The sequence below is a fragment of the Scophthalmus maximus genome, chromosome 8 (assembly GCF_022379125.1).
Source record: "Scophthalmus maximus strain ysfricsl-2021 chromosome 8, ASM2237912v1, whole genome shotgun sequence".
NCBI lineage: Eukaryota > Metazoa > Chordata > Actinopteri > Pleuronectiformes > Scophthalmidae > Scophthalmus > Scophthalmus maximus.
The window spans coordinates 13,171,461-13,459,818 of NC_061522.1; the positions used below are offsets into that span (position 1 = coordinate 13,171,461).

The 288,358-nt window shown below is 42.9% G+C and overlaps 16 protein-coding genes and 2 long non-coding RNA genes across 51 annotated transcripts in view; 7 read left to right on the top strand and 11 right to left on the bottom strand.

Moving 5' to 3' along the window:
- Window positions 1–19,766: 19,766 nt before the first annotated feature.
- Window positions 19,767–39,035, top strand: fdx2 (ferredoxin 2). 7 transcript variants are annotated; one of them, XM_047334042.1, is made up of 10 exons: window positions 19,773–19,985; window positions 20,304–20,355; window positions 21,049–21,155; window positions 21,251–21,338; window positions 21,460–23,052; window positions 23,626–23,820; window positions 24,178–25,458; window positions 25,562–25,674; window positions 26,513–26,606; window positions 27,733–28,844. In XM_047334042.1, the coding sequence occupies exons 1-5, from the start codon at window positions 19,799–19,801 to the stop codon at window positions 21,614–21,616; spliced, it is 591 nt and encodes a 196-aa protein (XP_047189998.1). In that variant the 5' UTR covers window positions 19,773–19,798; the 3' UTR covers window positions 21,617–23,052; window positions 23,626–23,820; window positions 24,178–25,458; window positions 25,562–25,674; window positions 26,513–26,606; window positions 27,733–28,844. The 7 variants fall into 7 exon arrangements, with proteins under 7 accessions (XP_035493654.1, XP_047189998.1, XP_035493648.2 ...); XM_035637755.2 differs by lacking the exons at window positions 19,773–19,985; window positions 20,304–20,355; window positions 21,049–21,155; window positions 21,251–21,338 and having other exon boundaries at window positions 21,625–23,052; XM_035637757.2 differs by lacking the exons at window positions 19,773–19,985; window positions 20,304–20,355; window positions 21,049–21,155; ... (1 more) ...; window positions 21,460–23,052; window positions 23,626–23,820 and adding exons at window positions 23,065–23,575; window positions 38,097–39,035 and having other exon boundaries at window positions 27,733–27,889.
- On the top strand, window positions 30,154–31,679 carry LOC118312826 (forkhead box protein D1-like). Its single transcript, XM_035637758.2, has one exon. The coding sequence runs from the start codon at window positions 30,326–30,328 to the stop codon at window positions 31,274–31,276; it is 951 nt and encodes a 316-aa protein (XP_035493651.2). The 5' UTR covers window positions 30,154–30,325; the 3' UTR covers window positions 31,277–31,679.
- Window positions 39,036–44,896: 5,861 nt separating the features above from the next.
- On the top strand, window positions 44,897–51,288 carry lyl1 (LYL1 basic helix-loop-helix family member). Its single transcript, XM_035637753.2, has 4 exons — window positions 44,897–45,563; window positions 46,755–48,272; window positions 49,860–49,957; window positions 50,508–51,288. Exons 2-4 carry the CDS (start codon window positions 47,515–47,517, stop codon window positions 51,026–51,028), a joined length of 1,377 nt encoding a protein of 458 aa, XP_035493646.2. The 5' UTR covers window positions 44,897–45,563; window positions 46,755–47,514; the 3' UTR covers window positions 51,029–51,288.
- A 2,259-nt stretch (window positions 51,289–53,547) lies between these two features.
- Window positions 53,548–56,980, bottom strand: LOC124850486 (immune-associated nucleotide-binding protein 13; the record flags this gene model as incomplete). The annotated part of the gene is made up of 2 exons (XM_047334047.1): window positions 53,548–56,525; window positions 56,696–56,980. Coding segments are annotated over 2 exons (1,821 nt in total), but the record flags the coding sequence as incomplete, so codon positions are not given.
- Window positions 56,981–57,166: 186 nt separating this feature from the next.
- Window positions 57,167–61,262, bottom strand: LOC118312353 (GTPase IMAP family member 7; the record flags this gene model as incomplete). The annotated part of the gene is made up of 7 exons (XM_047333906.1): window positions 61,010–61,262; window positions 59,647–59,984; window positions 58,787–58,897; window positions 58,331–58,453; window positions 57,623–57,998; window positions 57,463–57,510; window positions 57,167–57,363 (listed from the first exon to the last, which is right to left on the bottom strand). Coding segments are annotated over exons 2-7 (1,191 nt in total), but the record flags the coding sequence as incomplete, so codon positions are not given.
- Window positions 61,263–62,354: 1,092 nt separating this feature from the next.
- On the bottom strand, window positions 62,355–66,521 carry LOC118312497 (HMG box-containing protein 4). Of its 9 annotated transcripts, XM_035637142.2 has the most exons (8): window positions 66,225–66,513; window positions 66,015–66,127; window positions 65,339–65,362; window positions 64,788–64,827; window positions 64,362–64,444; window positions 63,687–64,052; window positions 62,744–62,866; window positions 62,355–62,619 (listed from the first exon to the last, which is right to left on the bottom strand). In XM_035637142.2, the coding sequence occupies exons 4-8, from the start codon at window positions 64,801–64,803 to the stop codon at window positions 62,575–62,577; spliced, it is 633 nt and encodes a 210-aa protein (XP_035493035.1). In that variant the 5' UTR covers window positions 64,804–64,827; window positions 65,339–65,362; window positions 66,015–66,127; window positions 66,225–66,513; the 3' UTR covers window positions 62,355–62,574. The 9 variants fall into 9 exon arrangements, with proteins under 9 accessions (XP_035493035.1, XP_035493032.1, XP_035493029.1 ...); XM_035637139.2 differs by lacking the exon at window positions 65,339–65,362 and having other exon boundaries at window positions 64,362–64,449; window positions 66,225–66,521; XM_035637136.2 differs by lacking the exon at window positions 66,015–66,127 and having other exon boundaries at window positions 65,339–65,359; window positions 66,177–66,520.
- Window positions 66,522–68,649: 2,128 nt separating this feature from the next.
- LOC118312496 (heme oxygenase) lies at window positions 68,650–71,554 on the top strand. Its single transcript, XM_035637134.2, has 6 exons — window positions 68,650–68,809; window positions 68,964–69,020; window positions 69,503–69,614; window positions 69,724–69,939; window positions 70,028–70,300; window positions 70,423–71,554. Exons 2-6 carry the CDS (start codon window positions 68,971–68,973, stop codon window positions 70,594–70,596), a joined length of 825 nt encoding a protein of 274 aa, XP_035493027.2. The 5' UTR covers window positions 68,650–68,809; window positions 68,964–68,970; the 3' UTR covers window positions 70,597–71,554.
- On the bottom strand, window positions 71,520–75,258 carry rnf11a (ring finger protein 11a). The gene is made up of 3 exons (XM_035637144.2): window positions 75,124–75,258; window positions 74,049–74,209; window positions 71,520–73,264 (listed from the first exon to the last, which is right to left on the bottom strand). Exons 1-3 carry the CDS (start codon window positions 75,220–75,222, stop codon window positions 73,093–73,095), a joined length of 432 nt encoding a protein of 143 aa, XP_035493037.1. The 5' UTR covers window positions 75,223–75,258; the 3' UTR covers window positions 71,520–73,092.
- A 62-nt stretch (window positions 75,259–75,320) lies between these two features.
- Window positions 75,321–78,451, top strand: LOC118312500 (velvet complex subunit 2). Of its 2 annotated transcripts, none has more exons than XM_035637145.2 (4): window positions 75,321–75,451; window positions 77,314–77,472; window positions 77,555–77,680; window positions 77,775–78,451. In XM_035637145.2, the coding sequence occupies exons 1-4, from the start codon at window positions 75,407–75,409 to the stop codon at window positions 77,838–77,840; spliced, it is 396 nt and encodes a 131-aa protein (XP_035493038.1). In that variant the 5' UTR covers window positions 75,321–75,406; the 3' UTR covers window positions 77,841–78,451. The 2 variants fall into 2 exon arrangements, with proteins under 2 accessions (XP_035493038.1, XP_035493039.1); XM_035637146.2 differs by lacking the exon at window positions 75,321–75,451 and adding an exon at window positions 76,069–76,401.
- Window positions 78,452–78,733: 282 nt separating this feature from the next.
- Window positions 78,734–186,594, bottom strand: LOC118312495 (nuclear factor 1 X-type). 14 transcript variants are annotated; one of them, XM_035637119.2, is made up of 14 exons: window positions 185,660–186,301; window positions 178,808–178,891; window positions 150,145–150,676; window positions 101,832–101,894; window positions 101,441–101,515; window positions 101,031–101,154; window positions 100,474–100,509; window positions 99,934–100,061; window positions 98,735–98,809; window positions 94,581–94,709; window positions 91,313–91,482; window positions 89,798–89,945; window positions 87,523–87,611; window positions 78,734–83,645 (listed from the first exon to the last, which is right to left on the bottom strand). In XM_035637119.2, the coding sequence occupies exons 1-14, from the start codon at window positions 185,660–185,662 to the stop codon at window positions 83,631–83,633; spliced, it is 1,671 nt and encodes a 556-aa protein (XP_035493012.1). In that variant the 5' UTR covers window positions 185,663–186,301; the 3' UTR covers window positions 78,734–83,630. The 14 variants fall into 14 exon arrangements, with proteins under 14 accessions (XP_035493012.1, XP_035493016.1, XP_035493019.1 ...); XM_035637123.2 differs by lacking the exon at window positions 98,735–98,809 and having other exon boundaries at window positions 185,660–186,594; XM_035637126.2 differs by lacking the exon at window positions 94,581–94,709 and having other exon boundaries at window positions 185,660–186,303.
- Window positions 123,448–142,053, bottom strand: LOC118312501. The gene is made up of 3 exons (XR_004794236.2): window positions 133,590–142,053; window positions 133,377–133,448; window positions 123,448–133,250 (listed from the first exon to the last, which is right to left on the bottom strand). It is a non-coding gene; the product is annotated as an uncharacterized LOC118312501 (long non-coding RNA).
- On the top strand, window positions 185,964–189,621 carry LOC118312502. Its single transcript, XR_004794237.1, has 2 exons — window positions 185,964–186,101; window positions 189,214–189,621. It is a non-coding gene; the product is annotated as an uncharacterized LOC118312502 (long non-coding RNA).
- A 23,857-nt stretch (window positions 189,622–213,478) lies between these two features.
- On the bottom strand, window positions 213,479–214,581 carry dand5 (DAN domain family, member 5). The gene is made up of 2 exons (XM_035638021.2): window positions 214,114–214,581; window positions 213,479–213,772 (listed from the first exon to the last, which is right to left on the bottom strand). The coding sequence occupies exons 1-2, from the start codon at window positions 214,579–214,581 to the stop codon at window positions 213,479–213,481; spliced, it is 762 nt and encodes a 253-aa protein (XP_035493914.2).
- Window positions 214,582–218,267: 3,686 nt separating this feature from the next.
- Window positions 218,268–223,679, bottom strand: tspan34 (tetraspanin 34). Of its 2 annotated transcripts, XM_035638147.2 has the most exons (9): window positions 223,580–223,666; window positions 222,626–222,711; window positions 222,042–222,131; window positions 220,920–221,135; window positions 220,349–220,423; window positions 220,138–220,245; window positions 219,685–219,828; window positions 219,489–219,581; window positions 218,268–218,801 (listed from the first exon to the last, which is right to left on the bottom strand). In XM_035638147.2, exons 3-9 carry the CDS (start codon window positions 222,096–222,098, stop codon window positions 218,745–218,747), a joined length of 750 nt encoding a protein of 249 aa, XP_035494040.1. In that variant the 5' UTR covers window positions 222,099–222,131; window positions 222,626–222,711; window positions 223,580–223,666; the 3' UTR covers window positions 218,268–218,744. The 2 variants fall into 2 exon arrangements, with proteins under 2 accessions (XP_035494040.1, XP_035494039.1); XM_035638146.2 differs by lacking the exon at window positions 222,626–222,711 and having other exon boundaries at window positions 223,580–223,679.
- A 450-nt stretch (window positions 223,680–224,129) lies between these two features.
- Window positions 224,130–233,291, bottom strand: LOC118312984 (GTP-binding protein Rab-3D). Of its 2 annotated transcripts, none has more exons than XM_035638108.2 (5): window positions 233,028–233,291; window positions 228,481–228,714; window positions 226,111–226,229; window positions 225,145–225,269; window positions 224,130–224,996 (listed from the first exon to the last, which is right to left on the bottom strand). In XM_035638108.2, the coding sequence occupies exons 2-5, from the start codon at window positions 228,712–228,714 to the stop codon at window positions 224,809–224,811; spliced, it is 666 nt and encodes a 221-aa protein (XP_035494001.1). In that variant the 5' UTR covers window positions 233,028–233,291; the 3' UTR covers window positions 224,130–224,808. The 2 variants fall into 2 exon arrangements, with proteins under 2 accessions (XP_035494001.1, XP_035494000.1); XM_035638107.2 differs by having other exon boundaries at window positions 233,083–233,289.
- Window positions 233,292–234,505: 1,214 nt separating this feature from the next.
- pld6 (phospholipase D family, member 6) lies at window positions 234,506–240,754 on the bottom strand. 3 transcript variants are annotated; one of them, XM_035637897.2, is made up of 4 exons: window positions 240,626–240,754; window positions 239,538–239,715; window positions 238,936–239,180; window positions 234,506–235,164 (listed from the first exon to the last, which is right to left on the bottom strand). In XM_035637897.2, exons 2-4 carry the CDS (start codon window positions 239,711–239,713, stop codon window positions 234,923–234,925), a joined length of 663 nt encoding a protein of 220 aa, XP_035493790.2. In that variant the 5' UTR covers window positions 239,714–239,715; window positions 240,626–240,754; the 3' UTR covers window positions 234,506–234,922. The 3 variants fall into 3 exon arrangements, with proteins under 3 accessions (XP_035493790.2, XP_035493792.2, XP_035493793.2); XM_035637899.2 differs by having other exon boundaries at window positions 240,527–240,630; XM_035637900.2 differs by lacking the exon at window positions 240,626–240,754 and adding an exon at window positions 240,477–240,595.
- On the top strand, window positions 240,703–244,066 carry LOC118312870 (transcription elongation factor 1 homolog). The gene is made up of 4 exons (XM_035637901.2): window positions 240,703–240,837; window positions 241,174–241,311; window positions 241,409–241,479; window positions 242,868–244,066. Exons 2-4 carry the CDS (start codon window positions 241,196–241,198, stop codon window positions 242,930–242,932), a joined length of 252 nt encoding a protein of 83 aa, XP_035493794.1. The 5' UTR covers window positions 240,703–240,837; window positions 241,174–241,195; the 3' UTR covers window positions 242,933–244,066.
- Window positions 244,067–255,857: 11,791 nt separating this feature from the next.
- Window positions 255,858–288,358, bottom strand: part of LOC118313119 (phospholipid phosphatase-related protein type 5-like) — a 34,569-nt gene continuing 2,068 nt past the window's right edge. Inside the window, exons 2-8 of one of the 2 annotated variants that reach the window (XM_035638389.2) lie at window positions 286,325–286,435; window positions 271,955–272,143; window positions 260,635–260,755; window positions 259,990–260,240; window positions 259,089–259,265; window positions 258,423–258,553; window positions 255,858–258,174 (exon numbers count right to left, since the gene is read on the bottom strand). In XM_035638389.2, the coding sequence (XP_035494282.1) occupies window positions 258,066–258,174; window positions 258,423–258,553; window positions 259,089–259,265; window positions 259,990–260,240; window positions 260,635–260,755; window positions 271,955–272,143; window positions 286,325–286,435 (1,089 nt within the window). In that variant the 3' untranslated portion in view covers window positions 255,858–258,065. Of the gene's footprint in view, window positions 258,175–258,406; window positions 258,554–259,088; window positions 259,266–259,989; window positions 260,241–260,634; window positions 260,756–271,954; window positions 272,144–286,324; window positions 286,436–288,358 lie in introns of both variants that reach the window. The other variant, XM_035638390.2, reaches the window with a different exon arrangement.

Below are 288,358 nucleotides of genomic sequence, written 5' to 3' on the forward strand. Positions count from 1 at the left end.
TTACTTTGTGGTTTATTAAATTCAAATCGTCCCATTCGTTTCTAAGCAATTTGCAGTTTCAATCACAGTTGTTGAGTCAACTCAGCCGAGGAGGTTTCAAATCAAGCAATGGTCCTGGGCCTCACTTGTCTAAACCAAACATCTTGGCTCTGGGGCTTTTACTCGTCGATCCCACAAACCCTTTGGCAGATCTATCCTATAGCTTTCTATCAAACCCACAGAACTTATGAATTCTAGACGAGATGCCAAAACGTTCAAAGATATCAAATAAGCCAGGATGAATAACAAGGGAATGTGTATAAAATTACGCACAAGATGTCAAAAATCTTTCCATTTTCCTTTAGAATATTTCAATTAACATAATTGTGAATGTAGCCTCAGTGACATGCTGGAACATGCGGATCAGTACATGATATTATCAACTTTATCTGCGGTAAACCAGTTTGATCTCATTTTGCAACGCTACTTTACGGGAACTTTCAGAGAAATGTTTGAGTAATACTGTTGAAATCCCACACTTGGTGTTTTGTCTGTATATAGTTGTGTGTCAGTACCAATCAGCACCATGGGACTGCAGAGATCATGGGTCACTGAGGGTTCCAGCTCCAAGTCTTATTTTGGTGTTTTGTTTGGGTGCTTTTCAGGAGGGAGGGTATTTTAGTTTTCCTAATGACTGATAGGCTTCGATGTTTACGGAAGCACTATTATACGAGCGACTGGTCAGCATGCTGGTCCCAAATGAGTCCCTAAGGGCCACCCTATAACAATTAAAGCTTGGAGAGCGAGTAGGTAGAGTCTTTGCTAGCTGCTGTTAAACCATTTTACTGTTCGCCAACAGTGTAGACACTGTGCTGGGCCCCTGTTTGCAAAGTCTTCCATTCCTAATGTTAGTTTTGAGAGGCACTGATAGAGGAGGAGATATTTTTACATGTGGTGGAGAAGCTGGAAAAGGAGCCGGTGGTGATGGATTTCACAAGCTTCCTGATGTGCCTCTGACATTCCCACTGGGACTTGTCATCTTGGACCTTTCCCCTTTCCCCCCCTCTAAAAGGTATGATGCCAGGAGCGATTTAGAAGGATAGAGGAGCAGAGGAGAAGGAGGGGGAAGGATAGTTGGGGACAAGTAAAAAGAAAGTCAGTTTGAAGAAGAGAGGAAAAGAAAGCTGGACAAAGATGAAAAGGACAACACCAACAAGGAAGCATATTGACTTAAACATTAACCAGTTGCTCACTACTTTTTTCCTTCCTCACACATAAAACAGCTTTAATGAAGTTTTGAAAAGAAAAAAAGAGCTGTGAGTGCCGACCTCTGTGGATAGCCAGGAATATGCCAGTGTCTGAAGAGAAATGACACTCTTCTCTGGAGCTTGTTTGGACTAGAGAAGAAAAGATCCTCTATAATTCTTCATGCTGTCAGCCGGTGTCTTTTCTTCCCCTATAGCCCAAACCAATCCTTCGTCTCTGATCAGGCTTTCCAGGGCCAAGAGGTGAATTGTCCGCTCTTGCACATCTGTGCTTATGTTCGAACAGGAAAAACATAAAATCCACTGCCACACTGAGGTGAAATGATGCTTTCTGCGTCAGCTCAGCTGAGCTCAGCAGCTAAAAGATGCACAGCAGCTGAATCAGCATCTTTTAGCATGGTTTGTTTAATTACCTCACAAGAGATACACAGTGTACAGAACGTGCACTTACGGTAAGTCCAATGGTTATAAATCACTGGCTTCCAGTCTGTGTTTACATGTTCTGCAGCAGACAGAGAGGAACATCAAGGCAGAAGGTTTAGAAGATGAAGATGGGAATGTGACGGGGATGAAAAATCCATATGAGTGTGTAAACTCAGCTGGATAAGCTGCAGGGCTCTTTCTCCTCATCAGGGGTGAGGGGGGTTTATTTGTTTACTTTACTGTCAACTACTTTACTCCCCTCGCTCCTACTTTCTCTCTGTTTTGTTAAGTTATTTTCAGCAGTTCACATATGAAGAATGCACAAGGAGATTGTTGGGATCAGACGGATTCTCAACGGCAGGAACATCACCGGAACATTCAGGCAATGGGTGGCTCACATGGGCTAACCCGGACATTTCCCGTAAATGTTACGAGGGGGCTGGTAGGAACAGTTCCAGAAAATTTCTCGACTTCAGTCGAGAGGTCAAAAATAATGAGATAGTTGCATCTCACCCCTCTATGATAGATGTGGCCATTGGAACAACTATAAACACTATGTCAGAAGTGTCATCAGAAGAACTTTGTGACTTGTCTTGTAACCTACCACATACATGACATTCAGAGAGCCAGTATTGTGATCAGCAAAGATTAAAATTGAAAATTTAAATTTATAGAACCAGAATTTGGAAAATAGGTCCAAAATCTGAGCAGAATACAAGCATGCAGCATCACAATGACACATGAAAGGAAATCCAGTGATGGTGTGATCACTCTGTTACAGTCATTTTCAATGAGAAGGAAAAAAAGATTATAGGACATCACTTTCCCATGATTAGTACTTCTTCGTCCAGTTCAGTGCAGGATTTTGTTGGTGGGTCACATTTGGATGAGTCCACTGGAAACAGAATACAGATGGTGACCAAATCTCCCTCCAGGCTATTGGCCAAACTCTATCTCCACCAGCACAGCTGACAATTTCATGCTAAATTCTGGATGACTCCTTTAGTGTATCTATGCTACACAGGAACAACACAAGCAAACAGCCACAAAAACACCAAATGTTATCCTCACTTGTCTCTTTCAGTCCAGATGTTGATTCTGATATTTACATTATATTAAAAACACATATTTGCATATTAATTTATAGGCTATACTAACTTCTATTAATCGTTCGAGGCATTCACAGCACATGTCATGCCAGTAGGACATGGAAGAGTGACTGACTGAACAAAGATTAAATCTCCAGGCGGGACTGGTTTATTTTGGTTCTTGCTCAAGCACTCCCTAATGCAGATGTGGTTTTCCAATGGCTCTTAACTGGTTTACAAAGATAAACACTTCACCAGCCTTTCAAGATTCTATAGGAAATTCGGGAGGGCAGGAAGTTTACTGATACCTTTGGCCCTCTTATGAGTATTTGCATATGTGTGTGTGTGTGTGTGCGTGTGTGTGTGAGTGTGTCTGTGTGTGTGTCTGTGTGTCTGTGTGTCCGTAATGCTGCCCAAGGCCAGAGAGACAGGCAGAGTCATGAGCTCTGTAAAACCAAAATATTCTCACGAAACAAAGTTCAGCAACAGTATCTGTCAACTTTGACCTTTGGCTCCTAATGGTGATTCCTGAGAGCTTGTTTTCATTCTTTACATTTACCTCATTCCCACTTTAGCACCCCACCCACTCAGGTTAAACCTCAGGGCTCACCTTCACATTATCTTTATTTTATTTTTTTAATGAGACCGCTTGTTTTTCTCTGACACTCTGCCGTCGCTCCTAAGAGCCGTATTGACATCAATTTAAACAATTAAAAGAGAATGCGTGAAGAGTTAGCACGTTGCTGCTCTCCAGCCAAATATGTAATTGAGCCAATAGCAGCTGTTCGAGGCGGATCTTATAACACATTCACATGTTCCATTAGGAGCTGCAGTCGCGAGCCAGCGGCGGAGTGACTGGCTCCAGATGTTCTCCATGGCAGTGAAACAAGTCTCACAGGATACAACAGGGGAGATGAGGAGATGTGTTTTCTGTCACAAAAGAAGAAGGAGAATTCTCCCCGGTGATTTTTAAATACTCTAAAAGGAACTCTATTTTTACATGTCGGGCTCAACGTGTTTGGCTGCATTTAATCAGAAAGGCTTCCTTTGCCAAATCCTCTTGAGCAATAACATCCTAGGAGTTGTTCAAATGATAACACCTCAATGATTATGTTATTTCAATTTAGTTCTGGGAAACTGACCACTCTGTGGGTGTGAGTAGGCCACATTTGTGATGTAGAGATGTAAACAGATCTGTGTGGAACAGAACAATGTCCTGCCCAGGCCTTAACCTGTTGGAAGGATGTTTGTCTCTTGGTCTTGTTCTGGTCTTAAAAACGTGTCCTTTGGTGATTTCGTTGATGCCAAATGTAAAAATTGCCATTGTATGTCTTTTATTAGCAGCATGTAAACTCCTGTTCAGGCCATGGGAAAGTTTTTATCATCACCATTCTCCTTAAGCACTTCAAGTAGAATCAAGCTTTCAAACTTTTCTCTCATGACTCAGGACTTTACTTTACTAGCTCAGACACCTTGTAAATTAGTGTGAGGATTAAAGATGATAATTCACACATTAATTTCATTATATTTGTATTTGTTTAACCCTCATTTTGCTCAACTCCATGGGATCATCATTTTTTTTGTTTACAAGCAATCAAAGAAGACTTTCTTTTTTTTTTAAATCACCTGCATCGTCTGTTTTGCATACTCATCGGTTCTGGTTGCATTCTCATACTGGTCACCTGAGCCCTAGGGCTGATGACAGCTCAGTAAAAGAAGATATCAACAATTGACAGTAGAACTGTCAAACACTAAATAAGGCAAGACCATAGAAGTGATTTTGAATTTTTAGCCTCTGTGTTGACCACAAATTGCGTCCATCTGGGCAATCATGATTTCTGTTGTTCATTTCTGTTTGTGATGAAAATCAACAGAATCTTAATGGTTTACAGAAAATTATTGGCACGACCTACAAGAGAGAAAACTAAGAAACAGAAACTAATTTAATGGTGAAATATTATGCTCATATTCAGGTTCATACTTTTAATTTGGGTTTTTCATGCTCTAATGTTCAGAAAAGGCATCAGTGTTCTCATACTGCCCATTCCTGCAGCTCCTCTTTTCACCCTCTGTCTAAAACGCCTGGATTTATTTTAGCCCCGCCTCCCGATAAACCCCAGTCTGCTCTGATTGGCCAGCTGGCAAAGTCCGTTGTGATTGGTCAAACGATTTTAAAATGCATAGGAAATGTCACCAGAAATCTCATATGCAGACGGTATTTACCCCAAAAGAGTCCAACTGTGACCTCAGAGTGGGAGAGAAATGTGAACCAGTTGTTCTGAGCCAGGCTGTAGGGTTTAGCCAGCTCACAAAAAAACCCTACAGGGTGGTCCTTTTCAGTTTGTGGGTTGGCAGGTACCACAGATACAAACATTTGTGCACAAACACTGAAAAAGTGTTGTTGGTTTTTTTTTGCATAATGTCATTTTTAAAAAGGAATATAATATCAAATATTATAATATATAATATTTCTTGTGAGTTATTTTGCACTGTGTTGGCTATTTAATTAAAAAGCAGTTAATGCAATTTATGCCATTTGACCCACTATTTGGGAAAATGAACAAGGAAATCCAAATAGCAGTTCTCAAGATTTTGAAAGTCAATGTTAATTTTCTTGTAAGACCGTACATGTTGAAGACGTCTTTCAGAAACACAAAGGTAACACATGTACTACAATTTAAAGTCCAAACAAACACTGGGCCAATGTGGATGTAGATCATGTGTCAGGCAATGTGGTTTTTTACGAGCCCATCTTCTCATCTGTGCTTCATTAACGCTGGTTGTGTTCTCTTGTGGTGTTGGGTTATGTGGCTCTGATCTCTGGAGCTAACTGCTCCTTAAGCAGTCAACTCAGCTATAAATTGTAAATTTCAAGTAGATCTTGAATCGAGGGAAGAGTTTTGCCACATCAGAGCTAAAGTAATAGGTAATTGTAAGAATTGGTGTCTGGGGAGGTTTTTTTTTAATGATACAGTAATTGGGTTCTCTTATAGCTTAACGATGCTAATATGGTCAACATCTGCTTGCCCACAGTCAAACACATTTGATGAAGAACTGAATGCACGTGTGTGTTTCGTGTAAGCAAGAACTGAAACAAAGGAAGAGCAAAATTCCCTATGATAATCTTCTTTTTGACATCTATTATGTGCTTATGGACAAACATGTTGCGGATGTTTTTCAGACCGTAAAGTAAAACGTCAGCTTACATTTCTGGAGCAAGCGCAAAATTAGCAGCGAAAACCCCCCCGAAACAAAACAAAAGGATTTGGTTGCCAAGAGGGGCTTAATGTTCGTTTCATCCCATAGTAGCTGCGCTGACACTGTAGACAGCAAATGATTAAGACTGATGACAAACCTCACTTCCAACTTCAGCTCCCTCAAAAATGTTTCCTCTCACTACCTGCAAGAGTAAGCACATTTCGAAGACAAAGAGTGTGTGGGGAGTGACACGGCGATGGTGTCACAAGATCCCGGGTTTACATTAGCAACACTCTAATGTAATCCAAACTTGTGAGGTTCTGATTTAATGACATGGAAGTGATGTTGAGTACATTACAGGGCAGTAGACGGACAAGTGACTGCTTAGACTTTGTGTGATGTGACATTCTCAACTAATGAACCCTTCAGAGAGAGAGAGAGAGACATTCCCTACATTCTTCCTGCAGAGTCAGTTACTGTTTCTGAGGTCACAGTTAAGTTTCTCACCACTAACCTTCATCAATGGCTGACCAAAATATTTTTGCTTCATACCTCAGAAATAAATAGTATTGAAATACTAATGTTTTTTTTACAACATGAACCAGTCCGTGTATTTAAGTTTAATTTTTATACCTATAGAAGCCAGTTTACACAGATTTCAGTTGTCTTGTCACAGTGTTGACAGGACAATAGCAGAGACAGATTGAAACCTGTGACTTAAAAGATTATTATACACGCTCTCCTGGCGCTAAACTCTTTTTAAGAATAATACCTCTCTGTAAATATGTCAAGCACCACAAACCCCTTTACTTTACAGCGTTCACTATTTTGGTCTCACTAACCCTAACCCCACAGTCCGTTTCTGTCTGAGCATGGAATATAGTTTTTAATGCCACCATGTTTAGCAGCTAGCAGCTGCTAAATTAGCCAAATAGTAAATCCTGAACTGATCAATCAACATGCATTACCAGAAAACTAGAACCAGGTGTAAACAATAATTTTTATCCATTTAGCTTCATTCAATTCACTGAGAACTATAAAGCAGTTAGCTTGACATCAGGGGCCTGTACTACCAAACAGGATTTGCGGGTATTGAGGTAACTTCAGGTTTAACTCTGGGTTTTCCGTCATATGAAGATGGTTCACTTCTTATCCCTGTAAATCAACATGGTAACTTATGCTGGATGGCTAACATTGAGTTAGAGATAAGAGATCAAAGCCTGTCACGGACTGACCAATCAGATGACTGGAAAACCAGTGTCATCTGCAGTTCTTCACGTATTATATTAAGAACTTTATTCACGGTTCTGACAATGTCGCTTGCAATCAACGACTCCGCCACATGAACGCGCTTGTAGCTGGATATAAAAACCAAGGGTTGACTAAGACAGCTGATATCCAGCTTTGTAGTACAGGTTATCAGGACAGACAATGTAAGGTTCAGTGAATCCAGATGATATAAACATACCCTGGGTATGTTGAACTCGCTTCTTGGTTGGGCCCTAGTGTAGTTCCACAAATCTTAAATGACTTGGTCACAATGTCACTGTGATGCTGGTGAGACCAGACATTTACAATGCATTTTTTTTCACAAATCTGTGGGCTTTGTCACTTTGGTGGATTAAAGACTGTTGCAAAGAGAAAAACATGAAGTGGCCAGGGAGCCATTCCACGCTGTCATCATCGTAGCGATGCAAACTGTATGGCTAGCAACTCCCACTCCCACTTTGTGTAAGCAAACTGTGTTGTTCAGTCCAGCTCCTAGACAACTGGAGCCATGACCAGTCACCACAGAAACCCAAGGCTCTCTCCTTTTGAAAGATTTGCCATCATCCATGGTCGTTTTCATAAGCCCCTCTACTCCCTCCTCTCCTTCCTGTACTCCCTCCCTTTCTCCTCCGATCTCATTCTTTGTGGGTTTGGGGTTGGCAAATGCTCGGCGTAACAGAAATTGAGGCCCACTATTTCTCTCTCCCTTTTTCTTTTTTTTTTGTGCTCCCCCTCTTCTTCCTTCCTTCACTCCCTTTCTCTGGACTGGGCGTTCATGTTTTTTAAGGAATGTAGTCTTGCCAAAGCACATGTTAGAGAGAAACAATGAGGGACGGTTTGTTTGAGAGAAAACACAGGAAACGTATATACTCCAACGGGCTCGTACCCAGGTAAGAGTGTGAGCCTGCCAGAGGAGCTAGAGTGTGGTTGGTGGGTGTGGCACGCTGGGCTTTCTACCCAGGAACAGAGTGATTTACCTCAGAACCCGCTGAACTGGACACACACAGCAACACTTGGCAGAACAATAATACGTGCACATTGATATTCTAAATTCTCCATTTGCTTTTATCCTCCAACTAAATTTAATGAAAGCAAATCCCCACAAATGGTCCAGAAAACTCTTCCCTGTTTCCAAGTGTCTGTGTCTGACTTCCACTTGTGGTAGATCAACAGATAATGAATGGAAACCTGCAGGAACAGATAAGGAGCAAGAATGCTGTTGAGGGTTGAGGGGACACACTTACCATTTTATGACCAGTGTGGGAGTGTGGGAGGGCAGATGGACCCCTGCAGATGTCAATGAAGGAGGCCTTTGTTGATAACAATGATGGATGATGTTCTCGGGCTTATGAAGCTCTAGATGGTATCTGTTTTATACAGGCACAAAGGTGGGTCTAGGGGGGAAATGGGCAATGTGCCACACTCCATTCATCATATTAGAAAAGAGAGGAAAGTAAGAGATACCAGTGTTTGAACGCAAGTTGTTTATGGCGAGTTCTGCTCCTTACATGGGGCTTTCCACCAAAAGGCCTTTCAACATAGCAACATGAAACACGTGATGGAAATGGGAGTTGGGAAGAGAACAAGAGTAATTATTTGCATGGTGGGAGTTAAAGAGTCATGAGGGAGTGCAGTCTGTGTAACTGGCATATCCTCCCATTCTGTGGTTTCATATGAATCATTAAGAAGAGTTTACAGATGATTTTCAACTCTAGTTCTCATTATACTCATTACTTATTATTGTGGAAAACTCAGAAAACGAACCTGCTAAAAGGGCACAGTGTTTTTCACCTCCCTGTGGCTCCTGCTTACGTGCTTCGCATTGTGGCTCCTCATCAAGCGTGTCCTCACATTTTACACAGATGGCAAAGCTGAGCTCTTGATTGAAGTCAACCCAAACCAAGAGGCACAAACTATTCATTTTCTGTGCAGGGAAAAACTTACATCAGTGAAAAGCTTCATGAAAAATGCAGCTTTAAAAAAAAACAAAAAAACATCTGCTCAGAGTCGCCTCATACAGCGCTGGGTGGGTTTGACTGACAGTCCACTGCCTCTATTTGCCACTGACATTTGGCATTTTCAACACAGGAAAGGTCACGGGGGGGAGAAAGTTTAAAGTGGCCACCGATCAGGGAACCTGATCCATTACGCCCCGGGTCGGTCCATCAAACACTCCGAAAACTAAATCATATTTATACAAAAACTTAAGTCGACCCAAATATAATCTGACAATATGTGTCAGTGTACGATGAGCAGGACCCAAATACAGGTTGGGGGAAAAAGGAGTGTTTAATAGAAAGCAGCAAAAAAACAGACTTCCAGTCTTTAATGGACAAAATAAACAGAATCCATATTTAAATGATCCCAAAACTCAAACCCAGGAACTCAGACACAGAACACAAGGGAAAGGCGCAACAAAGCACAGAGCTGACTCATAACGTAGCAGACCTAAACAGACAGCGGCACAAAGACTTATATACACACAAGAGGGCGGAGCTTATTGTACACAGGTGAGACGCATTAGGAACAGGTGCAGACAATCACAGGGAAACAAAAGAAAACGTCATGTGACCAAATGGTACACAGGAAGTGAACGCAAAATAAAACAGGAAATACCAAACTGATGTTGAACTAGACAATGGATCATAAGTAAGAACCTTTACCTAAACAGAGAAACACAAGTAAGGGTAAACAAATAAATCGTAACCAACAAAGTCCACAAATAAACAAAACAGTTCACAAGAGTCTTGACGAAGGGTTTGTGAGTTCAGTTTGACAATATGTAGTTTTCAAATAAGGAATAAATATAACTATAACAATAATTAACCCTCTGCACACACCCTCCAAGTACATATTTCCATTGTAGTTTATAATGATGCTGCAGCAGTTTGTAGTAGGAATGGCTCATAACAATTACATGCACTGTGGGGTTTGCAACTAACAATTATTTTCTGACCAATCAAACCTACCGATTTATCTTCAGTATATTCTTTCAACTAATATATCCAACATTTTGTCAATTAAATGGCAGAAAAAGTTAAAAAAAACCCCACAGTTAATAACTTCCCACAGCCTGAGTTGACGCCTTAAACAATGTATTTTGTCTGACGTGTCCAAAACTTCAGTGCATGCCTGAAAGTAGCTGTAAAGTATGTATATACAGTACTTAACCATCACACAAACACAAACACGTATACAGTGCATTCAGAAAGTATTCCTTCACCATTTTCACATTTTGTCGTCTTGTAGCCTCCTTTGTCCGTTTTTGCCGTCCATTGATTTTTAAATACGGAGCTCACTTCTAAGATGATCCCTGGCATGCTGCGTGAGGAAATGCCTCGAGGTAAGTCAAAGAGTCATTTCTAATGAATTCTTTCCATGAAGGGAATTTCCACACGCTGGTGGTTTTCTTTTAGACATGTCTAAATTGTATATCTTCTGTGTCAGTGGAATGTGTAGGCCCCCTACTCCTCTTTTATCTCTACAGCCCTATGAGAAATAAATCCACCATCTGTGTGGCAAATTTAATTACAAACCAGATTACTGAAATGGATTTTTTGCCAATGACTTAGCAACCATAGATTTGGCAGACACTATCTGTGGCTGAACTTCCAGTAAAGATACAGTCACATGCACTGCCTTCTCCAATTTTTTTTTTCATTTGCTGAACATCATTTTATTGTCTGTGTCTTTCTAACATTGTCTGTTACTGTGAAGTTATCTGTTTATTTTCATTTTAATTATCTGATTACCTATCTTTTTACTTCTGTGTACATTTTTTGCCAGCAATCTTTTAGAAATAAATGTGACCCATAAAGACTTGACGAAGAGTCTGACTGCTTGTTTATATGAGTGTCTGTGCAGGTTTATTTTTAGTCTTTATGATGTAATGTAACCAGGTGCTGATGTATAGACTTCAGAGAGAGGATGAGGTAAGTGTATCAGGATAATTAAAGGACATGTATGTGTTTGTGTGTGTGTGTGTGTGTGTGTGTGTGTGTGTGTGTGTGTGTACGGCAGGGGTTTGTACGCTCATTTCACTGTCTGTCTGAGTCTGACTACTTGTTTGGATGTGTGCAGCGTGCGAGTGTTCATGTCTTGGAATGTGTATGACTAAAGCTGTATTGTGCACTTGCTTGATGTCACAGTGACATACACAACGTGTAGAGTCTGACACACCTGTTCACACCATGTCAACCACTGAAGTGTCTGGTTTTGCCTTTACTCTTTTATGAGGGAATCTTAAAGACAGATATACAGTATGTCTGTGTGGATCCACTTCACTCTAAAAGTGATGAAGAGGTGATTAAGCGCCACATGGGTCTCAAAAGCCCTCTTGGTTGCCTGTGTTGTGTATGCGTCATACATTTGACAGCGAGTGTTGCCTGTGTGCCTTTATGTGTGTGTCTGTGACCGTGTCAGCAGGAAACCCCAGGGTAATAACTCACACATTCAATGACATGAGCTGCCGTGATGCCCAGTGCAGATTATCCATCCCAGCTGAGCTGATGCCACTCACAGCTGCAACCACAGCAGACCGTTCAACTGCCACCTGCCAAACCTTTATCATCACCTCCCTGTCCTGATGTATATTGTGTGTGTGTGTGTGTGTGTGTGTGTGTGTGTGTTAACATGCTGGTGAATGGGTGCAACGTGGTCACTGGTAGGAGATAAAATGAAGGAATCAGTTTGTGTGTGCGCACATGTGTGTGTGTTTGTGTGTGTGTGTGTGTATGTGTGTGTGTGTATGTGTGTGTGTATATTCACTTCTGATGCACCTCAAAAAAGGCTATCTAAGGGTAAATACTTAGTTTTGGGATAAGATTAGAATTAGGTTTAGGTGAAGGTGGGATTAAGGGCTGGGGAATGCATTAATGTCAATAAGGTTAGGGTTTATGGGTGTCCTCATAAAGATAGAAGTAAGTATGTGTGTGTGTGTGTGTGTGTGTGTGTGAGAGAGAGTGTGTGCCTTCATTTCCATCAGGGAAATCATTTCCACACAATGACTCTAGTCTTCCCAATTAGAGAGCCCATGTAATGTTCATTTACTTAACAAATTATCATCTCACATGGAAGGAAAAGTTATTGTTGGTTCCTCATGTGATCTAATCTCTTTTAAACTGGACATTTTTGTGCCAGTTTGAAGTTGATGAATTTTCCTGAGTTTGATTTGACCCAGTTGGGGCCTTTATATTCTTGTCTCAGTCCCATCATAATCCACTTCTAGCTGGCTGCACAAACACTTGAAATGTAAAAAGAATGAAGGCTTTGTTTTAAGTTCTAAAGCGTTGTTTAAATCTTAAATCTTCACAGCTCTCCGACAGCCCGGAGAGACTTATCTTCTCACAAGTCTTCAACCGCAGGAGGGATTTCAGTACAAACACCAACATCAGAGAGACCTGGATTAAATCTGAATCCCCAAAGAGGGTTGTTCATACACCGAACTTCACATGATTTCACATATGATTGGAACCTTGAAACACATGAGCTACTTTTATTTTATTTTTTAAATCACATGTAGACGATAACATTAAGCCTACATATGACTTGACTTGAGATTTCGCACAGACTCAAAAGGATCAGTTCACCTCAGTTCCAAAAAGAAAAAGCACATCACTTAATACTCACCACAGCCTCATGTATTGTAACTCAAGTGGTGAAGATTTGGATTCATTTGTCCAGGTTATAGATAATCTACCTCTGTGTCTTCCTCCTTCATCACAACACAATGGAGGTGCATGGACTGTGGCAACATTTAAAAGATTTAGCTGCAGCACATCTTTACAGAGTTAGCGGCCCTCTAATTCTTAACAATCCACAGAATAAATGTCAACAATTTTGATTAGTACAATTTCTTCAGTATAAGTACGGAAATAGACAACTTTTGTCTTGAACTTTTCATAATGATGTTGAAACTGATAGCACAGTGTAACTACCATCCACGCTTATATTGGTCCCCTATAATCCTTACTTTCATCATGTTAATCTCTTCTTCACCGACACGCGGTTTTCGTGGAGAAATGACGACTCAATTTACGGCACTAAGGAACTTTTTTCTCCTCTGTTATCTCCGAAGTGGTGTTGACAGCTTCCTCAGGAGCTCTGAGGAAAAGTACCCGTGTCCTTACCAGCGTCTCGCTACTGCAGCGTCTTTACAAGTGACCAAACAACAATACCCCCTGGAACCACTAGGGGCATGAAAGTTGCCTCTTAAAATGAAAACTTTAAGATTTATATCCTAGAACGAAGACTGCAATCAATCAGCCAAAATGTGTTTATGTGTGTGTATCCTTTTTTACAGTGGGGCTCCAGATTAGACTTTAAATTTGTTATTTGTGGACTGCATGTGTGTGTGTATCAATGTGAACAGTCATGTGCATATTATGGACAGAGACAGATCCCAGACTGGCCTGTAGGCCACATCCGGAGTTCTCTCTTATCGTCTCTGCTGTGCAGTGATAAAGCTCGAGCTCCAGCTAAAAACAGTACCCAGACAGGAGCCGACAACCCCAACATGTGCAATACACACAGAAAACGACACACACACACACGCAAAGAAAAATATACCAAAAAATGTTTCCACATACCACATCATACCCTTCAGATAGCAGACTAAACCATTCGCTACACGTCTCGATAATGAATATGAAACTAATGGTTAAGAACAATGAGGCACAATTCTCACGATTCAGAAATGTCCAGCGTCAGATTTAATCAGTGATACATGGCAGTTCTTTCCGCTTAAAACTTGTCAGTGGGTTTTAAATGTGTTCCTGAATATTTGACATTCACGTAAAAAAAATAATAAATGCCTAGAAATCTGAGTATGTGTTTATGCAGATACTCAAACACACAAAATGCTGCTTCGGGTCATTTCTGTCTGCAAGCAGCGCTGATAACACTGTTTAGACTGGCGATTCTGCAGAAACGCCTGTCTGATTCTATAGGGAAAAAAAATGTGCGTGTGTTTTGTTTTGGTCTCGAAGTGGATGAGGGATGGGGGTACAGGAACAGAAGGAAGGACGTGCAGAATGGAGAAGGGAGACAAAAGTTAAGCACACAAGCACAAGTAATGAATCTTGATGAAGCATCTGATGCCAGAATGAGGCCTTTCGTAAAAGTTGTAAAAAGGCAACTAGAGGAAGATAAGACTTGCGCTAACAAAGTAAAACAATTAACTGAAGGTCAGGAGCTTGTGCATCCTGATGACGTACATGGAAAGGTTTTGTCGTTGTTTTGATGCAAAACAGAACCTGCTTTAAAAGGAGGAAACAAAACAAAGTCAGCATCAATTTTTTCACTGAATATTTAATTTCCCTACACATATAGGTCCTGATGTTTGTTTTGGTGAAGTGGGCAAACAAGTTCTGTTCATGTTGGTTTGGTTGCGAGTCTGGACTCCTTCTCTGAGCAGCAGTGCGAGCTGAATGTTTGGAAATTGTTCGTGCTCAGCTAGACCCACTAATAAATTAAACAGAGAGGGGATGTGTGTTCATACACCCTGGTATGGCGCGCACCCATAGTTTCTCATTAAAAATGAAAATTACCTCCAAACGTAAAAGCAAACAGCCGTGACCACAGACGGGGTGTTTTCTAAAGGCCATTCAGTCATTTTGAAATATATTGTTGAAATGGAGAAAATTTACTGCTGCAGTGAAAAGTTGTTCTTGGATCATGTGGAGTGAAACAGTCCAGTTAGTCACAGAGTTAACACCTCTCAGTCCCCAGAGGGACATTGTACTCGCGCTGGGACAGAATGTTTCATGGGGGCTGCGTCTGGACCGTGGAGGGTCAATTACAGTCACGGTTACAGCCATAATTCAACAACAACACACAGAGCTACACAAACAGACAGACACATGCTGGCAAGGCGACCATTTCACATATACATGAGAATACAGCAAAAGTTTCAGATGTTAAGATTCTTATCCATCACTCAATTCGATCAGGGAGACGTCTGATCCGTCCCCAATTCACTCTGTAGCCGGACCACGACTTCAAACACACAGCCAGAGTCATAAAGAACTCTCCTCTGAGAGGAGACAAACAAGGAGCCCTGTAACAGATGCTCGGGCCTCCAAAGAGCCTGGAGTCAGTGTGGGATCACATGAAGGTACAGAAGATACCGAGACAGACTGAGTCCACAGAGGAGCTGTGGGGAGTTCTCCAAGTGGCTGGGAACATCCTACTGTACCTGCCAAGTACCTTCAAAAACTGTGTGTAGATATACCAAGAACAACTGGTGCAACGTGGGGTCACACCTAGAATATGGATTTGAATCAAATTTTTCTGAAGTGAATTCATAAATGGAAACAAACTTATGACATTATTTCTGAGAGCATCCTAGCTTCACTTTTAGTGTCTAAAACTTTTGCACCCTGATTTACATGTATTTACACACTCACTCATATACACGCGAAAGTCGGATAATGCAATGTGATGTCATACTGTAATTCAGTTTAGACATTAATCGTCAAGACAGTGGTCTGGGCAAGGTCCGGTTGGGTTACTATATTCTTGAGCAATATGTATTACTCTGCCACAAAATACCTGAATTTTTAAAAATTATTTACTTAGTTTGCTCAAAACTAGGTTTGAGCAGTTATAGGAAATGATGAACCTTTTTAATAAAAAACGGGGAAAAATCTAAGTACGTTGCTGACCTATTTTTAAAACGTACCTCCGTAGTCGGGACAAAAAGACTTGAGGCTGGGAGTCACTGTAAGCCACAGACAAGCTGGAAGTTGGAAAGACTAAAGCATTGTTGGTCTTTACATGGGATTTATGGACAATAACAAAACACAGAATATAGCCAACATGTTTCTTTAAATGGTAGGAAATCTCATCAGCATGAATGTAACGAGTAAGTCTTAGTTACATTCCACTTTTTTTTCGTCACACGAAACCGAAAAGCATATTTGGAGTGGACCCATGACATGCTTGGTGTGTTTAGATTTGTTGACATGATCCATTGCACCTCTATGACCTCCCACATCTTTAACCTCTCGCCGCAGCCTTTCTTCATCAGGTGTCAAAGGTCAGCAGTCAGTGGTCAGCGCTGTCGATCACACTCCAGACAGCGGCCGTTGAGACAGCAGACTGAAACCACTAAACCACATCCAGACCTCAACCTAAAGCACACAGTTCACTGCTCGCTCACCGCTGTGCAGTTTCTAGAGTTGTGTGCGAAAAAGGTCATTAATCGCAAACAACTCAACACAACCATAACCCTGGGGAGGCTGCCGAAAATGTTCCTGCCTTTGAATGTGTGACACACAATAGAGAAAGTGTCCCAGACATATAAACATCACAAGAGTGTGAGTAAGAGGTTGTTTTCCCTGAAATAATGCCAGCTCCCAGGCGTTCGCTGTGTTTACTCACATTGATGGTACCTCTTTTGTCTGGCTGAGAATCAAGCATTCCCACACAGATGAAGCATGAAAGGGCAAAGGGGTCCATTTTTTTCTTTCTCTTTATTCTTAAATGTTTCTAATTAGTTATTCTGAGTCATCTGAGAGAAGGGAGTCATGACATGGCTTGCAAAACCCTGCTCGTGTACACACACACGCGCGCGCGCGCGCGCAGACACAGCGGATTCAAACATGAAGATGATTCGATGAGATTACAGTAAATGGACGTTGGTGGTTCAGACGTTTGTCTTGTTGTCATGAGACTCGCTGCAAGGTCAATCTCAGGCGGATGTCAGCTGTAAAGTTCAATTCAAAATGCATCATGAACATTTTGAGAAAGTCTATTGTCTTCTTTGGCACCAATGCAGTAAGGAAATCTATAGATCAAATCATTTCGTTTTGGGCTGTAAATGTTTGCTTGCACATGGCTGCGTCATTCAAAGTTACTTTAAGGGTGTTGATCCAGGACGTATCCTAACTTTACTCCCACGAAGAATCAATCTGACGTCCATCTAATTTTGAGCAAAAAAAGGGGAAACCAAGTGAAACAGCTGCTGTCATTCAACTTGGTGACCTGATATAGATACAGATATAGTCATCATAACTGGTGATGTTCTTACAGTAAAGCCTGAATCAGCACTTAGTGTAGAAGACAATGAGTAAGTCAAGAGATGTTTGCAATCACATTCAGACACTCAGACATAGTCTGAAACATATTTTTATGTTTTGACTCCAATCTTCATGACCCACTGATGTGTTTTTAAGAGTTCTTGGACAGTTGTAGATGTTTATAGATAGGATGGTTAGTGGGGATCTGTTCACACCTAGAAAATTAGAGATGCTCTATTAGTTAATAGAAGCCTTGATTCCAATTTCTAAATAAAGGTGACAAGATTTATTTTTTTTAATCTTTAGGTTGCATGAAAAAAAAATCAGAAAAAGATTTAACAACCAAACTGACTGAACTGCACCCAAAGGACTGCTGTTAAACGTTGTCTTTTTCCATGCTTTTTCTATCCACGTAAAAATAAGCTGTACACATGCACATGGTATACTCTGATTCATCAGATTGGTGTGTCCCTAAAATGTCCACACGTTGTTGCTCATTGGTTTTGCATTAGGAGCATGTATCAGAAGAGTGTTTTCTAGATCTGTGTGTGAGTGTGTTTCATGAGCATATCTGTCTTAAGAAGTGTCATGTTTATGTATTTCAGCGTGGGAGGCTTTAGGAGGTATGAGTGTCTGTGCCTGTGAGGGGGGTGTATGAGTGAGGGGAATGTAATCTGATGAATCAACTTGAAAGCCTTTTATATCTACACACACACACACACACACACACACACTCACCTGCAGGACATGGGGACAAGAGGGCCCAATGATATACTGAAAGTGCTCTAACTTCCCAGACTTCACAGACACATGTAAACTGTCCCTAGACACCAATGCTGTGCAGGTGTGTCTGAGAAAAGCCTGTGCGTGAAAGTGTCATAGTATTTCATCGTGTGGAATTAGAGTATCTAAAGTGTAATAACCTATAAGCCAGTGAATTGACTCCCAGCACTTGCTACAGAAAAAAGGCGACAGAGTGCCCCATTTACATTTTATGGCCAACCACAGGGGAAGAACCTCTACAGTTAGGTCCAGATGGGAGTTAGTATATATTTTAAGAGCAGTGATTTTGCCTAAAAGAACAGATCCTTATGAGACACAGAGGGAAAGAAAAGAAAAGACACAAAAATTATAGTGTCATCCTAGTGGATGAACTCTTCAGTCGTTACGAAGTCACTCAAGCCTGTAAATCACAAGTCAAACATCCACACGATGCTCCTCTGTGGGAACTTTACAGCTCTGTAAGGGGATGTACATGTTTCATAGCTCAGCGCCTCCTAAGATAACTTCCTCTCTTTCCAAGCGAATGTCAAAAGCAGTGATATATATTTTGTGATATCTTCTATTTCTTTGGCGACTTCCTTCTCCGAGAGGTAAGAAAGCGAAAAGCCTCTAGTCACAACATCACTTCTCTGACTTCACACACCAGTGTCTGCGGTGATCCGGGCCGCTGTCCCCCGCCAGCACTGCATCTGATTTCTTATCTCGGTTTGTCTTCCTCCACAGCAATACAAAAACAGGGCAGGACATGTATTTACTGTTTTGTGATACTGTGAGGATAGAGGTTAAGACTGAATGGGACTTTGTGTAAATATGAATTATTTCATTTAGATTAAGTGGAACATGACTTTAACAGGTTTAGACTGATCCCAACTGCAACAAAACATAGTCATGTAGTATGTTTATGTAAAGTGAGAGCATTCAGATTTGATTGAAGGGGCAATTGTACATTATTGTATATTATTGTATTGGATTATATTTATTGAGAAAGAGGTGGTGGGAAAAAAGTAAGAAAATATGTTAATATCACATTCTACGGGTTGAGTTTTAGTCCATCTCTGTTATTTGAAAATTTTTATATTAAAACTTTATAATCATTATTGTATAATTAAACTTGTAGTTGGTCATAATGGAGTGAACCGATTTCAAATATATGAAGAATGAGCCGGTCATTTCTATGAAGTTTGTTAAATGAATCCATAATAATACCTCAAATTGTATTGGCTGATCATATGTTTTGCCTTAAATAACCACTAACTAAAGCAAGCAGATAACCTCACCCTCTGAAATGTAGTGCCCTGGAAGTATGACTGATACGACAATGGACTCAAGTCAAATAACCTGAAAATAAAACTTAGGTGCCATGCTTCAGTGACATTTAGTTTTTTGTTTGAAAAAAAGGTTGAAATAAAAGATATCCAATACCCGTAACGAACATTAGTGCTACTTCTGGGAGGAAAAACCTGGGCGGAAGCAAATTAATCTAACTTAAGTTCCAAGTATTACATATTTTACTGTATCTGCCCAATGAAATGACCGAGATTAGGTAAGGTTTTGTTTCTCATTCTTTAACATGGTAATGCAGGAATTTAATTTGTATTTTTTATAGTGTGGTAAGGTAACTTTTACTGTAGTATCAGGTCTGAATAATATCAGAGCTCAGTGAGGTGAAGCAACACCGCCCTCTGCTGCCAGGACAGCGTCAACGTTGGCGACCGCGCGACGCCTGCACTCTTTTCTCATTGGCCGCTCGGGCTCACGTGACCACAACACAATCATGGCGGCTGCAGCTGCAGTGCGGTCGAGCGTGGGTCTGACTTTGAGACTTTCTCGAGTCAAACCGGACTGTAGCTCGTGTCCTCTGTACCGGCTGAAGAGCTGTGCGACCGGCGGGGCCAGTCTCCAGAGGGGCGGCTCCCTCGACCGCTGCCGGACGATCAACCGACACCTGCAGACGAGTATAGGTGAGTGGTGCAGTTTGCTAACACACGTAGCCTCTGACGGAGGCTGCTCACATTCCCCCCAGTGCGTGTTTACGGTCAGTCACAATAAGTGGGGATAAGTGGTGTATTTTTATTTCTCTCAATCCAGAGTTGAAGTTACAGGTGCCTGCAGTGTTTGTTTGGCTTGCAGGTGGTCGAGGGTCGAAGTCCGCCCAACAACACTTGTGTAACTTCACTCCATCGTCCCCAGATTGTGAAGTGAAACTTTGTGCAACAGGTCAAACCTCCCTGATCGCTCCCCTCCTCTGTGTCCTGATGTCTGCGCTTCTCTTTCCAAAGGTCTGTACCACCGTGAGGAGGGGAGCTCCAATGCAGAGGCCCCAGAGGATGTGTGAGTTGTCATTTGGTATTAATTAATGGATTCATAATGCTCTTGCACCACTACAGCAACTACTCTGTTACACAGTAACTACAAAGTTCAAGTCAGTGAAGGCTACATTTGGTCTATAGTGAGTTAGTTATGCGTCTATAATTTCCTTTTCATCCTAACTCCATCCTGATCTATGACTGATCCGGAGACTTAATCTAAATAAAAGTGGATGGTTCTCCTTCGACAGCCTACGTAGTATACATACTACCAAGTATTTTTTTATTTTTTTATTTTTTTTGTTCACTGAAAATTAATGATAATAATTTGGTTGATTTCCTTTTGTCTGTGGTAAAAATTCTGATAAAACAATTATGTGTATGGCTCAGGAAGCCAGTGGAGCCGGTCATCTATTGGTTGCATGGTTGGTGGTTCAAGCTCCACCTCCTTTTAAAGTGCTTTCATCTACTACAGATGACAACAGTCTATATTGTGTGCAGTCTATATACAACATACTAATAATGTTTCATGTGGACATGATATCAAATAAAATCTACCCTGATCATGTCAAGAGCATTTATGGACAGATCATTTTGGAGGCACTTGCAGAGATCTAAACTTTTATCCGTTGATATTAAGTTGTTATTGATCTGTTTGAGTTAAAGGCACAAGCTATTTCACAACTCCTGTAACAGGGCTCTCGTCTTTGTTGTTTAGGGTAAACGTGGTGTATGTAGATCGATCTGGCCAGAGGATCCCAGTTAAGGCCAAAGTGGGAGATAATGTTATGTATTTGGCTCACAAGCATGGAATTGAACTAGAAGGTGAGTGTTTACACACTTGAAGTCTTCTCTTAAATATTTAATTAAAGCATTTCAAGATGATTATTGCTAATTATTTGTGTATCTGTTTCATTAAGGAGCCTGTGAGGCATCGTTGGCCTGCTCAACATGCCATGTCTATGTGAACGCTGCCCACTTCGACAAACTGCCAGAACCTGAGGAGCAGTAAGTCTACGACTGATCCATCTTCTTAAACCAAGACATTTAATTTTCAACCAATGTGTGCAATTGAGAGAAAGTAAAATCCCTGTTAATATTGACAGATTTGTTTGGTGTTGGTTGTCAGGGAGGATGACATGCTGGACATGGCGCCCATGCTTCAGGAGAACTCCCGGCTGGGATGCCAGATAATTCTCACTCAGGAGATGGATGGCATTGAGCTCACCTTGCCCAAAGTCACTAGAAACTTCTATGTGGATGGCCACGTTCCCAAACCTCACTGAGATGGGACACATCGCACAAGCGACAAAGATGGGTACTGGAGAAAAATGAGAGGGTGTCACTGCGAGCTAGACACTTATGTGCTGGTTGAGTGACGGGGCGACCATGGAGACATGCGCGGCTAGGATATTAAGTCCGTAGCAACTCCTAAGAAGTCTCGCCACCTGACAAATTCCACAGTTAACCAATGACATGACAGTCCTGCAAATGAGATCACACAGTCAGACACTGAGTCTCACTTTAGGTAAAAATTAATGGTTACTTCCAAAAACAAACTGTGATGGTTTAACTGATAATGTATTTATTCATGTGGAGCGTTCTCAGGCCAGAAATCAATCAAGTCAATCTCACAAATTGTTCTTTGTAAAGCATTGGAGGATTTAGGAAACTTCAAGATTGGGTCATCACGGAGCAATTTTTCCATCTTTGTCTTTAAATGGATCATTCCTTGTTACAGCTCATATACGCACAAGTATCACAAGATGATGTTCTTATTGATTTTGGCCAGTCCATCATTTTCACACTGAATCACTTGTCATGTTGTATTCATGGCTTTTTTTTTTTCTTTCATTTTTATGTACCAGGGTTTATTTGTTGATTTTGTGAAGACTTTATCAATAAGTTCTCACTGACTATAGTTACTCTAAACTCATAAACCTCATATTTTTTCTCAAGTCGGATACAGAAGAGGAAGCATTTCCTTATAACGATGCGTACCTGGAAGACCAAAGTTCCAGGGTGGGCTCTTAACTAAACAGACTGTTGAAACTTGCATTTGTATTCACTTTAAACATTCAAACCTCATTCAGGTGAATAGTGTTTTGAAAGGTGCGATGGAATATGCATTTGTAAAAGCACTTGCTGTCAGCTGCCAGTGATTATGGCTTGATTAGTTCATCTGCTTCAGGTGTGCTTGGATCCAGACCAGGATGGAGAAGAGAGAAGCCGGTTGACATGACAATGACCGTTACTACATCTCCCCTTGTTAAGTCTACTGTAATGTCCAACTTACACACGTGCGTTCGTGAATTCTGTATATCACGTCTTAGGAAATACAAATATTTGAAGTTGTGCAATAAAAGTTATTTTAAAAAAAGGCCTTGTACATTGCGCCCATTACCCAGCAAAACGTTGTCCTCAAAGAGGAAAATAACACTTGTATTATCGATTCATCCGAACTCAACTAACCAGAGCTGGTTCACTGCGTGAGCAGCAGGTGACTTGACCAAGTCTCCACCTTTCCACGCAACAAACACCTATAAAAGCCCCATGTGTTGTGGCAGAAAGCTTTGTGCTGCTGCTGCGGCCTCCAAGTGGACCCGTCGCTCGGTGTGCGCGGCTCTTTTATGCTCCAGCAGGTGTAATCCGACAAACCAAGAACACCTGCGGTCCGAGAGCAGTCGCTCACAGCGACCAGCTCCATCGGGCCGAGCCCCCGGTGAGTCGACACTCCTCATCTTTTGGCCGTCGATCGAGTCTGAGGCGTCCACACACATGTCGACCGAGCGGTCCCTGGTGGAGACGTGCGTGTCCGAGGAGGTCACGACCGGTCAAGCACGTCGATGATGACCGGGGAACTCGCTGTGTGATGGACGTGACTGTTGAACGATCGCAGGCGATGGATGAAAGAAGTTCATGCGATCATTGGATTTATTATCACCGTCGTTCGATCGATTTTCTTTTTGATTCGTTGGGTCATAGCCGACTCATGTAAACATGAGAGAACACCTTTTCAGGTTATGGACAATGTTCGATCGATGCTCTGTCGTTACACGAACGCGGTGTTAAGGTTGAAGTTAGTTTCATACACTCGACACGTCGACATCGCCTCGATCTGCTTCTGCGCTCGCGACGTTCAAACTCGAGACACCCGCGAAAAGCTTTGGACGTTGTAGAGCGTCACCTGCTCCCCGAGGGTCAGGAACTCGTCTCCCCCGCAGCGACGAGTCCCATCGCACCCGGTGAGTTGAAACAGACGAAGTTACACCGAAGTATTCTCTCTTTTGTCAAGACACAGGCCAAGTCCACGTCCATTGAGAGTGACAGCTCGGGCTGGGGAAGCTTTGAAAGAACAATGCGTATGGCTACAGCGTCCGAAGATATGGGCCCACAGAACACGTTCAGAGAACAATCGCAACTCTTCCCTCCATGTTGTCAACGTCGAGACATCTTCTCCGTCCCCGTTGTCCGCAATCTGCAATCAAATGTAAACACTGCAGTAGCACTAGCTTGTGGGAGTTTGTCATAGTTCTTCTTGTTTGGGCTACATTTAGTAGCTCGTGTAGCTCAATCACAGGAGCGCTTAATATTAGTACAGCTGTTATGGTGTAATGTTGTGCAGATGTTTGAAATCCAATTTAGTCCCTTGAACGGTCTCCAACCACTGTGTTTATGAAGTAATAGTTCATTTGACAAATATTATGTAGCCTAAAGAGATAAAAACACTTAGGGTTTTACAAGAAAAACCCTTAATTAAAAAGCCTTTAATTGTGTTATTTCCTTAATTGTATATCATCCCACGACTGGCCCCAACCTCTAAAGTTTGTGTTTATTTATGATGCAGACACTTCCTCAACATGAACATAGGACCAAGGACTCAAGCTACTTTTAAACAAGGAAACCAGAGGACGGCGGAACAAGATGCCCCCCACTCTGCACTCGTCTACCTTTTACAAGAGGTTTCCAGGCTGGCATCTCCTGTCCACAACAGTTTCCTGGATACAAGTCCCCCCTCCAAGTGGCTCAGTGAGACATCGAGGCAGCATGAGTTCATGGTTGAAAAGGAGGATGGTGATGCCCATTTCTTTCCAACCTTTGATAGTTCCTGTCAGCACAGTTTGTCTGGTGTGTTGCCTTTTAATCAGGTGAACAAAGTGAGGGAGGAAAGTCACAGCAGCGAGTCGGCGACTTTGGTTGAGCCACATCGTGAACTTAACAGCCCCTGGAAAGTGCTGAGTCTGATCAACCTGCAGTGTGAGAGGCTCCTGCATCGAAGGGATGGAGAGGAGTCAAACCCAAGTCTAGTATCATCTGCCAGGAAGTCAGGCCATCAAACAGCCAAGTCATCAACTGCTGCAACAGAACAAGGGGTTGGAAGTGACAGTGTAAATGTCAAAAACAGTTTGAGACCATCTCTTATTATCTATAAGAGACGAGAAATCATACCAGAGCTGGTGAAGGAAAATGCAGCATCTTCCTCTCAACCTCAACTCTGGGACAAAAGGGAGGCCATGTTCAGACAGTTCTTTTCAGACAAACATGTGCCCTACTCTGAAAATGCCTTGTCACAAGCACACGTGCCCAGTGCACCCCTTAATACCCAGATGACTTTTAATTTGAATGAAGATACAAGCCTAGCACTCTCAAAGTCAGCAATAACACTAGACTGGAATGCAAACATTGCCTTGACTTCAGATGCCCTGTGTGACAACCAGCTGTCACCTCCGAGTGCTACGCTGCCTTCTCCTCAATCTGTATCACTCTTCTTGAGCGCTACAGAGAGGTGTCATTCGCTCCCAAAAAAAGATAACAAAATCACAGGATCTAATCCAGAATGCACACATGCTACCAGAGAGGAGAAATCGCCCCCAGACGAACAACAGAAATCCTTAAATTATAATGTGCCTTCTGCAAAGCTTGCACCAGAACTCAGGCCAGTGCAAACGGAGGGAATTGCACCTCTGTCTTCCCAGCAGTGGAGAACCAAGACTCCAAGAAAACAATCTCATCCCAGCCGGAGTGTTGACATCCAAGATCCAGACATCCAGGGAGTGACGTTCAGCATGGGCACGGAGCTGGACGACAGCAGGGAACAGTGTCGGCTCCTCATAACCTCAAAGTACAGGTACTGACAGATTTATTACATTGTGAGAATTTAGAAGAAGGTGATGTAAACATATTTAATCTGCTCACATTTTTGGCGTCTGCTGCATGTGTACCGATCACAGCAAGGAGCTCTTCAAGAGTGTACGGAAGCCGAGGATGAGGACACGGACATCCCAGAAATCACTTAAATCTAGCAGCTCAGATGAGGAGAGCGACCTGACAACAGCGGTTTCCAGTGAGTAAAACTTGAGTCACTGCACTCGACCCTAAACACTTTCCAAACTGCAACGTGGAGTCCTTCAAATATCTTATTAATACATTTTTTATGAATCATCTTAGATCACCCTAATGTTAGTCTTAGCTAAAAACTTCAGTTTGTATAACGTATATGGAGAATGCAAAAACAAAAAAACAACAACAAATATATAGATATATTCAAAGGTATTCGTGTGATGTGTAGATTATGTATTGCTGCAAAATGCCCATTTCCTCCACTGTGTGGTGCCACTACACCAAAACATGTAAGTCGATCACTTAGGATTTAAACATTTGTTAGTATTAAGGGAAACTGCTGTGCACATTCTAGGGCTATAATGGGTATCATTTTCCAATAGCAGGAGTATCAGGATGTCTTTTCAAACTTGTGACTAACGTCTGTTCTGCCCAAAACATTTTAATTGACAAACCATTTAAAATTATAAATTTGCATATATGTCTCCAATGGTAAACTCCCCCCAAACAAATACATTAACAAGAGAGCAGACATTCAAGTCTCGTATCTGACACCACCAAGATAATCTGCCTTATTCTGTTATGTTGGTGACTAAATAAAGAAATGCAACATATATATCAGTTAACTTTTACACCCACCATGAGAATATTAAGTTGTTTATCTTTTACAGATGATAAAATCGTCATTTTAGTTTATGCTATTATTTTCAGTCAGTCATTGTGTATCATTTACATGACATGCAATAATATATTTTTGGTTGCATAACAAGCACTTCCTTTAAATTGCTAAAAAAATAATACAATTGCAATTGTTTCATGATTATTTCTTTCTGTGCCATCAGAGGGTAAGATCTGTGCCTCATGCTGCACCAGGAAGACCCCGATGTGGAGAGATGCAGAGGATGGGACCCCACTCTGTAACGCTTGTGGGATAAGGTAGCACACATTATTACTGCTGGTGTGTGTGTGTGTGTGTGTGTGTGTGTGTGTGTGTGTGTGTGTGTGTGTGTGTGTGTGTGTGTGTGTGTGTGTGTGTGTGTGTGTGTGTGTGTGTGTGTGTGTGTGTGTGTGTGTGTGTGTGTGTGTGTGTGTGTGTGTGTGTGTGTGTGTGTGTGTGTGTGTGTGTGTGTGTGTGTTCCAACTTTACAACATTCCATAATACATCTGTATCAGACTTCACACTGACATAATCACGCTGCTTTTGGCCCCATTTCCTGCCTTTGTTTGCTTTTGTGTAAAAGTGAAATTTATTAGGTGGAGTTACCTACAGTTTGCCCAGTTGTATGTATTAAATGCCACGAGCAGGTTGCAGGGACACATTCACATGGCGGCCTGTTCTCACAGACGTTTCTACAGAAACCGAAGGCCTTCTTCACGGCAGACATTGACATGTCACCGTAGGAAAAGCGCAGGTGTAAATAATGACACTAATTACTGGGACTTTTGACTCGTCAATGTTATCTGGAACACCTGGGCCTTTTCTTCTACTGTGAGGAGTCAACATGTCTGCTCTGAAGAAAGCTGATTACATGAGACGAATGCTTACATTTCTTACATTTTACATACATCTTACATTTGAGGATGACATGAGGAGCTCAGTGTTAAAGGGATAGTTCAGTGATTTTAAAGTGGGGTTGTATGAGTCACTTATGCATAGTTAATATGTTATAAGACGTTTTTTGGTGCTCCCCTCTGCAACATTGGGACTGTGACTTACGCTACTTCCACTTCTCCTCCAAACTCCGTTAAATGACATTGCTTATCACCATCTTCACGAGGTAACATTAACTATGCATAAGTAACTCATACAACCCCATTTCAAAATCACTGAACTATCCCTTCAATGTATTTATAGGCTGAAGTTAAAGTAAACACAAATTTGCTTTTGGAAAGAGAAAGGACACTGTGCTGGATCAGTGCTGCTGTGATGCTAAGATTGACGACCCTTAACTGGGACATTTCAAATATACACTTTCTAGATAAATACCAGCATTTACTCTGATTCCTGAACATTAAACTCCCATTTTTGTAGTATTTAATCACTGGTGTATTTCTTTACAAGGTATAAGAAGTACAGAGTGCGCTGTGTCAACTGCTGGCATATCCCAAGGAAAGCGGGCAACACCAACTCATGCTGCCTCAAGTGTGGAAACTTGGTGAGGCTGACCTCAGCTCAGCGGAAACACACCACCTAGGGAGCGTACGCAGAAGAAAAAAAGGTTTTTATATCCACGTGTGACAGAGCTGTACACACAACAGTTCAAGACTATATACACACTCTTCCTTTTGTTCTTTGTCCTCTAAAATTCACTACAGATGTGAGTGCAAAAATGAAGCCTCTTGTATTTTACTTGACTCAGGGTATTTAAATTAGCTTTCACTGCTCAGACAACAGAGCTTGTTCACTGAAGCTCTGTGGTTGCTCTCAATGTGCTGTATACATCACAGGAAAAACATGAACACATACAAAAACAATGAAAATACCAGCAAAAAAAATCCTGTAAAACTAGAACCCACTGAAATTCTATGCTCGACACCTATAAATGGAGGCTGTCTGATCCGTATTTCTGTCTCTACAGCACTAATCTGATTTGTGCTACCCGGTCTGTATGGCATGTGTGACGGAGCTTATACAGTTGTTTGGTTCGTCTTCCCTCTGTCTTCCTCAAAGAGGGATGTACTGAGCAGATAGCACAGTTTGTAGCAGAGCTGAGGAAGAGTAAACAGGACACTGTAGTGCTCCTATAAGAACTACACACATCGAATGGAAAGTTTAGTCATAATTGTTGACAGTTCTCATCTAAATAGCTTCAGTGTTGCTTGTTGTATAATGGTCCAACAGCTGCAATAGAAACTTGTTCATGCACAGGACCAGAAACGGCAACCTGAGCTCAGTACCGTGTTCACTGTTATTAACTGTAAAATTATTTACTCCTCTTGACCTTGACAGGAAGGCTGTCTGCCAAATTCTGTAGACATATATTTAGGTACACAAGTTAAGTTATTTATTTTTGTTTTTTTCTCAAGCATAATCTCTAACTTTGGTTGTTTTGGATGTGTTGCTTTTGTGGGTGTTTATTTGTTGCCGTTTGAATTGGTGTGAGGAAAAAAAACTTTTTTTGTGTGTGCTTGCATGGGTTTTGGTCTAAATTAAAGTCTGTACTAAACTTTGAATCCTGGCTTGTTCATGCGAAGGGCCCTGACTTGATATAAATATACCCTTACTCAAATACAATTACAGATTAGTATAATAGTTTCAGTGGGGTGGCCTTTACGTAGCCTGTCAAATTAAACTATTGTGAGAAGTACAGGGAACAATTGTTCATTAATGAGGCTTCCCACAGTTTCCTTAGCCCACCCTGCAGTAGTGACCTGCGTGCCAAGTGGGTGGCCTCATACGGATTGATACAGTGCAGCTATTATTTCAAAATGGATTACGTCGTCTTATTTGAAACAGCCAGAGGAGGAGAGAGAAGGTTCTCTCACCATGAGCCAAGCCATCCAACAATGAGGAACTCGGGAGGAAATGAACATTGTGAAAGCCAAGAACATAAAAGATGGAGCTTAATATAATTAAACATTCAGTCCAAAACAGTTTCACCTGCTGTGGCCATTTCAACATTTATTTGAAACTATAATGAACGTGTGATGGAATGTAAGTGAGTGCATTTGCTCAGTCGCTGAACTTCACTTTTGTGGTTGTTGCTATGCTACAGTGTACTTATGCTCCACTACTCAGTGGCTAACCTTTTACTTTTTACTCGACTACACTTATTTGACACTAGTTACTTTGTGGTTAGAGGTTGTTCACCCCCAACAACATATTTGGCTGCCTGTTTACACAGACGTCCTTCTTCACAGCAGACATTTTGACATGTCACTGTAGGAAAAGCACAGGTGTAAATATTTGACTTTAATTCCTACTGTGACAAGTCAAAATGTCTGCTGTGAAAAACATTAAGAAAGGAGGTTATGTGATTGGTTCACTCTGTCTGTTTGTTGGAAGGATGGTTATTTATGGACGGATTTGCATGAAAATGTATCAAAGATGGCTCTCGGCCACAACTGGCGATTTAAATTTTAGGGGATTTTTTTTTTTAAAGGGTGAAACAGCAGGTGGGGAATTGCTCAGCCTTGGCAGAGGTCTGTGCTTTATGAGTGTTTTTGTTTTTGATGTAAAAATAATTGATTAGCTTCTAAAAATAGATAATAGAGTATGAAGAAGTTCAAACTGGCTCCACGTTGAACAAATACAACATTAACAAAGCTGCTCACAAGTTTGTGTCGATGACGATTTATTATTAAAACCAGTTCTGATAAAGTAGGATTTTGAATGCAGGTTCTTGTTGAACAATACGGATCTGATCACTCCCTCTATGGCTAATTGTTGAATAAGCACGTTAAGTACTTTGAAGTACAATAGGCCTATCAACTTAAATGAATAGGTAGAGACATAAAACATTCATGTTACTTTAGTAATGCAGGAACAAGGGAAGCTCCGGACCATTGATCATCTGAACCATTGGGTCTCTGTCAGAGATCGTTGCTCCACTCTTGTTGTTTGGACGGAGACAGACTTGGCTGGAGGGGGAGGAGGAAGTTTGAAGTGGGGGCTGAAAAGTCGAAGATGCAGTCAGATGCGCAACTTTTTGTGAATGACAGGGGAGAAGGGGTTGTGTGCCTGCTCCGTCCCGGACGGGCGCTCAGCTCGCCTGTTGGGGCGGCCGAGGACCATGACCCTGGAGTGCGTACTCGTGGAGGAGACGGACATCGACGTGGAGGGACAAGCAGATGGCCGGGAAGACGCGAGGGGCACACACGAGTCACGTTTGAATGACACGAATGCAAACTTGGAGCAAAACGCTCCGTCCCTCCCCCCCCCGCTGCGGGAGGACGCGGCAGGCGCGAGAAGCGCCTCGGTCAAGCCGCCGTACTCGTACATCGCTCTCATCACCATGGCAATCCTCCAGAGCCCGAGCAAGAGGCTGACCCTCAGCGAGATATGTGACTTCATCAGCCAGCGGTTTGTGTACTATCGGGAGAAGTTCCCCGCGTGGCAGAACTCCATCCGGCACAACTTGTCTCTGAACGACTGCTTTGTCAAAATGCCACGCGAGCCCGGGAACCCCGGGAAGGGGAACTATTGGACCCTGGATCCCATGTCGGCCGACATGTTCGAAAACGGCAGTTTTCTCCGGCGGAGGAAACGCTTCAAGAGGCGACGTTTCCATTTCGGAACGGCGAAGGACTGTGAGGCGCGGGGCTTCCCTCCCCCCGGAGCGCACAGGCTGGCGTCGTGTCTCCAGGGACTCGACGCGTACCGGGGCCTGACTACGTCCAGACGTTTACATCCTCAGACTGGTTTTAACATCTCGCCTGAGCACAGAATGATACCTGCGCTCTCCTCGCTCCTCTCCAAGACTTTCCCCTCTTGTTTGACCTTTGAACGTTTGGACCCGGGACGCTGCGCCGTTGTTCCAACGTTGGCACCAAGCTCGTCGATCGTACCCGCTGTGTCGGTGCACGGGATGATACCCAACTACCCAGTTGCCCAGTTGTCCACTTTTCCTACTGGGATCATAAAAAATTCACTTCATTTTATTTGATTTGATGATCAAAGAAATGAACTGAATTTGCATCCCTCTTTACGCATGGTACTTTATATAAACATGTATTTTAGCAGCGTTTGCTTGACGCAAATGATGTTGAATAACTGATATTTTACAACTTTTTAAATGTTCGGAATAAAATGCGACTGGGTTTGCACCGTGTCTGCAATTTTATGATCTGGTTTATCATCACCATGATCACCATCAAATAATGTAGGCCACGAGCACATGCATCTTCTCAGACACGTTTTAATTGCCTGTTGTATATTTTATTTATTATCTAAATGTTTAGTTGCTTAATTAAAATAACTGCGAGTTCAGGCCACAAAAAACTAAACAATATCAATAATAATTCCTTGATAATATTATTAATGATAATAATAAAAAATGATAAAACAAATTGTTGTGAAAGTGGACGTGTGTGTGTGTGTGTGTGTGTGTGTGTGTGTGTGTGTGTGTGTGTGTGTGTGTGTGTGTGTGTGTGTGTGTGTGTGTGTGTGTGTGTGTGTGTGTGTGTGTGTGTGTGTGTGTGTGTGTGTGTGTGTGTGTGTGTGTGTGTGTGTGTGTGTGTGTGTGTGTGTGTTCGTTCCACATCATGGAGGGTCTGCGTCCGCCTCAGTCAAAACAAGCCTTCATGTTGCAACACACATGGCCTCAGCAGAGTTCGCTCTGTCATGGACAGTGTAACACATCTGGTCATATGGCCGCCAGGTGTAAAAGCAAATGGGTTTTATGGGTAAAAACAACATATACAAACATTAATTTTACATAAAGTACTACAGACAGTAGCATGCGCTGAAGGATTAAAGGTTGTCATTGCGCAGAATAGCATAATTCAGTGTGATGCAATATGTTGTACATTCAAGTGGAGTTTAATCTCTTAGATGCATCAAGCTCATCATGTTTTTAAATCAGTGCTCGTAATTACTGCAAGAGATAGAACTACAAATATAAAAATTGAATCAAAAGCACATGAGTAAAAGAGTAAAAATCAAATATCATCATATAATTTATTTAAAAGTTTATATATATAAACCTAAACTTTAGATGTAATATCTACATCAATCAAGCATTTTCTTTAAATGTTCAGGTTAAAGAATTCAAGTCAAGTAATCAAGTAGAGCTTTATTTGAACAAAATCCTTAATAGTAATTAGTCTGTGTTAAGGACGGGGCTAAAAGTAGGATAAAATACATAACATGGAATCAAGGAAAAATATTAACAAAAATAGAATGTAGAAGCCATAGTTACCAGTAACGTCAGGTGGTGAGGCTGGTATTACCTTTTTTCCCTATTTGATTTAGCTCGTGGGCATTTGAAGCGAGAACCAGAAGGCAGGGCAGGCAAGTGCTTTCTTCAGTGATTGTTTCTGTTCAATTCATATACAGGCTTTTCTGTTGAGGGCTTGTGATGCTGCTTCAGACCCTGATTACAGAATTTGCCCTTTATTCAAAACATAAAAAATTTCTGAAACAGGTGTAAGGAAATTTCAGTTTATCAACAATTCATTTTTGCAGTATTATGCATGTACAAATACAGTTCAGTTTTACAGTTGTTACTTGTATCCACTCCAGAAGCACACTGGTTAAATGTGTGTAGGGAAAATATTGACCAAGTATCCACGTTTTAACTGGCAAACGTGCGGATCATCTTCCATCTGCAAACAGCTGCCTTCCACCTGTACAGCCCCCCAGGGAGCTGTTTGCTTCTCCTGGCATGCTCAGGCATATCAGAGTTGTATTCAATTATAGCACACATGTAGAATCCTTGCATGTTTCCCCTCTTTGAAAAAAATAAAAAATAAATTCATGGAGTGTGGACCATTAGCACAGCCACTGAGATGAGCTGTAGCAAGAGCCCCGTGAAAAAGGCGTATGGAGAAGAGCGACTGCATATCATACAAAAGCAGCATGAGTGCGAGCAGGAAGCCAGAGCATAAACAGTACCACCCTGCAGCCCATAAACATCACAAATACCCCCCTTTCCTCTCGTCCTCCCACTTCCTTGCTTTTCCTCATTCTAAGCCGCTCTGTATCCACTCCTGCCTCCAGTGCTCATAAAAGAGTAGAGCTGACAGGTGCTGGAGACCCAATCCAGGGATACTTGAGACCAAGAAGAGAGATGGAGGACCCATTAATCAGTTCTGGCTTCATAATTCTTTAATATATCTCAAATTCAGGCCCGTTACAAATATATTCACATCAGCAAATTGTGTTGGTTGCAAACTGACTAGTAAGAACATCTTTTTAAGAAGCAGAAGTAAAAAAAAAAGGAAGTGCACGAAGAATCGGCACAAGCAAAGTTTCAGCTTTTGAGCTCAGTTCTGTGTAGCGCGAAGGAGAAGCAAACAGGGATAGCAGGGGAAGTGAGACAGAGGCAGGGTCAAAGTCAGTCCTCAGCAGCTTTGTTATTATTGTTCTTCCTCCTCCGCCGCCGCTCACCTTCTACTCTAATGGTCAGCCCAGGAAGCAATTGGAAGAGTTCAGGAGCGGCGGGGTGACTTACTTTTCGTGCTGTTGTTTGTTCATTCACTCATCTGCGCATGCAGTGAGGGACCACCCTGCTCGACTCCTTGGTCTCATAAAGGCAAACTCCCCTTCACTCGCTCTTTCCTGTGCCAATATGTGAACTTTGGAACTTTTTTGATATTGGCTGCCTTTTTTTTCTCTGTGTATATCGTGCTCGCTTTTTTTGATAAAGATGAAGTTATAAATATATATGTGTCTTATTTTTTTCTATCACATTTTGTGGAAAACCTGTAGCCTTGGCGGGGCCTGATGGGGGTGGTGGTGTGGGGGGATTTATCCTCCAGGATATGTGCAGTGTACAGAGTGATTTGTGATGCTTTCAATTTCAAACAGTCCCAGATCCAGATAGAGTTGTCAGAAACCGCAGTGTTAGGATTCACTTCAAAAACAATTGGAATACAAAGCAAGCGGAGATACATGTGTGGCGAGGCACACATGCTTAAAACACATTTGAATACTGAGTCACTCACATGTACACACACAGGCCTGCACACACTTTTCATATAGGAATCCCAGTGATTAAATGACCCTGCGCTTCTAAAGGGAACCTGTTATGTTTATGCTTTTTTCTCACATAACATTCCAATATGCGATGTGGTCTCTTTTTTTTTAAGCGATGGAAATGAAACGTTAAAAACCTCCGGGACAATAGTTCAGGCATCAGACTGCTCTGAGGATTTCCAACTGTTTTTATTTTTTTCCCTCAGCTCGTCAGCTGCTGATTATTTATAGGTCATCTGCTTCAAGCACAGCTCGTTCTCCCAAAACAGTCTGCGTGAGTAGTATCACAAGCATCTTATCTATACCAGCATACAAAAAATATCTATGGTGCAGGTTTAATATACAGACATTTGGTGAGAGCAGAATAACATTTTACTTGCAACGTTGGCTTTTGTTTTTCTTGACGGCAAGAAAGTGTTTTACACTTCAGTCGGCTTCTAAACGCATTTCCCAACTATTAACGGGTCATATTTAGAAAAAGTTTTTATAAACCGGTTGTGATTGAAAAAACTAAATACATCTTTATGTCACATAATACGTCATCAGTCAGAGGTTCAACACAACAGGCAGTTTGGGATAAAAATAAGGGCTTTGTTTGAATTGTGAATCAAAGCTGCTCTGGTAGAGAGCAAAACATAAAAACATAGAGCTACAAATGAGCATAATGGGTTCACGTTAAAGGAATCCAGGCACTTTATTTTCCAGGGTTTATTGGTCTATAACTTGCGGGACAAAGGTAAGTCTCACCGCTCGGTGCAGAACGAGAACAACTACTACAGTGCCAAGTTGAATAAAACCTAATAGCACCCAATAAACATCATCAACCAAAATAGCTTTTAACAGGTAACACACCTTTGCCATTTTAGCTTAACGGGAATGAACATGGGTTGAGGCCTCAGATACTGTCACGTGTGTTTGCATTTACTTGCTCACTGGTTTAACTAAGCCTGTGGGGAAACACATGATGGCTCAGGTAAAGAGGGGCTTAAAAATCCTTAGTGCAAAATGAGACCTACGCAAACTCTTCTTTATGTGATGGTCTATGGCCAGGAACTCATAAATACAGATTGTTTTCTGCCATTTCGGAGGGCAATTTTTAATGTTGTGCCGTATAACAAGCCCCATCTTTATCCTGTTAAACTTTATTAATTTGGCTTCAGCTTTCATCCAGAGTTTATAGGGCCTCAGAATGCCTGAATCCCAGAGGAACAGCTTGTTGAACAGGGCTCACCCACTGTTAGCTATGTAAACAGCCGTAAAACCACACAAGTACACACACACACACGCTGCAAAGGAAAGAAACAGTGAATCTATAAGGGAGAAGGGGAACTGTGTCATGTAATGTGTTGTGTACAGATAAAATATTAAAAATAAAAATAATGAAAAACTTCAGTTTTATTTCAGTACTTGTAATTTATTTAATTGTTATAATACGAGAATTCAACATACAACAACAAGTGTGCCTAGGCTTGAATGTTGATGCTTGACTTTGCATTCTAGATGAAACAACCTCGCTACATTTAGTAGTCGTTCTGGAGCTTTCTATCACTTTGCACAATCTTCCTCAGTGATTTTTGTCATAAATATTCATCTGTGGAAAGGTTTAGTGACGCAGCAGAATTTTATTTCAGAGGGTTAAACTTAGTCAGCAACAGAATAATTATTAAAGATAATGACAATGTATACATTTTACCTTGATTATATTTGACAAGACAGTTCCATTATATATTAAAATGGATTAAATGCAATCTCAAATCTCTCTAATGAATGAGTAGAAGCATAATACAAAAAAAATGTTTTTTTAAAAAAAGGACAGTTCCTCTTACTCCCTTTGTAGAGACACGTTAAGTGGACATGTTTTGACAAGTGGTCATTACCAGTTGATACTGTATCATAACACCCAACAGAGGTTCCTCTGTTAACTCAAAAAGAGATGCAAACAGAACAAGTTTGCGTGCGTGCGTGTGTGTGTGAAGAATAAAATGACAGGCGACCAGAGCAAACACACAGACATGAGAGAGCCTCCCTCTCCGTCGTGACTGAGCAACACGCAGAGGGAGGCTGTGAGTTATTTCAGTCACAATGTGTCCAGTTGTCACTGAGCAGTTTTCATTCCGTTCTCTCTCTTCCACAAACCCCCAAACATCACATCTGGAGGACAGATGTCTGTCTCTCCTCCATCTCTTGTTTTATCTATCTCTCTCTACTCCGTCGTCCTCTGGGCAGGCCTGGTGTTAATCCCTCTCCCCTCCACCTGGTCCCGACCACCCACACACTGAGCGGTGCAGCAGCGGCCCACCAGCAGAGAGCATGTGTGTGTGTGTGTGTGTGTGTGTGTGTGTGTGTGTGTGTGTGTGGCAGTGTATATTACGGAAGACAAAAGAAGAACTGTACTTGTATTTACACAGAAGTATAAATGCAATGCAGGCAAATTGAAACGAATAAACAAGTATAAATGATTAGTGTTGAGAGTTCATTCTGTTTATATGTTTCTGACAGCCCAAAATCCAACTTTTGCCAGTTTATAACAGTTACAAACATCATGGCACTCAACCCAGCAATCCCCAGTTTACAAACAGCCCCCGCTGGTTTGTGGAGATATGGACACAAAATAACTTTTCCAGTGAGAGAGTGGATGCACTTGTTCCGACCCGTGGGTCAAGGCTTTGAGATGAAATGGGGAAAAAGAAATGAGTAAATTTGTAATACTGATTTTTTTTTTAAGTTTCCACTTATAGTGCATGCAACAGTTTTTTAAATCAAAAAGTTAAAGGAACACTATAACATCTTGGTCATTTTCTTTGTGTGGATCAACATTGTTCTGCACTTTTAAACTGTTATAGTTGTAAGTATCGTGGAGGACTAATGCCAGCTTGAAAACAAACAGCTTTGTCTGCTTTTTGAAGCCATCTCATAATGTATCATATTAGCAAGTGTAATGGTGACAGTTAGCATATCATAATACGACTAATACAAAGAGAAAATACTGATAATGGGCAAAAAAAAGATTCCTGCAAAAGCTCAAGCACAGGAGTTTAATATTTAGTCTTTGTCTCCATCTAGTGGTGAAGTAACAAAGGCACAGAAACAAACAAATCTGCAGGTTAACTGTTCAATCCTGAGTTTTCTGAGAATGAAAACTTTTTTAAACCCACTGTATGTACGGACATTATGAAATAAAATTTATAATAAAATTATGTGTAGAAATAACATTCATTTCCAACTTGGAAATTTGTAAGTCGGTTCAAGTAAGTCATATTCTGAAGTATGATCTTAAATTTACTGGTCAGACATTTTTCTACCAAAATCGGGCAAGGAAACTTTTTTGCCATTAAAACAGGATCCAGAACCAACAGTTAAATGCCGACATCAACAGAATTATGATGTCAGCATGAGTGTGAACATAACTGTTGGACTGTGAACAGTCTCTTAGAGTGGGAGAAGAGGAACAGGAGGCACCGAAGTCCATCACACTTACACACACATTTTGGTATGTGTCTAACAGCCACAGTGTCTACAGAAGCACATGGTATATGTGTAAAAACAGAGAAGGTTTTTAACTAAATTATGTTTCCTTCCCAACTTCCTCTCATAAACAGCAAAACAGCAGCACACAATGTACAACAAAAGCACTTCAGATAAGAGAGCAGACTGCATGAAGCCTTTATCCAAAACAAATAATCACGTCCAGAGCGAGGGCGCTCCAAACAGGAACTTATGTAATTTGAATTAGGAGTGAAAAGTGAGGGAGAAAGTGGAAAGTGATGCTGTGTTTCCTATTATTGCAGGACGGGGGTTGACAACAGGGCCGAGTCCCTCCGCCACGCTGCGAACACACCAGTGGAATTTGGATGGAGGCAGTGCTGATGATGAGAAATTTAAGAGAGGAAGAAACAATACGCTGTTGTTCCACGCAGTGTCACAGTGACCCAACGTTCATCCTGACTCTCTTTCACACACACACGCACACACGCACAGGCTATTGTCAGTGCACATCTCATATGGAAATATTTGTGATTGTGTTGCCAAAAATGGACGTGTGAGGCGCAGTGCACTCGTAAAGTTCTGCACGTAATCTGGTGTGTGAAGCTGATGGGGCTCGAGTCATCAGTCAGACCAGTCATGTTATCTCCCACTCATATTGTACCATGAAGAATCAATTTGGGATGGAATAATCTGAAAAGTCTCAACCCAGTGTTGATTTTTTTTTTTTGCAGAAATACATGGACTTTTTCTGTCAGTATTACATATTTACATTTAATATTTACTGTTCAACAATGTCACTAATATAATTGCACTTGATTTTCAGTTTTGTGCATTCACCATGTATCCTTACTTATGAACCCTTACCATATGGTGGTCAAATTCCACCTGCCTGTGTGAGGGTTTGATTTCTCTTTCAATACACACTTATTTCGTTAGGGGATATAATATTATTATTAAGTGCAAATGTGCGATGGGAAAAATGGGGGATGGATAAGATTTAACTTGCACTTGTACAAAAATTAAGAAAAGTGGGTGTTGAAAAAAAACATTGTATAAACTTATTGGATGTACATGAAAAATAAATGGGTTTTCTCTTTTCTTATTTTTCGATATACTTATTCCTATTTAATTGAATGAAAAAGGGTGATACAAGCACTGCATTTCATACACTTGATTTACTCGGATTGATTTACTTTTTACCTTTCATATTTTATGTCTGAAGGAATCTATTATCTTCTACAAAGCATATAAAAAAAATTCACCTATTGTTCTGACTCCTAATAATAAAAAATCAAATGCACCAGTCAGCATCATTCTGAGCTGCCTCCCAGACGTCTGAGGTCAAAAACGTCTGTAAAGCATCCTCAGTAGCTAAATCAGTGTACTCATGGGTCGAAAGGTCAAAATGCACCTAGTTATCCTCATTTTCAGTAAAGGTTTCCGTCAGGGACGGTGCACTGTGACACCTTGTAAATTGTTTGCTCAGTAAATTAAACACTCCTCGTGAAAACACGGTGCTGTGCCGCTTTCCTGCAATCAAAGAAACTATTGGTCGAGCCCATTATGCTCTGATCAGCTGCTCCCTCCCTCCCTGCTGGATGAGTCTATTCTGAGGTGGGAGACAATAAATGAGTCCTCTCCTGCCTGCCTGAGTCTATTCTATTCTATTTACTTTTCCTCCATATACTTTCTTTCTCATCCTTCTCCACTTTTTCCTCCACTTCCCTCCGTGTTCCCTCCCTTCCGATCTTCATGGTCTTCGATTAACGCTTGGTTGCAGAGCGTCTGTTCCATCACACCTGTGGCTGTGGCAGACATGTCCTGTTTGGAAAAGGCCTCACCAAACACACTAATCCCCCCCTCTGCCCCCCCACAACCCTCCCCCTCCACTCTGCCAAACCAGGAAGTGTGCGCAGGAAACAGCTGTCCCTCACGTCCTCCCGCTCGCCTCAGCCCAGGTGCATCCTGGGAACGGGGCGATGTGTGACCGTCGACTTGTGGCTGACACTGTATTAGGTGTCGTTACAGTAACCGGGATCACCGTGAACTTTAAACAGCAAGAAGATAAAAGAAAACCTCTTTGATATCTACAAAAGCTACAGTTTGGGGCCTTGATGTTACAGGACAGTAATGACGATAGAAGAGTTCATTTATATTTGCTCTGCTTGATAAAGATACAGGACAAATAATGACTTCTCGTCAATCGTCAAAGGGGAACTCCATCAATTACACACATCAAAGTCGAAAGGATATGTGGAAGAAAAAAGACACCTCCTTGCTGGTTGTTCTGCATCAACTTTGATTACATTTTTTTCTAAATTGTCCAGTATGATTCTCACAGCGCTCTTTTGACTTTGTGTTCATCATTTTCAATATTTGCATATGGTTCCATGAAAGTCCCTTTTAATTTTAAATTATTTGGTACATTTCATAGTAGAAACAATATTTTTGTCCAAATGTGACACTCTATTATTATATCTAATTAAATATTTTTTGAAGAAACCTGCTTTTTAACAGGGTAACAGTGTAGTTGCAATAATGCTCATCTTGACTCACAAACACAGTAATCTCCTCAACTCAATGTTTCCTTTATTTACTGGTGCAACCATGTTGTTCCTCAGTGGTGCTTATTCTCTTAATCGTCTTATGCGTTCCACGTCAGGAAAACACTCTGGTTTCCAAACCTGTTTGTTTTTATTCGTTTTAATCTACAAGACTCTGATGTTCTACTAATATTTTACAAAACATTTAGAATAAATGATTTTGATCAGGTTTATGGGGTTTTAATCATATTACAACATGCTCCTGAACAGTTTTCCCAGTAATCCCTTTAACACTCGCAGTTTAATTCAACACCTGCTGACTGCTGATGAAGTACACGCCCAGATTAAGTCGTGTCACTGCTTTGATCAGATTCAAGGCTGGCAACGTAAAACCCATCCTCACGTTTTGCCCTGAAACTTCGCCGTGATCTGAAGCCCCTCTCGTTGCCCGTGCTGCGGCTCGATGGCTGGTCTCCAGGACAGTCAGTGTGTGTGTGTGTGTGTGTGTGTGTGTGTGTGTGTGTGTGTGTGTGTGTGTGTGTGGAGCAGAGGGAGCGTCTGCCCCGGCCAGCGCTCGCAGCATTGTTTGTCACTTTCTCCATGAAATGCACTGCCTCAAACAATTAGGTTCCAGTGATCCCTATCACCCGGCACACAATACTGTTTACATGACGTGGAGGAAACGTGGCCATGGAGCCCACTTTGGGGGAGTGTGTACCTGTTTTTCTTGGGCATGTGTGTGTGTGAATGTGCTCAGTGTATGTTTCTATGGAGAGTGGGGTTGAATTAACTCTAAATTGACTGTTGGTGTTAATCATAGCCTGTATATAAAAATGGACGTATAGCCTCTGGGTCCAGAAAGTGAAGCCAGAAATCGGTGTACTCTTGAATGACCAGCGAAGGGCGAGTCCACTGGTTGAAAAAAGAAGTCTGTTTATTATCGAAGTCTCTATGAAAATTACCCTACTCCTCAGATGATTCATAACGCCAGTAAACATGTTCCTGAGGAGTTTATGATACAAATCGCTATGGTTTTGAGACTTCTTCAATACAGCCTGATGTTCATTTAGTAGATTATGGTTCTTGCCCAATGTCAGCTGGGATAAAATCCAGCCCCCCGGCGACACTAAAATAAATGATAGACGGTATAGATGATGGATGGAGATTTTGGCAGATGCTTTCATCCGAAGTGACCTACACCTGAGGGACAACACTAAAGCTCCACTTCAGTAAGCGACCTTAACATAAGTACTAAGTGCTGAACGTGATCAAGAAGATATAGAAATACGTGCTGGGTTCCCTTTGGATGCTGGGCTTCACTGATAGTATCAAAGTATCAAACCCACATCCTTAGAACTTCCAGGCAGAGCATCAACACTCCTTGACTGTTTCATCTTGGAGTGGCGGACTCTAAAAAGGAGCTGAGGTTTGAATCCACAGCCTCCAAACTTCAGAGATGTCTCCCAACACCCTGGGCCATTTGGTCATTCACGTCTGAGCTGAGCGTCTGTACGTCCGAGCATTCGAGACTCTGGGTGTTGACAAAATTTCAATGAGTCTATAAGAATCAAATCCATGTTCTCAAAACTTCCAACACCCTGTACTGTTTGACACACTCAAGTTTAATTTCTAGCTCTTGAGTATTCTTAGACATCAAAATGTTGTGCGAATCACAATATATACATATATTGTGATTCACATAAATATGTATGTATGTGTTTGTGTACTTGATATATTTAAAGTCTCTGAGCCTGTTAGCTGTTGCACGCTAAAAAAGCAAAGAAAAGCACTATAAATACAGACCATTTACCACACACGCACACACACACACACACACACACACACACACACACAAAGGCCAAAGGCTCCCCCTTTGTGACTCAGTTTATTGAGTGGGGTATTTTGAGGTAGCCAGGAGGAGGAGGGCGTTACAGCGCGGCTCTGAGCTTAAAACAATCCTCTCTTGATTTCTTCCTCAAACAGGGGAGAAGCGGAAACGGTCTGTTATAGTGTGTTTCTATTATTATTCCCCATTTACAGTTTGGGTTGTTCACACAGTGCCTTAAATGAAAGAGAGAGACAGTCAACGATTTGTCTTTGCAGAGAGCTGCCGAGAAAACATTGACTGTCAGCTGAGAAGTCAGGGTTTTACAGTAAGACAGGCGGGAAATCCAAAACATATACACTGATGTGTGTGATGTCCAACTGCCAACACGTTCTCATCTGACTCTCCTCACAATGCAAGAAGAATTACGGCTCCATCAGCTCCTTACGAAGTTGAAAACCTTGTGCATCTCCAGGTTCAGTTTGGTAATAATCTGTCTTCAACCCATGTGCATGGTATGGTCTTTATTTTTATTTTTGCAGCTCAATCTATCTATCTATATATATATTATATATATGTTATTTGACTTAATTGACATCTTTTTCGATTGTAAACCACTGAAAACAATAGAATCAAAAAATCAGTTCAAAAAAAGTAAAAATTTTAAATGTGACAACAGAAAATAAAACTATAACAGGAATAAAACTACCGCACAATCTAATTTGTTCTGAGTTTTGTCCTTTTCTCTTTGGAATTCAATCTTCCCCATTAAAAATCATACAAAATAATAAAGCCTAAAGAGTAAAGAGCTCATTTTCTCATTCTGTCCTGATAAAAAACGTGTTATTTGTCTTTATTAGATTTAAAAGCATACAATTCAAGTTAGTTATATATGTTCTAATGAACCCCTTCAATAACTGATAATACGACATGACATGTATTATATCAATTTACTTTTAACAGGAGCAGATAAAGAAAAAGAAAGAGCTAATCCCAAAGGATTTCTCTTTCTGTCCCTTATGTAGCTTTTTATATGTTTCAGGCAAATTCATGCAGCATGCACAACGTTGTTCTCGCTCACAGAGTGTGATCAACTGGAACCACAGCTGCAGGACGCAGAAGAGTGTGACAGACCAACAGACGACGCTGTCTGTGCTCCGATCATTAATGTCAGCGTGTTCACAACGGGGCAGTTCATTGTTTTATACCAACATATCAAAAATGATCATAATGATGTCGATGATGATTATGATGACGATGATGATGGTGATAATGAGGAAGTTGATGACAGATTTGTTGAGAGTTGTTCAGCAAACCGCTCCCCTTTCCCAGGACCTTAAAGGCCATGTAACTGTAAAGTCCTTATAATGTTTGTGTTTCAGTCTGTCTAAGAAGGAAATGACTGAGGGAATGTAAAAGAGTTGCTGACCTTGAGGTTGAGAGACACACACACACACACACACACACACACACACACACACACACACACACAGAGGATAAGTAAATAGGATTGGGTGAGCACAGGGGAGAATGGGTGAGAGACGGATTCAGGAAGGAAGTTTGGGAGCACTCGGAGAGGAGAGTTACCATGATGACGACTTGTGGCTTGGTCATCGGTGACACAGGTGGGCTCTGATGTCATAAGAGAAAGACCCCGGCCATGGTCCCAAAATGTGTCCAACAAATACACACCATATGTGTTTGCATAATGTTGTTACTAACATGCTATGGGAGATTATTATTGTCATCTGTCACCATTGATAAATCTGCATTTTCTCGTCATTTCAGTGATTAATCATTACATCTGGCCTTCAAAGTGCTGGATGATAGCGAACATTTCCCAGAGCCCAAAGTGATATAGTTCTATTGCTTGTATTTACGGCAATTTATAAATATATTTAATCTACTGTCATAATGACATAGAAAAAAATAAAATCATCACATTTGAGAAGTCAGACCAAATATGGGTTTTGCTCCTTTGCTTCGAAAATGACTTAGATGATCAATCACCAAATATTTGCCAGTAAATTTGTATGGACTAACTAATCGATTAGTTGAGTAGGTGGGACCAATAAAAGCTGGAACCAGGCACTCTCTGGTCATTTCATCAATTTGTCTGAAAACTGGTGAATAAAATAATCTCTATTCATTTATGTAACGCTGCTACAAATACACAGCGTGTGGGGATTCATTTTTGTTGCTTTTAAACAACATATGCAAACAAACTTTAATCATTTCAAACAAAGATGTTACACTCTGTGATTCCCCGACCACTTGTGTTACTCGTGGCATTGTCTACATGTGCACGCTCAATTGCATGTGTGTCTATGCACGCGAGCACGGATGAGCATACGCATGCATGTACAGTACAGTACAGTACATCATTGTCTATTTATTATATTGTGATTATGTGCAGCTGCAGATGTTTTCTTGGAAACAGTCCAGGTCCCATCAAAGTCTGGGACTGACCAGCGGGGTGTGATGTGTGTGTTTGTGTGTGTGTGTGTGTGTGTGTGTGTGTGTGTGTGTGTGTGTGGATGAGTATATGCATGAACGTGCTTGTGTGTGTGAGTTAGTGATGTGTTATGAGAAGTGTGTGTGTGTGTGTGTGTGTGTGTGCTTGTATTGGTGGTGGAGGGGGGGTAGGAGGAGGGAAGGTGGAGGTTCCTTATCTACAGGCCACAGGCAGCTTTTGAGGCTCTTATCAGCAGCCACCATATTGTACGAGCACATCCTCTTGTCCAGCAGAGAGCGGAAAACTCTCCTTGCAACATGGTTCCCTCTCTCTCCCTGTCTCCCTCTCTCCCCCCTTCTCTCTCCCTCTCTCTCCCACCTCACATTTGCCCGTACCAGAGCTCTCCGACTGGCAACCAACTAGAGCATTGTGTCTTCTTGGCAGAAGAGAGTGGGGGATACACAGAGCGGTGAAAATGAGAGAGAGAGAGAGAAAGTGACGGAGGTGAGAATGACATATGGAGGGATGGAAGACCCCCGCACCGTCCGTCCTCATGCTATGACTGTGTCTTCGTTCAAAGGAGCAACTTCACAAGAAAAAAAACAAATATGTACAGTGGGACCTCCGGTGCGTTTTATTCTGCCTACATTTCTCTGTGAAGATTTGAGACTTTTATTATTATTTTACTCCTGATTATCAATTTTCAGAGGGACTCGTCTAAGTATGAGGAGTTATTTTGAGTGGTGTCAGACGGTTTGGCTCCAATTCTGAACTCAGAGATTGACAGACAGAGAGACAGACAGACAGTGACAGGCGTCAGTGGAGTGTGAGCCACCTGAAGGAGGAGGAGGAAGAGGAGGAGGACGTCGTGCCTCCACAGATCACTTGAACTCTGACGGATTTTGCAGGACAAGCAGATGAGCCACATGGATGTCATGATGTATCTGTGAGTATTCAAGACTACTAAATATTTCCTTTTATTTTACACAACTCGTGTTTTAGTACAAGAGTAGTTTGCAGCATTAAACAATTATTTTAAACAACAATGCTATAAATAATGAAAAACATCATATTGAAGTTTCTGTTATATGTGCCATATGTCGTCTATTGTACATGTGTTTGTGTATTTAGTAAAATATTCTAGTTTATTGAGAAATTTTATACAAAATCATGTAGGTTGGACAATTGTTCTGCAAAAAAAAGAAACATATTGTATTGTAAATATACAATTGCACATTTTAAGGCAATAATCAATGTATTAATGTAACAAAAAGAAAAAAAATTCTGGACAGATATAAAATCAACACTGCCATCAAATCATTTATTATCAGTCATTAATAGAGATTACTTTAAATTAAAAATTGGTTGCACCACATTTATCAAAAATATTTAATTTGAGCTAACCTGCCGGACGATACAGGCTTGACTTGCATTAAATGCCATATTATTGATACCACACCAACATATAAATATATAACTGTTATTGTTTTTTGCTGCCACAACAACATTATTAGAAATTTTTGCAGCAGCTTATCCTTTCTGTTAAAATATTTCTATACTACTTATTTTGAATATTCATCTATAATTTTATTAGTTTCTCTAAATGCTCTATTATCCAAGATATTTATAAGACAATGATATAAAACTGCTGCCAAAAATCAGATTTTAAACAAAACAAATGCTTACGAATGACGCACCTACACATGATCATCGTGAAGAAAAAAAAACGGAACATCCAAAGTCTTGACAGCTAGAAAAGACAAAAGAGGAACCGATTCGATTGCACAACCTGATAAATCCTAAGACTTTGACACTTTGCGGAGCAGAGTATGTCTACATGTTTAAAGAAACAGAACCAGCCTCTTGATTTCTTATTTTTTAACATCCAATCAGAGCGGCAGTATGAGAACAATCTGTACATTTTCATCAACAGAATTCAGATTTAAACCGTAGACCAGCTGTCACTGAGGACTCCCCGACAACTACTCATCACATTGTAGTTCAAACTTGCTGATGTGCTTGTCTTGACCTTTGGGCACATTTTCCAATTTGTATGCCTCTGCAGAATATATATACCAAAAATATACGTATATAATATCCTGAGTGAGCTCATTTTATTTCATTTTTTGTTCAACAGACTCCCTGATATCAATCCAATCTTCACTGGTCTGGGATGTTCTAAATGCTTTAAAGGATTTTGACTCTCACCCTCAAAATACACACAGACAGACGACAGACATAACGACAGACAGACCCGTTACGAGCAGCCACTGGAGACTCGTCTGAAAAGTAGAATCTGCTGCTCAGGATGTACTGTACGGAAAATACAGTCATCCAGTTCAAATTAGAGAGAAAAAACCCCACCTTGGCTCCAGGCTGCACCCAGAGACGATACCACAGAAGTGGCTCCGCATTCGTGACTGCAACACAGAAATAAACACGTTTTGTGTCAGTGGCGCCTTCAATGATAGTCAAGAAAGGGTGTGAATACAGTCTCACTCACACTTCAGAGACAGCTACAGTCAGACAGCAGCCATCAGAGGTGGGAATGATGGGTAATAGGGCTGGATCAGAGGCGGGCTGGAGCTCTATTAGGGGCACAATCCATAATCTAGATTAATGGATTGAAAACTAAAATTATTGCAAATTCTGACAGGGGAGTGGAAGGAAGAGGAATTATAAGGATAATCAGTCGCCTTTACAGAAAAGACACATAGATTTCTCTTGGAGAGATTTAAAAAAGGGTTTTGTAGGACAAGCTGCAGGTTGTACACGTGAATGTGTCGGTTACTCTCATACACACATAGAGACGCCACAGAGACGCACACTCACAGCACACACACACTGGGCAGCTGAGAGGAACACAAGTGTGGGATTCCCTCCGGGACTTCACCACCATGAAGGAAAAGCAGAACCCCACCACCCCACCTGCCTCACCCCCCAGCCTACCTCGTCCCCCCTCCTCCTCCTCCTCCTCCTCTTCCTCCTCCCCAACCTGTCGGTCTGTGGAGCAGCACAGCCCCTCCCAGAACCACACTTCAGCTTCTTTGGACGCTGTCGGCAGCCCGTGTCCTGCTAACAAGACAGGGCAAACAGATGTCCCCGCCACCGACTCCGTCCAGTCCTCCATCACCTCAACGACGGTGTTAACCAATCACCACGCGGATAAAGCTGCTGCCTGTGATCCCATCGTCATGGAGACCAAGCAAGGGCAGCGGCAGAGGCAAGGGGGGGCTCTGACGACCACCAAGGCCCCGGCTACTTCAGCCAACAGGTCCCCAACTCTTTCTTCTCCACCTCCGCTCCTCCCAGCACCAGCCAAGACTTCCCCGTGTCTGGTCCCACCTCCAACCTCCACCCCAGCTTTCACCATGTCCTCCTCATCATCTCCTCTTCCTCCCCACATTCCAGTCATCAGTCTCGCTCACAGCAAACCCCCTCTGCCGCTGCCACACACCCCTTTGACCGCCCTCCATCCAATTCCCAGCCTCCTACATGGGCATCATGGGGACATTCGCCGCAGCCAGCAGACCTGTTTGACTATGGCAAGCCCTGGGGGTCCCGGGATCTCTGGCGGTCCTGGAGGCCCCTCAGCTCCCTCCCCGGGGCTCCTGTTGCCTCAGCAGTACCTGCCTGCGCACCCCTTCTTCACCAGGTGAGATTTGGTGTTCGTTCTATTCATCCATTTTGACAGTGTTACCCAGTGTTTTTATCCCATGGCCACTTCAAATGTAACAGTTAATACTGGAACAAAAAAGGTGCAGTGTAAATTGGGGAGATTGAAAAGAAAGTCATAAAACATTATATATATATATCAATATAATTAAATGGTTTTTCACACTTTCTCATCCAGTTAACCATCTCGTGACCCCTGTAGGAGGGGTTCTGACCCCAGGATTTGGAACCCACAATATTAGCAGACAGTGCTTAATGGTAAATTGACTGTATTCAAATAGCACTTTTCTAGTCTCCATGACCACTCAAAGTGCTTAAACCTGCGAGTCATGTTCACCCATTCACTCACACATTCATACAGCGCCTCTCTACCATTCACACACTAATGGCACAGCCGTTGGGTATCTTACCCAAGGGCATTTGGTACCTTCCGATTAGTGGACAACCCGTTTGACCTCCTGAGCCACAGCCGTCTCTACTGATGGTATTGTACCTGGTGGTGTATAAAATGATACTGTTAATGACCAGTCGAATAATGGTGGATGATGCACTTCTGTTTGTTCACTGTAATTTAATACTCATTCACCTCCTTTTTAATTTGAATACAAACACAGATGTGTGGCAACTGTAAAACTGACGACGACGTGGCTTCCTGAGATGTCACCAGTGATGGTGGAGCCGCTTCGTTGGCCACAATGCCACATTTCTGTTTCACTTGAAACCTCAACTGCTGGGATTTCATGACTTCCCACTGTGATTAATAGCCGCTGCATTGCACGGTTATGTGGAATTGACAGCAGGATGTGTGCTGTTGCAAAGGGACCTCGCATTTCTCACGCTGCATCTGCTCATCACAACATTTGGTTACTGAGCGTGAAGTCGTATTACTCAATGGTCTCCTTTGTGTGTGTAGTATCAAAAACCTGTCAATCTGTACACGCGATCGTTTTGAAAACACATATCCAGGTTTAATTGCTGCTAAGTTTAGTAATTGAACTGACAAATGGCGACAGAGCAGAGCACTTAAATCTCTTTTTGGGTTTGAAGAGTTGGCAACTCATAGTTTACACTCATGAAGAAAGGCATTCATTTGAACACTTTATCAAAGCCCTCCTACTGTTCATCTTTTCTCTACTCCAAAAAGGATTCTCCACACACTTTCTCTCTGTAACAAAAGACCATCAGCTACGTGGCTTCCCCATCTGTCATGGAGGTCTGGGAATAAAATCGCCTTCCCACTTCTCCCTGGTTTGTTTGTAGCAGGAAGCATTGGTCTATTTCATCCCCCTGAAGAAGAATCAGCCAGTGACCAGGCCTAATGAGTCTGGGCTAAAACTGTGCACGCACACTCAATCAACACCAACAACATAATCACACCTCAGTTAATGGCTTCCACCGTCTCCCCTCTTTCTCCATCCACTCTATTTGGCATTATTTAACACAAGAGACGCTGGAAACGACCAAACACGTTTGTGAACTATTTCTAAACTATCTAGCTGCATTTTATTTTTCATTGTTGATTGTGCATGCAATCATGTAATCACCTTCTTTTTTTTTTAATCTCCAGTTCTTACCTGGGTTCCTCGGGAGGAAACTTTGGCATCATCAACAACAGCCGTATCAAGAGGAGACCCTCGTCACACTTTGAGATGGAGATCAGTGAATGTGAGTTTCTCTGCTTCTCAACACAGAATCACGCTTTGATTCAGCCACAGTTGCAGTGGAAGTACTTCCCACGGCATGGAGAATAAAGTGTCATATTTAAAGTACAGAATAAGGTTGGCAATTGCATTTTTGAACAGCATTTTCAAAAATGTTTCATCAAGTTTTGTGGAAAAAAATATAGATACAGATCTCAAACATAAACTTAAAGTGGTTCATTCATTTCCTAATACCAGTGGGTTTTAACAAATGGTAAAAAAAATGTTCAGCTGTGGATTACTACACATTTGTATTTACAGCAGTACTTAGTGCACAGTGTGTGGGACTGATTGAATGGACTGTGTCCTTGTTCATAGTAGTAATGCAAACTGATGTGCCAGTGTGGCTCATTAGTGTGTTTTCAATAGAAACCAGGCTGTCAGGCTTTGGCTACTTGTTAGTACCGTAGGATCAATTCACAGTAGGATTTGTTGTTTTGCTGAGATCTATTGACACTAGGAAAAATACAGACGGTATATATATTGATCCTCGAGGGCCATCTTGTTTCCAACAGGCCCACCTCAGAAACTCGCCCGTCGTGTCTTCACCAACAGTCGTGAGCGCTGGCGACAGCAGAACGTGAACGGGGCTTTTTCTGAGCTCAGGAAACTCATCCCCACACATCCGCCCGACAAGAAGCTCAGTAAGAATGAAATCCTCCGTCTGGCTGTGAAGTACATCAACTTCTTGGTCACTCTGCTCAATGACCAGGCTGAGGACAAGAGCAGAGACTCGGCTGAGGAAGAGGCCGAGGATGGAGGTGCCTCAGCAGAGTCGGACTGTGGCAAACCGAACTCCATTTTTCAGTCACGCGCCGCCCCGCCATCTTCGGCGGTCATGGCGGCCGCCCGCAGGGACAGAGACTCAACTGACTCAGTCATTGCACTTGCCGATTCCCCAGCAACATCCAGTTGCTATGGTGACACGGACAGCGAGGAAAGCTTTGGGGCTAAGACGTCGTTGGTGACCCGAGGAATTCTGGGAAAGGTCAAGGGTCAGATAAGGATGGTGGCATCCACAAACGATGAGCGGTGACGCCGAAGAGAAGCAACCAAAGAGGCGAGCAGCCACCGAGAGTTTAAATGCCATACTGACAGACGAGACGGGACAGACCGTGGTCTCACTGTGGCTCTCTGCTCGGCCACACGGTGCTTCAAGATCAACTCCCAAGTCATGTGAATAAGTAGGAGATATTCTGTAGTTGTAACTGTCTCTATGTCCTTTCCAAATCATGATTCTGAGGCTCTGTGTTGAAGTAAATGTGCTCTGGTGCAGCCTGAGAGACATAAATCACATCAGACCTCGTGTGTGTTTTCTTTTCTTCAAGATAATGTTCCACTGTTAAACATTACACCACAGCGTCAAACAATTTCAAACCCATAACATGGATGAATTATGCAAAACAGGATCCTGGAAACATGATTATATTATATCTCAGGCTGATGTCATGTAGCAGTGTGATGATATGTTTTAATAATAAAATCCTAATAGGGATCCTCAATTTCTCTACCAAGAAATTGAGGATCTTTTCAGCCAATTTTGACCAAAAGTAATGGAAAATATAAAATATCTAAAAAGGGTTAAAAAATCTAATATTTTACTTATGGTTACTAAGAGTGGCACTTCTTGTGGAGAAATGCATGACATTCATTCATTCATCGATGAAAGTTGCAGTTTTTAACATTCCTGCTGTCTTACTGTCAGCGGAGCATGAGGGCCGAGGGTCCCGCCCTGACATTGTGACACACTTGTACCAGACAGAAATAAAGAGTATTTTAGTTTGCTGTTCCTTATTTGACATCCTCTTACTGCACTCCAAAGATGGCCCTTCGTCAGCACGATATCTCAACACCATCCAAATGTTTCGCTGCTTTCAGTTGAGTTTGTGTATCTTCACAATGTTCAGTAAGTATTGATCACCTCAGCGTGAGATGATCACAATAATATCAGATGTCAGTTACAAGAGTGCAATGCTATTAGATTAGGCTTATAAATGCAATGGAAATTGGATAGAAATGTACCTCTCTTTAACTGATTTTGAATGTTCATTTTGTGTCCATATGTTCATAACTCAACACATAAAATATGCTATGGGCTGAGTTGCCAAGTCCACCAGGATGACAGGTCGATTGAAGTACTATTATCAAGGGCGGCATAAACAACACGTGTTTAAAAAAATGATTAAAAGAATATTTCTTTAAATTGATTTGAACCACCCAAAGCTTGATAAAATATTCCCTGACATTACTGTGACAATACCAGCCCTCGAAAAGAAACTGTGTGTGCGTGTGCGTGTGTGTGTGTGTGTGTGCAAGTGATCGAGTGGATGTGGTAAAGAATCAGCCAAAGACTGATGCAACAGTAACACATAGGTGTTGTGGTGTGGAAGGTCAGGGTGGATGTGGGCTGTGGTTAAAGACGGGGTACCACATCGTGGGGGATTGTATACGAGAAAAGTTGGGGAGCAAATTGCAGCTGTGCGATGGTGCAGCCATCTCTCCGCCTGCATGTTTGACTCTGTCAAGCGGCCAGGAAGCGCCCTTAGTGCTGTCCCATTGACGGCCAACGAGTTTCCTGGAGGAGGGGTGGTGGAGGTGTACGTGTGGGTGCGTTTGATGAGTTTTTTTGCACGTGGGGTGGCAACCGTCGCATTGGAAGAAGGGAGTGGGGAAAAACAAAAAAGAGTCACCAGGATGCTCACAACAGGAAGAGCTGCTTTCACAACCCTGTTTCTGGCCGCTCTGCTGTGCCAGGCTGGTCTGACCTCTCCCTGCCTCGCTCTGAAACCACACAGAGGATTACAGACGGGTGCCGGGGTCACACAAAATATGAAGAAGGACTGACGCACAGCAGCTTTTTTTGTAGCAGCACAATTGACAAACTCTCAAAAGTCTGGCCAATGTCGTGGTGTGATGTATTACAGGATAAACCAATATGTTTTTCTTGCTCCCAGCAGACAGTTCAGCGTGCCACAGCAGGAAAAAGCACAGGTGTGGCATCAAACATGGCTGCATTCCTTTTAGGTGAGCCAGCTTGGTATCGGTGCTGTGTGGCTCCCTGTCATGGATTACTGGGGCACTGGGAGGACCTGAGAGCTCACTAAAGCAGCTGTAATCTGTTTGTTTTTTTACAATGAAGATCTAACAAGTTCAGCTCCTCTCAGTTCATGGAGCTTTTGAGCTTCAGCTGCTCAACAACAAACCGCAGACTGAAACAGAGCAGGAGCTAGTAGAGGCCATGAAAAGACCTAAAACAGTGAATGTTGGACTTCAAATTTGCCAGCTGGTCAGAAACATGACTGCATATAAATGCTACTTTGCTCCATAGCTGCTGAATACAAACAAGAGCAAACCAGTTTATCATACAAGCTTAAAAAGTGATGATGTGGTGTTTCTGCGGTCTTCGAGTGACCTCCCAAAAAATTAATTATTACAGGTTATTTATTTTCCTGCTAAGACAAGTCAAAGATGTCTGCTGTGAAAAAAAGACTTATCAAAGTGTGAAAAACCGGAACATTTTGCTTTGCTTCACTGATGCAAATTCGACTGCTGGATGGTTGTGCCGTGTGTTTATTCATAACAAACAGAACAACACACTTCTGTACCAGATCTACAGGAATTAGCCAAGACTGGCAACACATGCACCTACACCGATCATGTGAAGCAGCGTCACACAGCTTTGGGGTGGGTGTAATTGTTTCTACTTTTTAATACACATATTTTTCTTTGCCTCGAGTGAACAGAACATTCTGAAAGTAAGAAAATGACAGGTGTTACCAACAACAACAACAACAACAACAACAACCATCTTATATTTGCTCTCATTTCTATTCCTATTGTCCACACCTTATAAACCATAGTGACGCTTAAATTAATTAATATGCGCCGGCCATTTAGAGGAAAATCCAAGTTGTTCCCTTTAAAAAAAAAGAAAAAGATCTTCATGCATAACATTGATCAAAATGAAACCTTAATGTTAGTTGAGACCACTGGCCTCTTTTCCTTCTCTCCCTCCTCTGATACAGTAGACCAGTCTGGGACTGAGAGATAATTGCCTGGCCTCCACCCCTTCTCCTCTGACCCTCTGCTGTGCCTCTCTCACCATCAGTTACACCCAAGTGTGCACAGAAACACCAGTGGCTCCGTTTCACCACTCGCGCACAGATTAAATGTGCACGTCTCGTGGGGGAATCGCAGTGATACAGCTGGAGGGTTCTCGGTCTTTAGTGTAGCTTTAGCTTGCGAAATGTGAGGACACGGCTTTCTGATGCAGAGGTTCATTAAGCTGCAACGTTTTGTAAATGCAAAAACAAGTCAGGGAAGGATTAATAGTGAAGATATTTTAATCTATAATTATTTCTAAAAACTTACATTGAACAAATGATGTGTTGAATTAAACTGTTACTTTCAAAATCAATCATTTTACTGATCAGTGACTGATGTGCTGTACAGTATAATCTGTGTAATACAACTTTCTGACGGGCTCATTAAAGTCACGTTTATATTCTGAATCTGTTGCTCACAGTAAGTGATGGCAAGAAATGACATAGTTGGTTTAAGATAACTGCATTATTATTTTCTTAGAGCATTTGACACAACACCGTAAATTGTATATAAAACAAAAACGACATACTTTTTAGCCAAGTAAATTGTGTCCAAATATAGACATTCAATTTCATATATTGCTCAACATTAGTTACTGTAGGGGGGTTTTGTCTTTGAGAAAAGTGTAGCAGTAGTGAAAAAGTCAACTACTGGAATAAAACGTAGACAAATACTGGGGGAAAACTGAAGTTGGAAACAATCTCAAGACATTTGTTTACGAAACAGTTCGTCCAATTTGACATTTTCAAATCAACCTCTTGCCTTTTCTGTGAAGAAACAAAGACAGGCATAAAGACACTGATTTTAAATTATACATTCTCATGGTACCAATTCAAAACAAATATGCTTTGAACTTTGTTAAGCTCTTTAAAAAACATACTCTGTTCAGTCGTTCATTCAGTTTTCAGTACCTTCCCTCCTTGTTTTACTATCGAGTCCACGCTGTCGTTCACTCTCCTCTCCAAAGTTTTCGCAGGGTCCTCTGTCTTTCCTAATGTGCTTTTGTTGCCGAGTTTTCGTCTGCCCACTTCAGTAACCGCAGATCCAGCGGCTGCACCTACAGCTCCGCCGATGGCGCCCCCCAATAACAAACCGAGCAGGAGACCCAGCACTGCACCCGCGATGACGACCATGGGCACCTGTTTAGCAGTAGTCCCAATTTTCTCCCACACTGGGCTGGCAGCCACCATTTTGGCCCCTGATTTGGCCCCAGAGCCGACCTTCTCCCACACCGGACTCTGTGCCACCTTCTTTGCACCGGCACCAATTCCAGCACCAACTCGTACAGAATTTTGAGCCACCAGTTGAGCTCCAGTCTTGGCCCCAGATCCTACTTTTGCCCACATGGGACTCTGCGTCAAATTCTTTGCCCCGGTTCTGGCCCCTGAACCAACTTTTCCCCACATGGGACTTGCTGCTGCTGCCTTTGCTCCGGACCCCACCCATGAAGAACTATCAACCACCACCTTGGGAACTCTATCTCCTAATAGTTTGGATGCTTGTTTGGCACTAGCTCCCATCTTTCCCCAAACTGAACTATCAACCACCATCTTCTGGACATTTTGTGCTCGACTGCCAACTGTGCCCCACACTGGACTACCTTTCACCTTCTTTGCTCCGTCACCAACCCACACAGAGCCGTCCGTCAACAGTTTGGGGATCAATTTTGCACTAGACTGCATTTTCTCCATAACGGAACTAAGGAGTGAAGGGGACAAGCTCGAAACCGTAATAGGAGGAAGGCTCTCGATGTCCATGGTGCTGACACTCATCTCTGCCTCATCCCTCGTTTCCCCAATCTCATCTTCTCTCACTTCCTCCTCTGCCTCAGCCACAGGCTGCATGTAGGGATAGAGTTGCCTCTCAGTGCTGAGCCCGCCAACATCTCTTGATTTTGCTTGCTCTTGGTTTGTGCCCCTTTTCTCCCTTGCTATCTCCACCTGTCTCTGCCTCACTCGGTTCTCCGCCTCCTGAAATGCAGGAGAAGAATAACACTGTCCTCCAGCCTCCTTCACTGTCTGCTCCACCTTCTCCAGCAGCTCCGCAACACTCCTCCTCTCCGTCTCACCTCCTCCACTCTCCATCACGTGAAACCTGTCCCGGCATTTCTCCACAAGGTTTAACAAATCCCCCCGCTGACCGGCAATGTATGCCTCCACGCTCTCATTTCCGGCCTTGCCACTTGCCCTCAGTCGATCTGCGTAAGTAAATAGGACCAGAGCATGTCTCTGCACCGCTTCTGGGCCAAAAACAGTCTCGAGGGCCCTGAGTGCCTGGAGCTCGGTCTTTGCAGGCTGGTCCAAGGGGACGCACAGGAGGAAGGCGTGGGGACCAGGACTGGACAAAGCAACACAGGAGGAGATCTGAGCTCGCACCTCTTCAGGGGCACGCTCTGAGTTGAACCAGTCAGGGGTATCCACCACCGCCACCTGCAGGTAAGAGAGGAGACACATGCAGCAATATGAAAACACATCATGGGAGTCCTTCCATGACACAAGACGAAAAGATGGTGTCACAGATTCGATTTTGGAATTTGGTGGAATCGGAAAATTTAAATATGCAAGCCAAACAACATCTTAAAAACTTTTAAAACACTAACCCTTCTTCCTTCAACCAGCGCTTTCTTTTTCTCACACTCCAGAGTGATGGACGTGAGACTGTCCGAGTGCGACTGAAACGCCTCTTGCCCAAGGATGCTGTTGCCAGCTGCACTCTTCCCTGATCCAGATCGCCCGAGGAGCACCAGACGCAGCTCCGGTGAGGATGAGGAGCGCGAGAAGGACAGAGGGAATGAGGAGGAAGAGTAGGATGACTGGGATGTGGATGATGAGGAAGAGGATGAGGGGAATGTGGATGATGAGGAGGATGATGGGAGTGTGGATGATGAAGAGGATGATGGGGAGGATGAGGGGAATGTGGATGATGAAGAGGATGATGGGGAGGATGAGGGGAATTTGGAGGATGAGGAGGATGAGGGGAATGTAGATGATGATGATGAGGATGACTGGAATGTGGATGATGAGGAGGATGAGGGGAATGTAGATGATGATGATGAGGATGATTGGAATGTGGATGAGGGGAATGTGGATGATGAGGAGGATGAGGGGAATGTGGTTGTTGAGGAGGGGGAGGAGGATGGGGGGAATGAGGAAGAAGAGGCAGCAAAGGTTGGAGAGGAAGGGGAGGAGGAGAAGACGGGCAAAGGAGGAGAAGAAGTTGGAGATGGCTCAGGGGATCTCTCTTCAAAGCTGTTGATTCTGTGATGAACTGAAAGTGAAATAAAGAAATAAAAAGAATTTCTAAACATCAAACATCATAAAAGTGAACTGTTACGTAACATAATGTTAGTCAGGTCCTGTGACTTACAAGTAGTGGTCATTTTCGGAGTTGACATTTGTGAGAGTACAGCTCCATCTATAATGGTAAAACAATAAATATGACTCTTCTCTTGTTCTTTTTCCCTTTTTTAAATATGATATAAAGAACAAAGGTGGAAGCAAAAAAAATGGTATTGATTGAAGATTACCTGCATTCAGTTCGAAACTGGGCGTCCTCTTCACCTGCCTGTCATCATGCAGCTGTGATGAATATGACTGTCGTTCTGGTGCTGGAGTTGAATGAAGCCCATTAGACCCTAGACTACTTCCTACTCTTCCCTCCATCTCATCTCTCACTGGTCTTGTCGCCCTCTCCACGGTGGAGCTGAACTCCTCTCCTCTGTTTACACTCCTCTGTGTTTCTGTGTTCGTGGTGCGCGTTAACGCGACCTCTTTTCTTTCTTCCTTTTGAGATCTGTAACTTTCCATAAGTTCCCGTCGTCTCTCTGTCACTCGTTTCTCCAGCTCTCGCTCCTGGACGGTTTTCCTGTGGTATACCCCGTTCTGCTGCACCATATTGTCCACCTGTCACAATACATATTATGAAGTAAATTGCAGGTACAAAATTATATTAAAATGTTCCTTGCATTGTGTCAGTGAAAGTTTTATTAAGATATTAACTTAATCATTAACACCCAAACCGGTCCTGACCACAGCTGGGGGTGACTGAGTTTGAGAAACAGGGCGCTCCGACAAAAACAGTGAAAATTCCAACACATACAGTTTGCAATAAAACTGAACGGCTAAAAGGTGCTTCACAAAATCACAAAATCCACTGGATCAGATGTTTCAAGTACACACAAAAACAAAGACTTCTGCATTGCATCGACGCAGTTCTGTTTATCGTTCTGTCTCACCTTCTCCAGCAGCTCAAGGACCTGCTCCCTGTCCTGTCGCCGACGATTGTTGAAGACATGGTGCCTTCCCCCACAGCGCTCGATTATCTGCCGCAGGCCTGGGTGTTCTTTCTGCAGGTACTCCTGTGGAAAACAGTCCGTGTGAATTCAGACGTGCAAGGGTTCCCCTCCCTCCTGCCTCTAAAATCAGAGGCTGATCGGTCCAGATTCAACACAGTGAATAATGGGGAAATACTGCAGGCATGTGTGAAGGAGAGTTAAGGTATCACGCTGTCAAGAAAAGGGGCTAGTGATGTAGTTTACTTACAGTGCAATGATCGTGCAGTAAGATTTAGCCAGAGGTACATTTCTGTGCTGCTTTTTCAGAGATTTGACACAGGACCACTGGGTAACGATAAGTATAGAAACACTAGAATAAAGATATCTTGAAAGAGGCCAGGCGCACATCTCTAATACCTCCACTGTTTTTCCCATCAAGTAGTCCCCACATGTCAACAGGACCAGGGTGTGATCCAGTGACTCAGCCCCGAACACCTCCTCCAGCTCCGCCGGTACACAACCCTCCATCTGGGAACAAAAGGTTATTGATTGAATTTAATTGATAAATTCACTGCTAAGCCTTGACAACATGATAAACAAGATTTATATTGTTTACTGGCTTCATTTTGTTCATTATACTGATTGAATTTGAAGTTTAAACTGATTTCATTCCAAAGAGATAAGTTCTTCCAACTCCAGATGTCGTCAGTGATTCAAGGGGATGAAATTTAAAAACAAGACATGCAACAAACAACTGTTGTAGAAAGAAATATTTTCTCCTGATATTTTCTTTATAAATCCTGATTAAGTCCCTGCTCTTCTCATGACATCAAGCTCTGTGCTGAGACAAACTACTCCCTACATTCAATAACAGAAACTCCTGGTTTAATTATCAAAGAAAAGAGAGAAAAGCTGCCTTGTTTATGTGTGAATATAATTTACCCGAACCACCTCCGTCCAATGAAGACAGAGTCCATACTGGCAGAGAAGGTGAAGGGATTAGTGGTAACTTAATCAGTTTCTCCTGAGCTGTGTTCATCCTTGTTGTCCCTCAGACCAACACCTATTGTTTTGTAATGGTATGAAACCTTGTTCTAAATGTTGACCGTCAGACAGAATTGTACCGCCTGGGTGTGATCTTCTGTTCCCACTGAAGATCACAGTGAATAAAACTCGTCGGGATCAGCGACAGAATTGGGCCTGGGGGAATTTGTATTCTTCCACACTGTCACAAAGGCTCAAGCACAACTGAAGCAACAAACAGAGACGAAACCAACCTCTGTGAACTGGCAAACTGGAACCAGCAGCAAAATAGCATGTGGACCTGGTGCCACCAGAGTCATCGCTCGCTCCGTCTCCTTCCTGACACTGTCCTCCATCCTGCCGCCGCTCCAGTACCATCTGGGCGCCTCCACCAGGGTCACACTCCTGCCCTCAATGATGTTCTGACGCTGCTGGCAGCTCCTGGCGGCAGCAGGAGAGACGCGGGACAGTTGGCCAAGGATGGTGTCTGCGGATGACGTCTTTCCACATCCAAGGTTCCCCAGAAGAACGAGCCTCAGCTCTGGGGTGGAGGACCCGTGGTAGCTACTGCCTCTGGGGTGTTCACTCATTGCTGACAAGAGATGAAGGGATGAGAAGAGGTCAAGATAACACTCCCTATTTGGTAGGAAGCTCCTCAAACTGACCAAAAGCAAGGGCAGGTGGTGAGTCATGTGTGACCTGAGGCAAAGATTTGAGATGCTGAAACACAAATTAAACTCTGAAAAAGGGGGAAAAGCAGGGTCAATCCTGACGGCTGCCATCAATGTAATTCCTTCAATTTCTTGCACTGTGCAACCTCCATACTTGAGACTATTATACAACTTGTTCTGTATGTATACATTAATCAGACTTTGTTTTTATGCATTACTTTTTTTTTAACTGCTTCGGGGCTGTTGGCTTTGTTTTTGTATTTAAAAAACATTTTTAAGTATTTAGTATTTTTTTACTGTCTTCATTCATGTCATTTTTGACATCTGTCTCTTACTGTATGGCTCCTACAACAGATTCATTAATAAAGTCATCTACGCATCTATCTTAGTGAATTTCCACATTTTTCCACTTGATCCTCTCAGATCAGAAGATCGGACTAAATTGATAATGGCTTTGCCCTCGCTCAGGTAAACTTTCATTTCACTGGCACCTCTCCACTGCAGCTCGGCCACACCTTGCCAGTCCTGTCAGACTACATTCTACCTAGACTTTTATAATTGGAGTTATATGCAAACATGTACAAACCACATCCACGTACCAGGGCACACAAACATGAGGCCCATTGAGAGCTCACTCCGATACCACGAGACAGTGTTGTATTTCAAAAGACTGCATTCAGCACTGGGATGGCATTTAAACTTTAAATTAATACTAACAGTAAACTATATTAGTATTTTTAAAGCTGACAGTACTGAGAACCTCATATCTACACACAGATGGTATAAATACTCTACATGATGTACAAGGGTAATTTCTTGTGACCAAACAATTATATTGCCAAGAAACCTTCTACGATTGATTATCGAAAAAAAAAAACTTGCTGTCACAGTTAACTCCCACTCACTAGTATCTAGATTCATTATTCAAACCATAGAATAAACTTACTTACTCAGCTGTGTTGGGTCGTTATTTTGCTGTGTTCATGTATCGTCTTCTCTCAGCGCGCTGTTTGTTCAGCTTCCACTGAATTATGTCGCTCGTCCACAAAACGTCAGTACATGTCGACTGCTAAAAGCTGCCAGTGCAGGTGAGGATCACGGTCTAAGGAAAACTACCAGTCTGGCCACTCCCAGGCTTGAACACATGCACACATGAACACACTCAGAAGTCTTGTGGGGTTTTTTTGATGTACAACAAGTTTCTTTGTTTTCCGGCTGCTAGGCATTCCAAGATGGGGCGGAGGGAGGTGTATCCCGGGGCACATGCAAATCTTTCTACCTCAGATTTCATCTACCACACCCAAGTGTCAAAACTAAAGGGTGTTGACCTTCCGGTTGAAAGTTGTTAAGGTTAATAACCGGTAAAAAACGCCTGTAAATATTCTGATATTGTTTTAAATTGTCATCTTAAACGTCAGTGGTAACTACAGCTGTAAATAAATGTAGTTGAGTGGAAATATCTAAAGTAGCATAAAATGGAAATAATCAAGTTAAGCATCAATTACCTTACAGTTGTACTCAAGGTACAGTGCTTGAGTGAATGACATTTATTTACTGTCCACCAGTGAATGCTGCAGTCGTCACCTCTCAGCAGGTCTGAGGGCGGGTCCCAGACAGACGTGACAAGTTTACAGTGTAAACAGAACCAGCTTCCCTCTGCTCGTGTTGTGTGTCAGTGTGTGATCGAAAGTCACAAACTTGATCTTTACAGTTTCATCCTAAATTGTGTATAAAGCCCTCTGGCTTCAATTCTTCAGGGAGACTGTAGGATTATCAGAATATTTATTCTTTAATCACAGGTGTTTGGTTCATTAGCAATTAGAGATAATTATACCTCATTATAAAATGTGTTTCTTTAGAATTTTGTGAATCATATCTAATGATAGAGAAACTTGTATCAACATTATATTCTAGTATAAACTCAACAGGGAGTTTGTCGGAGAAGCACCAACACCAAATCTCTGTGATGCATCTCCACAGTGAATAACCCTGGAGACGGACGAGGTAACAGCTCCCGGAAGTGACGCTGAAACATCTTGACCACCCCCTGGTGGCCGGCTGAAGTTTAGGTCATAAAAACAGCCTGCTCCATGTTAGTAGATGGGATATGGGCTACGAATTCAAAGATGGTTTCTTTCATTTTAGGCTCCGAATTACATCACCAGCGCAAGATGGCGGCGCCAGCGTGCGGGATATTTTGGCTACAGTTGGAGGAAGCGGAGACTAGCCATCCATCTTCAAATACACTCTATGACTGTCAGACACAACAAGTCTGTGTCACTATTCAAATAAAGAAAAGTTGCAAAATTTTGTGTTCAAACACATATTTTAATTTCCCCCCCAAAAATTAAACTGATACATTGAAGTAAACTTGTGATTAACATAAAAATAAAGTGTTAAGTAAAAATAAATATTATTTTATAATAAAATAGATTTGATTCTTATTTTCCTTATGTGTCTTTCAACATATCCAAACATGCGAAGTGTGACCTGTGGGTTCTTCATCACTGCTCACAGCCCAGGCATCACATAGGCAATGTTTTCCAGAGTAGAGGCCTTAAAGGAGGGAAAGTGTTTCCTCCTTAAATCATAAAACACTGGCAGAACAATCGTGTCAATTGTGCATATGTAGAACTTGCGGATGATATGCAGTGTGTGTGTGTGTGCCCGTGTCTCTCACCAGCGTGTGTTGTGTGCAGCTCCTGAGCTCCGGTATCTGTGCGGTGAGGCAGGTTATCGGAGCCAGGGCACACAGCAGAGAGTCCAAGAGCAGAGACAAGCTGCTGGACACGCACACCATTTTCTGCAGAGACACACAACGAGGCAGAAGATGAAGAAGAAAACATATCAACACCAGAGCAAACTAACCAGCCAAGGATTATAATCTCTCACAGCCCTCAAAATGTCCTTCCATGACTTTTCCAAAAATACCTTTTTACAAATTTGTGTTGTTGTTTTGAAACTCTTCAAACATATATAACTGTAGTGTCACTGTTTTTCCTCCGTAAACGTAAATACATTAAAAAAAAAACCTTCAACACTTTCGTTGATTTAAAAAAACTATATATATATATTTTGGGCTATACATAATAAATTATCTAAAATGCTGGAAAAAAAGGCTTAAAAATAAGCAAATGAGAAACATTGACTACCTGAGCCCAAAACAAATATTCAAAAACTGTTCACTATGTAATTTAATTACATCCTGTGACATTTATTTGTACTGTACATAATTTGCAGTGTTGTGGGTGAAAAAGAAAACAAGATCATGCAATGGAACAAGTTGAATTTTAACTTTTTTCCATTTAAAGTGCAAACATTGAAACAACAGGTACCTTTTGGCTCTACGATGAAAACTGCCATATTTTTCTAAAAAATCTCAAAATCTTGCATCAAGATATAGAACATAAATTGTTTCAGCCCCATCTCACACATACTGTGTTTCTGTCCCTTGAACTCCACAGGTCTGTCTAGTGTTCATTTAGATGTGATGGTGCTCGATGCCTGGTACAGTGAGCTGAATTCATCATGATTTGAATGATTCAGTGCGGCTCTTCCATTATGAAGGTGCAGCCCCTTATCGTATAAAGCAACACAGACCAGCACTCAATGTGTTCACTCACATCTGTTTGCTGAAGATGGTGTCCAATCAGGGACAAGGACTCCCCCAAGAGGTGGAGGTGAGCAGCAGCACAGACGGGATCCCTGTCAGAGCAGCCAGGACTCGTGGATGTGGATCTGAGAGTGTCCCGGTCAGAAGCGGTGGGATTGCACATGGAACAAATGGGACTACAGGAGTCAGTCATGGGGCTGGAGACTGCTGGATTTAAGTCGATTGCAGTAGCAATGGTTGTCACTGGACTAGGGAGAGGTATGAAGGGACAAGGCCTCTGGATCATTGTCGTGTCAGGAGGGGAGACGGGTCCCATGACGGTGCCGTGCTGGTCATCTAGATAGAACGAGTACTCGAGCACGGAGCTTGGATTCGCCTGAGAGAAACACAAGTAGAAAGAGGATGATGATCTGAAGTGTATTTGCACAAGGGTTTTTGGACAATAGCCTGATCAATACTGTCATTTGCTGTGTCAGATGAAGGCAACAAGTTAAGTAGATTTCCTGTGAGAGTAAATATACCTGTCCTGACGCCAGGAGGAATGGGGTGAAATCACTGGCAGTTTATATCAATACTGAGCAATCAAAGAGTTTAATCAGCTTGAGGCTTGGAATTGATCAACTATTTTGGGTAAAGTTTTAACAAGTTTCCAGCCTACATTTGTCTGGCCTCAAAGTTATCTCACCTCTTCTTCTCCTCCTCGCACGCAGACTGGATAGGCAGGCAGGAAGTCCACTCCACAGAGTTCAGGTTCAGTTCCACAATAACCTGCACTTCAGGAGAATATTGTGAGCAACAGAAATTTGTCCTCAATTAATTCTTCACTTTTTTTAAAGGTATAATTAACAAGATAAGACAAAACCTATCATTACAGTCTAGTTATTTTATTTATAGATGACTCACATTTACCTACATTGTGATAGAAGATATCGTCTGCAATACGCCAGTATTCATATCTGTACTCTGATCTAATTATACATTACCCATTTTTTACATTCATAATAAAATGTTCCCTTTCTGTGGCCTTTGACGTTGCAGTCACAGGATTATACTTAACATAAAATCTCTACATAACAACACACACCTTTATCCAAACACCTTCACTTCTTACCAGACTGTTGTGTCATCTCGCTGACGAAGCCTTTTGGTTCCTGAAAAGGTTGGAGAAATAACCCATCATCATAAATTAAAACTTACAGTACCAATACTTGCATAAATCAACAATGAGAGAGTAATGTTAATATTCTTTTAAAATACATTTAATATGTAACACAGGAGGAGAGCATAACCCTACACATTCATAACTAGTCCTCAGGAATCAGTCACACTGTTGTAGAGCAGAGATGGAACAACGTGTTCCAAACTGCACAATTATTATGTGCATAAAGCCATAAACCTGCAGCCATAATGTAGCCCAGATCAGAGTTGACATGTCTGTAGTGATGTCTGCAGTGTTTTATGGTGCTGACGCATCACAAGGCTCGGAACTTTTCTCCGCCCTCATCACACCTGATGAGGCCTCACAAGGTGATGAATTCACCTTGTGAGGCCTCTTGGTGCCGTGTGCCTCCACATCTGGCTCTGCTTCCACCACATCCATCAAAAAAGTTGTGTTAGTAAGACATTTTCTTTTCTTCACTCTTCTTAGCTTCGTCCACTCACCAGGCCTGCTTCACCATTCGTCTGCTGTATACATCCAGCAATGACAGGCATTGAGTCAGACAGCAGGGAGTAACGTGCAGTTGAAAAGAAGGAACCATACAGTTTATAAGTGAACTGACTTTTCTGAGGATCCACTCAACACTTGACTGACATGTACTTGTTAGTTCAAGCTTCCTTTCTCAAATGTAAAGGTTTTATGCTTTTCTGTTTCATAAGTGTGTAAATTCAAATATCTTGTTTTTAGACAGTTGGTTGTACAGGTATTAAGACAAAATGAGTACAGTTAAAATAAGAATAGAATAAAATATACATATATGAAAATAATATACAATTAAATAGAAGTATATAAAACAATTTCACAGCAAAACACAGCAAGTTACAGGAGTGGCAGTACACCCAACAGTGTGCTCCATCCAATAGAATAGTGCAACACCATCTCAAAGTGAGTGATGTCATAAGTAGCAGAACGACAGTATGATATGATGTGATTATGAAATTATATTATCTGCACTAATGCTGAGATATGATGTAGTGCAAAAGCAGTAGTAGCATATTATTGTGTAGAGAATGTGCAGACTTGAAGCAGCCTGCGGACTGTACCGTTTCAACAACATCACATTAAAGATACTATTGCACTTTCCACATTGTTGAGCTTAGAACGCCGCCGTGTCCTCACTTAGTTCGACTGTGGCCGCCTGAGTCACACATTTCCATCCGTTTGTGGATTTCATCTGACTTCATGAACTGCTCTCGAGCGTCAGTCGATAAAAGCGGGTTGTGTCTCCGGACCTGTGGAGAGACAGGTGAGCAGCAGGTGAGCAGCAGGTGTCGTACCGACCTGAGTGAAACACGTCGCTTCGGCTGCTTCCTGATAAAAGAGCGTCACCTCCGGAGCCGTTGCCGAGCAACCTCTGTCAAGAAACATATGACTTTGCATAAGCGACCACAATTGCGGTGGAGCGACGCTTTCTGCATCGGCATCAACTCCACTTCCGCCTTCCGCTTTCCGCCATGCTGCCGGTTGTCTTTTCATTAAAGCCACGAGAGAGACCCGATGGAGTGACGTGTGATCATTTGACCAATCAGCGCAGCCATTTAGTAGGCAATCATTCTATTGGTCTGTGAACGTGGCGTAGATTCGCGATATTAAAAAAATGTCCAGAGTCGCCACAACGGAAGTCCAAAATGTAGACTTCAGATAGTTCCCCGGAAGTAAAAAAGAAAAAAGAAAAGAAAAGGATAGTTCCCGGAAGCTCGCGCAATTCGAATCCATTATTCAGATCGACAGAACTGCGATTTTTTGGTAATTAGTAGTCAAAAATGTATCGATTTACAATATAGTAGAAAGAAATGCCTGCGTAGCTACTCTATGTAGTTAGTCAATACGTGTTTTTAAATCATAAATAAATAATAAATAATCATAAATCACAATCCACTAAAATGCTTTAAATTCAGATTTGCTGATAATATACAATCTGATTATTTAAACGCTTTACCCTTCATAAGTGCAACACATTGATCCATTCTGCTGCTACTCTAATGCGCTGCTGCTCACTTCCGGGAACTATTGAGAGGCTGCGTGAAAAAAAGGTCCACTGGAGTGAACGGAGTTGTCGCGACTCTCATTAGACGGCAATGACGATTTCTACGGTTCAAAAGTAGTAGATCTTGGACTTATCAAGAACGATCACAATTTAAAATCTAAAGATCAGTCACTGCAGAACTGCAAATAGCTACAGATAAATACTTTATGAAGATTGGGCCGATTATGAGCATAAACTGAGCTACTTATCTTCAGTCTAATGTTTTGAAACAGCTGGTATGGTGCTTGGTACCTATACTGAATTAACTTGACTATATTGATATCATGATTGATCTAGAAGACCGAGCCTATAATGCAACATTGGTGTAACATATGGTGCAAATAGATGAGGTGAGATAATGGTGCAAAGGTTCAGGTCTAGACATTCTCAACAGTCAAATCATAATTGAAGGTTTGAAAAAAAAACAACTTGCGATTATTTTTGGGTAATCACCATTAGGGAGAAGTTAACTGATTTAATATGTCGCGGATAAATTCTCTCTTCTCCTTTGTTTGGTGCTCATGTGCAAGTTCATCTTATCTTTGGCTGGACGGGACAGTTGATGGTTAGCCTGAAGGCCGTCTCTGGACGTCGTAGTCTTAGATTATAGTTGATGGACATCTTTTAACAGAGGAGATACAATGGAGCCGTTCTGTTTGTTTAATGACAACATCATTCAGAGAGGTTTTTGGCACCCCATGCACCACTACTTGTTGATCTGTGTAAGGACCAGGAATCTCCTCAAACATGAGCACCTTGTAATAAATACTTCTGCTCAAGACATCTACTGTTTCCATCTTTTTGATTCAACTGCATCAATTTATCTATCACAATATAGATCACTGATCAGATGTGTAGATGTGTGGATTTGAAAACTAAACCAATGAAATCAAATGTATCCTGTTTTGAAATGTGTTTTTTTTTTTAATGAAGGCCTTTACTTAATGGTAACATTTAAAATCTGTGACCAAAGTGTCTTCAGCCCATACTTCTGTGTTTTTGCAGAATTGAGGTTGATCCTTTATTTCAAAATGTATTTTACAGGATGACAAACTTTATGATGCTTCATATGCATATTGCTTCTTTTTTTTTTAAACAAGCTTTTTGTGTTCTTTTTAAAGATTTCATTGACTTGAATCAGTAACAGAGTAATTTAAGCCATGTTTCAGCTCCTGATAACGAAAACAAGTATGGGCAAACTTATTGGAAAGGAGAATGTGATTTTTGGGTAACTTTGCACTTCCCACACTAAACCTGCACACATCTTTCTCATTATTGCCTCCTGTTCAACTGGAACCTTCTCTTTCCCTGTGTACACCGGAAGCGTTATCAGTAATCTAGTACTGTGCATGAACTAGTTTCTTATGAACTGAAAAACTGCTGTTGTACGGCCCCAAAGCAATCATGTGATTGTCTTCCTCTTAGTCACTGTTTCAACACTCCCTCCCTCTCCAGCGTCAGAAACTCACAGTCATGTTTAGTGTTGGCGCCTCCTCTCTCCTCCCGGGTTCAACTTTGGAATTCCAAAGCTGCACTGTCATGTTTAGCCCTCGCTCCCTCCTCCACTTCTAAAACTTCCTTACTCATGCTAAGCCCTGTAGTCCCACCCCTCAGCCACTTTTCCACCTCAGAGTTGCTGCATCGTGTTAAACTCTTTCCCTCCTACTGTTTTTGCTGAAGTTGCCTGATCATGTTTAGCTGAGACTAAGTGTCACCGTGTTCCTGTTTTCATTCAGCTGCTGGAGGGAGGAGACAGAGGAGGGCTGTATAAAAGAGGGACAGGACTGGACTGTACTCACACGGCACAAACTGTACCAGACATCCAGATCTGTGAATCTCTGTGGGAAACAGACCAAACTACCAAACCTAAAGGACGTCAGACTAACTGGTGAGTAAAACACAAACACTGCTCTTTTGTTTTGACTTTATAACCTCATATTGGTATTTTATGCCTCTTGAATCACTGCACAGTGTCAACGAGCATGCTTGAAGATGAGTTTTGTTCTATGAAAACTTATTTTCTGATGTTTTAATTTCTTCAGGGCCACAATGGAGACAGAGATGAAGACTCAGACGGCAGCAGAACAGATGACAGACAGGTAGGAATAAGCAGCTGTTACCTATTGTATCTCACATCACCAGAGGATAATATCTATCTGTGACATGGTTCTAGTGTTCCAACTGGATTTAGTTTTATACATCACAGAGATAACGGTCTTTAATTATAATTTATTTATCATACAACTATGGTGCAACATGGAAAGTAGGTCTCTAGTACACTATGTGCATTTTGTGTTTCTGTTTGCACAGGATTATCAGCTGTACATTGACCTACATTATAGATAAACATCTGTAGGAGCAGTATACAATATATTCATATACTATATCTGTACTAGCCTGAATTTGTCCTATATGTGTATTTCTTTTGTACCTCTCTTACCCTTATCCGTTTTCTCTCAGTTGTGCAAAACCATAGTAACCATAGTTAATCATTACTGTCGTCAGAAAGTACCCGTCTTCTTTTTTAATTAATCAATATTTGAGCTTTCCGTTTTTCATTATGATTCATTTCCCCCTGCAGGGATTTGTCGGAACAAATAAAAAAGGTGACCAGGGAGAGTCACGTCAGGGCAGAAAACACAGAACTGATGCTGAGCTTCCAGAGAGGTCAAGTCAGCCTTGCACAATATAAGGTAACATACAGTACATGCTGCTCAAACATTTTACTTATTATAGTCTAGTGGACACTGGGATTCCGATGACATTTGGTCTGACACCAACTCTCCTCCTTCTCCTTTTCAGCTCCTCCTGTGTTCGCTGTATGCAATCTACCAGGCCTTGGAGGAAGAGCTGGACAAGAACTCCAACCACGCCGGTGTCGCACCCATTTACTTCCCCACTGAGCTGGCCAGGCTGGAGTCCATTGAGAAAGACCTGGAATATTTCTACGGCCAAGACTGGAGGGACAAGATCGTCGTGCCTGCAGCCACTAAAAGATACTGTCACAGACTTCGACAGGTTTGTGCTTTAAAAAAACCCAACATGTCTCTGTTTGTCTGTTGTTTGATTATGACATAATATATATATATATATATATATTTTTCAGATTGGTCAAGAAAACCCTGCATTTCTAGTTGCTCACGCTTACACCCGGTACCTCGGTGACCTGTCCGGAGGGCAGGTCCTGGGTCGAATCGCCCAGAAGTCCATGGGGCTTAAGGGCAACGAGGGTCTGTCGTTCTTTGCCTTCCCCGGAGTCTCCAGCCCCAACCTGTTCAAGCAGCTCTACCGCAGCCGAATGAACAGCGTGGAGCTGACGGAGGAGGAGAGGAACGGCGTGCTGGAGGAGGCCGTCAGAGCCTTTGAGTTCAACATTCAGGTGAGGAGCAGTGAAAAAACTGAAACCAGAAGTGTCACTTTGAGGGCAGTTTCCCCCTAACCACTCACAACCGTTTATGTATTGACCAGCGGCTGATTGACGTTCTTGCTTTTGTTTCACAGGTCTTTGATGATTTACAGACGATGCTGAAGCTGCAGAATGATTCAACACTCTCTAAACCAGTAAAGACGCTCCAGGTCCCTGGAACCATTACCAACACGTTCCCTCTGCTGAGGCTGGTCCTGGGATTCTTTGTGGCTGTAACTGCTGTCAGTATGGGAGTCTACGCTTTTTAGAGACTGTATACAACAACATGCACTGTAGATTTTAAGATCTCCACTTTTTTTTTTACTGTAATACTTTGAATTCTGTAAATAAGATTTAAACTTTCTATAAATAACAAAATACTGTGCAATATTTTTTAGAATTTAAAAAGAGGACCACATTATGTGCATTGGCTTTTCAAACCAATGACCCACGCAAGAACATATGAAATATTTACGATTATAATGCTGTAAATGTGTTTTTTAAGAAAATACTTAAGAAAAGAAAACAGTCTCCTTCATATTTGTGAAGTTTTTGTCTGTGCATAGGTTGGCACTGTTCATGCATACATTTGTTTTTTAAATAATGGGTTGTAAGATAATGCTGATGTTCACAGTCCTGCTGGCATTTTCACTCATATTTTGGCCTCTGATCATGTGCCTGCAGCTCATCTGGGACTTGGTCATAAAAATGTCACGGTTCCCAAGATTAATGAACGCAATTGTTGGTGAATCCTCAAGTACAACCAGTTAGTTTTGTTGGCTTTTCATCCAACTGGCACCTTATTAAATTGTGCTAATGATTATTTTCATTATTGATCAATTTCTTATCAATTTCTTAATTACTCTATCAATAATTTGTTTGCCTCCATAAATGTCACAGTTGATTATCAAATCCAACAAAGATTTACGTTCTGTCAATGGACAAAAAAAAACAACGACTTTAAATACATGTGATATGTGTAACTTGGAGAATACATGTCAGTATTAGAAAAGACTCAAATACAATAAAATAGTTTCTGTCCCTTTCCTACCATACCTGTACAGCATGTTGGCACAAATAGGATTGGTAAATTTCAGGCCTGTAATTGAACACATTTTGTAACTGGACTCACTTAACAGTATTCCACGTGTGATTATGTTGTGTCAAAATAAGGAGAAAGCATGCTCCGCAGTGACCTCTTCGGCTTTATTAAATATTTAAGAAATAGAACATTGTACTTGTGTAAAGTTTGGTATCCCACTTTTATCAGGTTTTCATGGTTTTTCTCAAACCTGTTTACTGGTGGCACACACACACGACATGTTAAATCACAAATTGGTTGTTAGCAGCCAGAGAAAACATCTGGCTTCTTCATAGGCCTGTTTGACAGTGACACAAATCAGTGCTGGTATCTGTCTCGCAACCGTGGACAACAACAAACCACACGTCGTGTGAGAAATGATTGTACTTCACTGGAATTGACTGACCTCAACCTTAAAGGCACAGCAGCCTGAGTAAATCACAAATATCCTCTTATCCTCACTTGCACTGTACAAAACTTTAAAAAGCTGAATTAATTTAGCTTTACATTCAGGATACATTCCTATCTACTGCTGCAGCTTCTCTCTTACCATTTGACTTGTTTGTGCTAAACATTATGCAGTTGGTATCAGAGAGTACACTTCTCATACCAAAAGATTAAAAAAGATGTTTTTTGACCAGAACCAGGAGCTCTGGAAATGCATCACTTGCTGTAAGAAGGCCATCGATACAAAATAAAATCCAACAGCTTCAAACTAGAAAAAGAAGTTACCACAACAGGGTTCAAAACAGACAGGGTCAATTGACAATGCTACCTCAAACATGCCACCAGTCTCTACTCACATCCCCTCAACACACACACACACACGCACACACCTACAGTATCTATGCTACAGTGTGCCAGATGAGGGGTATCCCAGTGTGCTTTGAGAGGGACTGCACAGCATATCTAGTCTTTGTAAATGTCACTGACAGTAAAACTATGAAAAGGACACAAACACACAAAGGGCAAAGCAAAGGACAGGATCCATTGTGAAAAGGCAAAAAAACTAAATAAAACCAAAACAAACGGATTCACATTTATAAAAGCAGCATCAAAAGAAAGCTTGAGTACAGACAACAAAGCAGAGTCAAACAAAACAGAACTGTTCTCTGAAATCTTTGACATGCTCCTGAATGAGTGGGATACCTCTTCACTTTTTTCCCTGTGTTTTTATCTCAGAAGCCTTTTTTGAGACATTCAAGGCCACGGGTTCATTTCTAAAACGACCCTTCATGTTTTCATTAGTGATCCAGACAGTTAACGCTATCCAGCTGATCAAGACTTATCTCCTGCATTTTCTCCTTTGACATAAAATATTGCACATTATGTCTTGAAAGGGGAATTAAATGACATCGGTGACGTGCATTCAATTACCATATAAAAATCACAAATTAAAACACACCGTCAGATATTACAGTGCAGTAATATTTTGCTACTTGTGCAGCTTTCCATATTCTTCATATCTGGCTTGATTTGGCACACTGGCCTACTTTTAAAGGCAAAGAGTCAGACCTAAGAAATGTAGTTTGCAGTTTTTCGACATCTGCTCGCGTCCGAAAACACACTCCAAACATCTGCATAATGCCACATCACCCCGGCTACCTGTCTGAACAGCTAGGACAGTTTTCGCTAACAAAAAGGTGCAGTTACTTTTAGGCAGGAGCGGCCACCTGGTGGCTGCTCAGTTGGTTTCATAAGAGGACAGCAGGGCTGCGTCTACCGGCTCCATGCAGGAGGGGCAGGTGAAGGAGCGCATCAGCCAGGGGTCAATGCAGTCCACGTGGTAGATGTGAAGGCAGGGCAAGAACCGGATGGGAGCGGCATACTCAAAGTCCATCATGCAGATCACACACCTGGGGGAGAGAGAAGCTCTTAATCTTTCTTATTCACGTTCAGGGAAAAAAAACTTGCCTGTAAAATTAGGTCAGGTTAATCACTTTTACAGATTTTCCAACAGAATACAGTCCAGCAAGCACTGTTGAAAATTGAACATATCCTCATAGATCTAAATGCTCATTTCAACCAAGTATAACTACATTTGTGTAATTTATTATTGATAATAAATTATCCAGATAGCATTTCTCTTTATTTTAAAGAAACAAAGAATATACCATTCTTTTACCTCACGTTGAATGTTTCCAATGTACTATTAAGGCACCTGATATCGATTTCATTAAGCCCCATGTTGAGTCAGGGCAATGCATCGATGCCTGCTGTAAACATTTGTGTTGTATAATGAACTATGGTGTTGACCGAAGTAAGTAAGCAGGTTATTCACTCTATAACTTGATCACCTTCTGACCATAGAGCCATGAATATATGATAAGATAGATATTTGTAAGTAATTTACTTTTTGCTGTATTTAAATTGCAGTTTTATAATCTCACTACATTAAGCTAGATTAAGACCAATAATGATGGCAGTCAGCCCCGGCTTCCATTGGTTAAAGTGTACAACTGTGCTTCATTTACATTTGGATAACACACCAGTCTTTGTTCGATGTGCTTATAGTAACTGCAGGAATGATCAATCCAAAACGCTATAGGTTTAATTTAAGGCTTTATTTAGAAATTTAACCTGCTGCTATAGATTTTCCATCAAATAAAGAGAAATGAGTTTTGCATATTTGAGACTCACTCTTTCACTTTCTTGTCAGTAGGGTCGGAGCCGAAGTCGAAGACTCCTCTGGGCAGGTGGTGGATGAGGCCGATGCGCTGGGCGATGCGGACCTGCTCCTCCTCGGTCAGCTGGCTGGCCAGGCGACTCTGACCCGGGGTGGGATGGTACACGGGTTGTTCCTGGGAATGAAAGAACAGAGGGAAACTCGCATCATGTATGATGATGAGAGTCCTTGTCGAAGGGGGGTTTTACATATACAGAAGAACAAGGAGTCATCACACGACGAGACAAAAGACACAGGGACAGACGAAAGACAACTGTGACCCTATAGCAAGTAATGCTGATCTGGGGTGCTGTTGAAAAGGCAAAAGGTTGAGCACAAACTGTATAGAACTTCGTTTTCTGCCTTGTTTACTGCACTTTGGATGAATTGACAAATAAACACTATTTATGGGACTGTTTTTTTAAATCAACCTCTGTTTACTTGATCGCCCCTAAAACCTGTGCACAACGCTTCATGCCCGTGTTCCTTCTGCACTGGAGGCGGACAGATGCTACATCTCTGCGGCCGACACGTAAATATTGATATTTGTCAAACTGGTGTCAGTTTGTTAAGTTTTAAGCGACGAACTGAACCCCACCATGTCGCCGTGCTCCAGGTAGCAGGGGGATGAAAGCCAGCTAATGTGTAGTGATGACGACACACACACTATGTTGTTAGTCTTGGCATCATCTGGGATATTGGTTATCATATCATATTTCAAAATAAAGCTTACCTGCTGTCTGTGTTGTAATAACAGTAAACTCAATGTATTTGGTGTTAGGACGAAACTAAATATCATCTCGGGGTTTTTGGGAAACACGATCGACATTTTTCATCATTTTATGACAAAAAACAACAACTAATCGATTAATCGGGAAAATAATCGTCAGATGAATCGATAGTGACAATAATCGTTAGTTGCAGCCCTTTATAACAGATGTGTGCAGCGGTGTGACAACGCTTCTACCGGCACACTCTTTCTCAACACGTCCGTTTAAGTACAGACACTGATCCCCGGAGTGTAGTGGACCCGAGCCCCGGGCTGCTCACCTGGTAGGGCGGCGGAGGCTCTCCGGGCAGGCTGCCCCCCTCCGACTCGTTCAGCAGCGACAGGTCATCCGCGCCTTGGGAAAACAGACAGTTCCCCATTGAACCGAGAGCAGCATGAAACGAAAGGCTGACAGACACGGATGAAGTGTCGACTACAGCCAGCTGACCGTCTGCACGCGCCTCGTTAGCTCAGCTAGCTGTTAGCTCGACGCTTGTTGTCATTCCGCGAGGAGCGGGACGGAGAGTGGACAGCGGAGGCGACGTCGCCTCGCTCATTCACCAGATGTCGGGCCGTGCGGTGGCCGGTGAAGGGGCCGATGCCAACAAGGTGAGCCGCGGTAATGAGGTGGGTCGAGTGTGTCGGTTCGTCTGTTTACAAAAAACAAAATAAAGACCAAAGTAAACACCGGAAGTGTCGTCATCAGGTAGCTCGTATATTCTCAGTCATTCAAAATAAAAGCGGAGACTGTGTTGAAACAATTATTCCACAGACAATTGTTATTAATATCTTTAGTGTCATCTGGAAAGGACATAAACTAGTCATACACATTATTATCATGCTTATATACCTTGCAAATTCTATCGGCATAACGTCAATATTTGGAAAACCAAACAATTCCTCTTACGAATTTGTGTACAGGACACACCTCTCTCTATCTCTCTCTCTTTTAGAGATAAAAAGTGCCTATACATATGTACTCGTAGTCGTACATTGTGTAATGGAAGTCAATTGGTGGTTCATTTTGTAAAGAAGTCTTTTAAAGGCTGTTGACAGGCCATCTAATCTGTTATGTGTTATCTAATCTGAGCTACTTCAGTCAATCTGAAGTGAAACTGGTCTGTGGAAAAACAGCAGGTTCCTTTTTTTAATTCTAATCTGAATTTAGAGAGAGGGTAGTTCTTTTCTGACCTTTCTGAGAGCTCTAATTTTGAAATCCAAAATCAGAACTTCCTGATGGTGGGCTCGGTTTGATCTTCCAACTGACGTGAAACTCGTTTCTCAATAATAGCAGTATCAAAGACAAGATATGACATTTAGTTTATTATTTATTTAGTACATTGTTATTTCATTAATTTAGTTTTATGTCTGTGTATCTCGGTATTTATTTTAATGATGGGCTGACAGAGTACTTGAGTGGACGTGCTCCGGAACGTTGCATGTGTTGTGACTGTGATCGACTGCGGTGCATTTCCGCTTCCCACCGAAGTATACGGTCGCGTCGCGCTCCAGCTGCGGTTCGATGGTTCGATTGAGGACCTGAAGTGGCTTCAGACATGGTGAGAGGAAGAGGTGACGCGAGTCTCACAATAACGAATCGTTAGAATTATTCTAATACAGAATTAGTCCCTTGTGGAGCGACTTCAGCGTCACACTCGGGATAGTTCGCTCGCTGATTTCTGCAGTCGTCATAGCAACACACTTTTCACATCCTAAACATGTGAGACTGGTACCTGACGTGCTATTTCAGATTCACGTTTTTTTTTACATTCACCCAAATATGATGCTTTGACTATATATATATATATATATATCGTGCCTTGAGTGGTAATGTATGCTGTGAAATGAAATGTATTGTTATTATTTGGCGCTGTACAAATAAGATTGAATTTGATTTGATTTTAAATTGAGAAGGGCAACAACTGACAAGTATCTCGCAGTCAGAGATGAGGGTGAAACATGTAGAAATACAAGTGTGTGTGTGGTCATGGATCTAAAATTCCCAGAGTGCAGCCACTCCTTATTCCCCGAAATCAAACTGGACTCATTCTGTAAATATTCACTCACATTCAATTTGCATTTGTATCTCCATACATTATTATTCTGAGTACAGTCTGTAATTGTGGTGGAGAATACTCAACTCCTTTAATTTCAATTGAATCATTCATTAATGAATTAATAATTCCTACTATTTATTTACATGTGAAAACAGCAAAGCTTTGCAGTTAATGTGTGGCATCCTAGTTCTCATCACTCATTGAAGTGTACACTTGCGGAGAGACAGAGTTAATGGAGAGATATCTTCAGGACCTGGATTGCTCAATTTCTATAGAAAAACAAACCCCTCAACCTTTTTTCATATTTACAGAAAAACCAGTCAGAAAAGTCGCTGTCAGACAGAGGGTAGTGGAGTGGAGTCTAGTTTGGATAAAAGGTGGGTCTTTCTCTGATGTCACTCTTCATACATTTAGGACACAGCTCTTCTGCCACCACCGCCTCTGCCACCGCCTCAGCCAGGAAGCTGGGCTCCCAAAACCCACCTGAAACCTCAGGACGCTGCAATGCCTTATAACATTCACCCTCCCATCCAGGAGACAAATCCGACAGCGGGGGCGCTACCTGATGCTCAGGTATGTGTCTTCTTCACCATCTGTAGTTAACGTTGTTGTGAGACCCTCAAAAGATCTGATTGTGAAACCCCTCCATGGCTAGGGTGAAGAAGCTCCACCGATATTCCAAGAGCAAGATGGACAAGAAGACAATCACTCTGACAGTGAAGAGATATGCCCTCCGGTGCAGGAAACTGACCCTGCACCACAGGCGTGTCACGACCCACAGGTAGATCATATTTCAGTAGATGTTCTTTCTTTTTTGTCTTTCCCTGTCACATAAAACACGAGAAATAACTGTTTTGTTTTATTTGTGTCTCAAGGTCACAGAGCAGCAAGATGAACAATCCACTCACATGGACCTGGCTGGAGAAGGCCGATTGGCCTGAAGCACTTTAGTTATGAAATATCAAAGCTGTGTATTTACTTGAAAATGCTGCTCTGAGCTCCACCTGAAACACCATAACGTGGTATAATTGAGAAGGCACGTTGCTTTATGTCCAGGCCAAAGATGTTTGAACATGTTATTTCAGCCTTCAGTCAACTTCAATCTCATTACCTGCAGCAGAGCAGATCATTTAGAGCTTTGCTTTATTCATACAAATCCCCACCGTATACTTTATAGTGCCTTTGAGATGAAAGCTTGAAGATGGACATTTTTAGTGACATCTAAAAGAAGCAGATTGTAAATAACACCAAAATTATAAAATATATGGACCGAGAGTAACAGTAATCTGAATGTATATATATATAAGTTGTCACTACTATTCCTTAAAGGGAAACTACCACATATTCCACAAAAAGGTGTTTTGTCATTGGAGGTATTATTCACCCTGTATCGTTTTTCTCTGTATACTCTGAGTTTAGAGTAGCGAACTGAAGGTGATTGACAATCATATTGCTCAGGATTTAATTTAATCTCATTTCGTGTTTTCTAATTGCACATTTTGATCAGATTTGTTTTTGCCTCCTTTAAAATAAAACATGAATTAAATCCAAACCTGTTGTAGAAGATTCACAATTTCAACTGCTTCAAGGAAACTTAAAAATACTGTGGTGGTCATTCTTCAATGTCCCTTAAACAAAGAGTCTACAGCCATGCTTGGAGCAGAGTTAAATGCTAATCATTATGCTAACACGCTGATCTTTGTCAGCATGATAGTCCTATTTTTGTGCTATACCCATTGTTATTGCAGTACGTCTTGCAGCTCCAGAGCTGATTTTTTTCTATTCAAATGTAGGGATCAGTCTATCGAAAGAAAGAAATGTCACGGCAAGCGGGTACAGTCAAGAACATCCTTTTTATTCAATCAGGTGCTGCTCTTCTCAAACTGTGTTTTTCTTCTTATGGAAAAGAAACTGTAATTAACACATGCATTTCACCTAGAGCTCTGGGGGTGTTCTCACAAAGAAGTGGTGCTGCACTGAGGGCGAAGACAGAGGCGTAGAGGTGCTGGGAGTCAGGGGGCCTAAGGTGCTGCCTATTATACCGATAACCATACGCGCTGAAGAAGATAAAGAACAAAATAAACAACAGAACAAAGACACGGAGCAGTCCAGCATGAGGTGGTCAGAGGAGAAAAATGGAGGGACTGAGAGATTGGGTTCATGCTGGCTTTTTAGCTATCTGGTTGGTGTGTTGTAAATGGCTAATACTGCTGCGAGTTTCACTTTGTGAATCCCGACGTGAACGATAGTTATTCACTTCAAATGATCGGTTTGAATGGATGTGGGATAAGTCCTGGAAATGCAACGCCCCCTCTTTCAGCCTCATGCAGGACAAGTCCGGTTATAAGGTGCTTGTAGCTTTCATTTACAGTCCAAGGCGTCCTCTAAGAGGGCCTAAACGACAGCATACCCTGATAGCAAATATTAAAAGAAATCCAAATTAAAAAGAAACAAAATGGGGGGAATAAAACAAAGTCAAAAATAAATATCTAAAACAAAAGAGCAAACTCTTATCCTAGTCCAAGCAGCCCTTTTCCAACATCCCAAAGCAGTCCATCCAGCCCTCTTGACCCCATTCGTCTTCTCTGTAAACCTCTTCAATCCCAACCCGTCATCCCTTCCTAACCCACCTAAAGACACCCCCAAAAGCCCGTCAGCATAATTTGTTCACTTACATTAGCTGTTGAATGGAGAAGCTGAAGAAGATGGGTATGGTAATACAATGTGAAGCATACAGACAAGAATAACATGTGAGCTAACTGCATTCTGCTCAGACAAAAGTTTTTTCGGCAATATTTTTTTTCGCCCTCTTGACAGCAGAGAGGGCAGGAGAGAGAGAGAGAGAGAGAGAGAGAGAGAGAGAGAGAGAGAGAGAGAGAGAGAGAGAGAGAGAGAGAGAGAGAGAGAGAGAGAGAGAGAGAGAGAGAGAGAGAGAGACGGACACATAGTTACAGACTACTCCAGTGTCTAAGAGAAAACAGACAGTGGAGACAGAGGGGAGGAAAAAAGCAGGAGCTGAACGAGAACAAGTTTTTTTGCCTTTTCAAATTTTTTTTCATCATTTATCAATAAAAAGTAAAGAACTAATTCACACCAGTTTCCTTTTGTACTACATATATAAACACACACACACACACATATATATAAATATATATATATATATGTGTATATATATATGTATATATATGTAGGCTTTTGAAAAGGAAGAGGGGATATAGGGGAGGTACAATGGAGGGGATTCATTTCCAGCCGGAGGAAAAAAGTTGCCCCTGAGCGCTGAATGGGTAACGACCTTTTCCCTCCTCGCAGCACTCAGGGGCATCCTGCTACCTCGAGCCATTTAAAAAGAAAAAAAGAAAGAAAAAAAAGGGGCGATCTGGATTACAAAATGGAGTCTGTGAACAAAAGGCACTTTTAAGGGACAACCTTTAACTGCTGGGAAACTATACACTACAGCACGAGCACTATAAGAGTAATTTACAGAGGAGGGGGTGGAACAGGGGAGAGGCTCACCTTGCTGTCTGTTTCATAAAGGATTCAGACCTCATTTTTCTTTTGCCTGATTTCAAACTACTTTTTTTGTGTGCCAATTGTCTAGTGTTTCTGTTTTGTGTACAGGAGACAGAAGGTCTTATAACTCTTTTCACTTCCACTCAGGTGTCTCACCACAACTTGCTGAGCTCTATCTGAGCTCTATCCAGCTCTAGGAACGTATTAAGATGATCATGGGAATAAAAAGATTTCTGGGGATGAAGCATCTCCCACAGCACCGGGAGGAGCTTGTGTGATTAAAAAAAAAGAAAGAATTCAACTAGGGGTTTGTTTTGTTTTTGCTGGTGAGTTTCAGGCAGTGCATTGGTACGTGTTTTTTTGAAGAGTTCCTAGGGCTTGACAGTATAGGTTTTTATTTTCTCTAAAGGTTGAACCAAAATGCCTTTTGTGTCACAACCTTAAGGAACAGGAACCTCTCCCCCCACTCAATACAAATAGAAGAATACAAATAGAGAGAGGAATAATGCTGTTTCCAAAATGGTCTGTTATTTTTGTTCATTACCATTCATTTATAATAATTCTGAATGTACTTTATAGTGTTAAAGCACCAGTTTTCATTTCATGATAGAGAATTTTTTTCCTGAAGTTATGTAGTTTTTTTTTCCTTCAGCCCTCCCACATTTTTATAAACAAATGATTACACATAAAACATTTTTTAAAAAAAGAGACAAAAGGAAATAAAAACAAATACCCCCAACATACAAAGACTAGGATTTTCATGGCCCTCTAGTTTAGAGTCCCGGAGCTTACGGACTTGAAACAAATACATTTTTTTTTCTCTTTTCTCTTAGCTTTCTTAAAAATCTCTAACAGACAAACACAATGATCTACCCAATGCATTGCACGTGGCTCAATCGACACATATGTTTCAATAATAATACTTTCCATCAAAAAACAAACACTTTTTTTTTTTCTTCAAACCTACTGTCGATTTTTGACATGTTCATCTAGGTATTATAATGCTGCGCTGCAGATGGCGGTGGCGTGTGACGTTTGAATCGTACGGGTAACAGTAGGGTGATGTTACTGAAACGGGTTGTGTGTGGGGGGGTGAAAGTTCAGAAAATAACTAGACTGCCAACAAGCTCATGTAGTAAAAGTTAAAAGGAGCATATATCATAAATATATATGTATAAGATCTCTCTCTGTCTTTACAAAAAAAAAAAGGTTTGCAGTCCTCTATAAAGATCTGTCCTAGGCCAATGGTTTCCACATGCACCAACGCTACCATTCCCCGTAGCTTTAGCTTATATGTGGGAAGAGAACCTGAAGTCAAGTTTATTACTAATTGCATGAAGGGAATACAGAGGCACTTTCATATAATGTTATAGTCTTGATATATGGTTTTAGTACATAGAGCTAATGTTACTAAAGAGGCTGAGCGCGGGGTCTCAGCCCTGTTTACCATCCCTGCAAAACAGAACCAACAGCTAGGCAGTCCAGTTATTTTGTGAGGTCGGCTTTTGTTGGATTGTGTCATGGTGAAAATAATACCAATGGCAATTTCAATGTGAACATTTACATAGAAAAAATATCTCAAATTAAAAATACAAATCTTAAGTGAATGAAAAACCATTAACAAAGGCAGTTTGGAGAACCAAATATAAAGGCTTCCCTTTATTAGTTTATGTCGGGTTGTCGGTGGTGTTAGTGTACATCATCATGTGGGTGCGTGCGCGCGTCTGTGTGTGTGTGTGTGTGTTTTCCTCTGGGTTTTCCTGTGACGGGACTAGGGGCTACAGGGCGAAGCAATGCAAGGGATGCATGTGATGAGCTGTTGCTATCGTGCTGTCCATACATGAGAGATTTGAGAAACTGCTGAAAACTGTTTTGTTGAAAATCTGTTAAGCTGAAATTCAAGCGTGTTTTACTGCAAACTAAAGAAAAAGGCTATGACATGCAAGAGAAGGTTAAAACAACCCAAGTGAGACAAAACCAAAACCAAATCCGGCAGAAAAAACAAAACACACCTACAAACAAAGTGAAAGCTAATAATATGAAGTTACTGCTGCATGTGCATTCCTGTAAATTAACTTCCATGTCTATGCATAATAACAAGATGATATTGTGAGTGGTTGTGTTACAGACTATTCTCGAGAGGATGGTCTGTGTGTGTATTGTATGCAAGCGCGTGTGTGTGTATGCATGTTTGTGCGTGCTGCTGTTTCAGGGCCGAGACCTAAATGTCAGCACAGCCACATTCCTGTGGTGGCCGCCAGCCTCCATTCACCTCTCTAATCGCTCATCTGACCATCGATGTGCAATACTGTTCATCCCTTATCAAAAATTAATAGTGCATAGGTGAGGGGGACGAAAGAGCACATGTAGAGTTAGTGTTATGACTGTCTGTCGTGTGTTCACTCGCTCGCACTCGCCTCATGGCTATCACTTCTCCCGCAGCAGGACGCCCTGTTACTTTGACAGGTAAACAAAGACCAGCCACTTAGTGCATATATGTCACACCATAGGATGGTGTCACCATGATTGGCCAATCAGAAATGAAAGAGGCTCAGGGCTGAGCGAATGAAGCGGCAGAGTGTGGCGACCACACGGGCACGGGGCTGTGATCTCGGTCTGGACCCCGAGTAGCACTGAGCTCTGGGTGAGGTGGGGAGGGGTGTGAGTCGGGTGGGACCATGGGCCTCGGGGAGAGGCAGGTGGAGAGACACATGGATATGGAGGCGTGCAATTTGGTTGGAAATCTTTTTAACTTTCTTCCCATCTGACTTCATCATTTACCACTACTTGTTCTTTTTGGATCTCCCAGCCAATGCATGGAGTTTCATTGTGGAGACAACAAAATGAAAAAAACATAAGAAAAAGAAACAAAAATGTATGATTGGTCATTTGTCAGGTTACCATATTGCATTTTCTTTCAGACATTTCATGGTGTGTGTGAGACAGTTCCTCATCCTCCTCTTCCTCGCATTCTGAGTCTGTCCACTCAATCTCATCGAAGCCTCCTGGATAAAGGGGGACGACGGTTCCTGTCCAAATTGTGTTGGATTGGGGCAGCGTTGGGCTTTTCGGGGTTCTGTAGTAGTACTTTGAATAGTGTTGGCGAGAGAGAAAGACCTTTTCAGTGTCAGCAGTCTGTTCTTGATCAGCAGTGATGTATTTGTTTTTCAAATTTCCAATTTTCATGACACAATTTTAGCTGTTGATTCAGAGAGGCCTTGTCAGAGGAACCAGGACTGTGGAGGAGAAACATGAAAAGGAAATTAGTCTCAAAACAACATCAGCAGGTTTACATAAAGATTCAGTCTTGACCCGCACGCACACAATAACATTAGGGTCAGGACTTAGTAAGATATATCTGAGATGCCTTAATGCTGAGTAAAGGGACAGAAACCAGAAGAAAAACTTTGTGTCTCTACAACATCCTTCTATTTTCCGGAGGTAAGCCGATCAGTTCTCTTTGGGCCTCCAACCAGAAGGCATATGCAAAGCACAGTCGGAAACCACTAGCGCTTCATCCACTAGGTGGCCACCTACAACTCCTTTTCTCCCCTACATGTACTCGGTGAACTCAGCTGTCCCATACGGTGTCGAGGAAATTATTACCTCAACATATACTTGCTGTTTTTAGGAGGGCTGACTCCGCCTTTCTACTCATTAAAAACACTTGTGTTATGACAGAGCTACAACAAGCTTTGCTGCTGCGGTTTTTGTGTCCGTCTGAAGGGCTTTCCAGTGAGCAAAGACAAGACTAAAACTGCCCCGTCATGCGCTACCAGTTTACATGTAAAATGATCCTCCTAATATGTCTCTGCTCTGTGGGCCAGAGTGGTCTCAGGCTACACTGTAAAGCTATTGAGGGCAGCTACTCCGGGGATCTGGTTTCCTCAGTTTGATAAGAGGGCAGAGTGGAGGCTTTGGCACCGGCTGAGCTGTTCTGGCTGCCTCTGACATTCCACAGGCCTCGGCCCGGGGGAGAGCAGCGAATCACCCCATCTTCAACAGCATACACTCTGTTGTCCCCCATTCTCGCAAACTCAGATGAAGCTTTAACCCCCGTCAACTTCAGTTTATCCTCCGCCACCTCTGCCCCCGCCCTCCTACCCATGATTCTTTGGTGTTTGTAGATAACTCCTCCTCCTGGCTCCCACTTCCTTTAACCCCCTTCGCTCTCCTTTCCTCTCCCTCTCTCACTCCAGCCCTCCCAATGTAATCCTTGGCAGTGGAAAGTGACCCCCCTCTCTGAAACCCCCCCTTCAAGTCCAAGTTCAACTGCCTATGACATCATGTCTGGTTGCTGCGGGCAACCAGACAGCCGGGACGTGACTGTGAAGTGCAGTGAGCTTCAACTAACTCCCTCTCTCTTTTTTCCCTCCCTTTCTCTCTGTCCCTCTTACTTTTTTCATACATGCTCTCTTATCTCCCTCGCTTGTCCTGCATAGCTGAGGTCTCACCACTAGAGAGCTCCTCAGTCCAGCTTTTCTCCGCTTCTCGCGCTGACTTCAGCGGGAAGACTCTCTCCCTCTGTCTTGGCTAGTTGGCGAGCAGGCAGCGAGGCGGGCTGGCAGGGCCGTCGTCTGAACCTCTCCATATGCCAGAGAACAGCAGGATAGGCAGAGACCTCTGTTACTCACTCTGGCCGAGGCTGTTACTGACCTACTAGGCTCAGCTAACTGGGAGCAGTTGATACCAGTGCCCAGGTTCTCGCTGTGTGCACCGTAAAACCCGGCAGACGTGTTCAAAGTGGACAATTTTCAATAATGTTTGATAAGCAATCGCAGGAGATAATAAGTGCTCTGAACAGATGTAAGCTGTTGTAAAAGCCCTGTTGTTTTTTTTAGGGGAGAAAATGAGGGGTAAGAGTTCTGGCACAGAGTTGAAGAGTGTGATTGTGTGTGTTTGTGTGTGTGTGTGTGTGTGTGTGTGTGTGTGTGTGATTGTGGGTGTGGATACGGACACACATTTGGACGGTGTGTGAATGTCCCCTCAGTGCCAGGGCTACATCTGTGGGAGAGTGGTGCAGGTGGGGAGCTTGAAAATACGAGAGGGAGCAGCAGGAGGAGGGAGGGAAAAGGGAGCGAGGGTGGGCAGCTGATGCATGTGAGGGGGGGTTGGGGGGGCACAGAGCTCGGCACAGAGCTGTGCCGAGGAGGAATGCAGATTGTTTCCATGTGTGGGGAGGACAGGAGAGCCGAGTTGGCTGCAGGCAGGTGCGGTTAGCCCCTAATGAGAAAAGTTGTGTTGGTGATGGAGGAGGCCCAAGACACTGCAGCCCAGTGGCAGAGCGCAGCCAAAGCTGAAACCACAATGTAGTGCACTACTGGCCTCACACGCTGCACGAGCACACGCTGTGGGGCCTCGCACAGATAAATCAACACTGCTGGAGCTGAAACTAACTGGCACTGCTTACTTTCACTGTGGGGAAACTACTGTGGTGCAGAAACTGTAAACCAATACTGAAACTATAGGCCTTGACACACGGACAAAACTTTGAGTCAATGTAGGTGGGCAAGTTAATGAATGATCGCCAATACTTTTGATCGACAAAAGTAATGCTTCCCCCCTGGGCCATTATAATGTCCCACTATAGGCATTTCTAAGATGGCAATGTGTAACATGTGGACAAGCAAAATGTGACCTCAAACAAGCATCTAATCTTTTAAGTTTTTTTTTTTATATAACATAAAGTAAGAGGCTTTTAAACTGGTATTAGCTTGTGAACGTCTTTGGAAATATATGTTTGGCAACACAATCCCAACTCAAGGTCTACTTACTAGCCTTTTCCAGAGACGTGCTGACACGCTGCGGTAAGATTACTGTCTCATTTCTGGTTGCTGGTGTTTGTTGTAGTGTGTTATGCTGCTCTATTTCTAATTGAGTTAATTTAGCAGTTTTCTTCACTACTGCAGCCAATTAATAACCTGATGTACATTTCAACATAAACTTGTTCTACTGGTGTACGTAAATATATAATGTTTAATATGTGAACTATTAAACATTAGATCAAACTAATCTAAACCCCTATTAGTCAATGCTTTGATAATTGACCATCACATTGATTTATTCTGTATAACTGAAACCCGTTTGTAGCCAGATGAATGACTAAATTAATCAACCCCCCTGCCACTCATATTAACTCTCACATTCCTTGAATCACAGGCTGAGGAGGAGGGTCACAGTGATTTTCCACACTGGCTCATTAATCAACCCTCAACCTAAACTTACTTGAAAGGCACAGTCTCTCACTTCCAAGCTGGAAAACACAACACACAAGGTCCACCGACCCCCTACTCAGAAATATTATCGGAATTCTCAGTATTTTTTTATACAAATGTAAAGGAACCCACTCACTGTTTCATGTTTCCTAAAAAACCCTTGTCTTCAATAAGGGAACATTCAGAATTTACAATAGTTTCAGTGTCTATCTAAATTTAAGGAAATAACCCCATTGTTGTTTACTCCACTGCCATGTGTCAATACAAAGGAGGACAGATAGTTCACCTTTACACCCACACAAGTTCATTAACTCGTTGACCAGACCGTGTTGAATTTAACGCCGACATCGCAAAAGTTGAAAGGAAACTGGCTACCCACCAACTTAGAAGAATTTAGCCCATAAAGTTAGACTAATAGACCAGAAGAAAGAATTGAGCAAATCTCATCTACTGATGACGACCTGTGTGATTTGATCGCAAACTCTGTTAAAAGCGAGCAAGTCAAGTCTGAGTTGGGATTGTATTGTCAAAATATGAAAGTCCTGATTTCGCAAAAACTGATGTAGTCAACAGTTGTCATCTCAATTTTTAGTTTTAGTGAAAAATATTTATACAGTTGATCATCATTGGTACCACGGACTGAATCACTGCCAATGCAGAGCCACTGTCTGAGCATTGCCTCTGTATCACGGCCTTCGCTCTGGATGACATGCTTATCCCTGTGAACCCTAAGGCAGCATTAACAGTGTGGTGGTACGTCGCTTCAACCAACAGCACTGTGCAGCCACGCTCGCAGCGAGGAATGAGGGGGGAAAGGAAGAGGAGACATTAAAAGAGAACAGGAGGAGGAGGTGGATGGTTGGATGTCAATCAAATGGAGGGAGGGGTGTTAGGGTACCTGAGTCTGCTGGGGGATATTCAGAAAGTTGTCCCGTGTTCCGATGCCGACAAACCGGTTGGGAGCTGTGGAGCCTGGCGTGGAGTATGCTAAAAAGAGAGAGACAAGTGTGTACATGCTTTTACACACACACACATACACACTGCACTTATAGTGTTCGATGCTCTCATCATCACTATCTATTAATACTAGCTCACTACAGGACTATGCATCTGTCAATTTAAATTACTGGGAAAAGACAGTAAGGGTCAGGGGAAGTGATGACCTATTTGTCATATGGGTGATTTCTTCATGTTTTTGGTTACTTTCCTTCACTTAACCATTTAATCTGTGGTTAACAACAGGATGTACAGTCTGTAATGATTAGTGCTAACATCAATAAGCCATTTCCCGAAAATATAACTGTACAATCAGTCACAGGCGATCCCCTGGGTGACCCCCTGGCCTCAGTAATAAGCCAAGTCATAAAAAACGCCACTGAGGACTCACTGTGGGTTTACAGTCAGTGTGGACCACTGGAGGAAATTTAATCATCACCAATGTTAACCAATGTGCCATTAACATTTAACAGGCTAAGAGGAACTCTCGCCTACAAAGTGGCATCATTCAGTGATGCCACAGGATCAAATTTAGGGCAGTTGTGCTCACTGGACTCCAACATGGCAGCTGTAGTAGAACTTTTGCTGTGCATGACTTGAGTGAGGTTGAGGGGATGGGGATGTGTGGGGGTGACAGTGAAAGGGCTGGAAACTGATGCAAGAGTGAGAGTGTATGTGTGTGCATGTATGTGTTTTTCCTATGATTGTAATTACGATATCCTGAGAATCACAGACAAAATTAGAGAAGGGGGAAAAAAAATTTGCAGTGATAACATTCACCGGAATGAGAAAAGAGACGGAAATTACGGTATTTATTTATATAGCTGTTCATATAAATAAATAATAACGTGACACTTTAATCTGAGAGAGAGTTGGAAGGGGGAGGGGAGGAAAGGTTGATAGGACAGGAAGAGGAGAAAAAAAAATCAAAACAAAAGGAGGAGAAGGTGCCCCGGTTGCTCCGTCCAGTGCCCCCTTTTGGTGTGCCTCTCCCATGGCCCGACTCTTGCACTGCACCTGTCTGGGTGGGACCAACCAAAGCCCCACCGCTCCCTGATGACACTCCTCTCTCCCACTTCCCCAGTAGAGCACTAATTAGACAGGTTTCATTATAGTTTATCATTCATGTTTAGAGAGACTGGGTTGTTCTTGTTATACTGTGATTTCCATGTTTTTTGTTGTTCTCAATTTTTAATTGTTGTGAGATTTGTGTGAAAGTGGCGAGGGGATTGGGTGAGTAAAGTGGGACATAATGTTTTTTTGGAGTCCACGCCAACTGCCCTAATTTTGTTCCCTTGAAAAGAAAAAAAGAGAAATAAAGGAAAAGAAACAAAGAAAGGAGGATATGAGAATATATCAAATAAAGAAAAGAACAAAGCAAAAAAGAAATGAGAGAAGGGGGTAGATTGTATTGCCGCTATCACAGACATGCAAAGTCTGCACTGATCAAAGGCTTGCGGCTAGAGGCAACGTGCGTAGGGCCCTGCACTGCTCTGCTCCCCCGAAACTGCACAACACATCAAAAAGAAGGGAGAGAGAGACACTTCACTGCCTCTTGTGGTGCTAGCAGGAAACCCAACACCAGAGAGAGAGAAAAAGTTTGAGAAAGAAGGAGGAAAGAGGCTGAGAAGGCTTGCAAAGTTACGAATAGAGAAAAAGAGACTGAACTTCAGAGCAAGTGAGAGAAAGGAATAGAGAAGATTTTGAAAGAGGATCTCTGGTTTGGCAAAGGCGTGGCTTCTGCCTTGTCAGAATTGGATCTCGCTGGAACAGTACTGTGGCGTACAGTCCATAAGGTGATGGGTGAAATAGGAGTGAAGCTCCCAGGGCTGCTGAGTGTTTGACTGAACAGACTGCATCCTAACAGGAAGCAGACGGCCAGATTAACAATGAAAAACTACAGCAGTAGTCATTGTGGAAGTCCCAGATCTGACTACAGGAAAAAATGCCCCAGTGTAGCTCTACTGCACATTAATACAGGGTCTTCTATGATGACTATATTTGTCCTAGCACAACAGACGTGATGTATTGTTGCTTGGAACAGCTGCCAGCTAAGAGCTAATCAATCTACGGGAGTCTAAAACTGGTTTGGACTGGCCTCTGTGAGCCGTCTGTGGGGAGACTGGGGCTGTAATGGGGGTTTGTGGAGGGAAGTGGGAGTGGGGGGGGTGACTTACACGGAGATGCGGGTGAGCTGAGTCCGCCGTCAGTGGGCGTGCTGATGGTTTTAGAGTCGGGCATGGGGAGGGGCACAGGGCGTGCCACCGGGGGTGGCGGGGGCAGCAGGAAGGAGCCCGACATTTTGCTCTGGCCACCTCCATTAGGCTGCAGACGGACCATACAGACAGGGTGAGCAGGACACACCCCGAGTATATACAGTTCACAGCAGGGAGCCACACACACACACACACACACACACACACACACACACACACACACACACACACACACACACACACACACACACACACACACACACACACACACACACACACACACACACACACACACACACACACACACACACACACACACACACACACACACACACACACACGAGAGATCACCAAACTCTGACAATTTTACCAATACCACACATAAAAACTTTAGACAGTCTGGCCAAAAGTAGATATAGGAACGGGAAACGTGATGAACATTGTCACACACAGGGGGAAGGAACAAAGGAGCTGTCACAAGGAACACTGTTACAGTGAAATGTAAGAATTAAAAAAAAAAGAAGAGGTAAATCTGCCATGTGTCTGTGTGTGTGTGCGCAGTGTGTGTGCATGGACAAGTTCTACTGGGTCTTTGGTGGGTGAAGTGATGAGAACAAAGGACAATAGGTCATGAAAAAAAAAAAGGGTTTGACAAGTGGTATAAAAGTTGCTCAGAAGGCCAAGTTTACAGTAGTGGTTTACAGTACTACCAGCACCGAGCATCTGAGGAAGTTCGGAAATATCCCCACGAGGCCAGTTGACAGTCAACTGTGTAATGTGCCAAGGTTTGTAATGTGTGTAGCTTTCAGGATAAGTGCGGTCATGTTATTGGGGTCACAGAAGGGGCACCTCCCTGCACTGATGCTTCACTGAATTATGCTCTTGACACCTCACCCACAACCACTTACTAATTTCTACAGACTTATCTGACACCTGGTGTGTTTTAATTCATCATAATCTTCTGTCATGCATTCTGCAGAGAAAGTGATTATACTGGCTGGGATGTTCCCTTTGGGAAAACATCATATTTGAGAGTGAAGGAATGTCACTAAAAATGGCGGTGGCTTGTTTCACAAGAAGACATCGGGAGTCTTTAATGTCTGCTTCAGGTTCCTTCCATGACTACCCAACTGTCCAAACACTACTGATCTTGATCTATCTAGTAATTCATTACAGGTCTTTCACATTATGCAGCCTTGCTTATCTATAGTAAATCCTCTGCCAGTAGCTCTATCTACTAAGAATTTTCCACTTCTGTTTTAGCACATCCGGCTGCCTCATCCTCTTGTCCCTTTACTAGGCTCACTTGACTTTGTTGTACCCGTTCATCCTCCAAAACAAATATAAAATAACGTAGAAGTTATTCTCTGTATAATCATGACTTTTTTTCTCCTTGTGGTTTGACTTTCTTTCATTCTGCAACTTCTTCAGTGTCAAATGTTCTTTTCTGTCTTTGCTGAACCCACGGTCACTTACCTGTGCGCTGGGCTGTCCTGAGCCGTCGGTGCACACAAACTGTACAAACTCCTTAAGCGGGTCCTGGTGGTGATGGTAGCGTATGGTGGGGTGGGTGAAGTATGGGCTGGACTGCTGAATGATTGAGGAGGAGGGGAAGTGCAGGGCTGAGGCTGAGGCACGGGGACTCCCTGGGGAGAAAAGTGGCAACAGGAATGGGAAAAGAGAAGAGGCAAGTGAGGAGAAGATGCAAGAAAAAGACCAAGAGCGTGAAAAATACACTGAAGCTCAGGTCACTCAAACATAGCACACATATAAAGCATACATAACTCTCTACACACTGACATTCAGCACATTAACATGCACACCTCTGACCATTATTGAGACATGCATATGTTTCAACGAAGCACCAACTCAGCTGGCATCAAAGACCAGGTTGCCACTCAGGCCTATTATTGTCATAACATGGAAAATAGTTGCAACATTCTCTTGTGGTTGACTGACTGAAGCTGCTTCTGCTTACAAATGACTGGCATTATCCTTGGCTAGTGGGCAACATCTGGTCACATTCATTTTATAAATCAGCCCACTAGATTTCTCTGTACATCTGGCCTGGCATCACTACACATGCACACATACTTTCGCAGTCCACTACAAGCTTGAGTGTGTTACAGTATTTTTCTGCCTGACGCTCCTAGTCCATTTCTCCCTTACGCACTCACACACAGACACAAACTCAGAAGGACCACTGGGGTATGAGACACACACACACACTGGATTTTTTTCCACTTTAGTTTTATTGCTTGACGGTGATGTGCAATCAATCAGCAGCATATCCTCGCTGTGCGGTTCTGCCTTGTAGTTTGAAGCTTGAGAGAAAATCTCCCCTCCGCTCCCAGCTGACCACAAAACGTCTCCCAGAGACATTAATCAGACACGCACGCACGCACACACGGCACCAAAGTCTGTCTTGTCTGTTTAGATTCTAAGGATTTGGCGATTTGGCTCACCAAACTAAAGAGGCAGGCTGCTAGGTGAGGGGAGCCTGGTGAACAAGCATCTGTGATTATGTCTGTCACCTACAATCTCTTGTGTATACTATACTCACAATGTGTGTAAGTGCATGATCGTTCGAACTTCTGTGTTTTTCTGCATTGGTGTATTCTGGTCGTTTTGTGTCAGTGGTTTTGAGTGAATTTTTTGTGTCTCTTTGTTTGCATGTGCTTTTCTTTTCTGTCTGTATAAATGTGATGTTCCATCTCTTGCAGCTTTCATTTGTCTTTGTACATATATTGGTGTGTGTGTGTGTGTGTGTGTGTGTGTGTGTCTGTGTGTTTGTGTACTCGCTGCCACAATGGTGGACTCTCCAGACTAGTGTAGTCAGACTTCAGTCGAGCTGGCAGCTCTCCACGAGAGTTGTGAGCCAAAAGCAGGACATAAACCATCCAGTCCTCACACCAGCACTCACTAGACCTATACAACAGGAACTAACAGCTCCAGACGATCCAAGGCAAGCCATGACTGCTAACTGTGTCTACCCCCATTTCTCTTTTCATCTATCTCCTTCCCTCCCATCATCCTCCAGTCTCTTTATAGAACCAAGGCCTCCGAGGGACATTCCATTTGGATGGCAGCCATTTTAGCACAGAGAGTCCTCCACAAGAGTGTAAATTTACACATGCACGCGTGTGTGTGTGTGTGTGTGTGTGTGTATGTGTATAAATGCACCCAAACACAACCTCTAAACACTGTCTCATTACAGCATCTCCATTACATGAAAACCTCTTAGCCAACTGTCCTCACATTCAGTTTGGGGAGTGTGAGAAGTTAGTCGGGGAACAAAGAAACCTGAGCTAGTACCCTCACACCTCTTTAACTCGCACACAAAACTGAGAAGCAAATATTTGAAATCAACTCAAAAGCAAAATTCAATCTGGTGTTTTGGATTCTCGAGGGGGCCCAGGACTGCTCTGTGCAGATAAACAACATGGCTTAATGGTGCAAGATCCGGCCTGTGCAAAATTTTCTAAATATACTGTGGGGAGCTCCGCAAGTAAAATTCAATACATTTCAACACGGAGGGCAATGAGTCCAAATGACCTTTAGATGGTAGGCCGTGTTTGGCTGCGGACCAAACGATCCCTTTGAGAGACAAACGGAATGAGAGGGAGAGACGGAGAGAGGAGGACATATTTATTCCTCCTGAAAAGTGAGACCAGCCTACGGGGACTTGTTGGCAAACTTGAGATCCTCGAGACTTTGGGAATTCTCAGACTGGAGATGGAGAAACCATGTCGGTTATCCTATAGGACTGAAATGCTCTTATGAGGACAACTTGTCCTCAGTGACTCTGTTGAAACAAGAACTGGGTAACACTGGAGGCTACAGCAAGAATTTTATCTGTGTGACTGCGTGGGTACAAATTCTGTATCAATCCCTGCTACATCTTCCTTCTCCTTTTCATGACTGTATCTCCAAAAATCTGAACAGGAAAACAGGTGCACTATGGCAAAGCAATGGACCAGTGAAGACCTTGTGTTAATACACACTGGTCCTTTGTTGTCGTCTTGTTCTTGCCTTTATAATAAAGAATCTTTATATTTTACTTCAGACAGTGTGTCTTGGGGATATTTTTCTTGGAAGAGCAGCTGTTTTGACCATTTCGAGATACAGTTTTGCTCTTATGTACGAGACATAAAAGGTTTGCTCTTATGATAACATAAATTAACTAGGTTGATAGTTCCATCTGTTAAGTTAATACAGCCAGTCAAGTGCAATATATCAAAATAGACAGTTTTGTCAGTTTAAAGGTTAAGAACTGACTTCCAAAAAAACATAACAAATGCACAAAGCAGTAAGATGTGAGGCAAATCAGTCACAAGAGAATGGATGCAGCAATGGTACCATGCAATGACAATATTAATACAAACACAGACACAAAGATGGTGGTAAAAATGGATGGATGGAAAGATGCTGAAAGAGAGAGAGAGAAATTTATGCCAAGCCATGACGATAGCAGGGACACTGAACAGGTGAAACTCTGCAGGCATGTTGCATCTCAGTAGTTGCAACTGTAGGACTGGAAAGTTTGGCTTTGCTTTCTCAGAAACTACGTTTAGCATTTGCATTTTCCGGCACACGATGCCAAATTTGTCCTGTTGGTTTCCAGGGAAGTTTTGAGGTGTTGATATGGCAATCTAAGATCAAGTTTGACACTCCCTTTCCTTCTCTCTCTTTTACAGATTACAAAAGGGGGGTGGAGTTGTTGGGTTCATGGCAGGGCTCTCACCTGGTCTCACTCCTGCCAGCACAGGCAGCGGGTGGTGTGTGAACGCCATGCGGGGGGACCTCGTCTGGGAAGTCAGGGCGTTGAAATCAAACTTCCCCGGCTTCTTAAGTGAACCAGGCGAGGACAGTCCTGGCGAAAAAAAAATGGGATCAACACAAAAAAAAAAAATAAGTGGGGAGGGGGGAGGGAGGAAAAGAGAGAGGTGTTTTTAATCAACAAAATGTTGCTTATTTAATTAGCTACACTAAAAAAATCGGTCTGTTTCTTATTAAAGGGGACTTGGATTATCATGATTTTCTGATTAGATTGTTTTCATTTCTTCACTGGTTGATGGCAGCGCACTTCCTATTCTTTTGGTTGTTGGTCATTCACTCCGACAGTTTCAATGAGTCAATCAGTAACCAAAATCATGGGGTTTTGCTGCTCCTAGGTTGTAATAAGTCATTCAAATATTTATTGTCAGATTCCCATGAGTAATATATCATAAATAAAAAAGTGGAAAAACAGGTGAAGCTAAAGCTGAATCTGTTCTTTGTTTTCAGAGTCAAATCACATCTGTAGCTATAATAAACTCTTCTGTGCCACTGTATGTTTTTTCTGTCTCATCTCTTTCTCTCTCTCTCTTTCAGGTGTCAACTCCAGGCTGTCTCTGTATATGAGCATGGCCACCATACAGCCACAGTCAGCTAGTTGTGGTCTGGCTTCAGCGAAGCTCACAGGCTGGCTGCACGAGAAGAAGGCTTCATTCAGAAATAGCACACTGTACAGTATGGACACGGCAGCTGTTGAGTGCGAAAGACAAGCAGACGGACAGAGAGAGCAGACAGAGGGAGGGAGAGAGATAGAGAGAGAGAGGCGAGAAGAACGTGGGAGACATGAAAATATGCAAGGGAGCGAGAGAGCAAAGCAGAACCTGTAAAAATTCAGTAGTGTCTCTTTTTTTTTTCAATGCGTTGCTCTGACGACATGTATGAAATTGGAATGTCATAAGATGTTAAATATGGTTATTATCTCTCGCTCACACACACTCATGCACACTATGTCTGAACACACTCGAAAGCAAAAGCACATGTTGAATCACAAAAAGACAAAAGGCCCTTACCACCACCCCACCACATTTAACTGATGAAGCAACAGACACATTTCTTTTTTTGCAAGTTTTCCTCTAATCTTCCTCAGTGAGTGATGTGTTAATGTTCTGATTTTAAACTTTTTTTTAGACTGATTTTTTTGTTGTCTATTTCTGTGGCCCCTCCGCATCAAAAAAGGCATTAAATGCGATTCCTCCTCAGTTCTCCAGCTGGAGACGTGTGAAAGTCTATGGGAGTGTGGGGGCGTGTAAAACCTTCCCTCCCTGTGTGAAAGAGTTAAGTCTCAAGCAGGTGGGAGTGAATATGTGTGAACCATTTATGTCTTCAGCAGACATATATTTCTTTTTTTTTCTCCCCCCACTATAGCGGGAGTCTGGGGGCGTATTGTACTGTCAGACAAATTCCAAGCATGAACACAAACCCGATCCTACTTCTGACACCAGCAGTTAGCAGTGATTGCTATGACACTGTCACTGGAAATAAACATAGTCAACAGAGACCTAAAGAAGGAAAGGCACCTGGAGGGGAAAGCTGAGAAAGAATTAGGATTGGAATAAATCAGAACCTTATAGATCATGGAATTATGGTGTCAGCGAGGTAGTTATGTGCTTTTATTTTGGAAGTAAAATGGAAAACTCAAGTACAAAATATAAGCCTGGAAACAGAAGATCAGATGAATACTGACAACAGTATACACAGGACGTTCTAACACTGTCACTTTCACGAAGTAATATGAAAGACAATATTTCAGAAACTGTGCAGTGGACTGATCTGGTTTGAGTGTGTGTGTATGTCACAACTGCACTGTTTCCTCTCCTGGCAAGCCTTAGTATTTCACTGGCAACCAATCAAGCGCTCCCATGATGACCCTTCTGTCTCTTTGCGCTAACAGGCCTGCCACCAGATGCGCCTCTGAAGCACACACAGAGGCAGGCGCGCGCGCACATGCACACGCGCACACACACACACACACACACACACACACACACGGAAAAGACAGGAGATAGTGGTTTAAACAAGTGAAGCAGAGAAAGGGAATTCTCTCCTCTCCAGTGAATTTAAAGCACATATGTAACTCCAGCCGTTTCCCTCCAGGGGCCTGTAACATTTAACTCAAAGCACTAAACATGGCCCCCACCACCACAAGTCTCTGGTGTCTCAGGAAAATTTCACAATAATTGGAACTAATATCAAATCACGGTTGTTTCGTTTGACTCCACTAACCTCCCCCACCCCTCTTCTAGCCCCTGTGGAGCAGATGTCTCCAGCATCCTCACAGATCCCAAGGCTACACACACACGGAAATACCATCTGGGACCATGCTTCAGCTGTGCCTGTGTGTGTGTGTGTGTGTGTGTGTGTGTGTGTGTGTGTGTGTGTGTGTGTGTGTGTGTGTGTGCACGAAATGTGAAATGTGTGCAGAAATCTATCATGTGTGTATCTGAATGTAACCTTGTTTGTGAGATTTATATGTATGAATGCATCTTCATACATGTGTGTGTTCTGTTGGTCACGGTGGAAGTCAGGGGGAATAGATGGTGCTGTGGACAGATGGGGAGGCACACCTGTGTGTATTTCTTAGAAACCCCTTAGTTTGTGTGTTTGTGTGTGTACTCGCTTGTTTACATACCCCCCAACCTGGACAGGAATTCCCAGATGAGCTTTGCCTGTGGCAGGTGGGATCCTTTGGAAAATTGGATACACACCGAACCAAAATCACACATTCTCTACATGCTCAATTTTTGCTCCACCCATTCCCATCAGTGTCTCCTTTTTGCCTTGGTTTCTCAAGTGTGAAATATGTTTTGTTCTAGCTACTGTTTAAAATTATTTCTAAACCCACACAAAATTAAAAAAAGCCTGATAATTACAAAATGCTTTGGCTTCCTAGTTTTTCACTTGGATTCTGTAAATTAATTGGTAGAGGGTCCAGATTTGCATGCTAGTCTACACCTCTATTTGCCAAACTCATTAGGAGGTGTACAAGGCTATGCTCTGCACTTTGGAGAGTACGGGGGTGGTACACATACACAGGGAGGCAGAGAGAGAGAGTCACAGAAACAAGATGGGAGGCGAGGCTCTGGTGCGCTAAGGCATGTAGCAGCCTCTGTTGTGGCTCTGATGAGCAGCCTCTTAATTACATTTACAGCTAAGTGGAGCAGGAGCATGAGAGCAGCCGCTGAGTTTCCAGTGAGGGTAGACTGGGGCAAGACCTAACCAGGGATCTTGGCTCCCTTAGTTCACAACCTGACAACTCCTCTCACTCATTACCTATCACCATTTAAGTCCTCTCCTCTCTTCCCTCCCTAACCTCCCATCCACTCGACTGCTTTCTGCTTCTCTCCTCTGACATGTTTTCTTCCTCCCCAGGGTCCTTCCTACCGTACACGCTTTCAATTAGACAGAAGGGAGACAGGGATGGAGGGTTGAAGGGGGAGCTGTGGAGCAGGAGGAAGGGTTTTACACCTCTGATCCACAGACGGTAAGAATCTTAATGGGGGATTTGAAGCAAGGGAGGGATGGAGCGGAAGAGGCAAGGCAGGCACCTGAACACCTGCAGGGGTGGGGAGCACGATAAGCATGTGTGTTTCAATGTGTGAACGTCTGCACATGAGGGGGTTGGAAGTGTGTGAGTCACCGTGTGTGTGGTGGAGCGTTTGTGTATGTACAGAATATGTGCATGTGTGTCATCTGCTGGTTAAAATGCCGTTTGAGGGACTGACTTCAGTGAGAAAGATGGAGTCAGGGATCTTGTGAGGATCATGTAGCCTCACACTTCACTCAGAAAGTGAAGTCTGAAATGAATAATCCTTGACAATCCTGCTACCGTTCATCACATGAAATGTAATTTCAATAAAAACTAATTTTTATGTACGCTCTCTTTGTCTTTACCACAGGCATTCATACAATTCACATGAACACATTCACACATGCATACAGCATATATAATATATACACATATATATTATATGCATCACTATATATACATACATAGAGGAATAACCGACCTACATATAGGCTGGTAAATAGCAAATAAATGAGTGTAATCAATGTTGTTCTAACCATGGTAAGGAAACTGCACGCCATCGTTTTCATGTTTTATCTTCCTCTCCTGCACACTCGCCAAATGGTGCTGCACTGAAAGTGGAGAAGGGTATTGTTAACAATGAGATAGGGGAAGAGAGAGAGAGAGAGAGAGAGAGGCAAAGGGAAAAAGTAAGAGGGGACATTTGTGTATGAAGGATATCAGGTAAACTGTATATGTGTTCATGACTTTAAAGGTGAGGAAACATGGAGCATTGGGATGGGGGGCGAGGACTCAAGTGAAGTAAACAAGAGAGGGGTTTTTCTTGGAGTTACTGGTTTCTTTGAGAGATGAGGTAGAACAAAAGAGGGTAATGTCCAAAGCGGAATCACAGAGGTAGTGGTTACTGCCAAAACAAAGGAAACACCAGCATAAAGCCCTAATACAGGCTAATGTAAGCTGTCATCTCCACCTTGATGCATCGTGGCATCTGTAGTCCCAAATATCCGCAGTTATTTGCTGGATAATAGAGTTAGTGTTAGTTTTAGAGATGGTGTTGAAAATATTCTGACCAAAGAAAATGGCACACACTGTTATTTAAAACATGTTGATGCCTTTACTAAACAATAATACAATTCTAATTATTGTAAATTATATAATAATAATATCCAAGTTAAGGTGAGAGTGATGTGTAATGTTTATCCAAGTCTCCTTTATTTTGGCAGCAGTCCTTTTTTCTTTATCTTTGTCATAAACTGAGACAAATCTGAGAAAATCAGGTGATCTTCAACTACAGTACATATAAATATTCTAAAAATCTTGAAAATATATAGCAAAGTATCACATACTACTTTCATACTACTGTTTTTTGTTTTACTATTTGTTTTCATATTGCTAGACACTTTGATAAAAATAGCTTAGTCAATCATGATCATAGCTTTCAATATTGGATGCATTGAGTAATCCTAATGTTTGTTTTATTCTTGACAAATGATCAATTTGTTAGTGCGAGTTGCAATCATAGTTGTAGTATGGTCAGGGTCAGGGCTGTGTACATAACAGTCAATATACTGTAAATAATTGAGGCAGTGGATGAAGATGAGACAAAGTCACATGGAGGCTTCAGTTTGGACTTTGGTGATGTTGGTGGTATGGTATGGGGTCAGGCAGGGGTGTGAAAAAGCTTAATGCTGCCTGCTTAGTGAGGTGAGAGGTGTGGGGTGGGATAGGGGGGTACCTGCATCCATGTCATTGGGCCACGCGCTGGACTGGGAGGAGCTGGCAGCAGGCGAGCGTCCAGGGTAGAAAACATCATCTGTAGGACTCTCCAGCTCACTGTCATCTAATGACTTCCTCTTGTTGGAGCTGAGGGGCATTGAGAGGATGTTTGGAGGATTGAAGAGAGGAGGGAGGCAGAAAGAGAGAGGCAGCGGAGGCCTGATTTTTTTTTTTCAAATACATGATGGCAGTTAAGGTATAGATCAAGGACAAAATACCTTTCAAAGCCGATAACTTAAGCATTTAAACACAACAAACAACATTTAAAGAGGCTCCACGTTGTGCTCCTTACAGTGAAAACCATAATACTATCAAAGTTTTGGAGCAGAACTGACAAAGCACACAAAATGTCAAAAGTATTAATGAAAAAGGAGGAAACGGAAAGAAAAGTAAGAAGACAGGGACAGCAACACAGTTAGACTCTCTCTGTTTGTGTGTCTCTGTGTGTGCGTTTCTGTGCATGTGTCCCATTCATGTGTGTCTTTGTGTTTATAACTACCTCCGTGGAAGATTTGCGTACAACTCCACCTCAGACCTAAAGTGACGGTGGATGACAGAGGTAAGAGGAGAGAAAGAGACAAGTTAAGAAAGACACAGAAGAGGAAAACTCAGAAAGAGCCATCACACATCACATGAAGAGGAGAACAGCTAACAGAGAGACACATACACACACATACAGTATACAGTCAAGAGGTTCAGGATAGATTCCAAGAGTGGAAATGGGCTGTGGTACTTAACGTCATTCACTGCAAGAAACCTCAATGAAATGGTGAACTATTTGCCAGAGAAGTCATCCTTGCAATAAGAAGCGATACACCATTGGAAGACATTAATGTGACTGCACACCTCCCTCCAGTCTTCCTTTGGCATCACAGCAAATCGCGTTGCCAAAGTAGCATTGCTAAAAGCCACATGGCGGCTTTGCCCACCAGAGACTCTACTAATGGCAAACAGCTGGACTTGTATAGCGGTCACTGGTGTTTCCAGAGCAATATACACCTCTGTACACCTGTAAACTACTGTTGTCTGTATGAAATTACAGCACAGACTGTGTACCTGGTGGAGGGCGGGGAGGTGAGGGAACGTCGCCCCAGAGCCACCTGGTTGATGTTGTAGTAGCTGGGACTGCTGTCCAGGTCAGCCAGTGAGAAGTTAGGACCTGACGCTGTGGCAACAGGAGCTAACAGGAAGACAAATAAAAGAAGGAAGGGGGAGGCAAGGAATGAGTTGAGGTGATGAGTTCCAGATATATTCCAAGAGTTACATTGTGACTCAGTAGTACCTGTACTCAAAAGATACACACTGCATAGCACTGTGCTCCTTCAGTTTACGTCAAATCAAAATTTAGATGTTTTGTTGAAGTTTAATTTGTCTCAATCAAGAAACAGAAATACGCAAATCATTTTGCTACTGTGTGTTTTTGTTTTTGTTTCCACACCTCTGTTTGTTGTGTTTTTACTACTTACTCTGTGACACTCTGACCAGCTCTGCCACGTTCCACACCCCTGAGGTGACGAAGCAGTCCTGGAAACTCAGGTGCCCTGTACAGACAAGGAGGTGACCAGGACTTACATATACCCACAACAAGGCTTTAGAGGGGGAAAAACCCCACTACATCAGAAATTCATAGAATTGAATTTGAAACAATCAAACTAAAACTAAAAAAAATTAAAAGGAACCCATTTGAGAGGTTGACCATCTGCAGCTATGTTTGTGCATGAACATCTGTGTGAGTATGTTTGCTAATTGGATCCATAATCGTAATATATTACGACTGATAGGCATGATGGAATCAATTCTAGTGTGCTTATATGACATTGTTTGGTTGTGTGTGTGTGTGTGGGTGTGTGTGCCTACCATTGGGCGGTGGTTTAATGTCTGTGTCCCCCTGTTGGCTGGAGCTGTCTGATTGTCCGGATTCTGCACACAGACAGGAAGGGGGGAGTGGGGAAAGACAAATGGTTAGGATCTGGTTTGAAAAACATACTGGTAAGTGTACAATGTCTCGGTGAATCATAGCTATGTATCCATGCTGCCAAAACTGTGATATTTGAGGTGTGAGAGGGAATAAGGGCGTGCAGTGTGTGCAGGGGTATGGTATACATCTTGTGAGTGTGTGTGTGTGTGTGTGTGTGTGTCACTCTTGTACCTAAACACGTTCTCTCCCTTCTCTCTCTGTCCCTCCTGACTTAAGGTGCAATGATTTACAGTGTGCTGCTATGCTATTTAGTATCTAACCACGCAATCATATCCCTCGTCCTAATCCTATTTAATACCTTCTTGCTGGTAGGGATTTAGTCTGCGTAAACAGAGCACCTTGCGCACGCATGCGCACGCACGCACGCGCACGCACGCACGCGCACACACATTCAGCTTCACTCTCTAATCGTCATATTCAAATACATGTTATAATCCTTGATTGGACACACAAATGTAAATACACCAACACACAAACTACTGCCCCTATGAAAAGGCTGACCATACCAGTTTGGCAGGCCCGGGTAATTCGAAGCAGAGTATCTTAAAAGTTGCAGCAAAACTCTTCCTCTTTGGATCAAGTGAAAACACATGCACATGCACACATTTGCACAAACACACACCTATTATGAGCTGTCTACGAAAGCACTGGGGCTTCACTCAAAAGAGCAGACACAAACATGCCAAGTCTTGGCAACAAAGGGCCACAATTACTGTCGACCTGGAAGAGCTACAGGCAAAAAGAGGAGGCTGCTGGATGAGGTTTTGAAATATGAGTCCTGAGAAGAGTTGGTCTAAAGAGGGTGCATTCTTGTCCTGGCCGTATAAAAAAGACGTCAGATGTGTCAATGCATACATGTTTATGAATGCATGACGAACATATGATTGTCAGCTGTCCGTATTTCCTCAACCTTTGTGACCACAGGTGAATGAGACTGTGCTCCATTTCTGGGACTGGCGTGGTGTCGCGGCCACTCCTACCGGCCATCCATTCAGGCCTTGCTAGGCAGTAGCTACCTAGCAGGCTAGCTAAAGGAGGTGTTTATCTGCAGGCTGTAGGTGATAACAGAGAACACACACTCCTGCCAGCAGCACTTGCCTTGCAGCCACACTAAGCCACAGATTACTGAGCAGAAACAATAACAGACCTGTCTCGCTGCCTGCGAAGCACTGCTTATCCACAGAGAGAGGGGCGAGACAGACTGGAGCGAGAATGAAAGAAAGAAAGAGACCAGAAATGAAAGAGAGCTTCTTTTTCTCCTCTCTTCGCATGCAGAATCTCTCACACTTCTCTGTCTCTCACTGGCTGGGTGTAATCCTGGCAGCCATCTTAGAGCTTGGCAGCCATCTTAGCATTGGCGGTAGCGCCACATTCCAGCTAACTGACGGCACTCACTCCAAACATACGAGGCTGCGCCCCACCGTGCACGCACCCAGACACATTCAAACACACAGACTTGGACAAACACTGAGGTACACACTCAGAGTAAACATATATGATGGCCAATGAAAGCTGTTGGGAAAACAACCTGACTTCAATGAACTTTTTTACCGTCGTGTAGTATTTCACCACAGAGCTCTACAATATTGTAAACAGTCTATTTCTCACACCATACATGCACTGGATGGATACACAGCCACCTTACTGTATGTGCAGTGTGCACGTATCAGAGGATGATTTGCTGCCACAGAGCTTCACAAGACTTCAAGAGAACATATGCTGACAGATGGAAGTTCAAGGTACAAATGGAAGATTCCACAGTGACTTTAGCAAAGCCGACTTCCTACTTTGATATAACGTGCACACACAAAAGCATGCACACGCACACACGCTCTAAGGTGGAAGAACTTGCAGCACTTGTTCAGTTATGTTTATTTTGCATGTGAAGAAAGTTACAAATGTTCTGTTCCTGGTACCTGCTAAATGTAAAAAAAAAAAAAGGCAATGAAGAAGGGACAGTAAAGTACCCAGGATTTCCCCCCGGGGCCTTCTCAAAATACCCAACTGACACCATGGACTGTGTAACTGACACAATTGAACCCCTGATATCTTTTCTGGAGATCTTTCTTTATAATACAATGATATCCCCTACTTTTGAGCATTATACTGTATAGGAACAGATAAGTTGTTGTTTTTTAAAGAGGACATATTACATTTTGGGAAAACCCTGCACTCTGAAATCCAACACTTGCTGTATCTTAAGCTGTTTTCAGACAAAGTCTGGATATTACTGACATTTTCTGGAAGGGCTGTCAAAGGAAGAATGTAAATTTCTGCAAATGTTGCTCCGGACGTTGTCCTGCAAGCCCACTAGTTAACTTTCCTCAAAATTTCAGATTTGCGGCGAGTGCGGCGCTCTACCCAGGTGCCCATAATCTGAATGTTCCGGATATTTTTCTTGGTGGTCCACATATTTTTTTCCCCATTTATTATAGTTGCTTTCTCTAAGTAGGCAACTTAGAGAGATGAAAAGGTAGTAGTATGAACGTAGCTCGAGGCCGAATGGCCAAACCACATCTGCGCTTAGAGCACACAAGACCAAAGGATTGATCTTGTTAATTAACAGCAGATACCATGACTTCCATTTGAATATTTTTTTTGTTAAATTCCTTAAAATTCCAAGAGAAGAGGTTTTGATCATATGTTCTGTGCTGTCTACAGAGAAAGGGTTTATTTAACTCAACTGTCGTGGAGACTGTACAATGAGATTTCCTGGCTAGACACTGAAGCTTTCAATGGTTCTGGTTCAAATTTTATGAGCTCAGGCTTCTTAGCGACTAACACTGTGCTTACACCACAACACTACATCACTCATTGGAAATCAGTGCCACCATTGAGTTCAACAGTGCATCATATAGCTCGGTAGAGACTTGAATACGGCAGGAGGGGAGGTAAGACAGGAGGTCTGGTTGCTGATTATCACCGCTCTGCCAGCTGCAGCCTACAACAGCAGAACCCCCCCCCCAGCCTCCTCACCACACATCCAGCCCCTTATCTTCCCACCACAGCCCCCCAAAGCCCTCCCTTTAGCAACCCCAATCATAGTACTGCAGCCCCCCCCAGGATGCCCCTCCACCTCCACCAGCAGAAACCTCATGTACCTCAAATATTTTAGCTGGCCCTGCAGCCCCCTCAAAACAGTGAATTAAAAAAGAACTACACACAGATAAAAACAGTTTTGTGTAATGATGTCCACATTAAAACAAGAAGCACAAGTAGGACTGTTAGAGTCTTTCCGATATCCAACTATGTTTGACAATTGTTGCTAATAAAACTGATAAACTAGTGTAACCAGCACATATAAATTGCGCTACAATGGACGATTATTATTTTGATAATAAAATTCTTGATTCATCGTGTAGTTTCCCAAATCGCAGGATGATGTTTTTTTTTGTTGTTTTTTTACACACCAAAGATATTTAGTTTACTGTCAGAGAGGAGCAAAGAAACCTTAAAAATAAATTACATTTAAGAAGCTGAAATCCCAGAATCATAAAACTACTTAGTTAGCGATTGTAATAGTCAATCACTAATCGATTAAATTCTTGCAGCTCTACATATAAGACACTGGATTGACAACATTGACTCTACATGGTTCTGTGCACGAGTGAATCTTGATGCAACAGTTGGGACAATCATGAGCAGAAACTGGCCTTTCCTCTCCAGCTTGGTAAAACATTCAAGTCCGATTTTTGAGATTTAACTGACAACAAAGACAGCTACATGTAAATGTTTGCCTAAATATTAGTCCTTTAGCACTTAGTTCTGTATGTTACAACATAAAGGCTTGCTGTGGTAACTTTGTGCTGAGAGACTGCTTTTGAACTGCCATGGCTCTCTGTGGCTGCAGCTTAACGATGGCGGCCATCACTGGTTGCTGATTGCAGAATTTCCCTTCAGGCTCCATTGTAAATCTCATGACCCCACCACAATCAACATAACCCCAAGTCATCAAGGCCTTGACATACATCACTGTGCCGCCCCCACTGTGGTTTCCCTCTCCCTCTTACAATCTTTTTATACATACAGCACATATTTCTGTGGCTTTTCTCTGCATCAATTCCATCTGGGCATCTCCTTATCATATTTTTTGGTCTCACAATCTAATCTGGTCTTCTATAAGTAACTCTATCCCACACAACTAAGTCCTAATTTTCTTCCACTCATTCCTCACATGACTTTACTCTTTGCTCTGTGATTACCTGCTGCACTGTTGGTCTCCAGGGTCAGATAAGACAAACCGATATGTTACCCTGACTATCAAAGCAATCCGCCAACCCACCATCCAACAGTTGTGGATGAGATTTTGGCACAGTGAACTTTTGGATTATGCTGTTGCCCAACTGACAGTCAGTCACTCTTTATGGCCAGCAGACAGCCAGTAGAGCAGAGTAAAGCAAAGAACTAAAGCTCTGCTGAAAAAAAGCAAATATTAAAACACATTCAAACATGACCCCAAAGCACTCTGCACCCTGCAGTCTCAGACAAATGTACAAACTATATTTCTCTTTTTGTACAAGCTGATCAATCCAAACATGGGATAAAACCAAAGTAAAGTCAAGGTCAAAGCAGAAATAAGTGGACTCTGCAGTGGCACACCACTGTTGGACAGATTGATAAATGGTGCTGTTCATCTATGAGTGTGTGCTGTGCAGTACGGGCATGCACACCCCTAACATCAACATAGAAACCAACAAGTGAGCTAATGTACTCTGTAGCCACATCAAACCAGTGGCTGTCACATATGAGCAAGCATGCACGTGTGTAACTACATGTATGTGCACAGACGGTTGGTTCACAGACTCCCCTCCTTGTTGGAACAAATGTCAACTCTACTCTCCCCCTCCTGCTCCTCCTCCTTCCCCTCTCCTCTCTTCTCCTCCCCAAAACACAGGATAACGTGGTACAGCCTCCCAATTGGGTTTTGCTTAAGAGGTTTATCGGTATGTTGCTAAACATTCTGACCTTTTTTTAATCCTTAATGCGCTTAAAATGTTCCAAACCCGCCTAATCCCCCCGGCTATCCCACACAGATGTTCACTCAGCTCTTTTATTGGACATTATTTCATTATTTTTTTCCCTTTTTATTTATGTATATATTTTTTTCTATTTGATTTATTTAATTATTTAAGACTGTGTCATACAAGAGTGTATTTCTGTTTCAGTGTTAATAAGTCTTTATCCTCGCTGCTTAAGTGTATGTGTGCATCTGCGTGCACACATACAGTGAGCCCATGCTTTTGTCCTGAAAGTGTTAACCAGATCCCCATGTAGTGTGAATGTCACCTTTACGAATATTTATTCTGAGTTACTTAGAAGTGAAACTTGACATCTGAAAGAATAATTTGAGAATAAAAATGTCAGTGGATATTTAAAAAAATCTATGATGAAATGATTCTGTGTGTATTAAAAACACTGTTTGCATGTTCGATGTAGGAATCTGTGTGAAACAAACATTTGTATGTATACGCAAGCATGTTCACAAATGAATGTATCTATCATATACAGTATGTATTCATGTGTGTCAGTGTGTTTTTGTCCCTGTATCACTGTGCCAGGCGGGCAGGCTGTGTGGCGAGGTGGCAGAGTTTGGCTCTGTGTGTGTGTGTGTGTGTGTGTGTGTGTGTGTGTGTGTGTGTGTGTGTGTGTGTGTGTGTGTGTGTGTGTGTGTGTGTGTGTGTGTGTGTGTGTGTGTGTGTGTGTGTGGCAGGTGTGCCTGGCCGCCCTGCGCAGCTTGCTGCCCATCTGTGCTCCCGTCTGTGTGCCGCCTGCGCCTACGCTCTGCCAACAGCACCACACCACAGCAAGAAGACCCAGGAGAGAAGGATGCTGAGAGATGAGGGGAGGACGGAAAGAAAGGGAGAGAGATGGAGGGGAGGAGAAGAGAGGGATCGAGGTGGAAGGAAGGAGGGAGGAGCAGGGCGTGGAGGAGGAGGGGGATTACAAGGCTGAGAGCATGGAGGATAGGAAAGGAAGCAAAATAAAGTGGGAGAGGGAAAGGGAGGGGGTTATGGGTCTGGAGTGTATGCATGAACTTGCAGGGAAAGAGAGGAGTGGGTGTTAGTGAGAGGGTGGGGTGCTGGTTGGAGGTTTGGGGGATATGGGACTGGCTCGATGCCCATACAAACCCCCCCTGTCTTTATCCCCCTCACTCCTTCCCGTTGTCCCTCCCTGTCTCCATTCATCCTCTTATCCCCACCATCACCTCTTGGCTCCATCAGCAGATTACTTTGAACCTGTGTGACACGGCTACAGTGTTTAGTCATTTCCTCCATCTCTGGATAGGGTCCCGACAGTGGGTTGTATGGGCCTCCTAAAAATGAGTGCCAGAGTCTTTCTTGAGACAAGTTTTATCTTAAGGTGTCGGCTTTGTGTAGTCACCTGGGTATTCCCAAGCTGCTATGATAAAAGCTGGCTAAATATTAGGCTTTAGACTCAGAGGTAGAATCCCCAAAACGGGGTGGATTATGTTAAATTAGACTACCCAAAGGTGTATGGAAACCAATTTAGGATAATAGCAAAAGTGAGAACACAAAAACCCAAGGGTTGAATCTAATGTCCATCACACATGCAGATTTGTGGACTTTGTGGGTGAGTTCCCGGGAGGTCTGCGAGTGTTGAGGGCTGTCCAAAACCACGATTCACCCAGTGCACAAGGGGTCTTAAGCAGACTTTCTGCAGACTTCCAGTCATTCTGTTTGGGGTGCAGTCGTGACCAGACTTCACTGATTTAATTACCGTTACTTGAATCATGTAGGACAGGAATAGTACAGAACCAAATCAGGAATCTGTAGAACTATAGGCAATAGAGGTAATCAAAAAGCTGTTTCTGATTGTACTCCTTAAGTGACAAAATGTACTGCAGAGATTTCTACCTAAATGATTGTAGTTGCTTCAAACATTTTTACTGAAACAAGTGAAACTGACTTGAGGCCTGCTTATCAGTGACTCCTTAGTAGACTTGACCTAATGACAGAGAAGATAACAACAGAATTCCGCAACGGCTCAATCCTGAGGGTGGACCTTTGGAGCCCTATTTTACACATGGCACAAAGTGGTGCTACGCAAGAGTCTTGCTACTTTAAGACTGATGAATTTGTCATTTTCGCATTCCAGCAGCCATGTTGTTTAAATTGCAACTGTACTTGAGCCCATCCGAGTGGTCTCAAAATGAGGTGCGGCCAGGTGCATTTTTAGCACATTGCTAGCTGGATGTACTGGAAATCAACTGCACTTTTGTCCAACAAAAACCTGGTCTGAAGTAAGTGACGCAGGGCCCATTATAAAGATAGTAATATGCGCCTTCATACATGTGTTGGTGTACATACTGATAGTCTGCGAAAAACTGTTTCCTCTGCAGAAAAGCTGTCTGTTTTCCCGCGGCGTTTTTTCCACTGTAAAATGAACAAAAGTGGATATGGACACTCCTTAAATGCACTTGTGCTTAACCGTGCGGTGAGATAATTAAAATAGAGCCCTTGATTCAGCAAAGTTATGCCAATTATACCAATTTTAAGTCATTCATTACTGTATGCAGTAAAAATGGCAAATAAAAGTAATTCAGATTTTTTTGTTGTTGTTGAAAGGGTTCAAAGTGAATGGACATATTCTGTACATGAAGGCTGAACTCGTTCACTTGTGGCATTTAAACTAAGCCAAATGCCAAAAGTTTAGGGGTGTAAAATGACTCCCCATGAGATTGTGAACTGAAGTACAGGATGTGTAAATCTACTGTTATGATTGTGGAAAACAGTATAAAACTCAGTGCTGTTGCTGTATGTTGGGTTGTCTTGCCTCAGACTGCCTTTCGCCATAAACATTTATCAAGACGTTAGGTCTAAAGGTTTTATGTCCCACAATTAGATCAGTTCATCAGAGGTGCCCTAAAAAATTTGTTTTACTAAACGAATCTTTGATCAACTACTTTACTACATTAATCTGAGTGATGCACTTGTTTTGTTCTGACACCAGAGCAAATGAAACAATGCATCGTTAACATTGCCAGAATTGCTCACTTGTCAGGTTCTAGGTTAATTATTCTGACAAAAAATAAATGTAGATTAATGAAGGATAAAATAACCTACAGTATGTCAGCCTACTGTGTTATTATATACATTTTATTTGCCTTTAATGAAGAAATAATGTTAAATGTCCATTTGGTTATTGTGATCATTGCTATGCAATGCGGTCAAAGAGGCGTCCAACAGAACTCTGATCCATAATTAATATGGACAGTCAAGTGTAAGTGGGACTGGAGTCATGCTGACAAGACTTGCGTTTGGACAGCTGCTCCAAGTCCAGAAGGATCGCTGGGGCACAAGGAGCGACGTACACAGCCTCACACAAAAACACAATAAATGTACTCTTCGATGTGACATTGATGTGAAATTTCACTGACACTGATTTAATCAGAATGTATCATATATCATACAAAAAATGTACCTATGCTGAATTAATGTTTCCATTGTGTGCATGTTGATAAATATGTTTTAACCCGATGACTATGATTATTTTGCATGCTTGTACAGATAAGCTGCTTTATTAGCAGAGGCTCTAGTCTGATGGGTGTATGTGCGCGCGTGCGTGGCTCAGGGGGCCCCCAGCACGGTTCACGACCCAGCCTAACAGAGTGTGAACGTCCCCCTGCCGAGCTGATACTGATATAACTGTCCTGTAAGTGGTGTTGACACCAGCATTATTACCCTGTCAACCTCCATCTCTACTCAGCTTAAAGGAGTCAACCGGGGGCGGGGGCACGAGCGTGTTAAGGACCTGTGTCTCTGCATAGCCCTGCTCCAGCCCAAATAAATACAGCTGCACAAAGGCCGGAAAGGGAAAGAGAAGGGGAACACAGGGGAGTGCGGAGGAAGGAGGAAGAAGGGGAGGGGGGGGGGGGGGGGGGGGGGGGGGGGGGTGCGCACTTACTCTCACTGCTACCTTCACAGTTCACACACACACGCACAAGCACGCACGCACGCACGCACGCGCCAAAGGGGTGGTTGCAGTAGGGGGTTATCACCAGCAGGTGGCATTTTCCTGGCACATGGAGAGCATGGTGAAATGCAAATAAAGCCACAAGGCCTTGGGCCAAGCGTCTCAGCTAGCTCAGACTTCACTCTCTAGACTGTAGAGAGAAGCAGGCCAGGAGCGGAGAGAAAGGGAGACAAAGAGATGAAAAGGGAGAGAGATGTGATGTGAATAAAATCAAAGTGAAATATGGAGCTGTGAATATTATTGAGATGTGAGTAGGAGCTTATCCCTTCTGCATTCTGCCCTCAGATATCAAGATCCAACACATAGTGAACACGCCGTTATGCTCAAAGAAAGTGTTTCAAATCAAAATGCCTTACACTTTGCAACATCAGCAGCCGTTCACTCGTAGACAAAGATGCAGTACGAGAGAGGTAAAGTGACAAGAAAGTGCAGGGACGCAAAGATATGTAAACTGAGGAAATGTGGATTTGCAATAGAACAGAACAAAGTCAGAAAATTAAAAATAGCTTTGCAAAACGAAAGCAGAGGGAAAGGAAATTGCAAGTGGAGTCTGGGGCAACATATAGAGGCCAACAGACAAAACAGTAAAGTAGTGTGACACTTAACAGGATTGTTTCAAGTTAAGATTTCCAGTATGAAGCAAACTCGATTACAATTCCCGCTTTGCAAAAAAAACTACTGAAAATGATGCACAGAATGTACAGTACAGAGCGGAGTATAGTGCTGGGAGGCGAAGGAAGGCCTGTGTTGAGATTTCTCTTCCCTCGGTCCCTCTTCCTGCTGGCCCAGATACACACTGTGGGTCTTTGTGCTGAGGCTGTTACATACACTTCCTGTCTGGCCAGCACAGGGGTGTTTTAAGGTAAGCTTCTCAAATGTATTAGAGCTAGAAGGGTCTTTCTCTCTATTACTCTCTGTTTCGGCCTCTTCTAATTCGGATTGCCTGCATTCATCTGTCGGGTTCCGAAGACGTCGTTCATTTAAATCTTTCAACAAACTTACACCTTTTGCTTTCTGCCCACATCATTCCCTATTTAACATTATATTTGTTTGGAGTATTCTTCTTAACTGGCCTCTAATGCTCGTAACTTTTGCTCTTGCATTTTAGCTCTTTGCATTTTCTTTACAAGATAAATAAAAGAACGTGAATTAAACTAATTGAAGTCTACACTTGCACAGCCAAGGACACGTTGATAAGAGTGAGAAACTATCCTCACACACACACACACACACACACACACACACACACACACACACACACACACACACACACACACACACACACACACACACACACACACACACACACACACACACACACACACACACACACACACACACACACACACACACACACACAGTGATACTGAGCAAGGTTGCCAACTCCTCCAAAAGCACCACTGAGATAACAGCGATAACAAACATTCTTCCAACAGCCAAGTCTTTCTCTCCGGAGGAACACTTCAATGAAAATTCTGAACAAATGTGCCACTTTATGAACATAACAATACGTCAATAAGTCAGTTGGGTGAATGTGCTGAACTGGAAAGCAAGAGACCCAATTACAGAGGAACTCATAAGTTCTTTGCTCCAGAGGACTGCAATGATTAAAGTACAGAGAGAATCCATCCATTTGAATGGATTAGAAAAAATTTAAGATTACTCTATTGGGAAAGCAGAAAAGTCATAATCAAAATATTTCCCGTTGGAATAAAAAAACTTTTTGTATGATGAATTGAGTCATATATTTAAAAACTTGGAACTGTGTCATTTCATAAAGTGTAAACATATAAACACAGTGTTCGAGTCTGTTGTTTCTGGGTTCATTGATTTCCAGTGACACAGGCAGGTATATACAGTGCGTATTGGACAGTGTTGCTCTCTGCTGGGTTGTACACATTCAGTGCAGCACTCAGTTGGCTGGACACTGACATAATGTGTGTCTCACTGTACAGTACGGACAGTCCAAGTGACTCGGTCCTGTCAATCCGTGCCAAGAGGACAGAGGGAGGGTGGGAGGCAGAGAGTAAGAGGGCTGTGGGAAGTGGGTGGGAGGGAGTCAAAAGAAAAGGAGGAGCAGGGATGCTAGCAGGAGAGGAGGAAAGGAGCTGTTGGCAAGGAGAGGAGGAGATTGAAAACGGTGCAGGATATAAAGGCTGTGTATATTATATTGTATATATACATGGAAGAAAACTCCAGGAGAGCAAACTTGATCAAAGAGGCCATGCTGTCACACTGACAACACACACACACACACACACACTCACACACACACACACTCACACCGCCAAAGAAGAGCGGAAGGACATGGAGCTAGCGCTGCCAAGTGGTGGTCACCTTTGACCCTTTGGCACTGTAGCCGGAGATGATGCCAGCCAGACGGCTCAATGCAGGAAGTAGAGCAAACAGTGTGTTTGAACGTCCTTATGTCTGTGTGTGCGTGAGTGTATTTTGAGTGTACACAGGGGTGTGGACGTGTATTGGCCAATCATGGCCATAAAGTCAGATCGTATGAGCGACCAAAAAAAGCAAAGTTCGGCGAGGTTGAAGAGGGTTGATGTTCGCTCATTTTGTGCCATGTCAATGCACACTAGTGTTGGCGTTTGTGTGCAAATGTGTCTGCATTTATGCTTATGTTTCTCCTGAGAGGAGAGGAAATCAACCACACAATACTGTATGTAAGAGATGAAAGAATGACATTTAGCCTGGTAATATTCACATACTTTCACATAAGCACATACACTCTTGAGACACACTTTGTCCTTTGTGGGGCCTGGTGAGGGCAGATGGAGAGAGTGCCACGAGGCGAAGGGTGAGGTCATGTGAGGGAGCTGGAGCCAGGCGCGACGGTCCGCGCGAGGATGTGCTCTTGGTGCAGCTAAGGGCCACAAGCGTAAATAAAATGGGAATGAATTTCCACAAGTGCATCAGCAAATAAAAAAGAAAAGAGAATAAAAAAGGTCTTTGAATGAACAGCTGGCCGAAGCCATTTGCAAAACATACAACCAGGAAATTCCTCATAACTTCTTCATCACCCAAACACAGGTGTCCACAAGAATGCCATTAAAATCAGGGTCTTTTTTTTTTTTTTAAACAATCGTTTTAAGAGATGATTGATGGGCATTACTCTAGCTTCACATGCTGATGTTTATCAGGAGTTAACTAAACAATTGAACATACATACAAATAACAACTTCATAAAACTCTGTGGTACAGACACAGAATAAATAAATAAAAACAATGCACAAAAACAATGTCTACACTCTAAACCAAGGAATGCGGGACGGTGGTAACCCTCACAGCTAGGATAGCTCAGAACAGCTTGGAGTCCGAACAAACAAGTGATGGCACCAACACAGACAAGCAGATAAATCAATCAGGACGTAGATGTACGGTAAAGTAGACTACCATCTGTCTGGCAGTATAGAAACTCACTGGGGAGCCGCATTGCTGCCACATATGGTCAATGTGTGTGTGTGTGTGTGTGTGTGTGTGTGTGTGTGTGTGTGTGTGTGTGTGTGTGTGTGTGTGTGTGTGTGTGTGTGTGTGTGTGTGTGTGTGTGTGTGAGTGAGTGAGTGAGTGAGTGAGTGAGTGAGTGAGTGAGTGAGTGAGTGAGTGAGTGAGTGAGTGAGAGAGAGAGAGAGAGAGAGAGAGAGAGAGAGAGAGAGAGAGAGGGAGAGAGAGAGGGAGGGAGGGAGGGAGGGGGAGAGAGAGAGGGAGGGAGGGAGAGACACTAAGTCAAAGAGTGAAGGAGAAGACCCACACCTGAGATTTGTGTCCATGACTATAGCACACAGACCTATTTTCTTCCCACCTTCTCTCTGTAGCATTCAGTCGGGACAGATGAAGCAGACAACTCCAATGCTTTTGCTAGACAACAGAGGCCAACAGAGGTCTTTTTAGAGTCTGGATATCGAAAGCATTTGTGTACCCGCTGAACACAAGACACTAAAACACCACATGTTGAACTGTGTGTGTGTGTGTGTGTGTGTGTGTGTGTGTGTGTGCAAGTCTGCATTTGTCTGTTCTCCTCCGCCATGTTTCTCCCCTTCCTCCTTGCCTGTTTTTTCTCATTGTCTTGCAACACCTTCGTCAGATCAGATAGGCATACATCTATTGATTGATCTTGCGGTGTGTGTATGCGCTTGTGCGTTTATGTAAGGATCACATCCGCCCACCTCCTCGTGGCGCTTAGCCTGTAAGCCCATCCCGCTTAACGTCTCTGCACTAATTCCAAATCTAATTCACCTCCTTACCACAATCACCCCACACATCATCCCTGTACTCGGCCCCAGCTAAGCTACACACACAGCCACACACACACACACACACTCATACACACTGACTGACCACATGGCAACTTAACAACGGTGTTTCCCTGTTAGTTCATCCATGTTAATAGTGATTTGCTTAGCTTCAGCCTTTGACCCCAACCAATTGAATTTAGTGTAACCCCTCATCCAAACTCTGCCAAAACATTCAGGTATGGCCTTCCAAAAGACAAACGTGATACTCTGATACCTGATATTCTGACACAAGAACATAAACATAAACAAAACACTAATAACAGTGTTTATTATTCTTCTCCCAAATTAGTAAAATTCATTCAACAGACATATGCGCCATTATCAACACTATAAAGAGATATAAAATGGGAAGCGAAGCGTGTGTATACTGGTGCAGAGGTTGTGTGTGACCAGACCTGATCCCCAGTAATCTCCCCAGTCATGTAATTCCCAGAGCAGCCACTATAATATGTTATATAACATATTAAATTTGAACTAGGGTTCAAAGGGTTAATTCAGAGTATGAATGGCCGTTTTGTCAGGACTAGATGTATAATGACCTGGATAAACAAATAATTCTATAATCAATGATGAGCTACTAAAATCATCAAACCGTCAGTAATCCTCTTGTTGCTAAAGCCGCTGAAGAATTCCCACTCTGCATTGCTGGATATTTTGATTAAGTTAAAAACAAAAACAAAAAAAATCAAGGACCTGCAATCAGCCAGGAGTATTTTCAAAACGTGTCAAGAGTCATCACACACCTCCACTCTGAAGAGGACCTGCTTTAACGACCTGACTTAACTAAGGTCGAGTGGATGCAGAGCAGCAGCACTTACACAAACGGCTACATTCAGCTTCCAAAATGGCTATAGTTAAATCTGTATTAACATACCAACTCACAGCATACCTCCTCGGCCCCCAACTGTTCTTAGCTCAGAGGGAAAAGCTTTTGATTTGGTTGTGACTGGCAGCTCATGTAAACACTGCATCAGCTAGTGAGCGATAGTGGAGACCGGGAGAGTGTTGAACGGCTGCCAAAAGCTGCAAAGCCAAGTTTGGCCCTATAGCACTCTGTGTGTGTGTGTGTGTGTGTGTGTGTGTGTGTGTGTGTGTGTGTGTGTGTGTGTGTGTGCGTGCGTGCGTGCGTGCGTGGAGCGTGCATGTGTGGTGAAAAGAGGGTTTGTATGTGCAGGCATGAGTGTGTACATACAGTATGTGAGCACATGTGTGTCTGTGTTTAACCCATTTACGTAACAGACGGGGTCCCTGGGTTCAAGCAAATTTAAAGACTGAGCAAGTGAGCAAGTGAGCTAGAGAGGCAGAGAGAGAGAGAGAAAAGAGCAGAGAAGAAGGAGCTATACGAGGAAGGTGAAAGAGGGGGGCAGGCTAGCAAGTTCTGCCAAGAGAAAAAAAAGAACAACAAAAAACAGTAGGGATGAGGTGGGTCGAGATTTGTAAGGAAAGACAGCAAAGAGCCAGGAAGGAAAATGTAGGAGTATAGACTTCAGGCTGGATAAAGGAGAAAGACAACCCCCCCCAGCCCCCCCATTTTTTCCACTGCCTCACTTGATTCCAAGCACAGGACTCCTGGTCAAAAGTGGAGGCACAAAGCAACAAAGCAACAGGCACCTGACAAAGGGTTGTTGATGGAGGAAGTTTGACCAGGCAGAGCTTGAGCAGACTTTTGAGGCCAGACACCGGAGCTGTTTGGACGACACTCGGCAAAGAGATTAGGACACTAAGATGTTGCCCCTTGACACGGGGGGGGGGGGGGGGGGGGGGGGGGGGGGGGGGGAGTCAGACAGAGAGGAGGGTGTGAGAGTGTCAGGTGAATGAGCGACCAGGAAGAGAGACTGGGACAGAGAAGGAAGAGAACACAAAAAAAGAATGAACGTGTGAGAGAGAGAGACAGAGAGAGAGAGAACCATGATGGCTTGTTTCTGGTGGGACTCCAAGAGCCAGCATCTGTTTGGCTGGGGCTCAGAAAAGTCTAGTGTTTCACCCTGCAGCGCCCGGGGGAATGCTATTCCAGGCTGCATGGGCTTCTATGAAAAACAGCTTTATGTGGAAAAGGGGAGATGGAGGGAACCGGAGAAAGAGAGGCAACAAGGGAAGGAAGGAGTGAGAGGAAGGAGGGTGGGAGAGGAGGAAGAAGAAGAATTAGAAGAGAGAGAGAAAGTGGGAGGAAGAAAGGAGTGACATATGGGGTAGAGAGATGAAATTATAAAGAGCCTAGTCTGAGTAAGGGGAAGAAGATGAATGACAAAGTCCTGTGGCTTAAGAGATATTAAAAAAGTGAAAGTGAGAAAAAGCACAAAAACAAAGCAAGGAGGAAATGAGGACCATGCTTTCATCTGTCAATTTCACCTGTTCACATTCCTTATTCAAGCAACAGCCTTGACTTGTTCGAAACTCAAAAAAGTAGGGATGGGGGGATAATGAGGCACTACATAAAAAGAGAAAACACACACACACACACACACACACACACACACACACAGTGAATTTGTGTCCCTCCTCGGCATCTGGGCCAGGCCAGCTGTGTTGTAGCTCTCAGCCCAGGGCCTCCTCCCCTGTCAGTCAGACGGCTGACACCCCCCAAGGGATAACAAACAGCTGGCAGACAGGTGCTACTGCCGTCCACCTCCCAAACCAGCGCAAGTGTGTGTCTCTCTCTGTGTGTGTTTGTCTGTAGATGCATACTTGTACATGATAACTGGGTATTCTTTTGTCTCTCAGAGTGCATAAATGGACAAGCAAATGTCAAAGCACATCTGAGCTGGCTTTTCTTTTTCTGAGAGAGACATACAGAGTTGATCAGCATGGGGATGGAAAAGTCAAATCACTCGCGAGAAATGATGTATGATGTTGGTACCGCGTGTGTGTTTGGGGGGTGAGGTTGGGGGATGGAGCGAGGGGCACAGTATTAAAGTAGGGCCCTGGGCTTAATCAAAAGCAGGGGCACTTTCCCCTGGAAAAACAATGAGGGAAAGCAAAGTTTACATGAGCTAATTGACAGAGCGAGGGAGGAGGAGAGGAAGGAGAGATGGATGGACGAGTGAGGGAAGTTGGAAGGGAAGAAAATAAACATACAGGGGAGTTAGAGCGTGGAGATAGATGGAGGGAAATAGAGAGAGAGAGAATGGTGCGTCAGTGTGACGGAATGAAATAATGAAAATGTGCTTTTCATTTCTTGATACCTCACCACCACCCTCTCTCCGTCTCTAACTCCATATTACTCTTTCCTGTCCTTTGTTCTCCTCCTGTCTCTCCAGCTTTCATCCACAACAGCACGACTCTACTCTCTTTTATTCTATGTGTCAAGTCATGTTGTGCACGTGTAATGAAACACATTCATTCTTGTACGTTCATTTTCATTGAATTCTGCACTGGAACAACTGCCCTCTCTCTCTCCCTCACTCCCCATCTAACTCCCTCTAGATCCCACTGGAACACATAAGCCTGTACTTTCCCTGTACTATCAGCTTTGAGAGGGATTTCAGTCATTTTCAGGCATTTCGCTTGTCCGGTCTGGATTGATGTTGAGCAAAGCAGATCCCAAACCCACCAAACCCTCACATTAAGCTGTTTGGGGGTTGGCTGAGGACATACTGAGGAGAGAGAACCTGACAGACAAACATGGAGGAAGACAGACAGACAGACGGTTGTGGGGAGGTGTGAGATGACCAGAGGCCTTGGAAGTCTTGTGACTGAAGTTAATGTGGAAAAGTTCGCAAATTGAGGCTAGGTCCTGCTGTTTTGTTTTTTTGTCTGGGTTTAAGTATTGAGGTTTTACTGTGGTTTTGCACTGGCTGAGCCATCATAAAACTTTTACCAGCAGTTAATTTGGGGAAATGATATTTTATCACATTCACCCATTCACCCAATCCAGATGAGGATTATGGTAAATTTATTGAACGCACTTTGTTAGTAATGATGCCCTGATGTGCCTTTCTTGGTAGGAAAAGTCATTTTCTACTTTTATAATTATTAACCAATCCAATGAGTCATTTATTTATTTTTAATAATGATTAAATTTGAATTAATGCATTGCTGGTTTTGATCTTAATAGAATAAAGCACATCCTGTCACCAGCGTTGTCCTTACAGAGTGGCACTCAGTCGCCACACGGCTCAGCACATCAATCAACAGTACAGGGCTGCGGTTGTGCTGGACAGCTCTCAGGTGTGTTAAATGCTCCCTCCACTTGAACATACTCCTCCAGCCCACTGCCTCAAAAGAAAACACATAATCAGTCAACCCGCCTGGTTGAACAAGAGTTGAAGAAAACCACACAACATCACTGCAGACACTACAGCATTCTGCATCACCTCAAAGGCCGCGGCTGCTCATGTTATCTCTATCAAGCACATCATTACTCTCCTCCATTCAGCCCTTTCTGTTTTTCGAGTGTCTCCCTCGGGCGAGGCTTTCTTTAGAGAACTGTAAATATTCCAGCTAAGTGACTGGTCTGAGCGTACAAGTGCATTACTGTTATCTCCGTTTGCGCTGCTCTCCTGGCGATTTATAGCCGAGGACCTTCACATTGAGTAAAGAGGAGATGATTGCAGACGGCGATAAAGAAGAGACTTCACAAGAGCACAGCTGGAGGTTAGACACTGAACAAACAATATCTAACATTTTATCTATTTTTCATTCATTTGTCAGGGCCAATAAATCTGGTTTCCCCAGCAGAAATTTGTCTAGACCAAGATGGAACCTTTGTAGTTTTTTTGCTGTTTTGTTCCATTATTTAATTTAATCTTGACTTCATGTTCTTACTGTAGGAGACAAGGGTGAAACTATGCACCAAGTTAAAATAAAATGCCTCCTATATCATACTCATCATATTTACTAAACCCACAAAGTCAGATATATTTATAGTAGTATTTACTGTAGTACATTGTTTCCCACAATCAGGAAAAAAGACTAGCTACTCTGATTTTCATGTAATCAAGGTTTGAATTTTTTTTTTCTCACATGTTAATCTCCTAGGCCTATTAGACCATTAAGAAAGTGATACAATAAATTCAAAATGGATTTGATATAACAATGAAAAAAACTCAATGATTTTATGTTGAAGTATTTAGATGGTTGGGGACCAATAAAAGCTGTGTTGGTTTCTCCCTCCAGTTTTGTTAATATGACTTTCAGCAAACAAACACTGTCCTAATAGTATGTTAAATTAATTATACATGTGATCTGTTAATCTATGAAAGGTTTGTTGGTTTATAGTTGTGGTGTTTTTTGACTGGGAAAGTCACCTGATGACAGGAACTAATCCAAGTGAACAGAAAACAAACTTATATTGACATGTTTTGGGGGAATTCGTCCTTTAATGCAGGTTTGATTCTCCTTTTAATATCACACTTCCATTTTTCCAAACCCAAATCTTTACCTAAAATGTTACTATATAGGTTTGTATGATAGGTTTGTATTTCTGCAAACATCAAAGTTCGCCATAGCAGGAGGATGTTGGCAGTAAGTTCATAAGCACAGGCTCAGGTTTACTCCACTTCATTGCACTTGATTTCAATAAAAAAAAAAAACATGACTGAAGTGTGTAAAAATCTGTATGTAAAGAATATGCATCAGAGAGAAATGAATACACAGTTACACACATTCATTCACGGAGCCATATGGGCCATAGAATAAATGAGGTGGCTGTTTTAATGAGCGCTGTTGAATGAATGTTTACCGCTCTGTTGAATCCATCTGCACTTATCAACACTCTCTCTCTCTGTGTTCTGTGATGAGACAGCCACATGATTTCACTTATCCACGGCCTTGGTCTGGGAGTCTCTAGACTGGGGATAGTGACGAACTAATAATCCCCCCTTCCTGCAATTATCCTCCCCCCTTCTCTCCATCATTCTCTCGCTCTCTTTCAATTCTTCTTTCCCCTTCAATCACCGCTCAGCTTTGTCTACTCCTCTTTTCCCCCTCACTCAATTCCTCTGTTTAGCTCAGTTTCACACGTTGAACTCTCCCCATCTAAAGCACGTTCAGGCTCATTTCTTTCCACTCCTTCTTTCTACTGTATGCAAACATTTTTGATCACCCCTGATATGTGATATCGATACTAACTCTTTCTTCTTTGCATATATCAAAGCTGCTCACCCTGTCTCTTCTTCCAGCCTATAGGGTAAACTCTGGCAGACTGAAGCAATGAGAATACAGTACGAGTGTCCCATGGTTTCTATAGATAGGTTACGAAATTCCACATCCTGTTACACAATCCTGCAGATGTGTGCTGTGTTTACCTCCAGAATAACTCAGATTTAGAAAGAAATAAAGAGAGAGAGAGAGAGGGAGAGAGAAAGAACTGATTTTGCAAAACCACTGCAAATAATCACCTATCCAATGCACCAAAGTATCTCAATGAGAGGGAGGTCTAGATGTTACGGGTCATGCCTGTGGCTTTGAATGCTTACAACTGGTTCCAATATTACAATAAAGTTGAGTGGAGGACTGCATGAGGTCAACAGCGTGCTGATGGTTTGTGACAGACAGCCCCGTTAACAGAGGTGGTGATGTAATCCACTTGGGGGGCTTCGCAGGCGAAACTACTGACGCCCTCACTGATTGTGTCTCTCGTGGGAGACGGCAGGCAGAGAAGAGAGACAAGAGGAGGAGGAGGAGGAGGAAGGAGGAGGCATAGTCAGTGTGAGAGAAGAAGTTTATGATATATCGTGTGAAGAGTTCAGGCTGACAGGGTCACAGTGATAGCACTCAGTCCCATATTTGTTCTAATCAATGTGCGTGATCAATAAGCCTGTGTCAGACTGTTTTAGCTCAGGCTGGCTGGTGGTCAGTGCTCAGCTCAGCTTGGGGCATAAGGCCCAGTCAGGCCTTATTATTATTAGCTCTGGAGTTGACAACAGCAGCAGATCCCCCTGTTTTGGCTCCTTAATAGTTGATAGTGATTATTTGGGCTTATTGATGAGCTATGATGGCTTGCTCAGAGAGGATTACTGTCTCAACTAGTGGGGATGTAGGGACGATGATGGAGCCAAGCTGATCATCACTGGGATAGAAAACAGAGGAGGGGCAAGAGATTGAAACTCTCAAAAAAGAATTAAGGGACTGTTCGACCCTCCAAGGATATGCCTCCATAGAATATCACTGACCCACCGCCAAAGCGGTCATGCTGAATGAGGTTACAGGCAGCATTACGTTCACCACGGCGTCTCCAGACTGTTTCACGCCTGTCACATGTGCTCAGTGAGAACCTGCTCTCATCTGTGAAGAGAACGGGGCGCCATCGGCGCCTGGTGTTCTCTCACGCATATCAATCGAACTGCACGGTGCTGGGCAGCTCCCCTCGAGAGGACGTTGGGCCCTCATGACACCCTCATGGACAAAAGCGTCTGCTAAATGAATGTAATAAAGGAAGAACATGTGCGACTGTATTGAAATTTATGGTAAGATGGTCTATATGTTGCGCCACTACGTTCAACTTCAAGTTTGATTATATTGTTTGAGTGTACACAAGCCAAAGCTCTTATGTGCTCAGTGAAGAGTGGACCAACTGACTACTCGAGGCAGAGCACACCATCGTACCACAGGCCGAGCTGAGACGCCGAGCTGGGACGCCGAGCTGAGACGCCGAGCTGAGACGTCGAGCTGATCAAACACAAGGTGGAGTGACTCGCTCAGATTAACGCTCCTCTGGCTTTTCAAACAACACTGACAGATGCATACCCCTCTGCACTCCCGCTTGTCAGAGATCTATTCCTGCACTTAAAGCAGACTCATGAACACACACGTGCGCACACGCACACACACAAAAGTGCACATACATACACACACAGTCAATCGGCTTACACTACCTTTGTCACCTCCCACACACTGGTTATCTCCAAGGACACAAAACCCACAAGATCCCCTGCCCAATTTCCACGCATGCAGCCTAAATGGAGCTGTAAGCAGGCATTAAGCCTGACGGGGAGAAAGGGAACAGGAAAGAAAAAAAAAATACCATAGCTGGAGAAAAGGAGGAGGAGATGGATGGAGAAAAGTAGGGAGAGAGGGAGGGGGAGGAGGGAAGAAGGTGGATTTTATTTAACACTCAGACTTTCATCTTTGCTTTACAACATATTTAGGCAGGGATTTTTGGGGAAGGTACACGCTCTCTGGTTCGTGCACACACGAATCCCCCCCCCCCCCCCCCCATCACCCAGACAGAAAAAGACACAATGAATCCTCTGTACTTCCTTCACCAGGGGGACACGCAAAAAAAAGAGAAGAAATCCACTGCAATCCCTGCCAGATTTAAGAATGTCTTGGTTACTAGCCAAGGTAACTGAAATACTACTCGACAGCTCACAATACTTTTTGTAACTTTCTTCTTTTTTTTTTTAAATCAGAGATTAGAGGTGATCTCCTTTCACTGTTAATGCTCCAACCAGTCTGATTGGTGTATCTGTAGTTTAGACTGGCTGCAAGCCAGGAAAGGAACCAAGGGCAGCACTGGGCAGCAGTCCAGGTGGAAAATATATGGCTTGATACTTCAGACATAGATACACATCTGGCTTAAGCCTCCACTTGACCAATGTCTTAAAATTCCATTATGCAAGTATACGTTTTAAGTCACATAAGAGATTATTTTGGTTTTACACAGCTCTGCAGCAAGAGAATTGCGCATTTTTATAGATTTTAAATTTCTATACAATAAGACTTTCAAGCAAAGATTCAAGTATTAAGCAGATATCACAAGACAACGTTTTATTATATTCCTCTGAATATTCAATTTGCATTCCACGAGGTTAATCCAGAAATACATTTTTTCCCTTGTAGTGTGACTCGTCACTCATGAGGACAGGAAAAAGTCTTGGGGGAAGAAGAGAGGAGGCTTTAATGCTGTAGTTTATATACTTTCACAGAAAAACATAGACGCAAGATAGGTTGAGAGATGACAGAAAGAAAGACAAACATGCCCCCGAAAACCACATTAGGGCCCCGGCTCCCCGGCTCCCCATCGTCCAAACAACCAAACGCTTTATTCAGCAGCCTCGGTTCAGAGCTACCACACACTTGTTAAGACCTTTGACTCATCAAGGACAAAAGTAAATGCAGTTTATCTCCTTTTCTCACTCTTTCGCTCCCTCCTCTGTCAAGAGGATAGCAAGCAACCAGTGTCTCAGTGTCTCTCTGCAGCTGTGTTGAACAGCCCTTGATGTCATGTCTGCTGAACTCATCCCTCGCTGCTCTCTGCATCCGTCTCATTCACCACATTCACACATATGCAAGGTTGCTTGAGAAAAAAAAAATCAGGCAAAGGCACAAAAACAAGTTATCCTCCACTGATTTAACTTGGCTGCTCCACACTTTCCACATGCAAATCACATTTTACCAACTTTAGTTTTTCCCCTGCATGCATTAGGACATACCGCGCAAGTAGACAACAGGTTTAGTTTGCTAACTGTGCAAATAAATTATGTAGCCTTTCCAAAATTCATTTGGATACAAGGACCCACCATTAGGAGTAGTTATCGCTCCTCTCACAGTGAAGCTGTCCCAATCTAATGTCCTAACAATGCACATGTAAGAAGGCATAAGAGGGCCAATAAATTTGGCTTTCCAGTAGAAATCTTGCTGTTCTTCAAGATGATAAATAACAGCAATTTCTTGCAAGTACATCTAGGTTATTTGGGCGAAGCTAATATGACATTAAACTATTTGACTATGTGAGCACCTAATTTAAACAGAGGAAAAAAAGACTGTCCTCTTATCTGAGAATTCCACAGATTCCAATGAACCACCTGACCGAGTGACCAGCTATCTGATGTAGTCAAGTCTTCTGACAGGGATAATGAGCCGACTGTCTGACTGTCTGTCTGGCTGTCACTACATGACAGAAGCTTATGTGACCTTTGGCCAAAAGGAGGAGGGACGAGACATGCTACCAAGCGGGCCAACAGTTGGCGTTACTGTGGCATGTAGTTTCCAAGGAACTTGACGTCCGGCTACGGCGTAGGGGACGCGGCTACCCATGGCCTCAATTCAACACAGAATTATTAAAAGTGACACAGCTACACACAACTGTTCAACATCTCTCTTTTCTCTCCCCTATTTCGTACCTCTCTCATCCCAAACATTCGAAGCAGATGGCCGCCCAACCCGAGTCTGGTTCTGTTGGAGGTTTCCTCCTCCACTGTCACCAAGTACTTTCTCACTGAGGGAACTGTTGGGTTAATATTATACGGTCTTGACTTCATTTATGTAAAGTGCCTTGAGATAATTTAAGATTTGATTTAGCACCTTACAAATAAAATTGAAATGAATTGAATCCCAGATTTAACACAGCAAATCAAAGTTAGCAAGTTGTCCATACTCTCCTTTATGTTATATGCATTATTGATTGCTGCTCTGGGCATTTCAAAAACGTAAAACTAAATTTAGCTGCAACACCTGATACTTCAGTGTCACTCAGGATAAATTCAAGGCTGGGGGGAATAAGACTCTTGGAATCTCTTGGTTGTGGTGAGAAATACAAACTGCATCCTTCTGTTTTTAACAGGCTCCATGCTTGGCAAAACTATGCCTAACTTTTCCTTGGCAGCTATGTTGCCATTGTTCATATTGTCAATATGTGTGTGCGTGGGTGAGTGTGACTTTATATTGTCAATATTGTACGAAGTGTGAGTGTGTACAGGATATAGCTTTAGGGTTAAATAGCTAGTTAATCAGAAACAGAAGCAAAAACAGCAGAACTGAACAAATTCACAAACTGGAACCTTTCAATGCAGTCTAACAAGCATACAAGGTGTCCCATCATCGACCATTGACATCTCTTCACTTTATCTGGCATCAACAGTGGGGTATCTGTGTGTCCGCTGCCCTTTGCCTGACCCAGTCTGTCACCCAGAGGAAGGAGCTATTAGCAGGACTGTAGTAGCAGGAGCCCACCTGCTCTGACTCAATGGAAGCCCTCACACAGCTAGCTCGCTAGAGTCAACAGAATTTTAATCACTTATACAAAGACACACTTCCACAGACAAAGACATGTACACACAAAGCCAGATAGGTGCACACACACACACATACGCGCGCACACAGAAAATTATACACTTAGGGAATGCTCCCTCACAAGTACTCCCTCACTGACTCTTTCATCCTAGCAGATAGATAGAAAGAGGAAGGAGGCAAAGGAGTGATAAAGGCCCAGACAGCACTGGAGGGGGGTTAGTAGGGAGGGAGGAAGGAAGGGAGGGAGGAGGAACGTTTCCTGGAGAGACGGGGCAAGCAGGATATGCAGAAGGAGAAGGAGGAGGAGAAGGAGGAGGGGAAACACAGGGGTGGCTTGTTCCAAGCAGAGGTTGTGTCCTTACAGGGGCTCTGTACACGCTAGTGTCAAACAGAGGGGGACAAAACACTGGCTGGACACTTCCTGATGTACAACACACTGGAGAGGAACACACACACACACACACACACACACATTATGGAGCACCAAACATTGCACACACACAGAAGGACTAACGCATAGACAAGCACAAATACCCACATTTACTCATGTTTGTGCACAAAACATGCAAATGCAGACATGCAATTACACGCACATCTTCAGTTTTCCTTGCAGGTGGCAGTTTGGATTCAGGTAATGAAATCCAGTTTCTGTGTTGCAACTTATACGGAGACAAAACCCTGGAGGACTGAATGTAAGAGGATCACCCTTTCTCCTTCTGAGACCCCTTTTCTTCTGCCAAGCCTGTTTTGTAGACTGCTTTTCTTCAGTCTGCTGCCCCTTCCATCTCACCGTCTGCTCCCTTTCCTTCTCCCCCTCTCTTTTCGTCATCCCTCTTTCTCTCCCTTGGCACAGCGTGGCTTGTTAGGCCTGTAATAGAGCTGCCATTGTTTGATCGGGGCAGCAACAGGATCCGTACCCGGCTAAACCAGCTCTGTCGGTATGTGTGTGTTTGTGTGTGAAACTTCATATTTCAGGAAGTTGCGTATCATTGTGTGTGGTTATGTATTTAATGTATGGCTGCCTGTAGCGTGTGCGTGTCTGATAACAGTATATATTTCTCTCCAGGGAGCATGTGGGCTTTGTGTTTGAAGTTTAAGCAAGCATGATATTAAGCTTTAAGTTGAACAAGTGCCTCTCTTCATTTCTCCTTATGACTACAAACTACCACCGTGTCCTCTTAAAGGATTTAACCTCTAAACATGACCCCTGCTTGCTCCAGATCTTTCACTCGCACACATTCAAAACCACATTTCATTTTCGCACATGCTTCCCCCCCCCCGCCACTGTAACATTCCTTCTTGCCTTTCTTTGCTGTTAATACCCCATTCCAAATCTACAAATACCCCTATCTCCAGTTGCACGGCCTGTCTCCCATGTCTGTGTGTGTATGCACACGTGTGATGCTCCATTAACTTTAGTGCTGACAGGCCTTTGATGCCGCCACCGCACCTTAATCTCAGCACTGAGGGAAGAGGGCAGGGAAGAGGGGGGCAGAGAGAGAGAGATAAAGCTCCAAATAATGGGGGATGGGGCAAAGCTCAGGCTCAAGTTCAGGTACAAGTCTGTGTTCAGGTTCCAGTTCAAGTTCAAGTTCAGATTCGGGTTTAGATCCAAATTCAATCTTAGAAGTTTTATGCTGAAGCCATTAACCTGGGGAATGCAGCATTTTCAAATCAAGTGACCATTAACAGAGTCTTTATTAATGTGAGCGCTGTTTAAAAATTGTGATCTTTATCTAAAATGAAAGTAGGCCAGCACAAACAATCAATTGAAAAAGGTAAAGTCTACAGTTTTAGGATTGGGCTACGTTCATTTAAGAGATGTAAAGCTTTGTTCTTGTGTGTTACAACTTGATTTAATCTCATCTTGGCGTCAAGGATTTAGACCAGTTTACTTTTTATAGTGTACAGTTTGGATTGCCCCATATGTCATGCAAGCTTTGGGGCGACAAAATTAGATTTGAGCTTTTATTTGTCGTTTCAATTTGGTTTAAATTTTAACGGCATAGAACCAGCCTTAAAATGAACGGTTTACTGTACAACAATGGTTGTCTAATTAATTGAGAAAACGCACAAAAACCCTGCTCATGTGCTTCCTGTGGGTGTCAAGGGCGGCGAACGCCACAACATAGTGGTGGACTGATCATGCTTGACAAAATACAACAGACAGTTTGGATTCATGTCCGCAATGATAGATGTATTATCTTGTTCTGTGGAAGTGGTTTTTCATCCTGTTAAAGAAAGGATGGTCACAAATGGCTTCTTGTGAAGGGGAGAAAAACAGGCTTCACTCTCCAACGTCACCGTGTGTTCAGACATGACCACGGATGGTAGAAGCAACGCCATCTATAACCAAAAGGGTTATGACGGACAGATCTGGAACGAATTAAAATATTTCAGAATTACGCATTTGAGTTATCGTTTCATATATGAACATCTGTTGTGTTTTATTATTCGTGTCAGTTACCCCAGCGTTATAAAAACAGAATGAAAAGTGGATTGATAGATTATTATATATCAAGAGCTCATTATGCACCTTTGTGAATTTAGATACAATTTTTTTTACTAAACTAGAATATAAAGTCCATGTCACATTCGATCTTGTAATTTCTTCATCAAAGTAGTCGGTATTGGCAATATATCAGTTTGTGAGTGATTGTAAATGTCTAGTTTGGATAAGGATAAGGATCGCGGGCCGCTGGGTGTGGTGGAATCATTATTGTAAGACTTCCAAAAAGACGCTCTGCAAGCTTATGCACTCTGGCAAGACAGCTTCGACATGTGTTTACCATTTTGCCATCACACGGGGGAAAATTTATGACAATCTCCTTGACTTCTAATCAGGAGGGTATATTTTGTTCTTCTTCGTTTTTAATGTCTATCTTCTCTGAGAAGAGCTTCACTCTGCCAGGTGGTGTGTGTACGTGTGCATATGTCTGTGTGTGTACACATGAGTGATGAGGTATTTGGCAATCGGAGAGCAGGTTTAATAATAACTGATATATCCCTGGATGCTTTCAGACCCCGTTCCAGCTGGGAGCAGTCTGTGGTGCCTCCAGACCCCAATGTGAAAGAGAATAGATGGGGAGAGAGAGGTTCGGAGAGATGATGAAGAGGGACAGAGACAAAGACAGAAGAAAGCACCTAAGATGAAGAAAAAGGGAGGGACGGTGTGAGCTGACATCTGCCTGGCATCCTTTCACCTTGCATGCCCTTTGACCAATCACTTTCCCCCTCCCTGGCATTTTATAAAGGAGGATGAAAAATGACATCGCTCATCTGACGAAGGCAAACATCCAAACCATACACCTCCCCCCGACAGACACAGTTATTCACTTCTGCTAGGCACTGTGTTTATGCATGTGTGTGTATGCATGTGTGTTATATTCAGGGAGTGTAGGTCTCACACAGAGAGACGTTGAGATGAACTCAGTGCCTTTGCCAGGTTTCTACACACACACACACAGATATTGAGGCGTCTCATACTCTCTAGCTGGCTGACTTTGGTTCTCTGTGTGTGTGTGTGTGTGTGTTGACGTGAGAGAGATACTGTAGAGGGTGTGTGTGTCCACTGGCCACCGATGCCTGGATACATCTGACTCTCACACACACCAGAACAGTATAGAACATTACACACATTGGTATGTCCTTGTGTAACACACACACACACAGAGGGAGAGAGAAATAAAGAGAGAGAGAGAGAGAGAGAGAGAGAGAGAGAGAGAGAGAGAGAGAGAGAGAAAACCATAACAGCATGGGCTCCAACAGTGCCTTTGACAGATTTAAGTAAATAGCAGCAAACAAGCGATTATTTTTGGCAGACCAGGCAGCGGCCAATTCCAAGAACCTGGGGAGGTCCAATGGGAATGAAGGGAGATGAAATCACATAAACAGATGTGATTAAAGTGAATATCATATGTGTCATTACTCATTCAAACGTTGCAATCCTTCCCTTCCACACTTGAACAAAAGCCGGCAGACACAAAAGCTCTGCTCCTTGCTGCTCTCGACTCCCTGTCTTTTACTGCCACGTCTGTCCAGTCCCTCAGGATATTAAATAGAAACATTTTAAACAATTCTGGGACTCAACGGACGGCAGGATGTCATAATGCATAATGGTCATTATGTGTTTGTCTTACTTGCATACACCTCATGCATTGCAGGAAACCAGTTGGGAATTCATCAAATTAAAAAAGTTTTTTTCAGTAACATGCAGTGGTGTGGCGGGGCAGCAGGATCAGTGTGGAATCTACAGCGGACACAGTCAAGTTGACCCACTATAAATGGATTTGTAATCCCTGAGTGGATTTAAACTGTGTTTACTGTCACTGTGCCATGTGTGTATGTGCATGCATGCTTCTATGTGTGTCTCTGAACAGCTGCATAGGATTCCCTCAGTTTCTAACACTTCTGTCCAATTCTTTTTTTCCAATTTTATGCTGAACATATTGCAGACTGAAGCACATATGCTCATGTTAGGAACATAATGAGTGATGTGTACTAGTTAAAAATATTTCTCTCTTGGACTTTGTGATGGGGGAATCTGCAAAAAACACATCCACACATGTGCAAAACAGGGTGTTGTGGCTGTGCCCCAAGAGGCTAAGCAGCTTATGGACAGCGCAGAGCTCTGATACTGTCACCAGTCGATTAATCGGCCATTACCAGGCCAGGCCAGAGAGTTTAATGCTAATGTGGCTCTGCCACAAACACACTGGTAAGTCGGAGCATGCAGGGTCAAAGGGAGATCAGACCAATGCTGGAGCTTAATGTGCCTTGAACCTAAATGTTTGGCTGGGGCAGGAGTCAACTTATAGGTAAATGAAATCCAATTCACATTAGGAACTAAATGAGTTGAATGATGTGTACAGAGGGAGGAGAAGGTGACAGTCCAAGTGAAGTTAATGTACTGAAGTCATGACGGGTGAAAAACGTCATACAGTTACATCCATAAATGTTAGTCTTTGTAATGTTTGTGAGAATAACTTTCCTTCATATTATCCCTTGTAACCTGATTAAAGCACTTGTTCTGAAAACTGCTGTTCGGAGAGCTTTTTATAATGTTGTTTTTTATCTTCACGGATGTACAGTATTGATTGGTATATACCATTAAGGTGCTGCTTTAGTTGTTAAAGATTGGGGCTAATATTTTCAGCCTATTCAACTGAGTTGAGATGGGAAAATGTCAAAGTATCGAATTTAGATTCATAAATACGTATCTGTGGGTAACAGTAAGGAAAGGAACGAATACTAGATTTCCATAAGCACTCAGCCTCCTCAAAGGCCAAGCTGCAAAGATCAAGGTAATGTAAGAGAAAATATTTAGGATTTGCAGGCACAGACCACTATCTAGATATGTGTTTGTTAAATCTGGGTGGAAGAAATGTGTCATGCTTGTTTACCAGAAGGCTCAAGGATCATTAACTAAAGTCAAGACAGGAATACGAGGGGGGGGGAACTGGGCGAAAATAAAAAATAAAAATAATTCTGCAAGTGCTTCTGGGCTTGTTAAAGCGGACATAATCCAATTAGTTATATTACAACTATTTAAGGATCTAAATGTGTAAATTAGTAGTGCCAAGTTGTTAAGGAAAGAAAAATCTGAGATGAAATTAGCAAAGGGGACTTCTGGGTCTGCAGTGATAACAGACATGACTGCACTTGGTACCATTAATTCAGCATTTACGAGGCTTCAGACCTTTTATAAGTTTGTTTTAAGTTTTGAGCCAGAAGATATAAGAAGAAACAACATTCATTTCTATTTTTGATTGAACTGGCATGATATAGGATCAATGTCTTGGGGTGGATGGGGGATAATTTTGGTTAAACTGGAGTTTGCATAGTGAAATCTACATCGCATTAATTTAACGAAGTTGGCGCTTTCTGAATTCAAGTTAAAATGTTTAAAATGCATCAGAGCTCAGATGAAATGGACATAGATGAGTTGTGGTTGTTGGCAGCAGCGATGCCAGTGCCACCCAGACACGGCCCTGAGGGAAAACATTTACTGGCCCCTTACTAACACCTCCACGTGTGTGTGTGAGAGAGAGCGTGTCTATGTGTATGTAAGAGAGAGAGAGTGCACATTTATTGGCCCCCTGCTGCCACCTCTGGGGAGGAGCCGTCCAAGTGCTGAGTGACACACGCTGCTTAGTGTCTTAATGGAGGGAGAGGAGGGCCAGCCAAACCACAGCCTCTAGACTGGGATCTCAGCCTGTAATTATGGAGAGAAGTAAAAGTCGCTCAGTGTGTGTGTGTGTGTGTGTGTGTGTGTGTGTGTGTGTGTGTGTGTGTGTGTGTGTGTGTGTGTGTGTGTGTGTGTGTGTGTGTGTGTGTGTGTGTACCTCTGCACCTTTGTAATGTGTGATTTTTGTTGCATCAGTGTATATCAGTGCGTCTCCTGCTGCTCCAGCTGTGGCCATGCTCATACACACATATACATACACACGCACACAAACACAAAAAAAAGGACAAATGAAAGTTGTTGGGAACTGGAGCTGTGTTCAATTAGGGTAACCACATATTTACAAACAGTGGGGGGAAAGCTGCCTCTCTGTGATTCATCAGCCAAGCGGCACACTTGCACTTTTGACTCCGGGCCTGCCTCTCCCAACTGCACGGCTCCGAACGAGGGAAGAGAAGAACAGAGGGATAGAGGGAGAGAAGGAGGGAGATGACAGGGTGTGGACAGAATGAAAAACACACACATGCCCGCTGGCTGTACATGTGCGAGCAACCACATAAACAAATACATGTGTGCATACAAACACTTGTGCAAATTAAATGAGCTCATTTTAACTCCTGTGGTGCGAACAACAGCACACAGAACCTGCCTACTTTTAGAACATGACGCAAAAGATAAATTCAGGTTGGGAAGAGTCCCCGAAGGAAAAGAAATATTGCCAAGTTCAAAATTAGATCTTCACCACTTTTCCGTTTTTTAATGAGGAACGTGTGATACCATTTTTACAGTAGTCTGGCTGCAGACCTCTGGTGAGAGGTTCCCCTTTTTGCTGCAATATTCTGCCCAGTTTTAAATGCACCTGTACAACATGAAGAGAAAAGGGACAGTTTTGTGGCACTGATCAAATTTCTGTTTCACAATCACAAGTGTTTTAGTTTATGTAATAAAGTTAGAAAATGAATGTTCATACATTGAAGCTTGTTACCTTCGCTTCCAACCGCTCCAGATAATCAACTGAAAACTTCAGGAACATGATCTGATCTTACTGGTCGAGTACCTATGAAGGGGGTTGATTTCTCATCTGAATATATCATGTCTTATTTCTTTACATGCAAAAAGACACACTGTGTGTTCATGAATAACTGGTCTATCAGTTATTCATGAACACACAGTGTGTCTCCATGTAGGACGCATGTACCTCTTCCTGTGCCTTAGGAGCAAAACCTGCTCATGTGCATGTGGCAGACATGAGAGCACATCAAAGAACAGAGAACAGCACCGCAGAACCTGAGCCTTGTTTTTTCTCCTGGGCTGTCAGCGCCTTGAGAGAGAGAGCAAACGGAGGCACAAGGCCCAAAGTGTGAGCGCTGTTTGTCTTGACTTGACCTTGGTCCCTGCGTCAGCACGTGGGCCCATGTGAGTGTGTGTGTGTGTGTGTGTGTGTGTGTGTGTGTGTGTGTGTGTGTGTGTGTGTGTGTGTGCGCGCGCACACGTGTGGTGAACCACATCAAAGGATGACGAAGAGACTCGGTTGTTCTGACCTCTCACCCTGGCATGCTCCGAGACGGAGGGAGGGAGGCGGAGGAGGAGGAGGAGAAAAAGACAGTGAAAAATATCCACACAAGCACATGTAGGGAAAACGGTGGATTACACACTACAGCCTCTAAATTTACAACCGCTAGAAAAACAAACATGGATGTGAGTCGCTGCAATTTGTCTCGTTAACTTTTATAGGGACCTGCGAGCAGGAACATGCGAGTAAATCATGAGGACACGTATATGAAGACGGATATCCCCATCTCCTCTCTCCGTGTCTTCATTCTCCCTCCTGTTGAACCTGTCTGAGTGTGAACGTCTGTACGGCAGCGTCTCCACGACTCAATCGATTGCATATGTTTGGAATGATTCTCATTTGACTTTGGCATGAAAATCAAGGACGAATGGAAGAGTTTCTTGGCCCTCGGATGAGCACTTTATCTGTCTCCCTTTTCATCATTTGAATTCTTCAAAGGTGATCTCTACATCTTTGCTGCATTTATTTTTAGCCGACGGCGGATATAACCTAAGTCCTTGACAAAACATCAAATGCTGGATAAGCATGTGTTTGCATGGCGTATGAGTCACAGGATCAGTTTGTGTGAGTATGTTTTAACATGTTTGTCCAACCTGCAGTAAATGAGTCATTCAACTCTGTGTGTGTGTGTCACAGCTGTAAAAACGTACAGCTCCCTGCATTTCAGCTATGCTGTCACAGTCAATTATAATATTCCTTACACACACACACACACACACACACACACACACACACACACACACACACACACACACACACACACACACACACACACACACACACACACACACACACACACACACACACACACACACACACACACACACACACACACACACACACACACACACACACAATTAATGAAAACATTTCTGAATAACACTCATTTGAGAAGGAGTGTATCCCAGTCGAGTAATCAGAGAACTGTACCTACACTCGGCCTCTGATCACTGTAGGTCTGCGCCGTCAGCTGCAGTTACAGAAAATAACATCTTCTGCAGGTGCTGACAGCGTGGATGTTTCCACAAGTGGCTGTATCAGTGGGCTGTGCAGTGTATGTCATCTCGGTGTGCGCTGGGCATTCTGTGTGACTGCACTGTGTACAGTATATGCTCAAGCACATATATGACTGCATGCTTGTGTGTCTGTGTGTATGTGTATATAAAGCAGCCCTTGACAGCCATTGGGGGCGGCGGCAGTGGGGCCGGTGTGTTTGCCTTGGCAGCAATTCAGCATTCCACATTCCTCTGTGATATTCAGTACTGTGACCTCAGGAAACCCGCCCTGCAGAGAAGCTCTCTCTCTCTCTCTCTCTCTCTCTCTCTCTCTCTCTCTCTCTCTCTATCCTCTCTCTCTCCCTCTCTTTCTCTGCAGACTGTTTCTTTGTCTCTTGCCACCTCCCCACTCCTCTCTGTTTCTCTCTTCCCCTCCCTTCATCTCTAGTTTTTACTCCGCCCTCTTTTCATATCTGAACTTGGGAAGTCATCTGTCACCCCCCTCCCCCCTCCTCCTCTCAGAGTTTATTTTCTCTCCTTCCTTCTCTCTGAAAGTTTCTCCTCAACAATGTTCCCCCCTTTTTTCTGACAGAAGTCCCCTGATGAGGCACCTTTCTCAGTTCTTCGAGTTTGGACACACAACTCGCTGCTGTGACTGAGAATTCACAACATTTCACGCTGTCCCGGTCACTCAATGTATCACTCAGATGCATATTTTTCCTTTATTAGGAGTTCCTCCCGCACACAGTACAGCCAGAGGCCAGACGGAGCAGGTCTCCCACTTTCCAAGTATTTAATCTGTGCATTTCATGAGACTTTGTTCTGAGAATATTGGTTGTTTCCTGATTTCTCCTCCGACAACAAACTTTCTATATTTTGTTATAAGTCAGCAGACTCCTCCTCTGACTCCTCCCCCCTCCCCTTAGAGGCCTACCCCACATGCCCTGAGAGACATTTCACCTGAGATGACCCTACGCCCAGGGCAGGGCGGTTCCTCCTCCCTTCCTCCCTCCCCGCTTGCCTCCCTCTTTCCTACCCCTCTCAGCTTAGGCCGTAAACTCCAACACATACTTGAAGCACATGGCCGCCACACCTGCCACTAAGAAGCAGAAGGCTGAGAGAAAAATTAAGTAAACAGAGAAGCGAGAAACCAGTGGAGAGGAGCTGGTGGAGTTTGAATTAAATTGTGCTGATTAAGTAAGAACAAGAAAGCTATCAACAGGTTTCAGGCCAAACAAACCTGTCACAGCACAGTGAAAAGAATGATCAAATAATTTTTAAAGCTGTGAATTTACTTAACCTCAGCCAATAAAGGACTAAAAGACGGCCTGACAATAGCCTGAGTCAAAAATTAAAGCTAATGTGAAGTCAAAAGAAAAATGTCCCCCTCCTAAATGAGGCCTCCCCATATTATACTGTAGCTATCTACTGTGTGCAGTGTGTGCGCACTGTGTGCTTGACCCACATACAGTAGAGCTGAGCGAGCAGGGGGGAACTGAGGTAAAGGGTGGAGCAGCCAGTCAAACTTCTTATCTCCCAGTCACTGTGACACTTTCGTCTATCTCAACCTGTACATGGCCTAAGTGTGTGGCAGCAACTCCTGTAGTCATAAAAATACACACACAAACAGGAGAGAGAAAGACAAAGACAAAGGAGAGAAATAATGACATTTACCTGAGTAAAAAGATGTGGGACATGTTAGTGTGTTTGTTTGTGTGTGTGTGTGTGTGTGTGTGTGTGTGTGTGTGTGTGTGTGTGTGTGTGTGTGTGTGTGTGTGCACAAGTGTGTACAGTTGTCATGAGGACAGTGTGCATCATCAATTAAATATATTCCTACATGAACCCAGCCATAAGGTTGCACACATGCTTAGTCCATCAGGAAAAACAAACGCGTACGGGGTTAAGGTAAAACTTGGGAGCTTTTGTGTTGCCATACTTTGTATGCATGTTCATTACTGTATCATATATCAGCAATATGTTTGAATAAAGATAAAATATAAAGTTTGAAAACTTTGTGAGCATACGATTAACAGATAGGACTGAGAAGATGTGTATGGACATATGTCTGTTAGTGGGAGGATCTGTGTAAGTGCATATGTGTATGTGTGTTTGCAAGACTACGAGCGAGCGTGTGTGTGTGTGTGTTTGCAAGACTACGAGCGAGCGAGAGTGCGTGCGTGCGTGCGTGTGCGTGTACCGCGTTTCGGATTAAGAGCTTCACCCCTGGACCTCGAAATTAGATAGGGGATTAGCAGGACACATCCGCCACCTGGCATTTTAAGCCCCGCAATTACAACAACAACTTTTAATCAACAACAGCCACACATGCTTCACATACAGTCAGAACTCATTCATCTTCTTCCTCATCTTCCTCTCTCCCAGGCTGTCACTGGACTGACCCTGCGGTAACACCAGGCCACGTGGAGGGCAGCTGTATGCTAGTTTAGTTTTAGGCTGATCATGACCCACTGTATTAATAAGGATCAGCCTAGATTGGGATTTGTTAGCACTGTGCAATAGGCGGGGATTTAGCATCCAGAGTGACTTTTACTTGGCACAAGACAAGGAGAAAGGATGTGAAGCAGTTGGCGCTAGACTAGGAGGTAGCATCCCATTAGCACCTTTGCAAGGCATTTACCATAGGAGTTACTAATAATGTGATACCTCATTGATGCCCAATAAAAATTCCTTACTGTAGTTAACATGCTCAGGGGGGTCAGAGGTCACGGATGGCCGAGTTGCACCTCTGGAGTTGGTGGGGATTCAGTGTCTTGTTCAAGGCAACTTAAACAGACCGGGAAATGCAAGAGCTTCAACCTGACACAACAGATACAGCTGAAAACAAGTTTAAATGTCATAATCTCACTTTGTTAAAATAGTGTGCAGGACGCCTTACAAGCATTGAACTTGGAGGAGATCTACTGTATATCCTCAGTGAGGGGTGGAGGGGTGAGGGTGTTCGGTTCATACGGATGCGTCATGCCAAAGACATAAAATGCAGCAGGGGCAACCAAACCTTTGACAATTCTGCACCATTCCATGTCCAGCACACAGTGGGGAGGAAGACACAGCCGGCTACCAACCAAACTAAACTCAAACAGCAGCCAGACACCATGAAAGGAAAAGAAATTATGTTCTTTCTCATGCACACCTCCAGTCAAATACACCAATACACATACACAAAAGTCCTCCTGTGTTCAAGAACAAGTTTAGACCACAGAGTGAGTGAGTGGAAAGAAATAATAAGCCTGTACACCAGGAGCCACGGCCAATAAGCCGATAACCAAGACTCAGACATGTACATTATGAAGTAAAATACACTTTTCGTGTACACTTTAAACTCAAGAATAAAGAGAAAGACAAAATAAATGCAGCAATCAAATGAAAACAAAGGAGGGAACAAAGAGAAAAGGAGCACAACCCCACATGTTTTCTTTAGTAAAAAGCTGCTTCCATCCAAAATCTCCGATAGCAATCTACCAGAAATCAGGACCAGATTCCTTTAATTGACCATCACGTTGCTTTTAAAGATATAAGTGCCACCTTGATTTACCTCTACTCTCTGAGAAGGTGACAGCAAGGGGGGAAGAAAACAAAAGACAGAAGGAGAGAGAGAAACAGATTGTTTAGGCTGAAAGAGAAAAATGAATAAGATGAACAGACAACAGAATTTGAGAGGCAGATGGAAACAGAGAGACAGAGAGAATAGGAGAGGAGGGTAATTGCAGGAAAGGGGGCTCATTAGTCCGTCACTATCCTCAAACTAACCCCTAATTTCAGGTCAGGAGGAACAGTGAGAGGGGCTGGAGAAAAAAAAAAAGAGAAACAAACAAGGAAGGAGCAGCTTAAAAAAACTCCATCTCTTTCTCACAGAGTCTCAAACAATGTAGTTTGAAACTTTTCTCCATCTGTTCAACTTTCTACCTCTGGCCTCTTTACACTAGCTGGCAGCGCTGATCTTGCACACTGCCGCCAGCACCGTCAAGGATCATACACCATATCTCCTTACACACCTCGCATGACGAATCCACCGTTTCCCTGCCACAGGCTGAACTCACTTACAGGAGTGAGGAAGAAACACTGACTTTGTCCTCACGGGGGGGGGGGGGGGGGAGAGAGAGGTAAAGGAGTGGTTAAAAATGGGACTGAACAATCAGGGAGACATTCAGAACACCAAGTTCTGATTAAACTGTCCATAAATCCCTTTTGCACACTTCCTCATTAATCTAAAGCCAAGCTCAGGCATATTGCGTACGGCTACTTTAATCAAGTGGAAACCTACTGTAGCAGTGATTGGCCCGTGACCAATTACAGACACTGACTCATAGTTTAAGAAAGCAGGGTGATGAGATATCCATTCCTTCCCTGCAGAGTAAATGTGCTGCCCTACCCACCCACTGTGCAGTTACGATCTGGAATGCACTGAACAGGGAGCAGCAGACTTTCAGTCAGGCTACACTACAAAGTCGGTCTCTGTCGAATGGAGACGGAGTGCTGCCAAAACTGAATTTTGGTGCTGATAATATGGAAAAACTGCATTTTTAGAATTTCAATTCACGATGTCAAGCACCACTTTTAGCATCTGATAGATAACTTGCTCTATTTAGTTTTCACTTGCTCAACCATGGCAGCCTGTTCTTTAACTATGACCACAACCCCAACATTCAGCAAAAGAGCTGGAACCTTAGGCTGTGTGTGCTAAAGAATATAAAAAGAACTCCACTCTGCCGAAAGACACGAGGTACAGCTTTCTCTTTAGTGTTGATATTTTTGTTGGCAAATTGTCAATTTCCAGGGCAGGGCAGGGTAAAGTGAGGAATCATAGTATGAAGATGCTCTAAGTCAGCAGAACCCTGCAGCTCCACTCTCCTAAAGTCACGACTGGAGACAGCCGAGACAAGGACGACTGCTTCATGGTTACCTACTGTACAAGCTGGCGCAGCTTTGTGTGTGTGTGTGGGGGGGGGGGTTTACGACCATACATTCACTATCATACAGTTAGTCGTGCACTCACAAATACACCATGCGGAGGAACAAAAAGGAATCTGTAAGAAAATGCAGTTAAAAAATAAAGCATCGTAAGTGAATGCCACCTCTCGTTCAGTGTTGGCTCACTGATGGCGTTCAGTATCAGTCAAAAAAACATATTGCCTCAACAGATGCACAGTGCTGTGCACATCATAATCACGCATTTAAATATCATACACGTTGCGGCATGGCATACAGAGCCAAATATGTGCAGCTGAATATTCACACACTAGAGCAGAAAGGCATTGTTAAAAAAAACCTATATGCTCATACATTATACACTGAAAATGCATCTCTATGCTGTCTTTCTCCGTCTCATTCTCCCGTCTCTCTCTCATGTAGGAGGCAGCACTGGGCACCAAGCCATGCCACATCAATATGCGTACTGGTGAAACGCTTCCCCCGTGCTGCAGTCGCAGAGGCCTGCAGCAGTGGAAGTGGTGGCTAATGTCACTGGATATGGCGGATGATGTGAGCTGGTAGTTAGTTAACGGAGGTTAGTGAGCTAGTGCTCCCATCCCTGCAGTGGCACGCCAGAGCCAGGCTGGCCTCGTCGTGGCAGCCTGCAGTGGCGGCAGACCGTTGAGGCTGACAACGCCAGCCAGTGCCACCCTGGAGCCACCTTGGATTCTACCCAGGCAAGGTTCCCTGGGAGCCTTGGTTGCCATGGTGCCAGCCAAATGTGGGTCCAATAAACGTGAGGCGAACAGGCGGTGGGCTGGGGAGGGGGACTTTGGGGTGGCAAGACAGAGGATTGCGAGAAGGACAAGGGGGTTCCTGAGTGCTATGGTAATCTTAAAATCAATCATGTGGATCTAAGGGAGTCAAATAAATGGCAGGACATTAAAATAAAATGGTTGTTGAGCTCTAAAAAAAAAAGGCATTAAGAGTGTATGTGCTGAATGCTGCTGATAATCTAGACAAAGGGTTTTTTCAAAGAGATTCTTGGCAATATGGAAGAACAGATCAAAGTATTATATGTCTTCACCTACTCTGAAGTTGAAACGGTAAAGTATAAAGTTTTTCTGTCAGATTAGAGTTAAAGTGACAGATGTGCATCTCGTGTCCTTGCAGCGCAAGATACGAGACGCGTCTATTAACGCCATGTGCTCTCAAACAATTAGAGGCGAGTTAAAATGGAATGAGAATTGTTAACATTCACAGTTATATTATCCAAGCTAAATTAAAGCATTTGAAAGGTGGCACTTGGCTTCTCTGTCAATCATAATTCACTAAGTGGTTGGAGGTGACTTCACCCTGATCTCTACATTCATAAAATCCTCTCCCCGTAATGAAAAAGTTTTTAATGTTGGAAATGCGCAGAAAGGACTTTTTCGCACTTAGTTTACACTTGGCTCCCTCGCCTGACAGGCTGAATTACGAACAGCTGAAGCAGTGCACACCACTTTACTGTGACCAGTTCACCGCAGAGTCCCTGGGACCCCAAGACTCTGCGCTTTCCCAACTATTGGTTGCATAAAAAAAAAACCTGCTGCTTGGCTCATACGGCTGTAAATCATGCAAAATAGAGCACACCACTGTCTGGAAAAAAATAACCATGTATAATGAGCAAACTGAGACATATGCAAACATGCACTCTCACACACATGCACGCCTGTGCATACAGGCACATGAAGCCTTGCCAAAAGCCGACTACCCCCTACTCCGCTTTGTGCTAGACACAAAACCACATACCGTCATCGGCCTATCCCGAAATTCTAACCCCGAAAACACAATCCTTTCCCTGAATCCACGCTGGCGATAAAGAACAAACAAAAACACACTATCTCTACCCCCACCTTACCCCACTCGTTAAGACTGTGTGTCCACCTCCCACCTGCTCTGCACCCCCCTCCGAAACCATTCCACTCTAAACTCATCCTGTTATCTAAACAAGCGCCGTCCTCTCGTCAGCGTCAGTGGGTTCCTTTCACTGTCTCCTCAGAGAAAAGAGAGACTCTCCTGTTCACAGATGAATAGAGTCTTTTGATGAAGCGCCGAGCCTTGTTTACTGCCACTCCATTTATTTACCGGCCTGTTTTTCAAGTCGTCATTGAGGGACACTCTACCAAACCCCCCCCCCCCCCCATCCTCCTCACCCCTCAAACTCACCCACCTACCCCCTCCATCTCATCCTCTACTTAAGTATACCCCCCATCCGCTAAACACATATACATATACACACACTACCCCCCCACCCCTCAATCCCATGTCGTTCCTTATCCCGTTTCATCCTGCTTTCTTCTCTCCGTCTAGTGTCCTAGATCTGTGTCCAAACTGATTTGAAGCTTACTCGCTTACACAGACGCATGCCAAATTTGATTCTCTGCATTCTGTTGTGCTTCTCAGCTAGCTCCCTCATTCACCCCCCACCCCACTTTCTGTATTCTCTAAACGGCTCTTCTTCTCATGGTGTAACAAACACCAAATGATGCACCTCATGAAGGTTGTCTCTCAAGGAAGACAACCGACCTGCTGCTAAACCAAGAAGACATTTTAACTGCAACTTGGATATGCACAAGAAAAAACTAAAACGCCACGTCTGATGTGAAATATTTTAAAGAGAAAAACATAAGTGACCGAACTTGATCAGTGATCAAATGTTCTGAAAATCGCGAAATGAAAGTTTAAAAAAAAATTGGAAAATAAGAGACACTAATCAATATAAAATGTTTCGACTAAAATATATAAAAATGTATCAATTTATCTCAAAATATAAAATGTGATGAATTAAATTAATGTAAATATACCGTTAAAAAGACAGAGTGCCCGTCTTTGTAAAGATGTATCAACGGAATGGTTGGTGGCGAAGCGTCTCTGCATACTAAAAGAAATAAACATCGGAGAACTAAAAAAAAAAAAAATCTCCTAGTCAAGGCTCACAGCACATGATGGCCTGCTTTCATGAAAAACAAGGATAATGGTCCTATTGAACGCTAAAATGTTTGTGCTTACAAGTTATTATACATTTTTCTGTCGCTGCAAACAGGAGTCCAGGGTGCTAATGAGGCTAGGGGAGGGCATTCATTTGAACCCTAAAGAGGAATAAAAGTAAAGGGGAACAAGTGAAAGGAAGAAAAGGAAAGAGAAGAAAGCGAGGATCAGAGGGAGGAGGTTGGCAGGAGCTGTGTATGAAAATTTGGCGTCTCCCATACAGAGAGATAGCATCGTGCCAAAAACGGCCACCAACACAACTCCTCTCGCAACTCCCCTCACTTTCTGAACATCAGACTCCTTTGCCGAGTTAGAATTCGCCCACTTAGATTTCTAGATTATTCCACCTGCATGTGCAAAATAAAACGGAACGGACGTTATTTTTACCTATTCATTTCGAAATCACTTCATAGGCGGCTACAAAAACTCAGCAAAGCCACTTCCTACAGGAAAACTAGCGCTTCGGGAAAAACAAAATTAAAAAACAGGCAAAAAGAAAAGCACTGATGCTTTGGATTGAAGACGTTGTGACTCTCTTTCTAGCATGACTATGGCTGTGTGGCGCTGAATAGCGCTTTTTCGCCAGAGTAAGCAGCTAATGCCAGAGCCTCGCTGTGAGAGCAGCCCGGTGAATAAGCCATGTTCCTTGGCTCTCCCTCCTTTCTGGCTGCCGTGCCTGATAGTGAGCATTGGCCACTGCTGCACTCTTTTTCTTGCTCCTTCTCTTCCTCCTCCTCCTCCTCCTCTCTGTCTCTCTGAGGTCGGGAAACCCTCCTGAGTGGGTATATGGTTTTTGGGGACAGACACATTTCATGGTTGGCGCCGCTACAAAAGCCTGAAAAGAGACCCGGCACTGGGAAGACACAGTATTAATACAGACAATACCACCCCCTCGCTGCTTCTGACTCTCTCTTTTCTCAGTAACCTTTCTTTTATTTTCTTCTTCTTCTTCTTTTTCTCCCCCTTTTCTTGTTCTCTCCAGGGTTTTTTTTTTCCAAATAAAAAATGTAAAAAAAAGCAGACTCGGCTCAAGTAAAGAATAAAGTTTTTATCACTGCGTGCTTAGCTTAGCCTACACCCATTTTTATTTGACAATCGTTAGTGCGTTTTAATGTGTAATTAAATCTCAACAGTAGGCATTATACTGAGTTCAGCAGTGTGTTAAAACGCCCCCTTTTCCTTCAGACTAAATTTAAGAAAAACTTAGCATTTATATAAATACCTTTCTGTAGAGCTCATTATTATAACACAAAAAGTATATAAATAAATGATCATTTATTACATTTCATAAATAATATATTTTTTTATAGATTTTGATTGCTAGCTAATATATTTCACAAATTCATTTCAACACATTATATCTGGGCATACATTTTGATGGAAAAAATCTTTAAATCTTGGATCTTTAAATATGAAAGTGATTAATAAAACCATCCTTTTGTAGAAATATAAATTTTCCACACAAACAGGATAGACAAATTCTGCAAATTCAATTACCAAAAGGAAAAAAAAGGTATGCACCATTATTTATGAAGCATGTTCTTTATTTGACTCTGAGGTTCCTGATTTCAGGCAGAATACAAACCTCAAAAATATATCTATATCAATTATTCGCCTTTTCTAGCTGTAGTGTCTTTACAACAGAGTTCTTACTTAAGGGGAGACAGAAAAAAAAAACTGACAGCTGAGTTCGCTGAAAAAGATGACGGGATTCAGAGAAATACTGATAAAAGAGCCACACAGCACAAATGGCCTCATTTGTCCGTTCTACCACCATGACAGTCTCCCAATTTCACTGGAATTATTTTTTCACCACATATCTCCCAACACTGAAACACAACACTGATCAGAACGACAAGAAATGTTCAGGGGTTTTTACTTTCTCGAGTCAGTCACAGACAAAAAAACGGAGGCTTATGATCGCTTTGTAGGAACCAGAACAGGACAAAGGCACTGTATCACGAAGCAGGCCGGTTTTTCACTCGTCAATTAAATGGAAGACCAACCTACAACTTTGTCTTTGACTCGCCTCACTCCTTTTCTTTTTTTATCCGCTTGTGTCATCAGGGTCTCCTGACATAAATGCAGACACTGCGGTTATGGATCAATCTACGTCTGTGACACCCCAATGTCTGCCTCATGTTTTGTGTGTGTGTGTGTGTGTGTGTGTGTGTGTGTGTGTGTGTGTGTGTGTGTGTGTGTGTGTGTGTGTGTGTGTATGTGTGTTTGTGTGTGTGTGTGTGTGTGTTGGAGCGAATGAGCACACAACAGGGCTTTGGCTAGCGCAATACCATTAGCAATCCAAATACACAGACTTTTTTCCAAAGCCAAGAATAGTGTGAGAAGACTCCCGCTCGCTCTGGCTCTCTAATGTGACGGGGCTCTCCCTTTATCTTAACCCTTCAGATTTGATATGTAGCCACCTTGCCGTGCCCCTGACACCAGAGAGAAAGACGGAGACACGCGTAAGGACGACGCGGACGCTGCTAAACGAGAGCCTTCAGCGAACATTTACCGATGCCAAAGCCGCTCTGCATGTCGAGAGCTTTTCTCAGCCGGGCCCCGTTCCCACCGCACACAATAACAAAACCCTCAGACCTTACCGACTCCCCCCTCGGTGTCGAGATTTCATTTAATCAAAACTCAATGCTCACTTCACTGCTGAGGGTCATCCTAAGCTGTGCGCGCACACGAGACGCAAACAAAAACACTTCCTCACAAGGACAGTCCACTCAGCACTTGTGATGTCATGCGAGTCGGAGAAGAGATCCAGGAAGTGATTAACAACAGATTATTTTCACAGGCTAAAAGTAAAAACTGAGCTGCAGAGCAATGGGAATCTATCAGAGTACCCCTTCAACTTTTAATATATTGCATGGCATTCATCATGTCAGCTATGACTGTCAGGATGCTTCTCTTTTTCTCTGTTGCTCTCTCTCTCTTTTATTCCTGCTTTCCCCTTCTCTTTCTCTCCCATAAATCCAGGACACTCAGAGTTTTCCTCAGCGATGAACACAAGTGGGGTTTTTATTTGTGAATCCTTCCTGTGGTCACCGAGTTGGCTGGGGGGGGGGGGGGGGGGGGGGGCACTAGGGTTTCTCTGGGCTTTCTCACAGCATCGTCCAAGGCATGACTACTGCTACAGCGAGAGGGAGGCGGGATCTGGCACCGGAGAGCGTGGAGTGTGGAGCGGTCATGGCAGAAATGGCACGGCGAGCACATTTCACACCTCCCTCGGAGTGACTGCAAATTTCCTGTACTGCACTTTTGATTGGAAACACATTTGAAACATCTTTTTATGATCGCACTTACGGCGTACAAAAGAGAGAAAAGAGAGGGAAAAAAGCAGTAAGAATGAGGTCCAAAGTATGACTAAGTGCACTGAGCTAACTTTGGACCTGACAAATGTGCTTTTTTAATCTTCTATTTTTTCCAACCTTGAATAAATCAGAAATCTGATGAGTTTAAGCCCAAGATTATAAATCAAATAGTCCACCACTGAACACTCTGAGAAGCAGTGAAATGATTTCTGCTCAGATGGTGGACATGTGGACCCACATAAGCAGTAGTCAGACTAACAGAAGTGAGAACTATATCTAAACTCGCGCGGTGAATTAAGCCTGTCCAACACACTCCATTCATCGGTTAGCAAAGGCACTTTGCCAGCTTGTGGTTCCTTGGCAGACCTTTGGCACTTCAGGGCCAAGAGATCACTATCTCCAATATAATACCAGTCATTCGATCTTAATAAAACACTAAAAAAAAAAGCACTACGTGTTGTACAAGCGCTCGTCCCTCTCTCCTCTATTATTTGCCTGTATTTCAGTTACAAGGTTCAAAGATACATTGCCCCGTCTGCTTTGTTGCTCTTTATATGAGGTGCCTGACAAACGGGGAGGTTGTGCATAGCGGCAGCGTGGTTTGCTCTGCTTCGGCTGCGGTGTGTGTTATGCTCCGTAACAGAGAGGATCTCAAAGGCTGGCTGGCTGCAGAACAGCCTGAGAAAGCCTGACGGCAAGCCCAGAGATTCCCCGTGGCAGCTTTTGCCACTCTGTCATAAACAAAACACAAGACGTCTTTCTCTTCTTCCCACACCAACGGGGCTCGGGCGCTGCCAAACGGAACAATCACTATCGCAGCCTCTTCTCCGTTCCAACATGCTCTCTCTTTCTCTCTCTCTCTCTCTGTGTCTCTCTCTCTCTGTGTCTCCTACAATATAAACAAAAGAGATCAGAAGAGGCTTTACCTCTGTGAGAGCAACAATGAGGGCGATGTTTAAGGAGACAAAACAAAAGTGTGCACGGGATCAAAGAGGAGCGAGGAAGACAGATATGCTAAAGACTGACAAAATGCAAACCAAACAAAAACAAACAATGGGCACATCTTGTCATTCATTGCGTGAAAAAAACACAATTGCACAATCATAGTAAAAGATTCAGGCTTTCATATATGTTTGCTCACAAATATGCATTTGCAACTTAAAAGGAAATGGGAGCCAAGATTTGTGACAGTGGCGACCCTCTGAGAGGTTTGGAGACGGTGGTTAACCGTTTGGTATTCCCTCCGTGGGCCCCAAAGAGTTTCTCCAAGCAGGACCTGAACTGAGCATTGAAGGCAGATAAAAGCACAGAGGCACACTGTATTAGCCAGTTAAGATAAGAGAGCGCACAGTAAGTCCACGTTATGAATGGGCAGGGCATTGGGGAGCCCCTCCGAGCAGCCATGTGTGTTTCTATAGTGCTGTAAAGCAAATGATTCTTGTGACGTGAAGACGAATGTAACAGTAGAGAAAAGCCGGGGAGCTAATGGCATTTATAGTTTGTGTGCAGAAAAATAATTTCACATGTACCGTAATACCACAAATTAATTATGTACTACATTAAGTTTACCGGCTTTTGTTCATGGACCAAGCATATAGGAGAACGTTTTTTCCTTCTCAATATGTTATAATTAGGTTCTTATTATAATTATATAAATTAAAATACAAATAAAAAAATGCAAAAAATAAGGTAACATCTTTCTAGGAGGATAATTTAATTTACAATCACTTTTTTTTCGGAACACATATCCTGAGCTAAGATTAGACAAACATAACACTGATTTGCGTCGTCTAAGAGTATGATTTAAATTTTTAAATCATGAAAAAAAAAACTGAGCCAGATTCTTCAATGAGTAATAAAAACACTATAGCACAGTCTCAGCTACAATCTCACAAAAAATCAATTATGTTTGAGAAACAATTTAGCAGAAAAAAAAGACCATTAAAATGTTGAGACAGATTTCCTTAGTCAACGTCAGTACAGCCCGCTACCTACAGTTTATCACTGCTACAGACAGACCAATAGAGTGGAGCTGGAGCTGTTGCCAGGGTTTGGCTCAGGCCGTGCGAGGTGTTTGGCCTGGACCGAGACTTTGTGTGTGTCTGTGTGTCTGTGTGTCAGAGAGAGAGAGAAACAGAGAGAGAGACGGCTTTGATAGCATTTGGCTACACTCATGTTAGCAGCTACCATAAGAGTCCTGCAGAGGCAAAGAGTGTGTGTGTGTGTGTATGTGTATGTATATATATATATATATATAAAGCCAGTTGAGTCACTGTTTCAAAATTTCCAGAAAATTCCAGCTGAGATAATATTAGGTCATGAGCATGTGTTTGTATACGTAGCCAGCAAATGGTGAGGTAGTGTGTATATGAAGGATTTGGCTGTGAAATTACTTTTGTGTGTGTGTGTGTGTGTGTGTGTGTGTGTGTGTGTGTGTGTGTGTGTGTGTGTGTGTGTGTGTGTGTGTGTGTGTGTGTGTGTTTGCTGTGACAGTATTTTTTGTTGGAAAAACTACTACACAGCCAGTGTTTTGGCGGTGTGTGAAGAGTATGCGCACTGGAGGCTACAGTGATGTTTGGCCGGGTGTGAGCGTGTGTATCCATGATGGTGGCTGAGATACAACAATGTTTGGCTGTATCAAACTGTATCTATGATAGTACTTGGCCGAGCGTGTGTCTTGTGTGGGTGTGTGTTCGCAATCGTGGCTAAAACCGTGTTTGGCTCTGCGTGTGAAAGTGCCTTACAAAGATGACAAGAGTTGTTTTTCTTTTTTAGTTGTTGTTTTTTTTCTAACCGGATGTGCATATTTTATTTAGCTGTTTGAATATGTGTGTATGGGTGTGAAGGTGGCTGCAATAGTACTGGTTGTGTGTAAGTACTGGCATTTTGTGTGCAAGTGTGTGTTTGGCAGCCAGGTCTAACGTAGTGCTAGTGTTCAGGCAGACGGTGAAGGCGACAGCAGCCTGCGGCCAGAGAGCAGGAGACTCACGGCTCTGCTGCTCCTTCTCTCTCTCTCTCTCTCTCTCTCTCTCTCTCTCTCTCTCTCTCTCTCTCTCTCTCTCTCTCTCTCTCTCTCTCTCTCTCTCTCTCTCTCTCTCTCTCTCTCTCTCTCTCTCTCTCTCTCTCTCTCTCTCTCTCTCTCTCTCGGGACGTGGCCAAATGACGTTCCTGGCTACAATGGCCTTATCATGGCACATACACTTCAACAGACTGAATACAATCTTATAAATAGTGACTCTCTCTCTCACAAATTGCACGAAAACACACAATTTGACAGTGGTAATCATCTAATAAAAACACACACATACACACAGGCATGCAAATTCCTTCCTATAAAAAAACACAAAATTCATGCTCATACGAAGCTGCAAATGCCTCGCTCGGAAAAAATTTACCAGAGCACTCTGGCCCAATGCCCTTGATAAACACTTTTTTTTTTCTACTGCTGATACCATGTTTTTGTGTAAATAGACAAAAACATAAGAAAAAATATGAAAAATGACATGTTTTTTAATTTAACAAAAGAGCAGGAGGATATTTTCTTTTTCTGAAGAGAAAAATATTTGCTTAATTAATTTAGCTAAAAATTGTTAAATAAAGACTTTTCTGAATTCACAATATTCATTTATCTTCATCAGATAGCTTCATTATATTATTATTATTATCATTATTATTATTATTATCATAAATACATCTTTTTAGTGTATAATATAATATCCTTTACATATTTTCATTTCAGCTATTCCTCCGCTATGTAATTATGTGTCACACATAATTAAATTGTGTGTTTCTGTATGTACATGCCTATGATTATGCAAATGTATGTGTACATCTGTGTGCACACATATGGAGAGTGTATGTGTTGGCATTCCTCACTATTGGTGTCTACAGTTGGCCACATACCTGGCGAGTGGACGAAGTAGGCCAGGTATAGATCGAGCTCCTTGACGGACACTCCGATGTGGTGCGGCTGGACACACAAGCCAGGGTTGGTGCACTGTGGTGACTTGACCAGCCGTTCCCCGTCCGTGCTCTCTAGGGGGCTGCCCTTGAACAGGATGACCATCACCAGGTCCAGTCGCCACACCTTGTCGGCCTGGCGGAGGCAGTCGATGCGACGGATCTTGCCCTTCTGGTCGGGGTTGGACAGCACGCAGCAGGGGGGCTTTTTCCCCGTGATGGTGAGCACAAAGTCCTCACGGAACTCAGGCCGGATGTCCTTGCGGAGCTTGGCCAGCAGGCGCGAGGCCCACTTCTGCTTGATCTCTGGCTTCTCTCCAAGCAGCTCATCCTTCACTGCGCGCTCTTCCTCCTTGGACATACGCTTCTCGTGCTTCTTGAAGTACTTGCGCTTGCGGGCCTGCAGGTTGAACCAGGTGTAGGCAAAGGCGCGGACATGGGGCAGCAGGGCCTCAATGAAGGGGTGGAATTCATCCTGGATGAGGGAGGAGGATGTGGGGGGGGCGGAGGAGAGGGAGGAGGGGGGGAAGCAGGAGGAGGCAGTGGAGAGAGAGGGGGAGAATGGGGGAGAGAAGGATGGGGAGAGAGGGAGTGGGGGTGAGGAAGGGAAGAGAGAAGAGAGGCAGTTAGCACCGGCGCGCAGCATGGAGGAGCAGCGCCTGCTCTGTGTGAGCGGAGGGAGAGAATGAGCGAGGGGTGCAGAGAGAGAGAGAGAGAGAGAGAGAGAGAGAGAGAGAGAGAGAGAGAGAGAGAGACTCCACCAAACAGACACATCACACTGAAGGACACATTTTACAAAACACATCACAACGAAAGAAGAGGTGTGACGAGACAAGGTAGGAGATGAAGAAAAATATCACAGGTATCTAGTGTGAGGAATTTCTTCAAATAATATATTTGTGTAAAGGTGTATGAGGCTGCTCAATCAAATAAACATTAATAATGTGTTTAGCTATGAATGCCAGACTTGCCTCTACCAATTACAAAAATTAAAACAATTTTTTTTTTTAATTTTAGAAAAAACAATCAATTTTATATCTATGTTTTGAATGAAGTAAAAACTAAACTACAATGAATAACAAATAATGCAGATTGGCTACATAAAATTGAATATGTAATGCATGTAATGCAATACAAAAATAATCAAAGAACAAATCTAATTCAAATGAAAAAAAAGTATTAAGTCACATTAAAAGGACCCCACATTAAATATTTGTCCACAAATAACATAACACTGAAAGTTATTTCTTAACAGTCATCATAACAAAAACATTTGAATGAAACAAGAATAACATGGTAGTTACCATTTTGCTCTCTCATCATAAATTCACCCGCCGATTGCAAAGAATCTAAAAATGCACCGCCAGTTCAGAAACTGGATGGTTGAGTCAAAAGGTGCTGCGTGTATTAGAAAAACAAAAAGAGGGATCAAAATAAGCAAAAAGAGAAGCTGAGAAACTGTCCAACAAAAGCAGCAGGGGGGAAAAGCTGAGAAAGAGGAGACAGGCCAAGGGGGCGCAGTGTAATACCAGCACAGGAACACAGGAGGTACTGTAGCAGGAGCTGCAGAAGAGGTGCTGTTCAACAGCACAACAGAAGGAGAGTGTAGAACTTCAGCAATCTCTCTGTCTAAAAGGATTTTTAAAAACAAAAACGAACCGCCAGTGCACAAAACAAAATAAAACAGATATCGCAGTGGAAAGGATAAAACTGTCAAAAATGTAAACAAGCCTCTGTGTTTGCAAAAAGATGTAGAAAAAATATCTTGATTAAAAAAAAAAAAAAAAAAAAGCTTGGCAAAGCAGCGTGTGCTATTGGTTCAATTCGGTAGGATCTGCGCAAGACTCACGGAGTGGGAGAGAGAAAGCTGGACAAGGGGGGTGCAGACAGAGGAGGAGGAGAAGAAGAAGAAGAAGAAAAAAAGAAAAAAACAACGGGACCGAATCAATGTTGGAAGTGTGCACGACCGCTGGCAAACCCGAGTGCCGCTTCTTTTTTCCCCCTCTTTCTCTCCAACTCTGTCTCTCTCTTTCTCTCTTCCTCTCCACTTTCCTTCTCTAACCATTGACTGAGTCTGTGCCAACACGCAGAGGGCCCACCTATTTGGCACGAGTCTCAAACAGCCCAGCCAATACGCACGCTCCCAGCACTGAAAGGGAGGGAAGAGAGCAATGGCAGAGGGAGAAGCAAAGAGGTGGGGGGGGGGGGGGGGGGGGGTCGGTTGGTTGGTTGGTGGCTGGTAGTGGAGGAAGAGAGAAAGAGAGAGAGGAAGAGGAGGGAGGGGGAGAACGGGGGATTGTGTGTGGTGCAGGCAGAAGGCACGTCATTAGCCAAATAGACAAGTTCCAATCTAGTGCAAAGGCAAAGTCCAGAGGATATTAATTTTACATGCATCCAATCCAGACAGCAACCGCCTCCTCACCCCCACCCAATTGCTTTCGTCACCACAGTGCTACCAACAAACCATCTCTCCAACTGCACCAACCCCCTCCCTTCCAGAACCCCCCACCACCACCACCACCACCACCACCACCTCTCTCTCTCTCTCTCTCTCTCTCGCTACTCACGTTACACCACCTTGGCATGGGATGGCATGAGAAAACACAGGCCCAAAATCCCACTAGACCCTGAGACCAGCAGCTGCTCCTGGATTTGCCACACAAACAAAGAGAGGAGGGGGTGGGGGGGATGCCCATTTACCCCCCCCCAACAAAAAATACCATCCAAAAAATGCTCTCCTGTTTCTAAATGTACTCTCAAATCCAAACTGGCCGCTTCTGTTTTTTTTTGTGTTTTGTTTTTTACTCCACTTTAATGGCCCCAACTGCACAGACATGGAAACACATTAAAAGTTTCTGTTACCAAATTAGAGAGCAATCCCGTTTGTGTGCAGGAGACAGGATTCAGTGGACAATGACGGCTGAAAATGCTGCAGTGCTGCAGTGGGCAGCTTCGTCTAAGTAGTCTGTACATGTAAAGCTGTTTACTAAGGCAAGCGGATATTAAATCTGTCTAAAATGGTCTATTCCATTTCCCTGTAATTCACAAAGCTTATAATACTTTCAGATTCAGATATGCTGATCTCTATAATGGTGAAAAGAATTATAGTTTTCTCTGCCGTCAGTAAATTGCCCATATTTCCCTCTTGTGACATTATAAAAAGGACATAATGGGAAATAATTTGGATTGAACTGCAGCAGAAAGTGAGCGAGCACAAGACTGTGCGGCTGCCCTGGCAGGCACATTGTCTCATCCTCATTGGCTGACCCACATGACCTCAGAGGGACAAGCTGTGCCCACTGCACCATGGGAGAAATATTTGAGAAACAAAGGCTCCCACCAAAGATCAATTCAATATAATCTGATGTATTTGTCAGTGAAATAATATTGCCTTAATGGCTTCATATGAAATATGTATGGACCCATCTCATCATTAGAAGTGTATTTTAAGTGCCGTTCTTCCAAATTACAAAAAATAGATGACATTTGCTCATTCATGCCGTCCAATTTTCATGAAACAGTCAAAGGGGCACGAAGTATTTATACTTTGACGTTGTCAAAACTGGAATCTCAGCATCGGGCTGCCACAAAAAGCTAACTTGTCATGTGGCAAAGTTGAGGGCCCGGCCATTTGATTATGGGATGAAGCCCCCTGCTGTGCAACGGGACAGGCTGTCTGTGTGAACGCCCTACAAAGGCCAGAGTCCTCTGGTCGGCTCCCAGGACCATCAGATTTAGCCTGGCCAGTTCCCTCTGTCAGTGTCTGACAGTGAATCTGCAGCCTGGATGACTGGCTGGTCCACCGACTGGCTGGCAACCTGGCTCTTAGGTTGGCTGAAAGGCTGCACGACTGGCAGGGTGAATGACTGGTTGGCTACCTGGGTGGGTAGCTAGCTGGCTAGATAGCTGCCTGGATGACTGGCTGGCTCGTCACTGCTAGTGCTGGGGGGGTGCAGACCCCATCTGGACCAGGCCGAGCCGGGCCGGTTGCCGATTGTTCATGCTAGCGGTCGCCTGCCTCGCAGAGCTGCACGGGAAAATGTAGGAATGAGTGAAGACGGAGCGTGAAGAGATGGAAGTAAGGAGGATGTGCGTGATTGTTTTCGTGTTTGAAGAGTAATGATGGAGGTGTGATTGTCACTTATTCGAAAAGAATGAAGGGACCTAGACTTTTTGATAAATGGTTCACAGACAAAGAAAAGGAGTGATGAATGCCAGCTATTACTGTCACTTCCTGCAATACAATCACGTCATCACCAACAGGCAAAATTATAATAATCAAGAGCCGTGTCAGGGAATAACAAACCTGTTCTTTGTCGACTCAAACTAGCAACACATTTGCTTTTATAGATCTAGTTCTGCAACATTTTCTCATAACTCATCAACTCTTTTATACAACAAATAAAAGAAAGCTATTATGAGACTACAAAGTAATCTGTATAATTAAGCAAATACTTTGTGTGATACATGTTGTCCTTCAAATAAAACCATTTAGTTAAATATACTGGATCAAACACTGAACTAGAAGGGCAAACAGTTGAGAATGCATATCCTCTGCAAAGGTATCAAGCTGCACCACATAGCACACACTCCGAGAGTTCCGTCCCATCAGAATCCGTGTATTGTTCCCAGGAAAGTTGGTTAAAATATTTTAAAATGCCCAATGATGAAGAAAGTGTTGTTTTTTGGGGGTTTTTTTTACTGGATCCGCCCCAAAATGTGATGGTCACATCTTTCCACCAACCTTTCATTGAAATCTGTTCTGTAGTTTTTTTTTGGGGGGGGGGGCATAAACCTGCTGAAACAAAGAAAGGGGCGAGAAAAAAACCTGACTAATTAAACACAACAGTGTAACACGGCCATTGACATCTGCGCACAATTTGAAGTGGAGGCGAGCTTCATCTTAAGAATTTGGACAGGAAAAATAGGTCTGTGGCAGAATACTATTCAATGTCCCAAATGCTCCTCAGAGAGGGTGTCTCCTGAACCGAGGGAGGCTGGTTTGTTCCAGGCCTCTGCCCCTCTGTGGGTATCTGCTCTGCAATATTTTGAGCAGGACCTCATCTCATCTCCCCGCCTGCCGTGCTCCGTCTTTCAGGCAAAGCGTCGGCCTCCATTCGCCGGGCCCGGGGCAGGACCATCTCTCTCCCCCCCCCCGCTCCTGCCCCGGACAGCCGGGCCACAACTCAGAGAGCCGGAGAGACATGAGAACCACCGCCTCGGGCTCCACTGACAAGGCCGACACACAGAGGGGAACCCACAGACATGGAACTGCTGCGTCTGAAGACACTGGAGGTGTTGGGGCCTCCACGGTGCGACGGGGACACGTGTCCTCAACGTGTGTGTGTGTGTGTGTGTGTGTGTGTGTGTGTGTGTGTGTGTGGCGGCCGGAGCGCCGCGGGGACGGGCCTCGGGTCCGAGCCTGTCGACGACCATGAGCCGTTCGGATTTATAACACTACAATTTGAACAGCAGTCAAAGGTTTTGGCTGAGAGGAACACGCCCCGTCCCTGACGGGCCCACGACACAGAGGTGTATGAACGGACCCGCCTCGGTCACCGCGTCCACCGGTGACTGCTCACCTCTCCGCCGGCGCCGCGAGTTCGTTTCGCCGGGTGCTGACCGTCCCTCTGTCCGTTGACCTCGACGGAGCGCGTGCACAACCTCCGTCCGTCTCTGCGAGGGACCGTCGATATATTATTTCTTTTTTTCTACGCGGATGTGGAGAAAACGTCTTATTCGTGTCAGATATGTTCAAGTACGCGGGCGCCTCTTTCCTCGAGCCTGTGACGCTCCTCGCGCGCGCCGCACCGTCCCGAGCGGCCTACGTCGAACCGGAAGGGTCAAAATTAATCCCTAAAAGTCAAAGTGGAAATTAAAAGGAGGTTGGACGTGTGGAACAAATCGAGCTCATCCACAGAAGCAGCCTGAATCATTGACCCGGGGTTAAGTCAAACATTCGCCAGCGTAAACAAAATCCGTTACACTTTGCACAAGAGCAGATTTCCTCCTAAAGGTTAATGCGTTCGTCAATATTATGAATGGACTATTAACGCTTGTAAAAAAAAAAAAAAAGCATTTTAAAATATGACCAACAGTTCCTGTTTATTGATGATATAATCATAGGATTAATTTGAACAACTGTAACTTGGGCCTGTTTCCCCACACACTGTGCTGCCACCAGCTATACTAATCAATTACCTGAGATGAATTTGTGGTATTAATTCTAATAAATGTCAGAGGGCTCACAAACACATACACAGAGAACACGTGAAAGGAAAGATCAGGTCATGCGTTTATTTGATGCCACATCCTGCATGGTGAGGACGCCTTGGTTGTGAGTCATCAGACATTAAATTTGTTCTCATTGGGCTGCAGGCAAAAAAAACAAACCATGAAGGTCACTTTGTTTTATGTTGTTTTTCTTCTTTTTACTGTTAAATTTCGATTCCAACAAAAGAAAGAAAATGTATTTAAAAAATCAGCAGCCGATGGAAAAAGAAAAAAACAACAACACAATAAAAAAAATCCAGTCCAGCCTCACGAAAAACCCATGTCTTTTAACTTATATTTATACATACACCTTCTTCATATTTACAATTAATATAATAATATTTCATATGCTTGTAAAATTTCACACCGACATGACCTAAATATTAAAGCGTCTTAAAAGAAGTGACTTGATGGTTTAAAAATTGTCTTACAAAAGATTTAATATATAAAATCAAATACATTTTAAAACCTATGAACAATTGCTTGAGTAAATTAATGAACAGTAAAATTCTGAGAATATATACACACACACATATGTATGTGTGTATATATATATATATATACATATATACATATACATATATGCACATATGAAATGTATTTTTGAAGAGATGTCAGCGTTAATTAAAAATATTTGCAAACTTAATTTTTGCATTTGATTTGAAAGTTCTAAACATTTTAGTAACAATAATTTTAAATTGTTTTAAAATACATATTTATGAATTCTATCTAATGTATACATATATCAAACGGTTCTACTCAATATGATTGTATTATTGTTATTATTATTAATAAAAGGTATTATTATTATTCGTTTTAGAGAGAATGTTATGAATGTAATGATATTATAATAATGATGATGATTTTGTTTTGCGGGAATAATATGGAAACCCTGGGCCTTTTGCTATTTGAACATTTTTATTTAAGCAACATTTGTTTTTTGAAAATCCAATTTTGATTTTAAACACTGCTCATCGAAGGCCAGATTCGTGTGACTGTCCAGTTTTTTTTTTATTAAATCAGATCAAGGTGATCCTTAAGATGATCAGGCAGGCAGGAAGCCCCCAAACACACACACATATACGCACACACATGAATGAATGATACCCCGTGTCAGGGTGTGTCATGACTGGAATTCAACTTTGACATCTGCTGTGTAAAATCACATATTGACAAGTGCTGTGGTGATGTAAGGGAAAGACTGTGAGAGATCTGAGAAATTTTCCTTTGACTGTGTGTGTGTGTGTGTGTGTGTGTGTGTGTGTGTGTGTGTGTGTGTGTGTGTGTGTGTGTGTGTGTGTGTGTGTGTGTGTGTGTGTGTGTGTGTGTGTTTGTGTGCTCTGATCACTTGAGATGCCCTGCAATAATTTGGGTCAAAGTTTGCTTTGTATATAAATCCTTAGAGGTCAAGATGGTTTATCTCATTCCACCACTTAGATACAGGAAACTCCATTACTCTATTGGACATATTTCCATATACTTTTAATTCTATATTTTTTATCTGATTGTATAGCTTTTCACTTATTGCTCTTGTAATTACCATCTACTTCTTGAGCTTCTTAATTTGCTTATATCGTTCCCCTTATTTCACTATGTCTTTTTATGCACCAAAATACCAAAGCAAATTCTTGTTTGTGAAAACCCACTAGGTAATAAAAATGATTTTGATTTTGAAAAACATATTCATTTTGTCTAACAAGAATCAAATATTTTTTTTATATCAAAACCGAGATATAAAACAGAGACCTTGGACATTTTGACGTGATGTAATTTCTCTCCACTCTACAAAAGAAAAGGGAAGTGGAAGAGAAATACGTTTCCTGCACAGTGAAGTTTCCATGGTTTTATTCTCCCATAATCACAGGAAAAATCAAAAGGTAAGGTGCGGATGGAGAAGGGCCTGACTAGTGGTGAGTAACACCTTGCCATTAAGAGTTGATGGGTTGAAACCTCACAAGCCTCAGGGATATGAAATAATTACGGATAAGTTGATATAAACTACTATTTCCTTGGAAACTCTCATGGAATAGAAACAAAAAATAAGTTCCTCTTTATTCCCCTTTCATTCACTTATTCAAGCCCACACACATGCATTCACAAACAGACCCACATTATTCCACTTTAAAATTCCCTCCTTAACTTCTCATCACTGCCAGTCTTTCCATTGCCATCCAGCTCGAAAAACCTTTTCATCCATTCTACTCCCGGGAAGAGGAAGAGAAAAAAACTTTCCCTCTTTCTGCTCTCTTTCTCCCATCAGCACAGATTGATGTTAAAAGTGTGTCTGTGCATCGTTTGTAATTACGCCCTGTTTACACACTGAAGCATTACTATGTGTGAAAGTCTGGAAGCCATTTGTGGCATGACGCTGGGAGGGAATGACAGAGTGAGCGAGCATTAAACAGCTCCAGAGACACAAGGACTGATAGCGAGCGGGGACTTCTCACATGACTGCAGACCTCGGTAATATTACACTCAGATATATACTTTCACGATTGCGCAATGGATTTGTCCGAGCAGACTGTTGCAGATTCAAATGTACGCACATCAAAGATAAGATCAAAAGCTCGTCGTGATTTTTTAAGCATCCAAAATTTATTCAGACAGGATTTTCTCGAGGCTTGTGTGGTTTTTTTTACTCCGGCCCCTCTGCATAAACTTCACCTTATACAGTCAATTATAAACATAACTGTAACCACAAAAGTGAGTTACAGTACCAGATTCTGTTCTTAAAAATATTCAAAATATCTGGGGAACCAAATCTAATTTGGACAATCGAGAATACATTTTTAAGATGATCATTTGTTGAGGTTTATTGGCTTATTTGGTGGACACTATTCAAAAATGTTGAAATTATAATCAAAATGTGATGTGGGAACTGCAAAGAGAGCTACAGAGAAATATTATACATCTCATCTTACATAATGCAAAACTTTCTGTTCATCTTGATAACGGTGCCCTCAATTAGAGAGAATGTTTCTCTCAGGGATGATGTTATCGCAGTATAAATATAACTGGGCAAAATTAAGGATTTCAAACTAAATTAGGAGATGCTGGCGCTGCATGTTACAAACAATGATTTAATAAAACCATTTCAACATTTGGCTGCAGTTTAGATGGGGCGGTATAGGATTTCATGCAGGCATAGGCTAAGTGAATACATGTAGACTATTTCATATGTGTGTTTACATTACAACGGTTACTGTAGCGTCACCATGGCAAGCATACACACGCACACCATCTCAAACAACCACACACATTCTGTTGGCGTGGCATTTTACAACAGTAAAATTGAGAATAAAGCATTTTCCCTTGACCAGGGCAGCCATTCCTGATAAGGTCAAGTGTGCAGAGTGATACGTCGAGTGTGTGTGTGTGTGTGTGTGTGTGTGTGCGTGTGTGTGTGTGTGTGTGTGTGTGCGTGTGTGTGTGTGTGTAAGTGTGTAAGTGTTTGAAAGAAGAGTGTGGCGAATTTCTGCTTTTACTTCACAGAGAGAGAGAGTGCCTGTGTCACACTTCCTGTCTCACGCTTCCCGTCTCTCTCCTAACCGAAGCGCATGCTGCACACACCTACAGGGTTCCAGTCGGCACATGCCAGCGGCACACTGGCTACGGTTGCCCTGCCTACAGCTGCTGCAGTGAGGGCTTTGAACCACATGGTTAGCAAATACAGCAGGAATCGAGCAGATAATGAAACCCGATATCCCCTCCCCTCCATGCCCCTGCTCCAACAGCAGCCAAGGCCTGCTTCTCCTCACACAAGAGATGCACTATTGAGAGACTTTCCCTCTCACTCTTTCGCTCCCCCTCATTCTTTTATTTCTCCCTGGTCCTCGTTCTGCCAGTCGGCAAGGCGAGATGCCAACCTCTCCCCAAAGCCGGGCAGAGTGCCCTCACCCTTTATGCAAATGCTTAACCACAAGCCCAACTCACACATTCATTCTGTGCCCCCCACCATCACCTATTCCTCCGCTCCTTCATTTGTTTCTTTCACCTCTTACTCTGCTCTCCTTCTCTCTCTCTCTGTCAAACACTTTTTCCATTTCCTGTAGTCTGTATTGTTGTTGCCCTTCAACCATCCATCCCGCTTCCTTTTGCTGCTTCTCCCCTTCATTTCTACCAACTGGCTATGTGCTCTCTGTATCTCAATTGCTATCCATCTTCAAGCATCTCTCACTCCGCTCCCCCTCACTCCTTTCACCGTGGAACTCCCTCTCCCCTCCTTTTCACGCTGCCTCTCTCTCACACAGCTTGACTCACCCAAACTCAAACTTGTGCACTCGTTCCCCAGCCGGTGCCAGACAGGCAAGTGTAGAAACTCCCTTTACCCGCTCTCCCTCTTCCTCTGTCTCTTTCACTCTCTCTCTCCCACACATACACACAGTCACCCATGCCGCAACCCATGCCCTGCATGGTACTTCCCTAAAAGGGGAAGATTCTCCCTCTGTTGCCGTTTGTTTTATCATTATATTATCACTCAGAATTTAGTATTAAATGTATCATTTGCAAGAGGCCAGTTGGCACGCTTCTCCACACCTTCCCTGTAAACGTGTTCCCTTCTTTTGTGTGACTGATTGATTGCTCCCTTGATTGTTGAACAGGATTTTACTGAAGCGTACAAACACAAACACTCAACCTTCACACAAGAAAGAAATACAAGAAGTGCAGTGGTTTCCACATGTGTTGGGTCATGTTTACACGCTTTAACCGCACGGTAGAACGCACACTGTCCCGAATTACCATTGTGGCAAATAGATTCACAACGAGTGGGTGAAACCTTGCTGATTCCAAACTTGGTGATTAAAGAATTATTAACCATGAGAGGAGATTCTACAAAACCTGGCTTTATGAAACCCTTTTAAAACTTTACTGGTGTAACTCACCATCCATCGGTTGTCACGCTGGAAATTATTTTCACTTGAAAAGTTTGCCATTTTGTGGGGAAATAATACAACAGCCGTGTAGACTGAGATTGACTGGATGAAAGGAGGATTTTAGGTGGGAAACACTTTCTGATTTTTTGTTTTTTTCCTGAATAATTCTATGAATCACTTTTTCAAAGATAAATATGTATCTAATTTGTGTCGTTGTTGAACGTTACTTCCCATTAAAATAAAACAAAAGGAGTTTCTCGGAAAGGAACCAAAGAACAAAACTCACAAACTGATCACAATTTGTCATTTGAAATTGGAACATTACAAATGTTTGTGGTGTGATGCGAAACCAACCCTATTACATTACCATCCTATTTCTGCATCACTGCGCTCCCTATCAGGGACACCGAAGCTTGCGGATTTAATTCTGCTTATCATGTGAGCTGGACTTTTGCCTGTGCTTGGTTGGCGCTGCGAGGGTTAAACGGTGCCCGCTCCTTGTGGCATGATATGAGCTGGGCTTCTGCCTGTGCACTCTGCCTTGTCTGCGCTGAGTCGGGAGTGTTACGGGTTAAGAGTGGGTGGCTGCTCCGAGTGGCTCCCTATGCAACTCTGATCCCATTAGGGTTAAAAGGTGTCTGTTCCAAATGGCTTCCTGAGAGCCGGGTCTTAATCTCTGCTATGCTTGACAGCGTTTGGGCTAAAGGGAGACGAGCTTTTGATACGACAGCAAGTTATGCCTGACTCTGAGCTGGCAGTCTTAGGATTAAAGGTCGCTCTGCCCCTTTTGAGTGGCAGACACCATGGTAGGGCGGAGGAATCTGAGGACACACACAAACACATGCCAGGGCGAGAAACAAACAGCCTTCACAACCACACGCACACACACATGGAGACACGTGCGCAGACACACAACAACTAAATCATTTTGAAACTTTTATTGTTCCAAACTAGCGCTTTCCTTTTTTAAAGAAGAATCCGCCAACAAAGCCAGGGGAGGACGGACAGACACACGACGCAGATGGGCGCCTCTGGGAGAGTGTGTGTGCGGTTATCTCCTCTGTGACCACGCTCGCTGACGTCCCGAGCCTAAACTACCACCTCACACAGACCTCAGGAGCACCACAGCACCACAGGCAGACATCCATAAGTACATGTCCTCAGAGGGGACATAAAATGGAGGAAACCCACCTCGATAAAAAGGCACCTCACAAACAGGACATGGAGGGAAAATGAAGAGAGAACCAAAAACGGTGCCGTATCTCTCATCCGCGCTTCAAACTGAGTTGGTGTTTAAAATTATTATCAATAAATGTGAAAAGCATTCTATTTTAACACATCATGGTACAGGGGGAATTTAATGAAATATATATATATTTTTTTCAAACTGTTCAAACAAAAGAACAGAACATGTTGTCCACACTGTGAGTGATTACTCATAGCGTGCATCTGGTATAGGTAGTGTTTTATATTGGCCCTTATTTCCCTTGAAACCCCTCACATGTATTCTGAAAGATGGAATACCATGGATGTGAAATGCTGTATACGTGTAGCCAATTGAGCCCTTGTTGGCCTCAGCCTGTCTATGGCAGAATTTTTTTTTCTTTTTCTCCATTACTCAAAATCCACAGAATTGTTTTTCTTTTTTCTTTTTTACTAAATTAAATCTTCGCGAAGTCATTTTGCAGCAAACAGTGCCGTGTTTATAAACTCGCAGTGGAACTGGTGCGGTATGACATACCAGTCAGTCTCCATTTATAAACATGATTGTATGAAAAGATAGTATCACAGAAAAGTGAGCCAGGAGGAAAAGAACCGGACTGAAAGCAGCAAGAGCTGCCACGTCAGATGCTTCTGAGGCTTCTTGGCTGTCAGGACTGAAACAGACACACGCACACACTCACACACACACACGTACACACAGTGGAGACACGGGTGCACACGCAATTGCAGAATGGCCTGCACGCGCAGAGGATTCACAAGTCTGCACAAATGCACAAACACATATACATGCACACATGCACACACAAAGAACGGCTCGCCTTTGCATTGCCGTTTAAGGAGTAGGACTCATCAGCCAAGCCTGACACCCCTGTTCAGCGTAGCCATCACCACTGTTTGTCTGTGAGTCAACACGGATGGGACCACCTCTGATCAACAACACAGGCCCCAAAAATAAGACCCCCAAATCCGTCACTCCAGTTTGCGTTCCACGCTGCCCTGGGTCTGATAATACCATGTTAGCATTGCTAAATGTTTTGTGCTTCACATTTCAGCACAGTACTTAAAAATATTTTTTTTTTATATTTTTTTTTTCATATTTTAAAAACTGCGATGACCAGTTTCTAACACGAGTATGTGAAAAACATCCAAACTTCTTTTTCACATGCACAAAGGAGACAGAACAGTGTCCTATGAGTACTGTTGCAGAAAACAACATATAGCGAAATGTGGGGAAATATTCAAGTTATTCAGCTGCCGCTAAAAAGAAAGAAAGAAAATCAGATGCTAAATAGGATTTGGCCTCATCTTTATTTAGGCTGGCTTTCCAATTTCTGAAGAAATTGCATTATTGAATACAACGACGCCATTGTTTGGGCGAATTTTAGAGGGACTTTCAGCTTTATATATTTCCAGAGAGGAAAATCAAAATGGGGACAATGTTTTTCAATCTGAAGGGAAGAGAAGGCTCTTGTGCAGAGATTTGATTCTCCAGATAGCGCTTGGCACCATTTGACCCCTCTAAGTACTGTAATATGGTTATGATACATTAGCATTCCTTAACATCACCAAAGAAACCCAATATGTGTATATCGAGCATTTTAGTCGCTGGAAGAACAGAAAAGAAGCAGAGCGAGACAGAGAGCAGGGGGGTGCAGGAGATGGGGTCAGGTAGGCGATTTGCATTAATAGGTGATAGGGAGTAAAAAAGTCGCCTGATGAGAAGCATTCCAGCGGACAAAGCCTGGCAACTGGTGAATCTGTTTGAGACAGCCCGAGCTGTTCTCAGGAGAGGCAGACAGGGAGTCAGTAAAGTGGCTTTTAAGCTCACCAAATCCAACATATCCCAGATAAGATTGAGGCTCTTCCTGAGGGAACGAAAGACAGGAGCGGCGGAGGGGGCTGGAAAAAATGAGGTAAAATGGAGGAAGAGACAGTTGAAGTAAAAGATGTAATGAGACAGTGAGTCGGGAGTTGGGAGCTGAGGGATGATAGAGAAAACAGAGATAAGCGAGAGCAAAAGAAAGAGGGAGGCTTTGAGAAAAAAAAGATATAAATGAAGTGCAAGAAAAATGTGAGAGCATATTTTCAGATGAGATCACATGTGAGCTCTGGTGTTGGGTGATCCTGTCTCATACGGTGCAGCAAATGAACCCGGCGACACTGACCGGCCGTCTCCAACAGGATTTTATCACCTGAGTGAAAGTCGGCCTGAACACACACGAGCCAACGTCATAAATCTCTGCTCTGCTCTGTCGCAGAACAAACCTGCAGACTTTTTGTTTTGGATATTGTTTAGGCAACAAAGTCACAGTGTGGAGTTGAAGGACTTGCTCACGACATACACACACACACACACACACACACACACACACAAACACACGCACAGAACTACATATATACGGGCTTGCTAAATTGTACTTCACCTGTATATCCAATTCAGTTTTAATTATTTCGCAGTTTAATGTTTGTTCCCAAGTTTTTACCACTTTTTCTGCAGACATACTGTACACAGTCGACTACATGGTGCATGCACGTGCATAAAAAGACAGGAGGCAGGTGCAAACTCACAGGCCAGAGAGGCGAGAGTCAACAAACACGGTCTGTTAGTTACTGTCAACTGTAACTGTCAGTTTTTAATCATCCCTAGTTTGTTTATTTAGCTGTGGTCAGGTTTTTTACTTATACATCTCCCATACTCCATAGCAAAATTCCTCCTTTTAGACCCCGGAGAGAACATTCAAACAGTATTAATTCCTCTTGCTGGGAAAAGGTACGGCCTTTTCCCGGAGCAATCCATAACATCTGAATATAAAAATAAATACGAAGAGCGGGCGCGCTCTTAAACCCAAAGTGAGGAGGGAAAAAAAACTGCCGGGAAGTTTGACGGCAGTGTATGTTTTTCCTCTGTTTCCCCAGTGTCTGGGGAAACTTTTTTTTTTCTCTGTAGTCACCCTCACTACACTGCAACGCGATGCCACCGTTTCTCATTCACTCTGCCTATCTTCTTTTTTGATTAATATCTCTACGCAGCGTCGTCTTTTTTACCTCCGTCTTCTCCTCTTACCCTATTTACCCTGGCTCTCTCTCCTCCCCTCTCTCTCTCTCTCTGCTGGACGCCCCTGTGCCAGTTAACTCACCACAAGCCAGAGGGAGGACCGCAAGAATGCTTAAATCAGCATAATTAGGCCTGTGTGTACTTTAAACACACACGTTTCCCCCAAGCCTGGACCCCTGCCACCCGTACAACACAGTGTACGCAGCCACGGCCCGTCTCTTTGAGTCAATAAACACAAACGTATAAGCAGTCAGCCTCACGTTCACACAGTATACACACACACAAATACATACATATACAGTGCATGAGGTGAAAAATGATGCACCATTCCTCCCCCACCTCGTCGAGTGAAGCTACCTCCCTCATACAGCCGTAACCGCCATCAGCACACCATGCAGTTTGACCGTTTACACTGTGCAGCTGAATGGGAGGGGAGTGAGTCGGCCTAATATGGGCGGCTCAGTGCTGAAAAGTTACAAGTTTGTTGAAAAATTTCCATAAGCAAGCCGGTAAAAATTAAGCACGGGCATGCACTAAAACAATGGCCTGGATCTCATGTTGGGTTTGTGGTTTTTGTCCCACACACACATGTGTTTTTAGGCTGCAGCGGTGCGTTAACAAACAACTGCCTCCCAGCGAATCCACAGTACTCGGCTGCATATGGGGATTATCAGCAGTCATTACAGACCATTTAATAATAATCTCCACCATCAAAAACGAATCTCTCCAAGCATGTGACATTGGGATGGCCAATATCACTGGCTGAGTGGATCATATTAGTGAAGATGAGAACTGATTAGAGATTGTTTGGCATTTCATCTCAATTCAATTATCACAGAGGAATCCACGCAATTTGCAAGCAGCAGCTCATTGTTGTCTTCATCTGCCTTTCTGTTGGGGCGAAGCGTTGCTCGACGTGTGCGTCTCTGAGTGAGATTAGGGGGTCATGACGGAGAAGACACCTTTGAACTTGCAGGACTAAAATACCTAAGAGAAAAGTATGAGTTGGTGACTTAAGCCTCCAATAAAAACATTAAACTCCCTCAGGAGCTCAAACACTCACAGATCCCAGAGAAGCTTCAGGTGCAGGTGCACACTGCGAGAGAGGTGGACACATGCACTTCCACAGTGCCAAACAACGCAACGCAATCTTGTGAACCCGCAGATAAGAAGAAGAGCGACAAACATGAGCGGCCTGTTGCCCAGCCTAAAGATGCACGGAGAACAAGTAACTCTGGTAAGGTTACTTAGGCCACGGGCTTTGGAGGTACAGTGGTGTTGTCATGGACTTGATATGTCATTAAAGCGAAACATGAAGTGAACGTAGCCGTTCCCATTCACAACATCAGCCGCCTCAAAAACAGACACATTTTATATGGCCGCAGCTCAGCTTTCCTCTTGGCATTACACTCGAGAAAGTGATCAGAACGCCATGCTCAGTGTTCCTTGAAAAACAGTCAGCAGCATTTGATCAAAATGGTGTGATACTGTTTATATGCGGGTACACACGGAAAACTAGCCACAAAGAAGCGACTCTGTGTCTCTCTCACTCTGTCTGTCTGTCTATTTCTCTCTCTCTCTCTCTCACACACACGCACACGAGGCGGCATGAACACATTCATTTCTCTGTTTGTGTGCTCACACAGCTGTGGATCTTGTGCAGGGTTCAACCAAGGTAAAGATATGGTATATTACGCAATGGCTTATAGATTTTTCCACCCCTGGCAGGCCGCCAGTGCTCTCAATGGGAGAGAGAGTAAGTGTGACACAGAGAGAGAGAGAGAGAGAGAGAGAGAGAGAGGGAGAGAAGGGGAGGGTTGGGCGGGGGGGCGATCAGAGAGCAGCACACTTTGTTCCACAAAGTCTGACTCACTAACTGGATTCACTGGCAGCTTTGCTGGGACTGCATGCCTCTTTGACCAGTAGTTACACTGTGTGTGTGTGTGTGTGTGTGTGTGTGTGTGTGTGCGCGCGTGTGTGTGTCTGTGTCTGTGTGTGTGTGTGTGTGTGTATTTAGAGCAGCAGCAGTCCACATCACCCAAGGGAGCGATACTGACCTAACAAATATATCTAATACCAATATAACTAAGTGCTGCAACAATTTTAAAATCACCACTCATCAACAACACACGCACGCACGCACATTAAACAGGGCATGGTGTCTGACCTCTGTATTTCCATCAATAATTTAAAGATACAGTATGTTTATATTGGCACAAATTAAGGCTTTTACGTGCAGAACAGTAAGTAGTTTTTGTTTGTGCTGTTTTCCTCCTAAAAGGCCGACACTTAACCTTGTAATACTTCATGGTTCTAGGAGCATGCAAACTTATCTGACAAAGGAAAACAGTCCCTAGACTCCAGCGTTGCATTGGGGAATTGCACAAATAAATGCCTTTGACATGAACAACAAAAAACTCTAATGTGCATGCATGACAGACATTTCATTGGAGACCGCTTCCAAAATGAGACTTGGAAGAAGTCAGCAGGAGCGGTCCAATCTGTTTCGAATCAGACGCTGTCAGGATGATCAATCCCACTGTTTTCTTGGGTTACTTACTGAGTACGTGACATGCATATGCTAATGAAACTTGCGCGTTTCTCATATCAGCCGTGTCCATATTCTACCGCCTGGATTAAGAAGGCAGACATACTGTTCACACACACGGCAGAGAAATGCATTCACAGGGCTGATTTGGCCTAGATCCTGTGCACCGAGGTTTCCCCTACTCTTTTAATTGGGCTCTTGATGCTCGACATAGGGTGTACTTCCTCTAATTAGCTATATCTATAGCGCATGGGAGAGTGTATGAATGCATGCATGTGTAAAATCCTCTTTTGAGCAACTCCAAACTAACTAAGAGCTTTAATTTCACGCTAGGCTGCATTGTCCCATTCAGTGGGGTTACCCCCACAAAAAAAGCCCCTGAGAAAATCAAAAAGAACGAAAAACACACCAAGGGGCGACGGAGGAGGGGTATGGAGATAGACGGAGAGAGAGAGAGTGAGAGCGAGGGTGAGACAAACAACAACAACAACAAGGACAACAACTGAAGCTCATCCTCGAACAATGCACATCTCCCACTAACCGTTACTTCTCTTTTAAAGGGAGCTAATTGAGTAGGCGGAGGGGGTGGAGGAAGAGGAGCAGGGTGAAGGTGAAGGGGAGTCTGTCCCAGGCAGCTGCAAGAAGAGTGCAGTTCATTGGCTATAGTCCCTCCTCATATCGTCGATCCCTTCTGGGTAACCTCGCATTTTCACCGTTAGATCATTTCTCCACGTTAAATAATGATAAACTGCGGTTGCGCCATTCACTCTGAATAATGAGGAAGAAATAATGGCGGTTTTGCAAAGGGAGAATTTGTAATTATTAGTCAATGACACATTTATATCATAAACCTAATTCTTACCCCAAAATAAAACCAGAGCACTAAAGCCGCAAAAGCTCTGCAGTGTGATTGAATATAGTTAGCTTTGGGGTACTTTCCACTCTCAAGACAAAAGCTGGCGGAGGCAAACCTGAGAGAGATGTTCAGCACACAGACGTGATTCAGACTCTGCTGCTTCTCTGCCATCTATCTTTCCTTCTATCTGTCTACAACATATGTGAGTGTCCGGACTGATTTCAGACGAGTTTGTGTCAGTGTGTGTGTGTGCGCCCGTTCGTGTTGGTGCTGTATGGTTTGTGTAAACACGCTATATCACAGACCAACATGAGACCGCTATAGGGGCCGCCTCCTTCTGCTGGCCACAGATCAGCCTAAACCTAATCCACACTAGGAGGCAGAGGAGGACAGGCGGGAGGCCACACGTGGACACACACTAACACACACTTGGATGCACACACACAGGCCCATCCACCCGGGGAACAGCCACCTATTACCCGGTTGTGCCAATTGCCTCAGTTAAGCATGATAAATCCATTTTCTATGGGTGGTCAGGAAGACTGCACAGATAAGGGATGAGGAGAGCAACACAGTGTTGGATTTAACAGACCTCCAAGACAGATACACACACAAACGCACAAAAGCACGGGAGGACTGTCCGCAAGCGCTATCAGCATTTTGCTCAGGGCTCTTCAAATACTTCATACTTGAAATACAACAAAGAAAAGGCTAATATTTTTCTCATGTACACACATTTAATTCTTGACAAACATGATGGAAAATGTGTGATTTCACACATTTGAACAAAAGTTTTACTTCACTTAAAAAATCTCAAGTCAACACGTTCCTCCCACAAATCAAGTGCGTTTTCTTTTCTTTATAAAACAGAATTTATTCAGACACTCTTTGACTGACATGGACAAGTTAGTGCCATTTAACACTTCTTCGCGCTCTTTCCTCTGTCCCATCTCTCCGTCCCTGCCTTCCAGCTCTCGCTCTGGGCCAAGCAGTGTAAGGTGGAACTGGTCTGCGTCCAGCAGAAAGGATGAATAAGTAAAAGGAACACAATGTACCCCTGGGTTCTGCCTAGCTGCCTGCCGTCCTGGCACAGTTGGCATGCCACTTTTACCCAGCCTATCGTCCACTAGAGCAAACCTATTCTCTGCCGCCTGTGCTTTGCCTACCAACTAACTAACTCAGCGTGAGCAGGATTAGTGTGTGTCTGTGTGTGCGTGTGTGTGTGTCTGTGTGGTACAAAGCGACACCAGTAAGGTTTGGTATGTTACCAGATCATGCAGGCCCACCTCAGCTTACACCCGTACCATGGCCCTCACCGTCCGGTCCCAGTGAAACCAGAACCCAGGGCTGACACAGGAGAACCATCGTCCCACAACGAGGGGAGGGAAAAAAACACACATATACTGTATGCATGCACACACACACGCACGCACACACGCACGGCTACGGGAGCCTGGTTTGAACTTATAGGTCTTGAAAGTCTGACCAACAATGAACTGATACTGGTGAATAGGACAGAATAAAATGAATTGGAATGTGGAAAGATGTGTTTAATTCTGGGAAATGTTTAAGACAAAATATTTCTTTATGTCTTTATATACCTATTTGCTTGTTTATTCAAAAGGGGACATGAATGCCACCATTTGATGCACCTTACCAGGTTATATCTACACAATATTTTGCAGCTCTATAGTCCCTTTAGAACAAAGAAACAAATACAAAAAACAGCACAGCATAAGAATAAACACAAGAAATGCAATGCAAAACAGCACATCAGAAATGTCAGCAAGACCATATATCATATACAAACTGACTGTGTGGCCTCCACATGTAGCTGCAGCCACACACTTCGTGTTTCTCCAATAATTCACAAACACTGCGCCTTTATCTCCATCACCAAAGATACCAATCTCCACGGTTTCTTCTTCTTCTTCTTCTTCTTCTGTTGCTGTGCATGGCTACAGTATGTATAGCTTTCACTGCAGCTTTCAACTGCTTTGCCAATCTGCACGGTTGAGTGAATTTCAAGGACTCATTTGATCTCCGAATCTAAAACCACTTTAGAACTGCAAATAACCAGGCATGAAGCGCTTACGAGCAAACAAAACTTCTTTTTTTTCGCGTGTCAACTGTGCGGCAATAGTTGAACAATCTCCCGCACAGTGTTAAACATGTCTGAGTTTGCAGTAAAACAAATATTTCAAAAAACTAAAAACTAAAACTTGAAAAGTTGGCATTGCTCGTGAGACGCGCTGTATATTAGCAGCCCACATCTCATTTGGATAAGCGGGACTTAACTGAAGTCTGAAATAATTGAATCCAAAACGCAGCGCATCAAAGTTTTAATTAACGACGCCTCGGCGACCTTCAAAGCACATTAAAAGTTTATGCAAATGCGTCTCCGTCACAGGGATGTGAGACAATGCCACGCGTGGCCCGTAAAAAGCTCCCGGTGCAGTTTGGCACAAGGCGCGCGCGCCACTTTGGGCAGCTCGGGGCCGTCACCTGTACCGGGGCCATTAATAAAACATCGTACATTGTTTACACCGGTTTTGCGTGTTTTCTGTGGTTTGTGAATTATTGACGTGACTAAGATAGAAGAAAAGAGGAGTCGATGGAGTCACACAAGTCATTCAGAATAATTCATCCACCACGCGCATGTGTGTGGACACAAAAAAAAAAAAAAAAAAAAGCAAACCCGTGCCTTTTGCAGCATGAAGCCGCAGATCAGTAAAACAGGCTGATTGAGACAAATTCATGTTCAAGTTAACTTTTAATTACAGGCGTGGATGAGAAAGGTGCCACGGCAGGAGGCACGGGAGTTTTTCCAAGTTGATTGTTTTGGACCGGCGTTATCTTAATATCCTCTAAATATGAACACACGGAGACGCAAGAGAACACACAAACAAACCAGCCCCGCTTGATAAGTGTCGGGAGGACCGGGAGGCGCACCGACAGCAGCCTAAAGCAGATCAATATGTATCGCGCATATGGGCAGCACGCGTCCATGCGGCGCTCGTGTGAGAGGATCTGCTGCCAATTAATTTTAATTAATGGAAAGAAAGAGGAAACTCGATGCGGACCTCTGCCTCATAGCCACCGCCAGGCTTGGAAAATTATCTGTAGCCTACTAAATATGCAGCAGCAGCAGCAGCAGCATGCAGGGCTGCTGGACTTATTTGGCGGAGCAAATCAAATGGACCGCATTGATTAGAAAAAATGTCCCCCCCCCCCTGTTTCAAAACTCACAGACGGCGGGAAGGTCAAGAGAAACTGAACAGGGGCAGGAGAAATAACAGACAGGCGCGTTATGAGAGATGGAAACCATTCTGATGCAGCCACTGCCTGCGGCTTTATTACAGTAATAATAATTATTTAAAAAAAGGAAGAAGAGGATTTGATGAAATTTACTTTTGCATTTGATCAGGTCTGACCTCTTGTTGCATGGAAGCTAAATGGAGGCAGAGAGAACACAAGCTATACTGAGGTCTGGTCAGAAGGCCTGAAATAACACTGCATGTTTTCCACGGAGCTCCTCTGCTCTGTTTAAGGAAAGGAATGATTATAATTTGTCTGCTGCATCACTGGTGGTGTGTAGTTCTAACGTGACCTCAAATACATTTTGGAAAAATACATACATATGATGGGTTATTATCCCGTCAAGCAGCAATGCTGAGCAATGTGCCTCAGAAAGGAGGGGGGACAGGCCATGACCTCCCTGCTTCAATGAAAAATGTTAACCCATGAGTCTAAAGCTGAACAGCTCTGAGTTTGTAATGCAAAAATATTCCACAGTGTAAATTAATGCATTAGAATTGTAGTGCATGATTATTAAATATCTTGCACTGTATAACTCCTGACTAACTGAAGCGTTTGACCTCATATTTAAAAAGAAGAAAAAAGAAAAAAAAGATAGATAAAAACACAGCATAGTAATAAATACTGGTATTAAAAGGTCATTTCCACAAAGCAGTGGTTGACGAGACAAAATAGTGAAACATTAAAATGTCTTTTTGCTCCGGTGTCTAATGTGATAAGTCGAGCGGCAGAGGGAAAAACGGACATGCGGCGGCTAGAGCTGCAGCTCTCGTCTGTTAACTCTGCAGTGGCTGCACAAAATATGGTAAATCTGAGAGTAACACCCTGATAAAAATACAAAAACATAACTGCAGACACATAAATATATTATGATCAAAGACAACTGTGAGAAAAACTAAAAAGGTCATTCAGTTTGACCTTTGCTGTGTGGCAGTTGTGATCTGGTTACATTTACAGATAAAACTATAGGTATACGTGCATTTAAACAATAAGGCATACTCAGCACACAAGAAATATATTTTCTGATGAAAAAAATATAGGCTTATAGGGTTTATTTCATTCTTGTCAAAATGACCAAAAGGTTAACTTGGCCCCCGGCATCAGTGTGTGAGTTGTAATTAATGAAAGATTATTATAAGTGATATAAATATAAAACAATTCAAGGGTAACATCGGGGTCTCTGGGCTGAGGGAAAATATATTTCCAGACTTTTTCTCTGTATAGTGTCCTAGGTGTGTCCGGAGCGGAGGCCCGAAAGGTCAAAACTGAGTCCAGTGTTGCAAATATTGACAAAAACCTAAGCTGCATATTCAAAGTGATTGTATTTATTATATTATTCACCATGTATTTGTTTAAGACAAGCAAATTAAAAAACTAACACTTAGAGTCCCCTCTAACTGAGACACAGTCCCGAACGGCCTTAGAAATTACGCACCGGATAGTGAGTTGTTTTTTTTTTTTTCATTAACCGAGAGAAGCTCTTACAAATCTCCATCTAACTCTGCCTTCAGTGTAACAAGTGAACTGTTTAAATAACATGTAGGATGGGAGCTGTGTTGCTTCTCAAAAGGTCAAATGTTTTTAGTATTAATCAAACTGCAGCCACGCACACGCCCATCATTCCTCTCTGTCGCCTTTAGGATGCGTAACAAAAAAAAAATCCAATTCTTTTTTCTTTCTTTTTTTCACAACGAGGCTGCAGAATTAGAATAAGCCAAACGAGGGGGGCAGTTATGAATGTGTTCCACGGTGACCCTGAAGGCCCCCACGACCGGTCCGTGACCGGGGACCGGCAGCTCCGTCAACCGCCGCGAGTCCGAGTCCCGCTCCGCACGAACAACACGAACTGTTCTACGACCAGCCGACGTGTGGTTTGCAGTGTTTGCCGATGGAGCCGTTTATTGCCGCATTTAGCCGCCAACTGTCCGGGGAACGAAGCCCTTCTTCCCCTTTCTCCAACCTCCGTTTTATATAAAATAGATTTGGGAGAAGCGCCATTTTCTCTCCAAACCATGCGCACTGAGACGCACAAGAAAGCCCGTTGGAGGAGTGCCATTAAAAAGAAAGGGGGAGAGAGAGAGAGAGAGAGAGCGCGGGGAGAGAGAGAGAGAGGAGGTTAAACACTATCGGGGGAAAGAGAGCCGAGCTGGAAAAAAGGTCCCTAAAACGCAACAAACGACAAGCAGCGGCGCGGCGCGGCGCAGCAGACAGCGCAGCGCAGCGCAGCGCCGGACAAGCACACAGCGAACAACCCGGCGGCGCACGACACCGGACAAAAAGACAAGAACGCGACGGAGAGAAGCGTGTAAACGGCGGCGCCCCCCCTCTTACCTGTGTCAAGCAGTAAGGAGAGTACATGGTTGTGTCTAGAGATGAAAGTTGGAGTCGTTGATAATAAAGTTGGATGGAGATTCGCTGCGGTGCCGCATTGCAAAGCCGCCGTGGCTCAGTCCAGGCTGAAACCCCGCCTCACTCAGTGAAAGCTCCGCACTAACTTTAGGAGAAAGTTTTTTCAGCTCTCCCTCCCTCCCTCCCTCCCTCCCTCCTCCTCTCTCTCTCTCTCTCTCTCTCTCTCTCTCTCTCTCTCTCTCTCCTAACCGCTTCTCTCTCTCTCAGATCAACACAAACTTAACTGTAGATTTGAAATGATCATTTTTACCGTAGGAATTTTCCTCTTTCCTGTTCATGCTTCGCCTGACAGAATTCCTGCAGCACATGGTGGCTCTTATATGGCGGTGCTCAGTGGTGACTTTAGTCACTCTATCGTTTTTGAAAGTATTTTTATTCCATATATTATTGATATTTCCATTTTAAGTCACAGTTGTCCGGGGGTAGTTATTATGTTATTCTTATTCTATCTATCTATCTATCTATCTATCTATCTATCTATCTATCCATCCATCCATCCATCCATTTATCTATCTATCTATCTATATATATATATATATATATATATATATATATATATATATATATATATATATATATATATCTATCTTTCTATCTTTCTATCCATTCATCCACCCATCTATTTATCTATTTATCTATCTATCTATCTATCTATCCATCCATCTATCTATCTATCTATTTATCTATCTATCTATCTATCTATCTATCTATCTGTCTAAATAGATTTCCCTTTTTTGGGGACACACACTTCATGTTACTTACATTTTTTTTCATGTTCAGTGCAATCGCAATATTCCAATGAGCACTTGTCATGTCATGAAGTTTAAATTATCTTTTTAAAGCTAATATTTTTGGATTCTGTTTTATAAATCAGCCTCTAAAAGCTATGCGAAATGCAGATGCAAACCCAAATGTGAACCAAATGGAAAAACGCAGACACGCAGATTTTGCTGTTGTGAATTTTTTTTGTCAGCAAATCAGCTGGAAGGTGACCTACAGCTTGCCACACGCATAAAGTAAACTAATTCACGTGTCTTACTGTAAGTGGAAGAGGACCCATATCCTTAACTTCACTATTCAATAATCTTAATGAAAAAATGTGCCGTGGACAAAGTATTTGACGCAGCTGAAAGATAAGCTCAAACGTAGACCTTTTTCTTTTTTCTTTTTTTAAATTCAATTAACAGTTTATCACGGCTGGATTTGAAGCTCGACTCTGTCAGCTCCACTTTGGCTGAGGAGGCTCAGGGCTGTTCATTTTGGGACAAGAAGTTCCTCATCTGGAAGTTATAAATATTTACCAGAGAGAAAGAGCATCCAGATATTCTGAATATTTCTGGGGACCTCTGTGAATGTCTTTGAGAAACCAAACAAGTCCAAAGTTATTGCAGCCAGTTGTAAATTTGCAGTGTCTAAGACTGTAATTTATTCAGCTGTGATACCTTTTGGATTCCCCTTCCTCTCCCTTTTAACCAAATCCAAGTCATATTCTGGTGTATACTGTACGTGTATATGGAGACAAAAGATACCTGAACTTGGGCGAAGTGGTCTAAACCAGGCTCATTGTGACTCCTATTGTATGGAAGCGATACACTCTGTTTCTAATCAGGCTTGGCTTTATCCTCGCCCGCTGCCTGCTCCTCAGCCTAATCAAACTCATATATGCAGGCAGAGTGCCTGCAATTATACATAAGCCCCGGCCTTGTGCATGTGTGTGTATGTGTGTGAGAGAGCCTTGTGAGAGGTTTTGGAAGATGTGTGTGTGTGTGTGTGTGTGTGCCTTGGAAGTTGTGTGTACACTTCTGTGTGTGCATATGTCTGAGTGTGTGCGCTCGAGTCTTGCGAAACGTGTGCACGCACATGAGCACAAGGGTGCGGTTTTGGGGGTTGAAGTCACCCTTGTGCTCGGATGCCAAGTTTTTCAGGGGGATATGAAGCTGTGCAGCTTTACGAGACCTCAGCCTATGTAGGATACTTAGATACTCACACCACAGACACACATGTGTATATAAAGTGCTGTGTATAAACACACACACACACACATGCATGCATATACATACATGGCCCCAAATGTCTTGCGGTCAAAGATATGTTGGCACCAGCAACTAGAAAAACGAATTTGATTGAAAAAAAGAAGAGAAGGAACGCACTAAATAAAAGTGAAAGAAAGTGAAGCATATTGAGGTGTAGTCTATTCCTTTCCCAGAGTCTCTCCTCTTTCCAAACCACACCCCACACGGCACAGGCCCAAACCCCAAAGCCTTTGTGTGCTCCCATAGATTTCGCTCCTTCTCTTTTTGTCCAGCCCGTTTTCTGATTCTCCGTGGTTCTCTTCAGTGACCCCGCTTTCTCCTTCTCATAACCGACCGCTGTTCTTCCTCTCTTTCTGCCGTTTTAATCACAGACACGTCTCTTTCGTCCTTACCGGCCCGTCTTTGTCTCTGGCTTCAGTTTTGGCCCGGGACGTTCATCTCAGTATTCGACACCGGCGCTTGGCCGTAACAAACAAACTACAGCAACCTCGGGAGTTACAAAACACTGATGATCCGGTTTTCCCTCCGAACAATCGGGTCTGACCATCACCTACGAAAGCCCCTCGAGCGCACATGGCTCTGGTGGTTTCTGAGTCTATGTTTACCATTAGAAAGCACACGAGAAAAACCATATGGTGGATCTAAAATTAGCATGTTGTGGTCTTCCATTGACACACGGCGCTGCCCATATACTTGCTGTTTACCATTGCCTCTGGCTAGCCCATTAAATATTGAAAGTGATGTAGCATACGGACGCTGCCATTAGCATGCTAAATGTGTGCGACAGGTGGTTGAGGCTGCCTTTCAAAAGGCTCGAAAAATGTGAAAGGAAAATGTGCGTAACTGTACCATTTACTACACCGTACAGTGTAAATATTGTTTGAGTAAGCTGTTTATGTGTGCTCTGGGAGAGAGCACGCCAGTCAAATGCATACGGGCATATGCAGTCAGAAAGAAATGGCTGACTAGCCGTTATGGCTGACAAGCATATTACACACAGTGTGGATCCCAGAGACTCTATGGATCTGTTTGCAATCTGAGTGTGTGAGCTGAGCAATGTGTTACGCCGGCTGCTTTTCATGTGCTTACTGTGTGCGATAGCTGCTCGTATTTTTTACTCAGACCGGTCTGGATTACTGCATTTCTGCCATGTTTGTACCCAACAGGAAGAAAAGTTGTAGATATATTTTTTCTGGTCTGATGTTGTCATTCCTTAATTGCTTTGGCCAAAGTATTTTACTGGCAGACAAAGTTATCTATAAACTAAAACTGAAGGACAATATTTTTACAAATATATATCAAATGACCAGATGCAGTACACATCATATACAGAGAGCGTCCTGCAAAAAAATCCCAACTTCAATCTGGTGATGTTTTGCATTTGATGTTGTTATAACTGGCTGCTGGCTTTGTCCTCCATGTAAAGAAAACGTGTCCGGACAAAGCCAAACTTCTGACAAGCACAAGTAATACCTTGTAAACAATAAAAAAGTAATAATAATAATAAAATATATATATATGTGTGTGTGTGTGTGTGTGTGTGTGTGCGACGCAGAAAGGTTGACTGCATGAGGAAATACAGTGTTTTTGCAGAGCACTGCTGCCACACATCAGCACAGTTGACAGACGAGTTCAGGACATCCATGACGATATGTGGGAGAGTTTACAGGAAATGGGTATATGAGCATGCTAGAGATCAGAATGTCAACACTCCAAAAATGTGGATGTGTTTCCTGGACACATTAACCCCAGAGGCTCCGATGCAATATCCAAAGAAAGAATGTAATATAGTGGTCAACATCCCCCATGGTGAAGTGTGACCGTGTAAAAATGACTGTGCTGTATGAACGCCCTCCTCCGCCCCTCTACAGTAAATCTTTACAGGGGAAAGAGGAGGTTATTCTGAATGCAACGGGCTTGTTTGTGTGTCCAGGAAATACATTTTGGGACATAAATACAATCAGAAGGACAGATGTAGAGAGCTTGCAGTGTGTTTGTGTGTGTTGTTGTATATACCCTATATGTATCAGACACGAGGAAACATTCAGGCATCCCTGGGCCTCTAGAAGGATCGTCGTTTACCAGGTAGGTGTCAGTAGCCTAAAAGACAAGGAGATGGTTATTCAGGATTAGTAGCATAGTGATTTTATTTCCATAACATTAGTGACTTTAGACTGTGTTTGCCAATAAGTCACCAGATATTCTACCATTTGCTAATTAAATGTGTACATTTCATTCAATGTTTACCAGACAATGACATTTGCTGTTCTTTGAAAAACAAGCCCTGATTAATAAAGCAGTTAAAAAACAGACAAGACTTTGAAGAATTTAATAAAACTGGGAAAACATTTGTGAACAATCGTGTGTTGACATCCCCCTGATCAAACAGGGGTTTCCTTGCTCCCACTTTGTTAGACAGCAACTAAATTGTACCTGTGTGGTGTGAGACAGTCTTACAACCCCTGCCTGTTTCATTTCTCCACAGAGAGCGCAGCACCTGCTAACAACTCTTGCACTATACATTCACAGCCAGACTGTCTGTAAGTACCAGTGTGTACGCATGCACGTGTGTGTAAGTGTGCATTCAGGGAGCTTCATTTGTATTCTAAGTCAAGCAGGCAGGCAGGCAGGCAGGGTTCTGGCAGGGCCCGGAGCTGTGAAATGGGCTCTTCTTGCAGTTCTGCCATTGATTGGATCAACCTATCCCACTCTACTTAGCTGAAGGGAGCCCAAATCCCACAGCCGCTGTGCCGTTCTGTGAAATCCTATTTCATTTCACAACTTTTACGGATAAAAAAGCGTGCACGCACGCATGTGCCAGCTCAAGACCCCATGCCACATTTATTTAGCCGAACGGGAGCGGAGAGAAAACAGCACATTGAGATGTGTGGGAACGTTTAAATGCACACACACACACACACACACACACACACACACACACACACACACACACACACACACAGAGTCTCACCCTCTCGAAAATATAATCACCTGCACATATATACATTTTTCCACGTCCATGTGCTCTGCCTTGCGCACAAACACACAGCAACACACACAAGCACTCACACACGTGCATGCCACTTACGCAGACACACAGACACAAACCCCATAATAAGAGCCAGACGTTGGCAGACCACACAGCCCTGAGTTGTGGTGAAAACAAAGGCTATTCATATCCCTCGCAATGAGAGGTCTGTACAGCTAACTCTCTTTCTCCCTCTCTCCCCCGTCTCTCCCCTCAGCTTTTATTACAGATAATCTGCACTCGCAAACCTTCCATTTTTCTGCAATTGTGCGATTTCTAATCGTCTTTATTAGTCCATAAACATGTTTATTTTTTTTATTTTTAGTCTCTTTATATTGCGCAGGCCCTCGGTTCCTTAAGGAGGCAACACAGTGCCCATTGTTGTGTCTAAAGAAGAGGATGAAGCCAGGAACGGAGTGAGAGAGGCCTGCTGATAAGACAGCAAAGCATTGTGGGAATGGGGTAGCAGTGTTCCTCAGATGCATGCGTGCATTTATATGCTGCTGCATACACAAACGCACTCACACAAAACACAACATAAACACTCAAAGACTGCCTGGCCACACGTGACCGATAACGATACGATTCGTCTGATTGGCCAGCGGTCAGAATAGTGGCGGGGATCCACGGCACCTGCGTGGGGATCCGCAGCAGGGTGCGACCCGTCCACTATCAGCGAGCAGACCACCATGCATCAGGTGTGCTGGAGCCGCTGTGATTGGCTCTCCCCAGCCAGAAACAGGATCAGGTGCACTAGCAAGGCTCCTCTGATTGGTTGATCCAGACCCAAAAAGCTGCGGGTGGGAGAGGGCTGTTTTTATTGGCTGCCACTGCCTCATTCTGCTGGTGAATGGGTGCTTGAGTGGATGGCACTGGGACAACTGGTTCAACTGAGACTGTATGAGACGACACACTGACTATTTGAAACTACCGTTAGTACATATGTAGCCCCTCATACGCAGGGAATCTCAGTGTTACTAACTTGACCCCAGGAGCTCTCTGGAACAACGTACAAAAACAGAACACAAAAATCGACTGCACTCCAACACTAGATAATTTGCACTCATGTCATATTAACCAGCCAACAAAGAGGAATTTAAATGTCCTATTTATGTTGTCGGCCACAGAAACAAGTGTTGATGAACCGTCATGCCATTGTGCAACAGTGAATAACATGAAGCTAATGAATAGGCTGAGCTCTGTACCTGCCACTGGGGAGGCCATACTGACTCCCTTTGTAGTAAATCCCAAAAAAACTCCAGGGCCCCAAACGCTCTCTCCTGCAGCAGTGTATGAATTATATATTGTACTATATATATAGAACATATGCCCAGCCCATATGGCCAGCCCTGAGCGAAAAAATCTCAAAGCCCCTCTTAATTAACATTTTAGAGGAAAGATTTGGAGGCGGGAGACTGAGTCAGTGACCTATTTGGAGTCCATCATCGCCCAGTGCAAATGTGTTAATTGAGACAGATTTTCCCACTCCACAAATATGTGGAGTAAGGGATGTGATGGAGGATTTTTTTCCCCCCCTATTCTGGCTGAGCCATCTAATCTAAGGTACGGGTATACGATCTCTTTCAAAAATGAATTTCCTTCTGCATCCACTGACAAAAGAAGACTCTTCTCTTTCACATTCTCCCTCACTATAGCTCTATCCTTGGCGTGCTCTCTATCTGTGGCTCTATCTCTCTGGATATATGTGTTGACGACCATATGGCCAAATTCTTTGGAGGTGAGATCTCCAAAACCTGCTCACACACTCACACACACGCACACACACACACACACACACACACACACACCTCCACAGAGCTTTGTGTATGAAAGGCCCTGATGGTGGAATTTGTTCTCAGATGGCTCCATTTTAAAGCACTTGAATGGCAAGATATCAATGATCCTCCTCTCTGTCTTTCTGTATCTCACATTAGCAGTTACACACTTAAACACTAATTCACCACCTACGCACGAAAACTTATAGTGCTCTCACACACACACACACACACACACACACACACACAAACACACACACACAAACACAAACCATCAAGCACAACCACTATCACTGTCAGTCCATCTTTTAAAAAACATGATTATTATCACCACCGTTGTGTTTTAAAACTGTTTTTATCATCATGGTTCGGTGGCTGAAAATAACATTGCCAAGTTTAAGGCACAGGATAAAAATGGGGGGATGGGGGAGAGAGAGAGAGACAGAGAGAGTCCAGCCAACCTGCGTGAGATGGCAACCACTTCAAAGACGCCGGGCCGCATCGGCGATCTGTTCCACGGTGTGTGAGGGGTGTATGAAAGGCAGAGATGGCCGCTGTGTGAGTCCCTGCCAAAGCTACCTCTGGGAGAAATGTTGGAAAAATGTGATTTTTCACACAGCTATCTCAGGGGGGGCGAAGGGAAAACGGAGAGAATAAGAAAGAAGATGAGAAACGTAGGGGCCGCATTTGAAAAAAAGAGGGATAGATGGATGGCTGAGCAGAGTGGGGCTAATTATTTCACTCCACTTGTGGTTCCTGGAGGTTTTGTTGGGTCAGAAGTAGAGCCAAGATGCAGTGCTGAAGATTGCATTTGGCTTAATTGTGCAGTTGTGTTTAACAGAATAGTAAACGGTGGGATTCTGGATACGGCATGAGGCGCACGGTGTGAACAGTTTCTATTAAGGAGGCCTGACTGCAGGAGGCAAGACTATAAAATAATTTCAGATGACTCAAGCAAAAAGCATTTGTCTTTCGCCAGAAATTCAACTGTGTGTGTGTGTGTGTGTGTGTGTGTGTGGTTCAAATCGAAGGCTCATATGCTTATCAGTTGAAACTTTTGAATGCCTGAGTATGTGAAACTTTACCAGCCCTAACAAAGGCTGTCCCAACTAAAAATAAATATGTAAAAATACATAATTTCACCACAACTGTTTCTGCGAAACAAGTTTGAACAGAGCTCACATTGTGACACACCCCGAGATTCTCTTGGCCTCGCACCTCGTCTGTCAACTACTGATCTTGCTCGACAGGCTAGGCTATGGATTGCGGCCTTTAGATAATACAATGCCAACTGTAACACTGAACTTCCCAGGCAGAAACATATCGCTGCCACACTGCGTGAACCACATGTCACCCAGTGCCACCGGCAGCCTTTCTCCTACACGGATCCTTACCCTGGCTTTTCTTAAATGGCCAAACCACACTCACTCAGTTAAGACTCAGCCTCACTGGCTAAGTGCTTTTAACAATGAGGTTTGGACTGGTACAATCAGCCCTTTGTGTCACACAAGGACTGATCCGTGGGGAGATTTACTTGTGGTTATGGTTCTAATATGGCAGAGTTCACCACAAAGACCAGGAAGCATAGAGTTACATTAGAAAACACACACACATACACACACTCACTATATGACTCAGTAGGGTGCTGGCGTGTTGAGCTCAGTTGAAATATCTCACCCACCTCCAACTTAACTGAAATGATACTCTAAAAAAATGTATTTGATAATATGTCAAGGTTCACACCCACCCCTCTTGCTTGGCACCAATAACAGTCTTGGCTTTCATTTGACTGACAGGTTCAGTGGTTGGCAGGTTTCCTCCACAACAACCAAAGTACAGCCGACTCTGAAATTTTAGGGCCTCAATAAAAACAAAATGAGGATTGTAATATCGCTGCCAATTATGAAGTATTGTCTGTTGGTGCCTTTACCTTAAGAAACAAAGACAGATAATTGAACAGCTGACATCACAAATCACACTAGACCTGCAGTTTGGCTGTTTGAGTTGTGTTGTTGTGCAGGTGTGACCCGAGTGTCACATCTGGAAGGACCACTGTAATAAAGTTATGTCACACACACACACACACACACACACACACACACACACACACACACACACACACACAAACATGTCACTAATGCTCTAGATAATGTTAAGTTATACAAAAACAAAGCAAAAAACATTTTTTATTTTACTGTTTTGGACACTTCCCTTCACATCTGAAATGGAAATAAAACCTACCGAATGGCACTTAACAGATCAGTGTATCTTGTTTAATAATATGTAGTGTCCTTTCAATAAATAAACAGCTCTAAAATATCATGACAGTAGTTTTCAATTACACAACTAGTTTTATCAGCTATTGGGCATATTTTTTTTTTTGCTTAATTTGCTTTTGCTTTATTGTTTTTATTGGCAAGGCATTGCCTCCTGCCAGTGACACTGCCATTTCCAAATTACATCCAGGTATAGTGTTTCAGCCATTATGAAATATTTTCATGCTATTTTTAGGGTTTAATATTTCATCACCCCAGACTTGCCAAAGGGCTGTTGAGGTGTTTTTTTCCTCTTTCTCTGTGTAACAACATTATTTTACACAGTGTAACTGTTTGGTCAGCTGCATTAAAATATATTATTGGTGCAATATATAGTTGTGATGTCTTGTTGATAAAAGTATGAATAATTTGTATGCTACGAGAAACCTGTTATTTACCTTAAAATAATTAAACAACTCGAAAAAAAACAAAGCCCAACAACGACATTTGCAAAACACAGGGCACAGACAAACCACCGATAGTGTGTTGATATGATAAAAGATCAGTTCCAATGTGGGTCACAATTACAGTACATTGTGATTTTGAATGTGAGGCCATTATAAATCAAATGCTTTGTTCCGCAAGATGATAGAGACTGTTTAATTTCAGAATATCATTTTATTGACATTACTCACCCAATGCGTCTGTTTTAATGGGCGATTAAGGTGAATTATTATTAAAGATAATTAGTTCATCATCATCATCCGAGCACATGCTTCTTCCCTTTAGATTTGCAGATCAACATCAAATGTTTTTGTATTAAGGCTGCGCACGCAATGAGGACTCGCAGCACTTGTTTTCAGTGCACAAGGCGGTGTGTGTGTGTGTGTGTGTGTGTGTGTCACCTCAGCTCACCTCTCCACCCCCTTGTAGTCGCTGTAAAGTGTCATCAACTACGCAAATGAAGTGCCCATTGATAAAAAGCTGCAGCCGCCTCAGACAGAGAAGACACAAGGTGCATGGCGATGCAGCAGAGCAGCCCCCCTGCACGGACACTCAGAACATCCTCATCCCGATAATGACAGCACTAAACACTGTGTCCATGTTCTGGCCTTTCACATCTCCCCTGTCTGTGGTCGTGTATTTCTTTCTGTTGGAGCTGCGGCAGCGCAGGAAAGAGAAGGCTCCACCTCGTCAATGGGTGACAGGGCCTCGACCAAAAAAAAGGGAAAAGATTCCGCCTGCACAGTGTTAAACCATCAGGCAGGACGCACTGATTTAAATTAAGAGAAAGATTTCTGGTGATAATATACCAGAAATATGCAAATTATGGCAAGGGAAGGCGGGAAAAGGTAGACACCCAAGACATGTAATACATACCTGGCTCTAAAATGTATACACAATGCATTGTTTGGGAGAAAGAAACACGGGACTACCGGCATATTAAATTTGTTTTTTAGGAATTTGGTCGGAGTGAGTTTACACAATTCATTATCTAATGTGGCAGGCAAGCAAGGTCAAGGTGCTTTGGTTTTACAGCTATACTCTCTCTCTCTCTCTCTCTCTCTCTCTCACACACACACACACACACACACACACAGGTGTGTCGTCTCCTGTCGTCTCGAACAAAGTTCTGATCTTTTACAAAATAATTTAACAAACCTAAAAGCGACCACAGGGATGCGCTTAAAAGGTGTGTGCGCGCGTGTGTGTGTGAGTGTGTGTGTGAGTGTGTGTAGATTATTTTCAGTCGTATAGTCTTCACCCTATAGACCAACAGAGGGGAACTATTGAGTTACACAGCACGTACCATTATAGCGTGGGGAGATGTGCCAACCCTCTCAATGCCCCATTTTCCTTTAAAAGTTCGGCTTCCAAAAAAGTGAGAGAGGGAGTGAGGGCTGAGGGAGGAAGACTTGGTCTCTTCGCTGTTGCCGGAAGCCAAAAAAGGACCTTTAAACAAGTCGGCCTTAGGCCCAGATAGAAAAAAAACTCGCTCTTTCAAAAGTGGGTCCACTCTGCGAGAGACAGGAGGAAAGGAGGACAGCAGCTCCGAGCCCTCCGTCTACGGCTGTTTGCTCTGAGATGCGCCCATGTCCAGCGGCGAGAAGTCAGCGAGACGTCTGCGTCAAAGTCCCGAGGTGCGTCCTTCAGCGGCTGAACTTGTCCAGGAGGTTGGGAGACGCCAAATACCTCCCCGAAATAGTATTAACAGAGCGATCAAATGAATGGACGGCAGTGGCTGATGCAATGTAAGTTTTTGTTCATATCATTTTTCCCTGTGCAGCCTTTGCAGTCGGGCAGCTTCTCGCTCCAAAACGTGTCCAAAAGCGGCTGTCTCTTGCGCCGCGCGTCCGATCTGTTTTACCCTCGTATCTCTCTCCCTCTCTCTCTGTCTCTCTCTCTCTCTCTCTCTCTCTGTCTCTCTCTCTCTCTCTCTCTCTCTCTCTCTCTCTTTCTCCTCTCGCTTGTTCCACACACAGACACACACACACACACACACACACACACGGTGTTGCACACAAACGGGGGGACACCCCGGGTCCCTCGCCGCCCTCCTCCTCAAAGCTGACGAGATGAAAGAGCAGCTCTCGTTTCGCTCTCTTCAGATCGCTGCAGCCTCGCCGGTAGCAGAATGCCTCCACAGCGCAGCGACCCGTCGTCGGTCCGGTCTGCGTGCGGAGCTGCGGGCGCCTCGGTGCGTAAAATGGAAGCTCGCCGTGCGCTCCGGCAGCGACGACACTTCCCTCCCCAAAAACTACCAGCCACTAAATAGCTCACCTCAACCGGAGTATGCCCTGTTTACACGCACACACAAACACACACACACACACACACACACACACACACGCTTGCGCGCACAAATGATAGACGGGGAATTGGGGCAGTTGTTTACGCTGACTGTGGGGGCCGATGCTTCAGCCGGCAGCGTCGAACTGGTGAATTATTAGGTGAATTATTAATAAAGCGAACGGTGTGCAGTCTGTCGCGGGGAGAGCGGCGCGGCCAGGGGAGCAGCTGGGGCTTTAGGAGCATTAGGAGGACCGGGGGCTAAATCACGGATGGCGGGGATTAGGTCTGCACCGGCTCCTACCTACCGCCTGCGCGTACTGACGGTTTGAGCGGTGGCACCGTGGACACTGACCGCGCGGGCACGACCCCGGGCTGCTCCGAAGATCTTCGTGTTGAAACCTGCACCAAAGATAAGGATGCAAAGAGGCACAATGGCCATTAAAAAAAGAAAGGAAGTCACTTAGTACAAGCGACCTCTTCATTTTAGTGTATCACATTCAGTAATTATACAGGCAGCATATAAAACTGTCAGTCATTATGGACCGAAAGGCATATCGCTTATATGGGCCTGTTCAGAGGGTCAGTGAGGGCAGGACTGTACACGAGTGTTGATTATGGTATGATGATGGTTGTTGTGATGGTATTTGCAGGTTTTAACTTTAAGGCTCTGTCAAACACTCCCCTCGCAACATTCCAGAGTCTCCCATGCAACAGAATGAAGTGAAGCAACAGGATTACATTTGACTGAGACACCACGTAGTGCCGACACATTATAAGTAATAAATGATTATCTGACTGTGGGGAAATAACACACAGACGCACATAAAAGCCTTTTTAAGAAAGTGTTCATTGGTTTCGAGGAGCAGATACCTGCAGCAGCAGCAGCAGCAGCCAGGCCCATCAGATCCGTCCCGGGATACAGAAAGACAAGAGTTCAACACATGTGGACATGGTCCGATTATTTGGGGGGGAAAAGGGGCCCAAAGGGAAGTTCAAAAAGTCAGCGGAGTTTCAAATTTAATAAAGCGAGTAATTTATGGGGGCTGCAGCCTGCGTGTCCTGAAACGAAGAGACGTTGGACCAGTCCGACCCCAGTGTGTCCAGCAGGACGTCTGTAGGGACGACGTGGCATGAACGACACAGCCTAAAAAAATGTGTCATTTGATATCATCAAACCCAAGAAACCAACAGTTTTAGAAAGCATGCTGCAACAAGAAACAAACACCTTGACACTGCACCTAGACGAGCTGTGATCAGATGTCTGGGTGTCCTGTCTCGTTTCATAATCATTGTGTCAGGCTTTGTTAAACAAATATTAAACGGTTGGTCAAAGTAAAGATAACAACATAAATCATTCGGTTGTTGCCAAATGTATGAATGTGCCCCTGATGATCGTTATTGTCCAGATACTAAATCAGTTCATTTCTGCCTGTAAAGGCTCCTGTAAAATCTCAGTCGTGCGTGTGTCGTCATCTGTCTTTTTTATTTCATTTTTTTTTTTTTAAATCAGACGTCTAATGACATTCCTCCAACATGACGGCTTATCAATAATTAAATGTTGACCTCCCCACACATTTGGCCACATCAATTATTCATCTGTAATTGAATTTGTGATTTCCTTTTTTGTGCGTGTTTCAGATTGATTTGGGATTCGGTTGAACAAGAGAGTGTCTGGGCTGAGACCACAGTGGAAAGTTTGTTATTTCATCACTGGAGGCCTCAGTGGGCCCTTTACTCGACTGCAATCTGTACTGTTTGCTGGTGTCTTAGTTTTGATGCTGTTTAATGTGGAAGCCTTTTCAAAACTGATTCTGTCAATTAGACTCTATCAAAAATATAACTAATGTTCCGTAGATCAAGCCTTATTATGCAGACTGAAACCTACCCAATATCTGATACAAGCCATTTTTTTGTGATGAAGTAATATATTTTATTCTATTATTTCGATTTAATTTTCAAAATCAGAAAAAAAATCTTCCTTCACCTATTTCATTTATTTGAAAAACAAAAAGGTGCCAGATACATGTCCATGTGCACAAATGTGAATTAACCTTTTTTGTGACACATGGTTAGAAAAAAACTCAACTTTTTGATTTTTTCCCCTATTGCCATTTTAAATGAAGCCTGTAACATAGGCGCGGATATAAGCTGCTGCAGAGACACATCAACAACGTTGGCAAGTTGAGCAGTCAGTTATAAATAATTATCAGAAGTGAGGTAAGGCTGAATGGAATGAAAATGAAAATAAAAATACAAATACCTTCACACATGGGCTGCAATTACAATATCAATCCGATGGCAGTCTAATAATAATAATAATGGTCATAAAATATAACAAAAACAACAACAACAATAACAAAATATATACAATAATATCAATAACAAAACAATAAATATACCTCGAATAATACTATACTAATAATAATACAATCAAAAATAACTTGAAATATCTGCCTCAAGCAGCAGTATAATTTTCATAGTTTATACCATGACCTTCTTAAATGCGTTTTTTTCATTTTGTTTGAATATCAATTCTCTTGTCTTTGTTTTTCTTTTTTCTTTTTTTTACAGATGCCGGTGGAAGCACCACACATGCCCGACGGCCTTGGAGAATGACCAGGCCATTGGAAAAAGACCAAAAGAGACCAAAAAAGAAAACCTGCCTCTAAACCCCAGATAATCCCTCGACATGACTTCTCTTTTCTTGACCCGTAATGAACGTACAAGAAACAGTGAGTACAGTGAGCGCACACCGTGCAGGGCTGCTGTCCACGAGTCTACAAGTCTCAGGTGAAAACATAGTTTCAGGAAAATGAAAATGATATCGACCAAAAAACGTGATATCTGTGGATCATCATCAACAAAAAAAGCTTTATTTTTTTAGTTGTTCAGTGTAAAATCGAAAACTGACGTTAATAAGCACAATCTGACAGACAGGTGCTTTATTGTTTATGTGAAAACCAATTCGCCTCTTATCAAACCAGTGCAAAGATTTTCCAAGAAGTACATTTTGAAAAAAATGGCCCACAAACAGGCCTTTTCTTTTCTAAATGTCTAAAAACTGCAGAGAAAAGTCAAACCTCTCATGAGATAATTTACCTCCAACACTCCTTTGTATTAAAACATTGCTGGGGGGGGGGGGGGGGGGGGGGGGGGGGAGACAAAGATGACGTCACGTCATAAAACAACTTCAAAATGTCATAAAATAAAATTCATGAGGAATTTCAAGAAAAAAGAGATGTTATAATAAAACAGAATTGCACCTGGACTACACATTGGTGCATTAAAAATGTTTAAATATGCAATAAAAGGTTGACAGTGGCCTTGATTCTCACAGTGTGGAATACAAATTATGTAGTTATTAAAACAAGTATAACTTCAATACATCGAGCCAAATTCTTTGAATTTGCTCATCACAAATCTGCACTCTGAATCATTAATGCTACATATGAGGAGATCCACTTTCATTTGTCTATTGATGTGGTTTATAATTCATATACTCCCCCCTCATGATGCTGATGCACCATATGCTTGTGGCAGCGTGACCTCGTTTGAATAAAACAATAATTCCCATGTTTTTCTTGAAATAATGCAAATAAATTAAAAAAGTTGGCCTCACTTCATTCTCCTTAAACTATATTGCTTATTGATTGTTGTATTTAGTGTTTGGAGGGTAGACAGTGATAAAACAACCCAAATTATTTTGTCATACACCCTTTATTTATTTAACTTATATTTATTAAAAAAATGGAGCCACCCACAGAAAAGTTAAGCTTTTGTTCTTTTTCAGCGTTTCTTGAGAAAAACCCAATAAAACTTTCAGACGAAAAAAGAAAAAGAAAAAAAAATCATTTTAGTTAATAGGTTCCAAAAGTTACAAAAACAAACAGCAGGAAATTTGCTTGCACTGACCCTGATCGTGTAAGGGAGCCTATGAGCGTCGGTCAGGCTGATCTTTCTGTTAATGAAAGCCCTGAGCGGTGTGTCTCACCACAGCCTCCTCTAACCAGTCATTACTGCAGACCACAATGACTCTGATACCACACTGGTTCAAGACCCGGCATTCTGTGGGCAACACGTTCCCCAGACCTCACCGAGCGGAGGGAGGAGAGAGGGGCATGATGTGGGCTCAGGCAGACAACGTTCACACAACTCCGACTTCTTCTTCTTCTTCTAAGTCCCAAAACTCTTGTCTGTAAACCCCCAGAAATGAATCAATCAAAAACTCGAAATTACAAGTTTTACATAAAACTGGAATAAGGCCTCGAGCCACGATGAAGACAAATGATTAGAGAAGATATCATGCAATAGACGTCTGTCGTCAGTGGACGGCATTGAAATCTTCACTTATCAAACATGGACTTGGCACCAACACCTGTTTACCAAAGGCTCAAAGGGGGAAAAAAGGACAAACCCGAATTGGAGTCTGCAAACTATAGGTGCACAACCTCATGAACTCAAATCAACAGGTATATCATTTCATAATTTTTTAATCAAAGACACATATTCAGGTGTATAATAAGGATACAGAAATAACAGAGAATAATCTGGCTGAAACACTTGTGTTATTATGTACCTGTATAGGAGGAACATGAAAGTGAATGCTTGCTCCCTAAATCACAACCGGTCAAATTTTTGCTTTTTATGTATTATTGCAAAGAGATGATATCTTCAAAAAGACATTTGTGAAACCTGACTCCCTGAGCTCACCCCATGCAGCTTCAGTGTTATTTACAATTTGCAGCTATTCTGTTTACATATTTATATTCACAGTCAAAGAAGCTGTCAGATCACACCCACTGGCAATAAGCAGAGTCACACACAAAGTCTACAACGCAGCACATAGATGTGGAAATTGAAATATTCAAAATTAGCGTCCAACAGAAAACATAGATACAGTAGAAAGGCCTCAGTCCTGCTGCCACTCCTCTGTGGCTGAAGCACCGTTCTCCTGCTCTCACTGTGCCTCTGCTTTGTAGTGAAGTCAGGGGAAAATGAAATGCTCTCTTCGCCTTACACAAAATATATTCTACGCCGAGACCATATATCAAACTCTGTGGAACTATTTCTTTTCCCCCTCTCTCTACAATCTTCATTCCACTCCCCGCTGAAAGAAATGGCCCGGAGAATTCTGCGTCTCCATGCGAGAAGTGCAACAAGCAGTGGAAAGCCCCCCCCCCCCAAAAAAGAAGAAGAAGAAGAAGAAAAAAACAAGGCTCTTTTTGTCTGCGGCAGGCCGAGGTTTTATCCCTGCGTTGCCGAGCGTTGTCTAGCATTACAAATCTCAGCCCTGACCTGGACGGACACAGGAGGGCTCTGCTGGCCCTGCTCGCTCTGCCTGCGTCCTCTACGCTCTGCCATGCAAATACACCCGAATGAGAGAGCAGCTGAGGCGGAGAGCGCTGGAGATGGAGGGGGGTGGGGAGAGATGGGAGGAAGGAAGGGAAATAAAGGAAGAATGAAGTGTAAAGAGGCAAATGAAGAAATGTATGTGGCAGTAGTAAGGGAAGGAAGGAAATAGTTGGTCTGGAGTAGTTGTGTATAGGGACACAAGGAGTGAGGTCTGTGTGTGTTTGTGTGCAAGAAAGGGAAGAGAGAGAGAGTGGGTGCCGAGCGGCCTTTGGAGGGGCGAGGAATGCCCGGCCCTGGCACAGCAGAATGGGACGGAGGGTGGAGTACGTTCACGTCGCCGCTGCCAGCCGAGCACATTCCCTCCACGGAGTCATGGAGACCTTTTAACCTATGGATTTTGAAAAAAGTTTCCTGGGAGGGTTCTGAGGAACAATAATGTAGAGGTCTTAAATTGTATTTTCGAATCAGTTTTTTTTAATTCAATGGTTGGTAGCAGAGACAGACAGCACAGTTAGCAAAATGTTTTTATTATGAGGTGTTTATATTGTCCTTCTGGATGGGTGCATTACACACACACACACATACACACACACACACACACACACACACACCAATAAAGGACATGTGTGGGGTGTGTGACTTGCTCAGCACTGTGGGATCTGACAATGTCATAAAATGTCTTCTAATTATTCAAAGCCAATTTTCTCACAATCCCTTGTCTGTTTGAATGAACTTTGTGTGACAAAGTTCATTTACCCAGGTGCATTTATTTTTGAATACTTGTATTGCTCTTGAGTATTTCTATATTTCATGCTTCTCTACCTTCTCCACTTCCTTTCAGAGTAAAGTGTGTACATGTATTTATTTTCACTCCACTGCATTATGACGGGATTACAAAGAAAGACATTTTTCTTTGTTGCAGCTCAATAGTTAAAACTAGCTGCATCTCCAACAAATATTATTATGAAATTATACAAAAATTTCATCAGCAATAGTAATTCAGTCATAATCAATATATAATAATGTAACACTGATCTGATTCTGTTATACGATGAATTTACTTTAGATATTTTACATTTGGCTAATGGTACTAAATTGAAATAGTCTCTTTGCTATTTTGACTTTCAAGTTAAGAATCTGAATATGTCTCCCACCACTTTAAAGAAATGACTGATTATGATGTGATGTGATATAAAATACGGTTTGTCAAAGTATGCATTTGACAGTGAGAGGTCAGCAACAAGGGTTATGAGCCAGAGTCAAACCAGTCCGATCAGGAGATGGAGACGTGACGAGCTGTTTGTGTTTCTGAAAGGAGATCTCATCTTTCCAAGAATACTGCTGCGACGAGTGTAAGTGTGCGTCTTTGTGTCTTCTAGTGAGTGCAATGGTTTATCAGTGGCTGACATTAGGCTCAGTTTTGATAACACACACACACACACACACACACACACACACAGTTTAACTCATGGGGCATAAGCTCTGTTGTGAGTCAGATATTTTGTGTGTGCATGAACGTGGATCACTGACAATGACAACAATGATCTTATTGTTAATTTGATGTGGAGCTGAATTATTGGGTCAATTTATTGACCAACAGAAAATTGACCTGCAATTATTTGATAATTGTCATTTTCAAGCAAAAATTACAAATATTTGCTGGCTTGATTTTTTTGACTATCTTATTATTATAAAATTGTTTTCTATCTTGGGAATTTGACTGCTGACTGGTTAACAAGCGATTTAATGAAAGTGAGAAATTATGGATTTTTTGTTTGTTTTTTTGCACATATGACTAAAGAAAAAAACAGATTAATGGCCAGATTGATCATTAATGAACCCCAATTAGTTTGGGCTATAATAGCAATAATACTAATAATATGAATATTACTAGTACTACTACTGCTACTACTACTACTAATAATAATAATAATTCACTCAATTACAGTAGGTCCTCGCATTGACTTTGTCAGTGGAGTTTGGGCCCTAATTATGATAAATATTGTTGTCCATAGGAAAACAATCTCCTCTCAAGGACACACAATGGCACTGGACACACTGCAGTTAGTATCTGTGTGAACGTGTGTTTGAAGCGAGCAGTTCCCCCCTCACATCTTCCCTCTTTGTGTCGCACACGGTAAGTAAACGTGACCCGATGTGAGGTCTCCACATCTCCACCCAGCCTGCGAGCGGCGACACACTCAGCACCGGGCGTCTGCACCGAGAGGATTTGTTCTGGGCCGGGCAGGTCAGCGGCGGGTGCACTATAAAAGTTAGTTAGTTTTATGTCTATGTGAAGGGGGGGTTGAATGGAGGTTGTGTGTGTGTGTGTGTGTGTGTGTGCGCGCTCCCCCAGGAGAAAAGAGGACTCCTAATCTGTTTTCCTGGCTCTTCTTTAAAGGGAGAGCAAGACACACTAGAGGCTCCCTCTGATCTGCTGCCCCATCCATCCCTCACTTTCTATCTCTCTCTCTCTCTCCTCCATCTCTCCTTTCCTCGCTTCCATCATCTGTCTCTCGTTCCCTCTGCTTTTAGCCCTCGTTTTCTCGGCCCCCCGTCCCTATGCTCCCTCATCTGTTGTGTTGGCCCGCTCCGGTCTTTGTATGGCGACAGCCCCCATCTCCAGATACTGCCTAAGAGCTCTGATTCCACTTAATCACTCAGTTTTTTATTAGTTTTCCCTCACAGGGTATTTTGTGTTCTGAATTGTGTTTATCTATTATGCTGTTTCAGATTTATTGCTTTAGGAGGCAGACTGTGTGGCACACTACCCGCCAATATGGTACACGATGCTGTGATCTCTCTACGTCTGCGCCTCTTTATGCCTGTCTGCTTTCATCCCTTCAAAATTAAATGAACAAACACACAAGTTGGATGCTGTGCCACACTCACTCACAACTCCTCTCCTACTTTTTGTCTTCTTTTTTTCCCTTATTCTTTTTTGTTTTATTGGGCGCGTCAGGCAACCAAATTCATCGATTTAGAGAACAGTGAAGTTCACAGTATGTGCCACCAGTTTCTCGGACGGTACGCTACGCTCAATCTGGCATCTTTTTTCCTCTCGCTTCACTTTTCTAGTTTCCAATTTTTTTTTTAACTCACAGGTATGGCTTTCTTTCTTTGAATTCATTTTCAATTATTTGTGGGGTAGTTATAGAGGCCGAGTAGAGACTGTGTGCCACCATTAAATCACACTTATAAAAAAAAGGCAAAACTATATTGTTTATTATTCATTCATTGTTTGAGCGGCGGTGCAAATTTTCAAAAGACCAACACGAACGCTTGAGGTAATTTTGTTGCCACGGCTTTCCACTGCAGTCTGAAGCGCCTATTTCTACTGAATGGGACATGGCATGCATACTGAAAATATTTTGCCCCCAAAATGGCGGCACACCATCCTGGCCCTCCATTTTGTTTTGTCACTGGATCGAGTCTGGATCCTGCACCTGACTTGTTGGACCAGTGTTTGCATTTGAAAATACCCTCTCTCTATGCTCTGCTGTTACTATGCATCTCTCTCCTGGTTACTGGTCACAACGAGTGTCGATGACCCACTGCACCAATCGGAGTGGGCCTTCTCACTTACGTTCCCTCCTTCTCGGTTCAGCTTCCAGGGGCTTCCTGTGAGCGTGGGTGTGTGGGGGGGGGACATGGGCGCTGGCCATCACCTTAACCAAATTTGAACCAGACACAGACAGATAGAAGGAGAGACAGAAACAATGAGTGAGTGAGAATTCAATAAAGAGTTATGATTATGTATTGATAATCAAGACAAAGCTGGAAACACGATGGCCGTATGAACCACGAGAGCATGCTTTAAAAAAAAGGAAAAAAAGAAAACAATGAATATTCATGACCCTGTCCCTCCCATCCAAATTCAGCACCCTCCCTCCCTTCCCACCCAAATCCTCCCTCCTCCTCCTCCTCCTCCTCCTCACTTCCTCTCCCCTCCATTGGGTGGCAACACTTGGTAGGGCACATGGTGAGACAGCTGTTGCAGGGCAACATGGGCATCTGTGGTGCTGTGGAGAGGAGATAGGGTGTGGGGAGTGTTTTTAGGAGGCGCACACAGCATCAAGAGATGGAGATAGTGTCCTGTCTCGCCCTTTGCATACATATGTGCTCGTGTTTGAGTGTGACCTAAAGTTTCAGACATTATTATTGGGTCGATGGGAAAAGGTGAAGAGGTTTTTTTAGGGACAAACAAGAGAGAAAATGAGAGTAAAAGGACGGAAAAAAAGAGGAGGCATCGCTTCTTCTTCTGTCTATGAACAGCTGAGGTAGTGCCTTCAACTTCTAAATCACACACACACTCACACACACACACACGCACAAACACACACACACACGCACAAACACACACACACACACACATACACACGCACACACACATGCAAACACGCGCACACACACACACACACACACCCCACCTCCCTCGCTCTGCACCTTTCTCTTCAGAGGGAATGGGCATTTTCCCAGGGTTATTATCACATGCCAGGTGCCCCCCCCCCCCCCCCCCCCCCCCCCCCCCCCCAAAAAGCCCCCCACTTCATATACACATAAATAAACACACACACACACACACACACACACACACATCTCACCCCCACCTATCTTTTCGCTTGTTCCTCTCCCTCTCCCTCTCCCCTCCGCTCTCCCAGCACCTACCACACACCCTTGCACCCTTGCCATTTCTCTCTCCCCCAAAGCGCCAGCGCACACACACACACACGCGTGCTCACACACGCACACATACACACTCACGCAGCTATCTAGGGCACCAGAAGGCCCGGGCAACGCCAAGGCAGAGGCTGCCCACTTTGGCACGACTAGGTGGGGCTGTGTGTGTGTGTGTGTGTGTGTGTGTGTGAGTGTGAGTGTGTGTGTGTGTGTGTGTGTGTGTGTGTGTGTATGTGTGTGTGTGTGAGTGTGTGTGTGTGTGTGTGTATGCGCGTGCGTGTGTGACAGTACTGGCCCAGCTCTGTGCGGACAAAGCCAGCCCTTTAAACTGTGTCAAGGCTCCAGATGCTGGGACAGACTCAGATTAACACAAGCGTTTATATGCAGACACGTACGCACAAACAGACACACACAAAATAGTCTGTCGGACCATATATTGCATCATACTTCAAATACCTTGGTATGACATGATTTGACCAAAGCCCAAGTGAGTCTTACGTTAAAAAATAAAGAGTGAAACAGACAAAGAAAAGACGGTGAGTATACGGCTTCAATATTTATCATCAACAAATTCACAAAGCAGCATGATATCAGCTTCCCTCCACACCTACGAACCCGCTTTTATGGCATTAATACATTTTGTGGATCACACACTGAAATGTATGAGATGCGATACAAAGGTATCAGAGATCCTATGGCGAACCAACAGAACCTGGCAGTGCTCTGAGATGACGCGCTGATGCCAACGCAGCACCTCTGAGAGTGGACTTGGATTAGGCAGACAGAGAAAAGGACCATGGAGACCTGACATACACACACACCCCAGTGTCCGTACACTAGCCCTTTAGCAGCATGCCACTACCCTGAGGGCAGATGAATGCACACAAATGTGAAAAGACACACACAAATACCAACCAAGCGTCCACCTACTGCTTCTTTAGTGGCATGCCACTGCCCTTAGGGTTAACAGATCTGCACACACACACACACACACACACAAGCATGGACATTCAACGGGTGATTTTGAAATCATGGCAACTGAACGCAGCTGACGTGAATGATAACGAGAGATGACGTGAATGATAATGAATGACAAATACAGTCCCCGGCAAAGTATAAAGGCTACTGACTGCTAATTAGCAGTATGCGTGTGTGTTGTCCAAGAGTGTGTGTGTGAAGAGAAAGAGTGAGTGATTGTTTTCTTCCAGTGATCAGCATCACTTTCTCTCTCTCTCTCTCTCTCTCTCTCTCTCTCTCTCTCTCTCTCTCTCTCTCTCTCTCTCTCTCTCAGTGTCTTGCTGAGCAGTAGTTGTGGTTCCAGTTATGGAGTGTTTGCCATAGCAGGGAGTTGCCTTGGCACCGTGCCCTAATTTAGGGGAATTAAAAAGCACTAGACAGGCCCCTTTGTGGCACCGTGCGCCCGCTTTAATCTCCCCACGCCTCAGCGGGCTCCCACAGCACCAGGAGTGGGCACGGTGCCCACATGACCCCAGGCAATATGGAAATCGCCACCAAAAATCCAAACTGAGCACCGAGCCCTGCCCCTGGTGCACAGTGTACACAGTACACACAAGACATGTGCAAAGAGATGCTATCACACACACACACACACACACACACACACACACACACACACACACAGTCTGGTGCAAGATGAGCGACACTAAACTCATAGCGCAAGCCAGCCTGTAATCACACACAGTCACACTAACATGTATGATTGAGGCTGTTCACACATGTACATAATTATTCCACTGAAATACTCACATGCAAATACACACATAGGTGTTTTGGAGGGTCGCAGGGGCATGAAATGAAATACTCCGGCTGTTGTCCCTGCTGGCACATGCCAGCATGTACACAAAGACACACACACACACACACACACACACACACATTCACTTTTCCATTCACCCCGAAGTTGGTGTACATTCTCTTTGAAGTGTAGGTGTGTGTGATGCTTGTCATGAGGTCATCCATCAGGGCTAATGAAACTGGCAGACCCTGACACTGTCTCACTGGGCAGCACCGCTGGCGCCGCGAGCTAACTCAAGGAGAAATGGGCCTGATTTAATTACACAGTGAGGGCACACACACACACACACACACACACACACACACACACAGAAGTTTGCACACACTCAGGTACATTACCATGAGTAAAAATGCAATAACATACACAAATACACACATTAAGAGCCAAATGTTAGAAAGCATGGTCGCACGCACACACACACACGCACGCACACACACACACACACACACACGGGCTCACAGCCCTCCTTCAGATATTGCCCATTAGCACTCCTTGCCAACACCATGTAATGCCAGCTTGCACACCGCTGCAACCTTCTAAAGTAGATGAAAGAGTGTGAGCTCAACGTCGATGTTAGTGACGAACAGAACTCACTGCACCATCAGAGTATCAATAAGTTAAGCTGAACACATCTCTACAGCGAATCTAACCGACGCCACCATCAGCAAGCTAGTTGCCCTTCTTCCTCACTGCAGGTTCACAATGTTCCCTCTCCTAAAACAAAGACCCACTTTGGGCCTGGAACAGGACGCACCCCCCCCCCCTCGTTCTCTGTCCCTGTCCATTTGTCTCCCTACTGGTTTCACTTAATAAGCTTCAAACGTCTCTGGGCAACGTGGCTTTCCCCAAAAAGTTACCATGGCATTTTTTTGGCACACAGCATCTTCCCTCTTGCTGAGGATATGGGGTTGCCATGACATCGGTAGGCACCTTATAAAGCATACAATGTGTGTGTGTGTGTGTGTGTGTGTGTGTGTGTGTGTGTGTGTGTGTGTGTGTGTGTGTGTGTGTGCGTGCGTGTGTGTTTGTGGTGGACATATTATGTCGATCTCAGCTAAATGCTTGACCACTTGCTGGAAGGAGACCCAGGACATTAGCAACGCGAGCGTCAGAGAGAGACTCATGCTTACAGACAACTGTGTCTCGTCACACACATGCACACACTGAGGACTCTACTGTATTCTGCCATAGTTTACTTTAATGATTGTATGAAATGTATATATGTGAGAATGCATTAAAACATTCGGCTTTAAAGTTTGCATTTGATCTCAACGTTTCAGCACTTTTCAAAGTGTATATATGTGAATATGATTTCTTTTTAAAAAGCGTAACATGTTTTTGGCTTTGACATATTTATTGATTAATAAACTCAAGAACAAAAGAACTGGCTGAGCGCACAATGCATACATGCATTTTCTGCAAGAGCATTCTGTGTTTGTTTTGGTTAAACTTACACCAGAGAGACTCAAATCCAAGAGCTAACTTTAAAATTGGCTTTGGATTCCCACCGATGGTTAATGTTTTCATTCTGGCATCTCTCTTTGATTCTGCTAATGTTTGTGTGTGTGTGTGTGTGTGTGTGTGTGTGTGTGTGTGTGTGTGTGTGTAAAATAATTAACAGTGAGTGCAGAAGTAACCTGCAATTCGCAATCAGAAATATACACAACTGACAAGTTCAGCAGAGAGCAATACGAGGGGTCAGAGCCACAGCAACTATGATATAATAATAATCTGAGTGAGTGTGTTTGTGTGTTTGTGTGTTTTGTGTTAAAGTAATATAGTACATAATAGTCAAATGGTTCCTTCACCTCAATGTTGTATTTGCAGAAAATGAAGTGACACTTCTGTGGCCTGCATGGCTTTAGCAGTCACCACACAGTGCAATTCAGCGTCCACTGATATGAAATGAATGGGAGCTGCAGTAAAATCCCTAATTTTGGATCTCAAATCTTTCCTCACATAAACACAGAAATTATTTGCAAACAGGCTGATTAAAAATAGCTCATTCCTACATTGTGCAATAACTGACATCCTCCATGGCTGCAGGCATTATGTTTTCAGGTTTTCCATCCCTTCCGTTCAAAAACACGCTGAAGAAATTACGAAAGATTTGGCACAAAGTTTCACTTGGGCTGTGGTCAAAAAGTCTTTTTTGCTTAAGAATGTTCCAGAGTGGGGGAAATTACCTGGAAGTATTTAAGTTGCGGCTATGTTAAGAAATGATTGAAGTCCCTAAATGCTAAGAAATGGGGCTTTAATGCTTTATTTCTTATCTCCTTTAGCTTAGGGTACATCGAACCATCCCTTACGAAATTAAGGGGATAATGCCACCCCACTATTCCTTGTGGCAGGGATGCACCATTTCATGTCAATAACATCTACCGTCACATAATTACACAGCTTAGTCTAAGTGCAGTGGGATGCTGTCAGCATCGTGGGTGTCTTTTCACAAATCCAATTCAATTCCCCTTCAAATCTTTCCTTGAAATCAGCATGTTTTGCAATGGGGTCAAGGAAAAGTGGTTAGGAAAGGACACATGTTTGACTCTACCACAGGCCGAGACTCAAGGATGAAGTGATTACATTTTGGTCAAAGGTCAAGGTCACTGTGACCTAATGTCTGTCCCATTCTTGTAAACTCATCATATCGGGAAATGCACGAAGGGAATTTAAATGACATCTGGCACAAACGTCCACTTGGACTTGTAGACCTCTTCAGGACCTATCAAAGACATGATAACTGTACTTCACATGCCCTCATGTGTACACTACATCCATGCAATCCTATGGATAGGGCCTCTAGTGGCCTCTAGTGGTTCATGTATGATGTTACTATGAAGCTACACGTTGTATGGCCCCTGTACACAGCTGTGTCCAAAATCCATGAGACAAACTAGTATGAAAACAATATAAAAATATCTACATACATTTTACATTTTTATTTAAACAATAAATTAATGAAACTGCAATTTTGGAAAGACATTAAATTAAAAAAAGACTTCAAAGTGTTTATTTTAGAATTTAAAAAATTCTACGCCCTTTTTTAAATTTGTTCCACCATCCATCTACAATTAATATATATTTTTGTGACATGCATAGAAGAACCAGTATGTTTTATAATTAGGGCAAAATGAAACATTTTGAAAACATACTACATTAGATGGATTACATGCAGAGCTATATACTCTGACCAACACCATTTCAATTTAATTTATTTACTATGTAATGAAAACAAATGCTCGTCCCATATGGACTCACCATGTACCACCAACAGCATTACTGCACTTAAACTCTAAAAAACCAACAAACTTCCAAACTAAGTTCTACCAAACTCACGTATTTATAATCATCTCTTAAGAAAGTATCACCCTAAATCAAGATATAATGATCAACAAGATATGAAAAAGACTCAACATTGCAACTGTTTTTATGACAAAGTATGTCCCTAATTGAAGTAAAAAAAACATCAACAGAATACCTTGAATCCCTAAAAAAAATTCAGACAATGTTTTTCAAAGCAATTGCTCCAAATGCAGAATTACAGCCAGAGTTTATTTTTCTGACATCAGAGAAATATTATTTTTGCTCTCTGTAAACACCAAAGAGCCAACCAAGGATTTACCATACACTACCAAATACTAAGGAAATAAACAGAAGCACCTTCATTAAAATTTTTGCAAATGTTCATATAAACTTGTATTTTCCTTAGAATCGGTGCCATCTGTCCTATGTCCATTGAGCTCGCTGTCCCTCTTGTCTGCTCTTCCAAACGCTTTGTGTGACCTTTTCCAAGCGAAAAGGAATGTGGATCATCTCAGGCTTTGCCAAAGTTACCCTCAGCCCCCCCCCCCCCTAAAAAAAGATAAGAAAACTCCGCTTTACATAAATGAGCCAGGAAAAAAATGTAATTATGTATAATAATTATCCAAAAACAAAATGTTGGCTTAGACTTAAAACTTTCCTAAAATGAGGCAAAGTCTGTTTTCTGGGTGAGATGTGAGCGAAGTTCAGGCCAACAAGAGGAAACAGAGGATTTTAGAGGCTTTTGAAATAAGCCTCTCACAAGTTGTGCAGTTGCAGTATAGATGTGCAGTGCTGTGCACATACCCCAGCAGCATGAAACACCCTACAGAGCTCAGGTCATATCATTTGCCTTCCTCCCCAAAGACAATCCCTCCACAGGCCCCAGAGCATGAGTTTAATAGTTATTCTTACTAGCCCATACAACTGCTGGGAGCCCGCAAAATAAAATTGCTGTTTTTCTGTTGATCTGTTTACGCTCGCCTGAGGAACTTTACCACCGAAGGGGCCAAGACTACAGAGCAAAAAAAAACAACCTTTCACTCTCTCCCTCCCTCTCGAACTGCCAAAGTGGACTTATTATGTTACTGATGGCAGAATTCCCAGTGTGGAATTAGGACTTTGAGCTCCGATAACGTTCCTGAATCCCAGCACGGCGCTGCTTTTACTGGTGGTGGTCACACACTGCTTTCTGTCTTGCCCTGAGCCAAACCAGCCGAGGAATTAGTCACTAATAGGGGGACAAATTCAGGCTGCTACTGTTTCCCATACTGATGAAGAAAGAACATAATTGTACAATGATCTTTGTGATGATGTGGGGGTTTCAGAAACGCTTCAACAGTAGGAGAATGTCTTTTGAATATATCTCTCTGTAGCTTTGAGGATGTGATCATGAGAATTTTCCCACTTTTGTCACTCCTCACACCGCCTCCTACACCCGAAGTGACACCAGCTTTCAGGTACCTCCTCATCTAGGTACGTCCAGCCCCTCTGCGCCTCCTGCTTCTCATCATTAGCGGTGCAGCCTCCGTGTCCTTGTGTTGCCATAGTAAAAACAATAAGTAAAACAATAGAGTGCAAATTTTCCAATCTCCTTAATGTTCGCTAATCTACTGAGCGTGGCGGGGATATTAAGCAGATTGCTGAGCATTACGTTTTACCATTAGAGACACAGCCACCAGCTATTTCAGCACTTCTTTTCCTCGAAAGCCCCCCAAAAATCAGATTTGATCATTATTTCTCCAGTCTGATCCTATCGGCCTGCTGCGTCTTGGGAAGATTATGATCTGGCATGAGGGAGAGAAGTAATCAAATCATGCTGCTGCTTCTTAGTGTGGTTACTGCTGAGTGTGGGAGAAAGTGAGTGGGATTGTGTGACCATGTGTGTGTGCGTGTTTGACAGTGGGATAGAAAGAGAAATGGCATGATAACAAGCCAAGTTAATAAAGGGAAACAATTAGGAAAGAAAAGATTGATATGGCTCACATATTTTAATGCTCTTGTCTGTCTTAATGAAATCCTTTCGACTATATCTGCTTCACACACACACACACACACACACACACACACACACACACACAACGACACGTACACACTCATTATAGTGGTCTCATTGCTTCCCTCAGGCTCTCCTGACAGGTGTGGCTCCCACACACAGACACACATAGATAAACAATCCCAAACACATAAACGCTCTCTCTCTCTCGCTCACACACACACACACACACACACACACACACACACACACACACACACACAAACCAGGCCCTACAGGGCATTTTCCCTATCCTGGGACTGCACAATGGGCACTTTGTACACCCTCCCACCTCCCCGCCCCAGCCCTTACCATCAACCCCCTACCGGCTTCCAACACATCCCTCTTTAAATGGGAGATTATGCAAATGGCTCACACCACCACGGCACCCCACATATAAGTGATGTGCATTCAGTGAAATGTGCAGTCTGTCTATGGGAGCATGTATGGGAGTCAGCACATGAATGTTTCTTCTCACTGGGAAACGGATGTGGTCTAAATACACAGCAGACGTCCCAGGTGTTGGAGGCAGAATATTTCTCTCTGTCAGTCACAGGCTTCAGTGCTTTATTGTTGCCATTTCACGATCCACCTAAAAACTCCTTGTACTTTGAATATGTTTCGAATTCTTTTTTCCTTACACCAGCAAAAAATATTTCCTAAGCTTGCGGGCGGTTGCACGGGGAACTCTGGTCTCACGGCTGAAAAAAAAAAAGAATATCTGATTTGTAGCAGCTGTGAATGGACCGATGGAAGAGCACTAATAATATGTGGCTTGGAACAAATTCACCAAACAATAAGTCAAAAAATGTGCTGCATATCACATGGACTATTAATATCAGCAGAGGAAGAACTATTCAAATCACAAAATTAAGTAAAAAATATATACAGCAGTATAGAAATATGTTTTTCTACATTTAGGAGTTTACTTTGGCAAAAAAAAAACCTTTAAAAGTAAAGTTGTCATCATACAGAAACAAAACGTGCCTGTCAGTGTTATATCAGGGTTGTAGTGGAATCAATTCAACTACTTCATATAGTAGTCTTATGAATCTTTTTAGATTAGTCCGAAAATATAAAAAGAGGTAATTCAAAAAGTATTTTAAAAGTAAGAACTATGGCTAATAATGTGGTAGAGTAAAAGAGTGAATCATTTCCCTGTGAAATAGAGTAACATTTTAAAGTGGATCTACTCATAACCCTTACTTTACTTTATAAAAGCAGCAATAACATTTTTTTTTTATTTGCAAGTAAAAATAGGTAAAAGCACACAAAGAGTATAAGCAGTAATCCATACAAAAATATTAAAATAAAGGTACTAGGTATCCAGAAATATTATTATTATTATATATAACTCATGTATTAATATATCATCAGCACTTTGTGTTTTATCTGGCATGATAGAGCTAATTTGAATATTTATCTATTGGTTGGTTTAAACTCGAGTTTTTGACGAACCCCTTCATATAAATAATCTTCATATGCAAAGTAACTACAGCTCCTAAATCAATGTGTTGGAGTAAAAGTAGCATAAATGCAAATGCTCAGGTAAATATCTCAAAACTACAAGCACTGTTCTTTTCTGCTAAGAAATTAATATATAACTGCCAATAATAGATAACTAATTCAGAAATTTGAGGAGATTTAGGGGGAAACGATCTGACCACCTCACTGGCGAAGCCGAGTTATTATGAGACCTCCAAATGAGAGTCAGATGATTAAAATCCACGCTCACTCCAAACATGAGATCATTTCTTTCAGGTAAAACATGAGACGACCGGCAGTACGACTGAAAGTGTGGCTTAACTCTGAGTCTGCACTTCCGTATAGGGTGCCGATCAAACGAGTGTGTAGACAGAGACGTAGCAGAGATGAACAGGCCCGTGTAAACGCAAGCACACACACACACACACACACACCACAGGCGTGTTACATACAGCAGCTAGGTTCGGGGTCAGGCCGGGACACAGGTTACCACAGGGTTAAAGCCTCGTGCACATGAGAAAAACAGCAGAAACAGATTTAAGAGAGAGGTGGATGCCAAGAGTGCCATCTGTTTTAGTTACCCCCCTTTCCAGTTTTCTCTCCACTCCTCTCCTCTCCTCTCCCATCCCTCCTCGGCCTTCTCCATCTTTGTCTCTCTGCACATTCCCCCGTTCCCTGCTCCCTTTAAAGCCACATACATATTTTGTCAGCAGCTAAATATTACCATTCGTTATTTGTTTTCCACACTGCTCGAGCAACTGATAATAAACGAAGATGGTATGACATACAAGGACGTGTGTGGGGGGTGGGGTTGGGGTGTGTGTGTGTGCGTGTGTGTGTGTGTGTGTGGGTGGGTGTGTGGGTGGGGGGCGGTGGGGGGGGGGGTAAGATAAGTCCAAATCTGGCAACCGTCTCAAGTGTAATGACACCTCCATCTCTATGGAAAACCATCCCCTTTTGTCTTCACTTGCATGGGAGCTCTTTCTTTTTACTGTTTTGTTCCCAGAAAAGCCATGGAACATTTGCCAACATTTTTAAGAGCTGCGAAAAGCAGGATTTTTTTTCTACTGTTTTTTTTTTTAAGTCTTCCACCTCGCAGGTGTTTCTTTTTAAGGCATGCTCGACAATGCCAAGCTCGTCTTGGCTCATCTTGAATGCCGCGGGCCTCGGGGGGGGGGGGGGGGGGGGGGGGGGGGGGGGGAACTAGGTTGGAGAAATCTTATTGATTAGCAGTTGTCGCTTTACCTTTTTCTTTAACTCACTGTGGTTCTCCTTTGCTGCTATCTCCACTCACTTTTTAAGAGTTGACAGGGGGATGAGAGACCTTTGTAGGACAGGCCAAGAATGAAAAGGACAGCAAAACAAATTTAAATGAGAAGCCCCAGCTCTCTCTCTCTCTCTCTCTCTCTCTCTCTCTCTGTCTGTCTGTCTCATGGGAAGTGACTGGACTTGAAGCTGCAGCTTTAAGCGAGACTTTTTTGAATGTTGCGTGAGGAGCGTTTGCATTTGAGTGTGCGTGCGAGCGCATGAAGTTCACGTGTCAGAGACTCTCAAAAAGTCCAACTTGCTGGAGGCCTGAACGAGGGGCTTTTTATTGAGGGGTGTCTGATTTCCCTCAGACCTTCAGGCTGAACACTGGCTTCATAGATGCCGTCAGAACTGATTTATGATGCACGCCTGCATGTAATACATAAATTTAAAAATAAAGCATAATCAACCTTTCCATTCTGATGTGCTCATGTTCGTCTGATTAGTATTCTGTGGGTAATTGACACGATTGCAGCCAAAGCTTGGTTCATTAATGTCAAGACAGATTGCTGCTCGTTAGAGCCACCATGTGGTGCAAACACAAACAGCAGCCATGCTCCTCAAAGTGGCACTGATAACTGTGTAAGCCATGTTCAGTCTTAACAAAATGTAACGTATAAGTTACTGCAATAAGTAATAATAATAACGTGCTATAGCCCGTTAGAGAAACACAAAATGATTCAAGTTTCAGAATCAAAGAGATGAGGGGGGGTTGTAAAATAGACAGGTGGACTGCCAGTTATAGGATCAGTGATACGTCGGCTGGATGGAAAGGAACACAGGGGAAAGAGGGAGGGGAGAGCTCAGAGAGAGGGATGAAAAGAGGGAGCCGGGAACCATCTGTTTTTTAGGGACAAGGAAGATGAAAATGTGAGCGGCAATCTGAGGCAGAACGTTAGTATAGACCGAGGGTGTGAGAAGACCCCGTGTACGGGGGGGGGGGGACTACAAGGGGCACAGGGAGGTAAGGGAGTGAGGGCAGATAAGTGGGAGGCAGACAGATGGAAGACAGGGAGATGAGAGAGGGAGAAAAAGTGATAGAGAGTGAGGAGGCGAGGGGAGCAGAGATTGGGTCTGGCAGCGGTGTGAGCGCACTGGGCACGCTCACATCAGGAGGGGACATGACTCGACATGCCGGCTCAGCCCAGCTGGGTCAACGCTCGGCGCTGCCATGTTGTTTTGGCTCGGCACCCACTCCTCCCACAAACACGCACGCGATACATGCTCAAGCACACAAACCGGCAAACCAATCCCAGTTACCCCCCGACTTGCTCCCTCGGCCTCCCTCTCCCAGTTTCATATATCCAGACACGCACTCACTCACAGGCAAACACACACGAGCTCACACCCAAAATGCCACGGTTTTGGCCAGCGCCGGCCGGGCGGGCGAGGGCCCCGGACTAATGGAAACGCCAAACTCGTTACTCTAACGCTGGGTGACAAGGGCACCTTGGGCTGCAGATGTTCCTGCTGATGACAGATGGAGCCTGGCACTGCCAGGGGACAGTGGGCCAGGCCTGCGCCAGCTCCATGCCACCTGCACCCCTCCTCTGCACCCCTCCACACAAACTCAAACATACACACACTCCCTCGCTTTCTCTCTTGGCCTATCTCTCTTGAACACTGGCTCACTGCCCCCTCCCCATTTGCCCCCACCCCCTATGTGCATGTCTGTCTGTCTCTCTCTCAGCCACTCTTCCTCTTTTCTTTCTCTCACACACACTGGCATGCGGCTCTCCCTTCTCTGCCCACTGTGAGCACGACTGTTTGTGGACAGATATCTATGACACTGGCAAAATGAGCTGGATAAATTGCATCTGTGCTGGTATTGATCCTATGTACAGGCAGGACAGAAGTTAGTGTTTCGTGATGATAATTCACGATGAGGAAATTAACAAACTGCCTCCCGATGAGCGGGGCAGCGAAAAAAGGGAGCAAACAAATGTTTGTCACTCATTCTGTCAGTTATCTGAGGACTGAGAGTAATCCATAGCCGTTCCCACTTTTGCGCAGGGAGTAGATTCCAGATCAGGCTGCGTAATGATACCATTTATCTTCATGGAAGTGGTGACAGGCTCCTGGAGGTGATTCGCCAAGCCTGGCTCAGAGAGACAGTCCACCAGGATAATTTGCTTGATGCCGTTAGTCGCCGGACAGAGAAGTGTGCTCAGCTGTAATTTTGATGATGGTAGAATTCTGCTTTCAACTCACCGTGAAGATCTGTCTTGAACGTCACCAGTGATTCGTCTCAGTGTGTCACTATGCAGGGGACACAGGATTGATGCAGCTTATCTCGGGAAAAGCAGCATAGTTCATTTTACAGCACATTCACTGTACCTCAAAAACATCTCTACACTGGAGCTGCAAATGCTACAGACTCATAACAGGAGAATGGTCCGGAGGGGATGCACACGTGAGAAGAACAAGATGAGGTAAACCCAGGGTTCACATCAAAGTCTTTTTTCCTCACAGAAAATGTGATGAGATTCTGGAAAAGTGTTTGTTCTGCCACGCCAGCCATAAATCCAGACACATCGTCTGTCAGTCTGGGAATCCAAGTGTTGAAAGAACACCAAGACACCAGGGATTCATATGTTTTCCGTATCATAAATTTGGATTTATCTGACCCGGCCCGGTAGCCAAAGCTGTGTCTCCGGCTAAGCCCGGTGTGGTCTTTCCCACTGTTGGAATCTGTGCACTGTGATATTGAACCACTCTGTGATTAACGTGTTTTTTGACATTGAATTCTACCAGACGTCCTGTGAGCGGAAGACAACACTGCGCATGATCACAATCACAGTTTCACGAGGGAGCTCGTGAATCTGTTAGCGCAGAAAAACACTTAGCGGGTTCCAATGGTGCGTTGCAGCTATAGTTTTTTGAAACGTTTTTTCCGTATGATTGCCTTTCCCGTGCTGAAATCCTCTCCTATACACTTTCGGCACTCGTGCATTCCGTCTGCCATCCCCTCCCCCCCTCCCTTTGCCCAGTCCATCCAAAAACCATGTGTGGCACATCATTTCAACTCCCTCCACGCTGAAGAAGGGCCCCTAACAAAACAAAACAATTATCTCTTTCCTCTTTAGGACCTGGCTTGCATCCCCTCTCCCTCTCTAACTCCCCTCTTTCTCCCGCCGGACCCGGCCTTCACTCGTTCCTTCCATAGCTGTCTGTGTGACAGCAAGTTGGACCGAGGGTCTCTGAAGTGTTTCTGGAGTTGAGCGTTGGGCTGATTTTAAGGGGTCCTGTTTCTTTTAATGACCTCCGGAGGAGCAGAGGCGCAGCATGGCTGTGGCATACAGAGGAGGGCGAGGTGCCCATGAGAGAGGGATGGAGGGAAGGCAGGAGAGCAGAAGTAGTGCAACATGTCGCGGTGCGAGGTGCTGGTGTGTGCTGCTGGAGAGGAAGGGGAATGGATTGGGTTGACAACGGGAGGGAGAGCAGGTTTCACCGTGCCAGCTCTTAATTACTATAATTGGAGTCATTAGCTAAGTGAGCATGAGAGACATCACCTGCATGGCATGCAGGACCGCACCTGCCACAGCGACAGTGCTATCATCATCATCATCATCATCATCATCATCACCATCATCACCATCACCACCACACTCCAGCGGAGGGTTTTCTGACAGCTCAACACTCAGCCACACTAATGCTGCCACTCCGAGGCTACAGTCAGTGCAAACAAATACACCGGCACACCGATATAATCATGTATTCATTTGTAATCTGGAGCCAAATTGCCACAGCGGAGAAAAAGAGAGATGAAAATACGAAAAATTAACAAGTCGTTCCTTTGGATGAATCAGGTAGAAAGATAATGTATACAGTTTGTGCTTTTAAGTTTTTGGTTTAGTGAGCTTTTATAGTTTTTACAATAATTCCTGCTGTGTTAAGTCAACAAACATCTAATTCACACAAAGGTAAAACAGCAAACAAAAGAGACATTGACAGTTAAGCAATTTTTTTTTAGAAATCACTAATTTGCCTAAAGATGCCTGTCAATCTGCCACATGACACCACTTCATCATTAAGGAAGAGAACAAGCGACCTCTGCTTGCACGTCTGCGTTATTCCAAACTGAACGTGTGGTAGCAGTGCAAGATACTAGCACCACAGCAGGAACTCCTCCAGTGACAAACTTCGCAGGCTGCACCTTTCTCTGTCCTCCCTCCGCACCCAGCAGACAGCCTGGCAGGCGGGCTGGCAGCCGGGCACGGTGGCGGTAGGCTGGCAGGCTTAGCCCGGGGCACCATCTCCAGCAGCGCCAGCTCTGACCAGCTGCACCAGACCAACACCGCGGAGTGAGCATGTATCAGCGGGGAGGTAAATGTTAGCCGTGGTCCAGACACCCTCACACCTAGAGCCCGACACATACTGGTGGGATTTAGGTGAGAAAACTCTTGTCTGGCCTGTGACTTAACAGGTCCTCACATCATTTCGGAATATTCCTCCTGGCGTATCATCCCGTCGCCATCCTGATTTATATCCAGAGAGATCCCTGTTCATCCCCACTGGCTGATGTCAGATCCTGGAGCCTGATCCGCAGTCAATCAAATCTACCATGACAGTTTAGCCCCTGCAGAGCCCCAAGTGGCCCGAAGAAAATCCTATTTTTTCCTTCCAACTTCCAACACTTCCAACAACGTTCAGCTCGCTAGCTCGCTTAGCACTGTTTGGTCTACCGAGCCACAGCGAGAGACTCAGAACGACGCGCAGCATGGCCGGGATGAGAAGCATCAAAGTGGTTCAGTACAGGGAATATTTGTCCTCTAGCCAATTACCATCAGGCACATAGAACAACAATAAGTGCATCACGTGGTTAATTAACTGTATCTACTGGTCTAAAAAATTAAATAAAACTTGGAGCAAAAGATAGGCCTCAAAGCCTCCATGCATAAGTTTCCCCCTGATACACCTTGATTGAATCGATATCGTTTGAGTCCCCCCTCCGTCACACACACCTCCCATCCACTGCCACGTCTGACAGTTAAAAGGCCTACACACGGAGAGAAAGAGCAGGCAGCTCATTGTGCGTTTTAAATCGCTAACTAGGCCACTTAGCACCCCGTGACGCTGATCTGATCCCTGAGGCGCCAAACTTGGCAGCGGGCCCTCCTCCTTTCGCTCCTTCCTTTCCCCTCGCCATGGGAACCAGGCCATCCTTAATGACGCAGGAGTGCTCCGCCGGATCCCACAATGCAAAGGGGGCTGACATCTGTCTTGCTAAGTGGTGCACTCTCTTGTGCACCTTGTTTGTTCAATCAACAACCGCTCCCTCCTCCCCCACCTCCCCCCACCGCTCCCCTTTTCTTTTTTATCTTTTTTTTTTTTTCAGAAGTAAAGACAAAAGATGGAAGAAGAGGAGTTTGAAAAGAATAGACGGTGAGATAGTGAGACCATGACTCTCACCGTCGTCGTCACACACAACTGTGCGGTGGGGAGATTGTGTAGAAATCACACGCACCATTGTATAATGTTAAAATGGAGGATCGTGTAGTCGTCCATTAGTTATTGATTGATCGGGATCTATATTTTACAAGCAACATCTCTCACTGTGCGAGTTGAACAAGCCGAATTTGATCACTGTTAGCACAGCTGTATGAGCCTGTGGGCCTCTCCACCTTCTGCGTTTTTGTAAAATAAACAAGTGGCTGATTAAAAGTGGCCCTTAATTCCTCATAGTTAAGACATGGGCAAATATTTGTCCCATCAATCTTGGAAAATATAGCCATCAAACCAAGATGTTAATCACATGCAAATGGAATCCATGGGACTCAATGCACCCCCGTAGTGCAATGAACGCTTTCACTATTTCCAAAAGCTCCAGTGAATGCAAATGGCCATCTAAACAGTCATTTTGACAACATGCCAAGGCAACGTAAAGAGCCCCCTTCTTTATGCTCCTCTGGGAATGTATGTAAGGATGTGTGGGATGAGTTCACTTTACCAGGCCCAGGTGCCAGGATATAAATGAATAATAGGTTTTATGGGCCCTAACTGAAAAAAAAGCACATGCGCACATAATCACACATGCCCACTCCCTCAAGTGCATCTGTAGTGAATGATGTTCAAATTCCCACAACTACTCTGAAAAGAGATTGGGCATGAGAATAGGTGGTTCCTATACATAATTCAGGGGTCCATGCTGAAACAATTATGTTTGCTTACTGCTAAGTACCCGTGCTCAATAGCTCGTTTGCTCTCTAGTTTGGTGCTTTCAGATGTAAGTGGTATGTGCTAAAAGTCGGCGGGAACACAGCTTTTTAATAAAATATAGGAGCTGACACTGGAACGCTTGAATACGAGAGAGGGTGGAAAAAACAACAAATGCTCTTCATGTTTGTACTTGAGCTTTGCATGCAAACTAAATTGCACTTGTAAATCTAACAGTGTTGGCAGAAGACCAAAAAGCCATGCCAGGCAAAAAGGGGACGTTCACAAACAGGACATTTTAATGACAGTATTACCGATCACATATATAAAAACATATTTTCAGTTTAGATCAATCTAAACACCGTTTTTGGACATTTACACTGGTCCAGTATGGACAGCTTCATCTGTTGCATGACCATAACAAAGGCCATTTTGTCAGCAATCGGTGGTGGAATATGCCACCAGGATATTTCACTCTGAATATCACGTTCAGACTCAAATGTACAAATAAAATTGATTACATATACAAATATCGATTACGACTAAAAACAATGACTGTTGCCTGGCAGTGATTTGACAGAGGCTAAAGACTTCAGTCGAAGTTCAGTTGCCTCCCTATTCCTCTATTTCAAATGTAACTGAATAATGACAGTATTCAGTAAACAATCATGTCACGTATTTTTGTCTCAACAGCTGTAGAACAGTTACAGCTGCTGCATGGGAGCTGCAGCAGCGTCGACGCTTCTCTCCTCGCTGCCTGTCTCGCATTTGCACTCCTCCACGACCATCACTCGCTTCTGCCGGACCTGGGCCCCACAGCGCAGGGGCACAGTGACAGTCTGGGCTTTGGATGGAGCGCAGCGTGAGCATGGGGCCCGGTGGCGGAGGGCCCCTGTCCCGGTGAACTCCCCCTCCGACGGGACAAACAGGGAGCTGCACTGACCGAAGCACAGCTTGTTGTGCACGGTCACTGTGTCGCATCCGTCTGCTGTCACACGCTGGGAGGAGATGACACAGATTAGATTAAACATCACAGAAACACTGTCAGTGTTTATTCACCTCTCAGCACAGACAATTCAACAGAACGTGTTTCTGTGAATCACTGCTAATCCACCACCAAAGCCGTAATCAGCTGCATGAGAGAACACACACTCTAATTGCCACTGAAAGATCAACATTTGCTGGTATTACTATTTTTTGTTTGGCTGTGTAAAGAATCAGTCATCTTAATATGCTTGTTGATGGACTTTTGTTATATGTGCACAGACCAAATCTATTTGGCAGAGCAAGGAAATTATGTCCTGGCATAACACATGACATCAAAATCTTTGCCTCTTACCTGAGTGAAAGGTAGCGCAGTGCAAGTCTGTTTAGTGTCCTTGAAGTTGACTGGCAGAGACAACTTGTCTCCTTTGTCTATGGCCCTTTGCCACATCTGCAGGCCATGTCTCTTCTTTAGCTCAGTTTCAGTGGGGCTTTTAGGGTGAAGGTAGTGTAGTGGACTCACGGGAGCCTTGGAGGCCGGGGCCGGACCTGGACGCCCCTGAGACAAGAAGGCAGGGAAGGGCAATCTTGAGGGAGCTCTTCTGGGGATCAGCCCCCCCCGGAAGAACCCTGACTGGGCCAGGGCATGACGGTCCAGCTGCACGACCTTGACTATTCCTCGAACAGGTTCATCTGGTCCGCCGCCAGATGACTCAAATTCAACCCTTGACCTTTTCAAAAGTTTGTCAAAAGTGTTCTGAGGAAATGTGAAAGCCACAGCTGACCAGCTTGACCAAAAGATGAGGCTGATGAGGAAAGCCATGGTTTGAAACAAAAACAGATGCTTCTAGAGGTCGATAAGAGAAATAGAATCTATGTAATTAATTCCAAAAACTGACGAAAACAAAAAAAAAAGTTACAGTTGTCGGGTGGTGTGGTTCAAGGTTCCAAATGGCAACCTTGCTGTCAGGACTTGGTCAGTGGGACGGAGGGAGTCTTTTATATAGGTGGTTGCCAGGTCTCGCCTGTGTTTCAACGCAAAGAAGGTGTCACAATTCCCACACCAGACCAGACATCACACCGAGCTTAAAGCTCCGGGTCGTGGATGGTTGCCAGCCTGAGAGATTTCAGTTTCAAGGTGAACGTTAAAAAACGGTCATAAAAAACAAACATCTGAAGGGGTCTCTCTGATCTTTGAGTTTCAACGTGAAGGCTGAGTCCAGATTATTTTTTTCTCTTTTTTCTATCAAATTCAGTTTTTCTTCCGATTTATTTAAGCGAACATCTCAATAGATTAGGAAGCTTACTCTACAGACAAATAATAGAAGAAACCACAGCTACCACCCTTAGTTTTTGGTTTTACAAGTCTCTGGACACTACAGGAGGTATGGATTACATTATATACAGATATTCCCTATTTTATTATTCTGATGACTGAGTGTGGCGTCAGTCAGTTGGTTGAGATCTGGTAACAGTTATATTACATTATATTAACTTGAAACCACAGTTAGCATGCACATATTATTGTTTCAAGTATTCATTATCAGTTGTCATTGCTATTTTAGCATTTTGCATATTAGGAATTGGAGATTATTCCAGCACCATCTTAAAGTCACAAATGGAATTTGTGTCAAAAAGAGATTTGAGCAGTTTAAGGAAGACGGCTGTAGTTAAAATGCAACAATAGATCCCTTCTTTTATTGTAGGTGTTTCTGTGTAACCTTAGGCCGTAAAGCAATAATGAGTTTATGGAGCAGCTCCTCAGCCTCTCCCTCGTCATCCCATCATCACACCATTAGACTTCAGGGTGCTCTGTCACCCGTGACCTGATCAAACACCGGCTGCTGATGGCCTGACTCGCAGACTATGTGTTGTAATAGAGAGGGTGTTGACTTCCTCATTGGTATGGAGAGAAACCTTTTTTTTTTTATTGTGCCTTTTCCATGTCTGTTTCCCGTCCATCACTTAACACTATTGTCTACATTGATGCAAGAATAATAAAGGAAAATAGCCCACGGGGATTTTCCTTTCACCCACACTAACGTGCATGGGACATTCACACAGTGGTTGGTGAGGTGGTGTATACCTTCGCCTTTTTTGAGCCAAAATATTATAATGTAGAATGCGTGAGTATTACTGTGGGAAATCACATTATCTAACTGCAGAATAAACTTTTCCCACTAGAGGGCACAGTTTACAAAGGGTTGTCTCCACACTGCTGCTCTCTCACATACTGTACAAAGACCAATGACAATAACTGTGTTACAATTTAAAACCCGTTCATGTTGCATTCCCACATGTTTTCTCACACACTCTTACTGTACAGGAAATGCTCCCCATTTCTCAACAAGACTGTATTTAAATTGTTGACAGATTTTTCAAATAATTCATTGCAACGCCTCAGTGATTTGGATACACTAATGATACTGCTGCAGAATTAATCAATGGGGTTGTCGGGGCCTTCAGAATTATGATGAATCCTATTAGCAGAAGTGAGTCACTCAATTTGGTCAGTCGCGTCTTCTCTGATAAACTGAAAATTTCCTCCTTTTACCTGCTTTTTTCCCCTCCAGACTATCGACTTTATATTGCTTCCTGCTTCTGCTGCCGATGTGTCCAAGAGAAATGTCAATAAAACCCAATAAAAGTATGTATTGCATGATTGTGTATGAGTTACTGGTCTGGGAACAATTGTGCTGTGTCCAGACTCTTGGGATGGGATCGTTGTGGAGGAAGTGACCCATGTGGAGGGGACCTGAAGGCCGGATGGAGCCTTCGCCTTGGCCCCAAAATGATGACGATCAAACCATAGCTCTTAGTTTGGGACTGTCTCATCGACTGTGTGCTCCCATAAAACATAACTTTATTTGTAATAAACATACACTGGGTGTAATTCTACTTAAAAAAACAAACATGTTCTGTTGGGGAGGATTTCATTTTGCAGTGTGTTTATTACCCACCATTAAATGGGTCATCAGGTAAGTGGCACAACATGTGACAGGAGTTCCTTCTGCTTCAGCAATCAGCAGAGAGCACACATTGAACTTCATCAACCAACCACACACACACACACACACACACACACACACACACACACACACACACACACACACACATACACACACACACACACACACACACACACACACACACACACACACACACACACACACACACATACACACACACACACACACACACACACACAATAAACCCTATATAATGCAGCTGTTCACCTGTTGAAATGTCTTTTACTCAAACTTTAGTAAAGCATTTACTGTAGGTGACCATTAAGATAAACAATTTACAGCTTTCTATTCCCGCAACTCAGCTGTTCATTGACGGCATTTATTATTATCATCCATCACATGCAGCAATTTATGCAAATACTGTGGACTGTCCCGAAACACACAGGCTGTTTGAGGAACTGATGGAAATACAATGAGCATTGCAAAATCAGTGAAATCAGTTTGTGTGATCAAAAACTAATGAACTCTTGAGGTATTTAAAACCACAGATATGTTCTCATTCATGTAATGAATTCACTTGCTCACCCTCACCCAGCATGTGCACATAAAATACTTGGTATGTATCTAAAAGAATAAATAAATATAAAAATAAAAAACAACTGACAGCCCAGAACCAAGAAAGACTATCCTATACTTTACGGACAGTACTTTAATCTTCAGCCCGTTCTCATGATTTTGAAAATCTCTCTTGACTTGAGTTGCACCTTTTAATTCCCAGACACTTTCTCCTCTTTTAAACATTTATTAAATTATGTATTGGGAAGAAATAAACACTGACAAACTGCCAATACACATTTCCTATTTACATATTACTCAGCAGCCATTTGACAGATGCAGCAGCTTTAAGATATAAGTCGGCTGTTTTATTTACAGCCATGCCAAGCATGACATGCAAAAGAAATCATTTGTACATGCACATATTAGTTGCCAAATGCTTGATTTTTTTCTTCTTGACATTTTACAAAGCACCCAGCAAAATATTCTGTGCTTGCCAAGATTTAAAATCAAACTAAGATATGAGTTATGAGGAAACATGAGATTAATTATATTATTATTATGATTTTTACAGTTATTTTTATGTTTCTATCTTTGAATTCATGGTACATTCTTCAATTGATCATGGACATGACTTATTTCAAGGTTATTATGTGTTTATTTCATCTATTTTACCTTTCCTCTTTTGCAGTTCAGTAGATTGTTTTAGACAAAATTGTGCACGTTCAACCATTGGCCACCTGGGATTAGTAGTTAATATACTGTTAAGTATTTGATAGTATTATTATACTAATTCGACCGGTGAGAGTCAAAGGGCTGGCACTCTTCATATTTTCCAGTGGTGTGATAACATTTGACTATTGGGCTCTTATCTTCAGTAATATTGGTAACAGAATTACTTTTCCTGGTATCAGAAAAACTCTCCATATTTTCTTGCTTACTTGAAATTACCTTTTGTGAAATAATGGGTGTTCTGAAACTTGTACTCATGTGGATCATAAAACAACCCAAATAATTTATTAGTAAATGTCGGAAGACAGGATTGTGATATTTATTATTTAGACATGATCAAACATACAAAAATCAATCCGTCATATTATTGCAGTGAATGTGTGGGACAGAAACAGCTGACACAGATCATTGTCTGCACTGTGCATCATTACATATCACTAGATGTATGTTTCAGCCCATGCAACATCACCTGAAAAGCCCTTTCTTGAATATAAATAAATCACAGCATAAATGTGCTCAGATACAGCTTTGAAATGAAGTACACAGCATTTGAACCGACTTTGATCCTTAGGTTTTAATGCTCTACATGCAACAATGCATGCAAGCCTTCAGTTTATCTATCTGTTTTGAATCAAAAAAAAAGAGGGAAACACTTACTAGAAAGAATCTGCTTACAAATAAACATTTTCCACCAATTACAATGCAGCAATCTCATCTCAAATGGGAAACATCAAGCCTTGTTGCCAATATCCTTGTAGAGAACCATCGACACCACCATAGCAGCAATCTATAAAAAATAAAATAGATAATTTGTCAAAACACAGGTTGTAGACTGCAGAACTTGATAAAAATTCTGTAGAAAACATATTCTGTAGAATTATAAACCTCTGAAAAAGCCACAGCCATATTTTGCTCCATTCAAACTCATTAAGGTGGCAGTGGGCTACAACACACAATTGACTTTGTGCCGTTCATACAGTATTGTCTGTTTTATTGTAATGCAATGGTGTTGTGAAATATTCAAAAATATGTGTTGATGTTGTGGCTTGTACTGAAAATGAAACTTCACAACATTCATAATTAAGATTGAATCATTAATGCCCTGAAAAAAATGTTATGTACCAACATCATTTCTTTTACTTCAATTGGTTACATGAAAAGGAAACTTAACGTTAACAAGTTGAGAAGTCAACATTATTTGAAACTTTAATTTGCAAAAAAACTATAGTACTATAGTATAGTATAGTATACTAAGTATTAAAAAAAAGGGGAAATACAATTTTCTTTTCAGTGTGAGTATATGTATACTGGATATGCAGATAAGGAAAGTGACCTACTGTACATTTGAATACGACATGAGACATATAAAAACAAGTTACTGTTTTATGATATTTCATTCATATTCCATTCTACCAAAGAAACAAAGAACAAAATGACACACAGCTCCTCAAGACTGAAATATTATATTTCTTACCTCGAGAGCGACAATTCCTAGAGCCACAGCCGCAATGATCACAGCATTGTCCTCTATCAGCTGCAGCAGCCTGTGGAAGCAGCCGTCCACCGCCTGGAAGAGAAACGACAGGTTTAAGCAGAAGTCATCATCACAACTAATGGCTTTGTTGTTAACGTGCGTGAAGTTAAAGCTAAAGTAGAGCTTGGTCCATTACCGAAATTTGTGCATCCCTTTCGCTGCATGTATCCATGGAACTGGTTGAATTACAACATGTGGCTGGGTAAACATTTCCTCCTTGCGCAGTGTTAAAAGGGGAGCCGTCAAAGTCTGTGTAGTTCTTGTATCCGCAGCACTTCAACTATAAGGGAAACCAGAAATTGTTAACTCCAAAAAAACAATTCAGCAGTCTGATCAGCGCGGCCGTTGTGGCTGTACCTAAAGTGTAAAGGTGAAAACAAATAACTTCAAGTTGTTAAATCTTTAACCATTCCTGTGACACATTGTAAAAGAAGACAGTGCTGGTGAGGAAATCCGAAGAGTTTACATGTCCAAGAAATCAAAGAATTGTTGATAGTGGCTGAGGAGTACAGCCGGAGGACACATCTAAGGACAAGAGATGTCACTTAAACAATATGTAAAAACAACAACAACAACAACAACACAGTACCTCCTCCATGGTGGCGTCCCAGATAGAGGTCACACTATCATCCTTTCCGTAGTTCTGCTCTATGTTTGTTCCAACTTCCTCCTCCAGACTCTGGAGAAGGTCTTCAGCCTGAGCAGGACATAAAAGAGTGAATATTTTTGCATATTTGCATATTTTTGACTTTAAGGCCTTTTTTGAATTTGACCACTGGAATCTGTTGAGAGCCACTTACGAAACCCCGGAAGACGAGCAGCACCACAGCACCGGCGACCTCGATGATGAAGATAATCAGTACGATGCTGAAGAACTATAGGGGAGAGGAAAGGATAAATAATCACTCTAAACTATCACGGCAAAGTATTTGATTGGTAGCAGCACAGTGTATTTATAAAATAAACAGCGTGAGAAAAAAGTAAGCATATAAATGCAGATGTAAAATTTAGAGAAAGACAGTAAACACTGGGTGCATCAAACCCAGAGCTCAGTGATAAAACGATGAACTGTACCTGGACCGTGTGAGACTAACCCTGACTCCTTGACTCCTCGAGTGAAATCATCATGACTGATCTCAAGCTAGTTTAAAGAACTAAGAGTTTAACATCAGCTACACTTTGATTTTAAACAACTCAGATTACTTTAATTGATTTTATCTTGGGCGATAGTATTTATTAGGGTTTGACTACGATGACGTAACATCGTGGCATCATTTAAAACATACAGAAGACAACACCTGGGAAAATGAAAGCCTCTTTTGGAAACTTTGTATGTTCGGTCTACTCTCCGTGCTCTCTAGCGTCGCTCACCGTCAGCAGCATGCACCTGCTCTCCCTGACGGCGCCGCAGCAGCCCAGGAAGCCGATGACCAGCAGCACAGCCCCCACTGCTATGAGCAGGTAGCTGACGCTGGACAGCATGGACAACCCAGACTGTGCATCGGCCACATTCTCCAGTATACCCAGTAGAGAACCACTGTCCACCTTCACCCACACCCCCAGACCCAGGATGGTTGCACCTGCTACCTGCACGATGGGCAGAGAAAGAGAGGAGGGAAATTATTCAAAAGAATATTGAAAATACTACAGATATACAGAATAGTGACATGAATGACATTCTTTTTGTTTTCAAGTATTCAGACCATAGCAATGGCTGAAAGAAATGACTGAAAATTGAATTTAGGGGAAACAAAGGATCTGCTATTGTTCATTCAGTATATCGGGGGGTTTTTTGCAACCTAAAGGACAACATTTCCCATAAGCGCTTGACTTTGCAGGTTGAATGTCACAGCCTGAACAGAAGAGTCCCCTGGGGAGTCGAGGGGTTGGGGTTAGTTCAGACACGTTTGAGAGGCATAAAGAAAAAATTAGAAGAGTCTTGTCAATATATGGATGAAACCAAGTTATAATGATGTAATTTGTTTTGCATGCTCTCAAAGTAATAATTTAACATTTGCTAAAAGTATGAAGGTTTTTTTTTTTCTTCAGAGAGACCAAGGGATAAAACATGGTGAATGAGAGATTGCATTGGTTTACAGAAGCTGGAGGCTGCCTTGTTGCCATGGTGAGTTTGCCAGTTTGCCAGCAGAGACTCCATCAGTGCTTTGTTACCTCCAGCACAGAGCTATGCTAGCAGTTTCCCCCTGTTCCCAGTGTCTATGCTAAGCAAAGCAAACTGTGTGCTTGCTTTGTACTTTAAAGTTTAACTTACACGTATAAGAGTGGTAATAAATCCTCTTATCTACCTCCCAGTGTATTTCCCAAAATGTCGAACTATTCCTTTAAGCTATCATTGACTATAGAATGGTCAGCGCTGCATCAGATGCCAGATAAAGCTGCGATATAACATGTAAAGCTTACAGAAATAAGTTATCAAGCCTGGACCATGAAACATGGCAGAAGCGGAAAATGTTCTTCTCTCTTTTTACTTACAAAGATGCCACCATTGAAGATGAACATCATCATTTTGAGGAAGCCGGAGCAACACATCTTGGCTTTTTTTTTTCTTTTCTTCTCTTCACACTGTTCGAAATAAAAAAAAGGAAGAAGGGGAGAAAGAAAAAGAGTGTAAGTTTTTTCTGTAAACTAATCAAGTGTACATTATTGCTTAGACAAGTGGACGGACAATATTTTACCTCTGACAGATATAAGTATCCATGTGTGGCTTACTCACAAGCAGGCACCACCATGGGTCAAATGGCATTTGCTTTGGTTACACATTAACTCCCGTGAAAGGCAGGGAAATACAAGTGGGGCTTAATCTTCCTCAAATGTTTTTCATGCTGGCGTAACCCAAGGTTTCGGTTGAGGTATGATATAAGTTGCTTCTTCGTGTCCTCTCTTTATTTTAGAGAATATGCTCACAGGCTATTTATAGGGTCACCAAGGTCACATCAGAATCATGAGACATCGGCAGGTTCCTCCGTACAGATGTGGGAGGGGAAAAAATCACTTCCTCCAGCTCTGATCTTTTGTACTCTTCATCATACTTTGCATGGACTCGTTATCATAGTTACCTTAAAATTTATAACCCAAATTTACGTCAGCAGAGAATAAACATGTCTTTCCTGCGCCGTTCGTGTGTTCACAACTTCTTTGCACTCTGCCAAAGAATCAATGAGAAACAGGTTAAAAGGTCTAATTCCTCTGATGAGTTCATGATTAATGGTAAAGCCAGGGTGTGAGCTCAGAAGACCCATTAAAAACACACACACACACACACACACACACACCCTTGTCCCCCAACCTTGCACAACTTTGTTTCCATCTGCTCTGACTTCAGTTTTACAGTTATTGATCTTTTTTCCCCCTCTTCCTTATTGCAGCCTTGACGATAACAGAAATTAGGAACCTTCTTGGCAACTGTTACCTCGTTTCCAGGAGGCAATAAAATGTCCCAGCAATATAACATGTTGTTTGTCTGAATACATTGGACGACAGCCTCGAGGCGGCAAAACAGGACGAATAACACTTTAAAATTCAACATTAAAAAGCTCAGAGTAAAATTTAAGGTGCCTATATAACCTGTAACTGCTTTTTCCCTCTGTGTTTTTTTTCTTCTCTTTATATAAACTGTTAAAGAGAAGTGAGAACTGAACAATACTTATACTATAATTATTTAGGCTGCAAGTAGTTACACTATAGTGTTAGCAAAAAAGTGAGTGGTCATTAATGACAACCACTCGTACAAAATGACAGTACTCTAATCAATGAAAACTAATTTTGAAAGATAAATCTGATCACAAAAGTAATTTATCAAATGCAACGTTATAAAAAAACACTTGTCTTCTAAAAAAAAATTAAAAACTGTAAATAGATGAGTTCTGTTTGGCAAAACACACTGGATGCTGGATCATGTTTTATATTCATTTACCACATTATTGCAGTGTGTTTGGAAAAAAATTTAAAGTTTTTTGGTTGTTGAGTTTGATGTTTGAATTAAAAAGTGTGAAAAATCAAGAAACTCATACCTGTACTGCAGTGACGTCCGTCTGAGGTCGGATCAGTCAGGAGTGTCTGCTCAACGAGGTTCTCACATGTCCCTTTATCTTCTCACAGGTTACTCCCCCCCCCCCCCCCCCCCCCACACACACAGAGTTCATACCCTCTATACGTCACTGACTTTGCTTTCGGGGTTAATGACGCTTCCTGGTGTCCAAAGTCTCTTCAAAAATAGAAACTTTTACGAGCTGAACCGTATCAACCATCTCATGGTCAAAATAAAATTTTGGATGATCATTAATGATTTCTGACTGACACTAACCCAAAGATCAAAGTGTAGCACCATTTCCAAACGAGCACAACGAGAGGTTAATCATGGAAAAATAATTATTTAACGTTGAGCGTAGATAAACACCTGGTTAATATTTTACTTTCTAATAATGGAAAAAAAATTATGACACGATGTCAACACTGAGTGGAAACCTATTAAAACTTTTCCTAATATTCATTAGTGTTATTCCATAATTAAAAATAAATAATTAGATGACTTCACAGAAATAAAAACCCACAGAGATACTGTATTGATCCATATCTTTTAATCTCAATTTTTAGAATGACAGAATAAACCTGGCTAAGGAAATAATGGACTAGGACGAAACATCACAAGTACAAAAAAATTTATATAAATTAAAGGAAATGATAATGTCCATCCAAAACAGCAGTAACACATACACCTGGAATGACACAGCATACCTCAGGTATATTTGACATATACTGATATACAGGACATACTGGTAAAATATGGGGCATTGAGTCACAGTGATGCATTTTTACATGCTACCCACTAGGGGGCAGCATGACACAAGTATACAACAGTGATTCACATGCCATGCTAATTTGGTTCATGCCTTTTTGTACATATCCTCACCTGCAGCAGGTGATAGTCACCCATTCAACAAGAAATCATACAGAAAAGGCATTTTGGGGCAGAAGGCACAGCTGCTCGTCCGACCAAGGTCTTTGGCATCTCAGTGTAACAGTCACACTCAAACAATGAGGAAGCGCCGGTTAAGAAGCGACAGCAAGAAAAAAGAAGGAAGCCAAGCGTCCGTGATAGTATTGCAGTAACACATTGTAAAGTACATTCACAATGACAGATTTATGTCAATTTGCGTGTGTGAGTGTGAGTGTGAGTGTGTGTGTGTGTGTGTGTGCGTGGCTATGAATCCACAGTCAATGAATTTCCAATATCGGCTAATCAGCATGCACAGCCACCCTGGCTGCTGCCTGGCGTGTCCTTCAGGCCGTCTCCCTTGGGATTGGCTGACAGACTGGCATCGCCGTTGACGCTGTCGTTCATCTTCTCACAGATTACGTCCACCAGCTGCTCAAAGACCTGCTTCACGTTGACGTTGTCTTTGGCACTGGCCTCGAAGAACTGGAAGCCTGGAGAGGGAGTCGAGAGAGAGAGAGAGAGAAAATAAACACAGTATGACCTATGAGTAATTATGCTGGTTTGTTTGTTCTTTGCGTGTGTGTGTGTGTGTGTGTGTGTGTGTGTGTGTGTGTGTATGTGTGTGTGTGCGGTGCTGACCAAGCTCTGTAGCCAGTCTCTGGGCATCCTCAGTCTGAACCTGCCTGTCTTCTTCCAAGTCCAGCTTGTTGCCAACCAGCACGACCTGAGCGTTGTCCCACGAGTACGTCTTGATCTGAGTTGCCCTGAGAAACACAACACAATATTTTCACGACGGCCTGTACTACAGCGACCATGTGTGTCTTCACAACATGTTGTTTGTATTTCTGACAGTGGTGCATTGAGCAGTGTTTAAGAACAATGTTTGAGTGTTTTACTCAGTACTTTCATCATATGCATACTGTATACTATTAACTCCACCTCAACCAGCTGTATAATAATGTATTCTATGAAAAAATGATAATGTCATCTAAATATAGTAATGATATAAGACTCCGGAATGAGTCAATCTTCCCTACAAGTACTTTGTTTTGAAACTTGTACTGTATGTATGTATGTGTGTATTTTTACTCAAGTAAAATTTAGAATTAACTTTTTTTTGGTGAAATTGCCAGTTTTACTTGGAGGGGAGCATCTCTTTCACCACTGCTCTTTAATGAATATGTTGCTACAGGAAAATTGTATGTGTCTTATTTTTTAATTTGCTGTTATATATTTCTAGTTTTACTAACACCACTTCTGCAGGATTTTGCAGGATTTTCATGTGGCTATGTATGGCTACTTATACTTGACACTTTTGACCACAGAAAATATTTTACAATGACTCGAGTGAAATCGTGAGATGCGTGTTTTCACATAAAATGAACTGTCTATGAATATGCTCTATTTTCTATAGTTCTGTCATAGCGGTAATGGAACGATTTCCCAGAGTTTTGTCTTGTGAATGAAAACCCTTACTAGGGGCTTTTAGTCCTCAAACAAATGAAAACATTCATACAGCATCATATCACTGTACACAGAAACATACTGATATAGATGGCAGATTTAATAGTATGACATAGTAGAAGAGGATAGAGTGCTACCAACCAGTCTTGAACTGCGCAGAATGTCTCCTGGCTCGTGATATCATACATGAGCAGGAATCCCATGGCTCCTCTGTAATAAGCTGTGGTGATGGTCCGGTAGCGTTCCTGTCCCGCTGTGTCCTGTAGACATAAGGCTCATCTGAGACATTCCAGGACTTTCTGGGATTCAGTTACTTTTTACTCTTTAAAACATCAGGAACCTCTGGGAAATTGGGAATTCACAGTGTAGTCACACGATGAGAGGGTGACGGGGAAACATGCTGCTGGCAATTGAGCTGAAATGAAATTCCAACAAATGTAACATAATACTTAAAAACCAATACCACAGACAAACACTTGAAATTATTTCTGAATTGAAAACACAACTTCACTGAGATACGAAAAGAAGGTCGCTCGGTTGTTCTGAGAAGGGAAGGAGAAAGATAAACTCTCTTTGAACAGACGTTAAGGCCTCATGTCATGTCTTGATGCTGCCACACCCTGTAAATACACCAGGATGTGCGCTCTGCTTTTTGATAAGCCTGCAGGTGACGAAAATAAGTATTAATGACGGGGTTTTTTCTTTATGCTTGTGTCTGATTGTGGAAAAACTGGTTAAAAAATTAAATGATAATGATGCTGTGAATACGACAAAATTGCAACAATTGATAACATGTAATCTAACAGGCTGAGGCCTCGTCAGTGACTTATAGTATACGTCAAAGGAAACATACGGTGGGAGTCACAGTATGAGATGTTTCCAACTTTGGTGCAGAGTTGTATAAAAATGAGTCAAACTTGTTTTAATGCCCCAGTGGAACCCGTTCAAGTCGCTCAGCAACCAGTAACATTTTATTTGGACATGGCTCTTTCCTTGTTTCAAATTAAACAGCTGTATCATTGTTAAGATGAGCAGAGAAGCCACACTATATGCTGAATACATTAAGGTAAAAAAAAAAAAAAAGAAGGCATTTTACTTCATCTAATGGGAGGCCTGCGGGTAAGACCTCGCCTTCCACTAACATTCAGTAATAGATCTGTCCCGCGTCAGTCTGGGCAGTAAGCACATTCAGCTCCGGCAGCTCCAAGCCATGCATCTTTCATGAACCCTGCCGTCTGGGGACGATGTTAAACATCAACTGTCATTAACTACGGAGTGTGAGAAATCAGTTTATGCCACATCCATGACAAGCAGCAGCATGTAAGAGGGCAATCTGGGGAATGGGGTGAGGATAAACATTCTGAGTTGTGCAACAATGCTTTAAAAAGCCTCGGGTTGAAGCTGTATTTTAGAGCCTCTCAACCACAGATTGATGCCTTTAATCGCCTCCAGTAAATTACAGCAACATTAAAGAGGCTGCAGTGCAGCAATTCATACACGAGTCCGCTCATTTACTCTCGGTCAGATCGCTTTGCTATTGACATTGTAAGTATGTATTTTATTTATCTCTCAAAGGGGAGCAAATAGACTCGCCTCGAAAATTACTGACTTACTGACTAACTAGACCCTTCATCCTGCCAGACAAATTTCGGCAACTTTTTGCCCGTCTCTGTCGTGATATTGTCCAGAGATTTTTGGTTTGTTTCTGTGTCCTCGTTTAACGGAATTTTTAAGGTTTGATAATCTTCTGTCTCATTTCAAGGAAAAAAGAAATATATAACTTCTCTGCTTCATTGGGGCTTTTCTAAGCCTCCATTGGAAAGTGATTTCTATCCGCCAGTAAAACTGCCGGTCCAATCACAACGATCATTTGATAATGGTCAAGTTTATACCATGACCCGGAGAGACGCGACTTTTGTATACAACCAAGTGCCCGATAATTTCACATTTCTCCCACAAGTTTTGTTCTCAACTCAGTTTTGATTTGTTGTTAAGCTTTTACTTCTCGACCTCAACGCTTATCAAACATATTTCCTTGAGTCAAGGAGAGTTGCAAAATACCCTGATCCTTATCTGCCAGACTGCTACACCTTCTTCCTGCTGTAGAGGACAAACTAGGGAGTTTTACACTTTTACTGTAATTCATCCCAGTAGAGAACTGAACTGGATTTCCAACAACTTTCTCAACATTTTTTTAGCCACTTAATATTCAGGCGTGTGTGTGTGTGTGTGTGTGTGTGTTAGATGGTAAAAAGTGTCAAAGCAGAGAGGTGAATAAAAATAAAGAACTGTTCTGAGACGTTTATCATGTCGGAAAAATGTTGACTATATTAGGATATAAGTATATGGCTCTACCAAACACCCGAACACCACATTTTCAACATACATAAACAACACACTAATCACTAATTATATTACACTTGACCAATGTTATATAGACAGGAATCTTTTATTCTATCTTCTATCTATTAACCGAAAAGATTAATGTTGCGTCGTGTTGTTCCATCTCACCCAGATCTGTAGTTTGACCCGCTTGTCGTTCCTGTAGACGGTTTTGACTTTGAAATCAATGCCCACTGTGCTGACGAAGGCTGACGTGAAGGAGTCGTCTGCGTAGCGGAACAGGAAGGAGGTCTTTCCAACGCTGCTGTTGCCGATGATCAGCAGCTTGAACATGTAGTCAAAGTTTTGGTCAGCTGCATCTTTCTGCTCCAGGCTCACCGCTGGATCTCTGGTTGACGCCATCTATCAAATGAAGAAGAAGAAGAAGAAGAAGAAGAAGAAGGGAGTGGGATTTCAGACTTCATGAAGAGACTGTGAAACTCATTCATAAAAAAGCCTGTCTCTAAAAGAAACTTGAAACCAAAGAACAAAGAAAAGAACTGTGGAAAAAAATTCCAGTGCTGAAACATTGTTGTTAATCTGCAGTAATTTTAAATAGATATTTTGATTAAATTTCTGACTAATTTATCAGCAAAAATACCAAATATTCTTTGGTCTCCACTATGACGATTGCTTTGTATAATTTTAAGGTTTTTTTAATCTATTTTGGTTTTGTACTGTTGATCAGAATTTAAAGATGTCGCCTTAGGAAAATGCAGAATTGACTTTAATAATAAGTGTTTTGAATGATATAAAAAAATAAACACATCCATTGATAATGAAAATAATTTCAGTTGCATTATAATAGACAACACCAACAACAATATCTGGTATATGAGTATAGTGGAGTATGTGCAGGAACATTACAATAACCCTGAATATTTTGTTACCGGTCAGATTAAATATGGTAAAAACATGTCAATCAGTGAGCAGCAGTTCTGTGCATGAAAACGTCTCGTAGAGGAGAACGGTCAGAACGGTTGGAGCTACGGTCACTCACATAACCACTCTTTATAACTGATACCACGCATCGAAGCTTGAGGCAGATGAACTACAATAGTAGAAAACCGTGTTCCACTCCCGTCACTCAGGAACAGAGATCAGAGGCTGCAGTGGACACAGGCTGAACAAGACAGACAGGAAAAAAAACGTATCCTGGTCGGATGGATCTGGATTCCTGCCAAGGCTGCAGGAGGAACGTTGAGAATTTGGTGTCCGCAGCATGAATCCACGGACCCGACCTGCCTTGTGTCAACGATCCAGGCTGCTGGTAATGGTGTAACAATGAGGGGACTATTTTCATCACAGTCAATGATGGTTTCAACACCACAGCTTCTCTGAGTATTGCTGCTCACCACGTGCACAGTGTGGCCACAGTTTGCCAACTCCTAACGGCTGATTCCAGCATGATGATAACGCAGCATGTCACAAAGCAAAAGTCGACTCGCGGCGATTTCAGGATCACAACCATGAGTTCAGTGCACTTCAGCGGCCTTGCTCCCCCACAGTCACCAGATCTGAGTCCAGTGTGACACCTCTGGGATGTGGTCGGACATGAGAGCAGCAGCATGAATGTGCTGCTGAAATGATGTGATGTAAACTCACACTTCCCCCTAGGCCCACATTGATCTATTTGAGGCAGCCTTCCACAACTTTGACCGCCACAGATTGATTTCCTACTTTTTTTTTTACTATTTCAAATGGGTAAAATCTTATTTCATTGTAGAGCTGCAGGCAGTGCAGTGAGAAGGGATGAAAAAAAATGCAATTTACTGTGCTGCTGTGGACCAGTACTCCATCTTGCAAAGGACTAATTTTGCAAAGGACAGGCTTACGGCTAAAACGTACTAGTTTATCATAAAATTGTTACACTCAACATGTATCTCAAGTATTTGTCCAGATGATGAATCATCAATAATGGCGATGTGAAGAGTTTAAATATACACAGTATATCCCGGAAGTTGGAGCATTTCATAGGAGTAATGTGCAGTATCATTTGATAGTGGCCTTAAAAAAAGATAAGGAAAGGGGCAAGAAGAAAAAAAACAGAATGTATTAATAAATTAGCTAAACATAATAATAATTATTATAAATAAATAAAACGATTGAAAAAAAAAATACGGACACTAGATAATATATGTATGAAGGTCTTCTTAAATTCTGGGTTTGACAGAGAGCCAGTGAGGATATCCTGCAGGTCTACAGTGGATGTGACTTAATGAATTACAAAAAATTTTATGAAAGCAATATCCCTAAAATAATTAAGTCATTCTTTTATCGTAGGAGGCTCAGGGGAGAGTGTGTTGCGGTGAACTTGCAAATATGATTTTACACTAACCTTGTGTAACAACTGACGGCTTGATCATGATTGAAACATAAAGTGGGCCTTCTGGGAATTAATAATTAAGAATGATTTTTTTTCAAGATGCTTAGTCACATTAGACCAGAAGTTAGATATGTGAGGAGTCCATTTCCAAAAAACATGAAGCTATTGTTTGTACCAACGCATTATAAAAAATAAAAAAGTCAGGTCTGTATTGGATCTGTGAGATTGATTTTGAAGTATCTGTATAAAAAAAAAATCACTTTCGCACTGACTTCATTCACCATGTCGTCCATTTTGTGGAGCGAGACTATGACAAATCAAAGACTTGATGTGTGACACTTCCCGACTACATCACTCGCTACTACTCACAACATCCTACCTCTGTAAATACATTCCTCTATGCATTTGTAAATGTAAATGTAATTTATTTTAACAAGTGCCTTTTATTCTTATTGTGCCTTTCATTAGTGCCCGAACAGCCAACAAGCATGTGAGGCCCTTTTGTAATAGGAATTCTTGTTTTTCTTCTTACTACAAATGAATTGGCTTTCCGAGGGCCAAGACCTGATCGAGAAGTTGTTCAAATTTGCACACGCATCAGAAATGGTAAAATTCTTTATATTTTAGGGGTCTCAGGCATGGGCGTGCCAAAATGGCTCAATAGCAACCCCCTACCACATTTCAAAGTCAAGACCCCCCCCAGCTTTAATTTTTATTATTTGTTCAATTTTAAACACAGCTGCACAAGTGTCACTTTGCTTCTTTTGCTCAATACTGCTTCCATTTGTCTGTTACTACTTTTATTTTTTTGTTTCTCTTTCTGCATAAGAGGCCATGTGGAATTTCATTATAACTGAGTATAATGACAATATAAGATACTTCTAATTCTGATTCTGATTCTATGGTGGGTGGACAGACTTCTTTTCATTTTGGCAGCAAGAGGGTGGACACCAACCGGGTAGAGGGTGCTCAAGGTTTAACTCAAGTGGTCAGTGGACGAGAGGGTAAAGGTGAATTCCACGGACTTCCAGGGATTCCATGGATTTCTAAATTTATATTACAAGTAAGTTAACCCAGTAGCAGAATAACACTGTTTAAGCTTCTGGAATGAAAGTAATCCTTCTCTGTCATACAGATATTGAAGGCTACGGATTTCTCCAGGGAGCCCAATCTATCACTGAAGTATGGATTTTTAATTTTCTGTAGTGAATTGTGACTATACCAAATTGGACAGTCACAGAGTTTAACATACAGCTCATATATTTCTGGACATCAGACCAGAGAATACTGGAGAATTGCTGAGCACCTTTTAAGGTTGTTAAATGGAAGTGTTGTTTTAAAAAGGGTGTATTTTTCTTCCTCATCATTTCCTACCTCTCGTCTGTGTGCTATGGATCTAACCAGGGTGAGTTCCCTCCCATCATTCACACACTGCTCTCTCTGCCCATTTGTCACATGGACCTTGCGTTGTTAAACTTATGGGATCAGTGGACACTGAGCGGTGGGCGAGGGGCAGTAGACCCCCTCCCCCCCCTGTACATTTCATCCATCATGTGTCTGACCATTCATTCACCCGCTGACACTCCCAAGTAAACACACACACACACACACACACACACACACACACACACACACACACACACACACACACACACACACACACACACACACACACACACACACACACACACACACACACACACACACACACACACACACACACACACACACACCTTTACTCCCTCATCCATCTATGCATCCCACCTGTCATCCATCCATATGTCCCCCCCTCTGACCCCCTTCTTCCTTCATCCCTCTGCGTCACCAGGAAGCTGAGCCATCCATCCATTCATTCATTCATACACCCACCCCCTCCTCCTCTTTTAAGCTGAGTCTCTCTGGAGAGCATCACCACTTCCATGATCATGAGGGGGGGGGCTGGCTGGCTGGCCGGCACGCTGCTGTACGCACTCGGCAAAACTCCAGTATCCACGCATGCGCATGCAGTGCACACAGGTCATGAAAGCACCTTAAAAAACATTTTGCGTGGAGGTTTATACCATATAACTTGGCAGAAATACATTTTTTTTTGAGTTAAAGGAGCAGCCCCGTAATACAAAACACGACTAACACCTGGTTTAAAGCTGAAGGGAGTCAAACTTCATGGGAAGGGAGCGTGTGCACTTCCTAAGACCAGGCTGCTGTTTATCTAAGGACACGTGGGTTCGTGGCACTTGTTGACACTTACAATAATCTCCGAAATTCTAAATATACAAACCAGCTGTCAACCGACTCCGCATTAATAGTTGGGACAAGTTCGCGTGCACTGCGCCACCACACGACAACTCACCTGATCACATTCAATCAGACGCTCCGCTTTACCGAACTCTGTGGATGTTTCTTACCCTGGTTGACGATGACGTTGATGATGATGATGATGGTGATGATGATGATGGTGGTGGTGGTGTCTTCGTCCGACCTGCCCGCGTCTCGCACCTCTACCTGGAAGCCGATGGGTGCGCGCTGCCGACGGACACTCCTCTTCCCGGATCTCCAGATTGTGCATATGCCGGTAACCGGGATATCCAGCGCGTAACCAGGAGACAAGTCCACCGCTGTGTATACACAACACTTCCGGTGTGGACTTTCAAAATAAAATCGTCATTCCCAGACAATTTTTTTTCCAAATTATTTTGTTTTCTGTTTCAACCCATGTTGTTGTTTTTCATCCTTCTTTCCCTCAAATTCCTCTTTAGTATTAAGAGCGTGGTACAATAGCATACTACAGTACATGTCCAAAGGTAAATAAGTGGGGCTTGCAACAAATGATTATTATAATTGACTAGATTGAAATTGCTCAAGACTCCAACAACCAAAAGATTGTTAAGTAACAGCCTAATGATTCCTAACTGGAAAGACTTCAAAAAAATCAATCGTCACAATTGTTGCTGAATAAGTTTCTGTTGATTGACAAACTGATTTATGCATTAATCCTTGCAGAACAAGTCATTTGGTCCAACCATGACATGTGCTGCATGACTAAATGTTCCACAGTTTTGTTAGAAGTTAAAAATAACTACATTTCCGATATCATCCCGCTGGCTGCTTGACAGTTTCAGTCGTTCAGTTGGCCTCGCTGTAATTTGTGTTGAATGGTGACGGATTTACGCACCATTTTTACGCATCCAAACTCATGACCACTTAGTTAAATTGATCACTTATATACCGTGGATAAAATACAGCAGCTGAGTCAAAAATTCCCCATTCTGTACACTTAACCTTCTAGATGCAAACTGCTGAAATATTACAAGTCTTGAGTTAGAAAAAAACAGTTATGGTCTTTTACGACAAGCATCAGCCTGACTGTGAGCAATGCAGAGTCATGCACGCAGGCATATTAATCATGTCGCAACTCTATTTGCAAACCACAAAGGGTGGTATTGTTAAACACTGAGAATACCAGCACGTATTTGTGCTGTGAGGCCTTTCTGTGGATATGAAACAGAGTGAATCATGTTGGAGCAGGAGAGAAACTGCAGCTGCAGGGCAATGATGCAACAGATCTGCCAAAACTGCAGAAGGAATGAGTGTTTTTTTTTGTGTGTTTGGCCACATATAGTCCCTGACGCCGCAGCAGCACACCCTGGATTTCTTTTTACAGCCAGTGTGATCTTGAGTTAAACTGTTAACAAGTTGAAATGTGGATTGATTTCAACAGAGGTATTAAAAGTCAAGCTCCTGACAAGCCTACGCAGTTCTGAGGAGGGAAATCATAAAGTAAATTGTTGATTATTGGTCAGTAATGACCAGGAAGGAACCAGATCAATGTGGTCAGCAGTGGAAATCTTTAAAACAAAAAGCAACCATTATTACATACTGTCAACCTGAAACACAGTATACAAAATCATTCAATTGGATTTAAAAAAAATAAGAAATGTTGTCAACAGACAACAACAGAGGATTTCTCTTTTAAACAAGCTCAACTCTATGTAGTGGATATTATCCTTGTCTTAGGTCTGTGCATAGCAGACGACTACAGCACTTAAACTGCAGTGTTTTTGTATATAGTAAAATTAACAACAAAACACTTATCCAAATGCGGCCTAATAAATCAGTCTCTCTCAAAATCAGACCTGTTTCCTTATCTAAATATTGGTGCCTTAAAGCTCCTATTATCTTGTACTTCCAAAACTTAAAGTAACAAGTTTCATATATCTCAAAGGTTCATTAGCTCTGACTCAATAGTCATCGTGGCTCACTGGCTCTATAGCGGTGTCGAGCTGGATCATTGTCCACCCACAATCGGTGGAACTCCTGGATGAAAGGTTGCACCAGCTCCGGCTCCTCAGTGATGAGGATGTTCTCCTTGTTGCTCTGCACTGCCGTCAGTGTCCAGTTGAGGGAGCCAGTGATGAGCAGCCGGCTGTCCACCACTGCAAACTTGTGATGCATGTACACAGAGGCCGTGTCACACCGCACACAGATGCCTGTGGGGATAAAACAGAGTGAAGAATGAGGAAAGAATGGCCACAGTATGAAGCTCTGGGTAATGCATAAATAATATCAATGACAATCTGTAGAGGTTAAGTACTATGAAAGGTGCTTTGTGTTAAATGGACTAGAATACTTGAAGGTACACTTTGGAGTTCAAAGTTTATTTAAGGATCATGAATGAATATTCCTTTGCTGAAGTCTTAGGGGCTCTTTTAATTTCGAACAGAATTCCTAAATGGAGAATACCGGTGACCTGAGGCGTAAAAAATAACTCTCACTACATAGTTTGTTGCACTCGCTGCAGCATCACTGTGTCAAAAGATTACAAAATGAAACACTTCACATTTAAGGTCAGCCAAATGTTTTCATAATCTCCATCAGATCATAAGACATCTTTGTTTATACAACTGGGAGCAGAAAACAGATCCTTTGAATAGAAAAACTGGGGGAAAAAAAAACCTGAGGAGTTTGTGCAACTAGTCCTTAATATTAATTTCACTTGTCTAATTTCTCACAGATATGTATGTTTATTCTGATTAATTGAAAGCTATTATTAAAATCATTTTTGACTGACACTGCTCTCAGCTTCTTACACCCCCTAAATCATGCATCTACTTGTATTTCTGTGAACTGAAACCTGCGCAACAACAATAACATTTTGTGTACTAAATAATAGCTGCAGTAGCTCTTTCACATAAAACAAGTATATACATTGAAAACATTAATGTTATGTTGGGACATGGTATAAATACTTCTTTAGTTCCTCCCACTATATTAGAAAGACGCATCTGTTGTGTAGTTGAATATTTTTTTACAACAAGTTGTTTGTGTATTGATTGCAGCAAAAAAAATAAAAATAAATAAATAAATAAAAGTCAGACTCAGACCACATCTGTGTCTTCTGCAGAGCAGAGATTAGCACATACCACCGCTGAGGGGTTTTCAACTAATGCAGCAAAGAGCACCAGCAGGGACTCTGTGGCCTGTTTGTGTTGTCGTTGATTCCACTACCTCAGCAACCCCTTGATGGAGCCCCCAATGCTCTGAGTTTATTTGGCTGGCGGTGGTGTCATGCCAGCGTTTCTGCCCTACTGCTGTTTCCATTACTGTAACAATAAAATGTGAAATATGAAAAAAAGAAAGTCCAAATCAGTTTTTTAAAAAATTAGCTTAAAATCAAGAGCTGATGTGACATCATCATTACATCATCATTACTGATGTCTTTCTCTCTCTGCAGCAAACACAAGTTGGGCAAACTATAGCATAAAGAGCAAGAGCACAGGAAGAATCTTGTGGCCTCATATTTTTCCAATCACAAAACCTCTTCTCAACTCAACTCTTCCTGTTTGGCGAGTGGCCATGTGAGTGAGAATGTCAGCGAGGAGCACACAGCTGCCCTTGTGCAGGTAGCTGTGGACAACAAGCAGGGAAGCAACCTTGACGATGGTAGTGAGGGTAAGATGAATGAAGACGCATCTGTGGTGAGTAATGGATGTGAAAATGACAATAATGTTGATGACGATCATGATGATAATGATGTTGAACTGTGGTACTATTGGAATCTGCTGAGCTGAGGACACAAGCATCCCCCTTTCCTCCAATTACTGCCCTGATCAACAAGCCTCGGTCTCAGGTAGCACTGCAGGTGGGCAACCAACCTTTGTTTTTGTCAAACTTACTGAAGAGCAGTGCCTTTTTTTTTTTTTAAGAGAAACTCTTCACACCTGAGCAGATCAGAGCGCTGATGGAGCGCGGTGTGAAGCCAGTCAGGGATGAAAGACAACGAGGAGGCGTTTCGCAAGATAAACGATGTTTCGGTCCAGTGGTACATCATCAATCTACAGGCCAGTCACTTTCTCTCCGTTCCTCTGGTATGGCATGAAGCATTTTCAAGAAGCACTGCGATTACACACTTGGAAATGCATTCAATGCCTAAGGTGTGGATGTTTAACTTATCAAGGTATATGAGGTGGCCAGAACAATGCCTGGTCATTTATCCGGGCTGCAGGGTATAGTCAAACAACGGAGCTCTGATGGGGACGTGATCTCACACTTGACCCTCCTGGATGCAGCCTGCTCATTGTGTACAGCAAAACTGTTTTATGGTAGATCCTAGAGGAGAAACGGGCCAACAGGCATCTGCTGGGAAATATGTTGAGATTTAAAAAATCTGTCAAGATACCAGGTGGGCATCCAGGACACAGGCCACTTAATTGGCGATGCTCAATCTCCCGTTATATTTGCGGTCTTTCAGAGAGAGGATATATAAACAGAACCTCACTTTAATGAAGGTCTACTTCACTAGCTGAGCACATATAAATTCTAAATCTACGCTATGCTTTTGAAATGCAACACTGCAGAAGACATGCATATAATCCAAACATCGAGTTTTTAAAAGGCGGAGAGGCCTGACACGAAAATGCTTCCATGAGGAGGCTGTAGAAGATGGAGGAGATCAGGGATCACAAAATGGGTATCAGGTTGCAAATTTATTTCCATATTTCAGACATCCTTGTTTAATGGTTTGAGAAACTCTGAGGAAACGGATTTTTTGCCAAATGGAAAAACCTTTTCCTCAATTCTTAACCAGAGAAACTTCTCCACAGACAACTCAAACAACACAATCCAGGAAGTAGCCAACTGCCATGCTGAAGACGTTTCCAAAGCTGAGCAGCTTTTGGAGGAATTTCTTTCTTTCCGTGCTACAGTGAACTGGAATTGAAGCTCAACACCGCAGAAGCTGTTCTGACAATCACTATCTGCCTCAATATGGAGAGGGCAATTCCCAACAACATCAGTATTTTTTATCGTATTTACAAAGCACTACCAGTCACTAGTGCAAATGCAAAACGCAGTTCCAGCCACCTGACGTTGCTTAAAAAACTCTTACTTCAAAAACTTTAAAAAAGCCAAAGCACTGTGCTCTAGTGGCAGATGTTTCATCAAAAAATGTTTCTGCAAAAAAATGAATAAAAACAAAAGATACAGAATAAAGAGAGGAATTGATGTTCTGTCGTATCAAAGAGACTTGCACTGAACACACACACACACACACACACACACACACACACACACACACACACACACACACACACACACACACACACACACACACACACACACACACACACACACACACACACACACACACACACACACACACACACACACACACACACACACACACACACACACACACACACACACACACACACACACAAGAAAACACTTTGGCTAATGAAATTTGTTGTATGGCTGCCAATTTCTTACTTACTTAATTCTTACTTAACAATATATACTCCAACAGTAATTTATGAAATGCAGCGAGGGCAGGAAGAGGCAGTGAGGCAGTGTGAGTCAGACATGTGACACAAAATCTTTCGGTGCTTTCAGAATACGATTACTTTGACTCGTGGGAGGGCCTCTGATGGCAACCTCCATTCACACACAGACAGTTCCTGTCATCGCTCTTTTCACCACTAAGACTTAATGACAGTGACACTGGCAGTCCAAGAACACAGAGTGAGCACCTATTGTTGAGAAACGACCTGAGTCATCCTTCCCGCATTTCAAGTGGTATGTGTCCATAATAATCCCACATAGCTTTTTCTATGTCTATAGGGGCAAAATATGACTCCCTGGGCCTTTATTTGTGAAATTCCTTGTAATAAAGACGTTTGTCACAACGACTGTTTTGAATCACGTTGCATGACGACATAAATATCACACAGTTTCAAAAGAATAAACAGATCAGTTTCCCTTACCGGCCTTGCGGAGGACACCTATCTGGGAGCCAGTGATGGCGGCATATTCCTTGTCAGTGAGGACTCGGATGGTTACGCCCTTGCTTTGCAGCGCTAATACGGCCCTGCGCAGGTCCATGTTCGAAAAGGAAAATACACACAAGTCCAGAGAGGAGGTAGCAGACAGGATGCGGCGGAGAAGACGGGAGAAAGAGGTCTCCACGCCATGAGGCAACGGGCATGAAGGGGAACAGGAACTAGGGAAGCTGGAAACACAAAGAAAAACAAAATAGTTTGAGAATTGTGTCCACAGGCTGTACTTACCATTCTTCATGCTGCCTATATGTATGACATGTCTAACTGAGCAAACTAACTGTGTTCTTGATCATACTTTCATTCAATCAAGATTCAGGTTTTTGGTTTCGTTTCATTTCATCTGGAAAAAATGACTTCAGTATGGGACAGATTGCTCCTGCTGAGTAAGAAGCAGTGGGGATTAATGAAGGATAAATGCACTGATCAAATACACTTACTAAGTGGACTGGGGATTTTTGCATTACAACAAGAAAACCGTGCAGTGATGCAGAGGAAATACTACAGAGCTTAAGTCATGTTTCACTCACTGAGGTGACGAGGTGTTGAAGACCTGCTCCACACAGGCCAATTCTGACGGGAAGAAGAGGACCTCGTTGAGGGTTCGTCCCGATCTGTGGCGGCGGAGGAACCAGGCGAGCAGCTCCAAACTCAGAGCGAGGGCCACCACCCCGAGGCCAACCGCCTTCACGGTCCATAACATCATGTCTTCCACAAGCCAAAATCGTGTTGAAGAACCAAATGGAGAACAACACAAATTTACTTATCTTTGATACATGATCAGAAAAATGCTAAGGCAGTTTTGCCTTACATGATTTATGTGCATTTCCACGACAGTCAAAATTGTAATAATACGGTTATCAGTTTTGTTTGTGTGTTCAGTAGCGCTTTAGGAAATCCATCAATTAATTCCCCAAGCTTCTTCATTTTGAGATTGACCCTTTGTCAGACTTATAACCCTTGACAATTTATATACAAACATTTAAAACTCAATGGAGAAAATGATCAGCAGATCACTCATGTATACAGCACATATGTGTAGAAAGGTGTATCTTCTCTACACCTGTACAAACCTAGTCTACTATGACAATCAATATCACAAATTCTATTTCTATCTGGGTTTGTAATGATCAGTAATTAATAGTACTGTTGGAAATATTTAAAGCATTTTAAAAACACTGTAATGCGTGTCCAACGACACCACTGAATGTGATCTCAATGCAAAAACGTATATCTGAAGTAATAGTATAAATAAATAACATTTATTATATTATTTATAGAACACTTCTATGAATATTACAAGCATCATCAAAGTAGCTATTAGTTATAAGTAATAAACCAAGCTAAAGTGGCATGACTCAATCTACATTTCAGTGACCGTGACGTGATTGAACTAATGTTGCCATGATACAGGAGGTTGAAGACGTGGTGATTTGTAACGGACAACGTCATATATCAACAACAAATACCGAGGACAGGAGACCTACTACGACACGAACGCTATTTAAAATCAGCTGACCCGACGCTGAATAACAAGAGTCGACGACCAAACATTTCCAGAGAATGGGGGAGCGTCGGAGGAGCGTCGGAGGACTTGCACACAGCAAGCACACCTCACCTGTTAGCTTCTGTCGCCACCACGCGGGAACAAGAGGCTGCGTGGTCCGGAAGCAGTGTCGTCACTGCCAACCCACGTAACTGACGCGTCGGACGGCCAATGGCAGCCCTTTCGCTCTCCTCCAATCATTTAACGCGAACAGCTGCCGGCGCCGGATCTTGCGGAAACCGTCTCTCTCATTAGCGCAACGTGTGTGTTTTCTACGACCGAAGGTAAACAAGATTAAACTTTTAGTCGACTACAGTCACGATGTGTCTAATAGCCACGGCCGGCCACGGCACAATCAAAGGCGCCTTCTTACTGTTGTCCATTCAACTTGTGTTCTCTTTCAACTGTGGGGTGACAGACGTTGCACTGGCGATCAACAACAAACATGCTAATGTTAGCATGCTAACGTGTCGAGATTAGGGTGAAGCAGTTGTTCGGAGTTGTTTTCTAGTCGCGTGCTCTCGCGTGGATCTTCTCTTCGGCGACGCCCACAACGTGGCGCGTTGTGTCGTTGACCAAGCTGCTTGACTTTTTTGTTTTTTTGTCTCATTCACATTTAGGCTCGTCAGTGTCGTTTGCATAATGGGTCGCCGCAAGTCCAAGAGGAAGCCGCCTCCTAAGAAGAAGATGACGGGGGACCTGGACAGTCAGTTCACCTGTCCGTTCTGCAACCACGAGAAGTCGTGTGATGTTAAAATGTAACCAGCCGAACGACGCCTGTCCCGGCACAACTCCTGAAGTTTCTCATGTTGATGTCTGAGCTGAACCTGTCTTGTTGCCGTCTTTGTTCAACAGGGAGAGAAGCAGAAACACTGGGATAATCTCATGCACGGTGTGTTTGGAGGAGTTCCAGACCCCCATCACCTGTATCCTTTCATCATCCCACCTCTTTCTCATGCAGCAATTAAACAGTGGTGACAGAATTTCCAAAACATGATGATTCTCCATCTCCGAAGCGTTAGTATGACAAACTAACCTCAGCTCGAGGACCACTTACTCTTACCCACAAGCTTCCAATAGGATCTCATAGCTTTCATTGGTGATTTCATCAGTATCACCGAGGCAGGTCAGTTGACATCATGTGTTCTGAAGAGTGGAACTGCAGTCGTTTGTTGTGGTCACACTGCTTTTCTGGTACACAAACATTTGATCCGGTGTGTTTGTCCTCGTTTGGTGACCGGTCGTCTGGTGTCAGCAGATTCTCAGGGCAGAGTTCACAGATTGTCCATTTAAACACAATTTAAGCACTCGTTTGGTAAAAAGAGACACTGATGCACTGTTTGAAAATGTTAGTTATTTGTCTTGCCTGTTTTTTCACCATATTTTAATATAGTTTCACGCTGACAGAATGCAAACAAAACACTTTATCAAACACTGTTTTTCTGTCTGTGATCGCTCCAATCAATATTCATTCATTACCCACATCCAAAAGGTAAAATCCCTTCCTTGGTCACAGTACTCTGCTCTTGGGGTTTGGCATCAGATGCGAATGGCCCTCTTGTGCTCTCTCACCGCAGACTCATGGTCGATGACTTTGACCACTTCCTGCGTCGAAGGTTTGACTTGGTTTTGGTCTGGTGTTCAAAGACTGCTGACATTGTCTACTCCTGAGGTTCTCTGTTGGTGTTTCCCCAAGGGCTGTGAGGAGAGATCAACGAGACCATTCACATCTGATAACTATTACCGTCATTGAACAGAGACAATGGTTATGGTTGTTCCTCTATATACGTATACATGTCTATATACAAACTCCCTTCTCTGCTGATCACTGTATGATGTAAAAATGTCAGAAAAAAATCTAGCAAGTGAACCGATAGTTGAGATTATTTTGTCAAACTATTATATTAGTACTGAACCACTGCAACTCCTATCACTATCCCTTCATTGTCTAAGATTCACTGGAAATACTGTATGTTTAATTCTAACAAATAGTGATTTTATTGAATTGATTAGGTTCTCACCAGTTTCAGCATCTATATAAAGATTAAAGAAATGTATTTTACTAGTTTAATGGAAGTTAGCTTGGAAAGGAACTTGACTGGATCATACTTCTGATAAATGATAGATTCAGAATGTGATTACTGGATATTACTGATCACCTTCTGTATCACATCACATTGCAGCTCTCCTGGCAGTTGAAACCGTCATTTCTTTTGTTGTCATTGGTTTTCAATGTTCATATCATCCTGCATGAATCTGAACTCTCATTTTTATGCAACATAATCTTGTTTATCCTTAATCCACTGCTCTTCAGATCTGTCAGAGCCAGTTGATGTATATAGTGATTGGATAGATGCCTGTGAAGCAGCCAATCAGTAGCCCTCGTGGAGTTGGACACCTCTCAGGAACAGGATGAGGATGTGACTGGTGGGTCTGGGCCAGTCCGAGGATATTTCTGAAAACTAATTGTTTCTGTATGGTCACCACTTGAAATTCACAACTGTGTGAACATTATTCCCTTTTACGTTTATTTTGATATTGTTCCTTTAGAATTTCTTGCTTTCTGGAGTAAGGTTTCAGCCCCACTTGTTTTCCTTATCACATTTTTTGTTTTTTGCAGTGTACAACAATTCATCCTCACACATTGAACAGGGCTGACTGATTTTAAAAAAAAAATTCTTTTGTCAAAGACCCTTTTGATGCAGTGTAGAAGACGCTTGATGTTGACTGAAAATGTGACCCTCTCTTTATTTAGATTTTAGCTGGTAGCTTTTGTTTGCTGTGCAAATGTAATTTTATGCAGGAGACCTTTTAGTGTGAGAGTAAGATGAGAACATTAGCTTGAGTTCCAGACACTGTCTGCTACTATCAAGAGGACGTAGTTAAGAGAGGGAATGTCCAGGTATGCTACACTGCCAAGTTTAACAAAGTCTAGGTGGGAGTGTGAACCTCTTGGTGTTAATCTGAATACAGATTAGGCCAACAACAACACTGGGATGAGTTCAAAATTAATGTTTTGTTTTTAGTATCTCACTTAAATGCAGCTGTTGATCAAGTACTAAGTAGTTTGCGGAACTGTACGATCCTTGTTGATTACGCTCAGGTAGCACTGAGGTCACAGGTTCTGTTCACAGACATAACAGATCTCGTCCTTGTGAAGAAGACGGCTGTGTCACAGCGTTGGCTCATTCCACTGCAGAGAGGAACAGAAACGTGTACGACTTATGCATAGCTGCTAAATTCATTCATTCATTCAGTGTAGCGAAGCTGTTTTAAATTGTTCTTATTCAATTTAGATTTCCAGGTGAATGTATTGTTTCATCCTAAATGTACAAAGAAAGACATTTTTAAACTCTACAAGATATCTTTGTTATTGTGCGTAATCTAATCCCAAAATCAAGCTATGTTTTATTTCCTATGCAAAGGCCAAAAAGGAGAAAGATGTATTTTTTAAATGTAATGAATTTGATAAGTGTGATATTGGAAATAAAGTAGCAGTAAGACTTGAAACCATTAAGTGTTGGTTGGGTTTCATTTGATTGTTTAATGAAGTGAATGTACTTTGTAGAATTGTAGGGTAGATGGTTTAATTTTTTACCACAAAGAACTCCAGCTGCACCTTAAGCAATGAGCAAGTTATTTCATGGTCATCTGTCCTTGATTTGGCCTCGCTAAATTTATTAGTACTTGTGGTTTTTTTTTCTTTATTCAGTGTGGGAAAAGGAAGCCAGAGGTGATGACTATATTTTCTGTGACATAAACGTCCTGTAAAGCGCTGAGCACCACCAGCTGATGACAAATGGGCAACAAGGGGCAACCGCTGAGTATGGATATTACAGTTGGGATTTAAATGACCTGTCAAAGAAACTGCAATTGAATAAAAAAAAAAAAGGTAGTACACTGATATTTACAGATGATTTACAAGTCTTAAGTTCTGGAACAAGAAGTGTGTAGTATAGATTTAATAGAAAAGGTTGAATCAGGTGAAAGAACAGACTCAATTTTCAAAACATGATTTTATTTGACCCAATCTTAGTAATAAAATGATAAGAGATATTATTTGCTGTTTCATTTTCCCAGGTTTGATTAAATCCTGGCACAATGGGATGCCTCCAGCTAGTGAATTTGTAGAGAACCACAGAAATACAGTTTAATGATTACAGCGCTAAAGGTGTCATAGATGGTGACACTGTAGATGTCTCTGGGTACAGTCTCTGGTCTACTCTCCTGTACGCATCTGTGACTGTGACACTTTTTTTGGTGTCGAGTATCCATTTATCCCCACCGAGCGCAGGATGTAGCAGATCACAAATGAAAAAAGACACAGTGTGGCGAGGCTGTGCACCAGGCAGCGCTGAGTGATAATAGATGAGATGTGGAGTGCTGCCTGGGCTCTCCACCCAGGAAGAGTGTGTCCGTGCATGTGCGCACTGCTCTGTGCATTGTGTTTGATGATGGACCCCAGCTGGAGAGGTATTGACGAAGCCTTATGAAACATGCTGGAGGATGATTACAATGGAGAATGATTATCACTTAGTCTCTCCTCTGTCTCTGCACATCCCCTCCCACTCCCTCCCCCTCTCTTCTATTTCTCACTCATTCTTTCTCCGCTCCCATTCAGCACGCGAGGTCAAGTGTCACTCCGTCTCCGTTGTCAAGGCTGCCAATCACCCACACAGTGAGTGCGAGGCAACTGTTGCCAAGGAAACAGAGCGATTCGGTTGCTAGGCACCTGGAGCTGTGCTCACAATAGTCATTTTGTTGCTTAGAAGCACACAGACACACACACACACAGACACGAGCATGCACAGAATACACAGAATACACACAAAACCACATAAACGGCTTTGCCCAATCAACAAGTTTACGCGGCCTCAGAGTGAAATTCATATAAATAATAATTATACACTGTGCTAATAAATAAGAGATTTGCTTACGCAGTTGTAAGAATCATGGAATAATAAAGAGTGTAATTTATCATGGGCACATTTGCAAACAGATGCTAATATACTGCTGAATGTGCACTAAAATGTTGATTTTCTAATGTATAATACTTAGCAATAATGCTAATGTACCAAAATTGTAACTCAAGATGTTTTATTCTACCGCCTTTGCTGCCTGATTAATCAGCATGGCCTGACGTCCCAGAATTCTTCAAACCCACACCCCGACTTGATCGATAAAAGACATAAACATCCATCATTCTGACTAAAAATAGTTACCCATAAAATCAATCAGTCCCTTATTTCCCCACTGGCACATGGACCCAGTGAACCTCACTTTCACACATATGGGGATCTATCTGTAAGCTTGTTTTCATGAACTCCATCAATCCCCCACTTCCATCTGGCATGTAGATCATTTGAACCTCCATGCAATTTATATAAATTCACGTGTGTGCGCGTGTGTGTGTGCGTGTGTGTGTTCAGTTCTGAGTCTCCATCATGACAGCCAGTCAGCTGAGATGCTGAAATGTCAGCCACGGGTGCAAGCCTTGACATGTCCTCATGTGTTACTGTCTCCTGTTGCTGCTACAGGCACCAAACTCTCATATTTTTAGCACGAGCTGGGGAGTCAAAAAATAGGAGCGCAAGAGCAATCTGTAGTGCAGTGGTATGATGGTTTAAGCACGTTTATTGCGTACCATGCCATGGTAGTATCGCAGCAATTTACGGACGGAAAAAAAAAAAAGTCATTTCCTCTGCCAATTTTGCAAACTTCCAATTTCTGTTCAGCATATGGAAAATGTTGGTCGCAGAGTGTGAAGAACTGTGAAAGACACTCATCAACTGATAAGATTATAGGCTCACGTGTGTGCATGACTGACAGACAAGGGTATGTAATCAAGAAGGTTTGAAATTAATGTCTGAGTCTGAAGACTTTTGTGTTAAGCTCCCTGAACTAATTCCCGGGGGGTTTAGCTTAGTGGCACGGTGCAAATCTTCCCCACCAGCGCCTCTGCAGGAGACGCCGGATATGGCCAGCGACACAAACTCATTTCCTCCACAGGTGTGAAGTGTGACATGGTGGATAAACCTACGATGATAAAAACCTTTTCAGTGGCTGGATTTGATTCGGGCACCTGGCTGGCCCTGATTACGTTCCATAAAATTGAGGAGAAAAAAAAAGCTTTCTGATCGAACAAAATAAGTCTTTCCCATAAAGCGTCACATTTGGCTGCTTAATTAAAATCCACCCCATGTCTGTGTCACCTCCTCATTTTGGCCAAACATGTATCTGTGTCTGCCTGGTCTCTGCCATTGTAGTCTACTGAATACTGCTCTGCTTTTGGTCCACTGATGATAAGGCTTCCACTCGACTACGCGTATTCTCAAGCAATAACATCCACATCTGTATTATCAACCCAAGAATACCCGTGGTCGAGACCGGAGCAAAGAGGCCCACCTCCTCCCCTCCATTCCCTGCTCTCGCCCTCTCGGCTCATGGAGCTCATTCTCCCTTGTCCTGCGTGCATCCCTTCAGCTCCTGCACAATGAGATTGCGGCGTGGAAGGAGGAGGTCTGTGTGGAAGCAAATCTTAAAACAGCACCTAGGATAAGACAGACAAAAGAGATCATATTTATCCTTGAATAACAATGCAGCAGCATTGCTCAGGGGTTATAATGCACATTTCATGTGCGCTTCGAGTCACAGCTTGAGCACATTGTAGACTAATAGCCCGATTGTAAGCTTTTACGCAGCAGCCACACACACACACACGCACACACACGCACAAACACACACACACACACACACACACACACACACACACACACCCACATGCACACAAACACACACACAGTCAGCCTGCTACGCATCTTTACCTGAGCTGCACCAAGTAAACTGATTACCCTGCCAACAGCTAGTCCCTTTGCTCTCCCCAATATCAAACAACCATTTAGCCGAGCGCTGAGGGAGAGGGCAGGCTCACCAATTATCAAATAGGTGTCAGTATGTGTTATACTGCACTGAGGGGAGAGACTGATTACCAAACAGATGTTCAGCCCTCACCTCCATCCCCTCCTCCTCAACTCCCACCGTCTTTCATTCCGTTTCCCACTCCTGAACACCATCTCTCTCCTTGTCTCCTCTCCTCTTCTCTTTCTCACTGTTGGAAGACCCCCCCCCCCCTTCAACACACACTCTTTCTCTCTCTCTTTATCTTTTCCTTGGTCTGTCCCATGGAGAATAAGCCTGACTCTTCCCTATCCACACTTGCCAATTAGAGGCACAGTGCTTGTCAATCAGGAGCAGAGGAGGAGGAGAGAACGAGAGAGAGGGATTCATTGGGGAAGTGGGGTGTGCTTGTGTGTGTGAAGGGGGGGGGGGGGGGGGGGGGGGGGGGCGTCAGCACCACACACTGCTCCCTCTGGAAAACTCACACTAGTCCACAAACATGACTTGACTGTCTCTCTTCTTCTCCACTTTTCCCCCATAACCTTTCCCCTCCACTCATTGTAATCCCCCGGTTGTCTTTCCCTGCTCTCGCCCTGTGTTCACAGCCTCTTGCCACCACGCGCTTTTCCTACTCTCTAATCCTCGAATCAGCTTGTTTACCCCTTCAGACACACACACACACACACACACACACACACACACACATACACCGTACATCATTTTCTGTATCCCTTCACCTATCAAAGCTGCACACCATGAAACCTGACACTCCCGGAAAGTTCCCATTTGCCACTGACAGACACTCTCTCCTCACCAGCAACCCCAGGCAGTCTCCTCCCTAACCCGTTGTCATTGTACTGACAATTGAAATATTGAAAAGCCAAAACGAGATGAGGCCATCACGTCAACAACATCTTGACACTCGTCTCCCTCGTTACCTTTATTCTCCTCTAGTCCTAGTCTCTCTCTCTCTCTCTCCTCACCTCTTGCCTCTTCCTCCTTCCCGACTGTCCACGTCTGGCGCTGCTGATGATGACAACTCAAGTGGACGTGTCTTCTGTTCTTACCAAGAGCTGTGAAGAGATGTACGTAGGTGTCAGAGATCTGGTGTAAAAATACACCCTGCCGCTGCCCTCTCCACTACAAAGGACCAGTCGGTGTCTGCTCAGTGTCACTGGAGTGTCTCTGTCTAATTTGAACTGTGCATGTGGGAGCTAAGCTATGGTAGCATGGCAATCATGGGTGTGCCTGCGGCTGCAGATTTGACTGTATGGACCAGCAGTGCTTCTTTTTTGGGTCAGCACAGTTTTACTTTTTCGTTCGTGTAAACTGACCTACGTCTTCATGTTTATGACCAAAGCTTTATTGCCAATAATCCTATGGACTGGATTAGAAGTTTATTTCATGCCAAAAAAAGACATCTGGTTTGCATTCATAAGAAAATCCATTTCCTGAATTGACTCGATTGAAAGTGAACCGGCTCCAGCTGGTCGGCCTAATGAAAGAAAATCGCTCTGTGTTTCATATTTACGTTTGACGCAGCAGACTTATCAATCCCTGAACACACGTTGGATAGGATACAGAGCAGCAAATGGCAAAAGACAAGACTCCGAGGCGGCTGCTTCCTTCACATTACTGCTTAATTGCCCGGAACTAAAGGTGCTGTTATGAGGATGTTTATGCTTGTGCCTGCAACAGCAAATCGTTCCAGTCATTCTGGCCACAACGTGGAGTCTAATAGTCTCTATCCAGAGGAGAGAAAAATGAATGACCCAGTGGTGACTGTTGCCTCAAAATTCAGCCCAGAGTGCAGAATGAGACAACAACCTCTGGCTTCAGCCAAACTTTTAGTGGCAAACTTCACAAGAGCCACTTTGGTTTTCCTAATCTTGCCGGGCCCCTGAAAAAAAGGGAAAATGCATAGGCTGTAGTTGGCCTACTAGCCCAGAGAGGCAGGCCACCACATGCCCCTGTCAAGTTGCAGACAGCCCCCACCTGTCCTCTACGTGACAGGCTTGGACATGAAGCTCTCTTTGTTGGTACATACGTCCGCTTCCAGCCGCAGGGAGAACCCGGTCCGGACTGGGGACGAATCCCAAACCCCTCCGCGGGCAGGGTGACAGAGACTCGAACCGTGTCGGTCTGCTTCAGGAACAGGCTGCAGGAGCAAACGCCGCTCCACTGGTCACCCGGCGGTGATGCTGATGGGACCAACCTGTTCACTTACCAACACACGACGCGTCGACGGGACACCAACCCCGAGAGCCCCTGAGATCGAATCTGCAGGTCTTGTCTCGCTCTCACTTCAGGGACTATACAACAAAAATGTGAGTGTGGGGAGTGATGGGACCCACGTCGCTTCCGCATGGTCAGATAACAACGAGTCAAAGGTTGAACTTACCGATATGTGCACTGAGCTCCCCCGAAGCAGCCCTGCTCCACATGCCACACACTGTATCCATGCTGAGGTGTGAGAACAGGCTACGCTGTGCGGGGAAACGCCCCCCACCTCCCCTCCCTGTTCCTTTCTCCTCTGCGCGCTTCTCCTGCTCGCGAGGAATCACATAACCACTCCTTGTTTTCTCCGTCCTCACTCGGGGAGGGATGGAGCGACGGAGCCGATGCAGCAGCAGCATCAGCAGCAGCAGCATCAGCAGTAGCATCAGCATCAGCATCAGCAGCAGCATCAGCATCAACAACGCATGCAACTCAGCTGCAACCTCTCACCTCTCCTCTTCTCCTCCTCTCCTCCTCCTCCCATCCCCTCTCTCTCTCTCTCTCTCTCTCTCTCTCTCTCTGTCTCTCTCTCTCTCTCTCTCTCCCTCTCTCTCTTTCTCTCGTCCATGCCTCCATCCAGGCCTGCCGCCAAAGAGCAAGTGTATATCGTCATCCAATATGGGGTCCGAGGACCTCAAGGGTGCCAGTGATGGAGCTCTAGTAGGAACTAACCAAAAAAAGAAAAGAAAAAAGAAAAGGGCCAACAGGGTTTGGAGTAAGCACAGTGTTCAAGAGCGGAGGACTGTTAAATTGCCTCACTGATAACACTGCACCCACAGTGCTGATAGAGCGCTTTGTGCTGTAAACTATGAGCTCAGGAGAAATCTTGTCATGTGGGGCCCCGAGACAAAATCTTCAGGTTTAAAGTGTCTGGTTGGGGATGTTGTGTTAGAGATTTAATTTCAACATTTATTTTCCAATGTGTGATCATTACAGAGAACGTCGGAGAGTATATATTATTGTGCATTTGTAATAGCCTCTACCTCTGCGCTGTATCTGACTCCTTCAGTCACTTTTCAGTATTCTTAATGGGGGCGGACAGACCTGTAAAATGCAATGCAATCTGGTGCAACAGCCATGCAATAAATAACCTCAGCCTGCTGCCTTTTCAAAGCTCACACGGGCTTATAAAATATTGCTTCAACTCCGCGGTCATTTTAGTATTCGAGGTTTGTGGTGCTTTTGGTTTGTTGTTTTCACCATATGGGTGATTTAGATGTTTCCGCACAAAATAGCGAAAAAAACTGTGTGAAGCTATATTAAAACATGACACAACAGTATACAGTGGAAAACAATATTTCTAATATTTTGTCTGGGAAGTGGACACAACAATGGGAGTACAGTATAATAGATATAATACACTCATAGTGCGTCTTGCAACCCAACTTCGAGGATTCACTGCTGGGCTGTTGCATTCGAACGTCTTGCATTTCACACGTAATAGTGTTTGTGATATTTATGTATTAATAGAGATATGAAATGAAGATGGTTAAGACACATTAAGTGTAAAATGCAGAAGGAGAGGAGCGTTGTGTTGGACAAAAGCCACTGCTATGTCAGTCATTGGTGCTGAAATCATAATGGTCTGTAATCACATGGTCAGATTGTCTGTTTTGAATTGTGTTCCCTGCAGGGTTTCTACAGAGAGAGAGAGAGAATGTGTGTGTGTGTGTGTGTGTGTGTGTGTGTGTGTGTGTGTGTGTGTGTGTGTGTGGGTGGGTGTTCATGTGTGTTCCTACTCCTAATCCAGTCTCCTGGGACCTCTGTATACGGTTGATGGTCTTCCTTCGCAGACATGCTGGATGGGATGGGGGCAAGGCCTTTTATAATCCCCTCCTCATCTGGTGGCTTGTAAAGGAGCTGCCCCTGTAAACCTAAAATGTGTGTGTGTGTGTGTGTGTGTGTGTGTCAGTGTCAGTGCTAGATGCTCAGCAATCAACACAAATGCTAAACTGGCTTTTGACAACATCCTTTGCTATACACTAACTTATCTTCATCCCCCCCTCTCTTTACTGTCTTTATTTATATCCAACACGTTAGAAACAGAACAGCAGACACAGCCTTTGTGCAGCACTTAGAAACAGACACACAGCAAACATGTAAATTGGATGTTTGAAAGCCCACAAGGCTGGTGCTGTAAGGCACTGGAGTCTTCAAGGCCATAAAAATAAAACCTGATAGCATATTTCATGAAATAAATGAGCAGCCATAGAGTCTCTCCCTCTCTCTCTCTCTCTCTCTCTCTCTCTCTTTCTCTTTCTCGTGTGCACACACACACATACACCCAGTGTTAATGGCTTCATAATTGTCAGAGGCAGACCATTGAGCATAATCAGGAGACTGCAGCAAGGCAAAGACCAATATTTGTAATTTCTTATGACAGATAGTACATTTTTATTACCCAGGGGCTGCTGGTTTGTTTTGGGATGTAATAAACTACACTCATCCTCGTACTTTTTATCTCTCACAGCTCACATCCTTCTCTCCCTCTCTCCCTCTCCCTCTCTCTCTCTCTCTCTCTCTCTCTCTCTCCCACACACACACACACACACACACACTGGTGGAGCCACAGACAGTGTGTGGCTTCTGGATCAGGAGCATTACACCAGATAGACAGACACCGAGTCAGGGAGCAAAGTTCACAGGAAGTCATAGGCAAACACACACACACACACACACACACACACACGTCATTCATATATCATCCTCTAACATATATAAATTGTACTCTAATAATAACATTGTCAGACTTGGACATTTAAAAAAAAAAAGCCTAAATCAATGCTGCAGAATCAGAGATTGTGTCTTATTTTATTGCACACATTCTTTATCCTTGTCAAGACCTGCCCCACTACATAACCCACAATGCAACATGGACAGTTCATTTGAGTGTGCTGGTGGATGCTAATATTTCCTCATGCATCATTTAGAGATGATGAGCCACAGATGTCTGATAATATCACTTTCTAATTCATTTTCAGACTTGTAGTTTTTATACTCAACCGAGGCTGATTGCGTAAGTGTCTTGAGGTCATTTATCAGGTTTAACAGTCTTTATAAAACATTTTTGCATATGCGGTACTGCCCAAGACCTGTAAAAAAAACTTTGCTGTTATGTTTGATATGTTCTGAATGTATAAATGTTTTCTTCCTGAAAGAAGTGCTTGTGTACATGTTTATGCCATGAGCATTATTCATTTGGGTCTAGAGTAGGCTAATTGATGTCAATGTGGAGTCGGCCTAAGCAAATACAAATCACTTCTCCAAAAACATTACATCACTACAAGAGCGCCAACCGTCTATCATTAAAAACTCATTTGTACCTTGTGCTCAAACACAGTGTGACTCATCAGAATGAGTTGCTCATTAAACCTGGTCCGTTTACTAACGTGACAACATCACATTTCCTTAAATATATTGTTTAACCAGTGTGTGACTTTGACAGAGAATCACTCGTGTCCGAAACCTCTGATTTCACATGTCACACGCCACAAGAACAACACACACAAAATAATTAAATTGAGTGCGTTTGCACTCTGAGACAGAACTTTAAAATGTCAGTGATTCATACTCTAATTGGAGTGGAAGGATGCTTATGGTGCTCAGTAGTCAGTGTGTAGGATTGGGAATCGGAGGAAGCATGGCAATCAGAGAAATCGTGTGTGTGTGTGTGTGTGTGTGTGTGTCAGTATTAACAAGAGAGACAAATAGGACACACAAATAGGAACACACACACACACATACACACACACACACACAGAAAGAGAGAGAGGGAGAGAGAAGCAGGTGCATCACTAATGGCTTTTTAAAAAGGTTACAGCATAGAGCTCTTCTTTTCTAATGGGGCTCCGGCTGTGCTTGAGAAGCAATTTCCGGAAAAGATAATGTTGTCGAGAGTGCAGAGAGTTCTCTGTGTGTGTGTGTGTCTTGTCGTTAACAAGACCGACAAACACAAACTCAAAGGAACACAAAGAGGGGGGACTGGGGCAATTGGGAGAGAAAGAAAGAGAAAATGCCTGTGTCTGCTTTTCAAAGTAGTTGTGCCATTACATTACATTTATTAGCTTGATGACTAATGCCTAATGTGGGCCAGCGGAGGTCTCGAGTGAAAAACATTTTTTTGAAATGCTCTTTTCTGGACAAGCATATTTTTACATTCCTAATGTGCCATTTGATTTCACAAACATTAAACCTGAATTTTCAAAGCTTCTCTCTCGGCCTGCCACTTCCTCAGTGGGGCACGGTGAACACTGCCACCCTGTGGCCACAGTTGCTTCAGACCATTTGTTCCTCCTGGTTGGTATCTGCAGTTTTTCAAGGAATAAATCAGTCCTGTCCCCTAATTTTAGACTGAGTCAGAGCAATTTGTACATACAAATTATATATACTACATTTTACTGCCACACTTGTATTGCTATTTCCCAGCTGACCATTGAGGGGTGGTACTTTAGCGTCACTGTGTCCCGGTTTTCGTGCAACACAACCATTCTAGTGTGTTTACATTGTCAATGTGACAAAATTAACGATACACAAAATGTCGACTTGATTTTGAAGTCAGCTATTGAGGGACACTATCCTCCCATGATGTTGTGTGCAAAAAAAAATTGTGGAGCTTCTCACAGCTGCACAAACTTAGTTTTCTCTTTTTTTCTCTTACTTTTTGTGTATAGTTCTCTTTAGTTCTACATAAAATAGTAACCTGCTAGGATAAAACAACTGTGGATTGGCCTTTTCTTGATAGATAGATAGATAGATAGATAAATAGATAGATAGATAGATAGATAGATAGATAGATACCTAAATGACAGTTACAATGAAAAGCAGCACACATATATAAACATAAAAATACACATGTATAAACTCTAAACATAAAAATACATATGTATAAACTCTAAAATATAAACAGGGAAATATGTAAAAGCAAACTGTAGTTGTGCAAAAGGGACTGACAAGAGTAAGTAACTGACTGACCACAATGGAGGTGAGTGTTCGGTCACCATCACCTCGCCTCTGCTATGAGGCGTTGAACAGTCCCATGGCCCGGGGGGACAAACGTTCTCCTCCGTCTGTCAGTGGAGCAGGACTGAGACAGTAGTCTGCTACTGAACGTACTGCTCTGCCTTGTGAAGGTGCTGTGCAGTGGGTGGTGGGTGTTGTCCATGTTTAGCGACCTACGCCCTTCTACTGTCCCGAGTGAGTCCAGCACCACGCCAAGCACAGAGCCGTCTTCCGTCACCGGCCTGTCCAGCTGCACAGCGCTCCCTCTTCTTAATGCTGCCCCTCCAGCACACCGCCGGGTAGAAAGAGGACGCTGGTGACAACAGGCTGGTACAGTAGAACGTAACCGTGAGTACTGCAGGAAGTAAAGACAGCCTGTGCGGCGTCAGTGTCGGCAGACCAGTCAAGTCTCTTGTCCAGTTGCAGCCCCAGGTATTTATCTATATCCTGACCAGCTCCACATTCACGCCATCGATGGAGACCGGTTCCAGAGGAAAGTCCACCACCATCTCCTTAGTCTTATAGAGCTGCCGGTGGTTTGACCTGCACCAGGTTACAAAATCCTCCAGCCCATTTTAACATGTAACAGTAAAAGCGCAGGTGTAAATACTGAAATTGTACTGATTTCTATTTAGCTTCTTCAGTTTCAGGGCCCTGGTATTGTGTTGGCTCACCTTCATATTGTCATGGCAGAACAAAGCCATTATTAATGTTATTAGTGATTCACAGGACGTGGATATCCCCACAATCGTCTCTTAGTTAGTTTCACATGAAGTTCTACAGTGATTTGTAATAACAGCATGAGATGGTGCAGGTATAAGGGCCAGGTGACGCCCAACCTGAACTAGTTTGGACATTGTTGTCTGACCACGTGAGAAATCAAAAGGGTTTATAGATGCTCCCGATGGTGACACTCAAAGGTGGAGCTGGCTTTCGTAGAGAGGGAGGAGACTTGATATAGTTCACATAAACACATATTCAAGCCACCTCTCATGGGAGAAATGTCTAGCACTGCGCTTGTTCAAATGTGAGAACTAGAACACAGCTAGCCAACCACGGTCCGATACGTACCAAGGTTTGGGAGCAAAAAAAAAATAAGAATAAAAAAAAATGTACGTGATTCAGGCAGCAGTGTGTGTTAACTGCAGTTTATTTTGGAAAATAAATACAAAACAAAGACATTTTAACATGAAAACAATATCATTCGGACACTTGTGTTGTTCTCTTGTCCCTTCGGTGGGTTTACAAAAAGATTCAGAATGAAAAGTTTAAATGTAGGTAATCTCCAAGCTATAATGAGCAGGTTCTGCAATAACAGGCATTGTTGGGACGCCTCGGCAGGGGTCCTGTGAAGGCCTGCAGCTACACACAAACACAAGTGTGTAATTATAGCAGCAGAAAACCGATTGCCAGATTAACAGTTACGCTGCCGTATATGTGTTCATCATAAACATACACACCGATCCCAATAAGCACACACACTCTCTCACACACACACACACACACGCACGCACGCACACACACGCACGCACGCACACACACACACACACACTTAATAAAACCATGGCAATGTCTTCTTTATATAACCCACTGTGTACTCTCCTATTAGTATAACCTATCTGTAGTGTCGTTTTGAACTGAGCAGAACCAAAGCAGAGCCACCACACACACCAGCTGCATGTTGTAAAGGTTTCACACACTTCTCCTCTTCGCTACATTCCTGCTTTAGATCAGGCAACTACTCATGTTCCCACAAGACAGCTCCAGGCAGCTTCACACAACTGTTCACACAATTTAAACATAATGAGAATGTGGTATATACTGTGTAAAGAAACCTATTTACTGTACAAAACTATACAAAAGTCACAGATCTCACCTCTCCATCACACACTGGTCTGTGCCACTGGATTTATAGTCAGCGTGAGGAAATCAAAGACAAACTGGCCAGGACAGATGCAGCCAACTGATGTGATTACCATCTTACATAACACATTTATTTTGGAAACAACATCTGCGTGAGATATAAATGTAAGTCACATCATTCTGGTGTCCTGTATTTATATAGAGGGAATATGGATGATAAGAAAAAAGAAGAGGGAGCATGACAGGGTGTAAGGGAATACGGGAGAATGTGAAATTTTAGGCACTGAAAAGTGAAAATTGCGTCAATTTAAAAGAAAATACTTCAATTGGAAATACACAAATTAATTAAGTTTTAATTAATTGATTAATTAATTAACTTAAAGTTAACAAGTTTACTCAATTGTTAACTTAAAGTTGAGCAAACTTAATTCATTTCAGTATTACCAAATTAAGTAAAAAGTTGGAAAGCAATTTTCCTTCTTCAGAGTGAAAACTAACACTGACACAAATTCCATGAGAACAGGTAGTAATTAAAAAATAAAACTTTCTAAATATTTCACAGCATGGACATAGAACTTACAGATATTTATAACACACACACACACACACACACACACACACACACACACACACACACACACACACGCCTGAATAGTAAGTAGCTAGAAAAAATGTTTGGAAAAGTTGTTGGAAATCCAGTTCAGTTCTCTACTGGGATGAATTAACTGAATGTCGTATTACAAACACAGCTCTGGTGTGTGTAAATCTCCCTTCTATCAATTCACACAATACAGAAAGAGGTCAAACCAACAGCTTCCCTAGACAAGTAAGATACAACACAGTTTACTGAACGCTAAATTGGTTCATCTGTGCTATGATTGCAAAAAGTTCTTTCCTCTTTGACAGAGGCTCTTTTAGTCCTTTATGACAGACAAATGACGACGGAGCCTGCTTTTTCATTTGATAGAGGTGTATCTTTCCCTCCAAATCCTGTCTTGTGTTTTCATTTTTTCCCCCTTTTATTGTCCTGAGTGTTAGAATACGGTCTTTTTTAGGACGATCCATTTGTGATTGGGATTTTCTTCCATCCCCAAATCCTCAGCTCTGCTGATTAAAAAAAAGAAGTTTTGATCAAGTGTTTCATCAAGTCACCGTTAGCCAACAGTCAAAGTCACTGTTGAGTCTTTGTGGAAACATGGGACAAGGGCGTAGGGCACAGTATTGCTTCGACACCTCTGGCTTTGGCAAGACTTTTATAGGGTCTTTCACAGCCGAAAGAAAAGGGGAGGCCCCCTCAGATGACAGAGTGGACAGAAGGACAGGTCTCCCTCTCGTAGCGGTCCTCACAGTTGCAGGTATCCACCGGGCTCGCCGTGTGCGGACCACCTTCACACCTGGGTTGATTTGACTCGACGGAGAGGATGATGTCTTCCTTTGGGGTGGGCGGGGCAGGGCGGGGGGCATTCATAGGGCAGGTCTACACTGCGCTGGTGAGGCAACGCCGCGAGGGGAGGAGCACATCGGGAGGGGCGGGGGACGGGATTGGCTGATGGTCATGTGATCTCAGAATACGGTAGCCCTGGAGCCTGACAGGAGCGAAGAGGAGAGACGGAAGTTTAAGGCGACATAAAGAGGGAGGGAGGGAAAGAGTAGAAAACATTTGAAAACACTTGGGAAGTCAAACAGTCAAATACATCTCCATAAACATTTAAATACAAGTATTTTTCTTTCAAAACCCCCTCAATTAAACAAATATATAGACAGCATCTTTTGATTTATTTTAATGATCTTGTCACTGTTCTGTTCCCCTCCCCTTACCTGGAGGCCACTTAACTTTTCGAGTGGACTCTCCACACGGGGCAGGCTGAGGAGGGGGAGCCCGACAGAGGGCTCTGGGCGCTGTGGAGGTGGAGGAGTCTGCCCCGCCATCTGGGTTGGCTGGAAATTGTTGATCACACATGACACCTGATGGAGAGCATATAGCAACGGGGGTTGAATAAAATGGGGGAAACGATTTAGGTCCACTGCTCTACAGAAACGAACGATTATGATTTCATGTCTGACACGCTCGCAGTGTGCATGGAAACAGATTCAGAAGAGGGCATTCACAGAACGACAGGCAGAGGCAGAGATAAGAGGAAGTGATAGAAAGAAGGAATTGTGGGAGGATTGCACTGAAATAAAGATTTAGTCTTCGGGATGAGCCACAAGCAGCCCTTTGATCTTTGGCGTTAGCACCGCTCCAAGAAGTTTTTCAGGAAAATTAACTTTGGCCAAAAGATCTTAAACTACATGAGACAATCCTTTTGCATTTTTCTCTCTTCTTCTTCTCTCCTTTTCCCCATTGTCTCTCTGTCCTTGTCCAACCATGTACTTCTATCTCCTCCTCCTCCCCTTCCTCCATATGATTTGATCCATGAAATTGTATACACCCCTTCATCCATCCGCCTTTCATCACCATTCACCATCCCTCTAGCACCTCCCTCCAGTCTCCTCTCACCAGGAAGGCAGCGATGGCCCCTCCAGTGACAAAGCCGGCCAGGACATCGTTCCAGTGGTTTCTGTGTTCGGTCACCCTCACCACCCCCACCAGCACGGCCAGAGAGAGCAGCACCAGGCAAAGGGTGGGCTTGGTCAGACGGGTCCCTTTGGTCCGGAACACCAGCGTCACATACATCTGCAGAAGACAGAAAAATAGAACTGACTTAAGAAATGTCAAAACCAGGGGTTGAATCCACAGGTCTTCAGTCGGCCTGCTGAGATCCACCAAACAGCCACAAGAGGTCGCACTCTGCACTGGTTTTCGAGCACAAAAAGAGGCACATGAGACAAAGTCATAAAACATTGCTGTGATTGGTTTGCTGCTACTACATAATTACAGAAACATGGCACTTCAATGGAAAAGACAACAATGGTGTTCAAAAACATTTATCCGTCGACTACAGTAAATGGTTCAACAAGAATATTAAGATGATAGAGTATTAAGATGATTTCTTCTCTGAGAAGCCTCACGCGCACACGTTGACCTGTCTATCCAAAGAACATGCAGAGGTAATTTGTGTTTACATGAGTTTATGATGATCACACATACACACAAAAGTAATTTCAAAGCCGATGTGTAAGCTATCATGAAGAGTCAAAACGTGGAATTCTCTCATTTTTGATTTATAAGGCTGTCCAGTTATCATTTGATCACCAAATTGGAGGATATGATCCTAGAGAGTAAAGTGTCATGTGTAATCTTGTGTCACTGTTCGTATTTAATGTGTACATGCCTTGAAAGATTGTTTATGCGGACCCGGACCTATAACAGATAAATCATTGAGAATGATTACATGTTGACAGAGCATTTCTATCTCAACCGGTGCACCTTCTCCACTGGCCTCAAGATGGTTTCTCACCACTGTGTAGATGGCTGAATAAAAGCTGAGAGCTGCGTCTTTGGAGGGGAAGGATTTGCGGGCGGACGCCACCACGTATGGGTTTCCTGTGCAGGCTCGGCGCTCAGTGATGTAATGCAGTGGAGACTGGCACCCCAGAGCTGTGTAGTTCGGCTTGCAGGCAGACAGGAAATGAGGCGTCTGGTTTCCTGTCACCACCTGACCAGCGTTAGCAAAGATGGTGGTGGTAAAGAGGCCGAAAGAGTAGACACCTGTGTGACAAAATGAGAAGTTTGAATATGTAAAAAAAAAAAGAAGTCGATCAGTAAGAGCTGTGAGAGTCACAAACGAGCAGTTGGATGGAAACTAAATTAGTAAACGGACTGCTGTCTGTGTGGGAGTGAAAGGCCAAACAGACGCAGCCTGTGCTCTCATATTTACTTCTTAACTTCAGTCAATCACTTCCAAGGTTCATAACCCTGATAAATACAGACAAGAGCTGCTGAAAAAGATCACAGAAGACAAAGCAAAAAATAAGACTCTTTCTGCCCAGTTCTAATATGCCACGCGGGTGCTGGTGTAAGTCTTCATGAGCCCTGGTCCCAGAGAACAGAGGCTCTATGAGTCAAAGTTAAGGAACAGCTGAAGTTCAGGATTATGACTGACCCAGAAAGCGTACGATCCTGCGGAGGAGAGGGTTGAAATAACAGCAGTCAGCGGTCACTATGGTCTTCTCCTGAGCTCCCTCTGTCTTCACAAAGAAACTGGTCACTTCTCCGATCAGAATCTGGGACAGGGAAAGACAGATAAAAACAGAAAGCTATAAAACTGAGGGGTTAAGGGCTGATCAGCTTCACTGGATAATCCGTCAGTTTGATACCATGCAGATAAAGTTATTGTTTCCCTCACCATTTAGCTGATTATGCTGCTTTGCTAAGCACGAAGACCTCCAATTTACTTTCATAGCTCTCGGTCTCTCATTCTTTCTGCACAACTTTAACTGAAGATCCGTAAAACCACGACTATACTTAGTTTGATTAATGATATCAGGCAGGGTTTACAACCTCATTAGTGAACGTTGGTTTCCGCCAGATATCATGAATTAAACACATCGTCCTTGAAATATCTGAAATGTATTATCTGATGTTGTAATCCACCCTGATCAGACTTTAATTCAAACCTCCATTAAAGTTGTGATACTTTGCACCTTTAAGAGCCCCAGGCCCCTGGCAGACTTTATGGAAGCAGTTTTCAGAGTTTAAAAACCAAATCCAAATCAGCAGGACATTGATCTCTCTTGACTGGAGATAAATGGACTAAACACCACATAACACAATCCTGGACAACATTACACAACTTGCATACTATACCAGTCTGATCAGTGGACACCTGCTGACAGAAGAATGGATAGATGTAGGCTTACCGACTCATACAATATACATGGCCCCGATGCCAGGAGCAGGGGACGCTGCTAATGCACTGAAGCTCACTGTGTGTGAGTGTGACAGATGAAGGCTGAGGTTTGCACTAGCGCTGATACTGTAACTCATATGTTTGGAGACATGACCGTGTATGTTCTGGAAAGAGGCTCTACGTTCTTTGAGACGTCAGCAACAGATGTGGGGTGCAACAGATGTGATGGCAATGTTATGCCCACCTTCTAGCATTTGCATTAATTCTCAGTAACACGTACAACATTTTTTGCCCTTTAAAAAGTCTTATGGGCTGGTGCATTGGACGTAAACTCTAAACTCTAAAGCACCAAAGAAAAAAAGAATGTGTACCCTGTTGCTCACGTGAGGGCGGCACGGTGGTGTGGTGGTTAGCACGTTCACCTCACCACACCTTCTTTGTGGAGTCTGCGGGTGCTCTTGCTTCCTCTCACAGTCCAAAGACATTGCAGATTGGGGTCAAGTTATTGAGAATCTCTAAAATGACCATAAGTGTGAATGTGAGAGTGAATGAGTGTTTTCTTCTGTTTGTTGGCCCTGAGATGAGCTGGCTTAAACACAGATTAAACTAAAACATGCAAAAGCTCTGCAAACTACCAAAGAAATCTCAAAAAGGAAATTTATTATTGTACATAACCGTCGCAATACATCCGCCTCGAGTTCTTCAGAAAATGTCACGTAAGACAAGACACTCACTTCTCTCATGGACCTGCCTGAATATCATCCTCACGAGGCGTACACACAATTTGACTGTGATTTATTTATGTGTGCAGGGAGGTTTGGGTGTAGGGTCAGCGGCAATTCACTCTCCCCAGAGCTGGAGCTGGTGGAGGTTTAGTGCCTTGCTGCAGGCACTTTGGCAGAGCTGGTGGGTGCCAGAGATTAGACAGCTGGATTAAATATAGCACATTCTTACCTCGAGGGTGTTTCACATTCACATCACCCACTGCCCATGATTTAAATAACTCCAAACTCCCACCAAAGGTACAACTGAATTCCATAAGAATCACCATATGGATGCGTATCAGATTGGATGTAAGTTAGTGTTACAGCAGACGGCGGCAGCAGCAGTGTTCATTATGCTGGCGCATTTGAGTTGTGTGTTGAAATTCCTACAAAAATGAGTATACAACAGTCAGTCAGTCAAATATGAATCTCTTGCTCGTCTCATACCCTAATGCAGGGGTAGGGAACCTGCGACGTCCAGGGTCTATGGAACCTGCGAGACAGTTTCATCCAGCCCATGAAGCAATTCAAAAATACAAAATAACAACGCAGAAATAGAAAGAAAAAAAAATAATCACATTACAGCAATGTATTTTTTCTGCGCAAATAACATAAAATAGTAGACGAACATGTCCTTCAGGGGGGCTGTGTGCACGCTCAGGGTGAAACACATGTAATCCAAACCTTATTATTACTTACATTTTTATGGATAATTTTCACTGCCATTATTAATCATTAACATCTATCATTTTAAGTCTATAGTGGTATGTCAACAAACTTTTTCTTCAGGCAACATACAGAGGTGTAAACACTATTAAATACTGAAAGGGGGTCTGACAACATAAACGCTTTTAAATTGTCTATTTCTGTGTTGTTGTTTTTTCAAAGATTTTGTTTTTTTTACAAAGATGAGAAAACTGATTCCTTGAAGGCAACATCAAGCCAAAGGAATCAACTTCAGAGAGACTGAGGGGCATGTGGGAACAGAGGTAATATATACAGTATATATTCTTATATAGAAGCTGCTGGTGGAGAGGAAGATTTTACATTCAAATGAATGAATTATTTCTGCTGTGACAGCATCACTGTTCATCACTCAACTTGTATCAAACGCAACGCTCCCGATAACAATATCGGACAACTGAAAGGACCTCTTACTTCTCCTCTGCCATGTTCTCTCCCTGCCCCACGCTGTGTGGGAAATTTCAGTCTACATCTCCACGGGGGAAACAGTCGCAATGTCCACTCGCTCAATTACTCTTTTCATCCTCTCCCAAGCTAATGTGTTCACATCGACATTCGATGGTGATGGGCTCCCACTGAGTTGTTATATGCTACATTTCTCCCTCAGTCATGCATTGAAAAGTATCTCCTGTCAATATTAATCCCCTTTCATACTGATCTCACTGAAAGGTTACCTCCCGCTGCTTTACTTCACCATAAAAGGTCTGTAATAGAAAGAAATCTAAAATGTATTGGGAGCACAGGGCTTTGATCAGAAGTTTCCTTGGTTCTCTCCAGCAGCTTGTACTTCAGATGTCTCGGTCTAGCAATCAATATTAATGTAAATAATACAAGAACAGTACAATATTTTGATCTTTTACCAAATGCCAGTGCAAGCTTGTCGATATTAAACAGATGTTCTTTTGGGTTATGTGGTTAATTTGATATTAGAATAGCACCTAAAAAAATCAAGTTTTATGGCTTCTGAGCACTTTAAATCATGATAAAACTCAATGAAAAACATAACAGATAGGATACCTATTATTTCTCCTTTAAAACAGAAACGTGTCAGTTGTAAGTATTTTCCTGGACAGGAGGATACAAGCTGAATGAGTGCAGTCGGACACAAACACTCACATCTGTTACAGGCATGACAAGGACATACACAAATTTTTATCACACTATATTTAATGCTTCACTAATCAATACGTTTATTTTAATAATGGCGCAAATGACTTTGTGTAATGTGAAAGATGTTATGTGAAATGTGAAACCCACCGAAAATTGCTACTCGAGAGTGAATATTGGCCTTAATATTCACCAGGTAGCCACAGGCATGACTTTGAATAAAAATTGCTGGTGTTCTGTATCTGATATCTGTTGGATATCAAAATAACCAAAGAAGGTTGACAAATGAATGGAAAGACCTGAAAATTAGTGGAGAAACAAGATGGGAAGTTTAAAGACGTTTTGATTTTGATTATAAAATATCAACATGCAAGACAAGGCGATGTGAAAGTTTGAAGAGAAATATGTTTTCCTAACTTCTAAATGCAGCGCTGTGTGAGTCCAAAGGGTTCCAGGTTTATACTCAACTAGAATCCAGTGGAACAAGTTGAATATCAGGGTTGGCAGCCAGTTATTTATGAGCAGATGTTGATTGCGTTCTGGAGGCAGTAGCTAAGTTTTTTTGGGGGGCTTATTTTTCAGTCTTATAGTCAGAGGGATGAAGAGAGATCTCAGAGGAGATGGTATGAATAAGATGCAGACAGACACAAACACAGAGAAAATAAGGGGGCGGAGAATGGGAAGAAAGACAGAAAATGGAGGAGTTGATGAAAATGACAAAATAAAGAAAATCGGAAAAAAAACAGGAATGACTGAATGATGACACAAACTTTTGTTTGTCAGTGCACGTTTTTGTGAAGGAGAAAACAAATGTTGTTACCGTGGAGGCCGTTAGGGGAGCAACGTTGGAGTTTCTCAAGTGCAACCTTTTGACTATTTAGACAAGTCGAAAGGGAATCTGTTGCACTAGCGGCGTACAGAGAAGAGCACACGTGTGTTTGTCAGAGACCGATGCAGAAACCCCGGAGGCTGAGTGGGTCATAATTGGTTTACTCTGAGTTTCTACCGAGTGTGACATGGTGACTGTTCTTTTGCATTTGTGAGCGTGTCACACAAACATTACGTGTGTGTGTGTGTGTTATTGTTTCTGTGTAAAGAAGCTATGGAAACACAGACATTTTCACCGTCTTTGAACAGCATAATAAACACCACGGTCTATAAATAAAAACGGCAATCAGAACAGGAGCGAGCGTTGCAGCGTTAAATTACAGTTTGACGTTAAAAACATATAAAAAGCAACTGAAGCTTGAGGGGGAGTTTTTTACATTCACGGTTATGTAGCCGTGCAGTTTTTTTAATAATGTGTAATGAAACTAAATTCAAGATACGCATTCCCACCATTGACTGGTATACAGTGGATCACACCCGGTTCAGTGTTTGATGGCTAATCTGTGTGTGTTATTTACCTGCGATGCGTGTTTCAGTGGATTTCCTCTACACTCCACCTTTTAGAATACTGAGAGCGGCTCTTTGTCGTGGAAAGAAACAGAAAAAAACTTCACGAGTCTACATAAAGCTTTTGCAAATATCACATGACATCTGTTGATATTGCAATCCATGCGCTCTGCTTTCAAACACACACACACACACACGCACATGCACACAGTCTATTTACACACAGGTAATGGTAACCATGACAATTTAGCTGCTTCAGCTTCATCATCACCCACACTCTCTTCATCCATCTCATCTCCTCTCTGTCTCACCCTGATTTTAGTCTGTGTTTGGTAAAAGGGTGGGAAGCTTTTCCAGCTCTCTGTGGAGGAGAAAGGCTATCAGAAATATTTCTAGATATTTTAACTCTCTCTTTCTCCCCAGTCCTCATTTAAATACCAATAGGTTTTAAAGGTGATTCGAGGTTTGACCCTGTTCTTCGCTTCTTCCAACTTCCTTTTTTTCCTCAAGTCTCTCCCTCTCTGTCCTTCTGTTTCCTCATCTCAATCACTCTTTATCTTCACCTCCTCATATTTTTCGTGCCCCCCTGTCAGCTTTTTCTACTTCCCGTTATGAAGACACAGAGGGATTGGTGGATCAGTGAGGGGCGAGATCTTGCACCCACCAGAGTTAGTGTGTATGGCTGGCTTAGGGTTCTCATCCATGGGATGAGCACGTCTTAGAGGCCATCACAGTGGGAACAGATAGCTGGTCAGGCATATCGACATGAGGCTACACGGGTTGCTGTTTTCATCCAAGTGTGACTGGCAGTGGCAGGATAAAGCTGTGATTATCCCTCATTATCCCTGTCCCCCCCCCCCACGGCTCTGTCTCATAAGCACGGCTGCTGACGCACTCATCTGTCAGCCTTCCTCTCTCTACCTCTCTCTTTTGAACACACAGAGGAAGAAGAGACATGGATAGGCCAGAGACAGACGGATTGTGATGGTAACCCACTAAACCGATTACAAAATCCAATGGGGTATTTTTGTGAGAATAGGTATCAAATTAGCTTTCAAAATAAGGATAATAATATTGCAGTAATGCCAGCAATCATGGCGAGTCTCATTCGAGAATCTCAACTTCTCTCCATGTGACATGAAAACAAGAGAAACTTAAAACCTGCCGGTCTGTCTATTGTGCTTCGTCCTTAGCGGCAAGTTGGTGTCCTTCTGTCCTTTGCCCGCCTGTTAAGACATTTCCCTGCCTACAGCACCATGGGTCTAAGTTTTGTTTTAATCCCACCAATCCACATTAGGGTCGAGTCATCGGGTTAACCTGCAACATGCTTGTTTAGGTGAACTTTCAACCCATAATTACCTATTTTCATAAGTAAACACCGTTTGTGTAACATGGTGTAACATCCAAATGAAAATCAAACCAGGTTTTGTAGACCTATTGGATGAAGGAAGAATAATTCTAGCAAATCCAGATCCAAAAGGCATATTTAATGAATAAGTTACAGAAGCCCAAGAGATATATATATATATGCTCCTGAAGCAAAGATCTTTCGGGGAAATTTGGATCTTTGGCTTTACCTACATGTAAAAGTTGAACTGCATTTATAGATTTTAAATGTGTGTCTTTCTCCTCTCTCATACATCCTTCCTGAAGAGGAAGTTAACATGGGAACTGATCTCCAATCAGTCCATTGTTTCGGACAATGAGAGAAAGAAGGAAAAGTTTTACCGTGATAACGCCTACATCTTTTCTTCCTCTCAATGGTTCTTCCCAATCCCATTTTATGTGTCATTTGTGACTCCATTATTCATGAAGGTTTGTCCTGGGGCTTAACAATATGCAAACTTCTGGCCAATTTGCATACGGGCATGGGGCTGTTATGAGTGTGTAAGGATCTGTGCTTGTGTGGATGAACCCCTGCATGTGAAAAAAAATAATAAACAAGACTGATGACAATTGCAATCATCTCCAGAATGTCAGATGTGAAAAGATGATTGTACGAATCAACGGTAAAGATGCTTACTTCAGCCACACTGTGTGTGTGTGTGTGTGTGCTTGTGCGTTGGTGTGTGTGTGTGTGTGTGTGTGTGTGTGTGTGTGTGTGTGTGCTTGTGCGTTGGTGTGTGTGTGTGTGTGTATGTGTGTGTGTGAGTGTGTGTGTGTGTGTGTGTGTGTGCTTGTGCGTTGGTGTGTGTGTGTGTGTGTGTGCTTATGTGTTGGTGTGTATGTGTGTGTGTGTTGGTGCATGCGTGTGTGTGTGTGTGTATGTGTGTGTGAAGAAGATATCGGCTTGGGAAAGATGAAATTTGATTTAAATAACATAAAAAGTAAATATATATAATTGAGGAGAAAAAAAATGGAAAAGAGAACAGGAAAAGCCTTGATATTCTGAACAACATAATTTGCTAAACATTAGCATAAGAATGGACCAGTCACGGAGCATGACGGGAGCCATCTTGACACAGGGGGACCTGTGGCAGGGTCTCACGGCCTACCACCAGCTGAATCATGCGTCTACCTTAAAATACCTTTCCAAGGAGTAGAGAAAAAACGAAAAAACGTTGACATCCAGGTGTTAAGACAGAAAGTAAAAAACCTGTCTCTGGCTACCTGTGGATTTGACATTTCCATCTTATTAACTGAAATCAATCAAGAAGATTGGATTGCATGACACTGCTTCATTTGAACCACAGCAGGGAAGGTGGGCTTGTGGTTAGAGAAAGAGGAAAAATCCAAAGTGACAGAGCCTTTATAACAGCTAAATTTAGATTTAAAAAAAAAAAAAAAGTATTTCAATGAAATTCCCCCGCTCAGCAGAGGGGAGGAAGGAGGGGGAGTTCGAATTCGGTGAACTTTACTTTACTTTGAGAATCCAAACCTTTTACTTATAGCAAGTGTGTTGATCTTTGAAAGGAACAGAGAGAACTGCCGAGTTCAGAGTGGAGGATTATATAAAACCCTGCTCTGCAGAATTAGAAGCAATACAACCTTCCACTTCGGTTTCACTATCAGTTTTACCATAAAGGAAATTAACCACAACCACTGGCAGACCCGCATGTACAGTAGTCATTACACCAACAAGCAACCTGCTATTTAGACTGCTATTCAATGTAGTAATACTTTGGCATTTTCTCTGTATTTTGTGAGTTGAGTTATTTTTTTTAAAGAAAAATATTGTTTACCAAAATGCCTCACCCAGAACAAGCGTTATTTATTTAAATTCTGTCTCAAAACAAAACATGTTGTTGCTGATCAGCCTGAAGCAGTTGTTAGGGGAGAATCTTTTAATTCTGCTTCTTCGCCTGGATTTGTACGTGTAATTGTTAAAATTTGGCAAAGCAGCATCTCCACTCTTATCAACAACATAATATTTTGCAAGGTAAAAAATGTTTTTTCTGCTCCCAAACTCCATTAGCAGCTCTTGCAATATCTCCAAATGTCAGCTATGTTTGGCCATTTATAGGTGGAGGAAAAGAAAAACCTGACCTTAAGGTCATCCTGACCTTTGACCTTAGCCTCCTACATTTACTCCTCTTCAACCCTGACTTTTGACCGTCATCTCTTTACCAAATTAACTATTAAAATGTCCAACCATGAATTGGCTTTGACCACGTCGACCATCTGTTTCTCAAGATACGAGAGCAACAACAGCACAATGCAGTATATTGTGCATCGAGAGCTCTCACTTAATAAACTCTGACTTGACTGGATTATATGGTCTGTCTCCATGGTTTGCCTCAATCCCCATCCCTCTGTCATATGGAACTGTATTATGCATGAAGGCTCTTCCCAAGGTTTAACGGACAGCAGCAAACGAACTTGGATCAGCGAGCAGCAAACCAAATGGCATCGGACAGCCCCCCCCCCCCCCCCCCCCCCCCCCCCCCCCCCCCCCTGCCTCGAGCTCCGTCCTTTAGCCGCTCTAGGTCTTCTTCTTGGGTTTTTGTTTCTTCTTTTTTCCTCTCCGATAGCTCTATCTCTTGTGTTTCCCTCGTTCTCTCGCTGTGTCATGTTTCAACTCTCACTGTCTCTCCCATCATAAAGAGCGCCTTCAGTTTGCCTTCCGTCGACTGTTTGAGAGGCTTATATTTAGCAGCATTAGAACAAAGCTCTCCAGGGCCAAAGTTTTGGCATTATGCTTCTGACCCACATACAATAAGGTGGGAAATGAATTCAAAATATAAATCATTCACGGCCACATATCCTCTTGTTTGTACTTACAAGTGTCGGTGAGGCACAGTTTGAGTCTCCACGTGCTGTAATGGCTCACACTCGGAGACATGCATTTTAAGCCTAGAATTACCATTTGGTCACAGTTTAACTGTGTTTACTGATGGGAGTGATTGTAGTGTGCAATCAGCATGCACATACGGTCTCCATGATACACACACACACACACACACACACACACATTTTGACTCCCACTTGCAGTCACAGAACCTGTTTTCAGGGGTGTTAAAGGAAAAGATGTGCGCCATCATCCACCCACACACTTACCTTCACTGATGCTCTGAAACTTACAGCATTTTTGCCAAGCACCACACAAGTGCCTCTACTTCATTCACCCTCTCACTTCCGCTCTCTTTGCCAAGCGCACACACACACGCACACACACACACACACACACACACGCACACGCACACACACACACACACACACACACACACACACACACACACACACACACACACACACACACACACACACACACAAGGACAGTGAAGCAAATCATTTTGGGGAAAGGAGGTTGAAAGGAGGCGAAGTAGAGTGGAAACAGAGGAGCGATGATTAAAAAACAAAAGCCTGACAGAAAGAGATAAGAGGGAGGCAAAGCCATGATGAAGGCGTTCAGAGACTAGTCAGAAGGAAACAGCAGACTCAGCAATGGGAAATGATATAGTGATTGACGGAATAACAGGTAGAAGTTGAAGGAAAAAAAAATAACTCCAGTCCAAAAAGTGAGAAGAGGAGGAGAGACTTTCTAACTATGATAGATTTTCAACAATCTATCATAGTTGTTCAACTCAAAATAAAGTCACTTAGCCACTGCCAGACCTTTTGACTGTATTCCACTACCTTCTTCAGGAGATGAATCTTGCTCTTGTGTGATCAAATGACCGAAGAACCAGTCATGTCATTATACAAGGAGACAGCAGGAAAGAAAAGGGTCTGGGGGAAAAAATTAGAGCAACCTGTGGAGCTTCTTTTATGTTCAAAAATCATTTCTTATCCGTCTCACCCACACAGACACAATCCACACACACAGAGTCGATATAAGTTGGGTGTCAGTCGAAAAACTCGTCTATTTTCAATTGTGATTTAAAGTCTGAGGAAAATTTGGAGAGACGTGAGATGAATATCTGTGTTTTCATTGTCTGAACAGAGGCTCGTGGGATGAAGCAGTATCTTGGAGAGAGAAAGAACACAGATGCTCTGACTTTCAAAAAAGCCGCTTCGCACTCCAGGCAAAATCACGCCACTTCGCTTCCCACTCTGCACAGCTCACATACCCTGACGCCCGCAGCATTCATCCATTAACACACAATGAACACATACAAATTGCACCTGTGCATCTTTTATATGTGGTTCGGATTTAAAAAAGGTCATTTTGCATTGTGCATCTCTTAAGCACAAACTGTCTTTGATAAAATAATAAAAAAAGGGGAATTGAGGGAATGCCGTTGTACTGTTTATACAGTAACTGACCCAGGACTGCTTGTAACTGTGCCTGCGTTTGTGTGTGTGTGTGTGTGTGTGTGTGTGTGTGTGTGTGTGTGAGTGTTTGCAGCTCAGCGGCATCCATGTAGTGATGCCACTTAACTGTAGGACATGAAAGAGACAAGCCCTGGAAGACAAGTCAGGCCGCCACAGAGATGAGGAGCGATGATGAGGATGTGAAGCTGTATTTCATTATTAATAATATCCCACTGTACCGACAAGAAAGTGGCCGCTGCGATGGAAGTCGATATATTCCACACTAATGACGACAATTACTGAAGTAGTGCCAGTGAGAATGTATGAGTTACTACAATGAATGGCAAAAATAAAGACTGCCGAGAATCCATGACCTACAAATTGCAATGCAATTCTGTATCGACGCTTAATTATTAAAGATGCATCAATATGCATTTGTAAGTTTTGGATGGAAATGATGAAACTGTGCACAAAGACGCGGAGCCGCTCACAGCTGATGTTGTGCCCTGTTTTTTCTGCCGTGCAGCCTTGAAATAGGGACAGACTCTCTGAACACTGTAGCTACCTCGGACTGCTCTGTAGAGGACAAATATAGTGCTCGTTGCCATGGTTATGACAGCGAACGCATCCACGAAAACAGAGCAGTGAGACCACGAGGATGCACACCTACACATCTCCCCCTTCTTTCACTCCACAAACACCACGTGTAGATGAGGAGGAACTCTGTGTGAGTGTGTGATTGTGCGTGCATGCATGTAGGTCGTGTCTGTTCCTGTGAGGTGCGAGCGAGTGTGTCCGTGATGAGCACCTGTGGAAGTATCTTTTTTTCTTTTCTTTATCTTTTCAATACAAGTTAAACAGAGACTCACCGTCACAGTGGGGATGGCGGTGACAAGCGAGTAGACAAGGACGGGTGGCGCCTTGCTGTTGTCCTCTGGTCCTAGGTAGGGCTTGGAGTAGGCTTTGTCGAAACAGAAGAAGCCCTGGATGTGCACGGGGAACGTGTCCGTGTACTCGAAGTAGTACGCCAGAAGAACGGTCCCTGCCATGATGACCAGCTGGAAATAAAACATATTGGTTCCAGCTTTAGGATTTTTATCCACGGGAGTGTGTAGGAGTTGAGACAGCGGGAGAGAAAGAAGGGGAAAATATCGTCACGGGTAAAAGCAGAAAAGAAAAAAAAAAGAGGAGATATTTTTTTCCTTCACAGAGCAAAATGATGGATGCTTCCGTAATGTGTAAAATGAATCAAGTGTGCGAGGAGAGATAGTGAGGGAAGAGAATAAGAGAGAGAGGGAGGGAGGGAGGGAGGGAGGGAAGTAGAGATAGAGATGGAGGGAGACAAATGGGGAGAAAGACAGATATGGGGGGGGGTAGAGAGCAATGACAGAGATACAGCATGAGGGAGAGAGATCCCTTCAGCGGTGTCAGTATGCACAGTGGGAGGGTAAAGAACCAAACAGATCACAGAAAATAACGCTGTGTGGAGGAAAAAAGGAAGAACTGAACAAGGACGAGAGAGAGAGAGAGAGAGAGAGAGAGGGGGATGAGAGACACTTATGGGGTGAAAAAGAGCAGATTGGGGGAGAACAAGAGGAGGCAAGAAGGAGAGAAATGACATCACTAAGAAGAGGCAGGGGAAGAGGGACGTATATTATTATACATATTATACATGTGTGACTCTCCGCATAACTCGGGTTAGAACTATTCTCTGCCATTTAATTGTAGCTGCATGCAAAGCGCAAGTCATGAAGCATAAAATATAACCTTCATTGCTGTTAAAAAATTAAATAGCAAAGATACATTGGATATTCATGATAGATTGTGTGTGAGAGAGAGAGAGGGGTTGAGAGTAAGAGAGGGAAGGGGGGTGATAAATATAGAAAACATCAGAAAAAAAAGCTATGTCATTCTGCACAAATGAGACAGATGCACAAGTACTAATTATTCATTTATGTCCTATTGAACAGCACTCTGGCTCCTTTGTCCAATTCTCGACACAGAAAAAACAACGCATTTTCATCTGCACAGTAAGCTTCTCTGCATCAGCATGAGAGAACTGGTTTTACTTTTGGGTTCATTTTCATAATAGAAACTAATGAGAATCACGCAGTTCTTCATGATGTGACTCCATTCAAATTTTCCCAGTATTTTATTGTAATTCCAAAGTTGAGACTTTTACAGACTCTAGACTCGTCTCAACAGTCAGAAGCCTGCTGACTGAATATGAGACAACTCCAACGAGAGGATAGGAATCAAAACATGATGGTGGAGAGGTGTTTTTAGGTTTAAACTATGGTGGGTAAAGCATTTTACTTTTTGCTTTTCTTTATTTCAATTATTTTTTTTTTGGGGGGGGGGGGGGGGGGGGGGGCTCAAGGAAGAACCCATTACATTTTGGAGTCGATACGGATAAATCGGCGAATTCAGGTTTGGTTTATTTTTTCCTTTCTTTTACATGGAGATATAGGGCGTTAGCCTTGGCAGAGGTATTCTAGTTCTAAAGGAGGTATCAATTCTGACAAATGTCCATACAATCTCCAAAGGAGATGAACTAGAACTGCTGTTAGACTTGAATGTAATGTAGTGTAGACTGTAGCTTGAACTAACGACAACGATAGTTTTAGAGCTTTCTATCTATTTTTTCTGTAACTTGGACTTAAATACGAGGTTCTTTTGAGGAAACTATCAAGGATTCTGAAGGAGATAATGTGTTACTGTGCTGTCATATCGGAGTGATATGATGTTCATCTAAGTAATGTGATGTTATCAAGTTATTTCTAATATGATTTATTTATATAGAATCTATTGCACTGAACAGGACAAGTCTCAGTGGCAGATGGCAGAAGTGACAAACCACTGAGAAAACCTCCTGCAACATGTTTATCCTCTTCAGCAAAATGACAGAGGATCCACTTGGTCTAATACCACAGGGAGGGGAGCTGGAGACATGGTTCACATAACTCAGCTTTATTACAATCTGAAGAGTGATGATGAACAAGGGAGAGAGGGAGTGACCTAATTCAAACTCCTTGCATTACATGCTCCGCTCCACTCGCAGATCTGCAGTTGTGCAAGTTTCCTTCACAGCTGATGAAATTTCACGGATGATTCCCTGGACAAATAGCAAAAATCAAATAATTGATGTGCACGCTCCCGTGGCAATGCACAAAATGTATCGACTTCAATCTGTTCGTGTAAGACGTTGTCCTCTCTGCACTCAGGGTCCCCGACCAGGGCAGACACATAATGGAGGGACAATGTATTCAGAGACACGCCCCGAGGCCCTTAGAAGCAAAATCATGAGCAGACATGAAGACACACACGCACATAATTTACAGTATACACACGTTTGCAAATCATGCAAACACCTCCAGCTTGTCGTTTATATATAGTCCAAGAATATCAGGCAGCTTGTATGTCCATGTTTGTTTCCATCTACACAGGCTCTGTGTTTGACTGTGTGGGTGTCCGAGTGTGTTTCTGTGTGCTGAGGGTGTTTTAGTATGTCTGCAAGCATGTGGGTGCGTTCCCATGTCTGAGAAAGGAACTCTGACACGGGCACTCTGTGGTGAGCATTTCTCCCCATCATCCGTTCCTCTCCTCTTGCCGAGCTACAGAAGGCTTGGGGGAGGCTGCGAGGGAGGGAGGTGTAGCGAGGTGGGAGGAAGAGAGCGAGGGAGATCCACGAGCACCCATCAAAGTTTTAGCACACATTTGAAGACAACTGCAGAGATCCTCCTTGGGAGGTTTTGCATGTCATCTTGCATCTACACTACAAAAATTAAAAACGACTGTGCCTGTTGACTGTACTGTCAGTCTGAGAGATCTAACAACCGTATCTGCCGAACAATACATGAGAAGACACAAAGACTTTCTGTTCATTATGGGACAAGATTAGGAACATATCTTTTTTTTTTTTTTACCAGTATGACCAAAATACAAAAGTTCCAGTGAACACACGGGCACCTAATATCTCGTTATTACAAACGGGAAATACAGTCTCCGACTTGAACAAATGCTCAAGTATGGAATCTGTGCCTTCCCGTACACATGAAAAAATAACCAACCTCCCGTGAGCTCTGCGGCCACCAGTTTCTCTAAATATTCATAAAGGTCAACGCAACTTCAAGTTGATGGTTTCTAATTAATACAGAGAAACATCCTGCACAAGTCACCTTGAAATATTAATTTACATAAAGATGATTCCTAAAGCATCTCATGCACATACAGTGTGAAACTACTAACAAACCGACGCTGCGTGGAGGGTCCAGAGAGGTCGACATCATTCTGTCACCATAGCCATCTCTTAGAGACGTTCACTCACGGTCATCTCACAGTAGTTTATTAATCACAAATTACACTTGCTTTGAAATTCACACAAAACTATTTCTCATCACCGGTGCAAATGATTTCCTGTCTTTTTGTTCCCAGAGGCACCTGCTCTTGCACCTTTTGATTCAAATCCATGACACGCGAAATCTATCTATAAGTGATTCCTTTTTTAGGGATTTCCGTATTATCAAGGTAGGAATGCAAAAGAGGTTTTTAGGAATCTTCAGGAGCAGTGTATCTGTGGGAGAGAAGGAATCCCTTTGCTGTGGACTTTGGTCGTTGTAACTTCGTGGCACACAAATGAAAGGTAAAACAGGAGAAAGCATAATATATTTTACCTACTGATAGTAATTTTAAAGAGGCAACAGTCAACTTTCGTGCCTCTAGTGGTTCCAGGTGGTATTACTGTTTGGTCACTGTGGTAAAGACGCTGTAGTAGCAATACGCCGGTAATGACGCTGGTACTTTCCTTCACAGCTGATCACAGTTCCTGAGAAAGTTGTCAACGCCACTTTGGAGATGACTGAGGAGAAGAAAGAAGTATTTACAACGAAGCTCCTCGTCTTCTGGCTTTTGGCGTTCACTAGCGTCAGCGTTAGAATCATGGCTAACTCAATGCCAGCAGCCTGGCTACTGTCCAAAGCAGAAGACAACTGTAAAATCCAAATATGAACAAATAGCCATGAGTTAAACCTTCGGTTATATTGATAAGTGGCCTGGTTGTAAACTGCATGTCGATTTTAGAGCCTCTCAACTTCCATCGCCATTCCACTGTGCAATCAGTTTTAACATCATAATGACAAATTTAAGCCCAAAAGTATTTTCACTTTAACTATTATAATTGCCATTTGTTTTTTAATAGTGTACTTTTTTATTGATGTAAAGCACTTTGTGTCTGTGAAAGGTGCTGGACAAATAAACCTAACTTACTTTACTCACCAAAGTATATCACACTAGCCTCTTTAATACGATGGCTGGAACAGCATCTCTTTGGCAAGGCGTCTGCAGTCAGATGGTCGTAATGACAGCTGATCTAGCTGCTAAAATCTGTCAGCATAAATCTAGCCACGGGATGAAACCAGAGTTTATAAAGATTGAAGATGAGGAGTCCTTTGTGGCTGACCCAGTAAACGAACAGGACTTATCAGGCCTTGTAATTAAGTCTTGATGCTCATACCTCTGCACTTCAAAGGGAGTAAAAGCGAGGAAATCATAGAGACTAATACGGCACTGATGTGACAGAAACAGAGCAAAATCTCCTGCCCTTGAAAAGCATTTACGCCAGAAATGAGAAAATTAAAATGTGAAAACATAATCTGTCATGTGAATTTGGGTCGTGGAATTACTGTAGATGTGGACATTCCCCGGTGTCTCTTGGGGGCCCGAACTGGAGAGTTGCACATAACTGGTGTGTGTGTGTCTGTCTCCCCTTGGCCTGTGTGAAGTGGCCAGATGGTACAAAAGTCAACCAATAAAGTCAAACGTGTTTACTGAGGGTGAGAGTGTGTGGACGGAGGCTGGTGTACGACAGCACCCTGCTGGGGGACAACAAATGTCACACTGCTCAGGATGACCTGGAGGCATAATGCTTCCTTTTGCTCTCAAAACGCCCGATATGTGGTTGAATAAGAACCACCTACAGTATGAATGAGCCCCGGTGAGGATGAGGACAGTTGAGCTATTCTACACATGTTCCCCTTTTAGAGGATAGTTTGATTTCGGTGTAAGACGCCACTGCAACTTTAGAGACAAAACAAATAGTTTTTTTAAAAAGCAAAAATATAACGCATACAAAATCTGATGAATTAAACTTTCAAATAATATATTTGTGGGAATTTTGTCAAATAAATTGTTCGCCAAATAGCAGAATAAAGGGAACAACTACTACAAGCCTAAATGCCTTGTTTCTCTCACTTCCAAGGTTTTATCCAGGTCACTGGCTAATTTTTCATTTTGTCTAATCATCATGTGTAAACAGCCTCGTTTATATAAATTGGAAGGTTGAAATATCGGAAACACTTCTCAGTATAATGTAATCCAGTAGAACACCACATTAAACTGTGAGCTCGAGATTGAACATGTAATTGAATTTACACATTTACAACGACGTCCAAAGAGACTGAACATTACGATGTTTGTAACGACGTGGGCTTTCCTATTGAATTGCATCAGAACAAATATCTAATGAAATGACCACTGGGCGTATGACAGAATTACCGTTAACATATTCTACTTAATGACACACCTGTTTCTAAAGTGTACCCATTATCAACCGCAATTAACTGACTCATTCAAAACCTTTTCCCACAGCACAACGGTGAATAAACACCAAAAAACATTGGCGTCATCACTTTTTACATTTAGTCACATTCATTTCTGACGGCCTCACAGAGTTTGCATTCCTCGCAGTGGTGAGCCCCAAGAGTTCAACACGGAATTAGCATGAGATGAGGATGGTTTTATGTGAATTGGGTTCCTGATGAGCTCACATAATCACTTTGTCACGTGATCAGATTCTGTGAATGTTTCATAGCGGCTAAGATCTTGCCTTTCTGATTTTCAGCACGAGTAATTAAAGCCAAGGTCTGATTTTAGATCACAGAAACACTAATACAGACACAGAGACTCAAACCACTGAGCATAAAGGGACACAATCTCACACACGCCACCCTCCTCACACATAAATCACATGTAAATGTTTGGGGGGGGGGGGGTATTCAGAGAAGCACATCACAGGATCAACATGGATAACAAGCGAAGGAATGGCCTTGACTGCCGCCTGGTGTCGCCAGAGTGTATTACAACTCGCTGTGCAAGACGAGTGTTAGATAGATGAGCCGACTGATAGGAGACAGTGGATGAGCCAGGAGGGCAGAGCCTTAAAGAGGCGACCGGGAGAAGCAGCCGAGGGAAAGTGGAAGAAGATAAACAAACGGACAAAGCGGTTAATGAGACATTAGTATATCACAGAATGCGGCAGGGCAAAGCCAAGCGTTCCACTGGGAAAAAAGAACGGAGAGAGGCAGCAGAGAGGAGAGAAAGCAACAGGGGAGAGGAGGTGAACGAGAGTGAATCGGGATACACGAGAGACAGAAAGAGGGTGCAGTGGAGAGGATGGTTAAATACAAAGAGGGAACAAGCAGACATTCATATTTGGCCACCGCAAGCCCCCCTCCGCTTCTCCCAATTCCTCCCTTTGTCTGATTACTGGGTCTACTTTATCACCATGCCTTGTTTATCTCCAATTCAACAATTTCTCTCTCTCTGTTATCCATCAAAAATGATCTTTCCCCAATCATTTTCAAACCCATGCTCTTTGGGGCTTCCGATTTCTTCACTGCGTTTCCTTCCATGTCTCTCACTCATCACTGTCAAGTCTCGATCTGCTCCCTCACACACACATCCTCTGTATCTATAGTATCTGCTTCTCTCCTTGACTCCCTGCACTTATTTTTCCCCTTCCTTTCACTACAGAGGCAGAGCTTCCTCGTGCCAGTGAACTACATATCCATGAAAAGCGTATTTAAATGTTCGCAGTCACACCAAAGGACAATCGCATAATTCTACAACATCCCCAGTCCTCAAGCACACATGCCCCCGCATCTTCCAAACTGGGAAGAATAAAATCAGATGCAGGCGTAAACACACACACACACACACACACACACACACACAGACACACACACATGTTCCCTGAATAAAACCCTATGGTACATTTAAAAGGTTTTTTATTTCAAAGCTCTCTAATAACACAAATAAAAAAGTATTAGCATTTATTAATCTACCAATTTACCATCAACCGTGGTCCGATGTGCATTCCTCTTGTTTCCGCAGAAATAAAGAGGTTCGACACTGATGCATATAAGATAATAAAACATAAGATAACAAAGACAACAAACATCCAGTATCATGAATACATAATAGACTGCAAATCTAAACTGCCCAGATCAAACAAATGTGGGGGAGGGAATCGGGCTTGAAGATATCTGAGGACGATTGGAGTGATATTTAGCCGGAAGGCAACAATTTAGCTGGAAGATCATATTAGGATATTCTGTGACTCCAAAATTGAAATGTACACATCAGGGCTCTCAGGGATCTGGAAGAATGTAGGAGGCAGTGCGGTAAATCAACGGCAGACCATTTTCGTGTTTTGGGGATGCACGCTAATGAATTCTTACTGGCAAGAGATTGACAATGAAATGAGAGAAATAGTTGGAATAGAAATTGACTGCTCTTCGTCATCCGGGCAAAATCCTGCACAAACTCAAATATCTTTACCTCCTAAGTCCTATAGGCAGTGAGCCACAAAGCCACCACATGGCCACAGCCAAATCCACCATCAAAGGACAAATGGATTGCAATTTTTTTTTTTAAGTATGTATGGAGAATTGACCTTTTCCTTAAGCCTAAAATCCCTCACAATATATAAAATACTGAAAAGGAAAAAAACAGACATTATAGACATTATACTCGGGATGTAACCCACTCTCTGTGTGACTGCAAAACTAGATCTGCTCTTATATGTGGCCCATACCACTTCTTTTCTTTCCCTGAAAACACCAATAAAAAGAACATTTCAAAAGAAATTGAAGAGGATTGCATCTTTTTAATGTTCATGCAGCGGCGGCGAAGGAATAATTTCACTAGCCAGTTTGACTTGGATTTAATCAGTCCTTCTGCCAACTTCGTTAACTGTTAATTAAATTTGACTTTGGTATCCGACTCTTCTGTTACAACTTAGGCACTTCCCCGACCTCGTTCACAGCAGCATGCAGCCTGACGAGCAGAGAGGATCCGTTTGCTTTCTGAATCCTATGATTGCATGTAGCTCAGGAAGAGGCAAGAATGAGGGACAAAATGACATCTTACATATTACTTCAGAGCCTTACTCCAGCGTGGATCTTACATTTCTATTTTTGCTAAGATGATGTGGCCTTGGAACTGCATCCTTGATTCATCCGAGTGATTCATATTCTTAGATGATATGAACATACAGTACAGTGCAATATACAGGGTCTCTCATCTCCCTCCCTAAAGTGATAACAGGTGGGAAGCAGCCAGCTAACAAGTGTTTCAAACATCCACCCAGAGTGCTGAGAAATCCCAGAGCAGCAGAGACAGGCAGGTGCTATTCATGGAGTCTGAGAGATAATGAGGAAAAACTAGGGAGAGAATAATATGAGCTGTTAATGTGTCTTTGTGTACGTCTGTGTGCGCACGTGTGTGTGTTCTTGTTTTTTATATACCAATAGGGAATCAACCCGTACAGTGACAGGGTTGAGGGTCCAATAATCCAAGGAATCAATTATACCAATAAGTGTCCCCACAGGGATAGCGGAACAAGGCAAGCTTTACATTACGAGTCACATTCACCGACATATTCACACATGTCATACAGCACTGCTATTTGTGGCACTTCTAAATCACACATATACTCATACACCGATGTTCAATTTCAAGAACCCCCAACCCGATTGGTGGATGACCCACTCTACCTCCTGAGCCACTGCTGCCCCTGTGTGTGTATTTAAAGAATAATCCGTTGTACATTAGGAAATGGCTTAAATGACAGCTGTATGAGAGTTGTTTCTACGTCATGATTTAGTCAGAATTTGTAAAATAAAGGTGAGGTTAAAATGAAAAGGAGCACTGAGTTTGGTACAGATGGTCGTACAGTTTGGTTGAGTCTTGGTCTTCCTGAAGAACTATTTGGAACAAAACAAAGAGTAAACACACAACAATTGTGTTGCTTCGACGAAGAGGATACACTGAGGCAGCGTCAAACCCAGCAGGGGACGTGGATTGAGTAAGAACAGTGAGGAAGATGCTCTGTTGTAGGTAACTGTGGGCCTGATGCCTTCAGGATGCTGTTCATTATGGGAGAAAACGATGCCACGCTGCCTTCAAACCAAAACCAAAAGTGGTGAAAGATTTCAGATGCAATCGGTGCACAAACACACACGCACGCACGCACGCACGCACGCACGCACACACACATGCACAGCAACACATCAACAACCAAGGTAATTGTTTCTTGAAGTCAACTAAAGATGAAACAATTCTGTGTAACCATGAGGACCAACCATGCCCTGGCTAATTTTGCCCAATACATTATGAACTGGTAATGCAACAGCCTTGTTTAAAAATGTTCAGTGCCAACATTTTTCCAAATGCAAAGGAAAACTGTGTGTCACACAAAGTGTGGGATATTGTGAAACTGGAGACTGGGGTTTGCATCCTGTGCCAAAGGACTTTGGTTGACATTAGACAAAAATTTGTTTTGGATACATAGACTTATCACTATCTTTTTTTCAGACATGAACAGGCAGGTTCATGACAGCAGGAACATTTCTGGAATACTCAGGCGAGGGGTGGCGCATGTTTTTTCCCCCACATGGTGTCATTAAATTTTTCTCAAATTTTATGAGAAGGCTGGCAGGAAATGTTCCAGAAAATGTCCAGAGCAACATTTGTGGACATTTGCGTTCTCACATGCATCCCCTTGGGAAGAGACCAGGAAAATGTCCAATACAACCGGCGACCGTTCATGTAAAAAAATTCTCAGATCAGTCCGATTGTTTGTGTGTTATGCTTGTAGTTGCCAAAGTAACCTCAGGCTGCTCGCCTCAAGCAGAGAGGTGGAGCAGGCTACAGAGGTCTGGTAAACCACAAAAAACTCATTTTATTTTCATTTTCAGACTAGTTGTCTTTCAGCTAGACTTGACAATCTTGTGTAACATTGTCCACCTTTAACCAAGCCCAAAAACCTGAGCATAAAAACAGTTTATTAATGTTTTAGTTGCTAAAAGGACAATTCGGAATTGCAATAATTGCTGTTTTAATTAACATGGATGTGTTATTATTTCAACATTGCCACATGTGCTTAACAGTGTAAGGTCATTATGTTGATATAGAAAATGTGGTTGGGCAGAATTGAATTATATTCAAAACTCATTTGCGGTTGCAAATCAGACTATAACCTACATATCTATCAGATGTTTGTTTTTTTCCATGAGGCAAAAAAAGCAGCATGCACAGTCGGAGCGTTCACAAATTAGGGCATCCGCAGGGACGCTACGAAATGAGACATGCAAGCGGACATGAAACAACACCTCAGAGTATCATCAGAGGCAGCACTGGCCGTGGACCTGAGATACGATAGTGGTCTGATGCTCAGCAGTCTTTACAGAACACGCTGGGCCACATGAGGACGCGGCCAACGAGGCGTGAGGAAGGCACTTGGAAGAGGAGGCGACTCTGAGCTGGCGAGTCAAGGCTGAACGGGGAAGCCTGGGTACACATGGCAAAGGCTGGGCGCCAGAAATTAGTCGCTACATTACATCCACTGAGAGTTAACAGTAAATATATATCACATTTTACCGTGGGTACAGCTGATACCACACTACTATTCATGGCTACTATTACTACTGCTGCACTATTTATGCAAGTTGTGTGCTCAGTGAGATTCACTCAAAGAGTCCACTTGTAGTCACTCTGAGTACTTTGTAACCAAGCTCCAGTACAGATTTTCACAGTAGGACTGCCTCGACGAGATCACAGCAACTCACACCCCCCCTCCCACCCACCAGTGTCTGAGGCGAGTCAGGAATGAGTTGTATCAAAATGACTTTTTAAAAGAGGGTCCTTTGAAGCAGAGCCTCTGTTAGGCCCCAGACCAGTCTCTTGTGTGGTTCACAGCACGACGCCAGCAACAGCAGTTGCATGGAGTGAAAAGAAAACAGGGGAGAGACAGAAACAGGCCAACGGACAGGGAGAGAAAGAGAGAGAGAGGATGGAAAGAAAGACTTATCTGCGTTCCATTATGCCGTTTCTAAACACACTGCAAAAGATGAAATCGTACGAATTCACTCTCGCATTTTATTCTGGCACGAGAAGAAAGCGCTGACTACAATAGACGGAGGGCGGAAACATGGAAAGTGTGAACAGAGGGGAAACAATCATCAAAGTTAGGGATGGTAGACAAGTCTAGGCATAAAAACGAAGCAACGAACCGACAGTGGGACTGAGCAAAAAAGTCAAAAAATAAAGGCCGTCGACATACAGATAAAGGAAGAGGAAACGGTGAGAGCAGCAGAAAGTGAGAGATTATTGTGAGGGAAAAGTGAAGGCTTCATCAACAAGATTCGCAAGATAAGAAGAGGAATAAGACTGAATGTTTGAACTGAAAAGAAATGGGTAATGAGATGCTAATGTGACAACAAAGGAGGGAGTGCCCTCCGGGGAGCTTTGCTACAGCAAGCTGCTTCAGAATGAACACAGCAGAGAGGTGTGTGTGTGTGTGTGTGTGTGTGTGTGTGTATATTTATACATGCCCTTTACTAAGCTATATTGCAAAGCACATAGATTCATTCAGGTGCATATGTAGATATTAAAGTCAAACTGTCAAGTCTGCCGCTGGCTCGTAAGTTATCTGTTCTTTATTTACAAATTTCAGTTCACTTCCCGTTTTATTTGTCATGTTCCTCTCCCCTCTTGTTTCAAGTCTTCACTTCCTGCCGTCACATGCTTGCCGCTCCTGTGATTGTCTGCCCGGCCCTAATGTGTTTCAACTGGTGCACTCACCTCATCCTCCTGTGTATTTAGTCTGTGTGCTCCCCTGTCATGTTGACAGTTCGTCTTCGTATTTCGTTACAAGCGTTCCAGCAATCTTTCCTTGTGTAGTTACCCTTTATTGAGTGAGTTTTGACCTAGTCTTTTGGGTGTACCAGCCTGCCTTTTGTAATCCAAGCCTTGTGACCCAGAGTGCCACACAAACCATCATTCTTATCATCCCACCTCTGTTTTTGTTGGAGGAAGTAAAAGCAATGGGCACAAAAGTCACTGGATAAAGGGATAATTCAGGTTACAGAAAGACTCTGCCTCCCCTGGCTCAATCATGTTCATGTTACCATCCAGTCTGTGATATGAGGTGAGCACGAGGGCAAGGTCTACTAAGGACAAGGCCTACTTGCCCTGAGAAGGAATGCAAGGGTAGAAGGGATCAATGGAAACAAGAGGAGGAATTAAAAGGAAGAAGAAGATATATTGCAGGCCCACGAGGATGCAAGAAGATGGAGAGAAGTGTTGAGGAGGAATGAGGAGAATGGAGGTCCTTGCAACAGATGTTGTGAGTGGGAGGAGGAGATGAAGCCTTTCAAGTAAAGGGGAATAATGGAGAGACTCGTGCTGCAAAAGACATAATTACGCATGGGAATAAGTGCAGGAGAGGAGTGATATGGAGGATCGGTATGGAAAGAGTGACTGGGCAGTACTCAAGAGACCGTCAAAGGGAATACTGGAATAGGGGAGGAGCACCACTGACAGATATAAGCCTAGAGATATCATAGACGCACTATGAAAAAATTAGAAAGCGGGGAAATAATTATAACAAGTCCTCAAGAGGCTGTTGGGAATGAGCCAGGACCCAAGCACAAAGAAAGGAAATAAAAGCAAAGCCTGTAAGACCATGTGTAAAATGTGGGGGATTGTGGGATATTTGTGGTGTAAGGAGATGCAGCGGTAACACAGAGGTTTTGCGCTGACGGGTATTGTTATGTGAAAACCGTAGGACTAGATGTGTGTTAGATGTGCCACAAAGCGCAGATTAAAAAAAAAACTATAGTATGATCTCAAGAGCATGTTGTGAATGAGCGAGTGAGTGCAAAGAAAGACAAGGAGAGCAGCGTTGAAGAGATTCAGGTCGGGTGCTACTGTATATTTTAGGTGAGCTTAATAAAGATGTAGTTTTCTAAAGATAGTTTACACTCGAAACTTTTTGTATGAGACCTACTTTTTCGAAATATCTGTGTTCACCCAAGTTTTTCTCAGCCGGTAGGCCAAAAGGACAACGTCCATATCGATCCTGTGCTCTCGTTTTGCAATATCAACTATTGCAAAATATGACTTTCTATTTCACCCATTCTATATTTAAACACATATAAGAATGAAACAACATTTTTAGCCTGGATTAAAAAGCAAAGCCAATTTCCGCGTATTCAGCTGTTGTTGCTGTGGCGCTGATGGCCCGCAGGCTTGGAGCATGTTAGAAGTGGCACGGGCTAATTGGCTTTCCATTCTTAATTAGGCCAATTAATTAGGAAATGTGGCTGAGGCCACGAGCGCTCCACCAGGTCATTTAGGGATTACAGGGAAGAGAGAAATCATTGGACGACTGGAGGAGAAGAGAAGAGGAAAGGAAATGAGGCGTTTGTGAGCAAAACGATCACTCGTGAGAACACATGTTGTGAGAATACCTCAGCGATAGTTCCCTTCACCCTCCCGCTGAATCTTATCACTAAGTGATTCATGGACTGAGGGTAATTACCCAAATTGTGACAATTTAATCAAACCAAATCATTTCTTTTGGGAGTCGCTGAAATGAAAGCAGAGCCTGCTAATTCATGCAGTTTCCCAACTGACACCCACTGTTGTTAATCTGCCATGAGACGCATGTGAAATGATGGAGGAGAGAGATCCGTGAGAAATGGAAGGAAAGAGGAGGGAGAACATTCAGGAGAGCGATGGACCGTGAAATGCGTTTCCATTTGTCCATCAGCTTGCTCTGTGTGACTCCAGCGTCTCACGAGTTTCTAAAATGTCTGACCCCTGCAGAGTAAACAGCGAGCTCGTCAATTGCGCCAATCTGCATGTAAAACCATGCAGCTCTTAAACGGCAAATGGCAGATTGAGATTTTTGACTCTAGCTTCCTGGTAAAGTTGAGCCAAATATTAAAGAACCTTCCTTAGTTTTAAGGTCATAACTGCCAAAAGAAAGGAACAACCTCTGAGCCTCTGAACCTTTGAATATGTTTTTAATTTTCAGTTCCGATTAGGCTCAAATGTTCAGATGTCTGTGGTGCTGTACATTGTGCCCTTTTGTACAATGATGAACAGACACTCACCTCCACAAAGAGGAAGCAGGGCACGATGTAGGTGCTGGTCTTCTGCAGGCCTTGGTCTTCAGGAAGGTTCCTCATCGCCCTCCTCTGTGCTGACAGCTGACTGTCAATCATCTGTGGGGTCAAAGGTCATTGTACAGCTCAGTCTGTAAGATTTGGCTTGTTGTGTCAGAAAGATATGTTTGGCGATCCTGGGAGAACAGCTGGGATGATTTTGAGGTGTACAAATGAATACGAAATAAACCTAAGACAATTTCAAACTCTGGCTGTAAGTGACAAAAGGTGTTTGATCAATTTGTTAAGAAAATCACTTGACTGGCTCCACCAGTTTCAAATTTGTGACTGCAAAGAGTCACTTTACACCCCTCTGAGTTCCAGGGGATACAAGATTGTATATAGTGGTCTATTTATATTCAGCGTCTGGCTCAGAGTAAATCTTGGTCAAAAGATTTCATGGTCTGAAGAGTCAGAGCAAATAATTTCCTTTTTTATTTGCCTCAAAATATGCTTTTGGCTGAAATAAACTTAGATAAAACATATTTGAAGCCGTGGTGCATATGTAGAAATCCAAGAAATATGTCACTTGGCAGAAACTATATTAAACTCCATGTGTATTATATCGATGCTGCTCCTACTGTACCCTCTCAGGTGAAGTGGAAATACATTCATATTAGATGAGACGACTGTCTGCGAGCACTTAACTTCCAGTTCTACATTCAAGGTGAGTTATGGATTCAATTCAAGGCCAAGAGTGGACTTCTCCTCCTGATTTAAACATAAAATTGACTTTACAATTAAGGAGTGATGCAATCTAACGTACATTTACTCAAGCTCTGCACAATTACAGTTTAGAGGACATTGTACTTCACCACACTGTTTTATATGTGTACCCCACCACATAGAAATATGGACCACAATTATTCGACAGCCATAGTTATTAATTACTTTCAGAGCTTCATGTTGGCACTTTAACCAATAATCATATCTGAGCACAGAAATTGAGTCGTTTTACAATCTATCATCAAAACATGAATAACATTTCAATGCACCTACACTTATCCACACACACACACACACACACACACACACACACATACACACACACATCAACTAACTCACCCATATGCAGAGATGTCCACAAAAAGACGCATTCTGCATGATACATTAAAAGTGCACACACACAGTGGACTACACACTACATTTCAAGGTATAACACACACACACACACACACTCACACTAACTCACAAGCACACACACACACACACACACACACACACACACACACACACACACACAGAGACACACGGACAGGGAAGCAATCTAAAGAATTTGGGGGGAAATGAGGTTGAAAGGAGGAGAAGTAGAGTGGAAACAGAGGAGCGATGATCAAAAACAAAACCCTGACAGAAAGAGATAAGAGGGAGGCAAAGTCATGATGCAGGCGTTCAGAGACTCGTCAGAAGTAAATAGGGTGGGGGTGAAAGCCAGCAGACTCAGCAACGGGAAATGATTGTGATTGGGGGAATAACAGGTAGAAGTTGAAGAAAAAAAAAAACTGCGAAGAGGAGGAAACAAGGGGAGAGACGATGAGGAGAGGTAGAGAGGAGAGCCGTCCTATTAGATGCTGAGGGATCGCTCACATGCAAACGACTGCACTCCTGCTAAATAAAGTCAACTTTAATCAACTTTGCCTTGTTAAGTTCAATGGTGCCTCAAAGGGCATTTAAATACAGAGCCTCTTTGTATCAAGAAGCAAATGCAAACTGAAAACATGATGTTATCAATCATGAAGCTAAAGCCCTCAGCAATTTTCAGTATCATTTCATTCATTCAAATAGAAATTGGTTTTCCTCTGATATTGAGCTTATTCCCTCATCTCCTTGACAACAATTATCTGGTTGACTTTATGGCTGAGGGCGAATCTCCGCTGCCTTGTCAGCCCTTTCCACAATCAATGGTCATTATGGGGGAGAGAGGAGGAAGTCACTTCACAAGGTTGGAATGCGTCCATGCCTTCATTGTGCATGTGAATATCT

Bases quoted from the DNA above. Each gene is read 5' to 3' on its own strand.
- fdx2 (XM_035637755.2), top strand. From the start codon at position 24,191: ATGAACATAGGACCAAGGACTCAAGCTACTTTTAAACAAGGAAACCAG. The intron at 25,459-25,561 runs GTACTGACAGAT...TACCGATCACAG, and splicing joins CTCATAACCTCAAAGTACAG to CAAGGAGCTCTTCAAGAGTG. The intron at 25,675-26,512 runs GTGAGTAAAACT...CTGTGCCATCAG, and splicing joins CCTGACAACAGCGGTTTCCA to AGGGTAAGATCTGTGCCTCA.
- LOC118312826 (XM_035637758.2), top strand. From the start codon at position 30,326: ATGACAGGGGAGAAGGGGTTGTGTGCCTGCTCCGTCCCGGACGGGCGC.
- lyl1 (XM_035637753.2), top strand. From the start codon at position 47,515: ATGAAGGAAAAGCAGAACCCCACCACCCCACCTGCCTCACCCCCCAGC. The intron at 48,273-49,859 runs GTGAGATTTGGT...TTTAATCTCCAG, and splicing joins GCGCACCCCTTCTTCACCAG to TTCTTACCTGGGTTCCTCGG. The intron at 49,958-50,507 runs GTGAGTTTCTCT...TGTTTCCAACAG, and splicing joins TGAGATGGAGATCAGTGAAT to GCCCACCTCAGAAACTCGCC.
- LOC118312497 (XM_035637135.2), bottom strand. From the start codon at position 66,371: ATGAAAAGACAACCGGCAGCATGGCGGAAAGCGGAAGGCGGAAGTGGA. The intron at 64,445-64,787 runs GTAAGAAGTGAA...CCTGAAGTGCAG, and splicing joins CGAGATGACACAACAGTCTG to GTTATTGTGGAACTGAACCT. The intron at 62,867-63,686 runs GTGAGTGAACAC...GTGTCTCTGCAG, and splicing joins ACCATCTTCAGCAAACAGAT to AAAATGGTGTGCGTGTCCAG.
- LOC118312496 (XM_035637134.2), top strand. From the start codon at position 68,971: ATGGAGACAGAGATGAAGACTCAGACGGCAGCAGAACAGATGACAGAC. The intron at 69,615-69,723 runs GTAACATACAGT...TCTCCTTTTCAG, and splicing joins TCAGCCTTGCACAATATAAG to CTCCTCCTGTGTTCGCTGTA. The intron at 69,940-70,027 runs GTTTGTGCTTTA...TATATTTTTCAG, and splicing joins ACTGTCACAGACTTCGACAG to ATTGGTCAAGAAAACCCTGC.
- rnf11a (XM_035637144.2), bottom strand. From the start codon at position 75,222: ATGGGGAACTGTCTGTTTTCCCAAGGCGCGGATGACCTGTCGCTGCTG. The intron at 74,210-75,123 runs GTGAGCAGCCCG...TTTCATTCCCAG, and splicing joins AGCCTCCGCCGCCCTACCAG to GAACAACCCGTGTACCATCC. The intron at 73,265-74,048 runs GTGAGTCTCAAA...TCTCTCCCCCAG, and splicing joins ACTGACAAGAAAGTGAAAGA to GTGTGTGATCTGCATGATGG.
- LOC118312500 (XM_035637145.2), top strand. From the start codon at position 75,407: ATGTCGGGCCGTGCGGTGGCCGGTGAAGGGGCCGATGCCAACAAG. The intron at 75,452-77,313 runs GTGAGCCGCGGT...TCATACATTTAG, and splicing joins AAGGGGCCGATGCCAACAAG to GACACAGCTCTTCTGCCACC. The intron at 77,473-77,554 runs GTATGTGTCTTC...CTCCATGGCTAG, and splicing joins GGGCGCTACCTGATGCTCAG to GGTGAAGAAGCTCCACCGAT.
- LOC118312495 (XM_047333977.1), bottom strand. From the start codon at position 150,847: ATGCTGCGCGCCGGTGCTAACTGCCTCTCTTCTCTCTTCCCTTCCTCA. The intron at 101,895-150,144 runs GTATGTGGCCAA...GTCTGTGTGCAG, and splicing joins CTACTTCGTCCACTCGCCAG to AATCCGGACAATCAGACAGC. The intron at 100,062-100,473 runs GTAGTTATAAAC...AATGCCCCTCAG, and splicing joins TACGCAAATCTTCCACGGAG to CTCCAACAAGAGGAAGTCAT.
- dand5 (XM_035638021.2), bottom strand. From the start codon at position 214,581: ATGGCTTTCCTCATCAGCCTCATCTTTTGGTCAAGCTGGTCAGCTGTG. The intron at 213,773-214,113 runs GTAAGAGGCAAA...ATCTCCTCCCAG, and splicing joins CTGCGCTACCTTTCACTCAG to CGTGTGACAGCAGACGGATG.
- tspan34 (XM_035638146.2), bottom strand. From the start codon at position 222,098: ATGTGTTGCTCCGGCTTCCTCAAAATGATGATGTTCATCTTCAATGGT. The intron at 220,246-220,348 runs GTAAGTGGCTCT...TGTCCTGCTCAG, and splicing joins TGCTCGTCTTCCGGGGTTTC to GCTGAAGACCTTCTCCAGAG. The intron at 219,829-220,137 runs GTACTGTGTTGT...TTTCCCTTATAG, and splicing joins GGGACGCCACCATGGAGGAG to TTGAAGTGCTGCGGATACAA.
- LOC118312984 (XM_035638108.2), bottom strand. From the start codon at position 228,714: ATGGCGTCAACCAGAGATCCAGCGGTGAGCCTGGAGCAGAAAGATGCA. The intron at 226,230-228,480 runs GTGAGATGGAAC...TTATGTCTACAG, and splicing joins GGGTCAAACTACAGATCTGG to GACACAGCGGGACAGGAACG. The intron at 224,997-225,144 runs GTCAGCACCGCA...CTCCCTCTCCAG, and splicing joins GAGACTGGCTACAGAGCTTG to GCTTCCAGTTCTTCGAGGCC.
- pld6 (XM_035637897.2), bottom strand. From the start codon at position 239,713: ATGATGTTATGGACCGTGAAGGCGGTTGGCCTCGGGGTGGTGGCCCTC. The intron at 239,181-239,537 runs GTGAGTGAAACA...TTGTGTTTCCAG, and splicing joins TTCAACACCTCGTCACCTCA to CTTCCCTAGTTCCTGTTCCC. The intron at 235,165-238,935 runs GTAAGGGAAACT...TTATCCCCACAG, and splicing joins AGGTGTCCTCCGCAAGGCCG to GCATCTGTGTGCGGTGTGAC.
- LOC118312870 (XM_035637901.2), top strand. From the start codon at position 241,196: ATGGGTCGCCGCAAGTCCAAGAGGAAGCCGCCTCCTAAGAAGAAGATG. The intron at 241,312-241,408 runs GTAACCAGCCGA...TTTGTTCAACAG, and splicing joins AAGTCGTGTGATGTTAAAAT to GGAGAGAAGCAGAAACACTG. The intron at 241,480-242,867 runs GTATCCTTTCAT...ACTGCTCTTCAG, and splicing joins GTTCCAGACCCCCATCACCT to ATCTGTCAGAGCCAGTTGAT.